This window comes from Dipodomys merriami, unplaced genomic scaffold (genome assembly GCF_024711535.1).
Source record: "Dipodomys merriami isolate MVZ:Mamm:240054 unplaced genomic scaffold, mDipMer1.0.p SCAF_37, whole genome shotgun sequence".
Classification (NCBI taxonomy): Eukaryota; Metazoa; Chordata; class Mammalia; order Rodentia; family Heteromyidae; genus Dipodomys; species Dipodomys merriami.
The window spans coordinates 3,978,406-4,266,763 of record NW_027205270.1 but is presented as its reverse complement, the minus strand read 5'-3'; the positions used below and the strand labels follow the sequence as shown (position 1 = coordinate 4,266,763).

The window sequence follows — 288,358 nt, the reverse complement described above, 5'->3', positions numbered from 1 at the left end:
GACCTTTCTTCTGTGACCTCTAACCTGTGAAGGTGAGTTAAATTCTCTATGAGTAAAAGCAAGGCTAGGATAGAACTTGGGAGAAGCAGTTACCCTAGGCATCATCCTCAGAAGAGATTAATTTAGTTTTTCTGAGACCCTCACCAGTTCCCAAAGAGTACATTATAAAAATTGAGCCAAGTAAAATAGTAGACACCTATTCATGGTTCTCACTTGCTTCCCTAGATTAGAGAGATTTCCCCTACTTCAAAGAAAGATTGAAGAAAACAAAAGAAAGAAAAGTTGACAACTAGTTAAGAAACAAGTCTAGTGCCACACGCTTACAATCCCAGTACTTCAGAGGCTAAGGCAGGAGTCTTCCAAATTCAAGGCTAGCCTGGGCACCAAAACAAGGCTATGACTCAGAAGTCTTTTTTTTTTTTTGTCAGTTGTGGGGCCTGAACTCTTGGCCTGGGTACTGTCTCAGCTCAAGGCTAGTACTCTACCACTTGAGTCATAGCTCCATTTCCAGCCTTTTCTGCTTATATGGTACTAAGGAATTGAACCCAGGGCCTCATGCATGCCAGGCAATCACTCTACCACTGAACCACTTTCCCAGCTCCAACTCAGAAGTCTTAAAGGTCTTTAAACCATTTGATCATTGCTTCTTCTGTTTGTGGTTTTGAGGAAGCATATCCTGTGACATTCATATACCTACCTCACTCACTGAGCAGAGGCCCTGTTACATTCATGGCTCTTAAGTGGTCCTAACTAGGCAACTTTGCCAAGGATGATTTTTCTTCTTAGGCTGTGTCCGATGTTTAGCAGTTTACTCTAACAATGCTTTTACAAGATGGAGCAGGTTGATGGCATGTGCAATATGCAATCAGGGCATAGATGATGATGATCTGACCCTTTGAGTTTGGATTCATTCCCATTTATTTTACCTATACTGATTCGATCAGTTAACAGGTGTTTCTTTAATAAAGGAAGCTTATTCTTATTTTTTAAAAAAGAAGGGAGGGGACCAGAAGTGGTCCCTCTCGCTACATCAGGCTCCCGGTATGCCTTTTTTTTTTAATAATTTATGTAGAATTAGGGGACTCTACAGAAATAAAAGACTTAGGCCCTAGCCCCACGTAGCTCCTGCCCTGTATATTATGCCTGTGAGAGGTCTTTATTTCCTCCCACATTGAAGAGGTCCCATTAGGTTACACATTGTGATGGAGAGAAAACTGGCTTTGCATCCTCTCCAGGGCTACTGCTTTATTGATTGTGGACCTGGCACTCCCAGCTGAGATTGGGACCCCTGGGCAGAGCCCTCAGGCCTTATTCCTAAGAAATGGAAGCTGTCAGAGAATGAGGTATGGTCCAGAGTTAAAGACTGAAATTTAAAAAAAATTCATTGCTTTGGATACTGGCTATAACTTTTCCCCAGGAACCAAATAGACTGGCAGCTTAGTAGAGTTTTAAGGATGTCAAATTGACAAAGAAAATTCAGCTTAAAAATGTTCATGATATTCACTACCTAAAACAATTCCTGGGCCCCATGGTTATGTGAGTAGGAAAGCTAAACAGCTCCCTGAAGGGGAACTGACCCTACCTGTTTCTCAGTCTAGGTCCTGGATGTCAGTGGACATGGGTTAGGAGAGTCAGAGAGGTCGGACTGGCCAAGCACACCAAAGCAGAGAATATACTAGAATGTGTTTGTGCAGATCCCTTTTATAGATGAAGTCCCTGTCTGGCCTTCCCACACTCCCTCTACTAGTAGTTATTTGGGAGTGTTGGGGTTGTTATATTTATCAGTACATCATAAACTGATAGAATACAAGAGGTTATACCCAGACATAGTGTCCACCAGGAGCTCTGAGTGTAGAAGTAGACTAGGTGACTAGCTGTGATTTAAGCTAGCCTGCTTGCAGTGAATGGTGGTGAATGAATGCATATAAGATTTTACATGGAATAGTTGTGTTACAACTAGAAATGTAACATAAAATATGCCACATAAAACATGTGACATTTCTATATGTAAAAAGCAGGAAAATATTTTTTTGGGGGGGGGGTTCCGGTCGCGGGGCCTGAACTCTGGGCCTGGGCGCTGTCCCTCAGCTCTTCAGCTCAAGGCTAGCACTCTACCACTTAAGCCACAGCGCCACTTCCAGCTTTTTTCTTTTGTGGTGCTGAGGAATCAAACCCAGGGCCTCATGCATGCAAGGCAAGTGCTCTACCACTGAGCCACCTTTCCAGCCTTGCAGGAAAGTATTTTTAAACTTATTTAGCCATTTATTCAAAACACTTTCAGACCTCACTCAATTTTTTTACCAAAAGGAATATAATACATCTTTAGGTAGTGATGATAACAGCAATTACACTAAACACCTACTAAGTGCTAGTGGTTAGGAGGCACTGCACATAAACTATGAGTGATACAATCCTGTACCGTCAGGATTTGGACCCGTTTACCAGTGAGAAAAGAACTGAGAGAGATTCAATCACTACAAAGTTCCCAACAAGTGATGAGAAACCACATTTATGACTCCATGCTTCATCCATTTCCTCTCTGTGCATGAGGATCTCCTTTTACAAACAGGTCAGCAACTACCTGAAATATCAGACTCAGCATTTTAGAAACAGGAAAGATTTGCATTGTCAGAATAACATCCATCCCTACAGTGATTTATCTTTTCATTTTACAAAGCCTCCATGCGTTATCTCAGTACAAACTCATCTGATCATCTGAAAGTAAAAGACTGAGCAACAAAGAGGGATTTCTCTAGAGATCAAGGAAAATAAAAATAAACACTAGAGGCACGGGCATGTCATGCTGTTACCTATGAGGAAGCAGAGGTGTGATGGATGATGTCAGGACAGGATAGCACATCTACTCCTGACAGAAGCAATCTGGGCAGATGTTTCTGGGCCTTAGTGGGAGCCCTGCATTGATGGGCAGGGCCTGCCTGGAGGATCCCACATTGGTGTGTGACTGCTATTGACTTTGGTTTTGGGATCGTGATCTTCCCTGCTGCAGGGTGGCCAGGGGGGAAGTCAGGCCCCTTCTCCCGTTCACAGCAGGTAGACACTGACAACTAGAGCTGCAATTGACTTGGGCTTTAAGAACTGCAAATTTTCTTTCCTCTCTTGTTTCTGCTCAAAGCTGGTCTGGGAAGTAATACATCCATGTGTTTACCACCCAATGACAACCCCAAAGCCTGGGAACTCTGGGGTCCCTAGCTAAAAAAGGACTCCCTTTCTTCTGGGTTATATCCAGAGTGTTATTAAGACTCTTGGCATCTCCCTAAATCTTGCTCTTACAAACAAGATGCATTTGGGCTAATTGTTTTCACCTAATGAAAACTGTCTTTTGGAACTGATCTCATTTCCCTCCAAGGGTCTGGTATTTCTAGGAAAGAAAAGAAAACCGTGACATTTGTCTCTTTTCATGGGCTGGAGACATATATTTTGCCATCGGCACAAAGGGATCTTTTGTGACATTCTTTCTTGAGGACACATTTTTTTTTTTTAGCTCTGACTCTGCTATTAGCCATACCCTTTGGAGAATTTGTAACACATAACAAGGAAGGGAATGAAAACACTGATTCAATAAGCTAAGCACATAAAATCTGACCAAGTCAAAAATAAGGAGAGTGAAGTTGCCAAGCTCCTGACAAGATTAGGGACAGCTAACTACAAGTAACCACATGGAAAAAATCTCACTGCATCAGAAACCAGCCACCTCGCATCTCTCTGCAGCCTGTGAGTGGCAGGGCTGAGCCCCAAGAAAGTAGTGGCTTTAGTTAGAGTGTTAGTGAATTCGTTCAGTTAAAAAAATCCAGTGATCTCAATCTCTGGTTCAAAATGGCTTTTGTACAGCAGTTCTTTTATAGCCCTTTCAACTTTGTATTAAGACAGCAGAAGGAATTTTACGGAAAATACACAGCACATTGAAAACCTCAAAGCAGAATATAGTCAAAATGTCAATGATATCCTACAAAACTGAAAGAGTGAAAGAAGGGGTGGGTTGGGAGGGATGGGTGAGAATGTTAAAGGAATGACATTGAACAAGATGCATTGTATTGCTTTGTTGAATGGCAACTCCTTTATACAACTACGTAAACATAATAAAAAATAAAAACACTCAAACCAACAAGAAGGCTCATGTTGCAATCTTTGAGCCATTCTTACAAATCTTATAAACAAAACTCAAATAAAAAGGCTTTATTTCATTCTGTAGATACACCCAGAAAGCAGACAAGCAGATTCAGCACCATGTTTGCTGCCTAACCCTGGTCTCAGAGCTATAGTCTGGAACACATCAGTGCAGATTTTGTTCTCTTGTCCCTCCTATTCTTCCACTGTATATCTCCCACCATTATACTAAACTTCCCATAGCTGATAACTACTACAAAATGACAATGCAGGAATAGGTGTGTGGGATTGGGTTGCCCCAACAAATTCTGAGAGTTACAACCCCATTGGTAAAGAATGTGTGTCCCTGTGGGTCTACAAAGTTCTTGATGTAGCCCAATGAATCTAGAGTACCAGGAATCCAGGAATCACTTCAGTCTGATAAAGTGATTTATTAAGTTACTCTGTTATTGCAATGGTAAGATATATTAGAAGAGGGAATGTGACATAAAGTTTGTTCTGTGTGTTTTATATTTCTCAAGTTTTAATTGTAACATTTTTGTAATCTGGATATAATGAGGTAGCTTTCACTTTACTACATTTAAATTAGATATCTCAAAATTAATACGTACACGTTTGAATTCTTGATTTTCTTACCCCAAATATTTCTTTCTCATGTTTTTCCTATCTCAGTAAATGATAATGTTCAAAATGTTTCTCAGTATAAAAATCTTGAAGTTATCCCTTACTTGTATAGTTTATAGAGAGCATGAGAGTTGCTTATTCCTTAATGGCTGAAATGAATAAAGAGGATATAATTATTTGGCTCAAACATTATTGGACATGAGTATGTCTTTGGTCATTACTATTCCATGCAATTAAAAGTTTAACTATCCTTTACCCAATTATTCACATTTATATCTTAAATATTTCAGTTTCACCAGACTTACAAAATGGATTAGTAAGGAATTGGTAGAAAGTATGCTCTGCCTTACTGGACATTGTCCTTTTATTATCAGATTAATCTGTAGGGGACACTTACCTCCAAGTGGGCATATGGAATCCTCTAGATCAGAACTTTACTCCAAAGATATCTGATGCCTTGAAATCTATGAGGTATAAATCTGAGGACAGATTCCTATTATTTTCAGTTCCACAGGCATCCAGAAAAACATTTTTCTATTGAAAGCTAATTTGTTATGGTTTTCCATTTCCTCCTTGTTTCTGGATATTGTTCTCTTGAGACTGCCCAGCCTGGACAGTCCTGTGTGAAATGTTCTGTCATTTCACAGCTCAGCAGTCCCACCTTGTAGACTGTAAATTCTGAAAGCACAGAGGTGTTTCGAGGTGGTAGAGGCTGTGCCCTCTGAGGGATGCAAATACTCACCGATTACCTATACTTACCTCACCCTCTTGTCTTGTATGAGTGGAATTTCCTTTGGAGGGGCAGAAAACTCAGTATGAAATATTGTTTCCCAGTAGAGGTAGTGAATAAACAAAAAATATGCCACACCTTTTGTGGAAGATTTAACATCAACTTACAAAAGTTAAAGCTTGGGTCTACATAAAAGATACAAGGGGAAACAGCTGAAAAGTCAGAATAGTGAACAAATTGAGCAAATCAAAAGTGGCATCTTAGGTAAGTGTTCTGAGCAATATACCCTTCCTAGTGGGGCTCTGCACCATGAAATTATGGCAGGCTGAAAGAATGAAATCACAAGAAGCAGCTCTTCCTGGCCAGCACTTTGAGGAATGCTAATTCTCCCAGGGAAAAAAAAAAAAAAGGAAACTCTTCTGATACACAGAATTCTAGCGGCTTCTTTTAGCTCCAAGAATTAAGTGCCACTTAAACGGAGAAACTGTCTTACCAGACATTCCTCAGCTCTATGTTATTCTTCCCTTATCTCTCCAATCTCTAAATATTCAATTTTCTGCATCTCATGTTTAAGATCTCTCTTCCTTATTCCCTCCTGCTCATAGATAGATAAATGTAGACGTAAGTATCTATATCTATTTGTGAATATCTTCACTTACTAAGTGACCTGTTCTAGTTCCACAGCTTAAATGACATTTATATCTCAATGCATTACAAATTTTCTGTCTCCTATCATCTCCTCTGAACTCATCTTTTAAACCCAACTAACTTATTTGACATCTTTGCTTTGTATCTAATAGATTTCTCAAAAATAATATGTCCAGATTGGAACTTTGGCCCCAAATATGTTCTTCTTCAACTTCTCCCTATCTCAGTAACTGATAACTTTAAAAATTGTTCAGCATAAAAATCTTGGCATTATCCCTCTTTCCCTCCTCCATGTGTAAAGCCCATTGATTCCTCCTTCAAAATTTATCATAAATTATTGCATCAATATCCCCACTTCTAACCTGGCTCCATCCAATAGGTTTTTAATATTTCAATTTGAAGAATTAACTGACAAACAATCTGACCAGGTTGTTCCTGTGTCCCAAATATAACAATAGCTTCTCCTCTCACTTAGAGTAAAATTAAAGTCTTCACCAAACCCCAAGGTGTAGCCTTCCCCTCCCTGCATACTTTCTTCTCATTTCTCATTAGACCAAATTCCTGTCCTAGGCCTTTGCATTTGATTTTCCACTTATGGGAAGTTCTTCCATCAACTCCCACATGGGTGATTTTGTCATACCCTTCTCACAAAGGACTTTTGCTAACTCCCCTGTGTGAAGCAACACCATTCCCTGTCATATCACTCTATCACTTCCCTGCCTTTCTTTTCTGTATCATTACTATCTGATGTATTAGGCTCTAGCTTCCTGAATATTGTCCCTCTTTCTCCTTCTGACACGTATACATCACAAGAACAGGTTGTATTTGCTGCTACGTTTTCATCAACAAGTTCCTAGGAGGCTCACAAAAAAAAAAGTTGATTGATGAAATGAAAGGGACTCCACAACCATCTCTGTTCTCTGACTCTCCCCGGACAACAAGGAAGAAAGACTCTAAGTCTCTAAGTCTTCCATCTCTAAGTCTCTTCCTGTATAGATACTCACCTAACTCACCAATGATCAGTGATAACCCCCTTAAGGAAGCCAAACCTGCCATCTCTACCCCAACAGCTTCCCTTGATAACCAAGGAAAGAAACCAAAAATATTCAGATTGGATTCCAGAATCCAAAGCATGCCTTTCTTTATTTCCCTGTAACTGAACTTTAGAATTTAGATGTCAAAACAATATTTCCTAAACTATATTGTATAAACGATACACAAAACACAAAAAGAAATTTTAAAAAATGTCTTAGAAAGCCAAGTGTATAGCTGCATATATAGTATGACCTATCTATAGGTTTGGAAATGTATAAGACATCTGGAAAGATAAAGATGAACATTTTCCTGTTGGAGATAAAGAAACAGGAAAGAAAGGGTATGTGAGAGAAGTAGGGTATGTTTATCATCAATCTGAAAACTATTTTAAATATTAGGACTAGGTGACCATAGTACCCACATAATAAATTAATATCTTGAAAAGTTGAAACAAACATAAAATTGTATTTCCACGAATGGATATCTCACCATTTTAAAGTAGTACAGGTGCCTCCTAGTTACTAAAGTAACTCTAGAGACCTGCATTAATGTTTGCCATTATTTCAGGGTCAAGGCTGGGAATGGGAAAATTAGCTATCATTCATTATGGGGGAGGGAATCTTTGTTCTTACAAAGATCCTCTCTACCTACTGGCCCATTTCTGCCTATGGCCTTTCTGCTCCTAATGTGGCCCCTGGTCACAAACCATATGTGTATTTCTTGCTTCATCTGAGCACAGACCTCTGGTGCACAACGCTATCTGAACTCATGCAACCCTTTTGAGGGATTCAGGAACACTAAGCTATAAATGAGGGATGAATTCGGGTTTATGATCCTTGTAAGGATTTAGGGGGTAATTTTTTGTGTTTATTAGTTTTTTGTTTCATTGTTGTTGTTGTTGCTGCTGTTGTTGTCAGTCATGGGTCTTGAACTCTGGGCCTGGGCGCTGTCCCTGAGCTCTTCAGCTCAAGGCTAGTGCTGTACCACTTGAGCTACAGTGCCATTTCCAGTTTTCTGGTGGTTTATTGGAGATAAGAATTTCACGGACTTTCTTGCCACCAGTGCCTGGCAGGGAGTAAGTTTTAAGAAAATATAGAAAATTAGGAACAAATTCCACTTGAATGGTGAAAGAAAGCATAACAACACAGTTTGAAAAGCTAGGATACCACAAATATCGCAAAATCTAGCAAAGTACTTTTGTTAATTAACTGTTTTAGCTCAGTAATACTTGTGTCATATTTTGACATGTTCTTCAATTGCCTTTATATGATGACAACTTTAGAGTATCTTTGAAAAATACAGCCGGGCACCAGTAACTTACACCTATAATCCTAGCTACTCAAGAGGCTGAGATCTGAGAATGGCAGTTCAAAGCCAGCCCTGGCAGGAAAGTCCGTAAAACTCTTATCTCCAATAAACCACCAGAAAACTGGAAGTGGCACTGTAGCTCAAGTGGTATTGTGCTAGCCTTGAGCTGAAGAGCTAAGGAACAGTGCCCAGGCCCAGAGTTCAAGCCCCATGACCGACAAAAAAAAAGAAAAATACAGACTACAAAGATAATCAATCTTTCCTTTAGCTTGATTACTAAACATGGTTTCACATACAAACACACTCTTTACTGGTAATATTAATAATGGGCATGCCTTACCAATAAAGAAATTCTAATAAATAACATTTTATAATTTTTTCATTACAAAAACAAATATGTTTACTATGTTTCTGTATTGGTTAACTTTCTTTTATTGTAGCAAAATACCTGGTTTTAGAAATTTCAGTCTATAATCATTCGGTTTCATTATTTGGGGGCTGGTAGTGAAATAGAATTATCACAGTACCCTGTATATCATAAAGTATAGACACCTACTTCATGGTGCTAGGACGCAGTGTGAGAGAGAGAGATGGGGCCGGGGAAGAAGAAAGAGGAGGTAGAGGAGGAGGAGGAAGAGAAGGAGAAGGAGGAAGAAGAGGAGAAGGAGGAGGAGGAACAGGAGGAGGAAGAGAAAATAGGAGAAGCAGGTGTCCCAATATCTTCTTCAAGGGCACATATCCATTGATCTTCTTCCTCCAATGAAGACACACTCCCTAAATTAAAGTTATTACAACTCTCAATAACATCACCAGCTGGAGATCTAGCTCTCCATACAGAACATAAGCTTTTGGGGAACATTCCACATCCTAACTATAACAGTTTCCAACAAGAAGAAACTTCCAGGTTGATAAGATGTCAGTGTATTTACTTTTTAACTTCCAGGTTGATAAGATGTCAGTGTATTTACTTTTTTTTACCTTATAATATGGCACATATGTTTTTGGGAAGAATTTCCCACAAATAAACTCAGGGTCCTATATATTTTAGGTAAGGTCCCTTCTCCCCATCACCTATTTTCTAGTAGTTCTGGGCAGCACAGGACATGTTAATGTTAAAATACAAACATTGCCTCCATTTTGCCCTCACAGGGATCTGGCACAGATGTCTGGAAGACATCTCGTTGCCAGAAGTAATGAAAGCATCTGCCAGATTTGGAAACACATTCCTACACATTCAACTGAAACATGCCATCCATTCTGCGTGCTTTGACCCAAACCCCTAGAAATCCAGGGTCCCTTGAGTGCCATCTCACACAAGCAGAAAATTGATAGTGAAATAGATCAAGAAGAAAGACACTGTGGTGGTTTTCAATGAATGCAGCTCTCTTACTTACAAATGTATTGTTCTACTAGTCCTCAGACTTGTTAAGTAAGAGATGCTGAATTAACCCTCCTTAGCTTTACAGTAAATTCTCTATACTGAGAAATATTAAAGTGAAGCACTCTTCTGCCTCCAAAGCTTGTCTGTCCCCACTACCTACAACATTCCCCACAGTAAGTGAGGCTTCCCTCCCCAGGGCTATGCTCTGACAGTGACACTTTCTTCCCTCATACACTGGCCTTAACTAATATACGCTGCATGTCCAACTTGAATTAGGGGACTGAGTTCACTCCAGATCTAGGCAGTATCCAAGTGCTCTTTCTGCTGCTGATTTAGGGACGGTAGACCGAATGGTACCAGATGTTGTTGTTCTTTTGGTTGTTTTTTTGTTTTGTTTTGTTTTTCAAACTTCATTTTAAGACATTAACTCTATGCTTTTGATATTCCAGGCTTGATCTTCTAAAGAAACCATTCTCTTTTTTTAAAAAAATTCAAAGTAAAAAAACAGCTCTACTATGCATCCAGCTCCTGAAAATCCATAATGTATTGCTTTTCAAGACTATACTTTCAACTGAAGGTTTGCAATTATGTTTAACAAGCCTACTGTTAAGAAGATGAGTTATTTTTCTATCCATTTGCTTCTTCTGAGTGGTAGTTAAAAACACAGCTAACTCTGCAGCCCAAATGGGGAGGGAAGAGATTAGTGTGTAAATACATGTTTCTGCTCTGGGGGTGTTAGTTTGGGCTTCAGGCATAGAAAAGATTAACCAGACCAAGTGATGAAATTGGAGGGCTCTGAGATCAGTTCCAAACATAGAATAGGAAATAAGTACTCTACAGTTTTTGAAAGGGTTAGAGAAGCAAATTTTAAGCTGGGTCTTCAATAATGATTTTTGGAACCAAACTGAGTAAAAGAACTGCTACTTGAGCCCTAGTTAGAAAGCTGGTGCACAGGGAAGCTACCTCATCCTATGGTGGCTCCAGGATCCAGTACCAGTCTAGTCTAAGAGGGGATCCAGAAGCACTGCTCCAGAGCAGTTACATGTTGGGTAGAACCACATCAGAAGTGATATCTTTCATGATGCCTCTTCCCTCCCTGAAGAACTCTGCTCAAAGACTTCGAGTCTCCTGTAAATGTAGCTGGTTATCCTAATGCAGGACAATTAGGATATTTAGTGTTTAGCTTTCCAGCCTCAAGATTGGAGGAAGGCACTTCTAGAAAGGGTGCCAGCCCAGCAGCTGTGACATGCACCTATTCCTGGTATATCAGTCCCTTTTCAGACCAGATTCTGATTCAGGAAGAGGCTACAAGTCACACATTAAAAAGAAACACCTTCCCTAGGCTGGGTGTCTGTGGATTTATGTCCTGAGCTGTCTAATGTATCCATCATATCCCACCAATCTGTCATCCACATCTATCCCTCATTCCTTCTGCTTGGTATATAATTCAACTTGGCTTTTCTCCCAAGTAGGCATATGTCTTCTTTGGTCTAGAGGAATTTTTACAAATGGCCTAGATAGCCCTAGACCTGTCCCTTTCCATTAAATGTCCTGGATATAGGTGTCTTTTTCCATCCAATTTATCTTAGCTTCTAGGCTCTAACTTGTTTACAACCAAATCCCAATGCTATAAATAATAGCAGCAACAAGTTTGAAAAAAAATCTCATTTTTATATAATTTCATAAAATCCTGCCCTCCTATAAGGGACATTACATGAATGATCAAAATCTAATTTCCTGAAGATACAACAGCAGAGATTCAATCCTATTGGTGATTCATACTGAGATGATCTTACCTTTCTCAAAAAACATGCATCTTGGCTACAAAATATTATGTAGGGTCAGGACCCCAATAATTTTTGTAAATGAAATTTCACTTCTGTATATTATATTAAATGATGTCAGCCCAATATTAAATAAGCCCATGGAAACAATCATCCTTCAATCATGGAATTTTAAAGCTGCATTTTATTCATAACTGAGCATAAATAGCATGTTCATACTTCATCATTTTGTTTTAAACAAAAAAATTCATGAATTAGCTCTTCTCCCAATTTTAGTTCCATTCAACCATGCTATGTTTATTCCTCATAATTTATGTGCAGAGTCAATATAGAAAAGTATGAAAGGCATTTATTTCAGTCTCAGACCAACTTTAGCAAAAGTCCCTTTGAATCTATATACATAGGTAGCATTTCCCTCCCTTCCAATATGAATATGACACCAAATTAAACTCAGGATGTTCAGACATGTGGTAGCCAGAATAGGTAAATATACTACTGTTGCATGTGATTTTCTGGCATCTTTCAATATTGCCATTAGGTTCTTTCTGGGACATGAGCCTGTTTTGGTCACTCTCTTCCACCTTCCTCAGAGTGCTAGGCTCCTGAGAACAATTTAATATCTTGACTTCCCACCGAACATAAGGAACCCTGGTTGCTATGCCTCAAAACCACATGCTACCATCTCTTACCTCTAATTGGCCAGGTTATCCTGACCCTACCTTTGCCACCTGATGACTGCTAGTGTCTTTAGGTGGAGTGCACTTGAGAAACTGTAGCTGTGTATCTACAGAAAGGATGATTATAGTTTAAAAACAAAATGTCCCACACAGCTCATGTTTTGATTGTTTATTCTCCCCTTGTATTATTTTTAGGGATTCTGGAAACACTAGGAGGTAAAACTTAGCTAGAACAAACAGGTCAATAGAAGTGAGTCCTTGTATGTTGTTATCTCTGGCCTCCTCTCTCTCTCTTTCTCTAACTCTCTCTCTTTGCCTCCCCCCTCTGTTTTCTTTCTCTCTCCCCTCTCCACTTCCTGCCTGCCATGAGGTGAACAATTCTCACCTGACATATGTTCCAACTATCAGGATGCTCTTGGCAAGCCTGTGGGGACAAGCTACCAAAGACTGAACAGTCTTAAGCTATGAGCAAAAAAATAAATTCTTCCTGCTTTAAGTTGTTCATGTCAGGTTCCTCATCTCAGTGACACAAAAGTAACTAATTCAAGGGAACCCTATTTGGCATGGGTCAGAACTCTCAGACATTTTCTACTCTCCCTGGTCAGAACAGCTAAAGTGCCCAGTTCCCCATCATTCTTCTCTCTCTTGACTAAGAAGAAAAGATGAAGAAACAAAGTATTAGAAGGCAAGAAGATATCAAGAATGAAATGTTGCAATAAAAAAAAAATCATCCACTTATTTTTGTTGGCGCTTCTGGGCTCATCTGAACAATTACCTACTTCCCCCAACACCCACACAGCCTGTAGGATGGCAGTGAACACACACAACAGGCACCCAAGTTATGTGGGAAGGAAATTTTGAAACTTCATCTACCACCAACTGTACAGCAGAGTTTCCGGGTAGGAGTGGGGTTGGTGCCACTGCACCCTGGGGCTAGAAAAGCTCAAAGCCAATCTTTAGAAAGTCTGTTTTCTGCTTCCAGCAAATGTTTACAGATGGCCCCACCATTATTTTTGCTTGGTTTTGTTTTAAACTCTTGTTTTCATTTTGCATGAAAAATAATTTTTACAACACAAAAATAGCAATCCCTTCACACTTCTTACATCTGTCTCTTGAAACCAAAATGTCACAGTCCCACCTAATCTCTTCCACTCAGCAAGTTAACTCCTGTCTTTACATAATGTATGGCAGAATCTTCTAGACACACAGCAATACCTCCATGTGATATACCAACTATGTACCATCTATCTAACTTAAGATGAAAAATATGATCAACACACTGGAGGCTCCAGTATGCTCCTTGATTAAATATCCAAGGAGAATGTATGAAAGTGGGGTAAGGTAAATAGAGTTGAAATATTCTATACACATGTATGAGGATAGAACAATGAAATCTTTGCAAACTATTCCAATAAGTGTTAAGGGCATAAATGGGGAGTGATGAGATATGGGATGGGTTTGATTGGGGTACATCTGGTGTATATATGAAAACATCACAATGAAACCCTTTGTACAACTGACATATACTAATAAAAAACAGAAAATTTCTCCCTCTCAGAGTTAACCACTATTTCAATTTTAATAACACATTTTGTTGACTTTTCCTATGCTCCTTGATCTATTTACTTTCAGATAAACTCTGTTAAAGTTAGAAACTTTCCCTGCCCTCTTTTACCCAGTGTTAGCTAGTTCCAGGGGATGGAGGAGGTCACATATTCTTGATTCACAACTGGATGCGCAGACCATCCTCCATGATGTAGGAAGCAATAGTTACATATCCCCAGTTGGCTCCCACCATTTCTCTGTGCGCCCTCTGCTGGTCATGAGATTCTTCAGGGTCCAAGACTCCTCTGCTTACCTCAAGAATGAAAACCTCTCTTGCCAAGTACAAGTCTCTGAGGGGAAGTTCCTCCAAATCAACCAGAGCTTCCCAAGCTGTCCTTCACAATTTTATCTGGAGAAATAGTTCACTGACAAAAATATGCCAAAGACACTGGTTTATTTAATTTGAATTGATTGCTGATTTAGTTAACTAGTATTAGACCCATAGGTATGTTTCTGTCATGCATATATACAATTTTGTCCACATAGTAAATTTCTAGGTATTAAAAAATCTCAAGATACATGATGATGCATGTTTCAGATGCATTTTTGGTACATATGATCAAATTTCTCTCAGGAAAGAATGTGCCTATTTATATTATCAGTGTCTAGGATAGCCCAGAGATTGTCTGTTTGGGATTACATTCTTTGCTATACATCTCTAGTCCTCAACGTAACGGCCACATATCAAATTTCTCTAAACTAAGTTCTGTCTAACTCATTTGCTAGATTATTAGTGATATGCCAAAATGTTTCACTATTACCTTTCTGCTTATGTGTATATCATGAAGTGCGTTCTATTGGCATAGAATATGTAATGGCTATTATACCTTCACATGGCCTACACATGTTATAAATATTAAGTGACTCTACATACTCACTTCATATGTTTTAACTTAAATTCTTTATGTGTAGGGACTCAGTAAATATCCATGAGGAAATTAGTGACAGAGGTGGGCCTGGGGTACATTAAAAATACATCCTGCCTGACTTTTGGAAGCCTTTGCTGTTATGAGAGTGGAGTCCTTCCATAACTAGCTCTTTGACAATGTCTTCATTTCAAATGTGATTTTCTAGTCCTCTTACATGTCATTCCTCTTCCCTCGTATTCTTTTATTCTATTCATTAATTTCTTTTATTTGATCAAAGGGTGAGGCAAGGGTAACCTCCTCCCTGTTTTCCCAGCCTTAAACCTGAGACCTTGCTGGCTGCTCAGAAACCAGGAAGAAAGGTTCTTTGGAAGTGAGTCTTCTCATTCACTCTGCACATAAGAATGGTGTGGAAAGCTGGCTAAAAGCTCAGTAGGTTGAGAGTTGGGCCCTGGAATCTGTAGGGAGTCTGTATTTTAAAATACCTCCGGGTGATTTGGTCATGAGTGGTCTTCAGATGACACTTGAGGAGCACCATCTTGGGGCTGTTATAATTTCTCCTGCTGTTTAGGGATTTCGGGACTGCCAGCATTCCATTCAACAGTTCTGGGCAGCTTTTTCTCCTCATTGACATGCCAGACAGTTTGTATCTATTAATTTAGGAGAACCACTTTAATCTACAGAAGAAAGTCAGTTTCTGAGATGTTAATGAGTTTTTGAACATGCTGTATGATAGACACCAGCAACAGCAGGGACTTGCTCTTCCTTTGTTAACAATTCCTAATCAAGGATATGTCCCTTCAGTAGATCTGCATGGGGCAGTGGCTTAAAAGCCTAGGAGGAGCCCAAGGAATTTGACTCTAAAATGCAAGATACTAATTGTGTTAGTCAACCTTTTGTCACTGTGACAAAAATGCTTGAGAACATCACTTAAAGGAGGAAAAATTCATGTTGGCTCTTGGTTTGGGAGTCTTCAGTATATGGTTGGCTCATTTCCTTGATTTCAGTACTGTAGTGAGGTAGAACATCATGTCAATTGTGTGTGGTGAGCAAAGCTGCTCACCTCATGGCTTCAAGGAAGGAGTTGAGGGGAGGAAGGAGAGAGAGAAATGGGCCAAGGATAAGACATGCTCTTCAAGGGGCTGGGAAGGTGGCTCAGTGGTAGAGCGCTTGCCTTGCATGCATGAGGCCCTGGGTTCGATTCCTCAGCACCACATAAGCAAAAAGAAAAAAGCCAGAAGTGGTGCTGTGGCTCAAGTGGTAGAGCGCTAGCCTTGAGCTAAAGAGTTGAGGGATAGCACCCAAGCCCAGAGTCAGGCACCACGACTGGACCCAAAAAAAAATAAAAAAATAAAAAATAAAAAAGACATGCTCTTCAAAAACACTCCCCTAGTGACTACTTCCTCCAGATAAACTTCACCTCCCAGTTTCTCATTTAGCTATGAACTCATCAATGGGCTAATCTATGCATTATAATAGTGCTGCCATGACCAATCACCTACCTCTCAATAGTGCTACAAGCTGAGGACCAAAGTCTTCAACATATGAAACTTTTAGGGGGATATTTCATAGTCCCCAATAAGCCAAAATGGCTTTGGAGCATGCTCTTGGACTTTTCCTGCTCTAGCATCTAGATGGCTTTTCTATCATTGTAAGGATGGTAAGTTGAAATAGTTTATTTAAAGTTTTATAAAACTAACATCTGTGTTTTGACTCTTGGCTATGTGCCTTTCAAATGTTTTCAGGAGCTGCTGTGAAAAACGTGGGCACTGTTCTGTACCAGCTTATGTAATATAACACGCATAGCACAAACAAAGGTAATATTAAGAAATACTTAACAACTGAGAGAACTTAAGCACAGACTCAAGTAGGGAGGGGGCTGCTGTTAGTCTGACTGTGATATGGGAGCCTGGCTTCTTGTCTTCTGCACTATCAAATCTGCCTCTTAGAGATGGCTCACAAGGGTTTAGGGGGGAAAGGAGAGGTTCCAGAGAGCCAAAAAGACATTTTACTCAGGCTCTGGATAGTGATTCTTAACAAATGTATGTTTTTCATATGCATGGGTTATAGGCCAGGACATATAAATGTTTGCCAGAATAAAGACGAGAGAGAGAAAGAGGGGGAGGAGAGATATGAATAGGAAGTGTGTGTATAATATAGGAACACTCCTAGCTTCCCTATTACAAGTATATATGTGTAAACCTATATGTAACTCACTATGTATATGTGCACACACATATATCACCTGTAGCAAACAAGTTAAATGTTTAAATAAATTTAGATGCATATATACACATTTATTAACTTTCTATTACTGCAAATTATTTTGTTGTTCTTTGTTTATTTTTACATCCCTTTTAATTCCCACTCTCCCATCCTTCTAATATATACACATTTATTAACTTTCTATTACTGCATATTATTTTGTTGTTCTTTGTTTATTTTTACATCCCTTTTAATTCCCACTCTCCCATCCTTCTAATTATTTGACTATGTCAGATAATCTTGCATTCTATGGTTTTATTTGTTAGTTCACTGTTGAGCCACGAAAGTGCTATGATTACATTTCCTTTCTTAGACAGGTTTAAAACCCAAATGGCTGAATCCTGCTGTGGCACCATTGCAAATTATCTCTCCTTATTTTTCTGTTTGCTGTGTAATGGAGACACTAATAGTAAAGAAATTGTCACTATTAAATGAAATATTATGCATAAAAGGTATTGAAACATTCAGTGACACAGCCTAAATATTCAATCAAATATAAATAGCATGGGTATGATTATAACTCACTTTCTTTTTTACATTGGAGTAAATCTTGTTTCATTAACATTTTGTTTTTTTTTTAATCTCTTAATCTTTTCAGACTCTTCTACAGCTCTTTAGAACATTTCTTTACACAACTTTCCTCATGATCAAGTAGCCAATATAGATTGAGAACTTTATACTGCATTGTGATGGTTATGATAAGCTGGAAGAATTATTTGCCTAGAAAGCCTCTATGACTCCAATTTTAATAAACATGTTTCCCTTTCAATATTTCTATGATTTGGATGTGGTTTGTACCCAAAGATTGGCTATGTTGGATACTCATTGTGGTGGTATTAAGGTGCTAGGACCTAGTAGAGCAATTTGCCTAATTTAAGCAATTTTCTAGACTTGATGTTACAAAGAGTAGGGATATTTTAAGGTTTTTATACGTAGTGTATTACCAAATTGCTTTGCAAAATTTTGTGTACATCTGTACTACCACATAGTTCTCTTACAGTGACTTCAATACTTGCTCATATAAAAAATAAAACTTCATCACTGACAATGTTTGTTAATGATTATTTTATTCATAGTGCAGTTACACTTTTTTGCCTTTAGTGTGTGTCCTTTTAGTATCTACTTGTTGCATTTTTATATAATAGAATTTTCTGATGTGTTAAATGTTAAACATGATAATATATTAGAAACATTTGATGCAAATATTTCCTATGGTTATGTATATTGCTTTTGCTTTTTATAATATGTAGCGTTTTTATTTTAGATCACTGAGTTCATTAATATTTTCTCTGCTATGTAAAAATAATTTAAAAGCCAAAGAACAAAGACAATGGGGAAAAGGTAATTCTTAGTGCAGTCTTATTATTCTAAAAGTGATGTACAGAAGGGTTATGGTTACATAAGTCAGATAATGAGTACATTTATTTTTGGACAATATCACCTCTTCACTTGCTCTCTCCCAATTTTTCCTTTCCACCCCCACCTGCAAGTTGTATTGTTACTTTCCAACATAGTATCTAGTGAGCATTGTTGCTGCTTTTCTTACCCTTTCACCCACCATTTCTATGCCCCCCCTTACCCTCCCAAAGATAGATAAACAAACAAGACAAAAAGAAAAAAATGACAACAAAGAAAAAAACCTCTTGTTTCCATTTCCTGGAGTTCATTTTGATAAATATTATTTTATATGATCACAGAGGTATTACACCTTTGTCTCTCCTAAGAATATCCTCAAAAAGGTTTTTAAAACCTTTTTGTTAAGGTGATGTAAAAGGGGTTATAGTTACATAAGTCAGGTAATGAGTACATTTCAAAAAGCTAATTTTTATAAAGGCATAACTAAGACTAAAAGGTAAGATTCTCGCTGACTAGAAAGCATGATCAAATTAATAAACAAAATTCTGCAAAACTACTGGGAAACTGAGCATAAGAACTCCAACCTATAAAAAAAGCAAGCAGTTAATAAGCATCTGAAATGCATGGCTACCTTCATTACTCATCAAAGAAAAGCAAATTAAAATGCAGCAGCATTTTTGGCCATAAAATTGGACTTATTTAAAAAAATAATAATATGGCTAAGAATGAGGTGAAACTGTAAATATAATTAACCTCCCTGGAAATAATTTGCTGTACATTCAAAATCTCAAAAGTTCCCATCATCCTCACAACTACACTTTCATTATTCCATTCCAGGTAAATAGTAAGGTGAAAGCATACTTATCACAAAGATCATGACAGAATCAATTATAACAACAACACAAAAAGGAACACCATTACAGCGCCCAGGCCCAGAGTTCAAGCTCCATAACCAACAACAACGAAAAAGAAACACCATGAAAATCCAGCATCTTAAAAACAATTAAAAATATATGGCCCATTTACATTATAAAAGCTTCCTCCAGCAAAACAAATAAATTTATATGGTATGAAAGTGCCACCAGTGGTAGCTCATGCCTATAATTCTAGCTACTCAGGAAGATGAGATCTGGAGAATCAATGCTCTATGCCAGTTCAGAATGAAATGTCCAGAGATTCCTCCATCACTAAAATAATGAGCAAAATGTAAACTGGCAGGATGACTCAAATTGTAGAGTAACCATAGGCAAGCAAGCAAGTCCAGAAAGCCCAACGCCCTGAGTTCAAACCCCAGTATCTGTATAAAAATGGAGATGCTTACAATGTTAAGTGAAAAAAGGACATAAAACTGAATTACAAAATTTCAAAAATATAACATGAAAATAGGGCTAATGGTGTGGGTGGTATGTTATGGAATTGTGAGCATTCTCTCTTTCTCTCCTCTGTGTGTGATTGCATTTTTACTTTCAATTTCATATATGTTTTTAAATAACTGAACACTGGGAGATAATGAAGGAAGGAATGAAATGATCCAAAAAGAAATGTGGCCCCCCCATTATTTGACTTATAAAATGGCAACCCTTCTGTGCATCACATTTATAATAAAAATATTTAATAATCAAAAATCAGCCCACAAAAATAAAATAATTGAATATAGGCCTATTTTCCTTCACAATATATCAGAAAGATAAAAATTTTGCTTTTCCCACCCTGAAACATTGAAGAAAAGTAGGCTTCCTTGTAGCTCCTAATCATTATCACTTCTCCTTTAGCCCATTAAAAATATATCTGATAGCTCTTCTACGTTACAGTTGTAGCTATCTCTCCTTTCTAGAATCTCAGCTTCTTAAGATGAAGCATTTGTTTCTGCATGTAGCATCAGTTCCTATGACAATACCCAACACAAATAATCACCCAGTAAATATTTGTTGAATGAATAAAACCCAGCCTATGTTTTCTATATTTTGTTTGTGGTTTCCAGTGTCTCTCAGTTATGTACCATTATTTCCACTTGTTGATATTCTTAAGTTGTTTGAAGAAACCAAGTGTTGTCTGATTAATTTGTCTGGATAATGTATCATCAATATCAGCTGACATTGGATTAATTTCTTTTGGCAATCACATCATGCTGTGGGCTAATATTGATCTCCCTGAATTCTAAAGGCTGAGTCTCTTTATATAGATCCATCTACCCATACTTGGCTTTGTTCAGCTGGCTTTTTTTTTTTTTTGGACTCATGTACAAGACCCAAGGCATGGGGCTGAGAAGGTGGCTCAGTGGTAGAGCACTTGCCTTGCATGCATGAGGCCCTGGGATCGATTCCTCAGCACCACATAAGCAAAAAGAAAAAAGCCAGAAGTGTCGCTGTGGCTCAAGTGGTAGAGCGCTAGCCTTGAGCTGCAGAGCTGAGGGACAGCACCCAGAACCAGGGTTCAAGCCCCATGACCGGACCGCCCCCCAAAAAAAGACCCAAGGCAAATCTTCATTAAATTAAACTTATTAGATACAAATGTAAATAGTTTTGAATTCTGACTTTGTTGTCTATGTATGCATGTCTCTTTGAAGCTTTATGTCATAAGCAAATTTAATTAGCAAGACTTGAATGTCTTTGTTTGAGCAATGGCTAGTTTGTATGGTTAAAAGAAATATCCCTTCAAGCTAAAGTTGAGTCATTTGCCATTTAGTAAGTTACAGATCTTTATTATCTTCCCCCAGACTTTTCCATTTAGCCACTGCTATTACAAGATAGATAATCCAGTTTCTCCACTCCAGGAATCAAATACAATGGAAGTGTCATATTCTAATTCCATAGTTGAGTGAGAGAACTATTTCTCCTAATTACTCCATAGTAGTTCAGTAGCCATGGTCCTCAGCCTTAGTCTTCATTGCCAGAACCACTCTGTACGAACACCTCATTTGGATGTCTCCTGCCCAGTCACCTCTCAGGATGTTGGTTCTCTGGGGCCCATTTGATCCTCATTTTTCATCACAGACCAAATTTAATTTAACAGTGAGTCTCAATAGGATCACTTCCAACAAAATATATTCAAAATATGTTCATTTCATACTCCTGTTCTGCTATAACTTTGATCCAAACCACCTTTTCTCCCACCCGAAGAAACATGATAGCCCTCTAGTTAACCTCCTTGGTTCCGCTCTTATTCCTATGAATCCATCAGCTACATGGTGACAGGGACACAATGTGTCCCTGCTCAGGTTTCCCCAAGCCCTATATTCTCTTTCCCTGGCTATGGTTGAAAAATTACCTTCCCCTTCCTCCCTTTTGTCTTCATGCTCTAGTCAGTTAGATCTTCTTTCTGCATTTTTCTCCTCTTGGACAGCACAGGCTGTCCCTTCTGCTTGGAGTATTCTTAATAGATGATTTTAAGATGATCACGTGTTGAATATTAAACCTTTTAATGGCTAAAGCTTAAAGGCTAGTCATTAAAACTATCATCATCTTTCCCTAAGGCCAAACTAAGGTATTAGCAAACATATTCTCTTCCCCATATATCTATATATGTCTATTAGAGATAGATATTATAGTATAAATATATGTATATTATCAGCAGAAGAGTAACGAAGGATGTTTTGATTTTCTGGTTTATATAATATCTTTTTCATATCTGTGGGCATGGGTGCTTCTCTTCCAGTTTTCTATACACAATAGTTCCCCACACCCTTTACTGTGGGGATGGGTATCATGACTCCTTGTGGATTCCTGAAACCACAGCTAGTACCAAACCTGCATATATCTAGTCCTCCATCTGTATGACCATCTTCTATATGTGGGAAGTGCCTTGCTGACATTCATTCCAGGATGTCCCTAAATTCTTCTTACAGGCTCAGTGCTTTCTAGCAGCACATGCCACTTCCTTTAAAATACATTTTCTGTTATGTATTCCACCCACAATTTTAATGCTTTTTCCACCTTAATGAAGCATATACTGTTCACGGTGGATGTCACAGTGAATATTTGAGGTGCAACAGCAAAACTAGCCTGAATTTCCTTCTACTCCTCTATAATTTCAAGAACATAAATTGATTTTTACTATAGATTTTAGCAGCATCTGCATAAAAATATTTCTTTCCTTATTAAATCAAGAACTTTTTCTTTCTCACTTAAAGGAAGGGCTTTATGTCTTCACTTTGCATATCCAAATTGCCAATATCACTATTTTTGAGCCTTGGGGTCATAAATAAATAAAGTAAGGGCTACTTCAACATAAGCATTCTTAGGCTATGACAAGTCAATCTATTACTATGACTAAATGAACGAACAATGGTTAGTGCACACAGCTTGCATAGACTGTGTACAGAGGCAACATCTACATCCTAGACAGGATGGTGTGAAATTTCATTTTGCTACTCAGAATGGAGTATAATTTAAAGCTTATGAATTGCTTATTTCTAGGATTTTCCATTTGATCATTTTAGACCATAGTTGAGCCTGAATAATTGAAACCCAGTGTGTTAGCTTTCCACCGCTGTGACAAAATACCGGAGGAAATCTGCTTAAATGAGAAAAGGCTTATTTTGGCTCCTGGCTTCAGAGGGTTTGGTCCACAGTCCCTTGACTCCATTATCGCTGGACCACGGCAATGCAGAACATTAAAGTAATAGAAAAAGATGCTCACCTCATGTTGGTAGAGAAGAGAGGTAGAAGGAGAGGGAGAGGATGAGGTAGAAGGATGAAGAGAGGAAAAGAGATGGAAAAATATTGACAAAGAGAATTTGACAGATAGTAGAGATTGAAAGAAATAAATTTTCTAACAAAACTAATAAATTCATAAATTGACTAACTTCATTGATATCATTGATTTTTGTCAGTATTTTCATCATCCAGTCACTTCCCAACACTGCCTTCAACACAGGAGCTTTGGGTGGGGGTAGGTATTTAAGATCAAAACTCTGCTACCATACAGGAAATACAATTGCAGATAAAAAGAGAGCTCCCTCTTCCTCCCCCCTCCTATTTATCTACCTATCTACTAAACTAAAGACTCCCTCCCTTTACTGAACACTTTGGTCAGGCTTCTGAAACTTGTCCAACCAGGTCTGGCTTTATAAACTAATAATGCACATGTTAGGAACATTAAACTTCACAAACTGAAATCAATCTCTTCACATGAGAAGGCACTGAACATAGCTTTACATACAATCCATGAAACTCTGTTAGTTACTTGACTGTAACCCAAGCAAGTAATTGGTACCTTGAAACTAAACCCTTTGGGACCATGAACATAAATGCTGGACTATATGGAGGGTGCCTAATATCAACACTTTCTTGTCATGCTTTAGGTCAGATCAGCCCTGAAGAAATGCATAGGAGTCAGACTACAGAGGCGAAAATGTTGGCTTGGTGGAGTCATACCTACTTATCATTATATCATTTGGAACATCCTCTCCTCCTGTGTTATCTAGTAGGTACACTAAGTACTAGGTACAATACATCCATTACATTCTGATACCTGTTGTGATGGACTGACATATGTTATTTTCTTCTTTCTCCATGCCCAGGCCAAATTTCTATGACGAGGCCCTGCCTTCCAATGTAACTATATTAGGAGATAGGACCTCCATAGAGATAAGTAGTAATAAGTGAGGTAATGCTGGTGAGGGCCCTAATCCAATAAGACTGCTGTCCTTCTAAGAAGAAGGGACAACAGAGCAAAGGCTATGTGAGGACACAGAAAGAATGAGACCATTTACAAGCCTGTGAAAAGGACTTTGGGAAAAACAAAACCCATCAGCATCTCAATCTTAAACACCTTCAACTATGGGAAACATTTTTTGGGGGGGTTGAGCTATTCCACCTGTTACTGTGTTATGGCATTCCTAGAGACATGCATTTTCATTTCTAGAGTTCCTAAGAGTCTAAATGTATTCACAAGCAAGCATCATACATCCAAACATTATGAAAACTAGTCAAAGCAAGAAATTATTCTTATTAGTAAATATCTATAAGAATATATTAATACACATAAAAATGAAAATAATTGCTATTCCTCAGTCTTCCTGGCATTTTCTCCATCTGCTAGAGCCTTGAAGTTTATAGATTGAAGCCTCACACTCCAAGCTCTCAGCTGTTGAAGACCAGCTTCCTACTAGTTAAACACCTACAGCTTCTTTGGTTTGTCTGCACTGACCTTCTATAATCAATGCTTCTCTGTCTCTCATTTTCTTGCTTTGTTTCTCCTTCCTTTCCCTTTGTATCCCCTTTGTAGGCTGTCTGTCTGTGGTTAACTGAAGAATGGCCCATACAGATGTCTGTGCTCTAATCCCCAGAACCTACAAAATGTGTCTTACCTCAACAAAAGAGGATTTACAGATGTGATTAAATTGAGCATCTTGAAATAGGGCGATTATCCTGGATTATGAGTGGAACCAATGAAATCATCATGATCCTCATGAAGGGGAGACAGACAGGCCAAAGACAAAAAATGATGGTTGAATCATAGGAACTGAGAGAGAGAGAGAGAGAGCAAGAGGGAGCACAAGAGGGAGAGAGAGAGAGAGAGAGAGAGAGAGAGAGAGAGAGAGAGAGAGAGAGAGAGAGAGAGAGAGAGAGAGAGAGAGAGAGAGAGAGAGATGTGCAACTGTAGGCTTTGGGAAGAGGCCTCTAGAAAAGATAAGAAAGATTTTTTTCCCCTAGAACCCCTAGAAGGAACCCATCCTAACTCATTTTAAATCCCAGACCTCAAGAACTGCAAGATAACAAATTGTATTATTTGAAGCCATTACGTTTGTGACAGCTTGTAACGGCAATAAAAAAAAAAAACAAACTAGCTCTCTGAGAAGCAGGGTAGACTATCTGAATAGGATCTGTATTTTTAGTTTGTGAAACATAAGCATACAAATAATTTTCTATTTTTATAAGAAAGAAATCAGCTACATATAATATGTTAATATCCTGCCAAGTAAGAAAGGGAAGATGGAGTTTGGCAGTATTTCTATCGGAAATGCATAGCATGTGTCTTAGACCAGCTCGTGCTGAGATAACAGCAAACAAACAGAACAAACAGCAATTTATTTGGCTTATGCTCCTGGAGACTGCAAAGTTCAAGACTGAGAGGTCTCATCTGGTAAGGGACTACTTACTGCTTTACAAGATGAGAGAAGGCATCACCTGATAGGAGATAGCAAGAGGGGGCACAACTCTCTTTTATAACAACTCTTGCTCTATTAGCCCACTCTGGAAATAATAACCTCATAACCGTGAAAGGTCCCATCTCTCAACACTCTTGCAGCTGATTAAATATCCACTACGTGAACTGTCCTTTATCTCTCATGGCACTCTCTTCTCACCACTTCCAAGCACATTTCTGCCTCACTGCTGACCTTTACACGGTCTCCTCTCACGTCCTGTAAAACTCCTTCCTGGCTTGCCCCTCATTAAAGATTTTGGTCAAGCATCATTTAAGTGACTTTCTCATTTAAAATCGCAATACCTCTCCAACACACACAATCTCACTTTTTCTATATTTAATATTATTGTTTTCTAACATAATAACTTACTTGTTCATCATAACTGTTTTATCTTTCCACTAGAATGTAAGTAAAATAAGAGCAATAGTATTTGTCTTCCTTACAAATGAATCCCTTACATACAGTATTCTCCCACACCTTGGTGCCAAGGCATCGCTGGACAGGATTCCACTCCCTCCCCTCCCCCTCAAAGATATCTAAATATGGTCCAGATTGATCAGTGTATTTTCCATAAATCAGTATCAGATTGCCAGGTAAGATGGTCTAATATTAACTAGACCTGTGTTAAGCAGCCCTGCTCTGATTTTACCTGGTTGCTCTAATGTCTCATCTAACTTTAACCCACTGATCTCCTGAAGTCAAAAGAAAGTCAATTGTTAAGAATTTTGGAACTCTTGCCCCATATATTGATGAATGTCTTGCCAGATAAAATAGTCCTATAATATATTTGAATAGAACTCATCATCTCAGAAAACCCTATTGAGGGAGTTCTGGTCTAATTACTTCTATGGGGGGACTTCTTGTGTCTGGTGTCATAACCCCACCCAACCAATGCACCTGCCTCATTCCTTCAAGTCCTGCATCTGGATAGGACTACTCCCATCCTCTCCTGTCCTATATGCAGGTGGACTTCTGGGATGATTTTGCTTTGGTTTGAACTCATGGATTAAGCATGGACTTGGAAGATGTGTATGCCTGTTGACACCTTTCTCTGCTGCTTATTGAGTATGTGGTCGGAGGAAGGCTGCTTTCCTTCTGCAGAGCTTCAGTTTCCTCCTTTTTTTTTTGAAACTACAATAGTAGTAACTGCTTTAAAGCATGGTTATGAAATTTAAATGAGACAGTGCATGAAGGGTCTAAAATATATCTCTGCTGATGGTGAAAGTTTAATGATTGGTTTTGTTGCATACATTTTAAAATGTTATTTGTAAGGATAGCTATAGTTTGAATTAGTTGGCAGTGCTTCTGAACTAATGAGTTTCTGGGAACATGAGCTGACGTTTAGTTTGACCAGTTTGCTACAGAGCTTAATGTCTGTTATCTTAAGGAAAGCTTTTTTCTTATATTTTCAATAAATTTATCACATGTCTCTGTTTTCAACATTTCATCTTGAAAATAAACTGCAATCTCAAAGGGAGAAAGTCAGTTAAATCTCAAAAGGACACAATCTTACTATGTCAGATGTCTGCCAAGAATGTATGACTTGAGCCTTATCACAAGAAAACATTCAGGCAAACTCAAGTGAAGGAACAGAATGCAAAACAAATGACCAATACTTTCCAAAATTACCAAGGTCACAAAGTACAAAGATATGATTTTTATATTAAAGGAGCCTAGGGAGATATAACAACCATACATGTATATATATATTTATTTATGTACATATGTATATATGTGCATGTATATGTGTATATGTATGTGTAGATATGTAATGCTTACATATATATGGACATATAATAACCAAATGTAATATGTAATCATGATTGTGACTTGGAATTTAAAAAAACATTTACTACAGAGGACTATTTTAGAATAAGTGATGCATTTGAATTCAGATTCTATATTAAATAATGCCAAATCATATAAATATGAAATGTGCTGAATTTGAAAATGGTATTATAGTTATACAAGAAGTCATCTTTCTGGAAATGATATAAACTAAAATGTTTTAAGTGAGACATGCTAATATCTGTAATTTACGCCCATAAGATTCACAAAAATGTGTGTGTGTCAGAGAGAATGCAAATGTGACAAAATTTTAACATTTAGTAAATATAGAAGGTAATATTGTTTTGGGTTCATTCTTATGACTTTTTCCTATGAGCTTGTACAGTTTATTTTCAGGATGAAACATTGAAAACAAAGACATGTGAGAAGTGTACTGGAAATATAGGAATAAAACTATACTTAACATGACAAAGATTAAGTTCTATAACAAACTGGTCAAACTAAATGTCAGCTTATGTTCCCAGAAACTCATTAGTCCATCTCAATGAGCAAGAAATTTCTCATAGTCAGGTACCTTCTTGGGGGAACATGTAAAGTAAGTTATTTTGTGTAGTGACTGGATCTAGGTAATCTCTGCCAGTAATCCTCCATCCATTCTTCCGAGCCTGTCTTCACTTGAGGAGTAAGGGAGGCTGACATGTCTGAGACTCTGAAATTTTTCCTTTGCTGGGTGCCTTCTGAACACAGTCAAGGGAGGGTCCTGACAGGAAATGAAAAGAAGGGAAGGGATGGGACATTAAGGTATTTTTACCCCATCTTTACTGATTTGCAGGTTTGGCCTGAGCTGACTATAGCCCTTATCTAAAAGCTCTGTTCCTTTTCAGACAGCATCCTCTATGTAACTCTCATTCTTTCTTAGTGCAATATTTTCTGTCTTCTTAAATGATGGATGAAAATAGTTCTGCAGTTTATAACCCCAGGTAATGGTACTCTCCACAGCTTCCTTCTGTCCCTCCCACACAGCTGTAAAGTTCCCTTTGTTCAGTTCTCCTCAAAGGTCCTAATTGGATGATCAGTTTCCCTTGGGACCCTGACATCCACATCTTGGAAAACAGTATTGTGAGAATTAACCTGATTGGTAAGTTTCTGAATTAGTCTTGACTGGAAGTAACAGTGACACCAAGAATTAGATCATTCCACAATTCTTGTTATCTAAACACCATAGCAAGATGGAGAAGCTTAAGAAGAAACAATTCATTAGATTAACTGAAGAATTCCCAGGAATAGAATCTGACCTCCAGTTTTGCTAACTTATGCAGAATTTATTCTTAAATAATTTATTTAAATAACTATATGTATTAATTTTAATTAATAATTTTATTAATTTATAATTGATTGTTAGTTAATAAATAAATGTATTTACTCTTAAATAAAACTAGTTCTTATAACTGAATTAGTGACACTTTGGGAAGTGAGTACAAAGTCATTGTTTCCACCTTTGAAGTGGACAGAGAAAAGAGCAGCTTTTAGAAGTGAGATGGTGAATAAATATCATAACTCAAGGTGAGCAGGAATTTGGAACAGGAGATATAGGTTAGCTGGAGCTAACCTAGTCTACAATCCCCCTCTTTACATTTCCTACATATCTGAGATGACACATGTGGACCACTACTCCCATCATTAGTTAAGATAATGTCTCGACCCTTTTTCTTGGGCTGGTCTAAAACCATGATTCTTCAAATTTCTCATGCCCAAATAGTTAGGATTACAGGGGTGTAATACCACACTCAGCCAATATTTTTAGTCTTTAGATTAGATTGGTGTGATCATGTGATTTCTTTGGTATTTTTCTGGCTTGTAGGACATTTTGGATCTCTAAATTGTTCTTTATAAGTATATTTCTTGAAATACATTTTGTACTCTATTCTTTTTGCTTTCACTTTCTAGGACTCCTACAGCATATATATTATGGTGCTTGATAAGTGATTCCATAATTCTCTAAAAAGAAATCTCATTTTAATTCAATCTTTTCCCCAATACTCTTCAAATTAGATAAATTCCCTGAATCTATTTTCAAATTTTCTGGCTATTCTGCTATAGCTAAGTCAATTTAATTAATTTTTTACTTCAATAATTATATTTTTCGACTTTGATATTCACATGTGATTCTTTAATTTGTATTTCTCTACTAGAATTTTCCACTCATTTACTCATAGAGCATACGTTTCCTTTGCCTTTTAGAACATACTTACAATGATCTTAAAGTCTTTGCTAACTGTAGACTGGTTTACAGTTTTCATCTTCCTGCTCCTCCTTCTCATTCTTTAGTTTGGCTATCATTTTCATGTTGTTTCACACATTGCATGATTTTAGTTGAAAACTGGACATTATGAATTTTATCTGCTAAATGTCAAGAGCTTCCAGCTATCAAGATGAACAATTACATAGCAGTAGCCAAGCAATTAATTCTTTATTCATTCACTCTGATAGTACACACAAGAGGACAAAAACAGAGAGTAGTGCCAGCTCCAATTTTCCATTTCCCCTCATGGAACAGAACCAGGTGAAGCTGAATCACCAGAGAACAAAGGGTTCCTGCTATTTTCTGAACCTAGGGGCTAGAGTAGAAAAAAGGGAAAAGAGACCGAGTCTCAGTAAAGAAAATACCCTCAAGGATCCCTTAGAAGGAGACCTTAAAAGAGGTACCTGAAAATGTCAACAGAATCCCACCCTTCTCTACAGAGACCTGAAAATAGAGGTCCCTGTAGAAATGCAGACATGCATAAGAGCATGACCAGACTGTGTTGAGTCAGAGGATGCTGGATTTCCTACTACAACTCTCTTCAGAAACTACAGTACTAACAATGACAAGTCTGTCATACCCAGGAGCAAGTGTTCCCCATGAGGACAGCCAGGCTGCCAAGGACAGTTTGCAGGTACTTATAGTCTAGCCTAAAAGTCCAAGACCAGAATTCTGACCTGAAGCAAATTCCTCAAAAGATACTTCAGGTTCTGATTTGTTTTTGGGGGGATGAAGTTAGAGAGAGAGAGAGAGAGAGAGAGAGAGAGATCCTAATTCCTGGAGCCTGTGTTTCTTCATGTGGTAAATGGAGTGAAGATCTTCTATGAAAAGAACTCCAAGGAAAGGCAACAAGAGACTTTTTTTAGTTGCCATTGTTGCTGTTTTTGTTTTCTTTTCTTTCTGTCTTGTTTGTTTGTATTTGGGAGGGCAATGGAAGACAGAAAAAGTAGGACAAGAGTGAAGAAATACAACTGTGGTACTCACTAGACACTGTGGAAAATGAACTGTATGTCCTGTGGGTGAAGACAGGAGAGAAAAACCAGGAGAGAGTGATGAAAGGAGAGACATGGCTCAAAAAGAATTGTACTCGTTACTCGTTTTTTGATTCATGTAACTGTAATCTCTCTGTATATCAACGCTACAATACCAAAACATAAATAAGTCAGAAAAAGTGAGGATCTTGAAAGGAGGAATTGATCCTTGATTGTCATGGGTGAGCTCTAACTGTAATCACAGAGAGTTTGGGATAACCATCCAGAGAAGATATGCAGGAGAGAAGAGGCGATGAACCTGTGATTGGAGTGATATAGAAACAAGAGCACTCAGAACCACTAAAATCTCAAAAAATTAAAGAATGGATTTTCCCAAGAGCCTCTAGAGGGAGCCTGGCCCTGCTGACACCTTGATTTCATACTTTAGGTCTCCAAAACAGTGAGAAAGACATTTCTGAAGCTTCAGTTCTCCACTTTATGGTACCGTGTTACTGCAGTCACCGGAAACCCACATACTTCATAACTTTCTCATTTCTCTGTGTCTGAGACCTTGGGCCTCTGACTTCTCACGACAGTAAGGTTGGAGGTTTGTGTGTTCAGAGCAGTGAGGAACGTTCTCAAGCCAAAACCTCAGACTATAAATCCTTAAGTACTTTGGAAGTATGCCCTCAGATTCAGGTTGTTTAGACAAAGCTCCCGGTGAAGAGCTAAGATTACTAATTATAAATAAATTTGCTGAGCTCAATTTTACAGGTCTGGAAATAGCGCTTCTCGTTCTTCTGGTTGCTGTCTATGCAACAGAGCTCCTGACAGGCATGGCCATGCTAGGAGTGTATGTGACTAAGGAAATTGCTCACTTTGCATGGCCCAGTGTTTTGATTTCCCATTAGAAAATCAGAAAAACAAATTGTGTGTCCTCATTACACATCCCCAATCTCTTCTTCCTTCTAGGGGCCCATCCAGGTTATAGCAAATAGCTCGACAAATGGCAGTGACAAGGGCCATTATGCCGGCTTATTGAATTTTAATTTCTGACTATCAGCTGCTTTAAATAAATAGCATTTGTTAAAATCTACTTCTCAAAAGACCTTTTTACTGTTAGAAGAAGTTCTGAATTGTATGTCACACACAGTTTTTTTTTTTTGGTGATATTTTTTCTTTTTTTTGGGGGGGGGAGGGAGGGTCCGATCGTGGGGCCTGAACTCTGGGCCTGGGCGCTGTCCCTCAGGTCTTCAGCTCAAGGCTAGAGCTCTACCACTTGAGCCACTTGAGCACCACTTCTGGCTTTTTTTCTTTTTACTTATGTGGTGCTGAGGAATCGAACCCAGGGCCTCAGGCATGCAAGGCAAGCGCTCTACCACTGAGCCACCTTCCCAGCCCTGGTGATTTTTCTTTAGTGGTTTTTAGTCCCCTTTCCCCAATGGGAATATTTAATGTGTTCCACATATATCAAGATATTGCATACTGTTCCTTTCATCTATGGGCTCGATAGTTATTAAAGACTAGTCACACATACTTTGTTTGGCCCATTATCTGGGAACATGGGAGAATGTCTTTCATGTCCACTTGAAGTTAGGCCTGACCGTGTGACTCTCCCAATGAAAGACATGTCACTTTTAGAGACAACAGATTTTGCTGTGCTTACTTTTTTTCATTTTCAGGACTAGGTCTCATTCTGTAGCTCAGGCTAGCTTCAACTCCACCATCTTTTTACTTAGCCCCTGACTCCTGGGACTACAGGCATGCACTACCACATAAGATTTTGCATTTATGTTTGTCACTGGCATAGCCACAAGCAACTGTGGAGACTGAGTCCTGAAGGACTGTGATGAACAGTATGCCTGCAAACCTGAATTGGACATAGAGTGCAGCAAGAAACACACCTCTACCATTTTAAGCTATTACTATTCATGAGCTGGTACCACCAAAACAGCTATAATATACTGTTATTCTTTGTATGTCTAGACATATACTTTTCAGCCATCAGTACTCAGGTACAGTGGTCTCTCTAACTCTGCTGTGACCATGAGTATTTCTTTTATATACCTTTGGTTGTTTTTTCTTCCAAGACCTGAGTACCCAGGTAATTGACAGCTTTAGATCAATATAAAGTGTTCCAAAAGTGAAAATAACCATTGCCTTCCTTCTATTTACTCGAAAATGAGAAAATTCTCTCTGCCTTTGTTTTTCCCTCACAGAACTGAGTCACAATTCAGTCCATCTAAATTTCCTAGCAACTTAGGTAGGGCAGCCAAGGTTTTCTAAGATGCTAGAAGCTATCTCAAATTTTGCTTTGAACTCAAAAACTAGTTTAGCTGCTTTCTTCAGTAATAGTAGGTTGCCTCTTCTTCCCAAACATATTATCAGAGAAGTTGTCAATGCAATGAAGAGCAATGTCAGAAGACTTGGTAGTTGTCATATCATTTGGGGCCAATTCTGTGTCACCAGGGCCTGTGCCCCAGGAATTCCCAACACTGTCTCCAGAAGTAGTGAAAGCTGCTAGAATAGGAGAAATCTTCCATTGCCCTACTGCCTTTGATGTTTTCTTTGCCAGTAAGGATGGGTGGATGGAAAGCAAATATCAAAAGGCATAGAGAAACAGAAGTTTAAAAAGAAAAAAGTTCATGGTCAATATGATACATCAAGTTAATGACCAAGTGATGCCATTTGGTAATGATTCTCTGTGGCATTCAGATGCTTCCTGTACCTAAAATTGCCTTGTAGCACACGCTGTCCTACCTTCTAAACATTAATTTGTTTTGAATTATAAAGTTTTCTGACATTCCAAGTCTCCTATTATCACATAACTACCCTGGGAGGAGATAACATCTTTGTCAATAAACTAATGAAGACTTGATAAACAAGTAGGAATCCAGGCTCTGTAGAGAAATAAAAAGGTTAGGTACCACTTGAGAGGTAAAGATGTGATCCACACATACTATTGAATCTTCACTACTCAACATGCAGAATATTTAATTTTAGTATGTAGCTTCTAGAGCCAGATCCAGTCATGTGGAGAGAAAAAAAAAGCACCTAAGAATGGAGGAAACATCAACTAGATTTGTAAAATAGCTGATTTCAAAGTAGCCCCTGATTCAAATTAGGGTACATTAATTTCTCTGGAGGCTGCTGGAATTCTTTCTCTATGTGGGCTGAGCTGAAGGAAGCTGTTCTGTAATTCATCACCGAATTAACTCACTACCACTTTCATTTCTCCTGGAGGTAGGGGGCTAACCATCACTAAGCTTATTATGCTACTTGTTACCCATAGGGTTGGAGTGTGATTGCTTTATTTCTATTTAAATAGAAATGCATCACTGAGTTCAGCCTAGTGGTGTTATAATCATCAGGATCTCTTCTGGGAAATTTAATTCTTCAATTTGTTGGAACATGTCCGAATCGTCCTGGCCATGCTGAGTCTAGATGGATGTGAATGGCATGCCCAGTTAAGGAAATCATCAATCAGTCAATTGAGATGCACTAATTGAACAACTATAGATCACTGAGTTGAGCATTATGGAAGACAATAAATATGCATAAAACTATTTTCTACTTTTAACTTATGTAGGGAATACTAAAAGGCCATTTTCTATCCACTGACCTCCCTCCCTCAGCCAATGTTCCTTCCTCTCAGAGGGATCTGGAATCATCAGCTACTGCAAGCTACTCTCACTAACAGCTACATGAGATGACATTAGCTCGAAGATACAACCTCCCTCTCTACCTCTTCCTGTAGCCCATCCATCCAGCTGGCTCTCTACTGTAGTTCTTAAGTTTCTGTTTTGTCTTGTTTCTTCCTATTCCTGTTATTGCTGGTAGAGTTTCAACTGGGGAGAGTGAAAAGCCTTGGCTATAGAGGATGATCATTGCGCACAACAAGGTGAACGTACATAATACCGTTTAACTGTAACTTAAAAATGGTCCAAGTGACAAATGTTATTTCACATATATTTTACCATAAATTTGAAAATTAAAAGGAAGAAATAGAAGGAATAGCTACAGAGCAACAGTGACTTTATGTGAGCGCCTACAGAGACAAGATATTCTAGAGCAGGTTGCTTGTCTCAGAGAACTCTCAAAGTCAAATATATTTTCTGGGGCAAAGCTTTGGCTGAAAGCAGAAGAAATTAATAAAAATCAAGGTTTTTGTACTCATCCCACTAATAGACTTGCTCATACTCTGGATTTTGTTGATGCGATTTTCTGCTGTTTTGGTTGTTTGGTTTGGTTTGGTTTGGTTTTTGTTCTTTTCCTGTTATGGAGGCCAGGCTGTTCCCAAACTCACAACTCGCCAGCTTCAGTCTCCTCAGCTCTGAAATTATATGTATGCTACCACACATAGTTGCTGATGACTTTTATTTTAAATATATTTTTATCTTTAAGTAGTTGTACAAAGGATTACCATTTGACAAATCAGTTTATGAACACAATGCATCTTGATTGATATTACCCCTTTTATCATTGTCCCCCTTTCCTACCAATGTGAACCCTCCCCTCAATTTTCTTAATCCTGTAGGATATGCATTGAATATTATTACTTCATTCTCACCCCCTTTTCTCTATTTGTCTACCCACCTCTCCTTGACATCCCCCCACACCTTTCTAGTACAAGTGTCCTGGTTTTCATTTTATTGGACTGTAAGTTCATTTTCTAAGCTATTGAAGCATTTAATTCTCCTCACAAATGTCATATTTCATACATTAGTTTACACTTTCATATGACCCTGTATATGGTTACTTATACATTTTAAATTAATTCTAGCTTCCAAATATGAGAGAAATCTTGTTTTCTTTGCCCCTTTGGGCCTGACTTTATTCACTTAACATAATTATTTTCAGGTCCATCCATATCTTTGCAAATAATATAATTTCACTCTTTCTAATGAATGAGTAAAATTCCATTTTACACACACACACACACACACACACACACACACACACACACACACATACACACACACACACACACACACAGTATACATCACATTGTTCTTGATCTGTTTTTTTCACTGAGGGACATCTAGGCTGTTTCCATACCTTAGCTATGGTGAATAGTGCAGCAATTGATGTGGTTGTGCAGGTCGCTTTATTAGAGTTGACAATCCTACTGATTTGTCTGGGATTTAGGGTCTCCTAAGACATAGCTCTTTCAGTGCTAAACTGTGAAAAATATGATCATGTAGAGTTTGATATGTTCTTGTATACTTTGCATTATTTTGTATTACTAAGTGATAGAAATGAAGACTGATTAGATTCAGGTTTATTTTTACATCAACTATTGGTGTTAAGCCCTTTTCTCAGAAAATGTGACATTTCCTTGTCCTTTTAATGATTTTAGCAGACATAGGTGCTTATACCTAGATTTATTCATTTTACAAAATTGCTATATTGTGGTTCTATAATCCTTTTTATAATTTATTAGATAAAATACTTCCACAAAAGGAAACTTCCCTCATCAACTCTTTAAGTCTTCCTTTTTGTTTACCATCTTGCAAAAACAATGATTCAATTCTTCTGGGTTCTCCAATGTAGACCAATTCAATTTCCTTGATATGCATATGAGCATTTTAAAAATGCTTCATGTGTCTCAATCCGTTACGCTTATTTTCCTTGTTGATGCTCAGCTGTTCCATCGTTGCCTGTAAGGAGTTTTTTTAACTGGGCTCTTGAGTCCTTTTGACGTGCTATCATTAGTCATTCAGTTTTCCTGGCTGTCTGGTATGACAATTTGTTGTGGGCCAGGAATCAGCCATTTTTCTCTAAGGTACCCTGGCTCTTTTTTTTTTTTAATTTATATTATCTTTTTTTTTTTTTTTTTTTTGTGAACACACTGACCCTGGCTCTTTTAATGGGGAAAAAAAAAATAAAGACTATCTAGCTGCTGGACACACTTATTGCTACTAGATTGGTGACGATTTCTGGTCTGTTTTTCATACATAGGGCTTTGATATAACTTACATGACAATTTTTAAATGATACATTCAATTCACATCACAGAGCATTTAATGTTTTTTGTTTTGTCCTTCCTCCCTCACCAGGTCTCAACATTAAAGATAATAAGATTTGAATTATCTATAGTTATTTGCTTTATGTCAAATGCTATAAATTTCTCCTAACAGTATAATTACTGAAAACAGTTTAAGCATACTTTGTAATTTTTTGAGGGGGTAAAGGGGGGGATTAGGTATAACTCACTGTAGTTATATTATCAAATTGTTCTATTTTAAAGTTACTGGAACTAGTTTTGTAATTTCAGAACATATTTTACTGCTAAAGTATCAGATATACTTAAGCATTTTCAAAAATATTGACATACATTTGTTATATTGTTAAACAGATTTACTGCAGGATTGTTCTTCCTTTCTTTTTTTTTTGTTTCTTTCCTTCTTATTTATTATTTTTTGTATGGGGATCATCCCTGGGCTTTCACATGTACTAGGCAAGTACCCTCCTACTTAACTACACCCCAAACTTCTAACCCATAGTTTTTCAAATATTTTGTTTAAAAATAGTAATGGACAGGCTAATATAACTGGACAGGTTTATTTATTATTATTTATTTATTATTATTTATTTATTTATTTATTTATTTATTTATTTATTTATTTATTGTTGGCCGTGGGGCTTGAATCCTAGGCCTGGGAGCTGTCCCTCAGCTCTTCACCTCAAGGCAAGCACTCTACCACTTGAGCCACTGCACCACTTCCAGTTTTTTAGTGGTTTATTGGAGATGAGTCTCATGGACTTTCCTGCCTGGGCTGGCTTTGAACCCCATCCTCAGATCTCAGCCTCCCGAGTAGCTAGGATTACAGGCGTGAGCCACCAGTACTGGGCTCAGGTTTAATTTTTAAGACTTAAAAATGAAAATAAGAAAAAGCTACTAAAATAAATGAACACCAAAAATGGTAATTTTTTTAAAAAGGGAAAAAAGTAACCGAAAATAAAATTAGGAAAATATTTCAGATAGTAGAAAACAAAAATATGACAGAAGATAAAGAAAAACAAAACCAGAATGTTAGAGGATAAACCCAAGAGATGCAATTAGTGATATTAGAGACATCAGACAGTTATCAAAGAACTCTCCAGAACTGAAGGACAAGTTTCATGTTCATGAAAATGCCAGCAGAATGACTTTTAAAATGCCTAATCAAGCAAGATATTTATTCAGAGATATTTATTCAGAGATAAAGAGAATGTTCTGAAAAAGTTTTTTCAAAGAGAGAAAGAAAAAAATCTACAATAAGTAGATATAAGCAGAATCATATTACACTATTTAATAGGCTGGAAGCTAGAAGACTATGCGTAATGTCTTCCAAATCACGAGAAAAAAATGTAACAACTTGTATTCTACATCATTCAAATTATAAATAAGGGTAAAGGTGGGAAAATGACATTCTTAGATGTGATTCAGATATTTATCTGTCATGTAATTTTTTTTTTTAAAGAAAGACACTGGAAGGTAGGTTTTTAGCAAAAGGGAATAAAGCTAAGAAAAAGCAAGACAGGACTCCAACAAACAGCAAATGTAGCATAGGGAAGAGAAAAAATATGATTTTGGATCTACTAAACCAAATGAGGACAGTATATTCAAAGGCTCCAGATGAACATGCTAGGGTAAAACATATTTGACTGTTAGATAATCTGATGCATTAAAGATGGAGATAGTAATATTGATAGAAAGTTTTCATATTTGCTAAGCAGATATACTGTCGGATTTGGAAAACACAGGATGTAGGAAAAAAGCCACTTATCAGCCAACTTCCTCATGAAAAGAGGTGACTATGCACTTAGCAGATAGCATAGAGTTAGGTTTTCTCCACTGTGACAAGTCCCCAAAAGGAACAGTTGAGAAGACAGCATGCTTCGCTTCACTGTTTGAGAGGTTTCAGACTATCTCCAGCTGACTCTGTTGTCTCTGGGTCATGTAAGTCAGAGCATTCATGGAAGAAGAGTAGGAGGGAGCAATTTTTTTTCACCTCATGGCTGTCAAGAAGCAGAAAGAGAAAGACAGGAGGGACTGGGAGCAAAACACACTTTCAAAGACATATCGCCACTGACTTATTTCCTACAACTAGGCCTAAGCTCATACTTTCTACTGCCTGTCAATAATGCTACCAAAATCCCAAACTCACGAATGTATTAAAACATTGATTAAAGGCTGGGAAGGTGGCTCAGTGGTAGAGTGCTTGCCTTGCATGCCTGAGGCCCTGGGTTCGATTCTTCAGCACCACATAAGCAAAAAATAGAAAAAAAGCTGGAAGTGACGCTATGGCTCAAGTGGTAGAGCGCTAGCCTTAAGCTGAAGAGCTGAGGGACAGAGCCCAGACCCATAGTTCAGGCCCCACGACCGGGCCCAAAAGAAAATTAAAATTAAAAAAAATAGAACATTGATTAAGTAAACATCCTTGTGATCTGATTACCTTTCAAAGATTGGATCCATTGACTAGGGCCCAAGCTTTCCAGAGTAAGGCTTTCTGGGGACACTTTCTGTTCAAACCATAACTGATGGCTACAAGATTAAATGAGATAATGTAAGTAGATTACTTTGAACAGAACTGAAGACAGGAATTGTCTATACAAATGTTTTTGATTATTGGAGATGGTGACCAATTTCTGGGATCACAAAAGGACCACCTGAGACACAGGGAAAGCCTGGCCAGGCTAATCAGTTGATGCCTCTCTAAGCTAATTTACTTTCTTTCCTTCCTTTCCTATTATTGAAGGAGGAAGAAAATCAGATGCCTTTGAAGTAGAGCTATGTTCTAGGTGGAGGAGGGGGTAATAGAAAGATATCTGACACATTTCTATAATTCCATGTCCTCATTCATGTTCTTTGGTGGTGTCACACAAGATAATTTCTTGGGCAATATATTGAGGTTATAAATCTCAAAGAGTAAAGTAAACCTCTTATTTCCAGTAAATAACAGGATGACATGCATTATTCAGTTTTGGAATTTCAGCTGAATGAGGCTTCTGACTCTTAGCTGACTGACTAAATGTTGAGTCATAAAAATCCTTGACAGAAATAGGATGCACTCACCAAGAGGCCTTTAGTTTCTTTTTTTATTATTTCCATGAAATCACAGTCTGACTCTGCAAAAGCAATGTATATTTCTTCAGTTTATTACCATCGGGATTTAAGGTCCCTTAGACTAAACAAAAATCCAAGACATATTTGCAACTATCCCAGTTCTTGCTTGCCTTTTGGGTCATCTTTCTATGGAGAAGGCTGCAGATCCAAAGGCACTTTTTATACGTCCATCCTCACAAGCTATTGTAGAATTCAGCTGAAGCAATACACAAGAATTTTGTGTTGTTGTTGTTGTACAAAATTATTTGATCTGGATGGGAAGTGTGAAAAAAATGCTCTGTCAAATTAAAGTGTTAAGAACTCTAAATTTCAGCCTCTGGTTTGTTTTTTGTTTGTTTGTTTGTTTTACCCTACCTTTCTTTCCTTTAAATGTTTGAATTAAAGCAAACTGAAATGCTGTAAACTATTCTCTAAGACTTAATCACAAGTAGGCAACTTGTGCTTATATCCAGATTAAGTGCAAGCTAATTATACAACAAGTTTGCCCCCTTTTAGCTGTCTCCCTCGTGGCAGAGATCTTGGGAGGTGAAATCCTGTGGAGTTAGTCCAGAATGAAGAGTGTTTCTTCAGTAAATTTCTTACTTCACTGGCCTCAAATTCCTGCTCTGCGTTGTACCACCTTGTGACTTTGGGTAAGTTATTCAACTTCTCTATGCTTCTGTTTCTTTTTTTTTTTAATCCTCTTCAAATGAAGATGATAGTAAAACTTCCTTCATGATAGTTTTCAGAAGACTCAATTCACTAATTCATGTAAAAAGGTTAATAAGGAGCCTTATACATAGTTGGTGCTCATTTATTTATTAATAGATATTGACTGAACTCACTTACACTAGGCACTATTTTAGGTGTTTAGCAAAGCAGATCAAGAATGCCAAGAGAGGTAAGTAACCATTACAAGACTAAGGGAGTAAACGCTTGCCTGTTGCACAATAATGATTAACATGAAACCAAAGGAAAAGTGATGCAGGGTGAAAAGAATAGGATTCTGAGCTGGGAAAGGGGAAAGTTGCATATTGAACAGAATTACAGAAACATTATGGAGGAATTTGGTTGTGGAAGGGGGTACTTTGGGGAGGTAAGAGAATGAGGCAACTAAATAGCCAGGGAGATGCACCCTACTTTCCCCTAAGGAGAATGGGAGGAGATGAAAGCAAAGCAATAATAGAATCTGGTCACTTAGAGCTTGAAGGACACTCTTAGAGCTTTAGTTTTCACTAATTGACATAAGATCCTTACCACACTCACCCTCCTAGGATTTCCAGCAAAGTTGTGTCCTGATCTGATGTATCTTTAAGAAGTTTCTCTGGTTCTCTGTAGAAAATAGATTTTAGGGGAAAATTAAAATCTAGGAAACTGCTTCTGAGATAGAAAGACCCAAACTGTAAGTGATGTTATGTATTATTAAATACTATGGAAGTTAATTTTACATTGTTTTCTTTAAATCTCACTGTAAACACTTTATAATGTTTGTTTTGCTTTTTCTATGAATGAGTGAGACCTTCAAGAGCAGGCCATTCCAGACTTCAAATAGAAGTGAATAGATTCTTCCCTTATGCATGGCAGCCTGGAGTGGGGGACTGCCACTGGCCCTTTCTCTGGCAGCCCAGCTGTTTGAGACACTTCACAAACACTTTGAGAATACTCCATCTTCAAGGACCATTGCAGCTGAAGTGCCTGCTCCAGAAGGCCTTGCTCCAGTCACAATCATTCCAGACCACCTATGCCAGCCTTAGAAGGCAACATCCTAGACAAGATAAACCTCAGTGAATGTTAGATAGCTCTGCAGCTATTCTCACTCAAGATGAGAGGATGAGCACCTATACTCAATAACTTTGCAAGAAAGCCACTGATTGGTGGGAGAGGAATCTGTGTTGTAATTGGTGAAAATACAATCTTTCATTTGCATATCCTCCATGTCACCTTCCCCCTTCCTAGCTAAATAACCAGACTGTTCAGCTTACCTTTTGAGTCAGCTGAGAGACATCTTCCTGTGCTGTCCCTGGTTACTGCAAGATTAAGCTGAGTAAGAGGTTCTCAAGTAGTTCTTTCCCTTGCCTACTTGTGATTTTCATTATAAGCAAAAAAGGCTAAACTTGTAACACAAAAGGCAACAGTGATGGAGCAACAGCACAGGCAGGAGCAGCCGCAGTTTCTCAAACACTACTGCAGTAGCAGTAGTGATAGTAATGGAGAGAGACAGTGATTGAAGAGCTCTAGAGAGCAAAGAACAGAAGCAGTAGCAATGACAAAAGTTTAGAGACAGCAGAGATCCAAGAAGGCAGAAGTTGAATGGGTGAGAGATGGCAGGCTCTGTTCACTGGAAGAATTCTTGGGAGCTGTCAAGCTTTGAAGGCTAAAAGTCCCAACACCCAAGGCTTTGGAGCCATAATACTAGCTGGTGCTGACTACTGCCCATTGCTGTTGTCACTAGTTGCTTCTTAGAGGACAGAATTTTGTTAGCAATCCCCTGCTGGGCTGGTAAATGGAACGCAGAGCACTGTCTCGAACCTGAGTACTATGTCTCTGTCTTTCAAGATATTGAAAACAACTCTAGCTTTCAAGGCATGAAGCTATAAGCTTCTGAGCCTGTCAGGCCAGCCCATAAGCCTTTGACTCTCAAGGGCCCAGATTTCCACCACTCTGCCCTTCACCTACTTGTACTTGCTCTGAGTAGAGCAAAAGGATCCCAGCCAGCTCAATGCTAACAGTGCTAATGCGATGGACTGATGATAGATGGTGGAGATGTGATACAGAAAAAAGGAGGATGGTAGTTATAGAGATAGGAGGAAGTAACTAACGTTGGGATGAACCTTAAAGAAACTAGACACAGGATGTGAGAGAAAGAGTCCAGTCATCTAACCCAAGCAAATGACAATTTGGAATGGCCATCTACTGACACAGGGATAGTTGTGGACAGGAAAGAGTAATAGTTATGTATTGTTACTTAAGCAATTTTACCTATTTTTTCTATTATCACAGTTGTGCTGCCCTGATTGGTTACAAATATCACAATCGCCAGATGTCAAGCTGCTTGTGATCAGGGACTATATCATGCTGTTCTAAGTGTGCCTGCAGTTTAGTGGAGATCGCGATATTCCAAATTCAGAACACATACCACTTACATTGCAGGTATTTGCCAACAAAACAAAATAAATACTGTCATCTTCAGATTTGTATCTAAAAATACAGGAGAGAAGGAAGGGAGAGAGGGAGGGAGGAAGAAAGGAAGAAGGAATAGACTGGAGGAGAGAGGAAGGAAAAGAAAAGAAAGGAAAGAATAAAAGGAAAAATTGAAAGATGATTGCTGGTATAGAATGCAAATTACTATAGTCATCTTGAGGCCAGATTACTGAATTACAGCATAAAACACCTATGAAATACTTCTAGTAGCAGTATTTTGAAGTGATGCCTTTGACCAGTATGGAAAATATTAAAAGTAACAGCCCTTCAACACTTACCATTTTGCTTTCTATATGATATAGATGAAACTCTAGGCCAGTACATAAAAGTCTTTCTTAAAAGGAGAAATTTTTCTCCTGACTCCTCTTTCTTTCCCTAATATAATCCAATTTGTGCTGCTTGAATACAATTCAAACTTTTTCTGTAGAACTCCATTCAGTAAATGCTTTAGGCTCTATTGCAATGACTGGACTCTGCTATTGTAATGCAATTGCAGTCCTAGACAATAATCAAGCAAATACCTTTGCTCTAATATGAATTTACTTATAAAAACAGATGGCAGGCCAGATTTAGAATAGAGATTATAGTTTGCTAAACCCTGACCAATATCCTTATCTCTGATTCATCTTCCTATTGTTTTTTGTAAAGATGCTGTACAGAGGTGTTACAGGTACCTGAACAAGGCAATGAGTACATTTCTTGTCAAGCATTGTTACCCCCTTCCTTGTGTTCTCCCACTATCCCTTCCCTCCCCCACCTTTTCCACTCCCCCCTCCCTGAGGTTGTAAAGTTCATTTCCAATATATTGTCCTGTGGGTATCATTGTTGCAATTGGTCACCCTGTGTCCTTGTTTCAGTGTTTTGTTCTTCCCCTTCCCCTCTCCAAATTAGACAAATGTATATGCAAAATGCAGGGTGCCTACATCAAGTACAGTGACAACAAGAGATATACCATAGGGGAAAGAATATACAAGGAAACCAAAAAAAATCACATAGTACATTAAAAACAACAACAACAAAGAAAGAACTCTTGTGTTCATATCTTGGGGTTCATTTCACTTAGCATCATCTTATTTGGTCATATGTACATAGCTTTTGAGCTTTTCTGCTCATCTGATAAAATTATCCTAGACCATACAAATAAGGGAAACCATGGGACCTATATTTCTTTGAGTCTGACTTACTTCACTTAATAAGATCTTTTCCAAGTCTTACCATTTCATACCATTTCATACCATTTCATTCTTTCTGGTGGAGGCATAGAATTCCATCATATATATATATAATCACATTTTCTTGATCCATTCATCTACTGAAGGGCATTGGGTTAGTTCCATATCTTAGCTATCGTGAATACTGCTGTGATAAACATAGTTATTCTGGTAGCTTTAGTATGGCCTTGTTTGTGATCATTTGTGTAAATGCCCAGAAGTGGGATTGCTGGGTCATAGGGGAGCTCTATGTGTAGTCTTTTGAGGAGCCTCCATTCTTCTTTCTAGAGTGGTTGAACAAGTTTACATTCCCAAAGAGCCAAAAACACAACAAATCAAAGAACGGTTGATAAATGGGATTGCATGAAACTGCAGAGCTTCTGCATGGCAAAGGACATAGCTAGCAAGATCAATAGAAAGCTCAGGGACTGGGAGATCTTTACTAGCCATACAACAGACAAGGGCCTCATAGCTAAAATATACTTAGAACTCAAAAAATTAAATCCTCCAAAAACAAATCCTCAAAGAAACAACTGCCCACTTCTCTGAAGAAGAAATACGAAATGTCCAATAAACACATGAAGAAAATGCTCAACTTCTCTGGCCATAAAAGAATGCAAATCAAAACCACATTGAGATTTCATCTCACCCCAGTTAGAATGGCTATAATCAAGAAATCTAATAACAACAGATGCTGGAGGGGATGTGGTCAAAAGGGAACCCTAATCAGTTTTAAAACTGTTCACTTCTGTATTTCCTTGGAACTGTTTTGTCAAGATTATCAATGGACCTATGTGTTACTGAAACCAGTGGCCAATGGGCATTTTTTGTTCTGTTTTAAATTGTTCAGTAGCAACATTTTACCTGACGGCTCTTTCCCTTCTCCTCAAAAAGTTTTTTTTCTCCTTGGCCTCTGTCATATTCAACTTGTTATAATCAATGGCTCCTCCCAAAGGTTTTCCCTTTCCTTTCCTTTCCTCTTCCTTCTTTCATTCCAACTTTCCTTCTTTCCTTCCTTCCTTCCTTCCTCTCTTTCTTAGACTGGTTCCTTGTCTTCTTCATGCTTCTTTATAAAAGGGCTCTAGAACTCAGGCCCATTTCTCTTTCGTACATACACTCACTCTTTGGAGATCTCATTGAGTTTCATGGCTTTAAAAAAATAATATATACACTAATTCTTTTCAAGTTTAAATATTCAGGTCAAACCTTTCTACCTCCTCTAGAGTCACATTTCTAATGGCTTATTAAACATCTAGAATTTATCAAATACTTTAAGCTCAAATTGTCCAGAATTGAATTTTTACTATATGTCACAAACCTGATCATCCTTCAGACTTCTTCTTTTGGTTAATGGCTACATTCTATCATTTCAATATCTGAAATCACAACATTTTCCTTGTCCTTTTTCTTATACCCTACATATGATCCATCAATAAACCCTATGAAATTTACCTAAAACTCTACGAACAAGATGCACTCTCATCACTGACACAACTACTTATCCCAGTTAGCTGATAGATGGCCTCCTACCTAATTTCCCCGATTCCCTTTCCTTCCCTTTCAACCCAGCAACTATAGAGATTATTTTCTAATACAGCCAAATCATACCACTCCTTTTTCAAAACTTCCACTTCACTCAGGATAAATGCCAAAGTCTGTATAATACCTGACATTATCTCATGGTCTGCATCTCAAGACCTGACATTATCTTCCATCCGCTCTAAATTTTTTTTTTAATGTTTTCCCCCTGGATTTGTTTTGGTCCAAGTGCTTGAGCATATCACATTGTAAATCCCTGGTTCTTGCTATTGCTTAGGTTTCTCTCTTAATCTCTTCTAAGCTTTTCTCATTTATCTTCTTGTTGTGATCTACCTCACTACTATATTTAAAATTATAGACTAGTTCACTCCTCAGCAGCTCCTGTCCTCCTCATTCTGCTTTCTTCTTTCTAGAATACCTATGTCCCACTGATGCATAACTCCCTGCATTCAGGCCCACAAGTGCAGATGGTCTCTCTGTTTTGGTCACTACTGTATTCCAGATCCTAGGATATGGCCTCTACAGCATAAACAATAAATGAATATATGAGTGGATTTAGGACTAAGGAAATCTGTGCTTCTGAGGAAATAGTGCATCTTACCAACAGTTTAATTGTGTAACTGTATTTTCTGCTTCATATTGCTATAGGAATCATAGAGCCAGATTAACAGTATTTGCACAGGGTTTCATAAAGTCTTGATTGGTGAAAAGTCTTGATTCTGGAGCATGGAGGTTTTGAGTTCCAGCCCCTTCAAGTTACTAGCTATGTGATTTTTAGATAGGTATCTTAAGCTTCTCATGCTTCGGTCTTATTTCAGAAGGTGATTAAAATAGTAATAGCTTACCTCACAGTTAATAACATGAGGTCATAGGTATCAGAGAAAAAAATAAGGTTGTTAGTTGTTTAGAACAGGAATCAGAATATTGAAAAAGGCAATAATAGTGTTCAAATGTTTACCAAGGGCTGAGGGATTTCTCTGAATATGGCACTTGAAGTGCTAAAATCCAGCCAGCCCAGGTATACTATTTAATTTTTCTGTACTGATATTACTTTTGTGCCTTTTTTTGCTGGTCCTGGAGTTTGAACTCAGGGCCTGGGCTCTGTCCCTGAGCCTCTCTCTGCTCAGGGCTACACCTCTGCCACTTGAACCACAGCACCACTTCCAGCACCACTTCTGTTTAGGTTATACTGAGGAATCAAACCAAAGGCTTCGTGCATGCTAGGCAAGCACTCTACCACTAAGCCATATTCCCAGCCTTCTTATTTTTACTTCTTTTATCTTGTCAAACAGATTTTTAAAAACACCTTACATTCTTTATTTTAAAAAAGTGTGATGTGAATAAATAATATATACTTTCATCTATTACATTATGTGTAAATAAATAATATATACATTCATATATTACATTTGCACCTGCTATGACTTTAATAAATATTAATAAACCTTATGCTTTCTAAAGGAAGAATAAATGGCTGGATGGAAACATAATTATTTCTTCTCTAATGAGTTGAAATATACTTTCCTTAATCCTCTAAACAAGACAGAGGCAGAAAAAGATGAGGCAGAAATGGCAAAGCCTGAACTACTCCACTATGAACAAATCCAATATCACACAATCACAAGATTAGGTAAATTAAAAAAAACTAACACTGCTGATCACAAACAAGACCATACTAAAGCTACCACAACTATGTTTATTGCAGCATTATTTACCATAGCTAAGATATGGAACCAACCCAGATGCCCCTCAGTAGATGAATGGATCAAGAAAATGTGGTATATATACACAATGGAATTCTACACTTCCATCAGAAAGAATGGCATTGCCCCATTTGTTAGGATATGGAAAGACTTGAAAAAAATTATATTAAGTGAAGTAAGCCAGGCCCAAAGAAACACAGGTCCCATGGTTTCCCTTATTTGCAATAACTAGTATATGTCTGAGACAAACAGAAAAGGTTAGATAAGTTGATTTTAGGTTAAATGAACCCCAAGATAAGTATTCGAAGGTTTTTGCTTCATGAAATTGTTTCTAACATATTTATAAGATGATTTCTTTGTTGCTTTGTATGTCCCTCCCCCACGGTATTAACCCCTGCTTTCACTGTATTTGATGTTGGTATAATTTGTGGAGGGGAAGGGAAAAAACAAGGGATACAGGTGGACCCATTGCAACAATGAGATGTACAAATCGTTATGTTGAAAAACGAACTTTACCACTTTGGCAGGGTGGTTGGGGGGGGGAGATGGGAAGGCATGGGAAGGGGAAAGAAAGGAGGAGGCAACAATGTTTGATAAGAAATGTACTCGTTATCTTGCCCATGTAATTGTAACCCCTCTGTATGGTATTTTCACAATAAAAAAAACTAACACTGCTAAGTGTCATCAAGATGTTAGTTGATATTATTATAACAAGCTGGTAATCCAATTTTATGATACCCTGAGGCTTCTTGAATAAAAGGGAAGTGCTAATGAAGTAGAGATTACATATTTTCTAGAAATAATATAAAATGTAAAGTGTCCCTACAATTTCCTTCATGCAATTAGCCTTTCTGTGACTAGCTTTGTTGGTATTTTCTCTGTAACTTTTGTGGATATTTGCAATATGAGGTATTAAAAATTTTCTTTAAAAAAGTTAAGACTTTCAGATGGGAGTGCAGGGAGCTCTATAGATTCCTATATCAACAAAACAACTATAACTGCTGAAATTATTTTAAAACCTTTGAATCTCTTGAAATTGTCTTAAGGAATATGGAAATGGAGGAATGGTCAAGAAAACCTAGTATCTTTGGAAAGAAAGTGAGTCTGTGTCCTTTCAGTTATAACCTGTTTCCTCTCTGTCCTTCAGTCCACAATAATAGAAACTCTACTATGGGTGGTTAACGTCAAGAACATAGGGTTGCTGCTTCCCCAACTCAAACTCTAGGCCTAAGGTTTCATTCTAGGAGAAGTATGTTACAAATATTTATCATCTCCATTTCCCATGCCAAGATTTTTTTCATAGTGAAGAGACTATATTCAAGAGTCTTTTTAAAACTTCATATGGAAAACTATAGGAAAGAGTCTCTTCAAAGCTTCTTCACAGAGAAGAAGCTCTATCAAATAGCAGGATAAATTGTCCCCACTGCAACTTGTTCACAGGGCAAGATTTTCTTGCTAGCTGTTACATGCACCAAGCACAAGGAGCTAATGTCCCCACCTACTGCCCCATTCATAAAAAAGAAGCTTCACTTGTGCACTTCCAGCTCTAAAACAATGATGCTGAGATATTTTCAAGGAGTAGTGTGGGTCACAAGAACAAAGAACTTAAGGAAACTGAATTTCCCCTTAAGGTAATTGAATTTATTTAGAACACTGTGTGGAATTTCAAGGCCAAAACAGCATGAGCAACAAACTCAACTATAGACAAGCTATAAATTTGATAGAGAGAAACATTGGAAAAGGTAGCTAAGAAGAGCTCATCTGGGACTGAAATAAGTCTCAAAGTAAAGACTACTATTATAAAGGGGTCTAAATTTACCTAGATGTAAATGATGGGTTGAAAGCAAGGAATATTAGGGTAGAAATTGGTGAAGGTTAAAAACTAGATATTATTTTAACAGAGACAGTTTAACACAGATCAAGGAAAGAAATTGTCAAAGTGAGTGGAGCTAAAATAAATGCCACTCAAGGCAATTGTGCATATACCTATAACTCAGACCCTCTGTGAAGCAATATCAGGGACAAATAGGCTCAAATAGCTCAGTCAAAGTAATAAGATGTTAAAAAATTAGTAAGCCAGAAAATAACAATACTAGTTAACTGGAGGGAGGGCACAGGGATGAATCAGTATTGTGTTACTACAATAAATTATCTAAACTTCCATTTTCAAACAAAAATTATGAAAAATGAAAATAAGAAAATGTTGGGCTAGGAGTGGGGCCCAAGTGATAGAGTATCTGCTAGCAAGTAAAAGACTCTGAGTCAATACCTCGTGCCACAAAAAAAAATATGATGGGAGGGAGGGAAATAAGAAAAGGAGGAAGGGAAGGAAGGAAGGAAGGAGAAAGGGAGGGAAGGAAAAAGGGAGGGAGGGAGGGAGGAACGAATGAATGAACGAACAAAGGAATGAAAGAACGAAGGAAGGGAGGGAGGAAAAGGAATGACTCAAACACAGAAAAAGAGAATCAGTTGACATTACAGTTTAGAGGGTCCAGATACTGGAATTAGTAGATAAGGGCTTCAAAATAAGCGTTATAAATGTGTTCATAAAAGTTAAAGAAACCATATGTAAAGAGGATGGGAACATCTTGTCACATGAAATGATTGAAATTATAAAATAAAAACAAAAACTTTGAAATTGAAAAGTGTAATAAGCTAAGTGAAAAAATTCATGAAAGGGCTCAACAATAAATTTGCATTAGCAAAATAAAACATTATGCAGTAAAGATTATACAATTAGGGGGTTCCGGGAAGATGGCGGAGGAGAAGCTGGAATCTGAACAAGCTCTCGCATAGAAAGTAGGTTTAGAGTTCCAGTGAACAGTCCTAAGCCAGAGAATCACACCAAGTGTACCATCACAGGACAGAGAGTTAGACAAGAGAGGGGAAGCCAAGGAAACGCACCAGCTGCCGCTCTGGCGGCGGGGTCGCGGCGGCGACCACCGCCGCGGGAGTCATACCTGAGACACAGAGAGTCGGGGACGAAGGAGCCAGACGCAGCGGACGAGCGGATTCTACTCAACACCAACAAGAACCGACAAGGAGCGAACATCTTCATCCTGCTGTTTGCAGACCAGAGACGACCCAGGATCCAAGACTCGGCGTGAGTACAAGCCCGACATCCTCACTCCTCAGGGAGCAGAGGAGGGAAGGCCACCCCTCCCCCCCCAGCACCGGTGATCTCCATCTTGGATACCGACAAAGCTCGGAGTTGCTGCTAGCTCCAGCTCAGGCCTTGGAATAAAACGAGTCATTTAGCAGGTCACAAGAACTTAACGCCGAAGTGACCTGCTAGACTCAGCTCCATCCAGGGAAAAGTCACCCAGCTCAGGCGCCAGCCATCGGAGTGCCTAGCGTCACTGGGTAACCAGAGCCAGAGGCTGCCCCTCCCTCTAGCAGCCACCACAATCAATTGAAAAACAGAAACCCTGAGAATGGCTCCAGGCTGGGCGCTGTGAGCTCTATCACAAAATAGCCCCAGGGAAAAGCTACTGTTTGTTGAAAGGCCTCAACCCTACCCAGAACCTAGCCTCATAACCACATCCCCCTCTTTTGTGACTCTCAAAGCAGACCACCCTCCCAGAAAACTAACCTGGGAGGGGGATCTCAAAATCTTGGGTAAAGCAGAGCATTTTTCTGCCTCTTCCAACCAACCGACTTAAGAAACCAATCAAGCCACAGGACCTCAAGCTGACCAGAGACTACAACAAGAGACTGGTCGCAGACAAAAGGGAGATACAGGATTCCTCCCACTCCTCCCCCCCCCAAAAAAAAAAAAAATCAAAAGACTTTTTTTTCTTTTTTTTTTTTTTCTTCTTCTTCTTTTCTTTTTTTTTGCTTGTTTTTTGTTTTTTGTTACCTTATATATATATATATATATATATATATATATATAAATTTTTTCCCTTCTAAAACTTTTATTAATCTTTAATTTTTGCCTCTTCTGAAAAAATAATTGTTTTCCAGTATTTTTTTTTTCTCATCTTATAATTTTTATTTTAGGAATACGTGAATGAGAGTTTTCCTTTCTTTTCTTGTCTTCTTTCTCTTTTTCTTTCATTCTTAATTATCTTTTTGTTTTTTATCTAGCTCTACTGAACTTCTGATCTTTTCTTCTCCCTTTCCCATCCTTAAAGCTTTCCACATCTCCTCTATGTCCCTCCCCTTCTCTGAACATATTCACATTCCTCTCTAAATAGACGGTCTTTTAACCTCTATAATAACATTAATTTTTACGTTTCTATTCTTTTTCTGGTCTCTCTTTATTCCCCTTTCCGTCTCTTCTTTTTCTCTCTCTCTCTACTTGCATCCTACCCAACCCATTTCCTGCACTGTGATTAGGACATAGTTAACTCTCCCTGTGCCTCCCCACACCAATCTATTCCTATTTTTTACCCACATCTCTCCCTAATCCTAATAATTTCTGGTTTTCCAAATTCTTTTCTGCGGTTCGAAGTCCTTTAACATATAGTCATTTGATGTTGAATAGATGTATCTGTTGAACTAGATTGTATCTGTAGACTATTGACTGTACAAATGCAAACTTTGGTTGATGGTTGCCTTAAGATAGTGTTCTAGCACAAAACTGGTGCAATCTGTATCTCAAATGGGCCGAGTAAGCCGGAAAAACACAAGAAAAATGGCAAATTCGGGTATCTCAATTCCCAACCTTGATAATCAGGGATTAGAACAGATAAAGAATAATCCAGAGGAGAGTTCCCAAATAGCTCTACAAACACTAATAGCAAACATGATAAATGAGAAGTTTGACAATGTACAAAGGACTCTGTATGAGCGTGATAGGGAGAGAGAGGAGGCATCCCAGAAGTTTATACAGGAACATCATAAGCGTGAGGAAGCTTCTCAAAAACTGATACAGGATTTGCGTGAACAACTTGAGAATACTCAAAGAGAAAGGGAGGAATGGCGTGAGCAGGCAGAGAACACTCAAAGAGAACTGCAGGAATCCCACAGAAGGGAGGAAACTAATCAAAGAGTAATTCACGAATTAAGAGACCAGGTAGAGAATACACAAAGATCACTAAAGACATTCATGGAATCCATTAACAAAGAGCTGAAGGAAGTCAGGGAGACCACAAAGGGAAGGCTGAATGGAACCCAACAGAAGGAATGGGAGTCCAAAGAAACCATAACCAATCAACTAAGTGATTTGAGAACAAACACTGAACACCAAATTAAGGAAGTAAAGAAATTCATACAAGACCTAAAACAGAGCTTCAACAAAGAACTTGAAGCCATCAAAGCTGACCAATTAGAAGGAAAAGAGATAAAAAACAAAGTAGAGAGTCTTGACAGCAGGTTAGACCATGCAGAAGATCGAATCTCAGGGATTGAAGACAGCCTAGATATTATAGAGAAAGAACATACAACCATCCAAGACAAGTCCAAGAAATATGATAGGTCTATCCAACACCTGGAAGACACCATCAGAAGGCCCAATCTAAGGATAATGGGTGTAGAGGAGCACCTAGAAACAGAAGTTAATGGTCTAGGAAATTTGTTTAACAGGATCCTAGCAGAGAACTTCCCAAACATACAAAAAGATAGGCCTATTCAGATACAAGAAGCTTTTAGAACCCCAAATAGACCAGACCAAATAGGACATCCCACCGTCACATTATAATCCACACAGGATCAACCCAGACCAAGGAAAAGATCCTTAAAGCTGTCAAGGAGAAAAGGTTAATCACCTATAAAGGGAAACCAATTAGAATTACCTCAGATTTCTCACCAGAGACAATCAAAGCAAGAAGAGCCTGGAATGATGTATGCAATGCCCTAAAAACAAACAACTATCAACCAAGAATACTGTACCCAGCTAAACTCTCCTTCATAACTGAAGGCCAAATAAAAACCTTCCATAGCAAAGAAAAATTGAAACAATACATCTCCACCAAACCAGCCCTGCAAAAGATTCTTAAAGATGTCCTACACATAGAAAACCAACAAGAACGCAACAAAGGCCAAGAAACTGCACCCAAACTGAGAATCCAAGAACCTTAGGAAGAACCCAGTTTTCACAGCCCCCAAGAAGGTGGATAACATGGCAGGAACTCCCAAATACCTCTCAGTCCTATCTCTTAATGTTAACGGACTGAACTCTCCAATTAAGCGACATAGACTGTCTAGTTGGATTAAAAAACAAGACCCTTCTATCTGCTGCCTGCAGGAGTCACATCTTGCCCGTAAAAACAAACATATTTTCAAGGTTAAAGGCTGGAACAAAATCTACCAAGCAAACGGCCCTCATAAACAGGCGGGAGTTGCAATCCTAATATCAGATAAAATAGACTTCAAATTAAAATTCGTGAGAAGAGATAAAGAAGGTCGCTACATACTAATTAAAGGATCTCTCCTTCAGGAGGATATTACAATTCTAAATATCTATTCGCCAAACAATGGAGCACCCAAATTTATCAAAGAAACACTACTTTCCCTCAAATCCCAGATAGATCCAAAGACATTAATCGTTGGGGATTTTAACACACCACTCTCCCCACTAGATAGATCAACTCGGCAAAAACTCAACAGAGAAACCGCAGATCTAAACAGCTGCATAGATCAACTAGACTTAACAGACATTTACCGAACATTTCACCCAGCAGCATCAGAATACACGTTCTTCTCAGCAGCACATGGGACGTTTTCTAAAATAGACCACATTTTAGGCCACAAAGCAAACTTGTCTAAATTCAGAAACATTGAAGTTATACCTTGCATTCTCTCTGACCACAAGGGAATAAAATTAGAACTCAACACCAAAAGCCACCAAAGAAAGTCCGGTATCACATGGAGGCTGAACAACACACTGCTGAATCATGAGTGGGTCATGGAAGAGATTAGAAAGGAAATTCAAATGTTCATGCTATTCAACAAAAATGAACACACAAATTACCAGCTCCTCTGGGACACAGCAAAGGCAGTACTCAGAAGCAAGTTTATAGCTCTGAGCTCCTACATCAACAAATTGGAGAGATCGGAAACTAATAATTTAATGACACATCTAAACCTCCTTGAAAAAGAGCAGCAAGATAAACCCCAATCCAGTAGACGGAAAGAAATAATCAAAATTAAATCAGAATTAAATGAATTAGAATCCAAAAAAACTATAGAAAGAATCAACAAAACAAAGAGTTGGTTCTTCGAAAAACTTAACAAAATTGACAGACCCTTAGCAAACCTTATCAGAAAAAGGAGAGAACACACCCAAATTAATAAACTCAGAGATGAGAATGGAAACATCACCACGGAAACAACCAAGATTCAGAACATTATAAGGGAATACTTCTCAAAACTTTATGCTAATAAGTTTGAGAACTTGACAGAAATGGACCTTTTCCTAGCAAATATTGACATGCCAAAACTAAACCAAGATGAGTTAAACCAGCTTAACAGGCCCATATCAAGCAGCGAAATAGAAACAGCAATAAGAGACCTCCCAGCTAAGAAAAGTCCAGGACCAGATGGTTTTACAGCGGAATTTTACAAGGCCTTCAAAGCAGAGCTCACACCAATACTCCTCCAACTCTTCAATGAAATTGAAAGAGAAAGCTCACTACCGAACACATTCTATGAAGCCATCATAACCCTCATCCCAAAACCAGGCAGGGACTCATCAAAGAAAGAGAACTATAGACCCATTTCTTTGATGAACATTGATGCAAAACTTCTCAACAAAATTTTGGCCAATCGACTTCAACAATTCATCCAAAAAATCATACACCATGATCAAACAGGATTCATTTCAGGGATGCAAAGCTGGTTCAATATACGCAAATCAATTAATATTATTCATCACATCAACAGGAGCAAGAATAAGAACCACATGGTTATCTCAATAGATGCAGAAAAAGCATTTGACAAGATCCAACACCCCTTTATGATGAAGGTTCTGGAAAAATTAGGAATCCATGGAACATTCCTCAATATAATAAAGGCTGTATATGACAAACCTACAGCCAGCATTATACTCAATGGTGAAAAACTAAAGCCATTTCCTCTTAACTCAGGAACAAGACAAGGATGCCCACTCTCTCCACTTCTCTTCAATCTAGTATTAGAATGCCTAGCTACAGCAATAAGACAAGATGCAGACATAAAGGGGATCCAAATAGGGAAAGAAGAAATAAAACTCTCCCTCTTTGCAGATGACATGATCTTGTATTTAAAGAATCCCATAGACTCCACTCCCAAATTACTCAAGCTGATTCAAAACTTTGGCAAAGTAGCAGGTTATAAAATTAACCCCCAAAAATCAATGGCTTTTCTATATGCCAACAATGAGAAAAGTGTGGCTGAAATTAGGAAAGCAACTCCATTTGTAATAGCCCCACAAAAAATAAAATACCTAGGAATTAACTTAACCAAAGAAGTGAAGGACCTCTATGATGAAAACTTTAAAATCTTGAAAAAGGAAATCAACACAGAACTTAAAAAATGGCAAAACCTCCCATGCTCCTGGATTGGCAAGATTAACATCGTGAAAATGGCAATACTTCCCAAGGCTATCTACAAATTCAACGCGATTCCTATCAAAATTCCACCCTCATTCTTCAAGGAAATAGAGGAGGCAATCCAAAAATTCATATGGAACAATAAAAGACCCCGAATAGCAAAAACGCTCCTCAACGGAAAGAACACTGCTGGAGGAATATCAATACCAAATTTCAAACTCTACTATAAAGCCATAGTAATCAAAACAGCTTGGTATTGGCATAAGAACAGACCTCAGGACCAATGGAATAGAATTGAAAACCCAGAAATGAACCTACAGACCTATAGCCACCTAATCTTCGATAAGGAAGCTAAAACAATAGAATGGAAGAAAGACAGCCTCTTCAGTAAATGGTGCTGGCAAAATTGGTTAACTACATGTAGAAAACTAAAGCTAGATCCTTATATATCACCCTGCACCAGAATCAACTCCAAATGGATCAAAGACCTTGAACTCAAAGCAGACACTCTGAAAACATTACAGGATGGAATAGGAGAAACCCTAGGTCTCCTTGGCTCAGGTCGAAATTTTCTGAATAGAGACCCGGAAGCACAACAAATCAAAGAAAGGTTGGACAAATGGGATTGCATAAGATTGCAGAGCTTCTGCAGGGCAAATGACATAGCTGGCAAGATCAATAGAAAACCCACCGATTGGGAGAAGATCTTTACTAGCCATACAACGGACAAGGGTCTCATATCTAAAATATACTTGGAACTCAAAAAATTAAACCACCCAACAACAAATCCTCAAAGAAACAACTGCCCAATAAATAAGTGGGCGAAAGACTTAAAGAGAAGCTTCTCTGAAGAAGAAAGAAGGATGGCCAATAGACACATGAAGAAATGTTCAACATCCCTAGCCATAAAAGAAATGCAAATCAAAACAACATTGAGATATCACCTCACTCCAGTTAGAACAGCAAAAATCAAGAACTCCAATAACAACAGATGCTGGAGGGGATGTGGACAGAAAGGAACCCTACTTCATTGTTGGTGGGAATGTAAACTTGTTCAACCACTTTGGAAAGCAGTATGGAGGTTCCTCAAAAGACTTCACATAGATCTCCCCTATGATCCAGCAATCCCACTTTTGGGCATTTACCCAAATGTTTACAAACAAGACCACACTAAAGCTACCAGCACAACTATGTTTATTGCAGCATTATTTACCATAGCTAAGATATGGAACCAACCCAGATGCCCCTCAGTAGATGAATGGATCAAGAAAATGTGGTATATATACACAATGGAATTCTATGCCTCCATCAGAAAGAATGATATTTCCCCATTTGTTAGGAAATGGAAAGGTTTGGAAAAAATTATATTAAGTGAAGTAAGCCAGGCCCAAAGAAGCATAGGTCCCATGGTTTCCCTTATTTGCAATATCTAGTATAGGTATGAGTCAAGCGGAAAAGGTCAGATAATGTGATGCTAGGAAAATGAACCCTTAAATATGTATTTTAATGTTTTCGTTTCTTTCATGCATGTATTTCTAATGCATTTATAAGATTATTTCTTTGTTGCTTTGTATGTCCCTCCCCCACAGTGTAACCCCCGTTTTCACTATATTTGATGTCAGTATAACATGTGGAGTAGATGGGGACAAACAAGTCGTTTAAGGATTCAGGTGGACCTGTTGCAACAATGAGAAGTACAAAATGTCATGTCAAAACCAGCTTTACAATGCCGGTGTGGGGGGGGGAGGGGGGTATAATTGGGTGGGGGGAGGGGGGTAAAATTGGGTGGGGGGAGGGGGGAGGCGGGGAAGGGAAGTGAAGGGTAAACAAAGGAGGAGGCTGCAATGCTTGGTAAGAAATGTATCCATTATCCTGCCCATGTAATTGTAGCCCCTTTGTACAGTATGTTCTCAAATAAAATAAAATACAATTTAAAAAAAAAAAAAAGATTATACAATTAGAAGAGCTTATATAAACAATGAAGAAAATTGGAAATGTTTGAAGTAATATAAATGTACTCTGATAAGAATGGGATAAAATTAGAAAAATTAACAAGACAAAAAATTTGAAAAATTCACAAATTGCTAAGATCAAATATATATCCCTAAATAACCAATGGGCCAAAGGAAAAAGTATTACAAGGAAAAATTTAGAAAAATTTAAGATGAATGAAAATGACAATAGTATAGTAAAACATATGGCATAGGGTCAAATCAGTATTTTAGAACAAGCTATATATCTGTGTGTATATATTTTAACAAGAAAGATCTTGAAACAATAACCTAGCTTTCCATACAAACAATATAAAAGATTAAACTGCATAAATCAAGAAAAAGCAAATAAATTGATAATAATAATAATAGAATAGGGATTGAAAAAATAATAAGTCAAAATCAATAAAATGATTAAGCATTTTAAATACTTTTATTAGTTTATTTAATTTTTTATTGTTATTATAGAGATGATGTACAAACGGGTCACAGTTACATAAATTAGGTAAAAAGTACATTTCTTTTTGGATGAAGTCACCCTTTCCCTCACTCCCAGTTTTTCCCTCCCATCCACACCCACAAGTTGTATAGTTCATTTTCAACATAGTAGCACCCTTTGTCCTTCCATTTATATGTTCCCCACTTGCCCTCTGTATAGATAGAGAAACAAACAAGACAAAAAGCAAAAAGAAGGGTCCAGAGGAAGATGGTGGAGAAGAAGCTGGGGGCTAAACAAGCTCTGGCATAGAAACCAGTTTTAGTGTTCCAGTGAAAAGCCCAAGGCTAGAGAGTCACACCAAGTGTGTCTTCATAGTGCAGAGAGTTTGGCCAAACAGGAAAAAATTCAGGCAGCTTGGTTAAGGAGACAGATTCGAGCACTCACCAGTGCCCTTGGTGGTGATAGAGGTGAAGGTGACTGTTGCCCCTGGCCGCCATATCAACAGAGAGCCTGGGATAAAGGTGCCACAGGCAATATGCAAGCAAATTCTGCTCACCACCAGCAAGAAAGGACAAGGAGTGGAAATCTTCATCCTGCTGATCACAGACAGTTGCAGACCAGGGGATGACCCAGACACCAAGGGAAAGGTACCTCCACAAAGGATCCTCACTCCTTCTCATGGAGCAGTGGTGGGAAGGTAGCCCCTCCCCCACCACGGAGAAGAACTCTATCTTTGATACTGATAAAGACCAGGCCAGAGCTGCTAGCACACACCTCAGGCCTGGGAAGAAAACAATAAAAACTAATCAACAAGTAATCTGGCCTGTGGGGCTCAGCTACATCCCTGGGGAAAGTTGCCCTTCTCAGGCAGAGAAAGCTCTGCCCATGGAGGAGTGACTTTCTTCACAGGGTAAATAGGGCCAGAGGCTACCCCACCTCTGCAGCACTGCAGCAGATCTACCTGCAGAAGGGTAAAAGAAAGACAATAGGAAACTCAATACACATACATCCTGAGAATGGCTCCAGACTGGGCTGTGTGAATGTCTCAAGAGCTAGCCTCTCAGGGAAAAGCTACTGATTACTGATAGGCCTCAACCCTACCCACAACCTAGCCCCATCACAGCAACTCCAAGCTAGAGGAAACAGCCATCTCCCTCTTTTGTAATACTCAAAGCAGATCTTCCTCCCACTGAACTAGCCTGGAAGGAGGGTCATAAAGTCCCTGGTAATGCAGAGCTTCATTCTGCTTGCTCAAACAAACTGATTTAAGAAACCAGTCAAGCCACAGGAAAACCAAACACCACAAGCAAACCAGAGACTCCACCAAGAAACTGGTTATGGATACAGGGGAGACACAAGATAACCCACCGCCCCCCCCAAAAAAACATAGATGAACTCTTTTTTCTACCTTATTTTTAAAAAATCTAATTGTTTTCTTTTTTCATCATTTTTATTTTTATTTTTATTTTTTGTGGGGGGCGTCCAGTCGTGGGGCCTGATCTCTGGGCCTGAGCGCTGTCCCTCAGCTCTTCAGCTCAAGGCTAGCGCTCTACCACTTGAGCCACAGTGCCACTTCCGGCTTTTATCTTTTTTTGCTTATGTGGTGCTGAGGAACCGAACCCAGAGCCTCATGCATACAAGGCAAGCACTCTACCACTGAGCCCCCTTCCCAGCCCTCATCATTTTTATTTTAGTTTTTTTTTAATTCTCTTTTTATTCTTTTCCCTTTTGGTCCCCCCATCTTTTATTTGCTTTACTAATTGCTATTCTGTTCATCCCCAGATATATACCATCTCTGATTATTAGACCTTATCCTTCATTGTGTGCATGCTTTATTCAGATATTGATTACTCAATTCACAAACTCTACCTTATCTCCTTTAATTGTAGCATTATTTTTTATACTAATATAATTTTTAAATGTTTCATTTTAAATGTTTTTTTTTTTGTTTTTCTTTATCTCTCTTCTTTCCTTCTATTCTTTTCCTCTCTCTGCATTTAGGTCTTGGTTATATAACTACTCTTCCTTTCCCTACCCACATTCCTCTAATCTTATTTTCTCCTCCCAATTCTCCCTAAACCTATTAATTTCTGGTCTGCTGACTCCTTCCTTGATTTTTTTAGTCCATTGATTCCTAGTTGTTTGCTGCTGAACTAGATTGTATCTGTATTCATTTTGACTATGTCAAACAATCTGTGCAACTACAGGGCTCTGGTGGATGCTTGCCTTAAAATAGTGTTCTAGCACAGAACTGAGTTTGCTTTCAAACCCAAATGCGCAGGACAAGCAAGAGAAACACAAGAAAAATAGCAGGACCAGGTCTCAACTACCACTCATGATAACCAGGCAATAGAGCAGTTAATAAATAATCCAGTGGATAGTTCCCAAAATGCTCTACGAAACTACAGGTAAATATGCTGAATGAAAAGATTGAAAGCCTGCAAAGGATTCTGTGAGAATAATAGAGCAATGTGTGAGCATGATGAGGCTAACCAAAGATGAATACAGGAATTTTGCAAGCACGAGAAGGCTAAGCAAAGATTAATTGAGGAACTGCGTGAATGGAATGAGAATAAACAAAGATTAGTAGAAACATTCATGGAATCCACAAACAAAAAGCTGGAGGAATCAATAGAGACCATAAAGCGAATGCTGAATGAAGCCCAACAGAAGGAAAGGGAGTCAAATGAAACTATAACCAATCAACTAAGGGATTTGAGAATGAACACTGAAAACCAAATGAAGGAGGTAAAGAAGTCCATACAAGATCTAAAACAAAGCAACGAAGAATTTGAAACCATCAAATCTGACCAATTAGAAGGAAAGGAAAGAAAGGAACAAAGCAGAAAGTCTTGACAGTATCTTAGACCATGCAGAAGATTGAATCTCTGGGACTGAAGACAACCTAGACATTATAGAGAAAGAACAGATGAGTATTCAAGACAAATCCAAGAAATATGATAGATCTATTCAACATTTAGAAGACACCATCAAAAGGCTTATTTTAAGGTTAATGGGTGTAGAGGAGGGCCTAGAGACAGAAGTTAAAGGTCCCGAAAATTTATTTAACAGGATCCTAGCAGAGAATTTCCCAAACATACAAAAAGATACGCCTATACAAATACAAGAAGCCTTTAGAACCCTAAATAGACCAGACCAGAGCAGGACATCCCACCATCACATTGTAATCCACACAGGATCAATTGAGACCAAGGAAAGGATCCTTAAAGCTTTCAGGGAGAAAAGATCAATCATTTATAAAGAGAAAACAATCAGAGTAACTTCAGATTTCTCGAGACAATGAAAGCAAGAAGAGTCTAGAATGATGTATGCCACACCCTAGAGACAACTATCAACCAAGACTACTATACCCAGCTAAATTCTCCTTCATAAAGGAAGGACAAATAAAAACCTTCCACAGCAAAGAAAAATTGAAATAATATATGTCCACCAAACCCAGCCCTACAAAAGATACTTAAAGATGTCCTACACATAGAAAACCAACAAGAGCACAATAAAGGCCAAGAAACAGCCCCTAAACAGAGAATTCAAGAATCATAGGAAGAACAAAGTTGGCACAGCTCCCAAGAAGATGGATAACATGGCAGGAACTAACAAATAATTCTCAGTCCTAACTCTCAATGTTAATGGACTTAACTCTCCAATTAAGTGACATAAACTGTCTAGTTGGCTCAAAAAGCAAGATCCTTCTATTTGCTGCCCTCAAGAGACATACCTTGCCCATAAGAAAAAAAATTCTGAAACTGAAAGGCTGGAATAAAATCCACCAAGCAAATAGCCCCCATAAACAGGTGTGAGTTGCAATCCTAGTATCAGATAAAAGAGACTTCAAATAAAAATTAGTGAGAAGAGATAAAGAAGGTCATTACATACTAATTAAGGGATCTCTCCCTCAGGAGGAAATTACGATTCTAAATATCTATTCACCACATAATGAAGCATCCAAATTTATCCAAGAAACACTACTTTCCTTAAAATCTCACATAGATCCAAAGACATTAATTGTTGGGGTCTTTAACACACCACTATCCCTGTTGGATACAAACTCAACAGAGAAACCTAGGATCTAAACAAATGCCTAGATCCACTAGACTTAACAGACATCTACCAAATATTTCACCCAGCAACATCAGAATACACACTTTTCTCAGCAGCACATGGAACATTCTCCAAAATAGACCAAATTTTAGGTCACAAAGCAAATTTGTACAAATTCAGAAACATTGAAATTATGCCCTGCATTTTCTCAGACCACAAGGGAATAAAATTAGAATTAGAATTAAACTTCAAAAGCCACCAAAGAAAATCCTGTAACATATGGAGGCTGAACAATACACTGTTGAACCACCAGTGGGTCACAGAAGAGATTAGAAAGGAAATTCAAATATTCATGGTATTTAACAAAAATGAACACACAAATCACCAGCTCCTCTGAGACATGGGAAAGGCAGTACTCAGAGGCAAGCTCTGAGTTCCTACATCAAAAAATTAAAGAGATCTGAAACAAACAATTTCACAAGGCACCTGAAGCTCCTTGAAAAAGAACAACAAGCTAAACCCCAAACCAGTAGACAGAAAGAAAGAAATAAAATTAAATCAGAATTCAATGAATTAGAGTTCAAAAAAATTAGAAAGAATCAACAAAACAAATAGTTGGTTCTTTAAAAAAAATTACAAAATTTACAGACCCTAGCAAATCTTATTAGGAAAAAAAAGAGAACACACCCAAAGAAACAAACTCAGAGATGAGAAAGGTAACATCACCACAGAAACAACCAAAAATTCAGAACATTATAAGGGAATACTTCTCAAACCTTTATGCTAATAATCTTGAGAATCTGGAAGAAATGGACCAATTTCTAGCAAATATTGACCTGCCCAAACTAAATTAAAATGAGTTAAACCAACTTAACAGATTCAAGCATTGAAATAGAAACAGCAATGAGACCTCCCACCCAAGAATAACCCAGGACAGGATGTATTTACAAGGCCTTCAAAGCAGAATTCACACCAATACTCCTCTAACTCTTCAATGAAATTGAAAGTCAAAGTTCTCTACCAAACTATGAAGCCAGCATAGTCCTCATCCCCAAACCAGGCAGCAACTCACCAAAAAAGAGAACTATAGACTCATTTCTTTGATGAACATCGATGTAAAACTTCTCAACAAAATTTTGGCCAATCAATTTAAACAACTCATAAAAAAAATCATACACCATGATCAAGCAGGATTCATTTCAGGTATGCAAAGCTAGTTCAATGTACACAAATCAATTAATACAATTCATCACCTCAACAAGAGCAAGGAAGAACCACATGATTATCTCAATAGATGCAGAAAAAGCATTTGACAAGATCCAACACTCTTTTATGATGAAAAAACAACAACAACTAGGAACCTGTGGAACGTTCCTCAATATAATAAAGGCTGTGTATGACAAACCTACAGCCAGCATTATACTTAATGGCGAAAAGCTAAAGCAGTTTCCTCTAAATTCAGGAATGAGATAAGGATGTCTACTCTCTCCACTTCTCTTTAATTTAGTATTAGAATGCCTAGCTACAGCAATAAGACAAGATGCAAACATAAAGGGGTCCCAATAGGAAGAGATGAAGTAAAACTCTGCCTCTTTGCAGATGACATGATAGTGTATTTAAAGAACCCCATGGACTCTACTTCCAAGTTACTCAAGGTGATCCAGAACTTTGGCAAAGTAGCAGGGTATAAAATTAACCCTCAAAAATCAATGGATTTTTTTGTATGCCAACAATGAGAAGGGCCTGGCTGAAATCAGGAAAGCAACTCCTTTTGTAATAGCCCCACAAAAAAATAAAATACCTAGGAGTTAACTAAAGAAGTGAAAGACTTCTATGATGAAACTTTAAAAACCTGAAAAAGGAAATCAAAACAGAACTTAGAAAGTGGGAAAACCTCCCATTCACTTGGATTGGGAAGATTAACATGGTGTTAAATGGCAATACTGTCAAAGGCTATCTACAAATTCAATGTGATACCCATGAATATCCCAACCACATCCTTCAATGAAATATAAGAAGCAATCCAAAATTCATATGGAATAATAAAAGACCCTGAATAGCCAAAACAATCCTTAGCAGAAAAAAATAGTGCTGAAGGAATATCAATACCAAATTTCAAACTCTACTACAAAATAGTAATCAAAGCGGCTTGGTACTGGCACAAGAACATGTCTGAGGACCAATGGAATACAACTGAAGACCCAGAAATGAACCCACAGAACAATAGCCACCTAATGTTTGATAAGGGAGCTAAAAAATAGAATGGAAGAAAGATAGCCTCTTCAGTAAATGGTGCTGGCAAAATTGGTTTAACACCTGCAGAAAACTAAAAATAGATCCTTATATATCACCCTGCACTAGAATCAACTCCAAATGGATCAAAGACCTCGAAGTCAAAGCAGATATTTTGAAAACATTACATGAAGGATAGAAGAAACTCTACGACTCCTTGGCACAGGTCAAATTTTTCTTAATAAAGACCCAGACACACACCAAATCAAAGAAAGGTTAGACAAATGGGATTGCAAGAAACTGCAGAGCTTCTGCATGGCAAAGGACATAGCTAGTATGATCAATAGAAAGTCCATGGATTGGGAGAAGATCTTCACTAGTCATACAATGGACAAGGGTCTCATATTTAAAATATATTTAGAACACAAAAAATTAAATTCTCCCCAAAACAAATCCTCAAAGAAACACCTGTTCCATTAATAAGTGGGCTAAAGACTTAAAGACAGACTTCTCTGAAAAATAAATAAGAATGGCCAATAGACACATGAAGAAATGTTCAACTTTTCTGGCCATAAAAGAATGCAAATCAAAGCCCGTGATTTTTTTTGTAGCTTTGTATTCCCTCCCCCACAGTATAAGCTCTGTTTTCACTGTATTTGATGTTGGTATAATTTGTGGAGGGGAAGGGAAAAAACAAATTGTTTAAATAGGGATACATGCTGACCGATTGCAACAATGAGATGTACAAGATGCAATGTCAAAAAACGAACTTTGCAATTTAGGCGGGGGGGGGGGGGGGGGGGGGCGGGGGGGGAGGGGAACCTGTAGGGGAGGAAGGGAATGTAGTTGTGGAGATGGGAGGGAAGGGATGGTAGGGGGAAAACAAAGGAGGAGACAACAATGCTTGATAAGAAATGTACTCATTACCTTGCTCATGTGATTCTAACCCTCTGTACAGTATTTTCACAACAAAAAAACTTATTTTAAAAAATGCAAATCAAAACCACATTGAGATTCCACCTCACTCCAATTAGAATGGCTATAATCAAGAAATCATACTTTCTGATTTCAAATTAATCAAAGCAAGATAGTACTGGCATACAATATGGATCAGAATAGAGAACTTAGAAATAGATCCACACATTTATGGTCAATAGATTTTTGAAAAATAGCTAAAGAACAAAAAAAAAGGGTGAAGTCATTATTTCTTCAATAAATAGTGTTGGGAAAACTGGATATCCACATGTAAAAAAAAAGAAAAGAAAAGAAATCTAGTAACAGATACTGGAGAGGATGTGGCCATAAGGGAACCCAACTACATTGTTGGTGGGAGTGTAAGCTTGTTCAACCAATGTGGAAAGCAGTATGGAGGTTCCTCAAAAGACTGCACATAGAGCTCCCTTGTGACCCAAGAATCCCACTTTGGGGCATTTACCTAAACAATCACAAACAAGGCCATACTAAAGCTAGCAGCAAAACTATGTTTTTTGCAGCATTATTCACCATAGCTAAGATATGGAACCAACCCAGATGCCCCTCAGTAGATGAGTGAATCAAGAAAATGTGGTATATATACAATGGAATTCTATGCTTCCATCAGAAAGAATGACATCACCACATTTGCTAGGAAACGGAAAGACTTGGAAAAACTTATATTAAATGAAGTAGAGCAGGCCCAAAAAACATAGGTTCCATGGTTTCCCTTATTTGCAATAACTAATATATGTCTAGGACAAGCAGAAAAGGTCAAAAGCTATGTACATATGACCGTATAAGATGATGCTATGTGAAACGACCTTAAGACAGGGACACAAGAGGTTTTGTCTTTGTTGCTGTTGTTTTTAATATACTTATAATGTACTGTGTGATTTTTTTGTTTCTTTTGTCTGTTCTTCCCCCATTGTATAACCCCTGTTTTCACTGTATTTGATTCTGGTGCCCTTAATCTTGTATATATATTTTTATAATTTGGGGAGTGGAGGGAAAATAACAAAATGCTGAAATAGGATACTTGTTAACCCACTGTAGCAACGAGATGTACAAGATACTATGTCAAAAACAAACTTTATAACTCTGGGAGTGGGGGAGGTGGGAGTTGGAGAGGTGGGGAGGGAAGGGAGGATGGGGGGCAAACAAAAGAGGGGATACCAATGCTTGATAGGAAATGTACTAATTACCTTACTTTATCTGTAGCCCCTCTGTACAGTATCTTTACAATGAAAATATATTTAATTTAAAAAAGAAAAAAAGAAAAAAACCCTCTTGTTTCCATTTGCTAAGGTTCATTCTGATACATACTATTTATATGATTAGATGCACATAGACATTGCACCTTTATGTTCCTCTCCTAAAAGTATCCTTCTTTGATCTCACTGTGTATGAATGCCTAGAATCCTGTATAATTTATTATGTCCCCATGTATTTTAGCTCTAGATTCTTCATATGAAAGAAAATATGCCATTTGTATCTCTGAGCTTAACTTCCCTCATAACATGATTTGTTCTAGGTCCATCCATTTCCCTGCAAATGACATAATATTATTCTTTGTATTGATTGGGTAACATTCCATTGTGTATAAGGTGGTATTCTTTGAAAAAACAAAACTGACCAACTTTATCTGGACTAACCTAAAATTTAAAAGAACCCTTGTTTTCACTGTATTTGATTCCCATGACCTGCATCTTGTATATACATTTTTATAATTTGGGGAGGGGAAGGGAAATAACAAAATGCTTAAATAAGTATATGGTTGACCCATTATAACAATGAGATGTACAAGACACTATGTTGAAAATGAACTTTACAACTTCCAGGAGCAGGAGGGAGGAGTTGGGGAGGTGGAGAGGGACGGGATGATTGGGGGAAAACAAAGGAGGGGGTAACAAAGCTTGATAGAAAATACACTCATTACCTTACTCATGTAACTGTAACCCCTCTCTACAGTATTTTTTACAATTAAAAACATAAAAAACAGAAATACTCAAATTACAAAAATTTGGAGTGAAAGGAACTTATGCCATACGTCACTACCAACATTGTAGAAATATAAAGGATTATAAACTTTTACTATACACAACTGTATGCAAATAAGTTAACTTATGTGAAAAAGACAAAATCTACTAACCCTGACTTAGTGAAAACTAAAAAGTGTAAATAAATCTATAGCAATCACAATAACTAAATTACTAATCCACATCCTCACACAAAGAAATGTCCAGATGACTTTTCTGATAAATTCTAACAAATAGTTTGTAAAAGAATTAATATAATTCTTTATGCATCTTCTCTGAAATAGAAGAGAAAGGAATAAATCTAAATATATTTTATGAAAATAGCAATATTCTGATGTTAAAATTAAATATATCAAAAGAAAACTATCATCCTATGTCTCTTATAAATATACATGCAAAGATCATTGACTAAAATTAGCACTATGTACATCAACTTATAAAAGCAATTGTGCACACAGTAGGATTTATCCAAAGAATGAAAACTTGGCTCAAACTAAAAAATCAATTAGTGCAATATATCATAGCCAATAGATTTATTTGTAATCAAACTTGATCCCTATCTCTTACTATACAAAACTAACTCAAAATGAATTGGACGTAATGTGAGACTCTATAGTGTAAAATACTAGAAGAAAACATAGATGTTAGTATAGGCAACTGTAAATTAACAAAACTAGACAAATAGAATCATATTGAAATAATGAACATCTGCACAGACCAAAAAAACAAACTGTGTGAAGAGATGACCTAGATAATGAGGAAAATCATTGACAAGCTGTTCATCCGACAAAGAATTGCTATCTAAAATATATAAAAAAATTCAGAAAACTCAGTCATAAAGAATTTTAAAGGGAGGAAATGATATGAACAGTCTCATTTCAAAAAAGAAAAACAAATGCATTAGAAAGTAAATTGATTAAGAATGTATAAGCTGGGCGCCAGTGGCTCACACCTGTAATCCTAGCTCCTCAGAAGGCTGAGATCTGAGGATCATGGTTCAAAGCCAGGCCGGGTGGAAACTCTGTGAGACTCTTATCTCCAATAAACCACTAGAAAACTGGAAGTGGTGCTATGGCTCAAGTGGTAGAGTGCTCGCCTTGAACTGAAGAGTGCAGAGACAGCGCCCAAGCCCAGACTTCAAGCCTCACGACCGACCCAAAAAAAAAAGAAAAAAATAATGTTTAAAAAGTGTTATTCATTCAATAAGTATTTCATACACATCTACTATGTGCCTGATACTATTCAAGGCACAATGGATATGTTAGAGAATGAAATAGATATAGAGTTCTGTCTTCATACAGATGGCATTCCAGTGGTGTACTCAGATGCCATGCATAAAGGAGAACATGAATTTTCACTGCTGCCAAAGATTTGTTCTTGTGTAACTTGTCTAATGTAGTTTCATCTTTGTATCACTGTGCCTAGAAATCATTAATGACTTAATGAAAAAACACATTTGACTTATACTTACTGAAAAACCTCAATCTACCCATATCATCCATCTTGAAAGTTTTTCTCCAGTACTCATGTCATATCCATGGTGACTAAGGAAACAGGCATTTCTTCAAATAGCATCAGGTCCTTCTGTATCTCTCACCTATTCTGGGGTCTCAGCACTGATAGAATTTTCAAGACATAATCATCTTTATTATCATGCTCTGTACCTTGGATTTCCCTGAAGTTTGCTCTACATTCATTGAGATATGGAATGGATAATCCGCCAATCTATTCTCTCTCTATTGTCTGAACTTACTTAATGCTGAAGTCTTGACCTAATTCTTCAACATCAGGTATTTCACTAGTAGATACATCATAATGTATTTAACCAACTTTTTATCATGTGCATTTAATTAGACTTTTGTCATTCATCAGATAGGTATTAACATATACTATGTGCTATGAAGACTATATATGCTAAAGGTGATACATTTAAGCAAACTGAAGTTTCATTGCTATTTCCCCATTTGTATGATAAGCACAATGCTCAAGGCACACATTCCTTCCTATAATGCTCCAAACTGGCTCTGAGGAAGATACTACTAATACTATTTACATTTTACACAGGAAAAGCAAGTTGGTTGATAACTACCCTTAGTTATAGTGCACATTTCTGGCAGAGCAATGTAAACCCAGGTGTTCCAGGCTCTAAAGATATTTAGCATCTTTGAACCACAGCTAAAAAAAAAAGTGAGAGTGTAATGATCCCTACCATTGAGAAATAAGTGTGGCCTTAGAAAAGAAAGCCCTATTTGAAATCTTTGTAGTGAAATCAGATTAGTTGTACCTTATTTATCAGGTGTGAAATTGTTTTTTAATCCTCTGCTGATAATAAACACTCTGAGTTGCAGCTGAAATTTCTTGATCTTCTCCCAACTTTTTGTATTTACTTCAAGAAATTTGACCAGGCACAAGCAATTGTAGCCACTTCTGTACATGTTTTTACATGTTGCAAATGTACAGATGAATGACTCTTGTGATGCTTAACTTTATGTGTCAACTTGACTGGGTCATGGGGTGCCCAGATATCTGATTAAACATTATTTCTAGTATGTCTGTGGAATATTTATGGAAGAGATTAGCATTTGAATTGGTAGACTGAGTAAAGGAGATGGCGCTTCCCAATGACGGTGTGCATCATCCACAGAGAGCCTGACTAAAACAAAAATATAGAGTTTAATTATGCTCTTTCCAGAGTATCTTGTTGAGTATGAAGTGTGTGTGTATGTATGTGTGTATGTATGCATATGTGTATATTTCATCTCTTTAGAGTATGTATATATATGCACATATATTCAATAGAATAGTGTAGAGAAAGCAAATATTTGTGTTTGTTTTGTGTGTCTATTTTTATTAGTCTTTGCCCTGCTGAGTTTCTATACAATTTAACTACTCATCAAATTCTAATATCCCTAAAACTGATTCTGGCCATTCATTAGCAATCCCAGAACCACCTGGGATCTCATGAAATCACACATTAACATAATGGTAAAGACTAAAGAAGAGGAAACAGACCAGATGCTTTGGTCCTTAATTTTCACCTTAATCCCACATAGAATGTCCCTAAACAAAGATTCTCCTTGTATATCAGCAAATTTTAAATAACTACTACTACAACGGTTTGCATAATTTCTTCCGAAGCCAAGTTAAGAAGATGTATGTGACATTTTAGAGGGCTTTACAGTTGAAAAACTATTGCATAATCTAATTTGCAATTTAGAAATGCCTATTGTGATAATGTAATAGCTTTGACTGCACTTAGCCAAAGAAAAAGAAGAATAGATTAGCAAATTACCCAAATTGCACAGCTTAACACTGGAAGGGCTAGCATACAGCCAGCCTCTTGTCTCCTGCCTAGTCCACTTTCTAGTCAATACAAGTTTGAACTCTAGAATGGGACCCATTCTGTCTTACTTGACAAATATATTACCAAAAAGTCTTGATGTCATATGAACTGATTAAGTCCTGCTTCCCCCTAGATAGATGATAGACAGATTTACAAATAGAACAGAAGACTGAGCAGTGACTCAATGAATTTGCAAATGCAACAATTCAAAGTATGAACTAGGGTGTGATATCCATGGTGGTAATGGCCTTTTCTTGAATGATATTCTTATAAACAGAATTTTAAGTAGTCTAACATCTCTTCATCATAGAACCTTGCATTGTTTATTTTTTCATCTAACCCTGATACCAAGATGACTGATCCAGAACAGCTGAGCATCTGATTTGCAGAGATCTGACCGTTTCTCTCCCATAAAAGCCTTCACTTCTTGGATACCTTTTCTTCTCATTTCATCCCTGGGTTTGGTGAAATCCATCCATCATTAGCTTCTTTGGTTTAGGAAGGAAAAATGGGAACTACATTTTTTTCAATTGTTGAAATATCCAATTTGGTTTAATTGTCCACACTACAAATCATTCCATTATACTCACTTGGTAAAACTCTGAATAGTTTGCTACTTCCTTCCAGGAACCTACAAACCCCAAAGGTTGAAAACAATCAACAAATCATTCCTCAGTTTGTTGAAACCCACCTTGAAGGACCTCTTCATAGCAGTGAGAGTACAATCAAGCTATTCTGCCACCATGACTGAGCCTCTGTTCAATTTCTCCTAAAAATAAACTTCAAGTCTCATGGGTGGGGTGGTGGTAGTTGGGTGTTAGTGGTAGGAATAATGGAAAGGGAGACTTTCCTGTGTATGCCCAGTAATGGAGGAAATCTAGTTCCCTATTGTTTAGTATTCAATTGCATTGATATCAACATCTTTACTAACTCCTGGAAGTGTAGGTTCCTGGAAGCAAGGAACAAATTATTCAGGGTTTTGAAGAGTGAGGTTAAGATGTATATTCCACAAGGATATACGTAAAGGCAGCACTTTTGAACTATACACATTAAAAAAGATTGAGATGGTCAATTGGTTATACACTGTTTACCAAAATAAAATTCATGCTGTCTTTATACATCCAGAAGTACATGCTACACACACACACACACACACACACACACACACACACACACACACACACACACACACACACACACACACACACCACTACACTACAAATTACATAAAGTAAGAGGGAAAATGAAATTCTTCATGGAAAGTGAGTGACATGAACTATCAATTTAACTTCTAAAATAATTTTTATATATGTATATATGTGTATATATATAGTCAAAGTGATGAACAGAATGGTTACAGTTATGTAAGTAAGGTAATAAGTATATTTCTTTTCATACTTGTTAGCATTTCCCTCATTTTTCTCCTACTTTTTCTCCCCCACCCCCACCCCCAAATTGTATAGATCCCTTCCAACATATTGTCTTGTATATATCGCTGCTGCAGAAACATCTTAAACTCACCATTCTGTTGTCCCCCTTCCCTTCCCTATTTCAAATAAATATATATACAATACCAGGGTACCATAATCAAATACAGTGACAACAGAGGATATATCTTGGGGAAAGTACATACAAAAGAAACAAATAATCACATCAAGTACATTAAAAGCAACAACAATGAAGAAAAACCTCTTGTGTCCATGTCTTGGAGTTCATTTTGTATCATCTTATATGATCATATGTACAGCTATTGAGCTGTTCTGCTCATCTGCTAAGATTATCCTAGATGTATACTTATTATTACAAATAAGGGAAACCATGAAACCTATATTTCCTTAGGTCTGGTTTACTTCACTTAATATGATTTTTTCCAAGTCCTTCTATTTCCTTACAAAGGGGATGATGTTTTTCTTTCCGATGGAAGCATAGACTTCCATTATGTGTGTGTGTGGGGGGATGTATACATATACAATGGAAGTTTTCATGATCCATTCATCTACTGAGGGGCATCTGGGTTGGTTCCATATCTTAGCTATGGTAAATAATGCTGCAATAAACATAGTCGTGTTGGTAGCTTTAGTATGGCCTTGTTTGTGGTCATTTGGATAAATGCCCAGAAATGGGATTGCTGGGTCATAAGGGAGCTCTATGTGTAATCTTTTGAGGAACCTCCATACTGTACAGTAGTTGAACAAGTTTATACTCCCACCAACAGTGTAGCAGGATTCCCTTTGGGCCACATCCCCTCCAGCATCTGTTGTTATTAGATTTCTTGATTATAGCCATTCTAACTGGGGTGAGGTGGAATCTCAATATTGTTTTGATTTGCATTTCTTTCTTTCTTTTTTGTTTTTTTTGTTTTGTTTTGTTGGCCGTGGGCTTGAACTCTGGGCCTGGGCACTGTCCCTCAGCTCTTCAGCTCAAGGCAAGCGCTCTACCACTTGAGCTACAGCGCCACTTCTGGTTTTCTGGTGGTTTATTGGAGATAGGAGTCTCACGGTCTCTCCTGCCCGGGCTGGCTTTGAACCGCGATCCTCAGATCTCAGCCTCCTGAGTAGCTAGGATTACAGGCCTGAGCCACCAGCGCCCGGCTTGATTTGCATTTCTTCTATGGCCAGAAATGGCATTTCTTTATGTGTCTATTAGCAAAAAATATCTTATACATAATCAAATAAATATGAAATAAAAAAATAAAAATAAAAAACTCTAATGTATCCTGTCTCTCTATATATGATGAACACATCATTTTACTTTGTACATATTTATAGATACACATATGTATATGTAAGTTCTTAATACATATAACCTTTACCAGAATTTTGTTATACATTTCACTTTCCTTAATGGTGATATTAAGTATGACATCCATTTCTCCTTTCAGTTTGTCAAACACAATCTGAGTATTTATGAAGTAATTGCAAAGAAGATAAAACTCCCTATAAATTAATGTCATGTTTATATGTTCATGGTGCATCAATAAAGCAGTTTTTTTCTTGTGTGTGTATATGTACATATGTGTATATGTGGTAAATACATAGACCTTTAATGTGCTTAACATTCATATATATTTATAAAATGCATATATCTAGATATATACATATAGATATACACAATAAGACTATAGATATCCCAGAGATAACTGTAAAAAATTGTAAAGGTGCATGAAAATTTCAAGAAAATGTCAAGTATTTGGTAAAACTTCTTAGTTGATACAAAATGAATAAGCCATCTTGAGTATCAATGAATATGACTATTGGAAAATCAGATTGATTTTGCTAACAGGAAACATATCCATTTCAGGAAACCTTGTTGCTTTCAAGTATAATGTTAACTTTTCATTTATCTTAGATGGTAAATAAACCTAAATTTTAAAAATATCATCTGAAAAAAAATAAAATAAAATGTGATCCCTCTGAATATGTTCTAGTAATAAAAATAAAATAAAATGTGATCCCTCTGAATATGTTCTTCTAGTAATAACTACCTCCTCACAGTAATTTTTTGTGCCATTTTGGGTTTTGTGCTATTTCAGGGCTTTGCACTCTTCCTCAGGTTTTTTGGTCATTGCTGGTGCTTTACCACTTAAGCCATGGCTTGAAATATTTTTAATATCAATTTCATTACAAGGAAATTCTGTTAACATTCAAGTAAAAAGACTCTACTGAGCCATGGAAACAGGTCAACAAAACTCTCGGTCAGATCTGAGCCTCTGGGATTCAGACATTAGTGATAGGGTGCCAGACTGAGAGTCATCTGACTCAGTTCTGGGTCTACCTACACTGGTGATCTGTTCTCTTTAGATCTGTTTTCCTTTCAGGAATTAATTTTTGGTTTGGGGATTTAGACAAATATATGCCACAAATCCTTCCAGCAATAAAATGGCCAAAAAAATCCTACTTAAGGAACACTAACTTTCACTTTATATCAGTTTGATGAAATGAGGAATGATGAAACCCATTCCTTTGTCAATGAGTCACGATTCTCTAGGAAATTGCTTCAGGCCTCAGCTTTGCCCCTACATTTGCCCCTTTCCCCTCCCACCCACATTCTGTGAACCTGTTTCGGAATATTCATGCTTATTCACTGGAGGAGATATTTTGTCAGTGATAGCCAGTCTTATCTTTGTTCTGTCTAATAATTCAGAATCACAGAGCTTCAGCCTTGCATCATTTTCTTGTGAAAATCTAGATGTTTCTGAGCCATTTAGCCTGATGAGCCTTATTACTCACATGGCCAGGGCAGAAGACATTTTCATAGGGAAAATGATGCTGAAAGCTAAATCAAAAATACTCTCAGGGAGAGATTTCAGTGGAGACTCTGTGTGACTCAATCATTAATCAGCTCCTGGGCTCTCATGTGTGGCTAAGTTGGTGCACCACTGTGCTCCCTCATTCCCTCCCTTCGAAGCTATTAGGATGACTCATAATTATGAATCTGCTTATGGAATCACATGCTTAAGTCTGTCTTTCCCACTAGCTTCCTTGAAGACAGACATTATGTTTGTTTTGCTCACCATCATGTTTCTATTGCCCAAATGAATGCCTGCAACCTAGAAGGTGTTCGGTAAATATCGACTGAATAAATAAATAAAAATTCAGCAAACATTGGGATCTGATCATTTCCTTTCCTTTTCTATTTCAAACTCTAAGCCATTTGTTTGTCATGTGCTAAAGGCTTGCTCACACATGTACCTGAGCAAAATATAAGGGCTAGACTCTTATAAAGGTTTCAGCAAAAAGAACTACTGCTCATCTTCCTTTCCATGAGAAGGACATGTGTCAGGGGAGAACATATTAATGATAGATGCAAGTAGAAAGCAAAGCATCTTGGGAAGCATGTGGGGCTCAGAGCATGGTAGTAGGGAGATTTGACTTCACTCCCACATGAGAGTACTGGTCATTCAACTCATAAAAGACGAAGGGGATTTGAATATACTTAACTTTCAGCCTTCCTGCATCAGAGGTTTCAAGAATACCAGAAGCCAGGATGCGGGGAAGTTACTGCAGGTTCTTCAGCTTTGGGCTAATGATTTGCCTCTACAGAATAGGACTCCCATCAGATTATATTTACAGTGATACAGGGTATTCCAATAACTTGTCCTGAAGCCTGGTGAACCAAGACAGTGACAATCTACCTAGTAGAACAAATGAGCCAAAAAGAGGGAAGATAAACAACAGACAATAAAAATATATAGTGGAGTTTTCATATCCAGCTATGACGCTGCCATGTCAAAGTTTGTCAACTTGCCATTAAGGTATATGATCATTGGTTTTTTTGTTTTGTTTTGTTTTTGTTTTTTTCTTTTCAGTCACAAGGCCTGAATTCTGGGCCTGGGCGCTGTCCCTCAGCTCTTCAGCTCAAGGCTAGCGCTCTACCACTTGAGCCACCGCGCCACTTCCAGCTTTTTTCTTTTTTGCTTATGTGGTGCTGAGGAATCGAACCCAGGGCCTCATGCATGCAAGGCAAGCGCTCTACCACTGAGCCACCCAACCCCTGATCATTGTATTTTAGGCCATTGGAGGCTGTACAATCTCTGTTCCAACTACACAATTCTACAGTTTTAGTGTGAAAGAAGCCATATAAAGTATAAAAATAGTTATCATTCTAATTAATTTTCTTGAGACTTTACGTTAAGGTTAGGTTTGGCTAATAGTTTCATGAATATTAGTCCTAGTACTTCTGTAAATATTTCCATGGGGAAGACCCATTGAGAAAATGACATTGAAGGTTGGATCTTTCCCAGTAGTACGGATTTGGGAGCTTGTAGATATTTCAGAGATTTTTTTTCCCTAACAAAGTAACCTAGCCTACACAATAAGAACAAAAAATATAATTCTTCATAAGAAAACAACACATTTCACCATCTCTACAGTGTAATATCCTTAATATTTAGTTTATAGCAAAAAAGAACTGGCCATCTGACAAGTAAATGTCACCCACAGTCAAAGAGGTTAAAGCTAACTGAAATAGTGTCAAGTGGCCCTGAAGTTGGAATTGGCAAATACATCAGAATATAGATTTGATGCTTCTTTAATGACTTTGAAAAACTATAGTCTTAATGAGATGGGAGTCTTGACAGAAAAGGAGAAACTTGTAAGGAAAAATGCACCAAGTCAAATTCTGGAGCTCAAAAGTACATTAAGTAAAATGAACAATTTAGTAGGCAAGCTTAATAGTAACAGGTTGAAAAATCATAACAAAGAATTAATTAACTTAAAGATAGAAATGATCCCATCAACGGAGAAAAAAGATTGAAAACAAATGACCAATCTCTCAAGGACTTACAAAACAATATCAAAATGCCTAATTCAGTCAAAACTGAAATCTCACAAAAACATAAACTAAGAATAGGGCAGAAAGAAAAATACTTGAAGACATAATAACCGAACATTTCCCCAAATTAGTGAAAACCTTTGACAGGAGGCTGAATGAATTCCAAACACGGTAAATTCATAGAAAGTAATACAGAAATACATCATACTCAAACTCTGAACAACTAACGGAATGTTTAAAAAAATGAATACCAAGAAGCAGCAATGGGAGTGGTGGGAAGAGGAGCTCACAAAAGGAAGGAGGTAGTATAAGCAAATGCAGTCATTATATTCATTGTGCACTATGTAAATACTGAACTATGTAACTTGAAGGTAGGGATGGGAAGGGGAAGTAAGAGAGAGGTATGGAAGGGATAACATTAATAAAGATGCATTGTACTGAGAACCTGACTTACGGAATTGTAACCTCTTTTTACAACTACTTAATTAAAAACAAAAAAAGACATAAAGTAAACTTTGAAAAGAACAAGAAATCAAACACAGAGATCAGAAATTAAAATTAGTGAAGACTTCTCCTAAAGAAAAAAAAACTGAGATGAAAAGATTAAGAAATACCATTGAGGGAGAAAGAGACAAGGAGGGAGGGGGGGGGGGGAAAGGAAGGGTTGAGGTTCTGGGAATGGAACTCAAGGCCTTCCTCTGAGAAAGTGCTCTACTACTGAGTTACACTTCAGATTTAAAAATGTTTTATGTAGTATTGGAGTTTGAACTCAGAGCCTTGCACATACTAGGTTGGCATACTATCTCTGAGACATGCCTTTAGCAGAAGTACCGTTTTGAAAGGTCTTACATAGTCTACCCAGTCTATTACATCTAGGGAACATATACTTTAAAAGCTAGGGTAAAAATAAAAAGAATCTGGCTGGGAAGGTGGCTCAGTGGTAGAGTGCTTGCCTCACATGCATGAGGCCCTGCGTTCGATTCATCAGCACCACATAAGCAGAAATAGCCAGAAGTGGCACTGTGGCTCAAGTGGTAGGGCGCTAACCTTGAGCTGAAGAGCTGAGAGACAGCATTCAGGCCTAGAGTTCAGGCTCCACTACCAAAAAAATTTTTTTTCAAATAAATAAATCAATCAAAATCTGTTGTCAACCAGACCATACTAAAAGGAATTTTGGGGAATATTTCTTGAACTGAAGGGAAATAGTGCTTCTAAGAAATGAAGAGCACCACAAATGCTGATCAAACTGAATAATTCAGTGGATGAATTAAAGAAGAGCTGTCTATTGAGGCTTAAATCAGTGGCATGCAAGGGTAGATACAAAGAAAGAAAACAAAACAAAAGCTTCAAAGTATAAAGTATTGATAAAAGGAAAAGACACTCATAAGAAAAAGTAGTTAATAGATTCAGGAGGTTTGGCATACCAAAAACAATAGCCTCAGAAAAATAAAAGGAAACACTTGGAAGAGAAGCACTCATTTAAATGATTCGATTGGAAAATTCTTCTATGATCAAAAAGATCAAAGTCTGTAGGCTACAGACCAATTTACTGCCAAGCAGGAATTAAAAACAAGACTCACATCAGGTTTATCCTGATACAACTCCTTAACAAGAAGTATTAGGAGAAAGTTTATCAGCTTTCAGGCAGAAAGGATATATTACTCTTTAAGGAAAAAAATAAAACACTATTGATGCTGATATAATTTGCTACTCTAGAAGCTAAAAGGTAATTAATTAATAATATTGTGGAAAAAAGTTTAATCTGAGAACCCTCAATCAGCAATGGTAGCAATATTTTAGGAGCAATGGAAGATCTTTTTTATTGTGAATTAGCATATATTAATAATGTGAAGTTTTCAGTGTAATGCTTCCACACACATGAACAATTTCAATCCCTCCTTCATATTTGTATCCTCTCACTTTCCTTCCTGCTTTCAACATCTGTATTTAGGTGGGTTTCATTATGCTTAAGATACATGTCATATGAAATAAGAATATGTTAGAATTTAAAGAAGAATATGTCTAAGTGCCCATGTATCTCACTAACAGAAACTTATGAAAAATATTTAAGAAAATGAAGGAGTACACAGATCAGAGGGCAGAGTAACCAAGGAAAGAATTTGGGGCCGTTGATCACTTTCCTCTTCCTCCCTGCCTCCCTCTTTCTACCTCCCTCTAAACTTTTAAACTATAAATTGATGTGCTTCTAAAATAAACACAATTATAATTTTCTCATTAAGAAATAAAACACTTGAATTGGCAAATGAATATGTACTCACATTATAATCTTGTCAGAAAATTACCTCCTAAAAAGAGCTGCTGGACAGAGATAGATACCTTTACAGGTTAGTCTGAAAGTCTGGAGATCAAGCTGGGTGCCAGTGACTCAGGCCTGTAATCCTAGCTATTCAGGAGGCTATTCTGATGATGGGAGTTAGAAGCCAGCTTGGGCAAGAGAGATTTTTATGCCCAATTAACCACCAGAAAACTGGACAGGGAGCTATTGCCCAAAGTGGTAGAGCACTAGCTTTGAGCAACAAAGGCTAAGACAGTGTCCAGGCCCTGAGTGTAAGCCCACAACCCACACAAAACAAGTTTAAAGATCAGAAAATTTCTGTGTTACAAGAACCATTGCAAGCAATAGAAAAATACTGGATAGTTTTCATATTGTTTTTAGACATTGGCACAAAAGTATTATTAAAATATGACTTCAACAATTTGTTGTAAATAAAGATCACCAAACAAAAAAGTAAACCAAATCCAGTAAAAAAAAAAAAAAAATTAAGTATATTTATTCAAGTAACAAAAGGATGGGCTTCAAAGTTTAAAATATATCATTGTTGTCATGTGCATATACTTAAAGGTAGATAATATCTACATACAATCTTAGTAAGCAGAGGTTCAATTCCATAATGTGTTAAAAAAAATCACATGATCTACATTATAACAGAAGAATATGCCAGTTTTTCTACTCACAGGAATAATCTTTGAAATTATTCAGCAGAATTGTGGATGTTCTAAAATGCACTAAGGCATAACAGAACTAAAGTAAAATAATAAGGGAGGTTATAAAATTTGTCATTATTAAATACAAATTAAACTGAAACCCAGGAAATGTAAGAACATGGACTGAAAAACCCTTGGAATCGCTGATAGCTGTACAGCAGAAGTCAATCACACCAGTTCCATAAAGGGCCAAGCAGACCTCTGTCACAACTGCTCAATTGTGACTTTGTAGTGCAAAATCTGCCAAAGACAATACATAAGCAAATAGTCATTAGCTGTGTCCCAATAAAACTTTATTTACAAAAACAATTTTATTTATCCTGATTGTTATTTCCTGACCTCTGAACAAGGAAGAACAATGTTGGGATACAGAATTTTAATCATTTGTCATTCAAAAGATTTCCTGAATATCTATTACCGATTAAGAAATATAAGACAATAATCCTAAGTGAAACAATGAGCATATTTATAAAATTGCCAAAAGCATTGTGTGAGATTTACATAAAGAACATTACAAAAGAAAGACTGAGATTGTATAACAAATTACTGGAACAGAGAAGGGTAAGACAATTATCTTCTTGAACGAAGGAGGTGGTATTGTAAAAATGTTGATTCTTCCCACCTAAGTATTGTGTGTGTAACCGAACTCTACCTGAACTTCCACAGTGGGCAGTATTTGATGGAGTTATACTTAAATTCAGAGGTTTATATTACAGAGAATACTAGATAATTTTTATAGCTTGTTGAGGGGAATGGGTACAAGTAGAAGCAGGGCTGGGATAACAAAGGGGTGAATGAAGATGAATATGGTCTAAGTAATTTGTGTGCTTGAAAATAGAGCAATGGAAACTGTTGGGATTGTTTTAAGAGGGAGAAGTAGGCCAAGGGAATGATAAAGGATGAAGTTGATTGGGATATATTGTTTATATGTGTGGAAATGTCCCAGTGAATCTCCTCTTGTGCAGCTAATGTAAGCTAAGAAAATGTATAATTAAGGAATAATGAGGTTGGAATTTGCTCTACCAGATGTTAAAGTTTTGGCATATAAGATAAAATACTTGTAGCACAAATGGTATAAAATAAAACCAGTGTCTGAATTTCTTTTTTTTTATTGTCAAGGTGATGTACAGGGGGGTTACAGCTACATAAGTAAGGTAATAAGTACATTTCTTGGCAAACTTGATACCCCCTTCCCTCATTTTTCTCCTACTTTCTCTTCCTCCAACCCCCAACCTCCAAGTTGTACAGATCATTTCCAACCAATGCTGTTGCATTGGTTCCCCCCACCCTGTTCCTTTGTATCGCCATTCTGTTTATTTGAATTAGGGAAGAGAAGGGGAAAACAGAATGATGAAATTCTTCACTGAACACAATACCAACTGAAAATGCCTATTCAAGCGGAAGCCATGTAAATCAGTTTTTGTCATCAGTGAGAAATTGCAACTGTTCTATGAGTTTAAAAAAATGTCAAAACACTGAAAACTCATAGATAGCTATCTATCCAAAGAGAAATGAAAAAAATGGCAAAAATAAAACATATAGCACATTGAACTTCAGAACACTAGAAATACTGTGAATTAAGTGTTCGGTTGCTCTGTTACACACTTATTAAGAATAATTTTAGCATGACTTGGCTCTCTCTGTCTCTCTGCCCTCCTTCAATACAGAACAAGTTCTGTTTTTTTCTAGACCATAATTTTTACTTGTCATACTCCTTTCTCAGTTTGAATCAGCTTCATTATTCTATCCTTTGCACTCTCGATGCTGTGAAATTCATCTAAGACTTCATTTACTGTTGAGTTTTCTCTGGTATGGCTTCCTCCAGGATATCCTGCTCGCTTTCATCATGACAGAGTTCCTTGTTTTTCCCAATAAATAGACTCTCACTAAATCTCCACTGGCTACTTACTCGATGGCAGCAGGCTTAACATTCTCAGTCTTCTATTTCTTTTATAACTCTATGTGTAGTTCCAATTCTCCTTCCAAGGCTATTGCTTTTCATTTCTTTGCTATACTTTTGTTTTTGCTGGTCAATTTCTCTTTCAATTGCCCATTTTTGTAAAATATCACCTTCATTCATCATTGTGCGACAAAGGAAATAACATAACCCCAAACTTTTCTGACTGTGAACTAAACAACAGATACTGGATAGGTTTGAAAGGGATCTGGTTGGTCATTGATCATGACATAGAGCACACTACACTAAAATGTGAATCATGTGTTGGTGTCATTTAACCAAATCATGACAACTAAAGTCCACGGATAGCAGAACTAGGCCAAGTGAGAACTCTAGAATGAATGTGTACATATGTCAGAGTGAGAGAGTCAGAGAAAGACAAGAGACAGCAACAGACAGACAGTAAAAAAAAAAAAAAAGAGAGAGAGAGAAAATCCTTCATATTTCAGGATCAGAAGAAAAGGGGGAAACAATAGCTAGATGTTTATATCTGTCACACTACACTCCAATAAATTCAAGGATGGTCACAAGATAAAAAAAATAAGATGATTTAACTATACAAAATTAAGTGAGACTTAAACATAGTTTAGCGATAACGTAAACTGGAAGCTACACAGCTAAGTAATAATGATTGAGTTCCTAAACCATTAAAATTTCTTAAAGTGGCTTTTATGTCTTATTTCACTTTACCTGGTCAACAATTCCAAAAAATAGCAAAGATAGGGCGTACGTGATAATGTCCTTTTTCTTAGAAGAAATAGCTTAATATTTTAGGCACAAAGTACCTTAGTGTCCACACACAATTTTTACTTTATTCTCCAAAACGTGTCTATCTGCAGATAGATGATATATAGTATAGGTGGATGGTTTAGAGGGTAGGTAAATAGATGATAAAATAGCCAGGTACACTGGCACATACTTGAAATCTCAGCAGGAGAATTTTCTGTTTGAAGAAGCCTGGGCTACGTGGCTGAATGTCTTTCTTTTCTCTTAAAAAAAGAAAAACAAAAGACAAAACACTGACAGCTGACAAGTATAAACTGTCTACGTGGATATTTAGTGTGCTATTATTTTTCCATATTTAAAATTTTTAAATGCAGAATTGGGGAAAATAAAGAATCTAGGGCCTATGTTTTAGAAACACACTTAAACATTGCTTTGTAAATTCTAGCTTTTATTCATTGTTTTCTTTAATGAGATTCAGAGGACAAATACATCCATTTGAGCATTTGTTTAATCTGTGCTTTTACCATAACATTTACTACAATCCAGCTGTCTACAATCTAGAGACAAATGCTTTTAAGGGTTTATGTTGACAGCTCTTTCTCTAAGTTAAAAGCTAATGAAAATAGCTCTCTCTTGTCCTGAGAATGAGTAAAGCAATTTGAATAGCTGGGGGGAAGGAAAAGCATCATTTTTCTTGCAATCTATTACAAACCACAAAGTCTAACTTTGTGCCTATTGCTTCATATGACATTTCCCACCTAACCTATAATTGGCCACCACTGATAACTGGTCCACTGTTTGACCCTCTAAGATGAGAATGTGACCATTGCCTCTGCAGGGGTAGGGAGGTGGTACCCTGGGAAGAACAGTTTCCAAAAACATCAGGTACAAGGCATGGGATTGCCTGAAAGTTAACAACGTTATGGTAGGTCCTATTCAGAATCTGCATTTCTCCCTCACACCAGGGGATGTCATCGACACGGATTTGGGAATTTTGAAAAGCATGACCAGTTTTACTGGGTATTGCTTCCTCCTCCAGAAAGGTCTGACTTCTCCCTTACATCTTGTGATTAATGCTATTTTGCCAGTGCTGAGTCTTGAACTCAAGAACTCTGGAGCTCTCATTTATCATTTTTGCTCATGGCTGATGCTCTACTACTCGAGCAATGCCTCCAATTCTTGGATTTTACTAGTTAATTGGAGATAAGAGACTCACTGACTTTTCTTCCCAAGCCGGCTTTGAACTGAGATTTTCAGATCTCAGCCTCCTAAGTAGCTATGATTATAGATTGGAGCTACCATCACCCAGCTTTGTTACTTTTATTATAAGTTGAAGGCCCTCAGAATTGCCTAATCCCATCAACTACACACTTTGGTAAGAATTTCTTAAGAGAAATACAAGCAAGGTAGTGTCTACTCATATTTGTAGACTTCAGATATATTTGGGGCCTCTGTCTTCATCACACTACAAAAATACAATCAAAGTTACATTTGAATCTTGAGTTCTGGTGATTTTCACCCTCTTGCTTTCTTAATGCTTGATTTTCTCTCTTTGCAAATTCACCTTCCACTTCATCACTCTGCTCACAGGACACTGAGGACTATATCAACTGGATTCCAGTTGAGTTTGGCCACTGGAAACACAGGGCAGATTGAGTTTCTTTCCCACAATCTCCCTACTTGGAGTTATATTTCTGACACTGGCAGCATCCTTCCACAACAACATTTTCTTCTGGCACCCCTTCCCACTTCCATGGTACCAACTCATCACACTCCTCATAACCCTTCAAAACTAGGGGTGCAACAGTTTAAGCTGGTTTCTAAGTGCCTTTTCATTCTTTGCTGGTCCTCATCACCTATTTATATCTTACTGAATAGTCTATTCACTCAAATCTCCTCAGTTGATCTAAATCAATCAAATTCAGCTACCTTCCAGTGTCCTGAAGATAGATATATTGACCATCCTCCTTCCTTTTTCTTTACCATACAATACTCCATTTTGATACCTTAGACTTATACCATTTACCTCACTATTGACCCTTTCCATTGTCCATTCTAAAACTCCATTCAATGATCAGCAAACCTTTTTCTGTTGTTATACAGAATGATGATTCACCTTAACTGAAAATTACTTCTTCCTACATCTTCCATTTGGAAAACAGTGCACTGTCTCACAGCTTGCATACAGTAGCTAGAAAGGCATGATTGTAAGTTATTTCCACTCCCCACATCTATTCGCAAAATAGTTTTTCACCATATTTATATAAAATTATTTTTACTTTGAGATTCATACTGTGTAACTCTTTTCTCACTTCATTTACCCATCCTTTCATTCTTTAACAACATCATCATTTAACAAAGTCATTTGCTCCTGTCATTATCCTAAGTGGCCTCAAAGGTTTTTGATCTAACAATATCATTAAAGTTCAGTTCTATTTCATTACAGTCAAATACAATCCTGGTGGTTAAATAATAGGTTCAATGTCATGAACAGACTTATAGAATGCTGGTAGATTAACTAAGACAGTTTCCTTCTGTGTCTTGTACAAGTTCAATCTGTTATATTGGCTATGTTCCAAACTTTATGCTGCATAAAGGTCTGTTTGGCTATGTTCCATAAGCCTAGAAGGCTTCCATGATTACCTCATTCCTCTGCTCTCTGTAGGTCACATTCTTTCTACATGGAAATCTGTGGCTCACCTCTAAGTCTGGATTTCTGTCATCACTAAGAGAAAAAAATCAGCAAAGATCATGCCTCTTCTTGTTATGTCTTGTTGTGCCTGGCCAGAATTGCATACATCACCTCTGATTTACCATTAAATAGAACTTTGACATATATCCATAGCTGTTATATTGGACTCTCATAAATATAGGTATTGCTAGGGAAGGAAGAAATGAAGCTATCTTGGGTTACTTCAAACAGTTTTTCTTCCATTTACCAAATCATAGATATCACCATCACCCATACCTACCCACTAAGAAAAATGTCTAACCTTTCAAGAACCACATCCTGTGCACCTGCCCTTTTCACTCACTAAGTACAACTAAATCCATTGGTGTTATCTACCAATCACCTCCGTATTATTTCAAGTTTTCAGATAAGTCCTATAGCTAACGGAAACTTCATGTTCTCTTGCATATTGATTCATTTCTCTGTTCCACTTACCTGTAGAAAATCCAATTCTGGATGAACCCAGTGTTCTGTTCTCTTTCCCTGAATATGGTTGACTAAACTCCCACAGCCATATTGGCTGGTCCCAGGACATGCTGATACTCACCAAGTGCTAATAACTGCTGGGTCTTCAACATTGCCTGGAAATGCTCATAGGTCCTCCTCACTGGACAATTATCCACAAGGAATATTTTCCATCCCTAAAACCTCAGCCCAACCAGCTGTCCTTTTATGATATATATATATATATATTCCCATTTCTCCTCAAACAAAATACCACTACTTTGGTGGCTTAAAACAGTCAAAAGTTATTCTTTGATAGTTCTGGAGGCCAGAAGTTTAAAATCACAGTGTCTGTAGGCTTCATTCTTCGGGAAGCTTCAGGAAAGAGCTTTCTCCTTTGCCATTTATAGCTAGCAGAGGCCTCCTGCATTCCTGGGCTCAGCATCTCTCTCATATTGTTACAACTCTTATTTTCTGTGTCATATTTCCACTCTGACTTTACCCTTCCTACTTTCCTTTTCTATAAAGGCACCTTGAGCTCACCAAAGAATCTACAATAACCTCCTCAATCTGAAGATTCTTGCTCCATCACAGCTATAAAGTCATTTTGGCTACATAAGACAGCCCCAGAAGCTTCAGGGTCTTGGATTTGACCATTTTTTAGAAAAACTGGGAAAGGTAGCCTGGCACTGGTGGCTTATGCCTTTAATCCTAGCTACTCAGGAGGCTGAGATCTGAGGATCACCATTCAAAGCCAGCCCGGGCAGGAAAGTCCGTGAGACTCTTACCTCCAGTAAACCACTTGAAGTGGCACTGTGGCTCAAGCAGTAGAGCACTCTCCTTGAGCTGAAGAGCGCAGGGACAACGCCCAAGCCCAGAGTTCAAGCCCCACGACCGACAAAAAAGAAAGAAAGAAAATAGGGCTAAATACAGGCAACAGGCCCAAACTTCTTTAAGATCTTTTGCCACTCTATTATCTTCAGATTCATCCTGAACCCTGTCTAGTCTCAGTGGAGAAGGTATTCTTCCCATTAAAGGCTGATCTTTCTACCCTTTATTTTAACACAGACATCTTTAATCTGTCAGTGCTTTGGAACTTGCACTGTTCCTTCTCTGATATTTAGATTGCTACATCCACTTTCTTTTGTTTGGATTTTGTTTGTCTAGCCAATCCTTTAAATATTAATCTTTCCATGTCAGTATACTGTAGTGGCTCATTCTATAAATGCCTGTAGGATTAAAAACACAGTGAGTGATTGCATAACATACCCATTCCTAAAAATTAGATTGGAAAGTTGGACGATAAAAACTTCAGGCTTATGAAAAATGCACTTGATGGCATAACACTCAAAACACTCATTGGTAGCATATTTGTAAAAAAGGGAAAAATGGCAACAGCTTAATGTAATTTTGGGCAGTCATGAAATATTGAGAGTATTGCAACAGGTATGGCATTTTCTTTAAAAAAAAAAAAACCTCAAGTTTTCATGTGGAAATCATAGGGGTTGCAGATTGTTAGTTATTGTGAAGTGGTATATAAAGGATTGTCTGAAAGCAGAAGGAAAGCTGTAACGCCTGGAGCAATGGGAGAAACCCATATATCTACCTGGTAGGTGTTGGAGTTGTTTATGTTCTGTGTATTCTTAGCCAGCTTGGCCTAGCTGGGTAGAGTTTTCAGTGCTCACCTGTTGTTTCTTATAGACAAAAAAAATCATACAAAAGCATGTGTGAAGTTTGTGTAACACCTCTCTAGTGGTATCCATTGTATTAAAAGTTCTGTTGTCACTGTATTTGACTTTGGTACCCTGTGTATGGTGTATGTGTGTGTGTGTGTGTGTGTGTGTATATATATATATATATATATATATATATATATATATATATATATATATATACATATATATGAATTAGGGAAGGAAAGGGAAACAACAAAATGGTGAGACAAAGGACAAAGGGGGAACCAATGTAACAGCGATACAAGACAATATGTTGGAAATGAACTGTACAACTTGGAGGGTGGGGATTAATGGGGAGGAAGAGTGGGAGAAAAATGAGGAAGGGGTAACAAATTCAATAAGAAATGTACTCACTACCTTATGTATGTAACTGTAACCCCTCTGTATATCACATTAACAATAAAATTAACTTTAATAAAATAAAATACATTACCTTGGGATTGTTTCATGTGTTTTGTTTTTGTTTTCATTTTTCTGAAACCAGTCCTGGGCTTTGAACTTGTAGTCTGGGAGATTTTTTGTTGAAGGCTAACATTATAACACTTGAGCCACAGCTCTACTTCTGGCTTTTTGGTTGTTTATTGGAGATAAAAGTCTCATAGACTTTCCTGCCAGGACTGGTTTTCAATAGTGATCCTCAGATCTCAGCCTTTTGAGTAGCTCAGGATTACAGGTGTGATATAGTCCCATCTTAAAACAAGCATCAATCTGAGTATCTTTACAGTTTAAAATGAAACACAAATTTAAGTGTATCTTTACTATGATTACTGACATATTTAAGCTTATTTTCTATTTTCTATTTTATGTATTACTTTCCTTTTACTGTTCCTCCTTATCATCTGTTGAATTAAATTCTTTTCCTTTTTTTGGAAATTATTTTGTTTCTATTATTTTTTATTGTCATCCTTAAGTTTTAACACATCTACTCCAAAATTAGCCAATATGCCTACCATTCTGCACAATCATCTAAGAATATTTTAAGAATACTAAAAAACTCTCCGGCTTTATATATAATTGTTAAAAGTACCATTTCATCTTGCCATTAAACATTTTGTTTTAAACAACATTTTAAACATATTTTCTGGCCAATTGATATCAGATTTACTACCATGTTTTATAAATGTCTTTGTTTAACTACTGCTTCCTGCTTCTGAGTTCAATTTTACTTCTTACTAAGCACATCCTTCAGTAATTATTTCCGGATGGGTTTGAGAGCAAAAAACTTCATTATAAAAATATTTCTATATAGCCTTTTCTCTTAAGTGATCATTTAACTTGACATAAAGTTCTAAGTGTCCTTTTTTTCCTGAACACTTTGAAGACGTTATGTCTTTGTTCTTGACATCTGGTGTTAATGAGATATCTTCTGTCAGTCTTACTGTCATTCCTTTATAAATAATCTGTATCCTTTCTTTGGCAGTTTTAAGGTCTACTCAATATCCATGATGCCTGCAATTTTATTACAAAATGTTTATACATTTCCTTTGCTTATCCTGCTGAGGATTTAATAAATGGCTTCTCTCTAAACACTTCCATGATTATTTCCAGTATTGTCTCTCCTTCACACAAATTTATTTAGAAGTTGCTTATAATGCTTTATTATCTATGGATTCATTAATTTCTTATATCTTATTTCTTTCTCCCATAGTAAGGAGTATGTGTCTTTATTCATCTATCTATGTGCTTTTCCTTTCTACAGCCACATTTTCCACAGGACATCCATCACAAAAAAAAAAAGAAAAATTCACACAGCATTAGTTTGAAGTTCTTATTTCTCAAGAGCTACTCTTACAGTAGTTTATACCTGTAACATTAGCTACTCAGGAAAATAAGATTCATAAGATTGTGGTTCAAAGCCAGCCAAGGCAGAAAAGTCTACTTGACCTTGGCTCCAAAATAATAGGCAAAAAGTGAACTGGAGGTGTGGCTCAAATGACAGAAGTCTAGCTATGAGCAAGCACAAGCAAGCATAAAGCCTTGAATTCAAACTCCAGTACCAAATAGTTATTCTTTACCTGCTGTAGTTCTTTTTGGGGGGGGGGGGGAGTCCGGTCGTGGGGCCTGAACTCTGGGCCTGGGCGCTGTCCCTCAGCTCTTCAGCTCAAGGCTAACGCTCTACCACTTGAGCCACAGCACCACTTCCAGCTTTTTTCTTTTTGCTTATGTGGTGCTGAGGAATCAAACCCAGGGCCTCATGCATGCAAGGCAAGCACTCTACCACTGAGCCACCTTCCCAGCCCCCACCTGCTGTAGTTCTGAGCAGGTGGCTAGCTTTGTGATTCACAGACATATGGATGCCACTTCCTGCTATGCAACTTAATACAAAAGGTTCTTTTTCAATCTAGAATCTTGAATTTAGATCTTGAAGTCAAAATTAACCTTTAAGACATTTCCTATTTTTCTCTTGTTCCTTTGACTTCAGTGATAGCTTAGCACTGGGGTTTGAGATTTTTGTTCTCTCCATTTCTAATTTACTTAGCTTTTCCTTTTTTATTAAAGAAACAAGACTAACCAATAGAAAGCCAACAGATTGGGAGAAGATCTTCACTAGTCATATAATAGACAAGGGCCTCATATCTAAAATATGCTCAGAACTCAAAAAATTAACCCCCCCCCAAGACAAATCATCAAAGAAACAACTACCCCATTAATAAGTGGGCTAAAGACTTAAAGAAAGACTTCTCTGAAGAGGGAATGAGAATGGCCAATAGACACATGAAGAAATGCTCAAGTTCTCTAGCCGTAAAAGAAATGCAAATCAAAACAACATTGAGATTCTACCTCACCCCAGTTAGAATGCCTATCAAGAAATCTAATAATAACAGATGCTGAAAGGGTTGTGGCCAAAAGAGGACACTACTACACTACCACTCTGGAAAGCAGTATGGAGGTTCCTCAAAAAACTAGAGCTCCCCTATGATCCAACAATCCCACTTCTGGGCATTTACCCAAGTGATCACAAACAAGGCCATACTAAAGCTACCAGCACAACTATGTTTATGGCAGCATTATTTACCATAGCTAAGATATGGAACCAACCCAGATGCCCCTCAGTAGATGAACTAATCAAGAAAATGGGAAATACACACACAGACACACACACAGACACACACACACACACACACACACACACACACACACACACACACACACACACACAACAACAACAACAACAACACACTGGAATTCTATGCTTCCAACAGAAAAAATGACACCACTCCATTTGGAAGGAAATGGAAGGACTTGGAAAAAAATCATATTAAGTAAAGTAAGCCAGAACCAAAGAAACATAGGTCCCATTGTTTCCCTTATTTGTAATAATTAGTATCTATCTAGGGCAATCTTAACAGATGAACATATGACATATAGGATGATGCTAAGCAAAATAAACTCCAAGACATGGACACAAGAGGTTTTTCTTTGTTGTTGTTGTTGTTTTTAATATACTATGTAACTTCTTTTGGCTTTTGTATTTTATCTCTATGGTTTATTCCCTTTTGGCATTGCATTTGATTTTGGTACCCTGGTTATTGGCTATACATTTATCTGAATTAGGGAAGGGAAGGGGAACAAAAAATGATAAGACAAAGGGCAAGGGGGACAATGCAACAGTGATACAATATGTTGGAAATGATCTGTACAACTTGGAGAGGTTGGAGGGAAGAGAAAGAGGGAGAAAAATGAGGGAAGGGGTAACAAGTTTGAGAAGAAATGTACTCACTATCTTATGTAACTGTAATCCCTCTGTACATCACCTTGACATTAAAATTCAAAAATTTTTAAATGAAACAAGATTATACATTTGTAATATATATGACTATATATTTATGATAACTAATTTAAATATAGTTATTATAGTTATTTATTCTTTGTTATATTTATTGGTTGTCTATAATAAACATATTATAAATAATCTAACATACAGGTATGTACAATGTACATACATATACACACATTAGGAGACAAAGATCATCTTGCTATATTAAACAGAAGTCTTTCCAAACACCATTTTTATCTGCGTATGAATCCCAAATCTGTATTTCTAATCCATATCTGAAAACAGGACTCTAGATATAGCCCACTCTCTATAAATTTCTATGTAGAAATACTACCCTCACCTAAATTCAGCTTGTCTAAAGTTACTTTCATATATTTCCCAGATCCTCAGTCTGTAACTCTTCTCTCCATTGCCTGTCTTAGTAGATAGCAGCACCTCTGGTAAGATGGCCATGTTCAAAGCCTGGAAGTTCAAGTTGCAAACTGTATTGGGAGCTAGCACAGTACTTATTGACATGTTGGAATGATTTATGAGCAGATCTCTCTATCAGACCATTGAATTATTAACTAGTGAGACTTTGTTTTCTTTTTTTTTTTTTTTTGAGACTTTGTTTTCTTAATTCTACCGCTCAGGATAGTCTTGGGGTATGTTATTTCATGAAACAACAACAACAACAACAACAAAAACCCTGGAAGATTGAAGGTCTGAGAAACAGTCCTGTTGCTCCTAAGGCAATTTCTCTGGTCCTCACTTCCCTGATTTCCTTTGGCTAGGCTATTTAGGCTACTTCTCCTCATTCTTTATTGGCTCTGAAGAATGTGTGTGTCCTTCCAAAGCAAGGCTAGAAGCCCCTCTGATAAATCCCACAACAGCCTATACCACCTCTTTATGCTGTGTATGAATCCCATTAGTGGAGGAACTATTTTTGTCTTGTTCATCCCCTATTTCCTACTTTTATACCCCCACATCTTATATACTACCTGGCATACAGTAGATAGTAAATAATGGTTAGATTAATAAACTATAAACCACAAGGTATCAAATAGAAGAAGATGATCTTTAAGGCACCCTTCTGCTAAGCAAATAATCCCCTATATTTCTACAGTGACCATGGACATTAAATAATGAATATTACCTTTGGAAAGGGCTCTAAATGTGATGGTGTCTGCCATTGTTGAGGCAAATACACACTCTATCAGGTTTTGACCAAAAATAAGGGCATAATGAGACAGAAGCATAGATAAAAAGAAGCTGTCACCTAGAAATGATAGTAGAGAAAGAAGGCATGCCAACCACTTTGTGCTCTTCGTGAATACAGATGATTCATCCCCATGAGAAACCCTACTACCAACTCCCTTCCAGCATTTCATAAGATGAAAACAAGAATTTCCTAGTTTCCACTGATCCACCCCACCAACTCTGACCACAAAGGGCCGTGAAAGCCCACAGCTCAGTTCACGCGCACACACACACACACAGCAAGCCCTGAGCATGATCAGGTCCTGTTGTTACATTAGCTGGAAAAACACAATTCTTTTCTTTCACCAGCACCTCCACTACCAGCTACATACCAAGCTCCCTGACCATCTGAACTTCAATTCCTTCATTTCTGCCTTTCTATAAAGCCCTTTTGCTTCCACCTGTTTTTCCTGTGACAGAACACTCTATATTGACAAGAATATAAAAAGAATTCAGTTATTATCACTGACCACCCCATCTTCTTTTTCCTGTTCCTGTATTAATTTTCTTCTTCCCCATAGAGTCACTTTTCTGTGTCTACCATGCCGCCAGGGCCTTCTGCCCAATTACACTCCAGAACACAATTCTGTGTTGAAGTAATTTTATGTCTAAAGAAAATGTAGATCATTAAGCCTTTTTCAAATTGTTTTCTTAAATTATTCACCAAAACTCATTCTCAAGCCAGAATTCAAACTTTTCAAATGGCCAGACAAGATTAATGTATTTATTTGGGGAGGATTACTTGGATCCCAGAGTGCTCTCTACTTCTTTTTTTATTATTGTCACAGTCTTTTAATTTCCTCTACTTGTGAAGAAGCATCTTATTGTAGAAAAAAAGCTGTAAAATATAAGTCTCATGTCCAAAGAGCTGAGTCCAGCAATCAAGGGATTTGGTGAATAGTGGGAAGGAAGGAATTGAGGAGAAACGGAAATTGCTTTTGTGGAGGCTCCTGGGAGTCCTGAGGAGAGAGCAGTTGCAAGCAGAATGGAAGGGGCTACTTTCACTGAAACACTGTGAGACACTGGGGTGAAAAAAGGTCACATGAAAAAGGAGATAGGACAATGTCTCCTACTTAATACAGTAGCCAACCTCACTGGAGAAAGTTGGGTAAGGCCCATAAATCAAGTGGCATGTACAAGTATTTGTTAGTAAGAACCTACTGGCATCCCTCTTTACAGACTCCTAGGTTGGAATTTCCAGCATCCAGAGGTCCTTCTAGTAAAGGAGAGAGACCAGAATGGGAGGAGTAGGATTTATTGGCATCAATACAGTACTGCCACCAAATGAAGTATGGCCTGTGAACAGATGTTATCATCTAGAAGACCTAGCTCAATGTTTCTGATAACCCCAACACAGATTCCACTTGTATAATAAAACTATAAATATTCATAGAATAAAACCAAGAATGCATCTGCTACATAACTTCCCACCCATTATCAGACCAGCATCAAAATACATGCTAGCTCCCAAGGTTGGGTGGTCCAAAGTGAAGGAGAAAAAATGTTGTTGAAGCTCATTGCTTAACTTCTGAGAAGTTAACAAATACCACCTTACTTATTATGGTGAATAGAATCTTTACAATGTTGTGTAATTGGCCTTTACCAAGAGAAGTGTCAGCTGAAGTGTTGTTCTAAAAGCCAGTATTTACAGAAACCAACTTTGTTCAATTATTTTTTTATGATAGTGTCTGGATAAAGACCTATCATAGCAAATAAATCTGAATTAATTCAAATTTCTTCAATTGTTCCATCTCTCTTGGTAGAATCACCTTGTTGAAATGCCTACAGAAGAAGCAGTGGCACATAAAATGAGTATGTGTAGAGACTCTGACTCCTAGTTCATGAACAAGAAGATTTTTGAATTGTAGGAGAATGTACTACTGAGGTGATACCAGCTATAATCTAGATGTTCATATTCACTCAAAATTCATGTATTGAATCCTAGTCACCAAAGGTAACAGGAAGTAGGTCCTCTGGGAGGTGATTAAGTCATGAAGGTTAAAGTCATTGGTCATAGAAGTAGTGTCCTTGGAAAAGAGGTCACAGAAAGCTACCTTGGCCAACCCCTCATCTATAAACCAGGGATGAGTGCTTGCTACAGAATCTGCCAGTAATGTAACATAAGTTTGTGCTTCCCAGCTTCCAGAAGTAGGAGAGACAAATATCTGTTGTTCAACAGTTACTCAGACTACAGGATGGGCTCTGTTTTAACACTTGAGCTAAATTAAGACAGTGTCTTTGTGCTAGGCCCCCTCAAAAAGAGAAGAAAACAAAAATCACAGAAAGTCACTGTTTCTTGCATTAGAAGTCATACATAACCTCAAGGTTACTAGAGGTTTTGTTCTAATTGACTATTAAAACTTTGGGTGTCCAAAACACAGGTACAATCACCCCTAAATTGGATCTACATTCAAAGTACCAATCCCAAAGCACAGAGAATGAGAGCCAGTAAATGCAGAGACAGACTAATGTGACCGTGTGTGTGTGTGTGTGTGTGTGTGTGTGTGTGTGTGTGTGTGTTCCCTCAAAATACATGTGTTGAATATGTGTTGTCATAGTTTCTGTGATAACAGAATGTATAAACAATGACATGCTACTGTGGACACTCAAAACGTATTAAAATCTCAAGGCCTCTTTAGATCCTCACTGTCACTATTAATCAGAAGGAGCAAATGAACAGAAGGCAAGCACAAGACACAAAAAGCCTTGCTTCAGGCTTCAGTGGTAGAAATTAAAGTGACTGTGTCCTAACATTGTGAGGCTATGTTAGGATCCTTAAATTTCTTTAGGAAAAAAAAAGAAGAGGAAGTTTCCAAGTTTCCATCTCTATTAGCAGAGAATTTTCTCGCTCTACATGCACACACACACACACACACACACACACACACACACACACACACACACACACACACACACACACAAAAACACACACACAAATACACACATACATTCTTGCACATACATTGTCCTAAAGAGGATTAATACAATTTATCAGTCAGCTCCAATGATCAGGGAAGCTCACCTTCTGAATGGACAAAAAATGTTAGGATTTCAGAAAAGAATAGAAATATATTTCTTTGATTTTTTTCCTGTATGGTGATGATCAGTATACTGATCAGTATACAAATAAGTAACATAAATATGGACTCAACATAATCAGAACTGAGAACAAAAACTAGAATGTTGCAGCTCCCAGAAATTTCCTGTGTATTCTTTTTTGTATTTCTTAAAAATAACTACTCTGCATTTTTGTAATAGCTGTTATTGTTAATATTTATGTGTGAATTCTTAACATTCTAATTTACTTTTTACTTTTGAATTTATGAAAAGATAATTTAATGTATATGACTGTTACGAGATTCATGCATTTATTTGTGTGTGACTCTAGTTTATTCATTCTTGTTGTATACCATTCCATGGTACAACTACAACAAAACTTTTCCATACCTTCTACTTTGGTAGTTACAATTTTGGACATCTGTGAACAATGGTAAATCAGCATTCTTTTCAACTTTTACTATGGTATATACCTAGTGGCAAAATTACTGGATTACCTAGAAAAACAGAACCAATAAGGATATGCACATACAATTAGAAAAATATTTGTTTTGAAGAAATTGGCTTACATAGCCAGGTGCTGATGGCTTCTTTGAGGTTCAGATCAAGAGGATCATGATTCAAGGTCATCTAGTCAGAAAAATTTGTAGCCATCTTAGCAGAAAAAAAAAACCAGGCATAGTGACAGACACCTGTAATCCCTGCTATTATTAGAAGCTGCAAATAGATGAATCGTGATCTAAACAAATGTTCAGGAAAGATGTGAGATCTTATCTCAAAACAAAAAACCCAGCACAATAATAGGCTAGGGGTATGGTTCAGTGATACAGAGCCTGCCTAGCAAGCACAATGCTCTGAATTCAAATTCCAATCAGCACCTCCAAAAGGAAAAAAAAAAAAACAAAACAGAAAGAGTCAGTTAACATATTATGGAAGCTGGGAGGTTTGGAATCTGCAGGATGTTTCAAAAGGCTGTAGACCCAGGGAAGAGCCAATGCTGTAGTTCAAGTCCCAAGATAATCAGCTTTAAAGTCTTCTGATTGAAATATAACAGTTTGGGGGGGGGGTGGAGGGAGAATTGGGTGGGAGGGGGGAGGCTTGGAAGGGATGGGAAGGGGAAACAAAGGAGGAGGCTACAATGCTTGATAAGAAATGTACCCATTATCTTGCCCATGTAATTGTAACCCCTCTGTATAGTTTTTTCACAATAAAAAAATTTAAAAATGTTAAAAAAAAGAAATATAACAGTTTACACATATTTGGACATCAGGTTCCAACAGAAGTGGAAGTAAAATTAGTCATCACTACATATGCTCAACTTTTGTATGTAATATTATTTTCCATAGTGAAAAAACTTGGAGATCTTCAGCTTCCCATTGAGATATCATTGATATTGACAAGCAGCCTTTGGGGGGGGGGTTCCCTAGAATGTACAGCCCTCACTAGAAGGCTCAGAGAAATGGTAATACAGTGAAGACGTCCTTGTCTCCTGACTAGTTTAAGTGTCAACTCTTTCTGCAGCTAACATTTGGCCAGCTTCCTCCTATAAAACTTGGCAGAATGGGGAATCTGCGGGTGAATGCTGAACCTCCTCTCTCATCCACCAGTGGATGAAACCACAGTTCACACAGTTGCTGCCTCAATAACCTGAGTTCTATCTCTAATTCTGCTACCAATTTATAGCTAGGCACTAACTCCTCTGGAGTCTGTCCCCAGTGACTTTCAACTTTTCGCTCTGTCTTCTCTGAACTGATTTTAGGTTTTACAATTCCTTGCCCAGTCTCATGTTAGATGATCCTCACTGAATCACAGCCTCCAGTCTTGCCTACTCTAACCCAGTCTGGACTTCAGGAAGCCAGAATGACTTTTTTATTCTAATGAAGTTGTCACTCTCTTGCTTTTAGGTCCTACTTTGACATGCAATGAAATCTTTTCTCCTTACTATGACTTCCATAGGTCAGCATGGTAAGAGCCTCTCCCTCACTTTCCTTACTCCCTTCTCCTGCCTCATTTTCCCCATCCTGTCCTCATCAGTTTCCAACAATGGGACACTGTCAGTTGCTACAATGAACCACATTCTTCCCAGTCTTTAGGCTTCCACAGGTTTAGTGATACTTTCTCCATTAATACTTTCTCCATTGTTTCATGAAAGAGTGGTTCTCTTTCCTGCCCGTCCCCTCATGTCACTAATTCATTATAGCAAAAGCAATATTCTCTTTGTCCAATGAATCCAATCTCAGAGTCCCTCTTTCTGAGTATTTGGAAAAGTGCCCTTCTCGTGGCGTCTGGTGTCACATAGAGCCATAGCACTAGCACTAGCCAGTGAAATGGGGTCAGAAGCAATGTGGGTCACATCCAGCCAGAGGACAATGTAAGCTTCTGCCTGATTTTTGTATGTCTAGCTGCTGCTTCTATGACAAACTTAGAAGCCATGTAGGAAAAGGCAAAGTCGCACGATCAGAGCAGTCACTGAGGGACTAAAGAGTCACCCAAGCCTATGGCTGTCTTTGTATGAGCAAAAAGCAAAAAAAGGTGTTCATTTCTGCAATGTGTATAGCAAAGCATGGCCTAATCTTTTGTTTTTTTGTTTTGTTTTGTTTTGTTGCTTAAACTCAAGGTGGTTGTCACTGCACAACATAAACCACAGCTCCAATTTCTGTTGGTTAATTGAAGATAAGTGTATCACAGACTTTCCTGTCTGTGCTGGCTTTGAACCTCAGATCTCTTCCTCCCTAAATATTTAAGATTATAGGTATGAGCCACTGGCATCTGGCTGGCCTAGTTTCTTCTAGTACAAGAATGCTGTCAGGAGTTAGGTACTTCCTCCATAATATGTGGCATTGGCTTAGCACTGCTAGTTTAGCAAGTGTAACAAAAATGCTATTGAAGGCTGAAAAATGTTAACGCACATTATAAAGTGGTAATGCATTTAATCATTTTTTCCTGTAGTTACTCGGTAACAACTTCCTCAACAAACTTGTTCAGCTCAAATGGAAAAAAATAGAAAAAAATAAACTTAATAATATGTATTGCTTGTTATTTGGGTGAACTGGCAAGGAATTACAAAAGGAGATGAAGCTGGAAGAAATTAATGAGAAAAGAAAATAAGAAATAAAAAACTCGTGATCTTGGATAATGAAAAAAAAGCCAATTACTTTTATACCCCAGACAGGAAAAGAGTATGTTAAGAATAACTTTGAGTAGCAAAGGCCCATTAAAATTCAGTCCTGTGTCAGAATTCAAAGGAGGTATGCCCTTCCTACATACTCAGGATCTTAAAAGATTTGGAAGGATGATAAAGCAAAGAAAAAGAGCAGACGTGAGAGATGCTTTGTAAAAAAAAAAACTGTGGCCATGAGTGCAAACATAAGGAATTGATCAGAATCAAATACATCTGTTTTAGAAAGAGTTAAAATGTTATGGAAACAGATAACCAAATCTTGCCTATTCAAAACTTTACGCAACACTTGAATCACTCAGATTCAAAGCAATGGTGTTTGTGAAGTATTCAAAGAGGAAATACTACTAAATGCTCAGTTCAGATGTGGCTCAAAAAAAAAAAAGGAAAAGGGCAAAAGTTTCGAAAAGGTAAGAACTGGGAGCCACAATTCACTGTCACAGTGAATGGGGGCGGGGAGGGGGGAGGGCCAAGTTCTTATTCATAGAACACTCCTCACCTACAGGTCAGGGAGTCTCAGCCTCAGCACTATTAACCTTTGGGATCTGATAATGGCTTGTCATGAGAGAAGGACATGCTGTGTGATATGTTTTGCATAAATATACCCAGAGCTCCACGTGTTAAAGGCTTGGTCAGCCTCCATTAGTCATGGTTGGTGGTGCTACCTATGGGAGGTGAGGTAGAGTGGGGGGAATTTGAGTTACTGGAAATGTGACCTGATGCTTTTCTTCTCTTCTCTTCTCTTCTCTTCTCTTCTCTTCTCTTCTCTTCTCTTCTCTTCTCTTCTCTTCTCTTCTCTTCTCTTCTCTTCTCTTCTCTTCTCTTCTCTTCTTTTCTCTCCCCTTCTCTTCTCTTCTCTCCCCTTCTCTTCTCTTCCCTTCCCTTCCCTTCTCTTTTCTCTTCTCTATTCTCTTCTTCTCTTTCCCTCTCTTCCTCCCCTTTCCTTCTTCCCCCCACTTACCTTCCCTGTTTTAGCCCTCCCTCCCTCTCTATCTCTCTCTGTCTCTGTTTCTCTATTTCTGTCTCTCTCTGTCTCTCTGTCTCTCTATCTCTCTATCTCTCTCTGTCTCTGTCTCTCTCTGTCTCTCTGTCTCTCTGTCTCTCTGTCTCTCTCTCTCTCTCTCTCTCTCTCTTAGTCTCTCTCACTCTCATTTCTCAGATGCCATCAGGTGAGCAGCTTTGTTTTGCCTGTACCCATATTCTGCCTTGGCACACTTCCAAAAGCAATTGGATCAACTGGATACAAACTGAAACTCTGAAACAGTGAGCCAAAAAAAGTTTTTATTTTCTTTTAGATGAGTTATCTCAGGTGTTTGCTACAGTAACAGAAGGCTGAGTAACACATTGTCCTTTATAAGATCTTTAACAGCATCCCTGACTTAGACCTACTAGATGTCAGTAGCATCTCTTCTCCCAAAGCTGTCTCTAGACATCATTAAATGTCTCAATGCAAAATTGCCCTGTTTAAGGGATGCTTCCCTGGGTTAAGGAGGTCTATCCAGCATGATTTCAGAATGGCCATGGACTACTGACTATGCTTCTCACATTCTCTATGAATATTTACTGTGATTTTTGTTCTGGTCCTATTTTACCACAACACATGGAAAGAACAGATACTTTCTATTTAGCCCATATGTTTCCAGACAAAGGGAACTCACACTCATATCTGATTTAGCCCATAATTCTAGGCTTTAGATTTGATGTTCTAATACTAGGATACCTGAATTGATTGACACAAGGAATTATATTCTATGGGTAGAAGAATAAAGAAAAGAAATTCTTATTGGTTAAGCCACTGGCATGGGGGGCGGGGCTGTTTGATACTGTAGCATGGCCTGGGGAGCTGAGGTGTCACTCTTTATTATGAGGCCTACCCTGACTCTCCACTTCAGGATATGCCATTTCATTATGTGCTTTCCCAAACTTATCATTTATCATGCAATATTGTACCGACTTTCTATGTGTCTCTCTCTCGGATACAGGGGCCATACTTATGTCCCATATGCAAGGCAGAGACTGACATTCAAATACTTATTGAATGAAAGAAATGTTGATTACTAAGCTTAGGTTGGTGAGGTTACAATCCACTGAACAACTAATAAAGAGGTAGAACCGGCTATTGTGAATATTCACATCCTGTGGAAACAGTAGCGGGGGTGGGGGAATGTCCTGATTAGGGTAAGCACTAACCCCTCTGAAGTTTGTGGCTGAGAGCAGGCATTTCATTATGTTCTCTATTAATCACTCTAGTCTTCCTACCAGAACATGGGTAAAAAAAGGAAATAAAATTACTCTCAAATCACTTTCATCCCAAGCATTGTTCTGGAAAATTCCATAAGCTTAAGACTGATGTAAGTTTGATGACCTTTCTTGTTTCTGAGACATGAAGGAGAGATGAAAGAAAGTACTTAGGGCTACAGCAAGACAATCTCTTTCAAAAAAAAAGTGATATGGCATGTGTTCAAGGCAACCTGCACAACCAGAATGCCAAGTGACTCAACAGCTTCCAAGGAAAGATGGACTGAAATTAATGTTCTGGGGAATCACATTAAAGAAGTGATGTTTAACTGGATCTGAGAAAATTGTGGTACTGACAAAATAAAAAGGATACAAGCATTTGAGAGTTTGATATACCCCTCCTAATTATCTGATTAATAATGATAAATACATAGCACTCCATGGACAGGCTATATTGGAATCTTTGATAGAAAGCCTATAATTCACCGTGTTGCTGTTTCCAAGTAGAAATATCAGATACCCAGGTTTCTGAGAGATTAAGAAAAAATAGCCTTCATTTGCCTAGAAAGTTGAATCTATGTTGGAAAGATGTCTCCAGACATCGCCAGATTCCTCTCTTAATTTTAATGTTTCATGGAGGGAAAGGTAGGTGTTGGGGAGAACTACTTGAAGATGTTCACACACATAAAAAGCCATTAGACAGGCAAACATTCTAAATCATCTGGCTGAAACTTTGGGGAGATGTTTTAGCTAGTGCCAGGCTTACCTAGACCTTATAAAATATATTAGGTCTAAGTTATTCCAGGTGAGAATGGGCTCTGATGGAGGAAATACTTCAGATGTTACCCTCTAGCAACTTCATAACCACTGTAAGTAAATGCCTGTGGAATGTTCTATGGGAAAACTGAAGAACTGTGTCATTTTAACTGTAAGGGAATTGGTAAAGCAGTATTTCCATATCTCAATGCTCCTTTTAAACTGGATACAAGGGTATTAGGCCCAAGCTGGTGCAATGGGTAGAGCAGGAAGTGAGAAATACATTTCCTTTTAAAAGTTGGTGGCAATAGGGAGCTGAGGAGGTGGAGCCATTGATTGAGCCTCTCAAGCCTCTGTGTGAATGTATATGTAAATGTGTGTGTTCCTACTGCCAATGATGATCATTTTTTTTTGCCAGAAGTGTCTGTCAGATAGCTTTAGGTGACACTGTCTATCACAACAGAATTTTGGCCAACATTAGCAATCAATTCTCTTTATAAATAGTTACTGATAAAGTATCCATTCCTTTGCTGGCCAGTGCTGATTTGTCACCTCAGAGATGCAGGCAGAAGTTTAGAAGTCCTCAGGAAAGAGGAAGATTAAGGCCATGCATAAGACTTCACAAGTGCTTGGACTCATCTTTCAGAGATATGAAGACTGGTGGGAAGTCAGCCATGTGCACTAGCAAGGTTTTTCTGCTGGGGAAACTGGGGGAGGGAGGATGTGTAGGGGCTTTCTGTATTTCCTTTCCATTTTTTCTATTACCTAAAATTGCTCTTTATTAAGAGCAATTAAGAAAGAAGGAAGGAAAAAGAAGAAAAAAATAAGCCAGCTGTCGATGGCTCACACTATACTATACTAGCTACTCAGTAGGCTGAGATTACCAGAAGACCATGATTTGAAGCAAACCTTAGCAGAAAAAATCCAAGAGACTCCATTTCCAAAGTAACCAGCAAAAAGCCAGGTTGGAATTTTGACACAACTGAGCAAACTAAGCAAGAGCCAGGTTCTGAGTTCAAATTAGAGCATAGCAGGTGGAGATTGTTTTTTTGTGCTGCCAAAAATAAATTACATTAAAGCCTGTTAATTTACAAAACACTGAAATACATCCATATTTAATAATAAATAGGTACAGTTCATTGATCATAGTTGTTTCCCACTCTGGCCAATCACTTTGTCTCCTCTCCCCACAAAGTGTAGAGACTGAGGAACTAAGAAAAGGTTTCAGTAGTATCATGAGGATGAAGAGACCAAAAAAAAAGTTAGTGATATGAAGCTTTAAAGGACCTGATAAATGTCCAAGAATTCACTTGAGACAGCAAAGAACATGAAGTAATGGTGTACTGAAAATAGACCAGGCCTCAGACTCACCAAACTGTCACTTCCAATCAGCTCATGTCCTGATTAGATCAAATTCATTCTAACCACATGCCAGGAGCATAAATAACTTCCTTCTAGGGGAATATAACAGCATATACCACTCTCCAATTATTGTATTCACTTTTAGACATTTTTTCTATCATATGATAAATAGCTAAGAATACCAAAAAAACTCAAGAATTGACTAAAAACCAAAATAAATAAAAATAAATCTATAAGATAGCCAGTTATTGGAATTATCAACCACAGATACTAAAGAAGCTATAATTCATACGTTTACAAAATTAAAGTCCGGGAAACCATATAAAAGCCAATGAGTAGTTTGATACCAAAAACATAAAATATGCACTGAAAATACTAATCAAAAGGAAGGTAGATTAAAAGATGCCAATATCAGACAAAGTAAACTTGAAGGCATAAATTATAACTGGGAATGCAAAAGTATGTTTCATAAAGATAAAAAGATGAACTTAGCAGAAAGCTATAGATATGTCAATCTTAAATCTGTACAAACTGATCCTACTCATGTCAAAACATAGAAAGTAAAAACTGACAGAGCCAAAACTGTCATTATTCCTTCCAATAATTGTATACACAAAAACTCCAGAAGAAACTAAAATTAAACCATGATCATTAATAAATGAATTTTGCAATTCACATGTAAAATTGAAATTAAAAGACCAATTGTTGGAAGTGGCGCTGTAGCTCAAGTGGTAGAGTGCTCGCCTTGAAATTAAGAGCTGAGGGACAGCGCCCAGGCCCAGAGTTCAAGCCCCACGACCGACAAAAAAAAAAAAAGACCAATTGTGCATCCATATGCACTAGTGATTATACATTTAAGTTTATACAATTACTACCTACAGCAGCACCAACATTATCAAACACCTAACAATATAAAAGAATAATGAAAGATGTATAAAACCGACATTTGGAAAATTATTAGACTTCACTGAAAACCATAAAAAACATAAAGAAGCAAAAATATAGTAGCATGTCTCAAGTCATATGTCTGAATGTGTCTGTGAGGTCATTTTCAAAGAAGAGCAGATCAAGAGTATACTGGCCTAGTCAGTAGATGGAGTCTAGATTATGGGAACTGGTAGAACTGTGGAAGATATGACTCAGTTGGAGGAAAAAGGTCCCTGAAGGTCATACATTTGAAGGTTCTATTTTGTCTCTTCTCTATTAGTCTTCTTTTCTTCCTGGATACCATGAAGTGAATATTTTCTCCACCATACACTTTCACCAGGCCTGAAAGCAATAGTCCAAACTCTGAAGTCTCTGAAACCATGAGCAACAGTAAGTCTTTCCTCCTTTAAGTTGTTTCTCCCAGGTATTTGTCAGAGAAAAGTTTGACGAACAAGGAAATCCTACTTTAAACCATTTATATCAATCAGTTGTGAGACTATTGATCTAGATGTAAAAGTTACTAGAAGGGAACATTTTTATGACCTTGAAATAGGCACATTTTTCAAACAAAACACAAAAAGCATTCATGTTTTTGTTTCCTGTGCTTTGGGAGTCTTTTCCAAAGAAAACCTTAGTCTGTTCCCAATATCCTGAAGCATTTCCCCTATGTATTCTTCCAGTAGTTCCAGAGTTCAAAGTCATACACTTAAATCCTTAATCCATGAATAGTTGATTTGTATAACTAGTGAAAGAGAAGGATCTGGTTTCATGTAAATATCCAATGACTGCAGTAAGTTTTCCCAGTGAATTTAATGTTCCAGATATCAGATTCTGGCTTTTATCCATTCCATATAGTGTTAGCAGTTTGCTTTATTATAGATGGACTTCATTATTTTGAGGTATATTCCTTCTATAGCTAATATTTAAAGAGTTTTTTATGAATGGATATTAAATTTATCAAATATCTTCCTGATGATTATTTTTCTCCTTCATTCTGTCAATGTGGTACATTATGTTTATTAATTTGTATGTTTCATCCTTGAGATGAAACTCATTTGATGATGATTCGTGATGAAACTCATTTGATGAATATTCTTAATATGCTTTCAAATTTAGTTTGTAATATTTTGACCAATTCTTTTCTTGTCTTTTTTTCTTTTTGTATCTATGTTCATCAAGGATAATGGCTAGTGCTTTTCTTCTTTTTTGTTTTTTCCTTGTCAGATATTGGTAATTGTATAATCCTGATTTCATAAAATAAATTTGCAGAGAAGTTGATTATTTCTTCATGTGTCTATTGGCCATTCTTCCTTCCTCTACAGAGCAGTCTCTAAGTCTTTAGCCCACTTTTTGAAGGGGCGGTTGTTTCTTTGAGGGTTTGTTGTTGGGGATTTAATTTTTTGAGTTCTAAGTACATGTTAGATATGAGGCCCTTGTCTGTTGTATAGCTAGTGAAGATCTTCTCCCAATCCGTGAGCTTTCTATTGATCTTTCTAGCTATGTCCTTTGCCATGAAGAAGTTCTGCAATTTCATGCAATCCCATTTGTCCAACCTTTCTTTGATTTGTCGTGTTTCTGGGTCTCTATTAAGAAAATTTCAGCCTGTGCCAAGGAACCCTAGAGTTTCTCCTAATCATTCCTGTAATGTTTTCAGGATGTCCGCTTTGACTTCTTTGATCCATTTGGAGTTGATTCTGGTGTAGCATGATATATAAGGATCTAGCTTTAGTTTTCTCCAGGTGTTTAACCAATTTTGCCAGCACCATTTATGAAGAGGCTGTTTTCTTCCATTCTATTTTTTTGGCTCCCTTATCAAAGATTAGGTGGCTATAGTCTGTGGGTTCATTTCTTAGTCTTCAGTGCTATTCCATTGGTCTTCAGGTCTGTTCTTATGTGAGTACCAATCTGTTTTGATTACTATGGCTTTGTAGTAGAGTGTGAAGTCTGGTGTTGTTATTCCTTCAGCACTGTTCTTTCTGCTAAGGATTATTTTTGCTATTCGGGGTCTTTTATTGTTCCATATAGATTTTTGGATTGCTTCTTCTATTTCATTGAAGAATGAGGTTGGGATATTGATGAGTATTGCATTGAATTTGTAGATAGCCTTTGGCAGTATTGCCATTTTTGCAATGTTAATCCTCCCTATCCAGGAGCACAAGAGGTTTTTCCACTTCCTTAGTTCTGCTTTAATCTAAACAACATTGAGATTCCACCTCACCCCAGTTAGAATGTCTACCAAAAAAATCTAATAACAACAGATGCTGGAGGGGATGTGGCCAAAAGGGAACCTTACTACATTGTTGGTGGGAATGTAAACTTGTTCAACCACTGTGGAAAGCAGAATGGAAGTTCCTCAAAAAACTACACCTAGAGCTTCCCTATGGCCCAGCAATCCCACTTTTGGGCATTTATCTAAATGATCACAAACAAGGCCATACTAAAGCTACCAGCACAACTATGTTTATTGCAGCATTATTTACCATAGCTAAGATATGGAACCAACCCAGATGCCCCTCAGTAGATGAGTGGATCAAGAAACTATGGTATATATATATATATATATATATATATATATATATATATATATATATATATATATATATATATATATATATGAATTATATGCTTCCATCAGAAAGAACGACATCAGCCCATTTGTTAGGAAATGGAAATATTGGAAAAAATCATATTAAGGGAAGTAAGCCAGCCCCAAAGAAATTTAAGTCCCATGATTTTCCTATTTGCAAGAATTATTAGTATATATATATATATATAGGATAATCTTATCAGATGAGCTGAAAAGCTCAAAAGCTATGTACATATGTCTATATAAGATAATGCTAAGTGAAATGAACACCAAGATATGGACACAAGAAATCTGTCTTTGTTGTTATTGTTTTACTATGTGATTTTTTTTTGTTTCCTTTGTATGTTCTTCCCCCTATGGTAATCCCCTCTTGTCACTGTACTTGATTTTGGTGCCCTGCATCTTGTATATACATCTGTCTAATCTGGGGAGGGGTAAGGGAATAACAAAATGCTCAAACAAGGACACAGGATGATCCATTGCAACAATGATACCCACAGGACAGTATATCAGAAATGAACTTTACAACTCAGGTGGGGGGGGGGAGGGAGGAGAGGGGAAGTGTGGGAGTTGGGGGAGGGAAGGGACAACAACAAGGGAAGGGGTAACAATGATCAATAAGTAATGTACTCATCACCTTACTCATGTAACTGTAACCCCTCTGTATAGCATCCTTACAATAAAATAAAAATTATTTAAAGTTAAAAAATAAAGTAAATAGATAAAATAAGTTTGCAAAGCTTTCTACTTTTCACTTTTTTAGAGTAATTTTAAAAATAATTGGCAGCCGGGCGCTGGTGGCTCATGCCTGTAATCCTAGCTACTCAGGAGGCTGAGATCTGAGGATCGCAGTTCAAAGCCAGCCTGGGCAAGAGAGACCGTGAGACACCTATCTCCAATAAACCACCAGAAAACCAGAAGTGGTGCTGTAGCTCAAGTGGTAGAGCACTCGCCTTGAGCTGAAGAGCTGAGGGACAGCGCCCAGGCCCAGAGTTCAAGCCCCAGGACCGCCAAAAATAATAATAATAATAATAATTGGCATTACTTCTTGTTGAAATATTTGGTAGAATACTACAGTGGAGCCATGGCTCTGGGATTTTTCTCAGATGGGAGATTTTTTTTTTTAATCACTGATTCAATTTGCTTCTCATTACTTGTCTATTTAGTTACTTCATATATTCACAACTAAGTCTTAGTAAGGTATATTTGTCCATAAATTTATCCCTTTCTTCTAGGTAGTTATTTTTTTTGGTAAATATTTGCTCACAGTAACTTCAACAATCCTGTGTGTTTCTGTAGTGTGGTTGTAACATCTCCCTGTTCATCTATGAGTCTGCATGAGTCTTCTTTTTTTTTTTCAATTTGTTAAATGTTTGTCAATTTTATGTTTTGCAATAATTTCCACAGTTGCTCTTTGTAATTTTTTGTCTCTATTTAGGTCTATACTGAATTACATTATTTTCCCTTCTACTAATTTTCAGTTTGATTTTTTCTCAATTTTCAGTCCTTTGAAGTACAGTGATAGGTTGTTCATTTAAGAAATTTCTCTTCATTTATAAAAGTTGATTGCTATAAACTTTCCTCATGGTGTTGCTTTTTTATCCCTCAGACATTTTGTAACTGGTATGTTATGCTTTTATTTTTACTTGTTTAAAGAATTTTTAAAATTTTTCTTCTTGAAGATTTTTCTCAATACCTTGGTTTTCCCAAAGTAAATTATCCAATTTTTATGTATTTTTGTACCTACCAAAGTTTTTCTTCAAATTGACTTATTTCCACTTGTTAATTTTCTGTTTTTGACTTACATTGTAAATGGAAAAGATAGTCAATATAATATCAATTGTTTTAAGTTATTGAGACTTTATCACCTATCATATTATCTATCTTAGAAAATGTTTCATGTGCTAGGCAGACCATAACTGTTGTGCAGTTATTATGTTATGCAGATGTCTCATAGATCCACATAGGTTTAGATGGAATGTAGCCTATCTTTTATTTATTTTCTATTGGGATGATTTATCTATTAATGAAAGTTGAGTGTTGGATTTTTCTACTGTATTTTTGTAAAGTTTATTTTGTAGTACTGGGGCATTGAACCCAGGACCTCGCATGTTAAACAAGAACTCTGTACTTCCAATCCTTTTGTTTGAGAAACAGAGTCATTACCTTTCTTGGCTATGCTAGTCTCAGACTCCATATCTTCCTGCTTCTGCCTCCAGAGTAGCTGCTATTACAAGTATATGCCACCAGGCCTAACTTCTTCTACTGTTATAGCATTGGAATCTTATCTCTCCTTTCATAACTATTAATACTGACTTTATATAGAATTGAGTGTTCCAATATTATTATTGATTGATCTCTATTGTTGAATTGATACCTTATAATTATATAATTACCCTTCTTGTCTATTCCCAGTCTTTTACTGTGGTGTGTGTGTGTGTGTGTGTGTGTGTGTGTGTGTGTGTGTGTGTGTGTGTGTGTGTGTGTGTGTGTGTGTGTGTGTGTGTGTGTGGTATTAGTGGGGTTTGAACTATAGTCCTTGCTCTTTCTTTGCTCAGTTTGCTTGTTTGAAGGGTGCTATACCACTTTAGTCATATCTCCATCTCTCCAAATGCTCATCTCTTTTCTTTTTGGGTTTTATTTACATGGAATATCGAATTACATTTTATTTACTGTTGGTTTTTTGGTTTGGGGATTGTTTTCTTTTGGTTTTTTTGTTTGTTTGTTTTTGACAGTTATGGGGCTTGAGCTCAGGGCCTGGGCACTGTTCCTGAGCTTTTTCACTCAAGGCTAGGGCTCTACTACTTTGAGCAACAGCTCCATTTAAGGTTTTCTGGTGGTTACTTGGGGATAAGAGTTGCACAGAGTTTCCTGCCTGGGCTGGCTTTGAACCACAATCCTCAGATCTCAGCCTCCTGGGTAGCTAGGATTACAGGCATGAGCAACCCCGGCACCTGGTGCTCATTCCATTTTTCTATAGTTTGAATCTGGAATCCCTCCTAAAATCAAAGGACTGTGCCTTGGCTTGGCACCTGCAGAAAGTGGTGGAAACTTTTCAGAGGTGAGTTCTAGTGGAAGATTTCATGTCATTGAAGATGTACTTTTGAAAAACATGTGAGATACCAGTCTCTTCCTCATTTTTTGTTTCCTGGCCACTGTGAGGTAAATGTACTGCTTTCCTACAAGGTCCAAAGTAACCAAAATCTTCAAAACTGGGAGACAAAACAAACCTTTTTTCTTTTGTAAGTTATCTCATATGTTTTGTTGTAGTAATAAAATGTTGACTAATAAACATCTCTTTCATCTATGTGTTTATGTATGGTCTTATTTTTTTGTAAACTATACACAGTTAGATCTTAGTTTTTGTTTCACTTTGTTCTTATCCATTGCCACATTCTGTATCTTTTAATTGGATAATTTAATTCATTACATTTAAGGTAATTATCCTTAAGAAATATTTGTTTACTAAAGACATTTTGTATCTTGATTTATTGTTTAATTGTCATTTCTTTTTTTCTCTGTATTTATTTCTTCATTTGTTGTTAAGTGATTTACTCAAACCGTATATTTGTTATTTCTTGTTAGTCTGATTGGACTGTTATATTATTTTTCTTTTGTAATCACCATGAGATTTACCAAGCACATATTTTGAACAGACTATTCTGAAGTGATAACAACACACTATTATCATAATCATAAAGAAAACACACAAAAGCTAGGTGCCAGTGGCTCACGCCTGCAATCCTAGCTACTCAGGAGGCTGAGATCTGAGGATTGCAGCTCAAAGCCAGCCAGGGCAGGAAATGCCATGGGACTCTTATCTCCAATAAATCACTCAGAAAACCAGAAGTGGTGTTATGGCTCAAGTGGTAGAGCGCTGGCCTTGAACTGAAGAGCTCAGGGACAGCACTCAGGCCCAGAGTTCAAGCCCCATGACTGATCAAAAAAAGAAAACACACAAAAATTAGAAATAAACTATTAAAAATTCTACACAGAGTCTAGTCCTCTTACATTTTGAATTTTTGATATTCCATTTTATGCCTTTCTATATTAGTATGTCTTAACATATTAATATATTTATTATTTTTCATTGTTTTCTTTTTGATCTTCATACTAAAGATGTACATTGTTAAAATACCATATGGACATTATTAAGAACATTCTGAATATGTCAATATAGTTACTTACCAGTGAGTTTTATTCCTTCCAATGTTTTCTTCTTACTCCATAACTTCTCTCTCTTTCAGTTTAAAGAACCCTTGCAGAATGTCCTGCAGGACAGATCTGAAAAAGATGGAGTCTCTCAGCTTATGTTTGGGAACATCTTTATCTCTCATTTCTAAAGTGTATATTTACTGGCATAAAATTATTGGTTGACAAGTTCTTTTTAATTTAGTACCTTAAAAAAATCTCATGACACTCTCTCTGATTTTCCAATTTTAGAGAGCTTTGTTTTTAATTTTTTAATTTGTATTGAAGTAAGGTGGTCAGGTCTGGCTGGCGCCATATTGGCCACATGGTTGGATGGTAGGGTCTGGCATCTTGTCTTCATGCTGGGGGAGAGAAATGCCCCCACACTATGGTGTGTCCCTGACCCTGGAGGCAGGAACAGGCACTTGGCTGATAGGTTACTGAACCTGGTAGTTCAGTGCCTGGGACTGGGAATTTCCTGTGGATCCTCCCTCTGCTTGGGCCCTATTTAGGCCCAGACCAGAACCAGCTGCCAGGACGCCATGCCAAGTGTGTCTCTGTGATGTCTCCTGTGTCCTGTCTCATCTCCAGTCATCATGGCATCCCAATTGTTGGTATTGTAGGTATTGTTTTCTTTCTTTCCTCTTTAGCTTGTTTCCTCACTGTGTTATGTGTATTTGGGGGCTGCAGGCCTTTGTAACGACTGGCTGCCTACAGCCTGCTAACTGTATAATAAAGACTCAAATATTATATATTTCAAAATGTGACTTTTGGGATGATAATACTTACAACAGTATTAAAGGAAATGCATTAATTATAAGAGATATGGAAAATGCTGAAAAGTAAAGAAAATCTAAAACAATTACAAAATTGTTGCCACTGTTAATTTGGGTAAGTTTTCATTCTTTTCTGTTACTTATAGGTACTAATTCTGTAATATAATCCTAGTTGTATAAAATTCTATGCTAATTCTATAAAATTAGGATTTTAAATACTGTATGGTACTCTATACCTTTAAAATGCCTATTACAAGCTCTTTCCTATACCATTAATGCTGAAAATACAACTTTTAATTACTGAATTATATTCTATTATATATATATATATATGTATATATATATATGCCATGAATTTTCAGACTCTAAGTTTCTATTATTGAACATTTAGTTTCTTTTCATTGTTTGGAATACAAAGCTTTAGTAAGCTCTCTTAAACAAGAATCCTTATGCATATTGATTTTTCTTCTTTAGAATAAAAATGTAGAAATACAGCCATTGGTACAGTTTCAAGGTTCTTAATATGTCAACAAGGGCTCCAGAGACTTTACTAGCAAGAACTTGAGACAAAAAAAATGTTCATTTACCTAGGACCTTTAGTAACCTGGGATTCCATAGATGGCTGCTTCAACATTTAAGGGCCTTAATTTCTAGCTATAGATCTCTTTCTATCAGATACCAGGAGCAAGAACCAACAATTAAGTTTTTAAAATTAAATGTTTCTCTTCCTTTACTATTATATATAATTTTGAGTTTTATCTAGTCCATGGAGTTTTAATTAGAAGGTATTTTTTACATATTTAAGTAAATTTTAAATAAAATTCTATTACTTTCAGAAAGGAATGTTAATTTTGAATTAATAAATTTTAATTGTAAAACAATGTTTTAATTTAACCAGTTTTTACACCTTGTGTTTCAGGAAAAGAGAGGTGACTACCTATAAAAACATTGATTAAGTTGAATGCTTTCTGATTAATGTAATATGTGTCAAACACACACATTTGTGTGCATGTGTGTATATCTGTATGTGTGTGTGTGTGTGTGTGTGTGTGTGTGTATCTGATCTAGGAAGATATCCTAATAACTGGGAAATAAGTAGTAAAAAATGAAGCATAATTGACATAGGTGAGTAAGAAGACTATGTCTATATAACATCATCTTGTACTCACAGCCATCCTGGTGCCTTGCTGGGTGGAGGGGGCTTTCCACCCCACTCTGAAATGCCTAAAGGTGAGCTAGGCCATTCTTTGAATGTAGCTTTGCTACAGAGAATGCTCACCTCTGAGTGCTTCTCTATATGGAAGGTTTTGCAAGCCTCTGAGTATTTCCCTAATGGTCTGCTTTGCTCACCCCCTGAGTATTTCTCTGCATGGTCTGCTTTTGTTGGGTTGAGTCCCCTACCTAAACATGGTTTTGGTCTTTAAAAGCTTTGTGCAAGCTCCATTCTGGGCTGCAGATCTTTGAGACAGGAGTTCACCTGCTGTCGTCACCAGCTTTCCAATATAGACTACTCATTCAACCTCTCAAAATGTGGCTTCTCTGTTTCTCACCAATTGAGTTCCTGTATAACATAGGTATTAGTTTTTCATTTACCTTTTAAGTTAACTTAAAATTTAGATGGAATGCTTGTTTATTTTATTTTTCTTCTCTCATATGTTTTGGAAAAGAACATTTAGACTCTCATACCTTTTATTTTCCTGAGATCTTTAGATATATTTTTATTACAATTTTTTTGTGGAGAACTTCTTTCTGTAAAAATAAATTCAGACAACCCATTAAAAAATTTATCTTTTTGAATAGGAGCTTTTCAAATAGATTATAACTCTCTGTCCTTCCTCTGACTTGTCAGACCACATTGGCAACTGCTGTATACCACCTGCAGTTCCCAAGACTCACAGCTCAGTACATGAACAGCATGTAGAACAATGCCTCCATGGAAAATGATTGGAGTGGGAGAGGAATATTGTCCACCTACAGTTGTGCTCACAGTATTTGACTGATGGGTTAGAAATTCTGATAAACTACACAAAGCAGGTAAGACAGTACCTGGCACATAATAAATACTATTCCAACACCTCATGCCCTCCTCATCCTCCTCCTGCTTCTGGTCATTTTTATTAATTTTTATTGTTGTTTTCTGCAGAGACTTACAGTGTGATGATTTCTGCTCTGTTGTCACCTCCTTGCTTCTTTAAAATCTTCCTAAAACCACCTATTTTCATGCAACTCATCCTAACTGAATGCATTTGTATTGATCACTTTGGGCCACTTGCTGCCTGGAAGGTGGTAAAAACAGGAGTGAGTAAATAGCATAGTTCCAGCCCTCTGGGAACAACAACCTAATTTGAAGGAGACAGAACACACACCAGGCAGGTTTCTTTCTGAAAAGAATGGCCAAGCAAAGAAGGAAGTGACTAAAGGCGACTCATCCACACCACAGGGAAAGTAAGAGTATACCTCCACATCAGTGGTTTGAGAGGATCCAGGTTTAAGGGAATCAAAATTTAGGTGCTTCTCCTGTCCTTGCAATACTGGTAGGTTGTCCCTTCTCATACACATAACTTCTGCACTGAAGGGTATAAGTGAGCTGTAAAGCTCTGTTGGAAGGTTGGGCTAAGGGAACAATCGACTTGGGCAGGGATTCCCTGGAAGGCTGAGCATTTCTGGGAGAAAAATCGGAAGATGAGAAGTCCTACAAAATGGCCTAAAGCACAGAAGTGTAGGGAGAATTTGGACCCAGTGGTCTGAGAATGGGAGCACTTAGCTATCACCTAGTGTCCACTAAGTGGACCAGAGAGATTTCCTGCTGTCCAAAAGAGGGAGCAGAAAGGATGAACAAAGTATCCACACTCTTGAAACAGGGCAGTGGAAGTTCCTATGATACAGGTTTGTCTGGAAAGGGGAAAGGGTCTAATGACCTACTCTTGCCACTTTTTTAAAGATATTTTCCTGTGGCTTGAATATGGTTTATTCCTCTCTAAAAGTGACACTAAAATTTAATCCCCATTATGAGATGTTCGGAAATGACACCAAAAGAGACCTAAAAATGATTAGGGGATCTGTCCTTACAGATGGTGTTATATGGGAATTCAGTCAGTGAGATACCAGGAAGCCACACTTGAAGAGGTTGAATTGGGAGTCTTTATTAGAAAGCTGGAGACTGCCAATGCTGCCAGCACAAAGCTTAAAGGCAAAAAGTGCTATATATAGGCAGAGAAAAGTAGATGAGGATACTTAATCCTAACAAAAGCGTTATACATGCACAGAACATACTGTCCAGGGGAACAATCATGAGTAATCAGGATCCAATTATCTAGGAGAAGCAAGACCTTCCTTCCTAGATCCCAACAACTCATGACACATCTGCAATCTAAAGAATGTCCTCTATCACCTCTGGAGTTCTCAGAAAGTCCCAATCGATGCCAACATGGTATTACTTAGATCCAGTATCTGTATTTCAATGGGTTAATCCATTCATGTGGGTTATGGACTCATGATTTAATCAATTACTTAAATGGCTCTGTTATCAAAGCCAATTTGGCTAGATCTCTCTCTCTCTCTCTCTCTCCAATTCATTGTGTCTTGCCATGTGCAGGATGTCACTAGACACCTCACAACCTTGGACAAGAGCTATGAACCAAAATAAATCCCTTCTTAAAAATAACAGATTTATGTAAGTTAGTAAGAATTTTGTTACTAGCAAAACAAAAACAAAAAACCTTGAACTACCATACCTGAACTCTTGTGACCCAGCAAAAAAAAATAAAATCAATAAAGCTTCGTTTCAGCATTGTGAATGATATTCTAATGTAATCTAGCAACTCAGAGGACAGAGATTGGGAAAATCACAGTAAAGGCCAGCTTAGGCTAAGAGTTAGTGAGATTCCCATCTCAACAAATATATAATACATAGAGAACCATGTCTGTGATCCCAGGTCAGAAAGCTATAAGTAGGATAATCTCAGTGAAAGGCCAGACCAGGCCTATCTAAAAAATAATGATAATAATAATAATAACTAAAAAATCAAGAGGGACTATGAGTATGGTTCAGGTATAGTAATTACCTAACAAGCACATGACCTTGAGTTCAAATTCCAACAAGCTCCACCATAATTTAAAAAAAAAGTTGCAACAAATGCAGATAGCAGATACTTTGTTGTTGATATACTGATTTAATTGCGTTTGGATATATATTCAGTAGTGGAATTTCTGGGTTATATGGTAGTTCTATTTTTTTATTTTTTAGAGACTTTCATAATATTTTCCATAATAATCACTAATTTTCATTCTCACTAATATGCATAAATGTTCTCTTTTCTTCACAATCTGTGGATCTGGAATCAATCTGTGTGTCTCTCAATGGATAAATGGAAAGAAACTGAAGTTGCACATACAATAGGAATTCATTCACAAAAGCAAAAGAAAATTGCTATTTGCATCAAAATAAGTGAGCTTGATGGATGCTATATTAAGTGAAATAAGCTGGGCCCAGTGTCACAAACATTGCATCATATCACTTAAATGCAAATCTGAAAGAGTCTAATTCCTAAACATAGAGGGAAGATTTGTGGTTACCAGGACCTGGGGTTGGGAGAGGGCAAGAATGTTGACCAAATGGTAGGAAGTTTCAGCTTGAAGGAAATAATATATTCTAGAGATATATTATAGAACAGTTAACAATAATATTCTGCATACTTGAAAACTGCTAAGAGATCTTAAATGCTCCAGAGATATAAATATATGAGATAATGAATATGTTAATTAGGTTTACAATATGCACCAAGCATATTATATTCCATTAATATACATTGTGAAAGGAAGGATGGTTAGGAAGGAAAGAAGGCAGGATGGAAGAGGGTAAGGGAGGAGGGAGGGATGATGGGAGGGAGAAAGGAAGGAGAATGAGAAAGTGAGAGGCAGAGAGTAAGATAATGCTTATTTAACCAATGCTTATTTAATCAAGGAAGACAGAAGAAGCTATACAACCAGAAAACATATTTGAATAAGAGAGTTGCCGAAAAAATTTGATGGAAGTTTGCATAAAATATAACAGTAAAAATAAGTATCCTTAAAGAGGCTCAAATGAAGAAAAATGTGATCTTCAGAAACCAAACTAAACAAAAATATGGTGCCAAAATATCCAGTAGTTGTATTAAAAGACCCAAAGGAATGGCTAGAAAGTTCAAATGTAAGGAATATTTCTCAGCAAAAGGCAGTGATTTTAAAGAAACAAAATTTTTAAAAAGACAGATTTTACACTGCTGGTTTATTCATAAGGGGTTGCACACAGCAAAACTTACCCTTGCTGTGCTCTGCACATGGGCATTTTCCATTCTGTGCTATCATTTGATCCAGGCTTCTCCATGGATAACATTTTGTACCCTTCAGCCTAACCCCCGATTGTGTAGGTGAAGCAGCCTGCCTCTTCTCTCACAAAAACCAGTACCTTTCTCATTACAATATTCCCACATATACAATTAACTGCCTCTTTCTACCTCCTGGACAGTGATTGTCCTGTGCTCCTTCAATTTGTAAAAGCTAGCCACCATCCAAAGGTCAGGAAAAAATTCTAAAACCTTTAGAGGAAGGATGGATCTATTAGACTAGCCTGCTGACAATAGGAGTTCTAACAAGAGAGCAAAAGATGAAGGGATGGTAATCATTTGAAAATATACTAGGAAAAAAGTGCCTAAGAAAGAACTCCTCTAGTTTCAGGTTGGATTGAAAATAAAACATTCTCATATGCTTTAAACTGACTTGAAGATAATATTCAGCCAGAATACTTATTAAAAATACAGATTTCTGTACACCAAAAGTTTAATAGATGAGAATATTCTAGTAACACTTAATGTTTACTTAAGATGTACTCCACAGGGTTTTCATTTTATGAGAAATTTAAGCATTTGACCTATTTATTTACTTCAAACTTAAGTGAACAGGCAAGTCATCTAAGATCTTGTTAAAATGTAGATTGTAGTTCAATAGTTCTAGGTCTAGAGTCTGTCCAAGAATTAATCTTTCTGGACAGGCCTGGTGGCTCATGCTTGTAATTCTAGCCATTTGAGAAACATATATGGCATATAAAAATTGGAGGCCAGCCTGGATAAAATGTCCAAAACACCCTATCTTTGTCAGTAAGTTAAACAAGGTTAGTTTATGCCTGCCATCCCAGCTGAACTATGGAAGGTTGTAGTTAAGAGGATTGAAGTCTGAGGCTGTTCCCAGGGAAAAACATAAGACCTTATCTTAAAAAAAAAAACTAAAAGCACAAAGGACTAGAGACATGACTCAAGTCATAGAGTATCTGATTATCAAGTGCGTGGCCTTCAGTTCAAACTCCGGTACCAGAAAAAAAAATTACTAGCTAGTTGGAGATGCTAGTCCAATAATGCTAGATCTGGAACTAGTACTAACATGATTTCTGAAATACAACCCATGAAATACAACCCAATTCTTTTTTGGTTTATAACACTAATAACAATGCTTATCATAAATAAAAATAAAGGATGTATGTATGGATATAGATACCAATCTCAGGAAATCAGCTTTGAAAATTTAACTACAATGCTAGCAAGTTGAATGAATTATAGGCATAACAGTCTCTAACAAAGCCAGAAATGCAAAGGTGGGTCCTTGTTTGACACAATGTTGGGAAATTTATCCATTTAATCCATCATGTCAATAAATTACTGAGAAAAATTGCACAATCAATCAACAGACCATGAAAAAAGGTTTGTGAAGAAAGACATTCCTAATAAGACTTCAAAGTGAGCTAGGAAAAAAATACTTAAACATAGAAGTCTCTTGGCAAATTTAAGAAGTATCATTCTAAATGGTAAGAAACTAAAACCATGTTAATTTAAAACTAGAAACCATAGAGGGAAACCTGCTATCATCATTTTAATTTCACTTGTCTTGAAAGGTAAAGGAAATTCAGTGAAATAAAGACAAATAAAGTGACAGAAAACTAAAGAAACTCAGATTTTAAAATAACAGAATAAATAATTTATCAATATGGCTAAAATACAAACATACACACAAAAGTCATAGCTTTTCTTTTATCTAACGCTAAAAGGAGAAATACTTCATTTGCAGTATAATTTTTATAAAACCTATATAATACATTAAAGTAATCAAAAGACTAGATCTAGTTTACCTAAATTATAAAAATCTTTTTAAGCAATGAAAAACAAAACCTGAGAAAAGAGAAAAGCATAGTAAATTCTCAGACAAAAAGACCTTATTATCCAAAGTGTCAATTCTGTCAAATTAACAAATAAGTTCCAAGTAGTTCTAATTAAAATAGCAATTAGATTACTAATATAGTTCACTTTGTCTGGACATCTTTCAATGGAATACAAAATATTCATGTTTAAATATGAAAAGCATTAAATGCGCACTCATGTGAACTTGCCTTGCCAGATACAAAAATCTTTATTCTGTATTAGTTAATTACTTATCACTACATGATGAGTAACACATGAATCCCAAGTTCTAGCGTTGTCTCAACACAACAAAAATCCATTTCTTGCTCATGCTTCTCTGTCTCTAATGAATTGGCAAGGGCCTGCAATAAAGTCATGTGGGAACTCAAGGTGATAGAGACTGTCATCTTGTAGCAGCATTATTCAGAGCACCAGATATTGGAAGGAGGGAAGAGAACCCATGGAGAAGCCCCAGTCCATCTCTCTCTTTCCTCTTCTTTCTTCTCTCTTTTCTCTCCTCTCTTTCTCCCTCTCTTTCCTTCCTGATATCTTCTCTCCCTCCTCCCCATTATCTACTCAGTAGTCTATTGACCTGAATTAGTAATTACACATTTCTGCCTAAATGAAAGGAAAGTTGTAGTTAGGAAAATACGGGGGTATATGAAAAGTACATATATATATATATATATATGCATATATATGTATATATGTATGTATATATTTATACATACACACCTATATATATATACACACACAAATATATGGCATTATTATCAGAATTGACAAATGGATCAGTAGGCAGACTGGCAAACATAAACATTAAATCATATATTTGAATACTTAATCTATGATAGAGATAATGATCTAATTCACTAGGAAAATGAATGGACCTGTCAGAACTAGGTGACTATATGAAGGAAAATAAAACATCTTCATTCACTTTTTTTTTTTTTGTCCATCATGGGGCTTGAACTCTGGGCCTGGGCACTGTCCCTCAACTCTTCAGCTCAAGGCAAGCACTCTACCACTTGAGCCTCAGTGCCACTTCTGGTTTTCTGGTGGTTTATTGGAGATAAGAGTCTCACAGACTTTTCCTGCCCAGGCTGGCTTTGAACCACAATGCTCAGATCTCAGCCTCCTGAGTAGCTAGGATTACATGAATGAGCCACCGGCACCAGGCTTCATTTACTTTTAACAATATAAAATAAGAAATAAATTAAATAAAAAATAAAATTAAAAACTGTCAAGAAAAATCTAGGAGATTGAAAATAGCTAGAATTTAAAAGGTTCTAAATTCAAGACTGGGAAAATCCAAATGTTACTAAAGCAAGTGTAACTACATAAAAATTGTTCAAGTTTTTGACACATTCATAAATTCAGGAGAGAAATAATCACATTGGGAAAAAATATTTGAAATGTCATGGACAGGCACCATATTTCTGCTAATAATGTAGAGAACATTTAGAAAAATGACTAAAAGCCTACTGATAGAAAAATAAAGGGTAAGGAATAGAGAATTTATAGAAGGGAAAATGCAAATTCTCTGGTAGCTGGGTAAAGTTATATTCTATGATAGCATTGTTACAATATTTCATAACCTTGTGACAAGAATTTTAATTTTAATACAACTGGAGTAGATGTGGGGGAAAGGATCACCTAATTGTTAATGAAATCAAACATCCTCTGGAAGGCAGCATTAAAATAGAAACAGAAATTCATGACATATCTACATATGATTATAAATATATTAATAAAAATACTCATGTTGAGATTTCTAATATAACTATGGGTACTACAAATTACTCAGCAATTTTACTTGGAATGTTTCTCATAAAGGGCAACATTAGGAGCTAGAAGTATAGCTCAGTGATAGAATAATTTACTCATATGTATCAAGCTCTGTGTTCAATTCCTTGCACTGCAAAACTAAATAAATGAAGGGAAAGAGGGGGAGAGAGAGAGAAATGCAGACACAATTAAGATTTAGGAATGTAGTTCAAGAATTTTTATTGTAGCATTGTCTCTTCTGGCAAAAACTGAAAACAAACTGTCTTTTCATGAGTGGAAAAACAAATGTTTAAGTTGCAGTTCATCTGTGGCATAATAATAGTTAGCCATTGAGAAGAGTGAGTTAAATCTTTATCTATTGATTCAACAGTATTTGGACAAACTTCTGAGTGAGAAACACAAAATACAGACACCACCAAAAGTCCTCTCTCTGCATTCACAGGTATGGGTCCGTTGCATGTGTTCACATTTCTGTCTAGCTTGAGTGAGCCTGGACAAATAAGCAAGGATTTATAATACTTTGTCAACAGGATTTACATTGAGACAGGTGAATGTGCTGTGTCCAGAGTAGAAATGGGAACAAAGAGATAATGTTGAAAAAAATCACCTCTGCATAGTTGTACAATGTAATTGGCACAGGGGAAAGCTCCCTACCTAACGAGTGTGTGAACAGAAGACATTTTCTGAACTATATGGCTAAGGTTTGGGGGTCTTTGAACTGATGACTTTGCCCTACTACTTGAGCCAACCCTCCCAACCTTTATTTATTTATTTATTTGTTTATTTATTTATTTATTTATTTTACTGTAGGGTCTCACTGAGTAGTTCAGGCTGGTTTCAAGCTCTCAGTCATCCTGCCTCCACTCCAGATTATTCTTTTTTTGGGGGGGAGGGGTAGAAGAAGGTGTCAGTCATGGAGCTTGAACTCTGGACCTGAGTGTTGTCTCTGAGCTCTTCAGCTCAAGGCTAGCATTTTACCACTTGAACCACCGCACCACTTCTGGTTTTCTGGTGGTTTTCATGGTCTTTCCTTGTCCAGGCTGGTTTGAACCATGATCCTCAGATCTCAGCCTCCTAAGTAGCTAGGATTACAGATGTGAGCCACCAGCTGAAGATTATTCTTTAATTATGTACTCATCATGTTTATTTTCATCCTTGTTGCTCTGATACTGGGGCTTGAATTTAGGGCTTTGAGTTCTCACTGGAATTTGTTTTGTTTTGCTGAAAGGTGACACTCTACCACTTGAGCTACAGCACACTTCTGGCTGTTTGCTGGTTAATTGCAGTTCAAAGTCTCACCAACAAGGCTGGGAATGTGGCTCAGTGGTAGAGTGCTTGCTTAGCATGCATGAAGCCCTGGGTTTGATTCCTCAATGCCACATACACAGAAAAAGCCGGAAGTGGCACTGTGGCTCAAGAGAGTGGGAGAGCGCTGGCCTTGAGCACAAAGAGGCTCAGGAACAGTGCCTGGTGTTCAAGCTCCAGGACCAGCAAAAAAAAAAAAAAAAAGTTTCACAAACTCTCCTACCTGGGCTAGCTTTGAACCATGATCCTCAGATCTCAGCCTCTTGAGTAGCACTCACACTTATGCTTGGTTTCATGGGGAACAGAAATTAACTTCATCGAGTCCTCAGTATCCCTGGTAAAATGGACATGCGCCATTAGAACTGGGAGCTGAAAGATGGACCAGCTCCCCCCCCCCCATCAGAGTGGAGAACAAAGCAGACTTGAGCGCCATTGTGTCACTGGAAGTGAGCTGGACAGTGTCTGTCTGGGAACTTAAAGTAGGATGACATGATTTGCTAGGAATATTCTCCCTTTCACACAGTCTCTTCTCATCCTAATTTGCCCTCCAAACTTCTCTGTGGATGACTTTTTCTACCTTCCACCCTAACTCCCCTCATTAGCTAGGTGAGGGCTTCCTCTTCTATCGCTCCGGGCTAGTGCTTTTCTCCTTATGATATTGTCCATTCTGTGCAAAATCAGTTACCTCTGTCCTCTAGGCTGTCATATTTGCTTCTCTATGGCTCCCTCCTCTCCCCTCGCCCTTCTTGGGGTCTCTGCCTCTCTAGGAGTTGGTGCAGCAGCTGTGAGAAATCAGAGATCCACCGTGGAGAAGGCGCGGTTCTCCGGACTCAGCTGCAGATCTAATCCGGAGGCGCTGTGCTGGAGTTCTCTCTGCAGGGTTTAGGGATGTTAGTGATGCCCCGGAGACATGGTAAGGCAAGATGCGCTTCCTATAAACGCTGAAATCTCAGTCTCCCACAAAACCAGACTGAGCTAGCAGCTTCCCTGCTCCAGCGAGGGGAGCCGAATTTCCCTTGTCATAAGTCAGTACAATGCACTTCCCAGCCTTGAAGCGCTTCATGTGAGATGCAGTGCGCGCTTGCCAGACCAGTGCGTAAACGCCACTCTCCAGGGAGGACCACAGAAGCCAACCCAGACCAGTGCATGGGCGGGTGCTACCCATCCCGGCTGGAGTCTTGCAGTGTCCCCGTAGTGAACGGAGGGGGAGGGGCAGAAGGAGCGAATTCCCTCCCGGAAGACTTCAATTGTTCTATTCTCCCTAGCTGGTAGCAATCAATCCACCTGAAACACTCCAGAGCTCAGCCCCACCTCAGCTTCTCCAACATGGTTGGTACTGCGCTCTTACCCCTCCTCCCCAGAGCGCCCTGTCACGGCTCGGACACTTCAGATTGCCTTAGATTATTGAAGGCTCCAAGTCCGTCTGGGGCTGGATGCCTGCGGGGAGAAAAGGCAGACAGACTGGCCAGTCTCCGTGCCAACGTGGAGGGGGTTACCGGGAAGAGTCCCCATGCCGTCCCGGCCCAGTCTGGCTCCGGACAGGCGAGGAGATGGAGGTTGTGCCGGGTCCCCGGGTAGCAAAAGGAGAGAGTCCGGTCAGCAGTGGGTGTCGGCCAAGAGCTAGAGTCGAGCCTCTGGACAGCACGCTGGCTTATGGATTGCTCTTGCAGTCACTAAGCTTGGCGGGGAATCCAGCCTCGTCCTGTCCCCGGTCCCTGCGGGGAGGCTGATCAGAGGACTCAGATGAGAGTCTCCTAGAGCGAGAGGACAGCTCCACCAGGGTGGCTGGGGATGATGTCCTAAAGGTTTACCCAAGGGAAGCAGTGCACCATGGAGGTGGAGAGAGGCGGGGGGGGGGGGGGGGAAGAAGCTAGTGGGAGGGACGAAGAAGAGTCCAGAACAACACCTCAGGAAAGTTGGCCAATGTAGCACCCCAGGCACTAAAGCTGGAGAGAGGCCAGAGCGCCGCGCTGGCACCTGGCCACCACGTTTGCCTGATTTCCACCACCACCCTCACAAACACCGCTGCAGAGCTGTGGCAGGGCTCTGGGGCTGTGCTCTGGAAGCTGACCATCCCTCAAATCCTCCTCAAACCCTTCCTTGTCTCCCCCCCCCATCCCCATCCCCATCCTCACTCCATGCATCCTTGGTGCAACCCTGGCTCCAGCTGGGGCCCCCGGTGCTGCCCCGTTACTCCCCAGGCCACGCACCGCCCCCTGGTGGGAATGTCCGGGTAGCGCCTGCTACCCGCACGCCCACAGCAGGTAACCAGCAGCACAAGGCGTGGTGGCTGCGGCTGGGGAGCGAGACAGATGCCAACCGCTGGCGCAGCTGCAGCGCCGCGCCGCGCTGCGCACCGGGACTGGCGAGGACACGCCGCCAGGTACGGCCTCTTCTTGGTGACGCGTCTGCAGCGGGTTATAAAAGCCGGTGCGCGCAGCCCGCCGGGGTTCTGCGAACTCGCGAGCCTGAAGCCGGACCCACACCAAGAAGCACCCGCGAGGCTGCAGGCGGCAGGCAGCCGGCGCCGGCGGCGGGGGTGGTGGCTGCTGCGAACCCGAGAGGAAGAGAAAGGAAAATTAAATACATACATAAACCCCAGCTGGACACGAGATCCCCAGAATCCTGGCTATAGAATCAGAACTTTCTTCTGTCTAGCAAGTCCTCCCTCTCGCCCAGGAACAGAGCTTTGCCTTTCCCGCCGCAGGAAAGGGGGAAGAGGAGTTCCAAGCACACAGCAGCAGGTGCAGGAAGGCGGGGTTCTCTTGCTTGGTAGAACCGATCCGGGTAGGAAATGCTTCTCCCACTTTCAGCCTAACGCAGAAGAGACCCTCGTGTTCCAGATCCTGCACTCAAAACGCCCCCCTGGAAGCCTGAAAGTGGAGGAATTCGGAGCCACGAGGAGCAGTCAGACACGCAGCGCATCTAGAATCATTCATCTTCTGAGCTCCCAGACTCTTCCTGCCTGCAAGAACAGACTTCTACATACTAAACTTCCTACCTTCTGTCTCGCTTAGGTAAGACCTCGAGCCTCTGGACAGGGCTGCCAAAGGGGGGGAGTCTCTAGAAAGAGGTGGAGGGGCTCTGCCTCCTACCTAAAACATGGATAACGTCCTTCCTGTGGACTCAGACCTCTTCCCAAACATCTCCACCAACACCTCAGAACCCAATCAGTTCGTGCAGCCGGCCTGGCAAATTGTCCTTTGGGCAGCTGCCTACACGGTCATCGTGGTGACCTCCGTGGTGGGCAACGTGGTGGTAATGTGGATCATCTTAGCCCACAAAAGAATGAGAACAGTGACCAACTACTTCCTGGTGAACCTGGCCTTCGCCGAAGCCTCCATGGCTGCATTCAACACCGTGGTGAACTTCACCTATGCCGTCCACAACGAGTGGTACTACGGCCTGTTCTACTGCAAGTTCCACAACTTCTTCCCCATCGCTGCTGTCTTCGCCAGTATCTACTCCATGACGGCCGTGGCCTTCGACAGGTGAGCTTGCCCCTAGTGGGAATGAGAAGGTGGCCAAGGAGGCCTTGCTAGGTAGCTCCTGGGCTGCATTCTGTGTGAGCCAAGGATTAGACTGACCTACCTATGCATGCCCTGGGGCTTTGACCACCTCTTACCCAGTCATCCAGTCACCACGCTATATCTACGCCATTTGTGTCTCCCCTTTTGCTACTCATCACCGATCTTACTTCCTTTCCATACACACTCTCATGTTCTTCATGTAATTGCCCTCATCTCCCCCAACACTTTCAACTCCAGCTTTTGCTCTTTTCCATTAACCTCTCTCAAAGCCTGAAAGGCCATTACTCAGGCCTTGCTCAAGGGGGCCACCCTCAAAGTGGGGCTTTCTAAATTCCTCCAGGCCTGCTCTTCGGCTATGCAGGTTCTTGTTGCTTTGTGTTTTAAGTACACTAAGACAAAATTTCTCTTTTTTCCCCCCCACTTCTTTTCCCCTGAAGATTTAGGAACTTCTTAAGTTCTTGTTTCGACTCTATAGTTCTATTTGTTTGACAAGAGTATTTCCCGAGAGTCATAAAATATCCCAGGCTCTAATTCAGCTTTCTCTGTGTTGCTAGGATTTTGCATTCAAGAATGAAATGGTGGTCTTAAGAAACATCACAGTCAGGGATCCAGGAAGCTTACCCAAGGGACTTTTCTAGATTTCTCTTGCTATGGAAGGTCAATGTGTTGAGCCAGTCTCTACCCACAGAGAAACGTGCTTGGCAAAAACAATTGCAAACTCTTCCTTTCCAACCAACAGGTTCAGGCATCACAAGCTGATTGAAAATGAAAAGGTTGGCCTTTTTACACACAGGTTGGTGTTCTGGAATGAATGGCTCATCAGGTGGAATGAGGGAAAATTGGTCAGTAGAATGTAACCTTATTAGTATTGAGTGGGTTTTTTTGTGAATGTCCTGGACCTCTGATGCTCAATCTATTTGGGCAAAAGTGTTAAATGTTTATTTGGGATATGGGGGTGTGTTGGAAGCATCTGCCAGTGTGATTTTTTAAATTCTGTTGATGTGATTGCTGAGAAAAATGAATACAGGAAACCCAAGGGAGACTAGGAGAAAACTTTTTTTCAGATCTAAACTACTAATCCCTTTACAGTGAAGATTGTTTAGGCTGTTGATTTGAAGGCTTATAGTGCTTCTGAAGACAAGCACATTGAAAACTAGGAAAATCTGTATTTCCACACTTTTAAGTGGTGTCCAATCCCAACTTGTGAATTTCATGTATGCTTGCCTTTATGCAATATGTGCTTAATACAGTGTGTGCAAAACAAGTTGTGTGAATGCATTTATATTTTAAACCTAGAAGGTAAAGCAGTTACTTAAAGCAGCTATGAAATGAAGCACTTTGTAAGTTTATCTTACATGCTATACTGGGTTTTCAGATATTCAATTCACTGATCATGAGGCACACCTGTTAGCCTTTCTGTGTTGACTCATTCCTTAACCCCATAGCAGCTTTTTTAAATAAAGCAAAACCAAGCAAAACTTAGCTGGGCACCAGTGGCTCATTCCTGTAACCCTAGCTACTCAGAAAGCTGAGATCGCAGGATCATGGTTCAAAGCTACTCCAGGCAGACAAATCTATGAGATGCTTATCTCCAGCTACCAAGCAAAAAGCTAGAAGTGGAAGTATGGCTCAAGTGGTAGAGCACCAGCCCAAACCAAAGAAGGCAAGCAATAATATTTGAATCTCAGAGTTCATGCCCTAGTACCAAGTTCAAGTACCTAGTCCCAACACACACTCCCCCCCACACACACAATCTCCCTACCCCCAAAATACCCTATAATATAGTAACCAAAGATTTGTGTGGGGAAAGGTGATACCACTTCAGCTCTACATGCGCTTCCTTGATGATCGCTAAATTAGAGGGTAAAGATGCATTTTACTGCATTGCAAGGGCTCTAAGGAGACCTGTTAATCAGTAGACACTGGAGCAGTGGGCAGCTGACAGCAGCATCAGACAGCTCTCTCCCTCTGGCTCACATAAGAACAGGTCTAGTCGCAGCTCTTTAAACAGCCCAGCTCTTTCCTTGGTAATTTAGAAGATTAAGGGTGGGAATCAGGGTCAGGATCCTCATAGTGGATCATGGTCAGGGAGCCAGATTTTGCATGGCTCCACTGTTGTTTTTCTCTTAGGTAAACAAGACTGGATCCTGACCTTCTGTGACATCTGTAGGATGGAATCAGAGTATCTTAGATGTCAAAGCTACAGAAAATGACAGCAACAAGACATATCCCATGTTTCTAATATGCACATATGGCCCAGGGAGGTTATCAATGGCATGCTTTGGGGTAGAGTCAAGTAAGAGGTAGGATTGCTTCTGATCTGTCACCACCTCCCTCAATTGCACTTTCTTTTTTTTTTAATACTTTTTTATTGTAAAAATACTGTACATAGGGGTTACAGTTACATGAGCAAGATAATGAGTATATTTTCCTATCAAGCATTGTTACATCCTCCTTTGTTTTTCCCCTACCATCCCTTCCCTCCCACCTCCACAACTGTACTGCCCCTTCCCCCCTCCTTCCCTCCCCATCTAAATTGTAAAGTTCATTTTTTTCAACGTAGTGTCTTGTACATAGTGTCATTGTTACAATGGGTCAACCTGTATCCTTATTTAAGCATTTTGTTTTTTCCCTTCCCTTCCTCAAGCTAGAGAAGTGTATATACAAGATGCAGGGCACCAACATCAAATACAGTTATACCGTGGGGGGAGGAACATACAAAGAAACAAAATAAAATCACATGGTACATTATAAATATGTTAGAAACAATAGCAGGAAAGAAAGAACCACTTTTGTCCCTATCTTGGGTTCATTTCGCTTAACATCTTCTTATCTGGTCATATGTACATAGCTTTTGACCTTTTCTGCTTGTCCCAGACATCTACTAGTTATAAGTGCACTTTCTTTTCCTCCTTGTTCAGCTTCAGGAGCACATAATGATTGATTGCATCCCCTTAGAACCATGGTGGGCTCCTGCATGGAGGGTTATCCATTCTCTCCGAAGAATGTTGTAGAAAGAAAGTGATTTGAGCTCTCTCCATAAGAATTATCTCTCCTTTCCCCAACATGGAAATAGTCACAAGAAATAGTCTTTTTTGGTACAGTCTTTGAATTTTGATGGCATATCTGAATCAAATCCTTAAAAACATCAATGTGGTTTTTCTGATTATAGAATTAAACATTATTTATTGCAGAAGACTTGGAAAATATGAAGAACATAGATGCAAGTGTTCAAAAACTATTACCATAGCATCTAAAAGCAGCACCTGTTAACACTGGAATTTCTCTTTTATGAATGAGACTACATAACTGAGGTCAGATTCTATACAATTTTATAGCTTATTTTCTTCCAGAATATGAACAGAAAGCCAAATTAATAGCTTTTCCTGTGCTATTTAAACATTTTTGGAAACATTATCTGAATGGTGCAGTATTATTCTATTGCATGAATGTGCTAGTAGTTATTTAACCAGTCACCTACTGCTGGGTATTTAAGTGATTTCTAGACTTTTTGCTAGATTTAAGTTCTAGTTACTTTCTATGTGATCATTGTGTTTTGCTTTTTTTAAAACTATTTCCTTAAGAGGAATTCCTAGAGGTGAGAATATTAGATCAGATGCAATAATCAAAACAAACCTCAAACCTATTTTTGAAGGATTAGAAACTCTTAGCAGAGCAAGGAACATAGCTGTCTTGTCTTATTTATTTAATATCTTCAACACTAATCAGGACTTGACACCTAACTATCACCTGTGTTTCTGAATACATGAATAAATGAACAAATAACACATGTCCCTAGAGAAGCATATGAACAATAAATACAATTAAGGAAAATATAAGTATCACTTTAAAATCCCACTGGTGATAATTTACCAGTTTAAGTTCTGAAGTGCTGGTTTATCCTTACATTTATATACCATGTATAGCCATTCACACTTTCAATAGTAAATTTCTGATCATAATAAAAGCAGTTTCATTTCCTGTTTATTTTGTTTTTGTGAGGTTTTTTTGTGGTATTGAGGTTTTCTAGTCACACTTACTAGACAAGCATTCCACCACTTGATTCATGCCTCTAACTAAAGCAATTTTAATAGCTGATTTTTTTTACTTTCTTTTTTAATTGAGGCTGATATTGTTGTTAAATATTATAGAATAGTTTTAAATAGTATGTTCAGTGGATGCATCATCTTAAGTGTCTATAATTTGTTTAGCCATTTCTCTATTTTTGTATGCCAATTGTTTTAATTCTTTATTTCTACAAGTAACTTTAAAATGAATATCCTGGACATCAACTTTGAAAGTTCCCTTAGGATAAACTCTTTAAATATAATTGTTGGCTCTAAATTACCCTGCTAGACTCTTCCTGATTCCCTTCTAGAACCAAGATGTATGAGAAGATTTGTTTTTCACACCTTCAGTTGTGGATTGCAGTACCGACTGAAAGGCTTCATTTAGTCTTTCCCTGAGTGGAAGTGGAAGTGAGGAAAAGATTCCTCCTCATAAAGAATACTTATTTTACCTAGAAAAATAATAAAGTTCCAAAGACTAATGCAGATATAGCCAATCAGTTCTAACTCTAGTTAAATCCCAACAAATCCCAGGAAATTTACCCTTTGAGATTATGTAATTTCTCATACTTTAGAGTTGAAAATTCCTTATACATAAGAAATTTTATGAAAGTAAGCAGTTATTGAGAAGTAACATTCAGAGTACAAGGACTGGGGGTGAGGAGACAGTGCTATCAGTGGAGTAGACTGGTGCTGGTACTGAGTGGGAAGTCTCTAAGCCTCACAGGAGGGCATGAAGGGACAATAGACAGGGTACTTGATACCACACATGCATCAACCTAAGGCTCCCAGTGGAAGCCTACTGTTACGGATCCTCTGCCTACAAGGGCAGGTATGATTTCAGTGAGAAGAAAAGCACAGATTGCTCTCTACTGGACTGTTTCTGGAAAGGAAGTGAAAGGAGAATCTTCTCAGGATGGTCGCTGGAAAATACGAGATATTCTCAGCATCATCTCAGTTGCCCAGATAGCAGTAACTGTTGAAGGGAAAAGAGGAAATGTGCCTTCTGGGAGAATAAAAGAGGAACACAGAACAAAGACAGGCACAAATAACAAACATGCTACCCATGGACTGTGATGTTCTTTCCCCTCTGTGCAGACAACACTCAGCTTCCCTGGTCTCTAAATTTGAATGTTTTTGTGTTGGCTAGGCTAGATATTATTATCTATCTTCAGTCCTTCCCACCCCATGCAGAGACTAGAATCAGGTCCCAAGATCTTTGTACTAATTGAGATGGACTTGAGAACTCATAACCCAAGCATTCATGAGATACTGAGAATAGCCATTCAATAAAGGCTCAGTTACCACGAATGTCCATCTTTTCAAATCAGGACCCTTCAAAGTCAATGTTGACAGGGATCAGACATAACTTTGTGGCATCTCAGGTGGGTATTTAGTCTTTAAGATTTTCTCTTAAAAGACTCAATGCCCGCTTCACTTTATGAGCCATCCCTTTACTATTGTTAGATCCTTTCCTAACTCCTAGGAGTCTCAGTGTCCTAAATGGTCAAAGCTGTTGGTTGGTTGTTTTGTTTCATTTGTTTTTCCAAACTGTCAGTAATATGGGTTCACGGAGGTGAAATGAAGAGCAATTTTCACTGTGAAAGTACATGGTAGGAACACAAGACTTTGCTACTATTATTGTTGTTGAATTAGAAAATGGTAAGCTAAGGATCATGAGGGAGACTGTTATTCCAACTTAAAAAGACGTTCATCCCATTGAGAAATGAGCTAAATGCCACTAAGGTAAGAAGATATGTTTCTAACTCAGGGCAGTATATTTTCCTTCAGAATACTTATGCTACATATTAAGACAAATCTGACTGATTCAGAGTCTACTGTAATTTAAGGTACTAAGGAGTGTTTCATATGTGTTGTGCAGACAAATTCTATTGGGGGGAAGAGGTGGGAAGTCAGGGTAAGTAAACATCAAGAAAGCTAACAAAAGATGGAAATTGACTCAGCCTTAAACCTTATATATGACTTTTTGGGTTTTTGTTTTTGTTTTGTTTGTTTTGTTTTTTAGAGAGAATGATTGGGGTAAAAAGGCAACATGTAGCTGGGCACTGGTGGCTCACATCTATAATCCTAGCTATTCAGGAGGCTGAGATAAGAGGATTGTGGTTCTAAGTCAGCCCAGGCAGGAGAGTCTGTGAGACTCTTATCTCAATTAACCACCAGAAAATTGGAAGTGGCACTGTGGCTCACTAGCCGTGAGCAAAAGAGCTCAAAGTCAGTGCCCAGGCCTTAACATGAATAAATAAGTAAATAAATAAATAAATAATGTGACATGGAAGTTGATATGAATGGAGGAGTTAGTAGGAAGAAAGTAAAGACAATTTATGTTGAATTTAATGTGCTATAATGATAGATTAGATGGAAATACCCAAAAAGTAACTCACCAGGTGGAGTTACAGAATGGAGAAACCAGGGATCAAAATGTTCATTGAGACGTTTGCCAAACAGAGAGGTTATCACCATCCAATGGAACTGAAGTAGAGCATCACCTTCCTTCTATGTACTTGTTTCCAATGAGGAGGCTGAAGATTCACAGGGACATCCTACCAGGTACCACAAAGAGCAAAAGCAGACAGGGAGGTAGTACAGAAGCCAGAATATGTGGAGTGACAAAAGTCAACAAAGTCAACTTGTGGTTGATTGTGTTCATTAGTGTCATTGAACCAAAGGACACTGAGAACAGTGGATTTCTTCTGAAGAATATCAGTGACCTATAGAGAGATAAACATCAGTGACCTCTAAAGTCACCATGTATGTAAAATATGATTGGGTGGTAATATTGGATGGCAGTGAGTTGAAATAGAATCCCCCTCACCTATCCATCCATCAAACCATGGTTGAGGATCTACTTACCATGTGCCAGATGTTGAGATAGTGAGACACTTCTCTCTGTGCCTTCAGTCTTTGGTGAATTGGCATAAGCACAAACACCACAGGGAATACAGCACCCTAAGCACATGCTCAAGGAGCTTGTGAACAGCAAAGAGCTGCCTTGGGATTTTAGGAAAGGAGGAGAGGGAGGGGAACAGAAAGTAGGAGAAAATGAAAGGAAGGAGAAGAAAGAGGAAGAGCATCACTGTACAGAGGGAAGAATGTGAACCTTTGTTTATACATTAACTTCAAGAATGCTAACTTATTATTATATATTGTGGGTCATGGGACTTGAATTCAGGGCCTAGATACTGTCCTTGAGCTTTTGTGCTCAACGCTAGCACTCCACAACTTTGAGCCACAGCACCACTTCTGGTTTTCTGGTGATGAATTGGAGATAAAAATCTCAGGGACTTTCCTGCCAGGGCTGGCTTCAAAATGTGACCCTCAGCTCTCAGCCTCCTAAGTAGCTAGGATCACAGGCATAAGCCATCAGCACCTGGCAGATTTATTAATCTTTATTACTTAGAAGCTAGAAAGGAGATTCCATGTTATTAAAATTAATGATGACATCCTATCTTGTGTTCTCCAATCCATTGTCTCACACAATCCTCATGATGCCAATGGGAACATGTTTGATACCTTGTAAAGACTATTAGAAATCTTTTTTTAAGTAGGGCAGACACTATGATATTTTACATATACTTCCAACAAGCAATCAAAGCACTAATGTCTCCATAGAAAATGGGGTAACACATGAACAAACACAAATGTTCTACTCACTGCCCTCCAACTCTCCATCTCTTCTCACCTTGGAGAGCTATGCAATTTGCTTTTATATGCCTTACCTAAGGGAAAGCTGATACTGAAAACAAAATGAGATGTAAGGATCCTACTATCTCAGAGAGGATGTGTCCTTCAATCTCTATATGCTCATTACCTTTACCATTACTCTGTATAGCACCATCTGCTGTAGGACTGACACTCTACCTGGTGGCCTTGTTGTCTTCTTAGATAAGGAGCCACTTCCACTCGTAGATTTGCTATAGCTGCAAATCTAAATGAAGTGTCCTCATTATCTATTCCCACATCTTTTATTCAGTGATGTTGTTACTGCCTGTGATGTGTTTGTCTCCATCTCATCTCCCTGCCTGCTGGACTACAAGCTCTATGAAAACAAGAATGCTTTGCAGCTTCCTGTCCCAAGCACCTACACAAGTATGTGACACAAAGTGTGAAATCATCACAACGTGTGTACTATGGCGACTTGTTCTACCTCCCTCCTGCATTTAACAAAATCTGAAAACCAGATCCAATATATCAGGCAGACCCTAAAGTGTAATTAGTGGTGAAACACAGAACAATTTCTAATCACAATGACCTCTTTCTCACTCTACCCTTCTGAACCCATACCCTGCTGCACTCAGTATGTGCTGGGCTCCAGAACAAAACCTCTACTGGAAAGGATAGGGTACATTTCCACCATACCTCCTGTCTCTCCAGGCATACTGAGAATGCTCAGGCTACTTCTGCACCTCTCTCAGGCCCAGTTGTTCCTTTGTTTGTTTGTTTGTTTTACATTTCTAACATCAAAAAGCCTACTCTCTTCTTTATTTGGTCGACTTGAGGCAAGACCAACAGAAACCTACAGTCTGCCAAACCCTGGCAAACCTGTAGCCAAACTAGTTTTCTACATGCTACTAGTCCAGGATGAGTAAAAGGATATAGCTAAGTAGTGGGACTTTATGGTAGAGATCTTGCCTTATTGTCTATTCCACTCACACGGGAAAATCTAGTATGTAATGGCCCGAAAAAGCCATAGACTGGGTGATAGCCTAGAAGACTGCAGTGGAACCCCTGACCACCTGAACCACCTGACAGGCTGCAATCCCACCACAGTGGGAGGGGAAATAGGTACCCCATGAATGAAAAGGTACTATAACTATAACCTTGAGGTCTAAACATCAGCATGAGTTTCAGTACAACACATGAGCTGCCTTTTTCTTATTTTTTAAATACTTTTTTATTGTGAAAATACCATACAGAGGGGTTACAATTACATGAGCAAGGTAATAAGTACATTTTTTATCAAGCATTATTGCCTCCTCCTTTGTTTTTCCCCTACCATCCCTGCCCTTTGTTTCTTTGATCTACCTTGAGATTCAGCCTTAACATTATGTCTAATAGTTGAGACTCCCCAGCAATGCCTTTCCTGTGCTTTGGAAGATCACAACTTTCAATAGTCTTCCTTCTAGCCTGTCGGGAGGAGTACAGATCTACCATACATTAGAGGTACAAACCCAAGCAAGACACTCAACCTATCTTGGCTTCATTAACTTGGTCTCATAACATGGATATAATAAACTCACCTTCAAATGTTGTTGTGCAGAGAGTAGGAAAGTTATGCAAAATTCCCAAATAATTTGGTAGTAAGTAACATTGCCATCTCCAACAAACAAGTTATTGAATCCATTAGACACTTCCATTCCTATCTCCTCCTCTTCTTGGACTCCTTCTACATAAATTATAATTGCAATGGAAGTGAAATACTTGTATCCTTCCCCACCAAAACTCTAACTTAAAGTCCTTCTGCTTGCTCAGGAAATGTCTAAGCACTTTTTAAGTTTCCATTGGGATGTATACACATTCCAACCCCCTCCCCATCATTCATCATTCACATCCCGAATCTTTTGGGGGAACCGTATTTATCTCTGCAACCCAAGCTCCCTTGACTTCCCAATCTTCCCACTTCACAGTTGCAAGTGCTAGATTCTACAGCACACCCAGCTTCCACTGCCCAGCTCTTTTTTTTTTAATTTAATTTAATTTTATTGTAAAGGTGATGTACAGAAGGGCTACAGTTATATAAGTAGGTAATGAGTACATTTCATATTGAACAGTCTTACCCCCTCCCTCGTTTTTCTCCCTCTTCCTCTTCCCTCGACTCCCCCCTCTCCCAAGTTGTAAAGTTCATTTCCAACATAGTGTCTTGTGAGTATCACTTTTACATTGGTTCACCCTTTGTTCTTTGTCTCACCATTTTATTGTTCTCCTTCCCTTCCCCAAATCAGATAAATGTATATACAAGACATGGGGTACCAAAATCAAAAACAGTACACTAAAAACAAAACAAAAACAAAATAAAAAACCTTCTTGTTTACCCAACTCCTTCTCTCCCCACCTCACCACTTCCACTGGGAGAATGCCATGAGCATGCTTAATACCTAAGGGAAAACCCTGTTCATTGAAAAAAGTTCTCAGAGCTATGTGATTTCCAGTTGATAATCAACTTATTATTGTTGTGTTTATACAGCCTTTGAACACACCTTCTAAATCAGGTAACTTTCTTGTAAGTCAAGTTTGTATGGATAACAATATTAAACAGCCACTTTCTCTTGACCTTTGACTGAAGTTCAGTTAGCTTTTAAATGTGGCATGGAGTCCTTGCTCTTAAATGTCTTAACATCATTCTCAAGCTATTCAATCATGTAGTCTTATTAGCTGTGACTTTTTAGGAACTTGTATTAAATGATCTTTAAAAAATGGAAGTAGCACTTATAAACTTGATGAATAAATTTCCCCCAACACTTCAAACTATAACCACAAAGTTAGTACATCCAGTTTTCCTAAAAATTTCAAATCCCTAGCAGGATGACTTATAAATAAAAGAAACAAAATCCCTCTCAAGGTTTACATAGCTCTTATAAGTCTAATATATAAAAACTGCTAAACTTAGCACATCAAATTCTCTCCAAGTGTTTGAACTTCCTACAAATTAAACTTATAAATCCAGCAAATGAGGTTAGCATGAGCATCTAAATATTGACTACAAAATGAATTCATTAAATCCTCCTAAGTAATGCAATTAAGATGACTTATCCATTAAGTCAATGTCTCTAACATATCAGATGCACATTTTTAACATATTAAATGCAAGTCACAAATAAAGCAACCTAGACTGACCACACTAATGCATACAACAACTTACATCCAAATAGAATTTCCTCCTTGTCTATTTCATTTCATTAAATACCTTTCCAGCACTACAAAAACATAGAAGTAGATGCTGCAGACTTACCATCTGGAAAGAACAGCAGGAGGTCTGGAAAACCAGGGGCTATCAAAAGTCTGAATCTGGGGGTACATTACAAGCTATTACCCACATACTACACCTTAAGACTTGAGCCTCTTCCCACAGTGAAACTCTGCCTGCTCAGAGCCACTAGGTCCACCCACTGAGATCCCACTGAGAAGTCCTTGGAATATATATCCTGTATCTGGATGCAATCCTGCAGAGCCTCACCCTCACCCTTACGCTTCTGGATTGCATTCAGCTTCTTTCCACCTAATTAGAGTTGGCTATACCCTCTGTCAGTTCACTTAATCTATCTTTGGATGAGAATTGCTTATTGAAATGTATATTTATCTGTTCCCCATCATTAATTACTATAGACTAGAAGTCAGTCTGGCTCATAGTTCTAGAAATACAAGTTTAGGGGCCACCTCCGGCAATGGACTTCACACTGGCAAAGTTCTAAGGCAAGTTCTTAGAACTTGCCACATGGTAAATACATATGTGTCTCTGTGTCTCTACTGGTCTCCTTCCCAGCATACAATCACAAGGTCCCCCCCCCCATGACCTTATCTAATCCTAATCGCTCTCCAAAGGCCTCACTTGTAAACATCACAACTAGATGGGGTTTCCATTCTTTTTGTTTTATGATTCTTATTTTACTGGTGTAGAAATTTGAACTCTGTTTTCTATTGCTGGGATGGTGCTCTATTACTTGAGCCATGTCTTCAGCCTGGCATTTTGCTGGTTGTTTGGAAATGAAGTTTCACAGATTATCCTGCCTGAACTGGCTTTGCACAATGATCCACTGGATCTCATCTTCCTGAGTAGCTAGGATAATAGATATAAGCTACTGGCATGTAGCACCACTGTCTTACTACCTCTAAATGGGGATACAATTCCCACTCAAAGAAGAAAAATATGGAAACAAAACCAATGTCCCTCCCCAGCCCCAACGGCCACCTATCTTTGGTCTTCCAGTTTCTTTTCTCAGACTTTGAGATCACAAAACATATGCCAGAACTTTGCTGTATATATTCTGTTCTCCACATGAATCATCAAAAAGAGTATTGCATGTGTTGGTTTTAACAAACCCAAGTTTTCAACATGTCTGGGACCGACCCGGGCTCCAGAGCTTGTTGTTTGTGCCTCTGATATCAAAGGTCAGCCTAGTAGCTCCCTTTCCTCTTGGCACAAAGTTGTCAGTAGTAGAGACTCCTTTCCTGGAATCTGGAAAACCATCTCGTCCTCTTGAATCTCCCAACTGCCTCAGGATATGTTTTCTCTTCAGATCAACTTGACTACGTGCTTTTTCATAGCTTTCAGTGTGCTGGACTCCTTCTCCTTCGTTTTCTCCTCACTTCCAACAATTGCAGAAAAAAATTACCTAAATTATGTTCTATGCTTACTGCTCAGCAATGTGCTCGAGACCACAGGTGGACTGATAATCATGGCCTCCTTTGGCCTTCTGTCGCTGCCTGAGTTCAGGCCAGGAGGCCTCTGCGTAGTCAGGTCAGCAAACATTCTATTCTCTCAGAGAACATAATTGAGACATTAATTTTTAAAACCCCTTGTGTGCATATTTTTATCATGTGAGGAGATTAGAAGCATAAGCTTAAATATTCACCTTGTACAATTTATTTAACTTTTATTTACTCTAGAGGAATGTCCTCTGGAATAACTGACAACTTTTCATAAGAGGATTTGTCTGTGGGGTATGGCAGTACACTCCTGTAATCCCTTGGAAGGCTGAGGAACTCCACTTCCAGGCCAACCTGGGATACTAGTAAGACCCTATCTCCAAAAACAGAACAAAATTGTTTGATTCTGAAATCCATAAAACAAAAGAAAAGCCTAGAAGCAACTGAAATTCTCACTTAAATAGTCCCAGTGAGCCAGGATGGGTTTTAAAATGCTTTAAAATTCATGACGAGACCCCAACTAGAAGCAGCCCTGTGTGTGAGTTGGACAACTTAAGTGGGCTCTTCACACAGCAACCAGGAGATAATGGACAAAATGTTATTGCCAGATCATTATTGGAGCTCTCATTTACATTTGTAATCCAAGTTCTCTTCCCAGCTGGAATGATCTAGAAGTTAGTGTGTCCAAGATGCAGCCAGAATACCATGGAAGTCAAAACCATCATGGAATTTCAGTGACCCAGTGAAGGTACTGACAGTCTAAAATGCTAAACTGAATGAAAAGAAGACAGAGATCTGTCCTCTTTCTCCATAAGAGTTTCCCTCTAGTGATGCTTTAGCCAGCTCCAGCCTGCTTTGAAGCGCTCTCCCAATCCTACCTCATAAATACATGATCCCAAATCCCTGCCTATTCTCTTCATAAACCCAATCCAGTTTGGTAAATGGAATTGAACAAAGAGAAGCATCTCTGATTAAAATCACCATAAGGTGAGGATGATAGGGACTTTTTTTGTCTCCAAGGTCATCTGTATTTTTAAATAGGAATGTGTTCATTCCGATTATGGCGCTCTTTGAGTAGAGATGATTATACAGAATCAGAACAATTTTAGGGACTGAGCTAGCATGAAATATAAGAAGTGCTGGAATTTAGGTAATGCAGAAATGTCCAAAATTGCTTTCTCACAAAATATCACCATATGCCTACCAAAGAGACTGGTGGAGAATACAGAAGACCCATTGTCATGAGTCTGGATTGTTTCTTGAAGAACTTCTCCTGTCTCAACCCTGAAGCACCAGTGAAGTTTCCATTTGTGGTTGGATAGTGAAATAAGGTTGGATTTGTTCTGTCTTGAATACTTTTTGTAAGTCAGTAATTGTTTTGTAAACATGTACTATTTTCTATAACCTGGAAAGATGTTTTCATTAAGAAGGAGCTTTGGACCACAGTCCCAGCCCTTGCTAAGGATCTGGTAAGCTGGGACTCAGGTCTGAAGTGCAATCCTGTAAGACAAAGCTTGATTCTTCAGTCTTGTAGCATTAGTAGTAGTGTGATTGTGCTGTTTTCCAGTCCTGGGTTGAAAGCAAGATTTTTGCCAAAGTCTGTCTGAACCCATCTTCCATCTGGAAACTTTCTCTTTCTTTGCTGACTTTCCTTTCTTCCTTTCCTTCTACACCTGGCTAAAAATGTCCTTGTTCCATTTCTTCTGAGACCCTCCTCAGTGTTTGGACATAGCACAGATCCAATAAATAGCAGTGCAAAAAAAACAGAGATGGATCAAATGAAATAATAAAAGCTTATGTACAAAACATTTGCACAACTGTATAAAAATCAAATTACTTGTGTTCTAATTAAGCAAATGAGTCCAGAAGGAACCTGGAAAGATTCATGAAGGCTGTTCATTATTTAGGTATAAACATAAGCTACTGTTTTCTAAGGGAAAAAATCTTACTCTTGAGTAGTATCTGCACAACTCAATATTCTCTTCTCACCACATTTGTTGTATCTATGTTATAATTTATTTATAAAATATTATAGTTTATTGAAGGGAATTGGCAACTTACAAAAATATATTAAAAAAAACAAAAGCAAAAGCAGCCCTTATCTGTGTACCAAACACTATTATCATCAGTTCTTTTTTTTATTGTCAAGGTGATATACAGAGGGGTTACAGTTACATAAGTAAGGTGATGAGTATGTTTCTTGACAAACTTCTTAATGTTATGCCAAGGTCGCAGGACCCCCGCAAGAAGACCACCAAGAGTCAGACTCTACAGCTGTTTTATGTAAATGGGCTGCAGCTCGGGCCTCGTCCTACACTCCGACACAGTGGAGCCTAGGAGGAGAGCCCCGAGCTAAGGATTTGCAGGACTTATAAAGGCACACAATCAACCAGGTGTTTTGATTACCACCACGTGTTGCTTTGCTAGACAGAAACAAGCAACATGTGGTCACTGCCTCAAACTTTAACCTTTCACTTAAACTTTCCCTCAATTTTCTCCTAATTCTCTTCTCCCTAACCGCTCCGCTCCCAAAGTTGTATGGATCATTTCCAACATATTGTCTCATATATATATATATATATATATCACTGTTGCATTGGATCCCCCCACCTTGTTTTTTTTTTTCATCATTTTGCTGCTTCCCTTCCCTCCCCTAATTCAAATAAACACATATAAAATACCAGAGCACCAAAATCAAATACAGTGACAACAGGGGATATACCATAGTGGGAAGAACATACAAAAGAAACAGAAAAATCACACTGTATATTAAAAATAACAACACCAAAAAAACCTCTTGTGTCCATCTCAGTGCCAAACACTATTATCATCAGTTCTTAAGAACTATTTCATTCTAGGATGTATCTTCTATGCAAGGATCTTTCTCACAATTCTAATCCTTCTGAGATAAACATCTGAACAAGAAAACGAGGTTTATTTTGGCCTGTGGTTTCAGTCCATGGCCTCTTGTCTTGGGCCTGTGTCTGTGCACCACAGGAGCCCAAAGCTCACTTCTTGCCAGTCAGGAAGCAGAGAGGATGGAGGGGAATGGTTCCCTTCAAGGTTACACCACTCTTGACCTAACTTCCTCTCACCAAGCCCCTCCTCTTAAAGGGTCCCCACCTCCCAATAGCATCACTGCACTGGTGCCATTAAAAGCTGTTCATCAATCTGAAGTACAAGGGCCCATGGGAGTAGAGGGGTGATGAGACATTCAAGGTCAAAAGTGTAGTAGTCTTTTAGCATATGTAATTTTATACATGTTTATTTACCACAATAAATATTTCATATAAAAAATTTCTTCCATAAAACCATATTATATAGTCAGAAGGTTTCACAATTTTAATAACCCCATTTTCCTTATATTCAATAGGTGTTTTTAGTTTCTACTATTCTATGCAATTTGGGCTCAATATGTTTTACCGAAACTTGCACATATAAATACCTATTAGGATAAATTCTGAGGAGAAAAGTTGTCTGTTTAGAGTGTTAAACATTTATAGGCTTTGTTTTCATTCTGCTTAATTTTCAGAAGGCTTATATCATATAACAATGTAAGTCTGCATATATAGGCCAATGTATAGAAGTGTTGTTTTACCTATGTTCTTAACAATTTCAGAGTCTTTTGTCTAACTTAAAAGAATAAAGATGTTTTCTGTATTGTACTTCTTACTAGTAACTCTATTTTTAGAAAGTTATCAGTTTTTTTTATTATTGTAAATTACTCGCTGATTTTTAAATTTTAAGTCTATGTTTAAGTTACATGTTGAGTTTTGGAAATTATATTAAGAACATTACTTTGATCTGTGACATGAAGCAAATATTTTTAGTGTTTTTGGTTAAAATTTCAATTTTCTCTTCAGTACTTACCTTAATTTTTTTTAAATCCACCTTTAAAAAAGTTTCTCTCTTTGGCATTATGTTTAGAAAGTTCTCCTCAAACAATAAATAAATATGCATGAATAATTTTAATTTTAATTATAATTTTTTTATTCTTATACTCTAGAAAGTCTTAAATATTCCACCCATCAAAAATTTAACTTAGATGATTTCTTTTTTTTATGATATATATGTTTATCTCCTTGTCCAAGCACCATTTACTGAATGACCATTTCCCTACTGATTTAAGATACTACTTTGTCCTATACTGAATTTGAATCACAATTAGACTCTTTTTATTATGCAAACTCTGTTTCTATTGACCCATGTTAATTATAGATACTAACATAATTCTATATATTTCCATATAGATGTACAGCATGCATTGATCATATCCAACATTTCTTCCTTCTTCCACCTTTCCTCCTCCCTTCCCCTTCACTGTTTCTAGTCCCTAGTAATTATTATTCACTCTCAAGTTGGTTTTTTTCCATATGTGATATAGTAATATCTTAAATGCATTTATCCTTCCTAATAAAGTGCAATTTCATTATTTAAATAGCTCCATTGAAAAGTCCTGCTCATTAAAAATTCATTAGATGGATTACATTTAGAAATTAATTACCTTTGAAGAGATTGTTAGCATATTAATTTTTTTCATTGTATGAACATGACATATCCTCTACATACTTGAGTTGTCTTTCAAAACTTTTTCATATTTTTCTTTATATAGGACTTGAGCAATCATTTAAAGTTACATGTAGTATGTAATTGCAAATATCATGTGTATAAATTATAGCTATTGTAGATGTGAATTTAAGTTCTTGGGTTCCAAAACGTGGTAATTTTCTCATTTTTTCCTTTTATTTATTTCTTTATTTACCATTTATTTTAATCTTTGGGGTTTTTATGTGTGTGTGTTTTTTTTTGAGGCAGGGTATCCATTACTGTAGTTTAGGTTGAGCTTAAACTTGCATTTTAGGGCTGGGAAGTGGCTCAGTGGTAGAGTGCTTGCCTTGAATGCATGAGGCCCAGAGTTCCATTCTTCAGCACCACATAAGCAGAAAAAGCCAGAAGTGGCACTGTGTCTGAAGTGGTAGAGTGCTAGCTTTGAGCTGAAGAGCTGAGGGACAGAACCAAAACCCAGAATTCAGGCCCCCATGACTGACCAAAAAAACAAACAAAAAAAAAAAAAAAACTTGCATTTTAGCTCAGGCTAGCCTTGAATTCAAAATCTTCTTGCTTTAGCTTGGCCAGTGCTGGAATTACAAGCTAGGGTTTTTTTTGTTTATATTGTTTTTTCTAATGGGTTATTGTTGGTGCACTAGGAAACTACTTGTTTTTCTAATATTTATTTTTAAATTAGCTATGGTAATATGACCTATTCTTTAGGCAGTTCTCATGTTTTTTGGTTCTGTTTTTCTCAGGTTTTCCTGAGATAACCATAATCTCTTTAAGTAATTATTTTTAATATCACATTTATTATCCGTGTGCTTTACTTCTTTTTTATATGTTTCACACAATGTTACTAAAAGCTGATAATTATATCTTTTTCTTATCCCTAACAGTAATCAGAATATTTCTCTTAAAATCCCCACTAAAATATATTGCCTGTTGGTTTAAGACAGATATCTTAAAATTACATCATTCATTTCCTAATCTACTGATTTTCATCAGATTTAAACATTTAATTTACAAACTGTCATATTTTTAATCTAGCAATACATTTGTTACCTCATTTCCCTTACAACTCCTTTTCTTGTCTTCTGCTTTGTCCTTTTAGCACACTACTAAATTTGTTTGCTAATATTTTATTCACATTTTTTTTGCATCTTAGCTATAAAGTACAACTGGTCTAAGCTTTTTGTTGTTATTTTCATATTTAAATTTCAGGACTATGAATAAGTGAAATAAGCATTTTCTAAAGTTTATTCTGTTGGATGAAATAAATGAACTTTGCTAAGAAGCTTTTCTCCCAATCAATTTCCTAAGTGATTATTGCTTCCCTTTTCTCCTTGCTTATTCATCAACAGTAACACTTGGCTTTCCTGAGTCTTTTCAGATGCAGCAAAGGAAAAGGGAAATAACACAATGAGCTATTGTTGCAGAAAGCCAATGGGAATGAGGTCTGCACAGTGGTTTGAAGATTTGGGCCTCTCAGTTTAGGAGGAATAATAACGTAAACGCAAGAAAAAAACTGTACACTCACTATCTGGATTTTGCTGGATTACTGCAAAAGCCAGTCCTACATGGGGTCAGTCACGAAGGGAAACCAGCCATGATTCTCAGTGAACTTAAGCCACTTAGAAGAATGTCATGTTCCCTGTCTTTCCAGCCAGTATACACAGCATCCCAGGAGAGACAGATCCTTATGAACAGACTTAGATTTTGATAAAAAAGCAGGGAAATGTAACAGATAAGATAATCATACCATTGCAGGCTTTTTCAGCTTGAGTATGTATTTCATAAGAGCTTTAACAAGACTGTGATTAATATAACTGTTTATTTTTAAGATCTCAACAATTAACATTTAGAAGGTGAAAATAAACATTGCAATTTTTCTAAATTAAACTTACCCTTTAACACACTGAATTGTGGTTTTTTTTTTCACATTCTTCTTTCCCATAGACAATATGAAGAAGGCAAGATAGTAGATACGGTCCAAAGGAAATATTAAGAAACTTTATTTTGAGTTTGAAAAGTCATTGTTGCATATAGGTTACTGGTTCTATAAAAGTCAAGTCTGGCATATTTTATTTTCATCATTACTTTGCCTTTAAAGTAACAATTATGTTCTCCTAAAACCCAAACACCCTCATGCTGTACAAATGCAAATCTGAATTTATAGACAGCCTATGGCAAATATACCCTGGGTCCATGAATATAATGAAAGAATTAAGCTGATTTCTGCCTTCAAGGAGGTTTTAGTCAAGTGGGTGATAGATATCAATAAAACGTTAATCAAATGAGTATTCAAATCAGTGTATGAGTATTACCATCTTAAAAATTAGTACAGAATATTAATGTTAGAAGATTAAGTTCAGGTAGCTAGATAGTTTAGGATTAAAATCTAAGGGAAAAGCAGGAATTAGGGGCAAGGTTGTAAAGGGTAAGCATTGAGGCAGATACTATAGGTTGTCTCTGCAAAAGCCATTCAAAGAAGCGGTGCTGTGGCTCAAGTGGTAGAGCATCTGTTTTGAACTGAAGATCTGAGGGACAACACCCAGGCCCAGAGTTCAAGCCCCACGACTGGAAAAAAAAAAAGCCATTCATATTGCCATCTCTACTAGTGACACTGTCAATGCCTGAGCCTTCCTTGTAGAGAACATGAGTCACGCTGCAGTTTTGAATAATCATATTCAGAAGAAAGACTTTAGGTCAAGTTTTCTTCCTAAATAAAACTTACAAGGAAAAATTCTCTTTAAAAAAAACCTTTCTGCTTTCCCCTCCTGTTTGAAACACAAGTGAAAGGTTTAGAAGTGCTCAACCCATCTCCACTTACAATGATGGGTCAGAGAGTTATTAGAAAGACCCTAGAATTCCTTTGAGTGCACCCTCAATCTACACCCCTACAGTATGTAGCTTGGGGCTTCTTGTTATGAAAAGCTTTTCACCATCTATTTCTTTAAACCCCCTGAGAAAGAGATTTTTTAGTTACTCACAACCAAATATAATCTAATTAAGAGAATTGAGCTCAGGTGGAGGAAAGAGTTATAGACAAGTGAACTGTATTTATGAAAATTCTGGGCAGGAGGAAGCATGATACACTGGAGAAACAACTACTTTTCATTTATAATTTCTATTTCTTTCATTAAACATTTATCTGTGGATAAAATTAGAATGAGGAGAAAACATAAAATCACAATTCATAAGCACCATAGGAATTCATTACCATCCCAACTTTTAATGGAGTATCAGTAATGGAAACTCACAGCTGGCTGACAGTGGACATGATAAGCTGAGCTCCCTGAATTGTCACTATGAGTCTGGCCATTATTTCAAACTTAGAAGAGCAAGAGAATGAGAGTGACGTGTCCCTAGAGATAATGTTGGATCTACTTTCATTACAGAGAAGGAGGTAAGTTAGCTTCAAGATGTGTGGTCTCTGCATTCCTCAGGGTAGGTTAGAAGGCTGGGTGACAAATCCCACATTTCAGTGTCTCAATACACAGTTCCTCATCACCCACTCCAATTCTATTCCCAGTCTAATTTCTGTCCTGGGATACTTCTTGAGAGTAATACTTGGTTGTTGGCTGTTTCCATCTTGTGGCTCTGCCATCTCAAAATTGAGCTACTCAGTTGCCACATTAGAAAAAGAATGAACTTTAACTTTGTACAGGTCCTCAAAGTGCATTATTGCACTTTGCATTATTAGTCACATGACTTGGCCCAATTACAATGGCTCTGGGAAATGTGGATGGCATGTGAATATTTAATAAGCATTAGAAGTCTATTTCAGGCAAGTAAATTTTGATGAAAAGATTATGCAAACAAAATGTCCATGACCTTGTCTACATTTGAAACACAATACCTGTTGTTTGTAGGGAAAAGACAATAAGGAGTCAAATGTGGAAACAAGACCAGTTAAGAGCTCTCCCTTTGTAAATCTGGTAGAGATTGCATTAGCTAATATCAGAATTTAATGGTAGAGCTTTTTAAAGTAAAAAGTGTTTATTATTATTACTGTTTAGTAAAGCCAAAGATTAGCAGGCAAAATACACGTGGGATAAAAGAGAAGCAGAAAAATTAATAATTATTCTGAGGCTAGGCTAGGCATGGTACTTCATGACTGCAATTCCAGCATTTAGAAAGTAGCTACAAGAGTATCACAAATTCAAAGCCAACTTGGACTACACAATAAGAGCTTGTCTCTGAAATTTGAAGTAACCACAACTCTGGGGCTGGTGTTTGATTCTAAGCCACTGAAAGAATCATGACTCCCTGAGATGGAGAATAGTGGATAAGGAACAGTTTCAAGAGCAGAAATCAGATGGAGACACTGAGTGAAGAAGCAGTTGATTTTTAAAACAGGAGTTGAAGAAAGTAATTAGGACTATAAATGTGGCCATTAATAATATATAACTAAAAACATTGTGCTATAAACAGCCACCTATGGAAATGAATGAGAAAGGTTTCCCCATGTGAGCCTTGAGGAACTCCAAATTTAGAAAATAATAAAGGTAAGGTAAGAGTAGGAGACAGTGAAATAGCCAATGAGTTAAGAACTAATAGGGGAGGTACTCTGAAAGTTACATAAGAAATCATTTCAGGAAGAAAGGCATACCTACTAAGGAATAAAATACTAAGTAAGATGAGGTAAGGACCAGGACTAGACCATTAGATATAAGAAAATAGGATTACTGTGAAAAATATTATTTATGTGCTCACTTCTATTGTAGTCTATGAATTGTTTTCTGTAATTTATCTTTCTGTATCCTTTTGTGAATAAACTATCAGATCTAAAAAAAAGAAAAAGAAAAAGAAAGAAAATAGGATTACTACTGGTTCAATAAAGGTAGGATGGAATAGTGATGAATTAACAGAAGAACGTGAGGGAAGAAGTGGAAATATATATGGAAACAAAGGAGAAAGTAGGAAGAAGAGCCAGAGGTTAAAGGAAGAGATGATCCTTAAAAATGGAAATATATATGGAAACAAAGGAGAAAGTAGGAAGAAGAGCCAGAGGTTAAAGGAAGAGATGATCCTTAAGAGGAAAAGCATTACAATATGTTTGTATAGGTTATAACTGGAGGAGGAAAGAGAAAATTAGGATGATGTGAAGGTAGAATAGGGGAACGATGCTTTTGAGTGAATAAATGGGGATGTCTCCAAGGCTGGACTTCAAAGAGATAAGGAGGAGCAAGCTATTTCAGCTAAAAGAATGGAGGACAGAATTTATGATAAGATGGCACAGTCCATTTTCACTGCTCTGTGTTCCAAGGAAACAAAAAGCAAGATCATTAGTTGAAAGTAAGAACGAAGGAAGTATGAAAGTGTGAGAATTGAAATTTTTGAAACAGTAATATTACAGAATTAGAGAGTTGAATCACTTAGAGACATATTTTAGGGTTTTCCAACAATACTCAAGGGCCACTTGAGATTTCTGAATGGAGAGGAATTAAAATCAATAAACATAATATATATTATTCTATGGAGCAAACATATGGCAGGCATTAGTGATGATGTTTTGACAGAGAAACGCAGTCAGTGTATATGTGTAGTGTGATCATAGACATGGGTTATGAAATCTAAGCTGGGTATGCAGAGTAAAATGACATGAGTGTATATATACAATAAAAGTAGTGAAATGGGCTAGAGATGGTGTTGAGTATTAAGTACTATTGAACATGAACTGAAAAGAAAGAAGGTCTTGGTCAGAAATTGAGAACCAAACCAGAAATTTTGGAAATGATGTGGTTATTGGTGATGATGAAGTCAGATAATGATGTTACCATGATAATAGGCAGGTAGAATAAGTGGGAAAGACCAGAATTGGACATGAGGAAGCCAAGAAACTGAGTCAAGAGGTTGGAATGATGATATCTGTGGATATTATAGTCACTAAAAATGGAGGTAAGGCAAGTAGTAAGAAGAAAGACAGTGGTCCATGGACTAAACTTACTAATCACTCAGAGGAATGAGGTGCAGAGTTAGGGAATGGCTGCAACCTAGTATTACCTGCTCAGGTAAAGATAAAGGAGTAATGATTTGGAAGCGACAGTGAGAACCTATTCTAATTTTATCCACAGATAAATGTTTAATGAAAGAAATAGAAATTATAAATGAAAAGTAATTGTTTCTCCAGTGTATCATACTTCCTCCTGCCCAGAATTTTCATAAATACAGTTCACTTGTCTATAACTCTTTCCTCCACCTGAACTCAATTCTCTTAATTAGATTATATTTGGTTGTAAGTAACTGAAAAATCTCTTTCTCAGGGGGTTTAAAGAAATAGATGGTGAAAAGCTTTTCGTAACAAGAAGCCCCAAGCTACATACTGTAGGGGTGTAGATTGAGGGTGCACTCAAAGGAATTCTAGGGTCTTTCTAATAACTCTCTGACCCATCATTGTAAGTGGAGATGGGTTGAGCACTTCTAAACCTTTCACTTGTGTTTCAAACAGGAGGGGAAAGCAGAAAGGTTTTTTTTAAAGAGAATTTTTCCTTGTAAGTTTTATTTAGGAAGAAAACTTGACCTAAAGTCTTTCTTCTGAATATGATTATTCAAAACTGCAGTGTGACTCATGTTCTCTACGAGGAAGGCTCAGGCATTGACAGTGTCACTAGTAGAGATGGCAATATGAATGGCTTTTTTTTTTCCAGTCGTGGGGCTTGAACTCTGGGCCTGGGTGTTGTCCCTCAGATCTTCAGTTCAAAACAGATGCTCTACCACTTGAGCCACAGCACCGCTTCTTTGAATGGCTTTTGCAGAGACAACCTATAGTATCTGCCTCAATGCTTACCCTTTACAACCTTGCCCCTAATTCCTGCTTTTCCCTTAGATTTTAATCCTAAACTATCTAGCTACCTGAACTTAATCTTCTAACATTAATATTCTGTACTAATTTTTAAGATGGTAATACTCATACACTGATTTGAATACTCATTTGATTAACGTTTTATTGATATCTATCACCCACTTGACCAAAACCTCCTTGAAGGCAGAAATCAGCTTAATTCTTTCATTATATTCATGGACCCAGGGTATATTTGCCATAGGCTGTCTATAAATTCAGAATTGCATTTGTACAGCATGAGGGTGTTTGGGTTTTAGGAGAACATAAAATCAGACGTAGGTTCTATGTCAGAGTAATTATAAGCAGATTTTTTTCCACTTGCATGAATATCTAGAAGGTTATCCAAAAAAATCATTAGGGATGTGAGATAATATTTCCTTAATGTAGGACCATATAATTCAATGCAAGACATCCAGCACCCCTACTTCCCACACTGAATACCAGCAGCTCCCCTGCTTGTTTATATCAACCAAATACTCCCCAAAGTTCTAATGTGCAAAAAAAAAAATGCCCTCCACCTAAAATCAAGGAGAGGAGAGAGCATTCCAATCTGAGCACTGTTCTAAACCAGAAAGCTTCCAGGGACCTTTAGTTATTCGGCACTCAGTAGCCTCAAAGCAGATCATTTCAGAGTCAAGATCAATAACCTATGGAGATTCTATTTCATCAATAAAAACTTCCAAATTGATTTTTTTAAAAGCCTGTGCTTAGCCCCACCTTATTTCCTGCCCCTGATAGTGCAATTGAGGACAGAATCTATATTTGATCATGGGAGCCCTAGCAATCCGTAGGATTCTAGCTTCCCAGGGAGACATCTTAATGAAATCCCTAGCCATGATAAAAATTTAATAGTGCTGAGAATTATTGCAATTAAAATAGAAAAGGGAGTGATTCTCTTTGGTTGGCTATTGCTATGGATTTAGAGGTCTTTCATATAGCACTTCTTTCCTGTGCAGTTATTTTTATTATTATCTAAAAAGATGGGGAATGGTAAGCAACTGTTTTCCTAAGAGAAATGTTAGCAAACAATAGATACTGATGTTCTGTGTTACAATGGATGACTTAACACTGATGCCTCTCAGGGGAGAGGTTCTGGGTGAAATACCTAGAGAAAGAACTGCGTAATTCAAAGAGGGTAACATACATTAAAGAACAAGGCAGGAAAATCTGTTGGGGGGGATGAAGTACAGGCGTGGGTGAGGAGGAATGTTCCCTTCCTGAGCTACAATGTTGTAATTAGCCCTCACCAGGGAGACAAGGCAGCAGCGCATTGTTTAGCACATCAGGCTGTCTGTCCTCAGGGAAGTCCAAGTAGCGCAGAAAAAAAAAAATGGAGCAAGATAAGACAGCTCATTACAAAACTGTTCTTTGCCTGTGAACGAACTAGAAGCTCTAATATCTCCCTTTCTCTCTACTTAAGAATGTAGTTTGATCATTACCAAGTCAAAGGATTTTTTTGGTGAGAGGAAAGTGTGATGAATAGTCTTTCAAGCTAAAAGAGTAGATAATTGTTGTGTAATTAAACCACACTTCACCCGAGGGTTTGCTCCATGCATCTATCTCCCAATGTGAAGATGAGGAAATGAGTCGGTTTCTCTTACTTCATTATGAAGAACTCAGCAGCTAATTTCTTCTGTCATTGGCATCTCCCTTCACTTTTCACAATCCTTTAGATTTGTTAAGTAAATCAAAAATTCCTAGGTAGAAGATGAACTCCAATCATCATTCACAATCCAGCAAATAACCTGAAGGGCATAAATACAATTGTCAATGATAAGGTATTGTTGAAGCACAGTGATGGGGACTGAAATCATTAATTTGCTGACAAATATTTCATGACTGGAACTTCAAGGTTCATCTGGACGTCAGTAATCACTGACAAAGCTTTGTCTAGGCTGTGTAACTCCAGTACAGTGCTCAACAAAGTAAACATGAGTATGAAAACCAACAACAGCTCAGGTTGATAGCTGAATTTGTGCCAGTTTGGGATGATTTTCACAAGTTTATGTGCACATCCTGTACTCCTTTAACCAAGAGTTTACCACGTCTAGAGTAGTAGATGGAGACGTAGCCTACCAGCACTGTTGTGAGTTTTATTTTCTGTGCATTCATGCACACATACACAGACATTATTCATATGTGAAAGACCAAAGTCAGGTACAATGCTGCATAGCTGAAGACTTACACACACACACACACACACACACACACACACACACACACACACACACACACACTCATGCACACACACACACAATACATATAGTATATATACAATAGATAGAGATTGTGTTTGTACATGTGCACATATACACATATATATGTACATATAAATCCACAGTACCTTAAAAAGTGACCTTATTTATAAATAGGGTCTTTACATGGGTAATTAAGTTAAAGTGACATGACAGCATTACGGTGGACCTTCATCCAATGTGATCGTTGTCTTTATAAAAAGAAAAATCTGACAGAGGTAAGACAATGTCAAGAGAAACATCCAGAAGATATCCACCCACAAACCAAAGAAAAAGGTCTATCATAATTCTTCCCTCATAGTTCTCTAAAAGAAGCAACCTTCTTCAGGCATGGAGCTTGAGCTTCAACTAATCCATGTACTTTCTCTGCTACCATGAAGAAGTAGAAGTTGTAGCCTTCAGGCAAGTCATTATTTGATGAGGTGTCCAGAAGCATGCCCTCACCCTTCACTCCTTCTCACCTAACAGCCTTTTGTACTGTCCTGGGAGACCCCAACTTCCCTTTCAGGGAAGGAACAGGTAGGTATTGGCATCTGAGATATGTGTTCAGGACACTTAGAGAAAACATGGAAGGGAGCTATCAAGTTGGGAGAGAGAGCCCCAAAAGAAGTACACTAGAAGCTTCTCAGATCAAAGGATGATGTGAGCATTGCATCTTATAGATAAATAGGCATTTGGGAAAAGAGAAATTTCTAGCTCTGCTCAGAACAACAGGACAAAATTTCTTTCTAGATCCAGAAATTTAAATTTATGTTATTCAGTGTGCCTCCCAGCTATAGATCCTATAAGGGGCTTTACCTATCATGTCAAACCCAGATCTGATTAATTCTACATTCAAGAGATCCATCAGGAGTATATTTAAAAAATTCTACAGCACAAGATAAGGATGCTCTTTTAAAATAGAAGTATTCTTTTAACAATTTACTACAAGAAAGAAAAGAACCTAAAGATATCCACAATAGTATACAAGATGATTTTGTCTCTTTCAACTAGAAAAAAAATGAGGAAAAAATCCAAACGTCTGATTGAAAGAAAACCACAAGGAAAATGAAAATGCTATTTCAGAATTAAAGTTGCATTGAAGCATTAAGTAACAGACATAGAAAAGCCCATTTTTTGCATATGAAGGAAAACTGTACTAGTACAAAGAAAAAAGGAAAAGACAAATGAAAATTTGAAAGAGAAGATATCAGTTATGAAAATGACATGTCAAAATGTCCAATTTAATATCCCAGGTATTTCTGAAAAAGAAGCCAGCCTTAGTTGGATAACTGTCACAAAATGACAGAACACAACTTTCCTTAGCAGAATCTACCTTCCAGAATTTTCTTAGAATGGGCTTACATATTTAAGGTAACAATAATGGGGGGGATCTGTACTCATTAATTTTTGAATCTCAGTTTAAAATTTTAAGTTCCTTCACAAATCTCAGCAGGAAAAATCAAAGTTCGTAAAAGGAAACAAAAATTACTCTGAATTCAGTCTTCTGATAAATGGCAATAAATGTCAGAGAGTAAATGAGTAAATCAATATAATATTTTAGAAGAAAATATTGTGACATTATATATTATGTAACTCATATATTAAAGATATTCTGATGTCCTAGACTCTCAAATCAGAAAAATCATATTATTTTCCTGAATAAAAATTAAAGCAATATAAAGATGTATTATAATCAAAGAATATCTAAGGTAAAATTGAGGACCCAAAAGAGCAATGAGACTGAGAATTATAATCCACCAAACATGATTTTCAACACGTTTCTATATAGTAATTAAATTGAAAGTAAAATTTAAAAAAATAAATTTTGCGCTGGTACTAGGGCTTTAACTCAGAGTCTTAACTTCTTTGAGCCTAGCTGGTGCTCCATTCCTTAAGCCACACCTCTACTTTTGCTGGTTACTGGGAAATAAGGGTCTCATATTTTTCTACATGGACTGGGTTTGAACTGTGATCCTCAGATCTTCACCTCCTGAGGTAGCTAGGATTATAGGGATGAACCACCAATACCTGGAAAGTTTATTTAGAACAGTAACATAATAATTTTTATCGGGCTGGGAAGGTGGCTCAGTGGTAGAGCGCTTGCTTTGCATGCATGAGGCCCTGGGTTCGATTCCTCAGCACCACATAAGCAAAAAAGGAAAAAGCCAGAAGTGGTGCTGTGGCTCAAGTGGTAGAGCATTAGCTTTGAACTGAAGAGCTGAGGGACAGCGCCCAGGCCCAGAGTTCAGGCCCCACGACCAGACCCCCCCAAAAATAATAATAATAATTTTCATCAAACATTAGACAAAGATTTAGATTGGGGCTAGAAAGGTAGAAATAGATGTTTGCTACAAGGACCAAAGCCATTTTAAATTAGTGGTGAGTTAATAGTTACATAAATATAGATTAATGTGTATTTAATCTATTTTTGTTTTTGCTAATACAAAGGAGACTATGTTAATTTAAGGGAATAGAATATCAACCAAAAAACATCTCTTGTGGGCTGGGATGTAGCTCAGTGGCAAAGCGCTTGCCTAGCAAGTGCAATGTCCTGGGTTCGATCCCCAGTACCAAAAAAGAAAAGACAAAAAAAAAATCTCTTGTAATTGTCCTTCTGGAAACAATTATTGCTACTGTATTTACATTGCATCTTTGGAACTAGGCCACAACTTTTAGTTTTATAATCTTCTTTACATGTGACTGAATAGACTCCTAACTCTTTAGTAATTGATAAAGTAATATCCCATTTGTATTAGTTTTCACTTGCTCCTGTAGCTAATTAATACAAACTCGATTGATTGAAACACCATCAATTTAGTAACTTTCAGTTCTGAAGAAGTCTGACATGGGTCTCACTTGTGGGGGTTTGCTCTTTTCCAGCACTCTCTAGGCTGAAGGTTTCCTTGCTTTTCCTAGCCCTTCCTCCATCATCAGTGCTAGAACACCTCATTTCTCTGACCATTCATTCACTTGCTGCCCACTCAGCATCCAAGGATCACAGCTGAGAAAGACTCTGCTTTTAAGGATCTGTATAATAATAATCTCCCTCACAAGGTCCTTAATTACATCTACAAAGTCCTTTGTGTCATATAAGGTAACACTGATCAGTCTTGGGATTAGGAGCTTGGACCTCTTGGGGATAAGAGAAGCATTATTCTTCCAATAGATGGAGTATTCAATGGTTGAAACTTATTTAACCAATTATCTTTGGCATTTGTTTCAATATTTTTAAAGAAACAAATAACAAATAGGCTACAGCAGTCTGAGTATTTCCACAGGCAATTTTCTAAAAATATAATTGTAAGTCAGTGGCTACTTTTTTAAATGCCAAAACTCTTGACATATTGTTGGATTTACTTCCTGAAAAAAAAACTCTCAACTCATCTTTCTCCAATGGCATATGATAATGCTTGATTTTGTACTTTGGATAGGAACACTGTATATCTGTTTTTTAATCTTTGAAAATTTGATGAATAAAAAATGGAACCAACCCAGATGCCCCTCAATCAATGAGTGGATCAAGACAATGTAGTATATATACACAATGGAATTTTATGCTTCTATCAGAAAGAATGACATTGCCCCTTTTGTAAGGAAATGGAAAGACTTGGAATTATATACTTCTATCAGAAAGAATGATATTGCCCCTTTTGTAAGGAAATGGAAAGACTTGGAAAAAAATTTATTAAGTGAAGTAAGCCAGGCCCAAAGAAACATAGGTCCTATTAAGTGAAGTAAGCCAGATCCAAAGAAATACAGTGGTTTCCCTCATTTGTAATAATTAGTATATGCCTAGTATAGTCTTGGCAGAGAATCATAATAGCTCAATATCTATGTACATATGATCATACAAAATGATACCAATTGAAGTGAACTCCAAGATATGGAAACAACAGGTCTTTTTCTTATTGTGAAAATACTGTACAGAGGAGTTGCAATTACATGGGCAAGATAATGAGTTCATTTCTTATCAAGCATTGTTGCCTTCTCCTTTGTTTCCCCTTCGTATCCTTTCCCATCTTCTCCCCCCAGACCCCTACCTCCCCCACCCCCTGCCAAAGCCCCATGGTTTCTCTTATTTGCAATAACTAGTATATGTCTGAGACAAGCAGAAATGGTCAGATAAGTTGATGTTAGGTGAAATGAACCCCAAGTAAGTATTCAAATGTTTTTTTTCTTTCATGTGGTTATTTCTAACATATTTATAAGATGATTTCTTTGTTGCTTTGTATGTCCCTCCCCCTCGATATAACCCCTGCTTTCATTGTATTTGATGTTAGTATAATTTGTGGAGGGGAAGGGGAAAAACAAATCATTTAAATAGGGATACAGGTGGCTCCATAGCAACAACGAGATGTACAAGTCATTATGTTGAAAAACGAACTTTTTTTTTTGGTGTTGACCTTGTTGTCACCAATATACTGTATCTAGTTCTTTCTTCTTATTTTATTTCATTTTTCTTTTTCCACTCATTTATCCCTGGCTATCACTGTCTTTGATTCTGGTACCCTACTTCTTATATATACATTTATCTGACTTGGGGAAGGGAATAACAAAATGCCAAAACAAGGACAAAGGATGACCCATTGCAGCAACTATATCACAAGAGACTATGTCAGAAATGAACTTTACACCTTCAGGGTGGAGGGGGAGGAGTGGGAAAGGGAAGGGATAGTGGTAGAAAAACAAAGAAGTGAGTAATGGTGTTCCACAAGAAATGTACTCATTACTTACTTATGTAACTGTAACCCCTCTGTACAGCATCTTTACAATAAAAATAAATTCATTGTACTGACTACATTTTTGATAACTAATAAACCTAAACATTTTTAAAAGTAAAAGTTACAAACCAATAGAGTTGTTGTTGTTGTTTTAATACTAGGCCTTAAACTTGTGGCCTTGTATTTGCTGAGCCAATACTCTGCCACTAAGACATATCTGCAGTCCTTTTGTTTGTTTGTTTTTGGGTCTGGTCGTGGGGCCTGAACTCTGGGCCTGGGCGCTGTCCCTCAGCTCTTCAGCTCAAGGCTAGCGCTCTACCACTTGAGCCACAGCCCCACTTGCAGCTTTTTTCTTTTTGCTTATGTGGTGCTGAGGAATCGAACCCAGGGCCTCATGCATGCAAGGCAAGCGCTCTACCACTGAGCCACCTTCCCAGCCCTCTGCAGTCCTTTTGTAATATTGGTTCCTTTTACCCGGATAGGGTCTTATCTCCTGCCTAGGCCAATACCTAGATGGCAATCCATGGTGCTTTCCATTGTAGCTGAGGTAACAGGTACACACCAAGCCCATCTTCTACTGAGATGGAGTCTCACGTACTTGCTAACTAGGCTGTCAGTTCTCCTCATCTCAGCATCCTGCACAGTGTGGGTGTCAGTTGCATGCCACCACACTTAATACCTGGCTGATAAGGGGTCTTGAGGGTATGCCAAGACTAGCCTTCAATTACAATTCTCCCAATCTCAGACTCCCAAATATCTGGAATTACCTGACTGAGCCACCAACACCTAGCTCCAATACAGATCTTTTATTGTATGATTGAAATGTCACAAGTTGTTCATATAATTTACAATCTCATTTCTGAACAGAAGAGCTATCAGATATTATTCATAAGCCTGCTGCATCGTTCCTTCTTCAACACCATCTGATATCCTGACTGTTAACTATGGTAGTTTACTGAATCAGAGCAGCTAAATCTGAAGCACATTCAATGTCATTTCCTTTAAGGATTAACTCATCTTTATGAGCTTGAGATATTGAACAAGAAACACCTGGCTTGATTTGAAGGTCCAGGTTGTGTTTTTCACCCAAGACATTTCTGGTTTTAATAGAAGATCTATTCTTCTGAATACTGTGATTGATGGGAAATGAGCAGCTACAAAACTTGCCTTTTAATGAAAGTGTGACATCCATGGTCAAAGTCCTATATGTGACCTAAAGATACTTGGAATGACAGCGAGATCCTTTCTATTTCCCACCACTTGTCAATCAGAGCGTCCTCTCCATTCCGAAGAGATTGAGTTCACTTTGCTGTGACTGAAGTGACTATTCAAGAGTCCTCTGGGGCCCTTCACAATAACTGCCTCTCTCCAGTGATGTCAGTGTTTTCTGAAATGTTAGCAGTCTAATTGATAAGAAGGGTCTACAATAGGTGTGGCTCCTAACCTTCTTTTTACTAGCTATATGTCTTTCTTATGTTTTGGAATTGGCTTATCTACTTTCCCCACCTTCGTATTAGAGTTACCCATTCTGAAAATGTGTTCATAAGGGTTGTTGTATATTAAAAATATTAACTCTGGGCTGGGAAGGTGGCTCAGTGGTAGAGCGCTTGCCTTGCATGCATGAGGCCCTGGGTTCGATTCCTCAGCACCACATAAGAAAAAAGCTGGAAGTGGCACTGTGGCTCAAGTGGTAGAGTGCTAGCCTTGAGCTGAAGAGCTGAGGGACAGTGCCCAGGCCCAGAGTTCAGGCCCCACAACTGGGCCCCCTCCCCCCAAAAAAAAGTTAACTCTTGCTTGAAGCCAAAGGAGATTATGATAAGTGAAATACATCTGGCACAGAGAGACAAATATCACATGCTCTCTATTAAAGCTGGTCTTATTGAGTCAGAAATTAAATTGCTTGTTGCAGAGCCTCAGAAGGGTGTGAGGAAGAAGGAATGAACAAAGTGCCATTGATACGTGCAGGGGTGCAGTTAGACAGGAAGCATCTTCTAATGATGTGTACAGCATGGCAGATGGCTGTGATTGGCAATAATTAATTGAGCATTTAAAAATAGCTAGTAGAGAGGATTTTGAATGTTCCCAATACAAAAGAAGGGATAAATGTCTGAGATGTTAGATATGCCAATTACCCTGATCTAATCATTATACATTGTATTCCTGTATCGAAATGTCACAGGATACTCAGAAATGTGTACAATTACTATGTGTCAATCTTTCAAATGCCATCCAACACTAACTCTTAAAATAAGATGAAAATATATTTCAAGTTTCTGCTTCTTTTTTCTTATATGTTTTTAATTCATAACTTTATATGATACATAATCTATTACGCATTTATTTTGTGTACTTTTAGGAAGTTCCCTTCACTCCAACAGACTAATGCCTATATTTCCTGATGGGTTTTACAGGATGAGATAGTACATATTTTGCCAAATATTTTAACCAGTTTTGCCAGAAGGATTCTTGGCAAATCTTTTTCTTTTACAATGTCATGGATAGTTCATACTATATATGAGCAGTGTCTGTTTGTGGGCATTTGATTGTAGTCCTTTGATCCACCTTCAACCTTTGTGTTAATATTACATGGTTTTAATCATTAGGACTTTAATATCTGAGTGGGTAAGCATGCACATTCTACCACCATTCTAAACACACCAATTTTTAGACTGTTTTGCCAGTTTATTTTTACTGTATGACCTTTGGAATCACTAAGAAAAATAGTATTGCACATTTTATTGCATTAAAACATAACAAGTTTGAGAGATAAATGACCTCCTTTGCCATTATTAGCTTTTCACTTTTAAGTGTTCAGCACTAGATGTATTCAGCATATATTCCTTCACACTGTAGTATGATTGTTCCTGCAGTTTATCTTTTTTTGTTACTTTTATGGAAAACTATTTTATCATTGTACACGTTCTTATTTATTATTATTGTGAGCATATAAAAAGTATACTGTTTTATCCATATTTACTAGCCAGCTATAATAAGCAAAATATGTTTTATTACAGAAATACAAAAGCATCTATAATCCAGAAACAGGACCATAGCTGTATGTTGGAATACAGTTTTTTCTGATCCTTAGCTCTACAGTTCTCTATGCTCTCTTCTATCATTCTCTTTTCCAGCAAAATTGCCTCTTTGGGGTAATTTTGACTAAATTTTTAAAAAGCATATAACCTCAGATAGCATCTAAATTTTAGATTTTTTTTTTGCAACATCAGTCACTCACAACCCCTAGCCCACTCATTTACCATGCTCTTGTCCTCTAACTCCTGTTCTCTTTCTTCCATTTTGTCAGAAGAAACTATTTGTGAGACCTATTGCAGTTTTCCCCCTCTGGAGGAGTCAGTGCTAGCCTAGAGGCTCATTGCTTCTGAGGGGCAGGCGGAGAGAAAGTAAGAGTTAGAGGTACTCATCACTTAACCAACAGCCAAGCCAACATTTATCACTATCTCCAAATTTGCAAGTTAACCAGTCACCAGCTACTTAAAGCAGCTCTAGTATGAAAACGTAGTAACAGATGATAGAGGATCTCCTCCACAGAATGAAAATGCTTTTCTAATTTCATCATTCCATAAGATACTTGTTATTCATGATGTTTCTATCAGATAAAGAAGGATTTTCCCTAGTTCATATGATTTTCTCAACATTGTATGTTGAGTTTTATTGAATCCATTACTGGTCTCTCACCAGAAAGACCCATGTTTGACAATGAATGTTCTAATATTGTCAGTATTGTTTTATTAGAGCAGTATGCCTGTATAATTGCATGCTTTAGGCTGTTCTAGAATACTATTGCTCTGTAATCTTCCACAATGAGTGGGAAAAAAGTATTCTTTTAGGGAATCTTCATATTTAATTGAAGGGTAAAGACTAAAGGACACGTGTTTGCTTCCTAATGAATATTAGTTGTTGGTTAACAAAGGACACTTGTATGCTTCCTAATGAATATTCATCATTGATTAACTCAATAAGTATGGATTTATCTTTTTGTTAAAAAATCAACAAAATGTCTCAGAACCATTCATTTTTAAATAAAATGGCAGCATATAATTAATGAGAAAAGATTTGAAGTCAAAAATTAATCTGCATCTTAATTGTCTCTGAGACATAAGTAGTGCACCAAAACACTAAAAACATAATCAGATTAACTTTCAATGCCAGAGAAATGTATCCCCAACCAAGAAAGTCTAAGATAAAACAGAGCTCAAAAAAGCTATTCCTTTTGATATATTTTTCACTCATAGCAATTGGAACTTCTCAATTTCCACTAAGATATCTTGTTTTAGTTTCTTTTCTAAAATAAAATAACTGAATAATGTAGATATCCGTGTAAAGACATTGACTCTCTTCTGTATTTTGGACTAAAACCATTAGCCATTGAATTAGTTAGGGTATACTACAGTATGTCCCTCTGCCATGTTTTTTTTAAGATTCTGCCATTTTTTTTATTTAGATGCATTACTTTAGAATGCCTTTGGTCTTCATAAATCTTATTCTATAAACTGTGTTTGTTAGAACTTTGATTGGACTTCCTTCCTTCCTTCTTTCCTTTGAAAAACATATCCAACATTCCCTTTGGATAAGTGGTCATCTGATTCACCAGATTACTGCAGACCCAATACTGTCTGTGTTTCTTCTATTATTGATAAGGAGACATAACTCAGTTCCATAAGCCACATACTCACACAGATTATCAATCTTTTCATTTGTGACTTTTAATGGTATTTTTAGGCAGTTCATATTTATTACATGCTATTTTTTACATATTTGTGATCTTTATTTCTTGTGATAATAAACAATCTATGCTGCCTTCTGTTTGGGGTGATTTGTTGTCTTTCTACCTCCTTTATGAATCCTATTTGTTTTAATTTTTCTCTAGTCTAATTATCTGTGCATATATATGTGTGTATATATTCATGCTGTTGTTTTTCTCATATTACTGTTACATTTGAAAAACACTATTTTTTTCTATTAATTATAAAAATACAACTCTGCTGGCCATGTCTGTGAAACATTAGCATTTCAGCATCCATCTTTAATTGCCTTATCCTTTCTCTTTCCTCTTGGTATTTTACCAGTATATCTAATTTTAATTCATTTTCCTATTGTTTTATTTGTGCTATTTTCTTTTTCAAAAGCTGTCCTTCACATTAGTATTAATATAGCGATATTATAGCTATTATTAATACTCATTTTTTTAAATGTTTGCAGTGCTTGAATAATTATTTTAGCCCACATCTTTCTCTTGTATCATTCTGAGTTGTTTCCAATGGAGTAATGTTTTTGAGTAGTTTTTGTTTATTTGGTTACTTTCCCCCTTTGGTTTTCTTGTGTGTATTTTTTTCAGGGATAGTATTTCTATGTGCTTTATTAGGTCTGCAAAGTATTTCTATTATCTTAACACATTAATAGTAACTTGGGTCAACAATTCATAATGTATAAAATTTTTCCTGCCATAATTTTATAAATGTAGTTCCATTTTCTGACATTATAGTAAGAAAAAAGTTAAGATCAGCCTGATATTTCTCACTTATTTGCAAGATGTGACTTCTTGGGTGGCTAGTAGAATGCATAATTTATTATTGAAAGAAGAATGTATATCAGAATATCATATATAACCTCTCCCAAACATATTGATTTAGTTTAGTATAAGCAGCCCTACACTTTTATTCAGTTCCAGAGTATTTTTCTTCTATTTTTTAATCATTACTTCTGCTCATACCATTTAGTTCTTCTGTTTGGAAATCCAAGTTTTTTCATTATTTTTGTCTTTTGTCTTTTCCTTTTCATTATGGAACCATTTCTAAAATTGATTCTTCCATTGCTAATTTTCTCTTCTAAAAGTTACATATCCTCTCCTTTTTTATTTCAGCATTTATTCCTTTGGTTGCCAATTTTAGAACTTTCCTATATTCTGTAATTCTGAATCAATTTTAAAATTGAAAGCTCTCTCATCTAATTTTAATTTTGAACTAGATTTAAATGTTAAACCAAGTTTTAATTTAAATATTTTTATAATTTGTTTTATTTTTTATATATTATATTGTAAAAATACTGTATAGAGGGGTTACAGTTACATGAGTAAGGTAATAAGCACATTTCTTATCAAGCATTGTTACCTCCTTCTATGTTTTTCCCCTATCATCCCTTCTCTCCCCACCTCCCCAACTCCTCCCTCCCTCCGCCCCCCGAAGTTGTAAAGTTTGTTTTCAACATAGTGTCTTGTACATCCCATTGTTACAATGGGTCAACCTCTATCCTTATTTCAGCATTTTGTTATTTTCCTTCCCCTCTCCAATTAGAAAAATGTATATACAAGATGCAGGACACCAGAATTAAATACACTGAAAATAGGGGTTATACCATGGCAGAAGAACATACAAAAGAAACAAAAAAAAATCACATAGTACAATATAAATACATATAATTTGTTTTAGAAACCTGTAAATTTTCATTCAAAGATATGTTCTTCCTCTGCCTGTTGAGCATTAATTCTTCCCTTTATAACATGTACTCATAATTCATTGTCACAAAGTTCAATTTTTTTCTGTATATTGTTTCATGTGGCAAAATTTACTTAAACTAAGTTCCATATATATATATATATATTTTAACTCGGCTCCCTTCACTATCCACATTATTGCTGATAGAATTCTCATTTCAGAATCTTAAGATCAAGTACTATTTGATATTCATACTTTCCAGCTCACTTTTCCTGTTTTGAAGTCTTTTATGTACTGACAATATATTATAAGGAGTCCTACTGCCTGTTTAACTTTTCATGGTGCTGATTCCTTTCTAGTCAGACATTCTTTATGAGCATGCCCAGTGAATGAATGGTAGGGTTGCTTGACTCATTATAACAAGTGTTCAGCATGTTAGTTTCTTCAGTGTCCAATGAAAACTCCCAGAATGCACTTCAACTGGCTCCTTCCAACTGCCAATCACCCCCCCCCAAGTCACACAGGATATAAGCTCTCCAAGTCACACAGGATTATGGATAATTGTAGTCCCAGAACCAATGCAAGAAAATATTACCTAGCTCTGGGGAAAAAATGGTGAAAAATGATGTGATTAATTTAGAAGCTAAATGTGCAACTGCTTATCTTTCTCTGGTAGGAAAACTCCACGTTTCTTAGGAAAATATCTGCTAAAAAATCTAATGAAAAGATCATAATTCTTTTCCTCTCTCTTATCTTTATGATTCCTCAGAATTTTAGCTAGTGGAAATTCTGAGTTTTTTACATGTCTTCAAGAAATGCTTAGAGGCATGAGAAAATAGGTTTGCTATGTGCTTTCTAAAATCTTTCTGATCTAGAATGAGTTAACAGCCAACCTGCACTAGAAATCAGGTCTCCTATTCCCTAGCCTTTCTGACAAAACTAACCACTTGTTCCTCCAAAAATAAAAGTAACAACAAAAAGATTTGTTTAGTTTGTGGCTATTGTGGGAATTAAGTGAAGTAATACACCTCAGCCATTTAATGAGACTTCTTAAGGTTGGTGCCCAACTTCAGTTCTAGTCACAGATGAGAGCAGATGCTCAGAGATAGAGATGGCTTTGCCATAGGCTACACTGCTGCTCAGTCTGTGGTAGAGCCAGAGCTGGAACATAGGACCACCTAGGGGTGGAATGAAGGCTCAACTCTAACTAAATTGCCACACAGCAAGCATCACACCTGACCACAGATCCCACCCCTTTCCATTTTGCTTCCTTTGCTATCCTAGTCACGTTGACTGCAGGAATACTCAGTTTTCAGAGCCCAGATGCCAAATTAGATTATGTTGTGAACATTCAGCTGTCTCTCCATGCTACACCACATACTCAGCAGGCATTAAAACAAAAATTAATTGATGAAAATATATGGCAACCACCCAAAGATCATTTCAAAAACAACTTTTAACACTGCACTGCAACTAAAAATTAACAGGCTCTAAGGTTAGAACTTCATTAGTGGCATGAGATAGACCCCCCCCCAGGATCATTTTTATTTTTTGCTTTTTATCTAATTATATATTATATAATGTAATATATATCTTGGAAAACAGCTGTCCTGATATTGTAATTCCTCTTATTGAATCAGGCCACAGGAATACATGAAACACATATTCTGCTTAGGGGAAAAAAAATACAGCAAGCCAAGAAAAGCTAATAAGCCTTGAGAATATCTCCATGTCTATTATATCTACTTGAAATTATACTGATTATGGAATTATCTAGAAGAGTGCTTGCCCATCCTACCCAGGCATTCACCTGAAAGATTTGAAGATCTTAGAGAAATTTTTCTACAATTATATAAATGTAAAAGTAGCAGAGTGAGCTAAAGTTTCATATTCTCTTTGCTCTCAACTATCTCTGTGATCTCAGCTAAATTCTTTAGCTGTGATGTTTTGTTTGGTGGTGGTGGTGGTGTGTGTGCCCCTACAGGGTCTTGAACTCAGAGCCTCATGCTCAGGCTCAGCTTTCTTGTTTACAGCTAGTACTTTGCCATGTGAGCCCCGTCTTCAGTCTAGCCTCTTGTGGTTACTTGGAGATGGAATCTTGCATAAATTCCCCCTCTCTTCTTGGGTTGGCTTTGAACCTTAATCCTCTAGATATCAGTCTACTGAGTAGCTAGGACTATAGGATTGAGCCTTCAATATCCAGTTAAGTTTCTATTTTTCCCCCACTGGTAAAATAAGGTTTAGACCTAACCCAGGAGATTATAATAAAAATTTCACAGATCTTTTTACATGTACATGCAAATTCTTGGAGAAAACAAGCTCCAAACTAAAGCTCATTCCCATGGAGACTTGGACTCAGATGCTCTTCCCTCCCTGTCTCTAGGTAGAAACATTGCAAATTGTTTTGCCATTATAAATTCTTTCTCAATAATTAGTAGATTTTCTTTCAAGTTTCTTCCCACATCTTCCTGATAATGGCCAGTAGCCAGAACTGAACAACAACAGCAAAAGAACAGAATGAATTTAAATTGCTTAAGAAACCAGCTTCTTGCCAAGTAAGATGAATACATTTATGCCCCTTCCTTTGTTTTATTAGTATATATTAGTTGTAAGAGGGACATTGTAACACTTCCACACATACACATTGTATGCTGTCCCATCTATCACCCTCTCCCTTTTCCTACTTAACAAATTCAGTAGGATTTATGTTTTTATTTTCATGCATGGGAACGTATTCATCCTCTTTCATGCTTTCCATTAGCCTTCCCTTCTTGCTCTGGTACCCCCCCCCCACCATGCCAGACTTTTATTTTCTTCCCATTCATTTCTGCCATTTATTTTATTTTTTTAGTTTATAGTTTTATTTTTTAGTTTATATGTAGTGAGCCCAAGAAGTGCCACTATGGTATTTTAGATATGTATTTATTAGGTATTGCTCAGAATACCTTTTTAATTGTTTTCCCTACCCCAACTTTCTTTTAAAAATAAAATTGGCACAGTTCCTGCCAGGTATGAGGATAGGGCATCCCTATGTTTGGACTCAGCCCTGGGGTTTCCCACTTGGCAAAGCCCTTGCTTGCCCTGGCCTATTGGGGGACCCACCCCTTCCTTGGTACATTATTTGCACAGATCTTGGTGGTACCATCTCTGATGACACTAAGTCAAAGTCTTATCATTAGAGGACCTTACCACCATACCTATATGAGACTTATTTGCCAGGATCTGAATTCTTTCATTTGGGAAAGTAAGGAAGAGAAGTGTACTTCTTGCTTCCATGGGTGTGTGCAGAGGACTACGATAAGAGGAGGGTGAAAAGGGAAATGGAAGAAACTGTGATTTATTTCGACTTGGTGAGCTGGGGTCTAGGGTTCCCCTAAGTTTGGGTTACAGGTTGTTCCAAGGTGACAGATACCTTTCCTCTTTCACTCTCCTCCTTTCCAATCCCCTAACACCTGCCACACCACTACCACAAACCTGAGGAGACAACCTCCCCCAGGCTCTGTCTGACCCTCGGTCCAGGGAAGCAGCTGGAAAGAACTGAAGATATGAGCCCTTGGGGAAATAGATGGAGAAACCAGCCCTTGTTCCCACTCAGCTTGAGAGGGAGAGGGTCTCAGCTTCACAGTGTGGTGAGTCACACTCTCATTTTCTTATTCATCTTAATGGAAAGGAACCATAGCCTTACATTTCACTACCTATTTGCCTTTTTTAGGGAAGATAAACTGATTGTTACTGAGCCTACCAAAATAAGATATACAAAAACAATGAGGAGCAGAGGTTGGAAAACAACTAATAAAAAGTCTGTGCCTGCATTTCTTAACATAACTGGCTACTAGGTGGCTTAAGACAACAGAAAATTATCATTTCACACTTATGGAGGCCACAAGTCCCCAAAGCCAGAGTTGTCAGAGCTCTTGGAAAATCCTAACTCCCTGTTTCAGGTACTAATGGTTCCAGGCAGTCCTTGTCTGTGGCTTCTTAATTCTAGTCTTTGCCTCTGCAATCATGTGGCTTTCTCCCCTTTGCCTGTCTTCTCCACCTTTGTGTCTTAAAAGACTATTTGCCTTTGTGTTTAATAATCCAACATTATCTCTCAAGGTCCTTAATTACATCTGCAAACACTTTTTTTTCCAATAAGGAGACATCACAGGGGCCAGGTGTTAAACATAGACAAATCTTTTGGGGAACCTCACCTCAGCACATTACAGTTCAGATAGTAAACACTGTAGGTGTCTTGGGCATATGGTCTCTATTACAACTGTTCCACTCTGCCACTGCAATGCAAAAGCCACTCCAGACGGTAAGTAAATGGGAGAGCATGGCTGCCTGCCAGGAAAACTTAATCTCTGTACACTGAAACTTGAATATCATAGAATTTTCACACATTGGAAGATGTTCTCCTTTTCATTTTTTCAGTCATTAATAGATGGATAGATAGACAGATAAATATAGATAGGCAGACAGACAGACAGACAGACAGACAGACAGACAGACAGACAGACAGACAGACAGACAGACAGACAGATAGATAGATAGATAGATAGATAGATAGATAGATAGATAGATAGATAGATAGATAGATAGATCTTCACTTTTAGGCTATATGAAATAACAGGCAACAGCCCAGATTAGGCTCACAGCCCATAATTTGACAATCCAGGGTAAGAATAACAGAATACATATATATATATATATATAAATCATCTTTTGAAGATCTTTGATAGCCTTCTATTAAGTCCAGCTACCTGTTATCCACCTACATTGTGTTTCTGTGTCTCTTGATACACAATGTGACCACTCACTTTTTGGAAACTCTTCCTCTAGCCACTTAAATATGATCAGATGTAATTGTGGCTTCATAAGAAATATAATAAGGTAATTAGTGATTTCCCAAAGCAAGAAAATGATGATCTTGATCTCTTTTACATGTATTTCAGCTATGCGAGCCTAAGAACAGCATATGAAAGGAATAGAATCTTTGATAGGTATAATGGATCAGTTGAGCTGGTGATCTCTGAGAAGGGTGGATAGGGGAGTTGTGAAGAGCTGATGGACATTGAGAGGGACACAGACAGCAAGAAGAAAAAGAGGAGAACAGGGGGTAATCAAAGAGTAGGAAGAGAGGAAAAAGCAAGAGAAATGGAGGAAGATCTGAGCTTGTTCATTGTATGAGATCATATTAAATCCAAAAGATACTAAATGAACTTGACACTTATTAGGCCTCTACCATAAGAAAAGACAGAGATGTCTTAGACTGGAAGAAAATTACGGCAGGTGTGGAGTCACAATCCCAAGAATAAAGAGAGAATTCCCAAAGACTCAAGGGCAAAATGGGCAAGGATGTTGGGCTACAAGAGAGCTCCAGAAGTTTGGAGGTTATGTTTGTTTTCAAAATGGAGATCAAGGCGTATTCACCTTCCAAAATAAAGTTGTAATTTCAGAGATCTTTCCTTTGGCTTGGAAAGGTGGAGTCAGAGATCTCTCTGCTGTGTGAATTTGAGTGAGTGAAGCAGCAGAGTTTTGGGGGAAAAGGCTGCTTTCTAGTCCTGCTTCCATGAGTGAGGGAAAGAAGGAAGGCAAAAGCCACCACCTGTGACCTGGAAGCTGGGGGCAAATGGCTGCAGAGAGGAGGTGGGATGGAGGACAAGCAGGGGTTTGATAACCCTATGAGGAGAGGTGAGCAAAAAAGGAGTCCACCTGGCTGGCAGGACACAGGTGGGTGTACAGAGAGCAACCCGGCCAAGAAGGTCAGAGGACAAAACCGGCCCATTTGAAGCCTTCCAGCCATAGTTCAAGCAAGATGCATGGGGGCGGGGGGGGGGGGGGGGGGTGCTGCCCTACAGTAAGAATGAAAGCGAGGGGAGAGAGGAGATCCCCTCCTTAGAGCCACCATAATGGACAGACTCTAATTTCCCCCTTGGTTGTGCGGGATTTGATGTTAAACTCCCAGTGTTTGTATTTCTTTTGTATTATTCCCTTGTTTATTTTCCTTATTTATTTTCTTAGCTGATGATCCCTAAGCCAAACTCCCACTAAGAAATTTCCCAGGGGGAGCAGTTTCAGAGAGGTCCTCCCTTCTGACATGCGCACTCCAGAAGGACTAACTCCTTCCCCATTAGCTCCCCTCCCCCAGGGGTGGTGGCGTTTGAAATGTACAGAAACAGGATTTCATGCTTCTATATAATAGCAGGACTCTGGATTTTTAGATGGTGCATGAAGTAGCACCAGGCTAGCTCTCCAGTGTATCATACTCAGCTTTGGACACTGGTAGGCACATCCAATGGAGCTTATGTTCTGTGAAGCCAGCACCTCTGCCACACAATGTCCCCCCCCCCACACTCCTCAGCCAGCATGCTTAGCATTTACTGACATCCTACAGCAAGGCCAGACCAGTGTCCTTAAACAGCAGGGAGCGTGCCAGGCCTTTTAATTGTACAGTGCCCTGAATAATGCTGAATTGTGCTACTCACAAAGAGTCACTCTGGTAGAACATTTAATGAGTCTGATTAAAGTATGTAAAGTATGTTGGTGAACTATAATTAGCTTCCATGGAAATAAAAGACATCTAGGAGGCAAATTCCTATAGGTGAGAATGAAAACTGCCTCCCCTCCCTTGCCCCCTTTATAGGGCTGCCTGGATCCCCTGTGTCTACAAGTTCAAAGGTGACCAGCAGCCACAGGAAGGAAACAGGGTCTGTGCCAGGTGGATTTCAGGAATGTCACCCTTGCTGCTCGCCATGTGCTACACAACTTTGAGAACATAAAGATTAAGAGCTTTATTTCCATTGGGGACTTTTTCCAATCCTAAAAAAAAATGATTCTACTTAGAATAATTTAAGTTAGCTCTGGAAGCTTCCTTAGGGCACAGGCAGCCTCAATGCTCACAGTGACCTGTGGCTTATCCTTGCCCCGTGACCCCATTTTGGTGTCAAGACCATCCTGAGAGCATCAGTCTTTCATTGTGTCCAACTGAGACATAGATGAGTTCAGAAGAGATTCCTGACAACATCAAAGGCATCTCCTTAGATTCAGTTCGGGAACTTTTGCCTACATATTTCTTTGGTTTAATAGTCTTGGATCTACCTACTGACAATGGTAATATACATATCCATCTTCCCCAGGAGATACTCTTAGAAGTTAATTGCATGGATGAGAGAGAATACAACTGGGGTAGTTAGGAAAGCTGGGAGCCATATAGGCCTCTTCATTAATATTCATCAATCGCTTATTAAGCATTAGTTGAACATCAACTATGTACCAACTTGTAACCTTTCTGTTTTCAGAGCTGAAAGGAGTCAGACTTCTGAGATTTCATCTCTTGACCTTTTGGCTGAACTGACATTCTTGATGCTTCTTTTCCAGATTTCCACAGAATTTTTAACAAAAGTTTATTAACCTAACTCATTGTAATTATAAACAAGTGCCAATGTGTTTCTCTTTTTTTGTTTTGTTTTTGTTTTATGCTAAACTGAGCTCTTCCTAGCCAACTCAACATCCCTCATCTTTGCAAAACGTTGTTCCTGGCAAAGTGCTTTATGCTTACCAAATACACACTGTGGAGATGGATCAAGGAAGGGAGAAATGTAAGATGAAGACCATGACAATATGACCATTTGATGGTTGTCACTAAAATGTTCCCACAGAGGGTCTAGAGAAATGTCGGGCCTGTGGCCATGTGAAACCTTACAGTGTAAGTGAAGGGCAGTAGAAATGCCAATTGGGCCAGAAGCCAAGTATCTCTGGGTTATTTTTGGTGGGGTTGCTTTCCAGCTAAGTTCTGGGAAGGAACATGGTGTATATTTAAGTGCTGGCATCTACTTAGGCAAACAGGAAAACATTCTGCCACCTCACTTGACTGGAAGTGGAACTCTGCTCCCTTTCGGTGGCTGAAACAAAGCACCACATTGCAACACGGGTGGCTTCCCCAACAGCTCAGTTTGCGTCAGTGCAAAAGCACACAGCAGATCGTGTTTCTGTGTTAACAAGGTTACAGAACACGTTCGGGGATTAGACAAAACGAGCAGTGTGGAGGAAGTGATGAGGAAATTTTCAGGGCTATTATCTCGGTGCCATCCTCTAGCACAATTTCATGTAACAGTGTCACCTGGAAGATCCCCAGAACCCAAAATAATACCATCTGTTTGCATAGTGGTGTAGAGCTTAAGAAGAACATTTCTTAGTCTTTATCACAGTTTTTCCTGCAACTCTATAGATAAGGAAATTAGGTAGGACTCATTAAGATTTAGTGACTTCCCATAGTAAGTAGCACGTTCCATTTGGACTAGCTCCTCCATGGTTATTAGTATCACAAGAAATTCAATAATCCTCAGCTCAGCTTTCATACCCCAATAATTCCATTGAACATAGTTTTATCATCACAGCCAGTTTTCTCATAGAGGGCAGATACAGCAGGCTCTCTTCCAACTTAACTTGTCTGACATGACCTTATAGACTGCCTCTTAATATTTTTATTATCTTTAAGTAGTTGTACAAAGGAATTGCTAGATTACTGTCACCCCTTTCAACATTCTCACTCACCCCTCCCAACCTACCCCTTCCCTTTCTTATCCTGATATTAGGTTTTACACACACACACACACACACACACACACACACACACACACACACACACACATATTTGCCTTTTAACAAACCAGTTTATGTGTACAATGCAGCTTGATCCTTACTTAAGGCTACCTTCTTTGAGTTCTAAAAAACTACTCTCTCTGAGTTTTCCTTCTTTTATAAACCAGTCTCATTGACTTTTCTCTCTGTTCTGAGAACTTATCTTGACCACCTTTTTTTTTCTGTTCACATACCTTCGTAGAGTTCTCATTATTGTTCAATTATTTCATTCACCCTACAGGGTAAGACTCAACTCTCTGAAGCCAACCTAGATCATTCTACTGAATTCAAAATGCAAATGAGATATATGAGACATGAGGTTTAGAAATCTGTATTGTTATACCGAGAGATAGATAGATATAGACATAGATGCCAATGCTTTCTGCATCTCTGCACCTGGATGTGCCATAAGAACATCAGATTGCGCACATGTTAAGACTGAATTTACTATACTAGACTAACACTGCAGTGAAGTCTGCCCTTTCTGCAGCATTAATGTTTTATGTCCCCAAGATTTCTTGCAGTAATGGACTCTTGGGCAGTTTTTGTCATGTAAGTCCTATATATTTCAACATGTGTTTATGTATTTCTAGGCACTAAATACACTCGTGATAATCGTAACATGCTTCTACTTCCTTTATATTTTACAAATGGCTAGGCTAAGACCTACTGATTTTCAACATCCTTATTCTGAAACTAGTTCTCTCCTGAAATCTCATTTGTTTTCTTCATTTTAATTAGTTTTTAATTAGTTTTTCAGTCAATTACCTTTACTTTTACAGATAGGCTATCATCTACACATAATGGCCATTTTCTCCAACTTCCTATTATTTATATTCCTTCTTTTTCTTAATTACACTGACTAGTATGCCTAGAACAATATCACTTTTGGAAATAGTCATTTATGTGTTTTTTTTTTACTTTAATAAGAATGAACAACTTCTGTTTTCATCATTATATTTACAATTATTTGATCTGAAATTAAATATATATACTTCATTTTATTAATGGCATATTATTCTATTTTCATCTTGTATTAGTATATGATGTTAAATGTTTATTGAATATTTTTAGTCATTCAAAGAAATTATTACAAATTGTTCTATCATATGATAAATGATGTTAATTGAGTTCTTAGCATTGAATCATCTTTGTAGTAATGTGGAATTTTTTCTCAAAAAAGATTTACTTACTTTAAGAACTTAGAATCTTATCTAGCTGAGGAGACAATATTCCAATCATATTAATTTTTATATTTACTTCCGTATTTTATATTTAATTTACTTCCAGGCTTCCTATTTTATTGCCTAAACCTAAACTTGTATTATATTCGTATCTCTCTGTGTGTTGTTTATAGTTTTATTTTTTAACTCTTTAATTTTATTTTTTAAAATTTTTATTGCAAAAGTGATGTACAGAAGAGTCACATTACATAAGTGAGGAACTGAATGCATTTCTTGTTGAACAGTGTCATCCCTCCCTATTTTCTCTCATGTTTCTGGTTTTAGAGGGACCTTCTCAAGCTACACTTTTGAATCGCTTCTGAATGATTGACAAGACCTTTATACCAACTAATCTGTTACTCACTGCTACCACTAGCAAATAAAATTTTTAAATTTGATATTTGACTTTATAAATTCATATGATAATATAGTCATTTTTAAGAGCAATCTTTTCTGATGTAAGATTGTTACTTTTAGATAAAGTAGATGCTCAAATCTTAAATCTCGTCGAGTTTGGGGGGGTTTGTTTGTTTGTTTGTTTGTTTGTTTGCTGTGTCACATTTGGGGGGGGAGAAGAGTCCATTGAAGAAGAACATTTGCTCTGTTTGTTTAGTTGTAATTTTGTAATTATTTCATAAATCTATGTTTATCCATCTTTCCTGAGACAATACTGTTCACTCAGGGTTATGCTGACTTTTGTCAGAGACTAGATTTGCCTACATGAATCTTACACCCAAGAAAATGAGAAAAATCCCCAGCTTTATTCTACAGGATACACCTGTGTATGAGGAGCAGAAGAGGCTTTGGCACCAAAGAGAACCTAATATTGTACCAAAGAATTCCTTCCAGTCCAAAGTGAAGAAGAGGGCTACCTCAGAACACCACCGTCTATGCCTGCACTTTAATTATCATGCCTCTCTTGGTTGCAGAGTGGAGGACACTGTACTTCTGAAATAGTGGCCCATGGAATCCAGAATCTATTGCTCAAGTTTAGGAACATTCGTGCAGAGTTAGAAGTCTCTTTGGTTGTAGAAACAGGGAAAATAATTACCTGTGGCTGACAGTTTCACTGCCAAGCAGAGGAGGATTTGCTCGTCTTGGTCCTGACATTAGAGCTATTCCTCTATATTCTACCTTGGGGATTCCTTGTTTGGAAAAATTCTAAGCTTAGAAGTTTATAGCAGTTGAACTGTGTAGCCCATCCACCCACTTTCTGGATTAACTTCTCCTATATACAAATAGAATTGAGAAATATTGGTCCAACACTCAGTTGAAGCCACTAGCACCTCTATTAGTGTGTTAAATTTTTCATCCTTGTCTGAAAATACCCAAGGAAAACAAATTACAGAAGGAAGGACTTGTTTTGCTCATAGTTTCAGAAGTTACAGTCCATCATGGTGAGGAGGGCAGAGCAGAAGAGAACAGTTTACCTCATGGTGGCCAAGAAGCAAAGAAAGACTGCCTAAGATAGGTGGTTTTCTCCTTTTTGACATGGAAGATCCTCAACTGTGGGATTAATAAAGCCACCAGGAATGTACACCTTTTCTAGCTTTTCCTCTAATGTGGTTCTCTCTCATACCTAGTCAGAGCTCCCAGGCTCAGCATGGTAGTTCACATGATAGTGCCCTGCTCAAAAGGTACCATCCACCAAGAAAGCCTTTCTTCCTCCTTTCTCAGTAGCCTGTGTACCTACTCTGTCTGTCTACAATTTTGAAGGCTTACTTCACATATTACTGGCTCTGGCTCTATGAAGCCCAGAAATACACCAAGTAGCCCCTTCCTCCGGGAAGCCAGTAACACACAGCACAAAGCTCTTAAAGTGTGCCTGTGAGGCTTTTTCTCCAGCTGTTAGGATGGTTGAAGTTAACCAAGGGGTTTATCAATAGCACAGATGATGACTGTAGAGGTAGGAAAAATTCTAGTTCACACAATCACAGTAAGGCTGACTAGGAATGCAGTATTTATAAAACAACTGAGGTGATTCTGAGAATCCACGAGATTTCAGCTCTGGTTAACATGCTTTCTCCTCTCAAGTTAACCTTCCCTCCCCCTGGATAATGTATTCTCTCTCTGGATAAGCTGGTCTCCTCCCCTTTGGTTAGCAGAGACTCTTCTCTAATAGGACATGAATTCCTTAAGGGAAGGCCCTACGTTCTATCTGTCTTATGTCCCCAGCACCGTTCATAGTTCCTGGCACTCAAAATATGTGTTGCATAAACAAATGAACAATTGGAGCACCTCTCCCCTTTAGTTGTAGTAGGCATTTCTAACCCTTGTTCATAGTTCTGCTCACTCGTGTTTGATTTAGAGAGGAGACTATAAAAGCTTATAAAGGAGGCAGGACCCCATTGTTTCTAGTTTCGCAATATACATTAGATATTCCTGCCAAACTTACTATAATGCTTCTATTCTGCCCCTCTCCTCACACATACCATACCCACCACTACCTTGTCCTCTTAAGATAAAAACCCTGGGTATCGAAGGGGTTATTGTGGAACAGCTTTTGCTTTAATTTAAATACCTGGCAACTTCCAGCTTGGCATGAGGTTTGGCAGAAGGCATTGTACAACTAAGTGCTAGACAGAAGATTTAAGCCACACCTTAAAAGGACTGACTGGTGAAGCAGACAGAATGTAGAAAGAACGACTGGAAGTGCTGGGCAGAGCACCATCTCATCTTCATTGGTCTTCATTGACCTTCACTAATGGTTACTTCAGACACGTCAGTACTCTCTCTGACCTCGCCAGAGTGGGTGATCGCCCTTAGGGCAGTCATGAGAATCAGATGAAATAATCTATGTGTCTAATAAACGGTTCCTCTCTCCTTATTGGTACAGTTCAGGCTTTGGGGAAAATTCTAGCAGAACAGTAGGGTACAGCATAATGCCTAGAGTTTCCTTCCAAGGTAGCCTGGGAAAACATGGGCTTTGCAGCTTCAGGAAACAAGCAGACCACAGTTCCAGTAGTATGAAAAATAAGAGTCACCTTCACAGAACATCCAAAGGTCCACAAGCTGTGGCTTTAAAGGGGGGGGGGAGTGGCACAATATGTTTGCAGCAAACTTTAGTGCTTTTTGAGAAACAGGCCATTCCTTGTTCCATGCCACACTCATCTGTGTATTCCTAGTGCTCAACAAAGAACCTGATAACAGGATCAAGAAACATTTGTAAATGGAATTGTTTAGGAACAAAGGCATAGCTTAAGCCTGTCTTGCCCCAGTTCTTCTGTTCTTGGCTGCTTTTATCATCCAAAGAAAGTGTTGGCTCTAAGTTTGTGTTTCTCCTCCATGTGAGATGGAAGTAAGCTGGTGATTATTGAGTATTACATTTTATTTCGTACATATGCACACTTGAGTGCAGTCATGCCATCCCAGTATCCAGTTTTCTACCCTGACTCTTTAAACTTCCATTTATTGGATAACTTTGAACTTCTGTTTATTGGATCAAATTCTGAGTGTTACAGAGCACTTTTATGAGAGGGCTTCGTATTGGAGACAATACAAGTTCTATTTATTTACTGTTGTAAGGGAAAGTTACCAGTTGAAGCTCTAGCTGTTTTCTAAGGGTGATGAGTTCTGTGATGAGGCAGCTTTGTTTATGCTGAGATTATACAGGTGTGGGTTTGCAAACTAAGAGAATTGGAAGGCTCCAAACACTAAAGGAAAAAAATGGTTTATGTAGCCCTAGAGGGAGGTAAGAGAGGAAGCAAAGCCAATCAAACAACATGCTTTGCCCAGTGAGAACCCCTAAAGACCTCTAAATTCCCAGTTGTATGAGAAACACTAACTTTCATGGAAATCAGTAAAAGAGTGAGCTTTGTATCCACATTAATGAGTCTATGCATTTAGGAACTAGTCACAATGGCAACCATGAAATAAAAACCACAAGAATCCTCCTGAACCATGGATCAAGCTTTGGATTTTATTAAGACTATTAAAGTGGAATTTTATTTATTTATTTTTTTATTGTGAGAATACCGTACAGAGGAGTTACAATTACATGGGCAAGATAACGAGTACATTTCTTATCAAGCATTGTTGCCTCCTCATTGTTTCCCCTTCCCATCCCTTCCCACCCAACCCCCACCCCTCCACCCAATCCTCTCCCCACCCCCCACCAAAGTTGTTAAGTTTGTTTTGCGACATAACGACTTGTACATCTCATTGTTGCAATGGGTCCACCTGTATCCCTAGTTAAATGATTTATTTTTTTCCCTTCCCCTCCACAAATTATACCAACATCAAATACAGTGAAAGTGTGGGTTATACTGTGGGGGGGGGACATACAAAGCAACAGAAATCATCTTATAAATATGATAGAAACAACTGCATGAAGGAAAAAAAACAAAAAAAAATTTGAATACTTATCTTGGGGTTCATTCCCCTAACATCAACTTATCTGACCTTTTCTACTTGATTCAGACATATACTAGTTATTGCAAATAAGGGAAACCATGGGACCTATGTTTCTTTGGCCTGGCTTACTTCACTTAATAAAATTTTTTCCAAGTCTTTCCATTTCCTAACAAATGGGGCAATGTCATTCTTTCTGATGGAGGCATAGAATTCCATTGTGTATATATACCACATTTTCTTGATCCATTCTTAAAGTGGAATTTGAGCTAAGTTAATCTGGATCATTGTAGCAGCCAGGAAAAGATTTCTTAGGGAAATGTGAATAACAACTGTGATTATTTTTATTTGTTCTTGAATTTTTGTGAATATTGTATATGTGCATGTGTGTACGCGCGCATGCGCGCGCGCGCACACACACACACACACACACACACACACACACACACAGATCTTGGGACTTGAAAACAGAGACTAGGATCTACCCTTGAGATGTTTTTGCTCAAGGCTAATGCTCTACCACTTGATCCACAGCTCCACTTCTGTCTTTTTTGTTTTTAATTGGAGAAAATACTTTCCTACCCAGACTTGTCTACCTAGACAGGCTTCAAACTGCCATCCTCAGATCTTAGCCTCCTGAGTAGCTAGGATTATGGGCATGAACCACCAATACCCAGCTTCATAAATATTTCTATGCTATTTAAAGATGTGGTTTAGGCCAGATCTTTTTCATGTATTTCAACCAAACAGCTATTGTTGAGATTGAATGCAGAAACAGATTTCAGATTCTAATGCCTTCTCGTGAACCAAATAGTAGACATATCTGCAAAAATGTACAATAATGCCACTCTCTCACCAAATTGTCTTGCCAAATATATTCATTTTCTTATGATGTTTCTTATGATGGATTCTTGTTGGAGAGGCAGCTAATTCTGTTTTGTGATTGGCATGCAGCTTAGTCCTTGCCCTCAAGGAGCTTACAGCCTCATCCTGCAGACTGGATGCAAAGCCAACTACTGGGCAGCATGCCTTCAGCTGCACTTCAATCTCAGTAGAGAGAAAGGACTAGAAGGAGCTGCCTTGAGTTGAATCTTACAAGGGGAGTGATAGGCTTTGACCTGGCCAGATCTTGGGAACAGCCTTTCAAGAGCTCTGTGCCAGAACCTCCTAAGACAAACCTGCCAGGAGACAGACAACACAAAAAGCAGCTTAGGCCGCGGTTTAAGTCCATGCCTCACATAATCTACCTGTGAACTATATAGGCACCGTTGGCTGTCTGATTCTTCCCCGTGACTTTTAAAGCCACTTCTCCAAGTGGCTAGGGACATTTGCCTGCCTTTGCTCTTTTTCCAAAAAGCAAGCCAACAAACAACCACAACAATAATCCTCTTCAGCGACTTTCAGCCTACCACCTTCATTTCCAGTTGCTCTTTACTTTTCCAAATTAACTTGAGTGGGAAGCATATAGGCCATTGCCAACCACTTAGCCTCCATCCTTAAAAACGAGAGTGTGTATACACAGCACTAAGAGTAGTGGCTATTTCAAAAATTTTAGATTTGCAACTTCTGAAAGCTAATAGGTAAATTTAAGCATCTCCATTTCCATTGTGACCAAAGAAAAGATAAAAAGATAACCACGTATTATCCAGAAAATGACTACTTGGTATGGTGGGACTTGAATTTTCCATTTTAATAGAAACATGTTGATTTAAATGAACAAATGTAGATTTCTGAGTTAAATGTCTTACCTCCCCTCTAGTAAACTCGATGTGCATGTGAAATTAACACTTCCACTGCGTATTTGCTGAGGGTTGTTGACCAGGACTGCTGTTTTCACTGTTGTCTGATTTTTCTGGCACTTTTCTCTTGGCCTCACCCTGTTTTCCCAATTCTGAATGATATGTTAAATTTTGACTATGTCTCAAGTAAGCTTACTATTCAGGTTTTTAACCTCTCAATGGAACTTCTCAAATCCTTTATCTGAAGCTCAGCAGAAAAGAGATTATTGTGTTACCCAAACTTTGACAATACTTGTTCATCATGTGGGGAAAAGTACACTCTGAACGACTCCATTTCCTAAACAACAGTTTCTGATTCTCCAGGGAGGTTCCTAGTGTGGCTAAAGTAGAGAAAGAGCATGTGCCTTACTGGATCAGGGTGAAAAGGATGGAGAAGCCCGGAGTCACACTGAGCTCCCAGATCCACAGATACAGTGGTAGCCACCCCAGGAAAGCCTGACATGCAATCTCCTTTACTACAAAACCCACAGATGCCAATGTCAGAAGCCCATTTCAGTCCTTCCTGATCAATGACCCCCACGACTAATAACCCTGTCCAATGTGGCACCTGGCAATGGCTTAATTGTTTAGTTTCCTTAGAGGTAAAAATATGAATGATAATTCCTGGGTGAGAGAACAATTTATAGGAAATAAACGTTATTGGAGTGTTTAATATGATACCCAAGCAACCCTATTTGTTAACCACTCCATATCAAATGTTTTAATAAATGTTAATTTTATTTCCCTTTCCTTAAGGAGGATAAGTTAATACTTTGTTTAGTGTAAGGATCAGCAAACTATAACTAAATGGGCTAAATCTTTCCGGCCATCTGTTTTATAGTGTTTTGCAACAGCCATGCATTCATATGTTGCCTATGGCTGCCTTTACCCTATAATGGGGACTGGAAAACAGTTGCAATAAAAATAAAAGACTCAAAGAAGTAAAAAAAATTATTGTGTGGCCCCTAACACAGAGTTTTCTCATCCCTGTGTTAGCAGAAAGGTGGTTAGCTTTTTATTTAAGATGGTTAGCTTCTAGACAAGTGGAGTTAAGTCCTGGATCCAGTATTTAGTAAGAGTGACGTATTAATTCATCTAAGTAAACCTCCTGAGACTCAGCTTGAGACATGCAGAAAGGGCTAGATTGAGAATTAAGCAATAAGAGATGCATAAAGTACCTTAGCACTCTGGTTCTTCCACTCCTCTCCTAGCTGATAGGTGAAAGGAAAACCATCATTCAGTAGCAGGAAGAGACCTTAGATGCAATCTAAGTCTGAGAACACATTAAAAGTACTGATTTCTGGACCTTGCCCCTAGAAATTCTGATTTAGTAGGCCTAGAGAAGAGTAAGGCATCTTTTTTGTATTATAGTTTTTTATATAACTCTGTGACCGTCCTGAGGTGGTTACCAAATACCTCCAAGCTCCCAACCCAGGGTCAGAGATTGTCCCAGTACCCTGGAGGACACACACAGCCTGCCTTCTGTTCATCCTTCCCATCAGTGCAAGCAATGGACAAGGATGCTTGCAGAGATGTTGTCTAGACCCTTAGCAGCTTTATCTTTCCTCCAGGTCCTCTTGAGGTCCTGAGCTTCAGAACTCTCAGGATGCAGAACACTAGATTATAGAGTGTGTAGCCTGATTTCATTCTTAAGTATCCTTAGCTATATGAATATATATGCCCAAGAGGTCATAAACATTAGAGCCAGAGGATCTAAGATGACCCTAAGTCTTCACTAACCCAGCTGCAAGATGGCAAAGATTGCAATGCATTATTTTAATCACTAATATGTGGAGTTGGCTCATGGTGCAGAGCTCCAAGCAGATAGGACCTAGTGCCAGCAGTGACACCAATATTTGTGGCAAAGTTATTCTAAGTTCTCTATCTTCCCACTAGGTCTCTGAACTATGGAGGACTGTACATACATCTTCCAAAGCATAAATTTGGAATCAGAACTGATAAGTGATGATCCCATCCCCACTATTTAACTGCTGTATGTCTACAAGCCAAAGTCTTATGCCAAAGTTCCCATCATGAAGGCGTATAGAGAAAGGAGAGGGTTGTGAAAAGGACAAAGGTAACACAGTCACAAGTACAGGAGTATCTTAATACCAAAGACTTTCTGTATGTAGATGGATCACTAAGGAAGATTTGTCTCTCAGGCCTGCAAGAGGAAGGGAATCAAAGAGGCCACCATATGTGATCACTCTACCTAAATGGCTCAGATTCTGTTTATAGAGATTCTATTTTAGAAATACTAGTTTTAAATAATTTGTAGAAATGAAACCAAACAATCTGTCTCCTTCCTTCTGGAAATTCTGGATCTGTCTATTAAGTGGTTTAAAGAACTGGAATATGTTCCTTGAAGTCCTAAGAATGTCCAAAACACACACATCCTGGGTGTCCCTGAAATCTAGTAAGCACAAATGTGTCCAGTGTTCTCCCCAAAATACTAAGGGGATTGGTGTTGAAGCTAAGACATGAGCTCACCACTTTGGTAGGGAAAAACCAACTGTGCACACCATTGGACTACATTTTGGTACAAGAGCATCTTACTCTTTCAAACTAGTTGTACTCCCAATTGCAACCTTGTATAGGATGGCTATATTCCCTCCCATCTGTGTACAGCCTCTGACTCTAGATTGAGTTCAGTATTCTCATAGGACTTTATAAAATGGCAAGAAATGGTCATACTGCATCAGATGAGAGTAGCTTGAGATTTGGTTTCCAAGGTTGCAATGGGCCATGGAGTGACTACATAATGAAGGTCACCCTACAATAGATGAGTTTTTAACATCTGTCTCCTTTTCCCCAAATAAGTTAATGCCATAGATGAGGTTCTTTTTTTATTGTGAATATTCTTTTTTTTATTGTGAAAATACCTTACAGAGGGGTTACAATTACATGGGCAAGGTAATGAGTGCATTTCTTATCAAGCATTGTTGCCTCCTCCTCTGTTTCCCCTTCCCATCCCTTCCATCCTCCCCACCCCCCTTCCCCCTTCCCCACCCCTCCACCCCCACCCCTGCCCCCGTCAAAGTTGTAAAGTTCGTTTCTCAACATGACGTCTTGTACATCTCATTGTTGCAATGGGTCCACCTGTATCCCTATTTAAATAATTTGTTTTTTCCCTTCCCCTCCACAAAGTATCCCAACATCTAAAACAGTGAAAACAGAGGTTATTTTTAGGGGAGGGACATACAAAGCAACAAAGAAATCATCTTATAAATGTGTTAGAAACAATCACAAGAAAGAGAAAACATTTGAATCCTTATCTTGGGGTTCATTTCGCCTAACATCAACTTATCTCACCGTTCTTGTCCTTACCAAATGGAAAGTTCTGTTGTCAGCATTCAAATTATCTAACAGTATTAAACCCTGAGTGCTGTGCCTTAAATAATAAGGGTTTATTCTGTTACATAAAATAAGAGACAGAGAGAGAGAGAGAGAGAGAGAGAGAGAGAGAGAGAGAGAGAGAGAGAGAGAGAGAGAGAGAGAGAGAGATCAGTATTCTAAGTATGATAGATACATGAAAATTCTAGGTTTGTGTGCAAGCCAGTAGACACAGAAGGGCAGATAGGGAATCTCTATGAAACCATCATTTAATGAACTGATCCCCTTCAAGTGGCTTCTATTCTCAGGTCATCTCATGATACAAAGTGGGTGGTCACTGAACCTGTTGGATACTCAGAAGTAAATGTCTACAAATGGGTAGTACTTGACAGATTGCATAGGCTGATGAAGATAGATATTGGTCATTATGATTTGAGGTGTTTTCCTGGGTTCCATCTCACATCTTAGCCCATATCATTCCCACCCCACCCCCAACAAATGGTCCCTTAGAGAGGGAGACTGTAGAAATGCCATCTGTGGCTGAGGCACAAGAATGAAAAAGCAATTTTCTACAATGACTTGATATCATGAAAGCCTTGTTATATGCTGCCCTCATCATCATGTTAGAGACTCCGTACTTAGTGACAAGGGCACAGCAAGATTCCAGGAGCCACTTAGAATGTGAGCCTTCCTGCCTTTTGTAAGATAATAAATAGCTCCTGAAGTGACACATGGCCATCTCTGTCAGTTGGCGCCATCACCCAGTGAATTTGCACCCACTCAGAGTAAATAGTCACAAGAAAGAAGAAAGACAGCATTGAGAGGAGAGGCCCTAAAGCCGGTTAGGTAGCCATGAAACAGAAACAAAGCTACTGAAGCTGTTCAAACAAATGTCTTTAATCTGTTTGGGACACCTGTTGCCAAGGCACACAAAAAGTCTCCCCTCCCTCCGAAGACCAAAGCCCTTCAGAACACAGTAGGAGGAAGAATCTTTTCATGAGCCCCTTTGGAGAGCATTTACAACTGGGCATGAACCATTATCTTCTCTATATGCTGCTATTATTATAAATAAAATCCCATTTTAATGAACATTGTTGGCCTTCCAATTGCTTTCTGTGATAATGAAGGTTGGTGCTAATGAGTTTGTTGCTAGAAATTATTTTCCTGATAGTCTAAATCAGAGCAGGAGGTAGAGAAGCCCACATCTCTGTGCAGAGAACACGCTTGGCTCATGGCAGGATCTGTCTCTACCCTCCTATCTTCCTCCTTGGAACTCTGCCATGGGCAGCAGAGTTAAAGGTCATGGCTGTGGGCCTCAGGAGAACTTAGCTTTCCTCTTCCCTTTGCTTGAGAAGGCCCAGATGACCACACCTAGTGAGAAATGCAGGAGAGTTCCATAGTATCAGCCATGCTGGCACCAAAGGGAGGCCTTGGTTGTCTGCCATCTCCATCAGCTCTTTCCTCCTGTTTACCAGAATAGACACTTGGCACTTTCTCAGTGCTGTGTAAAAGCAGCTTCAAGTAACCACCCCCTATCTCCTTAGTCCAATTTCTTCCCCTAGCCCTTCCAATACAGAAATTCTAGAGCCACTCCTGGCTTTAACCACAGCTTAGCCTCAGACTTTCCCATATATGTCCATGCCACATCTCTGGGCCTCATAGAACTCATGTCTAGAGAAGGAGCTGGACTCCAGCTCACTTTCCTTATCTTAGCAGCCTACCTACTCTCTGAGGTCCTGGATGTGCTCAACATGCAAGGATGGTGGGCACTCTAACCTCATCTTGGTGTAAGTTGCTTTAGTATAATGAAGCTCTTACCTAATAGTCCAAACCAAGAGACAACATAAATGTTCATCGGAACATCTTCCTTTGATTGGAGATTGGGTCTCAGCCAGATGTGGACACAATGATACCCTTAGGACATCTATCATTCTTTCTTTTTGCCATCATGCAACCCCAATGGTTAGTGATCTTTCCAAGTTCTGTGTGTGGTTTAACCAGCATCATGATTTGTCTTTCTATCCTTTCTACACCTAGATGTCTGTGTTGTGAGATTCTTTTTTTTAAATAAGTTTTTTATTGTGACAATACTGTACAGAAGGGTTACAGTTACACGAGCAAGGTAATGAGTACATTTCTTATCCAGCATTGTTGCCTTCTCTTTTGTTTTCCCCTACCATCCCATCCCTCCCATCTCCTCAACTACACCCCCTATCCCCCACCCCCCACTCCCTACCCCTGCCTAAAGTTCATTTTTCGACATAGCATCTTGTACATCTCATTGTTGCAATGGGTCAAACTGTATCCCTATTTACACATTTTGCTTTTTCCCTTCCCCTCCCCAAATTATACCATCATGAAATACAGTGAAAACAGGGGTTATACCATGGGAGAGGAACATACAAAGCAACAAAAAAAGATCATATGGTACCTTATAAATACATTAGAAACAATAGCAAGGAAGAAAAAAAACACTTGTGTCCCTATCTTGGGATTTATTTCACTTAACATCATTTTATCTGACCTTTTCTGCTTGTCCCAGACATATACTAGTTATTGCAAATAAGTGAAACCATGGGACCTATGTTTCTTTGGCCTGGCTTACATCACTTAATATAATTTTCTCCAAGTCTTTCCATTTCCTAACAAATGGAGCAATGTCATTCTTTCTGATGAAGGCATAGAATTCCATTATGTACATATACCACATTTTCTTGATCCATTCATCTATTGAGGGGCATCTGGGTTGGTTCCATATCTTAGCTATGGTAAATAATGCTGCAATAAACATAGTTGTGCTGGTAGCTTTAGTGTGGTCTTGTTTGTGATCATTTGGGTAAATGCCCAAAAGTGGGATTGCTGGGTCATAGGGAAGCTCTATGTGTAGTCTTTTGAGGAACCTCCATGCTACTTTCCAAAGTGGTTGAACAAGTTTACACTCCCACCAACAATGCAGTAGGGTTCCCTTCTGGTCACATCCCCTCCAGCATCTGTTGTTATTTGAGTTATTGATTATAGCCATTCTAACTGGGGTGAGATGGTATCTCAATATTATTTTGATTTGCATTTCTTTTATGGCTGCGGAGGTTGAACATTTCTTCATGTGTCTATTGGCCATCCTTCTTTCCTCTTCAGAGAAGTTTCTCTTTAAATCTTTAGCTCACTTATTTAGCAGATAGTTGTTTCTTTGAGGATTTGTTGTTGGGGGACTTAATTTTTTGAGTTCCAAGTATATTTTATATATGAGACCCTTGTCCGTTGTATGGCTAGTAAAGATCTTCTCCCAATCCATGGGCTTTCTATTGATCTTGCTAGCTAGGTCCTTTGCCATGCAGAAATTCTGCAACTTCATGAAGGCCAACCTTTCTTTGATTTGTTGTGTTTCTGGGTTTCTATTAAGAAAATTTTGGCCTGTGCCAAGGAGAGCTAAGGTTTCTCCTATTCCTTCCTGTAATGTTTTGAGAGTGTCTGCTTTGACTCCAAGGTCTTTGATCCATTTGGAGTTGATTCTGGTACAGGGTGATATATAAGGAGCTAGCTTTAGTTTTTTTACAGGTGATTAACCAATTTTGCCAGCACCATTTACTGAAGAGACTATTTTCTATTCTTTTAGTTCCCTTATCGAAGATTAGGTGGCTATAGGTCTGTGGGTTTATTTCTGAGTTTTCAATTCTATTCCATTGGTCCTGAGGTCTGTTCTTGTGCCAGTACCAAGCTGTTTTGATTACTATGGCTTTGTAGTAGAGTTTGAAATTTGGTATTGATATTCCTCCAGGACTGTTCTTTCTGTTAAGGTTCATTTTTGCTATTCAGGGTCTTTTATTGTTCCATATGAATTTTTGGATTGCCTCTTCTATTTCCTTGAAGAATGAGGTTGGAATTTTGATAGGCATGGCATTGAATTTGTAGACAGCCTTGGGAAATGTTGCCATTTTCTTCCACTTTCTAAGTTCTGTTTTGATTTCCTTTTTCAGGTTTTTAAAGTTATCATCACAGAGGTCTTTCACTTCTTTGGTCAAGTTGATTCCTAGGTATTTTATTTTTTGTGGGGCTATTATGAATGGAGTTGCTTTCCTGATTTCAGCCGCACCCTTATGAGATTCTTAACCATCTCCCCACATGATTTCAAGCCCTTACTTTTGATCAAGATAAACCACAGGAGGTAGTTTGTGACAGGTGCCTATCATGACCCTGCCCACTTCTGGTGGGCATGAGAGGAATTTGGGCAGCTGGTGAGGTCAATTTTGTGCTTGTTGTCACACATTTATAAGCATGTGGCCAGCCTGGCCTCTGCTCAGGTTGGTAAGAATGAAATAGCTAGGGCCACGCCTTTGAAGGTTGGCCCCACCTCTCCTGAGGGAACACTGAAACACAAGGAAGGGAAGGTATCAGGAGGGAGGGAAGGAAGGAAGAGAGGAGGGAGGGAGGGAAGAAAGAAAGAAAGAGAAAGAAAGAAAGAAAGAAAGAAAGAAAGAAAGAAAGAAAGAAAGAAAGAAAGAAAGAAAGAAAGAAAGAATGGAAGAAAGAATGGAAGAAAGGAAGGAAGGAAGGGAGGAGGAAATAGGGAGGAAAGGGAGGGAGGAAGGGAGGATAGAAAGAAAGGAAAGAGAGATGAGGGGAAGGAAAGGAATACACAAAGGGATCCAGGACCTCCTGGCAGCTGGGCTATGCCCTCAGAGCTAATATGCCTCTATACCTGTCCACAGGTGTAAATCCCACCAACTGCTGCCCTCCTGGTGCTTCCTGTTTTCTCCTCTCATATGAACCTAACACTCACTGCCCATAGGTTTCATCTTCTGACAGTGAACCACTGGCTCCTGGTGTCATGGCAGTTCTCTGTGAAGCTGTCCAACCACTCTCAGAAATTAGATTTAGAGGATGGTAGGGAAACAGGAAATTGAATGGAAAGGGGAGGCTTACAGCGTGGGAGAGGGTATGTCAGCCTCTTCCTTTGCAAGGTATCTGAGTGTTGGAGTCTCCTTGTGAATGATCTTTCCAGTATGTAGCTGGCCAGATGCTGGTGCCCACTCCAACCAGAGGCGACTCTAGGTTGCATCGATTACCATGTTGAAATGTCTCCCTGAATTTGGTTCAGGGGGACTGTGGGAATGAATAATGCTGCTTTAACTTATTTTTTTCCCAGTGAAATACCATGTAAGTTGTAAATTGAATATTTCCCTCCTTAACAGCAGCTATTAAGCTGATGCCACTGCCTCACTGGCCTTTCGCTGTTTGGAATATCTTTGGGCACTTAGCCTTGGACCCCGTCAGTCGAGTTGATGATTGAAATGTCTGGTGCCTTGGGCACCTTGGGTTTAAGTGAGGCACTTGAGCGTCTGAGAAGAGACCACATGGCCTCTGTAGAGATGAGCTACGAAGATACAAAAGGGAACGTGAAGGGGTATTTTGTGTGTGGAACGTACCAGGCACCATCTAGTCTTTTTATGTGTGTTACCCAGCCACCTCTGGCAGTAATTATAGTAAATGCCATTAATCCTCATTGAGAAGAAGATAACTGGGATTCTTAGCTACCATTTTAAGAGAGATTAAGTAGCTGAAACAGCAGTAAATAAAAGCAATCAAGAGAAAACACACATCCTGTGCTAGGAGGCCAACAGAACAAACGTCTGTAATATATAACTCAGCAGAGGATGGAGGCCAGGGACATCCTCCTCACAGGGAGGGCAGGCCCCAGGGTGGATTCTAAACACATGTCTGGGGAGTGTTTACTTTCTGGAAAGTATGTTTCTTTCTTTTGAGCTCTTGCTCTGTGTTTGGCAACTGCTAACCCCAGCAGCTTTCATATTACCTTTGAAACTCAGCTATTCTCTCTGGACTCTTCACTGGGATTAGGCAAAGAGACAGCTCAACAACAGAGCAGAGTTACTAGGGAGAAAAAACTGTGGAAGAGGAGCCTCCAGCCAAAGCTAAAGACTCACTCTTGCTCACAGGCTAACACTTTTAGAGTGGGTCGTGGGTAAGGGGTTGGTATGAAAGTAACAAATGGTGGGACATATATAACTATATAACATGCAAAATAGGTCACAGCTGGAGAAAGAGAAAGAAGAAAGCTTAGTGTCAGTTCAAAGTCTTGGTCTGTTCAAAGCCCCGGTCTGTTGCCAGACAAATGGGTTACAGTCGGTCAAGGAGAGACGGGTAAAGCAGGAATGGTCATAAATAAAGGCACTGCTCTGGGACCTCAAGATCAGGACACCTGGCTGTTTGAACCGAACATTCAGAGGACTACTGAACTTTGTCCTTCCCCACCAGCCCTCTTTCTGTCCTTGCTTCTCCATGATCATTTAGAAAAAGCAAACTCAAAAGTCAACCTGCATACTAAATAGGAAAAGGAGCATCTGTAAGTAAGAGCTATCTTGTGCTGGACAGGTCTTACAAGATTCAGAGGAACAGAAGATGCTGTCCTGAACTCCTGGATAGGCTTCTAATAAAATGTCAGATGTGGTTATAAACAAGCCCCTTCTTTGCAGCCCTCTAGGCCTCTGTTTATGCTTTTGCCTTCTCCTACAAAATATGCTGCACAGGGTTTTCTATAGATGCACACACCCACTCAACCTTCCAGGTCAAATTCAAATGTCATCTCCACTGCAAAATGCCCCTGATTTCCCTGACTGTTTCTCAGAGGCTCCTGTCTGTTGTGCTTTTGCTTCATGCTCATGTTAACTGCTGCAGCCAGCAGCATGCCAATCTTTATCTCCGTGTGTACTTCTCCAAGAGACAGACTCCCACTGCACATGAACTTCCTATGCTCTGCTGTGACACAGAAAGGGGATTAAGTAAGGCTTACTAAACAAATGACAAAAAAAAAAAAACAGGTACATAAGCCAGGCACTGTTAACTCATGCCTGTAATCCTAGCTACTCAGAAGGCTGAAATTGAAGGATCACAGTTCAAAGCCAACACAGACAGGAAAGACTCTTGCCTCCAATTAACCACCAAAACACAGAAATGGAGCTGTGGCTCAAGTAGTAGAACACTAGCCATGAGCATAGAAGTTTAAGATCAGGCCCTGAGTTCAAACCCCAGAACCTGCAAAAAGTGGCAAATCATAGTTCAAGACCACCCAAAGCATGAAAACTCAAAATAGTCCATCCCAACCAAAAACTGGGCATACAGCATGTGCTTATTATCCTATCCACTGAGAAGTGCAGAATAGGCATTGTGATCCTGGACAGTCAAGGCAACAAATAACATCCTGTCTCAAAATAACCATTGCAAAAACTGAGAGCACCTGCCCTCCAAATCCCAGGCCAAACCCCAGTATTTCCAAAAAATAATCAAATGATTATTTGTAGAAGCAAAGGTTATGGATATGGCCACCAGCTAAAAAGATTTTGATAAAAGATTTTCAATTCATTTTAAATAAAATGCAACCACAGTTATGACACTTGAGATTGTTCATAAAACAGTTTGTCAAAGGCTCAAACACATCTAAAATCTTAGTGAAATAAAATTTTATATTTGTCAAATAAAATGATTATCAAAAATAAATTAATGAACCAATACCAGTGGCTCATGCCTGTAATTCTAACTCTTCAGGAGACTGTGATTATGGGTTCAAAGCCCAAGCAAGAAAGCCCATGAGACTCATCACCAATTAACTATCAAATCGCCAGAACTGGAGTTGTGGCTCCAATGGTAGAGCACTAGCTTTGAACAAAAATGCTTAGGGATAGCACCCAGGCCCTGAGCTCAAACTCTAGGACAAGCACCCAAAAAAAGTAAATTAGTTTACTTACTCTACTCCTATCATATTTTTGTAAATTTCAACAGCGATGTCTTCTGTTTCAACTGATCAAACATCAAGGCTTGCTTTGACACAGCTGCAAATTATGTGTCACCTGTTCCAAGTACATTTCTGTTCCATTGGTTTCTTAATTTAGCAAAAACATTATTTTTAACATGTGCTCATATTAGTGGCAATGCAAAACAAATCAATTATCTACGTTGTTGAAATTTGAAATGAATTTATGATGCCATTCACAATGTCGACTGTTTCACCTTCCAAAAACTGAATTCAGGAATTAATTGGATTAAAAGAGAATTGAATCATTATTGAACTGATTTTCTGTTTGAAAAATATGGTCGGCCTGATATAAAATTGGGATGATTTAACCACTTGCCAAGTTCTTCTGCTGACTGAGCCAACAATTGACCTTTTGTAGAGGCACAAAAAATATTGGGATTGAAAATCATTGAAATTAATTATTTAAATGACAATTCATGCTTCAAATGAAATGGACAAATGCTCCATTTTCTCTGCATATCACACTGTCTCTGAGCAGTAGTTTTGCTCAGCTTGGCTTGTTTTGGTTTCTGATAAATTTTCATTATGTAGTTCCGGCTGGCCTCAAGCTTGAGATCCTCCTGCCTCAGCCTTTCTCAAATGCTTGGATGATAGGGATGAGACTCCATGCCAGCTAAAAAGCTATCTTAATAACTAAAGAATTGTTATAGATGTATTTCTTCAGCAGATTAGTCTCTTGTTTCTCACATATACAATAGTCCTATAGAAAGTAAATCTGTAAATTTTCTCGGTACAAGTTACACATTTATTAGAAACTTTTGTTGAAAATAGAAAACAAGCACTTAATGGTTGATGAAGGAGGCACATTTATTTATAACTGATTGCTGCCAAAAGAGCCCTTTTTATAACTACTCAAACATAATAAAATATAATTTAAAAATAAAAATGTTTTAAGTATTTTTTTAGTTCTGCTTTTATTTTTTTTATTGCGAAAATACTGTACAGAGGGGTTACAATTACATGAGCAAGATAATGAGTACATTTCTGATCAAGCATTGTTGCCTCCTCCTTTGTTTCCCCTTCCTATCCCATCCTCTCCCTGCCCCCCACCCAATCCTCTCCCCCCCCCCCCGCCCCCACCAAAGTTGTAAAGGTTGTTTTCGACATAACGTGTTTTAAGTACTTTTGTAACCCAGAAAGCACTACCAATTAATCTTCAGTCTATCAATCAACTAAAAAGCTACCCCCTTTGTCCCAGCTGTCCCTGCCTTAAGTTTTTGTTGCCAAGATTAAAAGTTAAGTCTATGACCATCCAAACATAATGGCTATCACTTGGAGAAGAGAATGGCAGAGAATGGGAAATGCTAAACACATTTTGAGTGTTTCAGCCTCACAATAAATACATCTTGTTGTTGCTTACAAAAACTTCAAAATTGGTTGACAGTAAACAGTAAACTAATGCCAATGTTACACTGCACAATAAGATGAACATTCTACCCTATCTCAGATTGTGGCCAGTTGTATTTTACTGGTTGGGATGCCCCAAGAGGAGCTACCAGCTTGCAGCTATTAAATAAAGTTGGAGTTCTTTGGGCAGTCAGTTGACACATCCAAACAAAATTATCTATTACAGAAGATGAAGAGATGGGTGAGGCAGTCCCACGCTTCAAGAAGCTGGCCATCAAGCCATAGGAAGAGTAAAGTATAAATTGCTATAAGATAGAATGTGGGGCTGTATAAGAGAGAATGGCTACCAGGACAATATGGGGCGATTCTGTTGACTGTGTTACAATTATCTCTCTAGAATTTTAAATAATCAAAACAAATTCCCCTTCAAGCCCCACGACTGACAAAAAAAATTTCCCTAAAAAAAGATGTTTTGGGGTTTTTCTGTTTGCTGGTTGGTTGGGGGGTAGTTTTTTGATTTTGGTTTTTGTGGGAGATTTTGTATATATGCTAGTCCTGGGGTTTGAACTCAGGGCCCAGGTGCTGTCTACTAAGATTTTTTCACTCAAGGCTAGTATTCTTCCACTTGAGTCACAGCTCCACTTCCTGCTTTTAACTGGAGATAAGAGTGGTTAATTGAAGATCAGAGTCTCACCATCTTTCCTGCACAGGCTGGCACAGATGTTCCTGCCCAGGTTGGCTTTGAACCTCAATCTAAGCCTCCTGAGCATGAACCAACAGTACCTAGCCAAGAAATTGATTTTTTTCATCTATGTTTAAAGGATAGATAAGATTTCCACAGATGGTAGTGGAATAGAAAGTAGCATCTGGGGGAGGGAAGAAATAGAGAGAGGGAGGGAGAGGGAGAGAGAGACAGAGAGAGAGGGAGGAAGAGGGAGAGAGAGGGAGGGAGAGGGAGAGAGAGAATGAAAGAAAGGAGGGAGGAGGAAGGGAGGGAAGGGAGGGAGGGAGGGAGGGAGGGAGGGAGGGAGGGAGGGAGGGAGGAAAGGAAGGAAGGAAAAAGGGGAGGGAGAGAGGGAGGAAGGGAAGATGGAAGGGAAGAGAAGAAGGAAGAAGGGGAGTAAAGAAGAGAGGAAGGAAAAAGTGAAGGGAAGAAGGGAAAAGGAGGGAAGGAAGGAAGGAAGGAAGGAAGAGGAGGGAGGGAGGGAGTCCTATACCGACAGACCACTGTGCTCAGATAGGACACCAAATTATAGGTAACCACCTTCCTGACTGTTGGTGGGCTATAACTTTATCTACCCAATGAGGTTCAGTTTTGGTGTCCTCGGGCCACTGAAGGTGAAGAATGTTCCTGGAGATGACATTGTATTCTTCTATGGTTCTAATTCCTCCTACTCTTCACTCACCTAAATAGCCCAGAGGGCAGCAAATCTAGCCCACTGCCTGTTTTTGTAAATAAAGTTTTAGTGGTACACAGTCATATTGGATCATTTCCTTAACGTCTATGGCTACTTTGACACTACAAAAGTAAAGTTGAGTCGGGCACTGGTGGCTCACGCCTGTAATCCTAGCTACTCAGGAGGCTGAGATCTGAGAATAGTGTTCAAAGCCAGCCCGGGCGGGGAAACTCCCTAAGACTCTTACCTCCAAAAAACCATTGGAAAACTGGAAGTGGCACTGTGGCTCAAGTGGTAGAGCGCTAGCCTTGGGCTGAAGAGCACAAGGACAGCACCCAGGCCCAGAGTTCAAGACCCATGACTGACAAAAAAAAAAAAAAAGAGTTAAGTTGTTCTGATTAAAAGTATATGCTCCTTGGAAGTTAAAATACTTACTGTCTGAACTTCACAGAAGTTTGCCAACCCTTGATCTAGTCATATTGTCAATTGTCATCACCCTGGTTATTTAAACTCAGGATGATATAGGTCCCCTAAAGGAAATTTGTGCCATTTCTAAAACAAATGAGGAGAGATCAGGAAAGATGGGGACTAGAATTTGCGGGGAGAGAATTATGGATGAAGGAGCTCACAGGACAAACCTCCTTACTAAGGAAGGACAATTTCTCTGCCTAGTGATTTAGGGCTAGAGTAGAAATTATGAAAACACACACACAGCATAGACTTTGCCATACTGAGGAAACACAGAGTGAGAGCTCTTTTTATAAGGTAGAATATGTAAGAAGAAGATGATCCCTTAGATTTCAACTGGATGGGTGGGGCCCATATACAATTCAAATCAGAGCTGATGGCTCCCTGTGGATTAGAAATAATCTGAAGTGGAGAACAAAATCCACATCCCCCACAGCCTCTGTACCCCTGACTCTGGCAGACTGATTAATGCGTAAGCCAGAAAGATGTTTCATTGACTGCCTTAGAGTCTCATGAGCACCACGCAATCAATAAATATTTATTAAATGTATTTTCCCAAGGCTTGCAGCACTTGTTCAGTGATATCTTATAATCAAATAAGAAGAAATTATTCAGGGTGGCTCATAATAAACATACAAATGTATGTTAATGGGATGCAAGCTAGGAATGAGTAGGAAAGAAAATACTCATCCATCTATGGACAAATTATCCAAATGACATAGCTTTTGAATAAATAAGAAAGAAGCACATTACACAAGTCACAGAATTAAGAAATACAAGAAAAAGAAGAAAGGCAGACTGCTTTGAAAAGGGGAGATTTATAAATGATTCTGTTTTGAACAAATTAAAATATCCACATTTTTTAAAAGCCAATCTTTTTTACTGTCTCTGGCTTTAACTGGGCTGTAGTTTTATCTGTCAATAAAATAGCTCCCACACTCAGGAACATCAGAGTTAACTGAAAGGGGATCTCACACTGCAATTTTTGCAATAAAGATAAAGTATGGCTTTCTGCCGTCAATTTGGATCTATGGCACCAACGTTCTGATGCAATCCCCCTGAAGCACACATGTTAGCTTCTATATGGTGTAGCATCAATTTGGCGTATGGCGTATGGGTATTATGCTTCATTTATTTAAGATCAAGCATTTATCCTGAGTTAGAAACAAATTAAAATCTTGCATTGGAGATTATATGAAAAGAGGACAATGTAATTGCCACAGTCTCCCCCGTGTCTCTTACTCTTGCACTGTTTGAGATTGCACAGGGAGGAGAGACACCTGGGTGGAGTTGGAGACTGAAAGTGATTTAAGACATCTTCATGGTTGCTTATCTCGCTTTTGGGGGAGGGGACAAAAAATCTTGCCTTTGGGAAATGATCTGCTAAGTAATCCTACAGTTTTAATGCAAACACTCAGATACTGGGCATAGCCTTGCAAGTTCAACCCTTCATCAGAGTGGAAAGATGATGGTTGCTTGAGTCTATATTCAGTGCTTTAGATGCTAGGGTTCCCCTCCCTCATCACCATCCCATGACTAAGAAAGCAAGGTCCCATCACTGTCCATGGACAAGGGGGACAACACAGTGTCCAGGAAAAAAAATCAAGACCTCTCAGGGTTCTTTTCAAGACAGTCATGAAAGATCAGGGAGTCTGTTTTGTACTTAGGTTCTTCTAATGGTAGCAGAGGCTCATCAGAATGAGCTAAAGAAGTCAAGCAATGCTTGATTGAAAGCCACTTGAGTTATCTTCACCCTTTTTTGTTGTTGGTTATAGGGCTCAGCCCTGTCTCTGAACTCTTTTGCTCAAGGTTACTGCTCTACTACTCTCCTACTTTGAACTACAGCACTTCTGGTTTTCTTATGGTTAATAGAAAATGAATCTCATAGACTTTCCTGCCTGGGCTGGCTTTGAACTGTGATCCTCAGATTTATTCTTGGTTACCAGGCATTGATGGCTCATGCACATTACCTACCTCTCCGAAGGGTCAGCTCTAAGAATTGTGGTTCAAAGCCAGCCCATGCAAGAAGTGTGTCTTATCCCCAATTAACCAGCAGAAAGCCAAAAAGTGAAGTTGGGGCTCAAGTGGCAGAGCACTAGCCTTAAGCAAAAAAGTTAAGGGACAGCACCCAGGCGGCCCTGAGTTCAAGCCTAAGTACCAGCACACACACACACACACACACACACACACACACACACACACACACACACACACACACACACACACACACACATACATCCCACAAGAAAAAAAATTTACATTTGTTATGAATCCCTGGAACTCCTCCACGTATCTTCCTAATTCTAATCTGCCCTGATTTTAATAATACACATCCACTGACAAGAAGGCACTGGCTCTGAGCATGCTCTGAGAGAGACCTGAAGCATCCCCCTAACATCCACCCTCCCTACACTGTCAGTATCATTGCTTTTACAGCTCAAAGAAGGAAAGCCCAGGCCCCAGCACAAAAATGCACAGAAATCTACTCTCAGATTTCAATCATTTGTCAAAACAAAGCTATCAAGCTTCCCAGGAAGTCAGATATGATTCTAATACAGAGAGAGAAGGCTTCAAATGCTTCCTGCTCTTAGAACAGGATGCTCAGCAGGTTTGCCCCAAATCCAGCTGAGCACACCTCTTTAAACCTCTCCAATAGACCACCTGCCAGTTCAAGGCTTGATTATCTCTGCAGCTTCCCTAAGGCTCTGTGGTATTGATCAGATTATCCCTTGAGGTCACTTAGCCTGCTGTCACATTCTGTCGCTGATTATTGAAGCGTCTTGCTTTCCTGGAGAAATTAGGTGCTTATTGGCCAGAAGGGAACAGCCATGCTCTGCATGTAGCAGGTGCTGGGTAAGAATTTGTTGAGCACATACTGAATGAAATAGTTTTACTTGTATCCCTGGCCGTAGTCCTCACCTGGAGATCCTAGGAGTCTAAAGGCCTCAGTAAAAAGAGTTATATGGAATTTTGTAGAGCCAGCTAACAACTGTGCTGCTATTTGTACATTTGTGAAGCTTCTGTTGACAATTCTGTCCCAAAGATGCCAGAAATACCTGCATGTCAGAGACTCAAAAGTGTGATTCGGAGGTGTTGTCAGATAATATTTAAATCCCAAAGGCTGTAAAAAGATCATCCCTACTCTGAAAAAAAAATGTGTATTTTAAGAGAGGAACCCATAAACTTTGTAAGAAAAATATCCATAGGGAAATTCTTGGGCAAAGGAAGAGACAGAACTGATTTGCTTATAAGTGATAAGAAATGCTGATTGCGATATCTATTATTGTTCACATCCCTGCCACATCTCAGAGACGATACACAAAGGCAAATGGGATATTGCTCCCTCAGACAACATGTTTAGTGCAAACCCTAGGTGTGAGGTATGGTAGGAATGGCACCAATGATCTCAAAGATGTATTCACTGTGTTTCCCATTTCTTGCAGCCAGGCTTCATCCATCCTGCCTCTAGCTTTTCACACCATCTACTGCATCTGCTTTTGCATGCAGGGAGACTTTCTCTTCATGAAGGCCACGTGCCTCATATTCACCCAAGATGCTCTAGGAGATGAGAGATTTCTCCAGGAACTATGGGGGTTGCTACCTTTGGGGCACTGATTTCTGTCTCATGCACGTTCATATCCCCCCAGATTATATGGCTGATAATAGGTTAGTATGTATTGATAATACTATATGAGGACTTTTAAAACGCCTGCAGTCATGTGCCACTTAACAGTAGAGACATGTTGTGGAAAATGCATTAGACAATTCCGTCACTGTGCAAGCCTCATAGAGCATGTTCATAGAAATTAAGACAGCTCTGAAACCATTAGGCAATATCATTTTATGGTACCACATTCATATATGCAATCTGTCATTGACTGAACCTGCTTTTTGCAATGTATGACTTTTTCTTTTTCCTTGTGGGTATTTGGCTTGAAATTCAGGGCCTCCTGCTTGTTAGAAAAGCACCCTACCCTTGAGCCATGTCTCTAGCATTTTTTGCATTGGTTATTTTTGAGAAGAGTCTCACTTTTTGCCTAGGCAAGCCTGGACAGTGATCCTCTTATTTATGCTTCCTGCTGTACCTTTGATGACATGTGTGCACTACCACATCCAACCTTTTATTGGTTGAAATGGAATCTCAGGAACTTTTTGTCCTGGCCAAACTTGATTCCTAGATCTCAACTTCCTAAGTAGCTAGGATTACAGATGTGAGCCAGGGCACCTAGCTCAGAAGTATATATAGACCACCATTGTCTCTTACTCCAAAAGAGATAAAAGAGTCTATATATTGCATAAATTTGCAACATCATTCTTATCTAATTTTTCCAGAATCCTTTGACTTGTACTTGGTTATCATGTCCCTAATGTGAGGATTTAAGTGATACGAATGTCTCCTAGAATGTTGCTAGATGGGTCTTCAAATATTTTAAAATGTACATTTGGAGGTTTTTTAAATGGATTTCAGCATAGTATCTCATAAGTCAGAGAGCTTAAAAATAGACTATAGACTATAGTTGTCAGTGGCTTCCTCCTGTAATCCAACCTACTGAAGAGGCTAAGGTTTGAGGCTCACAGTTCAAAGCCAGCCTGGACAAGAAAATTCATGACATTCTTTTTTTGGGGGGGGTTCCGGTCGTGGGGCCTAAACTCTGGGCCTGGGCGCTGTCCCTCAGCTCTTCAGCTCAAGGCTAGCACTCTACCACTTGAGCCACAGCACCACTTCCGGCTTTTTTCTTTTTGCTTATGTGGTGCTGAGGAATCGAACCCAGGGCCTCATGCATGCAAAGCAAGCGCTCTACCACTGAGCCACCTTCCCAGCCCAGACATTCTTATCTCCAGAAATCCAAAAGTGTAGCTGGGGCTCGAGTGATAGGATACCAGCTTTGAGCAAAAAAAAGATAGCCCCCAGGCTCTGAGTTCAAGCTCCAGTACACACACACACACACACCCCACACACACACACACACACACACACACACACACACACACACACACACACACACACACACTTTAAAAAATAAACTAATAAAAATAATATCTGGAAGTTTTCACTGCAAAATCAAAATTATGGATGTGGGTTTTTGGTTAATTGTGTCCTTCTTCTCATTCCAGGTACATGGCCATCATTCATCCTCTCCAGCCTCGGCTGTCAGCCACGGCCACCAAAGTGGTCATATGTGTCATCTGGGCTCTGGCCCTCCTGCTGGCCTTCCCGCAGGGCTACTACTCCACCACGGAGACCATGCCTAGCAGAGTGGTGTGCATGATTGAGTGGCCAGAGCATCCTGACAAGATTTATGAGAAAGTGTGAGTAGAGACTTGAACCTGCTCTGGAATTGCTCTGGTACAGAGCAACTCCTGTGTCCTTCCTTGTTGCTTCTTTCTTCCTATCTTCTTTTGTCCATTAAGATGTAATGTATACCTCTGTAAGAAGTTGTCAGGGGATTATCGTATCCCAAATGCTGTTCTGTGCTCTCAAAAGAGAATCTGAAAACAATACAAGAGCTGGTTTCTGTTACAGAAAGCTCTTTAGGCACCCCAAGTGCCCCTTAAGCTTTTTTCTGAGATGTTTTCCCTTTCGGTATCTATACTTCTTTGTCTAGGAACTTGTTTTTCCTAAGTTATCTGTTGCCACTTTCCCCTCCAGCACAGCACACTGGGAGACAGGGTTCCCGCCTCCGCCACCCTCCAGAATCTCTCAACAGTGGCTAATGGGAGTTGGCATAGACTCTGGTTCCATGCCTCTCACAGACAATGTCTCTGAGGATTGGATTTAACACTGTGTTCAGAGTTTCTACATGAGATTAAAGGATCTAGGTGCCCCAGTGCTAGCTGGTTCCAGAACATCACACTTCACTGGCTACCATTCCTTACCTGTACTACAGCCCCATACCCTACAGTGCTTCTTTCTCCTCCCAAATAAGATAGGTGTACTCAAATCTTTTATCCCAATTTCTCTGTCTGTGGAAGAACTAACAAAAACGCCTCCTTTCCAGAATTCAATTGTTGGAGAAGTAAGGCAACACACAGTGAGATGTCTGGGAAGGTAAAGCCCAGCACCTTTAGGGTTACAGAGGAATTACAGGAGAGCCCTGCTTATCTCACACAGGGAGGGCTGGTCACGTTTAGGGTTTTGCAAAGTATGTTGGCAATTTTCTCTAATACTTCTTATTCTAGAGGCAGCAAGGAAATGGTTTCTTTTTTGTTTTGCTCTGCTCAAATGAGCAGCGATGTGACATTTATATAACCACTAGCTTTCTAGACTGACAGCACATGGATGAAAATGGCTCTTTCTGAAAGCCCTCTGTAATTCTCCAATCTTGAGTTTGTTATCTGAATCATAAAACAATACTGGTCTTAGAATCAGAAGACCTGGGTTTTAGTGATGAGATTGCTCCTTGCTATAGGATCACAGGCAAGGGTCACAGCCCCTCCTCATTACTAAATGGAAGAACAGAAAGCACCGTTTCCCATAAACAATAGTTGGGCAGAGTAAATGAGATAAAGTATTCTCACCTAGTGAGCTATTAAATGCCATACAAGAGTTCCGAACCAAATTCACTGGATAGTAGTATAATTGCATGGCCTTTACATTTCTAACGGCTAAAATGAAGCACAATCTCTGCCATACCCCCAAGATGGAAGGTTCCAGAGCCAGTGGCACACAGAGTTACACGGGTGCATCTGTTCCATGGAGCATGGAAATGTGGCCTGCCAGGAAGCAATACATAAAGCTCAGACATTGCCTTCCAGACACAGACAGTGGGATTTCATCGATCAAGCAGTGGGGGAAATAATGCTTAGTCTAGAAGGAAACATTGAAAATTGAAAATTGTTCTTTCCAATGAAACTACAAGCCTGGGCAAGGTCTCAGAGGGAGAAAGAACACAACTTTACAAGCCAGATTGGATCTGTGAACATGATCCAGCCAGAAGGTTCCCCCCAAGGGCGGGGTGGGGTTGGGGGTGGTGAGAGAAACACCTGTGAATTAAATCTGATATAAACTCCTTTGACAGCACAGGTTGCAACTGAGTACTTAGTTCTCATGGTCATTTCAAAGTTTCATCTGTGTGCTGCCAACTTCATTTCAAAATACTCATAATTCTTTCATCAAACAACAAATTCTAAGGTTAACTTGGAAATAGATGTTTCCCCCCCCCCCAGATCTGTACTTTGTGCTTTTTTGGGGTGGAGACTGTTTTTGTTTTTATTGTTTGAGAAGAGTCTTTTTGCCCAGAAGCAGTGATGTTTAGAGTCTTGCATTTCAACGTTTTTGTGTTTTGTGTTTATTAATGACTAGCAAATCCTTTTGAGACTCAACACAATCCATTGTATTGTCCCAGTTCCTTGCTTTGAGAGTTGAGAAGCATTATCGGTGGCACAGATAGATTTGCCATCCTTGTTTATTTCATCATCCTAACCTAAAAACTGAGTCCAGCTTATGAGCAGTTGATTTTACCTATTCAAGATGTTCAATATGTTTATTAATAGGATATTAAGTCCAAAGATCCCAAACTTGTCAGTTACAAATTGCTTTGACTGGGATACAAATATAATTCCAAGATTCAATAGAGCTTTCTTTATTCAACCTCATTTTCTTTCTGTCAGAATTCTTCATAACACAATATGCTATTCTAGGGGGAACTTAATGTCTAAACTAAGTCCTTAATTATTTTCCTTTCTTTTAGACTCATTTCCACAGTATACAATAAGCCCCAATTTGAAGCCAGATGGAAACTTTGTTTTGAAGCAGTATAGTAATTCAGATCAAAATGTGGGCTCTGGAACTGGATGATATCTCACTCTCAGCCCCATCACTCACTAGCTGATTTATAATGCTCACATCATTTAAGTCTTTAAGCCTAATAGTACTTTCCATACAGAATGATTCTTATCTCTAACTACCCAAAAGCCAGATGTGGCTCAAGTGGTAAAGCACCAGACTTGAGCAAAGAAATAAGGTACAGTTTGCCAGGTACCCATGGCTCACGCCTATAATCCTAGCTACACAGGAGGCTGAGATCTGAGAATCAAGGTTCGAAGCCAGCCTGGGCAGGAAAGTCTGTGAAACTCTTGTCTCCAATTAGCCACTAGGAAAACTGGAATTGGTGCTGTGGTGCAAAGTGGTAGAGCACTAGCTGTGAGCTGAAGAACTGAGGGACAGTGCCCAGGACCAGAGTTCAAGCCCCATGACCAACCAAAAAGAAAAAGAAATAAGAGACAGAACCTAGGCCCTGACTTCAAGCCCCACCACCAGCCTCCAAAAGAAGAGGAGGAGGGAGGAGGAGGAAGGAGGAGGAGGAGGAGGAGGAGGAGGGGAGAAGAAGAAACTCACATGATGTGTTCAACCCAGTGACCTAGTATGGCACCTATGGAAAGATCTGGTTAAGGTTAACCACCATTATTAACATCATTTGTTAATAGGGTCCACTGACAGATGACTGGAGATAATGGTCTGGGCAGAGACTTAGGCTCAATTTGTCTGATAGATCATTTCTGCCAACTAATTACATAAAGGCATTTTGCAAAAAAAAAAATGTAGATTGCTGAAAATGCCTTCTGGCTATGTGGTAAGCCTCAAACCCTAATCATTTTTCATTCAGATCCTTTATTAATACACAGATTAAAAAGCACTGTTAAAGACAGGCAAATCTTTAAAAAAAAAGAAAAAAGGAGGAGCGGGGGTGAGCACTTTAACAAAAGAATACCCAAAAGTTTTGAGCATGCACTTGACAAAAAAATCTAAATGATAATAAATCTATGAAGATTAATTTATCACCAGCAAAATGAAAATTAAACTATAATGATAACATACCATACACCATCAGAATACACACATTAAGAAGTCTGAGTTAAGCTGATTCAAAACTTTGGCAAAGTAGCAGGTTATAAAATTAACCCCCAAAAATCAATGGCTTTTCTGTATGCCAACAATGAGAAAAGTGTGGCTGAAATTAGGAAAGCAACTCCATTTGTAATAGCCCCACAAAAAATAAAATACCTAGGAATTAACTTAACCAAAGAAGTGAAGGACCTCTATGATGAAAACTTTAAAATCTTGAAAAAGGAAATCAACACAGAACTTAAAAAATGGCAAAACCTCCCATGCTCCTGGATTGGAAAGATTAACATCATGAAAATGGCAATACTTCCCAAGGCTATCTACAAATTCAACGCAATACCTATCAAAATTCCAACCTCAGTCTTCAAGGAAATAGAAGAGGCAATCCAAAAATTCATATGGAACAACAAAACACCCTGAATAGCAAAAACACTCCTCAACGGAAGGAACACTGCTGGAGGAATATCAATACCAAATTTCAAACTCTACTATAAAGCCATAGTAATCAAAACAGCTTGGTATTGGCATAAGAATAGACCTCAGGACCAATGGAATAGAACTGAAAACCCAGAAATGAACCTACAGACCTATAGCCATCTAATCTTCGATAAGGGAGCTAAAACAATAGAATGGAAGAAAGACAGCCTCTTCAGTAAATGGTACTGGCAAAATTGGTTAACTACATGTAGAAAACTAAAGCTAGATCCTTATATATCACCCTGCACCAGAATCAACTCCAAATGGATCAAAGACCTTGAACTCAAAGCAGACACTCTGAAAACATTACAGGATGGAATAGGAGAAACCCTAGGTCTCCTTGGCTCAGGCTGAAATTTTCTGAATAGAGACCCGGAAACACAACAAATCAAAGAAAGGTTGGACAAATGGGATTGCATAAAGTTGCGGAGCTTCTGCATGGCAAAGGACATAGCTAGCAAGATCAATAGAAAGCCCACGGATTGGGAGAAGATCTTTACTAGCCATACAACGGACAAGGGTCTCATATATAAAATATACTTGGAACTCAAAAAATTAAGCCCCCCAACAACAAATCCTCAAAGAAACAACTGCCCAATAAATAAGTGGGCGAAAGACTTAAAGAGAAACTTCTCTGAAGAAGAAAGAAGGATGGCCAATAGACACATGAAGAAATGCTCAACCTCCCTAGCCATAAAAGAAATGCAAATCAAAACAACATTGAGATACCACCTCACTCCAGTTAGAATGGCAAAAATCAAGAACTCTAACAACAACAGATGCTGGAGGGGATGTGGACAGAAGGGAACCTTACTTCATTGTTGGTGGGAATGTAAACTTGTTCAACCACTTTGGAAAGCAGTATGGAGGTTCCTAAAAAGACTTCACATAGAGCTCCCTATGACCCAGCAATCCCACTTTTGGGCATTTACCCAAATGTTTACAAACAAGACCACACTAAAGCTACCAGCACAACTATGTTTATTGCAGCATTATTTACCATAGCTAAGATATGGAACCAGCCCAGATGCCCCTCAGTAGATGAATGGATCAAGAAAATGTGGTATATATACACAATGGAATTCTATGCCTCCATCAGAAAGAATGACATTGCCCCATTTGTTAGGAAATGGAAAAACTTGGAAAAAATTGTATTAAGTGAAGTAAGCCAGGCCCAAAGAAACATAAGTCCCATGGTTTCCCTTATTTGTAATATCTAGTATATGTATGAGTCAAGCGGAAAAGGTCAGATAATGTGATGTCAGGAAAATGAACCCTTAGATATGTATTTTAATTTTTTTTCTTTCATGCATGTGTTTCTAACGCATTTATTAGATTATTTCTTTGTTGCTTTGTATGTCCCTCCCCCACAGTATAACCCCCGCTTTCACTATATTTGATGTCAGTATAACTTGTGGAGGAGATGGGGATTTTAAGGATTCAGGTGGACCTGTTGCAACAATGAGAAGTACAAATTGTCACGTCAAAAACAAGCTTTACAATGTCGGTGGGGGGAGGAGGGGGGAAGGATTGGGTGGGGGAGGCTGGGAAGGGAGGTAAAGGGTAAACAAAGGAGGAGACTGCAATGCTTGGTAAGAAATGTATGCATTATCCTGGCCATGTAATTGTAACCCCTCTGTACAGTATGTTCACAAATAAAATAAAATATTAAAAAAAGAAGTCTGAGTTAGGCATGGTGATGCATGCCTATAATTCCAGTGACTCAGAAGACAGAAGCAGAAAAAGCATGATTTTAGGCCAACCCTGGCAAAATTAATAAGATCCTATGTCATAAACAAATACAAATCAGAAGGGGGTTAGAGCGTGGCTCAAGTGGTAGAACACTTACCCAAGCACAGGCCCAGGGATTAATCCTCAGTAACACACACATACACACACACACACACACACACACACACACACACACACACACACACACACACCTGAAAAAACTATTTTGAACTTTTGGTACAAATATGAAGTAGTAAAAACTGTTAGAAGTATAAATTGTTAAATCTACATTGAAAATATTTTATAGTAAAAAAAATAAAACTATCTTATAACTTGGAAATTTTACTCTGAGATAATTAACATTGTAACTCTCATACATCGAGCCAGGCATGGTAGTGAACACCAACAGTACCAGCTATTCAGGAAGCAGAGATTAGGATTATCTGTTTGAAATCAATCCAGGCAAAAAGTTAGCAAGACCCCAACTCTGCCAATAAGCCACTCATGGTAGTTCAGGTATATAAAATTCCAAATCCTTAGGAAGCTCAGGTAGAATGAACATGACTTGAGGCCAGCTTGGGGGGAAAAACTGTGAGATCTTATCTTATCTTAAACAATAAAGTAAAAAACTGGGGTAGAAGGCTTGCCTAACAAGTATGAAGCATTAAATTGGAAACCTAGCACTGAAGCTGGATGCTGGTGACTCATGCCTATAAACCTAGCTACTGAGAAGATCTGAGGATTGTTGTTCAAAGCCAGCCTAGGCAGGAAAGTCCATGAGACTCTTATCTCCAATTACCTACCAGAACACTGAAGTGGCGCTGTGGCTCTACCTGGTATGCACTAGCCTTGAGCAAAAGAGCTCAGGGACAACACCCAGGCTAGGAAAATAAATAAATAAACAAACAAACAAATAGACATACAAAGCCAAATCCATCTAACGTTCTGCTCCTATCATTATTCTTAATTCCCTAGAAACAATTCATAAGTCTATTCCCGGTAGAATAGTGTTGTAGTGCCAGCACATAATGGAATACTTTATCATTAATAAAGTAAAATTAATTTCACATAACATTGGTGACTCTTATAAACAAAGTTCTAGAGCAAACAGAATGAAATGCCCTTTTTAAAATATGTAAGTGCATGGCAAAACTATCAGTGGCCAGTGTGCAAAGACCTTGGTTCTCAACCACAGGAAGGAGAGTGTGTAGTTGAGAATAGCTGTAGTATAAAATCTCTGAAGTGAGTCACTTTAATTTTGACAACTGCCCTCCAAACAAAATTGTACCAGTGCATATTCCCACCAGCAACGTGTGAGAGTTCCAGTTTCTCCATAGCCTTGGCTTTCTGATTTCACTCATCTGATGGGGAAAAAAATGATATCTCATTATAGTTAAAATTTATATTTCCCTTATTGGGAATGAGATTGGATACCCTTTTCAGTTTTTTGTTAGGTATTTGCATGTACATTTCACAATCTGTTTATTTCATTTGCCACATCCTTAAATGTATTTCTATATCATGAAGTGAATGTGTATGTGTATGTGCTGCCTGGATACATGTCGTAAATGAATCCTCTCCTTTGAAAATGGGTTAATCCAGTGGTTTCTCTTCGTTGGATAGTCCAAACACCAGACTTGAAAACAGGCTTGGTCTAGCTGCATCTCTAAATCCCTGGGAGGACTGGCCTGTTTCCTCTGCCATTCTCTGTTTACAACCCTCAGTAACAGAAAATTATGCTAATGTTATAGCATTCACAAAAATAGAAACTTGGCTTATCATTACTATCATATCGTCTTAATTTGTAATCGAGTCCTGTCATAATTAGCAACCTAGGAGCCTGGCCATAGTTTCTCTTCTACAATGGTTACATAACCCCATAAAAATGGATTTGATTGACAAATGATAGCAGATGCTTTCATATGTGGCCCAAAGTAACTCTTTCTGCCAGAGCAAAAATCACAGAGAAAGGGTGACAGTGATCAAAATGTATTGTATTCATAAACTGCTTTGTGGAATGGCAATTTCTTTGTACAACTACCTGAAGATAATAAAAATATAAAGGAAAGCACAGAGAAAGAAAGATGAGAGAATTTTTTTTAAAAAATTGGCTTGATAAAACTAAGAAAAGTGCAGGAGTTTTCAATGTTAATGAAAGCTAAGGTAGTGGTAGAGTGGTTGCCTAGCATGCATGAAGCCCTGGGTTCAATTCCTCAATACCATATAAACAGAAAAAGCCACAAGTGGTGCTGTGGTTCAAGTGGTATAGAGTGCTAGCCTTGAACAAAAGAAGCCCAGGCCCTGAGTTCAAGCCCCAGGAATGGCAACAACAACAGCAACAATAATAATAATGAAAGCTAAGGCCTCTCTTGCAGATACTGTACTGGGGGTGAGACCTCAGTGGCCATAAGGTAAGGGGACAGTGTCACTGCGGATTAAGGGGGATGAATGAGCCAAAAGAGGACCTTGTATCAGTAGGACTACCACAAAGTCTGGAATGAGGAAGAAAGATGAGAACGACATCCAAAAGAGTGAGATTTGGGCAGCCTGTGACATTTTAGCTTCCCTGAGTCATTTAAAAATGTTGATCATAGGTCATTGTCTGACAAACTTCTATCCTGGTCTATTCTAGTAGGAGGTTAGCAAAAAGGAGACCTTCCTATCCTTCCACCAGGAGTGGGAAAGGAGGCTATTGTAGAAAGCAGTAGCATTTGTGATTCTAATTACCTGGGAAAGGTACATGAAGATAAATATATTAATTCTGATTATAAGTACCAGCCACAATTGCAGCAGGTGTCAATTATGATGGAAGAACATAAAAACAAGCCCCTGCCAACATTTACAGCACTTTCCCCTGGAGATATTATGATCCATTAGAGGAAACCAGTTAAGAGCTTTATGTTTATATTCTTTACTTTCAATAATGATAATAAATAATAATAATGATAGAAAATCAGCTCCCTGATAGAGTAAAAGCAGGAGAAAATGATAGAAAATAGCTTGCATCATTACAATTACTTCTCAAATTGTCTACTTTCTTGATTCAAATATTTAAGAGAGAGAGAAGGAGGAGGAGGAAGGGGTGGAGAAAGAGGGAAGAAGGAAAGGAGGAGGGAGGAAGGAAGAGGTAGAAAGAAGGAAGGAAGGAAGGAAAAAAGGAAGGAAGGAAGGAAAGAAGGAATGGAGAGAGGGACAGAAGGACGGAGGAAGGGAGGAAGGGAGGGAGGAAAGAAGGGAGGGAGGAAAGAAGGAAGGAAAGAAGGTAGGGAGGGAGAGAAAGAGAAGATTCTTTTGCCAAGCTACTCCAGGCCTTGGCTAAGCGGCAGGAGCATGTTTGTGTTTTCAGGAGAGATTGTTTATGGTAGCTGTTGTAATTCATCTCCTTCCCTGACATCCACTGCATTTAAAAATATATCCCAGGCTTTCTAACATTGTCACCACTGTTGATGAAAAGCAGTTGAACCAAGAATGAAGAGTGCATTGACACTATGGGGAAGTTCATGCCATAAAAATAAGCTCTGCATCTTGACTGCTAGGAAGAAATTAGAACAAACAAAGGGAAAACAAGAAAGGGGAGTGAGAGAAGAATAAGGGAGGAAGGGAAGGGAACTAGAAGAAGAAGAGGAAGGGGGAAAGGAGGAAAGGAAAGAAAAAGAAGAAAGGGAGAGAGGAAGGTAGGAGAGAGGAAGCAAGAGGAAGGGAGGAGAGGAGAGAAGAGAGAAAGGGAGGGGAGAGGAGGGAAGAAGAAGAGAGGAGAGGAAAGGAAAGGAGAAGGGGGAGGATTCTTGGAACAATATGGAATTGATTCATTTACTACATAGTCTGGCATACCTGAAATATAAACAGAAAGAAAAGAATTGGTTAAACACAAACCTACAGGTGCATTTCATTCACAAACATAGACACAAACACCCCAGATAACATATTCACAAAAAAAATCCAAAATCATCTTAGAAGAGCAATGCTTCCTTTTTAAGCATGACTTTATCTGGCAAATAAAATTATTAAATTATCAGGAAATCTATTATTGTATTTCATCAAATTAATTCGCCAAGCAGAAACCTCACAAATTCATCTCAACAAATGTTCAAAATAATATTAATGCAATATCTGTTAAAGAAAAAAAGTAACCTACATCAACAATAAACCTGGACAAAATAGATCTCTTTTATAACAAAAGTAAAACAAGACAAGAGCATTTAGAATAATTTAAAAACAGCCAGGACTTAAATGAAAGAAAAAAGCCCTATGATTCTAGGCTTTACTGATTGATGTAAGGAATAGATGAGCAGTATATTTTACAAGATGCAAGACTCGAAAAAGTATGTGTCTATAGAGAGCAGTCTCCTTTTTATCTTTAAATAATTCCATAAAGAGATCAGTTCTTCTCAGACTCTCGAAGTATATCCAAGAATATGTCTAGGTGATTTATAAAGTTCATTATTTGAAAGAATAAATGGTAACCAATAGTTTAAGAAACTATTGACCAAGGAGAAATAATAATGAAAAATAATGAAAGATAATGAAAATAATGAAATAGAATAAGAAACAACTTGCTTTTTCAGGTACTGGAGACTAAAAAATTACACAAACACATACACACCACCTCTACCACCCACACTAGAAACCATGGATATAAAATTTTATATCTGTGCATGCTAAAGATTTGTCAACTCCTCAAGATTCATCTCATACTTTCTTTTGAATTGGATAAACCAGAACACTTTGGGACTCTTCTCTAAAATGAGTTTTTAGATAACCGCATAACTTCTAACTAGGAGAGCTGCAATAATAATTAGAACCCCCTACAGAAGCTCCCTTCCTAAACAGTATGTTTAGTTCATCTTTACAGATAATCTACTTTGTTGCTTATAAACCAGGAAACACAAAAGGTAGACTGGAAAGGATTTTCTCTTCCTCATCCAGTCCTTTTCCATAATGAAGTTTCTCAGTTTGGGGTGAGCTCCCAAAGTTTCTTCCTATGTTAGGAAGTACAACCCTGTGTTCCTATTTTAAGTTTCTGAACCAAAATACAATATATAGTACATCCTATTCTTGCCTTCCCTGATGATTTTATTTTGACTATCCTTTCCCCTCAGTATATTGCAAGTCTTCTTTTTATTTGTTTTCTTTCTAACTTCCTGGCATTCCTTTGTATGGAAAAATACCATAGTGTATTTCTTTTTTGGAGAGAAGTACTGGGGTTTCAACTCAGCTTTATAATTCGTAAGCAGGTACCCTACCACTTGAAGCACACAACTCCCAGCCCCTTTTTGCTTTGTTTTTCAGATAGGGTCTTGTGTTTTTGCCAGGAACCCACCTGACATTGATCTTCTGGCCTTAGGCTCCTAACTAGGTAACTAGGATCACATGCACCACCAAGCCAGCTTAGTGCTTGAAATCAAATTTGGCTAATGTTTTGCCTAGGTTGGCCTTGAACCACAATCCACCCAAATTTTACCCCTCAAGTACCTGGGATTACAGAATTGAACCATCATGCTGGGCTCTATAATGTACTTTTTGATAGGACATGGATTTCTATTTGGGTTGTTCCCAGTGTTTTGCCCCCTTTCAACTATATTGCAATGAATAGTCTCCACTGCTGTTAGTTATGCACTATAGAAATCTGACGGTTTTGCTTAAATCCTTTTTCCTAAGCTTATTCAATCACAGAATCTTCTGATTAACTGTCAACATTTTCCAGAAACGTTATTCATAAGCTATATTCTAGAGAAATGCTGGGTTAACTTTAAAACTGCATTTCCTTCCTGCAAATTAAAACCAGTATCTTCCAAATAAGGTGGGATAGATGCCTCCAAAGCTTAACACCCAAGGCAAAAGCCAAAATGAGTTTGCTAGTCTATTGGACCTCAAGATATGGACACAAGAGGTCCTTCTTTGTTGTTGTTTTAAATGAACTGTGTGATTTTTTTTGTCTCCTTTGTGTGTTCTTCCCCATATGGTATATCCCCTGTTGTCACTGTACTTGATTTTGGTACCCTACCATCTTGTATATACATTTGTCTAATTTGGGGAGGGAAAGGGAAATAACAAAATGCTGAAACAAGGACAAAGGATGACCAACTGCAACAATGATGCCCATAAGACATTAAATTGGAAATTAACTTTACAACTTGGGAGAGAAGTAAGAAAGATGGGAGAGGGAAGAGAGAGTGGGAGAACAATAGGGAAGGGGTAACAATGCTCAACAAGAAATGTACTCATTGCCTTACTCATGTAACTGTAACCCCTCTGTACAGCATCTTTACAATAAAATAAAATTTTTAAACAGAAAAGAATAAAGAAAAAAAGCGTTTGCTAGTCTGAATATAGCTATAACTACAAATATAGATACATACACATAGGTATGTCTATTACATTCTGTATGTCAGAAAACATGCAGGACACCTGTAGGTGCCAAACAGAAAAATGTAAAAATAAGACAAATGACTAGTACAATTAACCCAAAGGAAATCTGAGTAATTATATAATTGTAGTAGTAGTAGTAGTAGTAGTAGTAATATAGTAATAACAATTCTTTCCTGACAGATCAGGAAAGGATGTGAAAAATAATATCTCCAAAATGAAAGTGTTAAGCATTGGTGAGTGTTAAGATTGTGAGGCAGGTGGCTGCTTTTGGTAGAAAGATAATTTGACAACAGCCATCAGGGCTTTTAAACTCATATTTGATATGAATGAGCAATTGAACTCTTCGAGATTTTTAAGAAAGGCTGGGTATGCTGGAGTATTCCTATAACCCGAACTACTTGTGGCGGGGGCGGCGTGGGGGCAGAAGCAGAAGTTTGAGGCTAACCTGAATCCAAACATCAAGTGTGTGGTTCGAGTTAAGAACAGCGCTTGCCTTGTAACACAAGGGTTCAACACAAAAAGAAAGAGGGAGAGGAGAAAGGGAGGGAATAAGAAGAGGGAAGTAGAGAGGTAAGACGATGGGGAGAGAAAGGAAAAGGGAAAAATAAGAAAGGGAAGGGAAAGGAATTTGTAAAGGAAATGATAGATAGATAGATAGATAGATAGATAGATAGATAGATAGATAGATAGATAGATAGATAGATAGATAGATAGATAGATAGATAGATGGATGGATATAAGGCATTGATGTCAACATGATTTGCAATATTGCAAAGTCAGTAACAAATGCCCAGTCATAGAGGACAGATTAAATAAACAATGAGTCATTGATACAAAGAAAGTTGTGCAGTTATTTAAGGTGGCACAGTGCAAGCCTATTAACATAAAGATACATTCATGATATTCTGATCAGTAAACTAAAACAGATTTCAAAATTATATGCATAGTTCATATCATTTTTGTGTTTGTTATAAAGTCTACAAATATACACTGTAGCTGAAAAGTCTGAAGATATGGGGAAGTTTAATGCTCAATGATTTTATCATACATGCATTTGTTTGTACACAATTTCAGTTTCTCCAGACCTACTAAAAATTATGTCTGTACAGCATTTTCTTTTATGCGCTCTTTTTTATTAGTGCATACTAATTGAATAAAGGATATCTCTGTGAGCTTTCCAGATATGTACTTAATATACTTGGATCAAATTCCATGATTTCCTTTCCATGACATCTTCTAATTTAGGCATTCAACTTTACAATAAAATATTATCACTAAAAAAATCACTGGGGGATAAAAAGATGAAATAAAGCAAATATTGATGTGAACATTGATCACAATCACTTTCTGTGTGAAGTCCTAAGACCTTGTTCAGTCTTGGTATTTAGTGTGTGAAGAAACTTGATTTTTTTTGTTTTAGAAAAACAGACATCTGAATGTAATTGAGATGTTTCTTTATTCTTTATATACTATTTTTCAAGGTATTTGTTTGGGGGTTTTGTTGCTGAAAACTTGCAATCTGACTAGAGTCAGATTTCTAGTTCAGGGAGATTTTCTTTTGAAGCAAGACTTTAAAGGAACTGTTTTCTCCCCTCTGGTCTACTCAGCTTTTGAATTAGTGCTATGTGAAAAGTGTTTCCCTTGAGTCTGTCCCTTACTGTTGTACTTACTATTTCATAATCAATTTCTTTCGTCATTTTTCTAGTTTCCAGATGAACTGTCAAGCATCTCAGATGAAACTGTAAGATCAAGAGCTGAGATCAAGCATCTCAGATGAAACTGTTAAGATCTTCACTGCTCCAGGCATTTAGAATTTGAGAGCCATGATTTTATTTAAAAAGCAGTATTTCTTACTCTTTACAACAGTCTTTCACACCTTGTATTTTTTCTAATTTTTATTTTATTTTATTGTAAAGGTCATATACAGAGGGGTTATAATTACGTAAGTAGTGAGTACATTTCTTGTGGAACATTGTTAACCCTCCTTCATTTTCTCTCGCTCCCCCACCCCTGACTCTCTCCCACCCCAAGTTGTAAAGTTCATATCCAACATAGTGTCTTGTGAGTATTGCTGTTGCAGTGGTTCACCCTTTGGCCTTTGTCTCACCATTTTGTTATTCCCCTTCCTTTCCCCAAATGAGATAAATGTATATACAAGACACAGGGTACCAAAATAAAAAAATCAGGGACAATAGGGGTAAACCGCAGGAGGACATGAAAGAAAAAAGAAATTTCACACAGTACCTTAAAAAAAAAAAACCTCTTGTTTCCGTATCTTGGAGTTCATTTCAATTAGCATCATTTTATATGGACAGACCTACCATTAGCTATTGAGTCTCTGATCCTCTGTTAGAACTATCCTAAACATATACTAAGTATTACAAATGAAGGAAACCATGGAGCCTATGTTTCTTTGGGTCTGGCTTACTTCACAAGATTATTTTTTTCCCAAGTCTTTCCATTTCCTTACAAATGGAGCAATGTCATTCTTTCTAAGGAAGCATAAAATTCCATTGTGTGTATACATCACATTTTCTTGATCCATTCATCGACTGAGGAGCATTGGAATTCCTAGCCAGAACAATAACTCAAGAGACAAACATAAAGGGAATCCAAAGAGGGAAAGTAGAAGTAAACTCTTCTTCTTTGTAGATGACATGATTCTGTATTTAAAGAACCCCAGACACCCCTCTCCAACTGATTGAAAACTTTGGCAAGGTAGTAGGGTATAAAATTAACCCACAAAAATCAGTAGCTTTTCTGTATGCCAACAATGAGAAGAGTGAGGCTGAAATCAGAAAAGCACCTTAATTTGTAATGGCCTAAAAAAATTAGGAATTAACCAAAGAGGTGAAGAACATCTATAATGAAAACTTTAAAACCTGTAAAAGGAAATAAAAGCATGCTCCTGGATTAGGAGGATTAACATTGTGAAAATGGCAATAGTGCCCAAAGCTATCTACAAATTCAATGTAATCCCCATCAATATCCCAAAAACATTATTTAATGAATTAGAAGAAGCAATCCAAAAATTCATATGGAATAATAGAAGACCCTGAATAGCAAAAACAATTCTTAGCAGGAAAAAGGGTGCTGGAGGACTATCAATACCAAACTTCAAACTCTAAAATAAGCTGTAGTTATTTTAAAAAAACCAACTTGGTACAGGCACATGAACAGGCCTGAAGACCAATGGAACAGAACTGAAGACCCAGAAATGATCCCACCAATCCATAGCCTCTTAATTTTTGATAAGTGATCCAAAATTACCAGATGGAAGAAAGACAGCCTCTTCAACAAATGGTGCTGGTAAAATTGATTATACACCTGTAGAAAAATGAAGTCAGATCCTTATATATCACCCTGCACCAGAATCAGTTCCAAATGGATTGACCTCGAGGTAAGAACAGATACCCTGAAAATATTACAGGAAGGGATAGAGGATTACCGTAGGGCTCCTTGGCATAGGTCAAGCCTTATTTTAAAACTAAATACAGGGCTGTTGACTCACAATTGTAATCCTAGCTAGTTAGGAGGTTGAGATCTGAGGATCAACGTTTGAGGCCAACCCTAGTAAGAAAGTCCATGAGACTCATTTCCAACTAACTATCAAGAAAGCTGAAGTGGAGCTGTAGCTCAAGTGGTAGAATGCTAACTCTACCACTAAGAGAAAAAGCTCAGGAATAGCACACAGGCCCTGAGTTTTCCCTGTTTCCCAGGACTGGCATTTTCCTAATTGCTAACATCTCAGCTGGGTACATTTATCACTCATTTTATAAATTCAATTTGATTAATTATTAACTAATAGCCATTCTTCATTCAGATTTCCTCCATTTTTCCTTATATCTTTTTTCTGTTCCAAGATCCCATCTAAGGTATATTACATTTAGCTTGCATATATCTTTAGGAAGGTGTTGATCTTGATTCCTACTGTTTCCTTGTTTTTTATGACACTGACAGCTTGGAGGAGTACTCACCAAGTAATTTGTAGAAGAGGCTTAATTGGAATTTTTGTTTCTCATGGGCCAACCTATAGAGGTAGAGGGCAGTCTCATTACATTTATGAAGGGAATATGTGACTAATATAATTTATTATTATTGGTGTTAGTCTTTCAGTTTTATTTTATTATAGTTGACAAATAAAATGTATGTAAATTTGTGGTGTAAATACAATGCTGTGATACATTGTCCAACCATTACATCAAGCTGATTAACATATCCATCACCTCACATACATTTTGAGATGAAAACACTTAAGATATACTCTCTTAGCAATTTTTAGGTATACAACCCATGAACTATGATCACCATGCTAGATGTAGATCTAGATGTAGATCTCTACAAAACATTCACCTAAGCCGGGCGCTGGTGGCTCACGCCTGTAATCCTAGCTACTCAGGAGGCTGAGATCTGAGGATCGCCGTTCAAAGCCAGCCCGAGCAGGAGAGACCGTGAGACTCCTGTCTCCAATAAACCACCAGAAAACCGGAAGTGGCGCTGTAGCTCAAGTGGTAGAGCGCTCGCCTTGAGCTGAAGAGCTGAGGGACAGCGCCCAGGCCCAGAGTTCAAGCCCCACGACCGACAAAAAAAAAAAAAAAAACATTCACCTGTCTATTCTAACTGGAACTTCCTACCTCTTCACCAACATCTTCCCATCTCTAACCTCTAGAATCATTCTGCTTCCTGCTTTTTAAAATTCCATACAAATATTAGATTATGTAGTATTTGCCTTTCTGAACCCAGGTTATTTCACTTAGCAAAATGTCTTCCCGATTTAGTCATGTTATCACAAATGCCAGGATTCTCTTCTTTTTACAGATATTTAGTATTCCATTGTGTACCTATAACACATTCTCTTTATTTGTTCATCTGTTGGCTCCATATCCTAACCATTCCATATCATGATAATGATTGCACATCTCTATTATTGTGGATAGGGCTGCAATGAATATAGGATAGCAGATGATGTCTCTTCCAGTTCTTTTGGCTATATACTCAGAAGCAAGACTTCTGGATCACATGTCAGTTCTAGGTTTAATTTTGGTGGGACCACCATACTATTTTTCGTAAGGGCTATACAAATTTACATTCCCATCAACAATGTAAAAATGTTCTATTTTCTCCATATGCTTCCCAAAACTGATCTTATCTTTTTCATAGTGGCCACTGTAACAATTCTGAAATAATATCTCATGGTAGATTTTGTTGCTGGAATTTTTTGTCCTATATTGATTACCTTTCATGTTTCCTTCTTTTGTGAGTTTTTTTTCTATTACTGGTTGATAATTTCATACTATGTGGTCAGAAGAGATACTTCCCATGAATTCACTCTTAAATTTGTCATACGCCATTATTTTGTGGTTGAATGGAATGTTTTGATCTATCCAAGAGAATGTTTTGTACAGCCTGGAAAAGAAAGTTCATTCTACTGCTATTGAATGGAATGTTCTATAAATTGTCTGTTAGGTCCACTTGGTGTACCATATGGCTCAAGTTCAATGTTTCCATATTGATTTTCTGTCTGGATGGTCTATCCATTGTTGAAAGAAGATTACTGAAGTTCTTTGTCAATGCTGTATTTTTTTGCTATGTCTCTGCTTAGATTTATTAGTATTTGTTTTGTATATTTGAGTATATTTATTTATAATTACTATCTTCTCATGCTGCATCAACCCTTCTGTCAATATAAAAATGGCCTTTTTGTTTGTTTGTTTTTAATAATACTGGAGTTTGAACTCAGGGCCTCATGCTTACCTGGCCAGCTTGTTCAAGGATGCTCTCCATTTGAGCCATGCTTCCAACCTGGAGATGAAGTTTAGTCTGCCCCTACTGGCTTCAAACTATGATCCTCTATATCTTAGCCATACACATAATAAGAATTACAGATGTAAACTACCAATAGCCACCTAATAACTTTCTTTGTACAGGTTTGTTTATTTTAGTACCAAGGATTGAATGCAGGACCTTATGCATGCAAGGCAAACTACCACCAAGCTACATCTTCAACCTCCACCTTTTTTTTTTTTTACAGTTTATGCTTAAAATCTGTTTTGGGTAATGCAAGTTTAGCTACCTCAACCTCTTTCTGTGTCTCTTTTCATGGGATATCTTTTTCTATCCCTTCACTTTTACTCTGTGTCTGTAAAACAAAGTGTGTCTTACAGACAGCATATAGTTGACTCTTATTTTTTTTCATCCATTCAGCCATCATAGGTTTTTGATTGAATGCAATTCATTGATATTCATAGCCATTACTGATAAAAAAAAAAAAAGCTATTGCCATGATGTCAATTGTTTGGTGGTTCTTTTGCAGATTCTCTGTTCCTTTCTTCCTCTGTTGCTGGCTTCCTTTCTGATTTGATTCTTTTATATAGTATACACTTTCATTTCTTTCTCTTTCTCCTATTCCCTTTATGCATTAGCTATGAATTTTGCTTTGAGATTACCGTGAGGCTTACACAGAACATTTTATAATAAAAAAATCTATTATAAGCTGTAACAATTTAGCCTTATATCTTCTACTTCATCGCCTTGTTGATATCAGTCTTTGGTCTTGATTTCCTGGCTTAAGTTAGGCTTTGTCAAGTTTCTCCACTGAGAACTTTTCCCTTTTATTCCCATTTACTATGCCATAATGTTTGAAAGGCATCATTGTGTGCACATTTCACAAGTGAAAAGCTACATTTCCCTCTTTGACAGCAGAATGGCTCCTCATACTATATGGAATTCTTGTGTACTGATAACCTGTCCCTTTCCCCACCATTTATTTATTCAATCACTTATTTATATTCATATGAGCTTGTATATACTTATTATATATTGATAATCTCTTTTGGTTACTTGCATTGTTGCTTATATTGTTCCAGATTTTGACCATTGAGATTTCTTTCAGATTGCAGTAAAAGTTTCTATATCATTTCGACATTCCCTACCATGATGCTGCCCATACATTGAGATTTGGGTTTTGATTTTTATTGTGTTATTTAGAGCACTTTCTTATATTGTAGTGCTATAAGATAAACCAGATTTATTTTGCATATTTCTTTTCCCTGGTCCTATAATCATCATTTCTTGAAATACCTTAGGAACCAAGATCATAATGACTTAGACCTTCAAGGTGTTCTTCTCAGCTTTTACTTCTAATGTGTCATATGAACAAAAGCTCTTTAGAGTCTGCAATAATTTTTATTAGTTAAAACAGATTCCCAGACAAAACAGATTGAGAAAAATTCATATCAATCTGCTCTCTTAAAATAGTTTCTATTCTGGCCAGGTATGATGGTTTTCACTCATATTACCAGCCACTTGAGAGTCAGAAGTAGCAGTATCATAGCCAAAGGCCAGCTGTGGCAAAGTTAGTAACAGACTCTAACTCAAAGTTAAAAATAAAAGGACTAGGGGCATGGATGAAGTAGAAGAGCATTTACCTACCATACACAAGGCCCTGAGCTCAATCTCCAGTATGAAGAAAGAAACCAAGAAAAGAAGGAAGGAAAGGAAGGAAGGAAGGAAGGAAGGAAGGAAGGAAGGAAGGAAGGAAGGAAGGAAGGAAGGAAGGAAGGAAGAAAATACTACACTATGGCCTTTTTATTTGAATTCTTAATTTCTCATTCTTTATGAACATGCTTTTTGGTAGTTTCTTTACAAAAAAGATTCGATGTGTATTTGAGAATATTTTTCTTTTCCAGATATGTATGCTTCATTGGTTGTAGCTTGTGGAATATTTATATGTTTCCTTTTCATCTCTGCCAATGAAAAAGGTTTTGTTTTTATTGCTAGAAGCCAAATTAGTTTCTTCTTTTGCAAATAAACCTGAAATGTACCACCTTAAAAAATAGTTGTAAGACTATGAGAATATTTATATAAGGCTATAAAATATTTATATGACTGTTTTGTCTGATAACCTGTTTTTACTATAAGGGTTGATTGAACCATGTGTTCCTTGTCACCTGGTAAGAGAATTCATTCCTTCATATCCTAGCTACATTCACAACAGCAGTCCAAGCCAAGCCCTTTGGCACTAGTGTTTTCCAAGCTTCTGTTTATCTTACATATTTTAGCATGCCACAGGCCAAATAAAACATATGGTAGAAAACGTGTGCATGTATTTTCTGTTAATTGCCAGCTAGAGTTCCAGAATCATGCTGATGATTTTTCCAATATGGGTCAAAAGCTCACTCCAAAAGAAATCTCCAAAAGAGCCACCATTTATCTGCACCATTCACTTGGGCAAAACACTGCACCACTCCTCTGAGTCTCAATTTCATCATCCAATACTGGCAATAACCATAGCTAGTTCATGAGTTATTAGAATTGGATGAGATACTGTACGCTATTCAGTTTCTGGTACATAATAATCACTTTTATTATCATTAAGTAGTTTACAACGTAGTTTTAATCCAGCATGTCAGTTTGTGAGCGTATCTTGTCATTATGCCTGATGTGATGAACACCTGAAATCCCAGCACTTGGAAAATGAAGCATTACAACTTTCAAGTCAGCCTGGGCTATGTTGTGAGACATTATCTCAAAACAAAAACAGATACTTACATCATGTTTGGTTACTTCTTCATCTCTAACCTTCTGATCTTGATTGTAAATTCTTTTCATTAGTAGAGAGGATCCCTTGAGAATCTCACTCAGTCTCTGTTAGATTTCATCTTGCATCCCTTTTCAAGAGTATTCTCCAAGAATAATCAGGTTATCCTCTATATGACTAATCCAATTTTGCCCAACATATTTCCCATTCTTCATTTTAAATTTGGCAACTACATTTATCACTAGATTTTGTTAGGTATGGATGTTGGAATTCATTCAATGGAAGTTTCTTTTGTTTCTTAAAGACAGAATATTAATGAGCATTCCTACATATATCAATGAGCTAGGCCAACATTTTTGTAGTCTATAGCATGGAATACTTATTCATATCACCAAGGAGTTCTGTGAGTTTGGAGCTGGAGTTACATTCCTTCAAAGTTTCTCCATACTCTTCAAAGTTTCTGATATTCTCTTCAATTGAAAGCAATGGTTATTCAGTATGTTTATCAATTCATGCATTCACTTAACAAATATTTATGGATGGTTACCAGTAGTTTTTGCCTATGATCCTAACCACTTAGGAAGCTAAAAATCTAAGAATGTTTGTTCAGAACCAGCCTAAGCAGACAAATTTGTGAGATTCCTATCTCTAAGTAACTACCAAAAAGCCAGAAGTAGAAGCATGGTTCAAGTGGTAAAGCCCCAGCTATGAGAGAACAAGAGCTCAATACCCTAATTTCAAGACTCAGTCCTGGCATGTACACACACACACACACACACACACACACACACACACACACACACAAACATTAATGAACATTTTATAGGAAATACTATTTTAAATATAAAACAATGACTAAACTGTGCTCCTACTAGGCAGAGAGGCCAAACAAATCTGTAAACACAGTAGGCATAGCAATGACAATAACTTAACAGTATTCAAGAACACAAAGTAAGGGCACCCAGGTCATTGCCACATGCCATGAAAAGTTTAGCAAGCCACATACTCAGCAAATGTCTGGAAACTGGGCCTAAGTTAGGCAGAATCTTGGTGGAAGGAGACTAAGAAATCAGGTTCATTGAAAGAAAAACATTGAAGATAGTGACAACTACATGCACAAAATCCTTAAAGAAATCACAGGTTATGTTGAAAATACTCAGTTTTAAATGGTAATAACTAACATTCACTAAGTAGCTATGGAGTTCTAGACACTGCCAAAAATTGTTCCTGTATTGTCTCTTTTCCTCCTCTCAGCAAGTTCCATGATATAGGCAAATTGTCTGAGAATCCCCAGTAACAAAACCAAATTTCAAATGAAGAAAATCTGATTTTGGAGCTCAGTTGTTAGCTATTATATCATCCTGCATCTCTGAAGAAATTTACTATGGATGTGTAGAGTGGTGTGTGTGTGTGTGTGTGTGTGTGTGTGTGTGTGTGTGTGTGTGTGTGTGTGTGTGTGTGTGTGTGTGTGTGTGTGTGTGTGTGTGTGTGTGTGTGTGTTGATGTGGTAGAGGAGACAAAATAGAAGTAAAGAAATACCAGGCTGGATATCATGAAAAGTACTGTAGGCCCATTAAGTTTAGAATTTGCCATGACACAATGTGAAGGAAATGCTGGAAAAGAACAGCATGAAGCAAGAGATGGGAACATCCCAGTGGACATGTGCTCCTGATCAGTGAGGGCTCAGGAAGAGATTAAAAAAAAAATGTGAGTCACACACTTAGGTGGACTTACAAAATAGCCAAGAAGTCAGCTGAAGAAAGCTAATTAGAGGGAGTCAGTAAAATGGTAAAACTGAGCAAAGTGGGCTGTGAGTCAGAGGTTAGCAAGGTAGGCAGGAAGCTGAGGGTGTTAACTTAGCAGCATGGAAGGAAAAGGTCCCCGGAACCTAAAGTCACATCAGTCAAGCTGGCTATTATGAGTTTCTTCCAATGAGCAGCCCCTGAATCCGCAGTAGACTAGACACTATGTAGTTGGATTCATCCTGAGCTAAGATTTTCATAGGGCTAGAATCATAGAGGGAGAAAAGAGCAAGGGAATAGGAGGAGTCTGTCCAGCAGTGGCTATGTGGATGTAAAAAGAAGGAAGTATAGGTGTATGCTGAATGTCTCCTAACAAAGATGGTGGGATAAGAAATAGTTCAGAATTTTTTCTTTTGGAATATTTGCACACACATAATGAAATATCTTGAGGATGGAAAATTAGACTGAATATCATATCTCATATACAGAGAGAGAGAGAAAGAGAGAGAGGGAGGGAAGGAGGAAGGGAGGGAGGGAGAGAGAATTAGAATCAAACTCAAGGTACTATGATGTTGTTGGTGTAATTAGTCAATAGAGAATGTTTAGGAGAAATTTGTAAAAAAAAAACATTGGAAATGCATGTGTTCTGTTAAGGTATGGAGTGAGAGTTACATGATACGGAACATTAAAAGCAATCTGAGCACAGCATTTTCTTTGTTTTTAGAAATGGAGACTAACAAACAATGGTCTTTTTTATTGGGTGCTAAAGCTCCTGGTACTTTTTTGCTCTATTTGAATTCTGCTCGGCATTTCTATTATTTTTAAGTGTTCTTCAGCACATGTATTATTGTTTGAGCACAACATGCAACATCTTCCACAGCGTGCCAGTGCTAATTGCAATTGTACCCATCTCTTCCTAGCTTCACATTCAGTGATCATGTCCTATTGCTTAAAATTGAAATCAGCAGAGGTATTTACAACTCAACATGCTACAAGATAGGAATTTTTTTCTTTTCAGAAAGCACGTGTTATCCACATACCACTGGCTGTGTACCACCACCAGAAACAGGCAAATGCCTCTATTTGTTTTTACTATGATGCAGATCCTTAGAGATATTTTAAAAAAACAACAACTTGTTTATGTCCCAGCAGAGAACAATAAAACCAATTGTTTGAGATTTACAGAGAAATGGCTGCCTGGATTTTGAGTGATCCCTCCCCTCCAAACATGGACTGTGTTCAAAGGCTTACGGAGGAGTGAGAGGATTCCTGGGGCAGACAGGGCCCCTCAGTCCTGACTCCTGGGTAATGCTCCTGCAATCATCCTTACTTTCTTTTTTTAAGGTAAACAGAGCAAGTGTATTCGAAAATGAAAGAAACCCATAAAAGGAAAATAGTGACTCTCCATCAGGACAGGAGCCAAATAGGAGTACAACTATTGTTATTTTTAATGTATTGAACACTATAGTTTTCATCACTGATTTTAAAATACTCTGATTGACTCTGATCCTGACAGCTTGTGTTAGATAAAAGGATGTTTAAGTCAAATCTCTAAAAATACACTCCACAGAACAATAGGAAGAAAAAAAATTCAGTGAAGAACTGGTGTTGAAAATTCAGAGTAAGAAAGGAACCTAAGAAAAGTTCCTGAGTTATGGCATGCAGTTCTCTATAGTGGCTTTTTAAATACATTAATATTGTGTACATCTTCCTATGTACCTGAATAAAAGGCGCGTTTGTATATTTGCTCATATTCATCACACTTATAAAAAATTTATTGGAGCCAGGCACCCATGGCTTGTGCCTGCAATCCTAGCTGTTTGGATGACTACAAATGAGGGCATCAAAGCTTAAGGCCAGCCCAGGCAGAAAAGTTCAGAAGACAACTAGCCCCCTCCCCCTCACCCCCGTAATGCCGTCATCTCAGCACATAGCTAGGAGCATTGCTGAGTTCCTGTCATCCCAAGCTGTGTGAGGCTGAGATCAGAGGATCACGGTTATAAGACAACCTTGTTGGCAGAAAAAAGGCTGCAAGATTCCATCTCCATGGAGGAAGCTGGATGTGGTGGTCCAAGCCTGAGATTGAAGCAAAGATGGGAAGCCACAGATCACAGCTCAGCCATATATGCAGATGGGCTAGGAGCATAGCTCAGCGGCATCATGCCAGCCTAGCATGGATGAGTTCAAATCCCAGTACAGCAAGAAAGAAGGTGGAGGCAGAGGGAAAGGAGGTGTAGTCAGTGATAATTCAGTGGGTTTCTAGGCCTTCAGTCTACATTCAATCAGAGTTGAGAAGTAGGTGTGCGTTGGTAGATGAATATAATTTATTCTATTATTCTAAACATAGGAAATTCAGTTTCAGAGCTATTTTACCTAGCATTGGATTCACTTGATCCATGTACAGTTATTTCAATAACTGGATTAAAATAAACCCATCTCCATTTTTTCTATCATCTCTCTTTGTACATTATGATTCTATGTCACCCACAGAAGTTTCTGATGGTAATATTTAAGGTAAACATACTTTATTGTTTATAACCAAATAATTGCCCAAGGAGAATGATGAGTCTGGTTAACTGGCAGGGTCTCTGTTTTCTGTGCATCATAATGAGTTGGGAATGTAAGCTTGGGAATTAAAGCTGGTACGATTGCATTCACCATAAACAAATAGGGAGGGACATAAGAACTTGTGAGACTGAATATCACGTGAGAAAAATACAACCCAGAATATGGATGTTGAGTTGTTTTGCTACAGTAGCTGTGATATAAAACTGATGTTTTATCACTTTGGGAGGTCCTTGCCTCTCGTGTGTGTGTGTGTGTGTGTGTGTGTGTGTGTGTGTGTGTGTGTGTGCACGCGTGTGTACTCTTTTGAGAGACCCACACTACAAGATAGTCTAGTTTTGCATCAATGTCATTTTGGAACAACACATCACATACTGAGGTTACATTCATTTCTTCATTTAAATTTCTCCTTCAAACACTCCTAGGAGGTAGGTGTTAGAATTTTTATTTAATGAAGAAAAATATTTGTAAAGTAAGATTACAGAATTTACATAACCTGTCCACACAGTCATTTATTAGTTATTACAACTACAACTGCTAATTCCCATGTGAGCTGTCTTCTTCCAGATGCCAGTATGGAGGACCTTGAGGGTCTGCCCCAGTAGACACAGCGAAGTCTCCAGACTGAACAAGAAAATATAAATGAATCCTTCATTTTTTATAATTCTTTTTATTATAAAGGTGATGTACAGAGGTGTTACAGTTACATAGGTCAGGTAATGACATGTTTCTTTGTCCCTTGTTTTCTCCCAGTTTTTTCCTTCCTGAACCACCTTCCCCTAAGTTATATAGTTTGTTTTCAATTCTAGTCTCTAGTATCACTGCTGAATTCATTCACCCTTTGTCCCATTATTTCTGTACTTCTTTTACCCTCCCCCAAAGAGATAAACTTACATACATAACAAATAGTACAGAAAAGTACAAAAGGGAGGGAGCAAAAACAAAACAAAATCACAAAAAGTAAAATAAAAAACCTCTTGTTTCCATTTCTAGTAATTCATTTTGATAAGCATCATTTTAGGTGATCCTATGCACACAGCTATTGAGCCTTGTCATTCTCTCTTAAGACTATCCTCCTTGGGTCTCATATATGAATGTTTAGAGTCCTGTTTAATTTATCATGTCCAGGTGTAAATTTTTGTCTTTTACCATCCATTGTGTTTACTTGTAGATTTATAAGCACGTTCTAATTACTATAAATGAGAGTAAACATACAACCTGTGTTTCTTTGGTTCTAATCCTTCAGTTTTGAAATGCAATTTAAAATTCACTTCAGATCATGTGACATAAAAGAAATACAAGAGCCAAGGCAGTTGCAACAATGAGAAGTACAAGTTGTCATTCCAAAACGAGCTTTACAACGTCGGTGGGGGGGGGGGGGAAGAAGATCGGGATTGGGGGGGAGGGGGGAGGCTGGGAAGGGATGTGAAGGGTAAACAAAGGAGGAGGCTGCAATGCTTGGTAAGAAATGTATGCATTATCCTGCCCACGTAATTGTAACTCCTTTGTACAGTATGTTCACAAATAAAATTAAATTAAATTAAAAAAAAAAAAAGAGCCAAGGCAGCTAAAAGGGAGAAAGAACACAGGTTTAACAGTGTGATAGACTTAGGATAGAGCACCTGCTCAGAATCACTAACGAACCCTTAAATTGTGTGTGTGTGTGTGTGTGTGTGTGTGTGTGTGTGTGTGTGTTACAGTTCCTACCACTAGTTTTTCTCATCTGTAAAATGCCCTTTGTCATACTTCTCTTTCAACATTATTAAAAAAAATAGGAGATAAATAAGGAATCTATTAGGCTCTTAGAAGCAGAAATTGTCATTACTGCTATTTAATATGATCTATACTACAAAACTAGATCTGATCTCTTAAAAAGCAAAATCTGAGGAGTGCTTGGATTTTGCCTAACTCAACTCCTTCTCTATAAAATGAAGACGGTGAAATCTAAAGCGGTTGAACAGCTTCCAAAAATTGCCATGAATTATGGCAGAGTTAGGAGTAGAAGTTCAGTGAGAATTTTTTTTAACATATCCAAGTATATAAAAAATGAAAGCAAGCTGGGAGTGTGGCTTAGTGGTAGAGTGCTTGCCTAGCATGCATGAAGTCCTGAGTTTGATTCCTCAGTACCACATAAACAGAAAAAGCCGGAAGTGACACTGTGGCTTAATTGGTAGAGTGCTAGCCTTGAGCAAAAGAAGCTTAGGGACAGTGCCCAGGCCCTGTGTTCAAGCCCCAGGATTGGGGGAAAAAAAAGAAAGTTTTCAAAAAAGTGATTCTTCCAAGCACCAAAATGTGTGGGATAAAACAATTTCCATGAATAATCAGGAGATAGCACACATACAAACCAGAACTTAGAATGAAGGTTAAAACTTCATTGGAAATTGAAGCCAAAGTAGATCCCTAACAGAAGGGATGGTGACAATCTTTTTTTTTCCAGACAAGATAAGCAAGTCTGGAGGTTGACCAGTTAGAATTACCACAAGCAAATTGTCACATTTCTGGATAGAGACTATCCCCTCCATTCTTTGAGAGGGATGGCCTTGGGATGAGGGAGGACACATTTTTAAGGAGATTGATCACCTTTTCTTAGGAATATTTTAGTCCTTATTCTTGAAAAGTGTAAGATAGTGTAATGATTAAGAGAATGGAAATCAGGTAATATGAGTTTTTTAAAACCAGCTAATACTTATGGTTTGATTAGTAGGTGTGAGAAACTAAAATTCTTCAGATGTACCTTTTAATCTTTATGACCACACAATGAAATAGGTACTGCTCTTATTCCTGTTTTATACACAATGAAACTGAGCACAGTAACTCACCCACAGTCACATAGCTACTTGGTGGTTGCATCTGTTTCTACAGTCAACTATTTGAAACAGTTGAAGCTTGAAGCCAGGTTTGGATTCAAATCCCTCTTCAGCCATTTTGTAAAATGTACTTTTTGCCCAACAATGTGCTATATGGTTTGGGGAGGGTCATTTTTTGTTTTGGGGGGGTTTGCTTAGTATTTGCAAAAAAAAGTACTCATTTTTTAGAGAAAATTCCTGAAAACTTTGTAAATATTTTTCATAAAACTGAAGTTCTAGAAACTATTCATAGACACCATATTTTATGAAAGAGATTCAGCACTAGAATGGCATAATTTGGTTTGAATAGTTAAGATTTCTCTCCAGATGCAGAATTTCAGATGGATTGGATGAAGGCAGATAAGAATGAGGAACTGAAGGAACACCAAAATCATTCAAGTGAGAAATGCTGAAGGACCAGGAAAGGAGGGGATCATGAAAGAGCTAGAAAGAATAATGAACAAAACATGGCAAAATTTATGAGATCCAGCCAGACATAAATGACTCAGGCCTGTAATTCTAGTTACTCAGGAGACTAAGATCTGAGGATTGAGGTCTGAAGCTAGACCAGAGAACTATATTGAAGATTCTTATCTTCAATTTACCAGCAAAAGAGTCAGAAGTGGATATGTGGCACAAGAGGTAGAGCACCAACCTGAAATGGAAAAGCTAAACAAGAGCACAAGGCCCTGAGTTCAAGAACCATGAGAAAAACATCCATAAGCTATGAATATTCACCAAGTGGATGGATGAGGAATGGCAACCACGTTCAGACTGGTTTTGAGCCAAAATAGAGAGTTGGCTGACTAAACACAAGATGAAGAAAATGTAATGATAGTTATTTGCTTATTTTGAGCTTGACACTTTTCTAGGTCAGTGTCAATAGCACAACAAAGGACCTGCCAATGCTGAGCTTGCATTCTAGGCGAAAAAGATCAAAATACACAATAGAAAAGCAATAGATAAGTAAGTTAGTCATGTTTTAGAAAGGCAGAAATGCCATGGGGACCAAAGAAAAACACAAAGCAGGATAGATAGACATGGATATACCCGGAGAGTGGACAGAAGGATCATGGTGAAACTGAGAAGTGACCCTAAGGAGGTGGGGAGATACTGTAGCAAGTGTTGAGTTCCAAAACTCTCCTTATGGACAAACATAGGCAATTTATTAATGGTACCAATTAGAACGTTGATGCAGATTACAATGAACTGGCCTCTTTGACATGTTTGGGCTGAGTGCTAAGAAATTAATAAGAAGGGTATTTCTTGTAGTGTTCATAAAACCCTGTGTTACACCATGATTCAAGTCAGAGCACAGGACATAGAGTAGTGGTGGTAACAAAACTAAGACATGTAGGCCCAAGATCTTTGTTATAACCTTAAGTTGCTAAATTAACATTTCAACCTCTCTAGTTCTTATTTCTTCCTCTGTCACCAAAGGCAGTGACAGCCTCTACCACCAGCCTACCTTGCATCCCAGCATGTGACCCACATGGTCACACATTTCCTTTCTTTAAAAAGTTGCACAAATGAGGTCTTCTGCACAGGATTTCATTCAATTAGAGGTTTAAATGTCTGTTTAAGTTTAGAACCATTGCCTTAGTCTCTTGGATCTTTTCTCCCTTAGAAGAAGCCCTCATGAGGGAGCTGTAAAGGGATTGCTAACCTGCCCGCACTTAACAATGATCAGAACAGTGGGCTTTCTGTTTTCAGAAAGTAAAGCCAACAGGAGCTAAATAGAAGGTGAGGGGAAAGATGCAGAGTCAGGACCCTGTCAGATTCCACTGGAGCAGCATCCTGCAGGAAAGGAGGGCAAGCCATGTACACACCTGAAAAAATGGTGCTCCACACAGAGGATGAAGCAGTCAAAGTGCAGACGGAAAACACTCGGCATAGTGGAGGGACCAGGAGGAAGTCAGTGATACTGGAGTGGAATGAGCTAAGGGACTATCATAGGAGACAGGGTTGAAGAGGCCAATTACATGGGCTTCAGCTTCACTCTGAGTGACTATTCTTTAGAGGATCCCAGGCAGAGGGAAAATGTAGGGGGATTACATTTCCTCCAGATCACGTTGAAGGCAAGGCTGGGATGGATAAGCGAAGACAGAAGCAGGGAGCATGTGGCAATGATACCAGAGAAAAGATGGCGGTGGCTTGGACAGGGGCTTGCCAGCAAAGGTGGTAAGAGCTTACAGATTTTAACATGTCTGAAAAAAAAAAAAAAACCAACAGATTCTGCTGAAGAGAAAGGCTTGCATTGATTCACAAGGTAAGTCATGATGCAGTGGGCATGTATGATCAAAACAGATGCAATCTCCAGATGAAAATCTGCCCAATGAGTGTCCTCCACTAGAACTGGGCTTTGACTAGAACCCAATACCTGGCACCTGAGAGGAAGTTAGGCTTCCCAGCCTAGCTAGTTGGGGATAGAAGGTGACAGCCATGACCACTCCAGCATAGCCAGGGGAACACATGCACTGGACTATGGCCTGGTGAGTGTTCTCCTAGCTTCCATCCAATCAGGAATCACTTCCATACTGGTGAGTGGAGACTGGTGGTACAATCAAAGGGAAACTTCCTGTAGGAACTCCCAGGTAGGGTGAAAACAATCGTGAAACTCTTGGCAGAATATGTCTAGCCCTGTATAGAGAAGCCGTTTTGTTGATTTCTTTTGTTTTCAAATAAACCTACTCTATCTGCTTAAACACTTCCCTGCCCTTTAATTCTTTAATCAGCATTGAAAACAAACTCCAAGTGGAGTCAGTATCAGTACTTCCTTATGTTCTAGGCCAGAAGGAGATGCTTATGCTAGGGCTCCACAATCGCTAATTGAATCTGTGTGGTCTTTCATAGATGTATTAGCATGAGAAGCCACAGTGATTACACAGGCAAGTGCCTCTGTGTATCTCTGGAGAGCTAGATGTTCCCTGAGGGAACTGGCTGATTAGCTGGAAGGCGGGGCAGCATGCAAGAAGGGAGAGGAGGGAGGCACAGACAGTTAAAGCATAGAAAAGGAAGTTGTGAAATACGGAGATAAGGAAATATCGGGAAGGAAGGAGCCATCCAGTGCCTGAACTGGCCAGATTTCAAACACCTGGAGATTAAAGCACTAGGGGCTCCACCTCCTGGCAGGAGGGCGAAGGGACAGGAGGCTGTTTCCTTTGCCACACAGCTTCTAGAGAAGCAGAGAGAGGGAATACGTTTATCCCTTCAAAGATTTATTGAATCTCTGACATGAAGATGCAAAAGTAAGTGACACAGGCATTACCCTCACCTTCCAGCTGCTTCGAATCAAGTGGCAAAGACAGACCACAAATAGTCTTATGACCACGTAAGCCATACGTCATGAACTGCAATAAGCACTTTGAAAGAAAAGCCCAAGCCTCCATAGGAGCAAAGTTTTATTAGATGATGGTTTAAGGGACAATGGCCTGAGGAGCAAAGAGTCAACCACATGCTGGAGAGAGAAAGGGGACACAATTTAGGCAGAGAGCACAGCCAAAAAAAAAAAAAAAAAAAAAAAGCCACAAGGCTGGAAGGCACAGGACCAAACAGAACAAGAGCCAGGTAAAGGTTCATTTCAGGGAACATAGTCTAACCCGAGGCTGCAGGAAGCAGTAAGGCCTGGTCAGGCAGAGCCCTGCTGGCTCCATTGAGGGTTTAGGTCTTTTTCCCATCTATCACAAGAGGGGTGGGGAGGTAGAAGCTTCCAGCTGTGGAACCATACTCCAAAGCAGATCAGCTAGACCCAGGCTACAGATGCCAGAAGTTCATCCCAGCACCAGCACTGAGAAGAACCTCCCTTAGGAGGATTCCAAAACGGTCTTTGAATGTGTGCCTCTGGCCTCAGTTCCTCCTCTGTGGGTAGTTCTCTGTACCACAATTAGCAACCAGGCAATTAGTATCCTGAACCTGCCAGAGTTCTGTCAGATGTTAAATAACCAGATCAGAAATGTTTCTGCTCCTCCAAGAGTCTCAGTGGATAGACTGATTATCTTTAAAAGGGCCAGACCTGTGCAGGAGAGAAGTGATTCCAAATATCAAGGAAGTGAGCAGAAATCTAATTATTTACTGTTTAAAATGGAAGCAGCGTGGGGAGTCGCTGACAACCTGGAGATAAAGGAAATATAATCACAGATTCCTCCTTGCAGTTGTTGAGGAAGAATGAGATTTCTTTAGGCAAGGGTTTTAATTAACTTTCGATTTAGAGTTATACTTCCACAGCCTTTCTCAACAGTTAGCCCTTCAAAAGCATGTGGTGAATAGTAATTGTTCTTTGTAATCAACTATTAACAGTGACTTCCAGATACCCCAGCAAGATAAATACTGTTTTACAGAGGAGGTTGGCAAAATCTTGTCCCTAGTAATCCTTAGGGAAGTGCTACTGAGACCTCTTTGCCTGGAACCCTAACCATGTCATCTTACTTCATTAGTCTAAGTCAGCACTGCTGGATGGAGATATAGTGCAGGTAATAAATACAAGGTGCTTGAAGCATTTTAAATTTTCTGGTAGCCACATTTTTACAAGATGAAGTAAGTCAGGTGCCAGGGGCTCATGCCTATAATCCTAGCTACTTGGGAGACTGAGATTTGAGGATCAAGGCTCTAAACAGGAAAGCCCAGGAATCTCTTATCTCCAATTAACCATCAAAAAGCTGGAAATGGAGCTGTGATTCAAGTGATTGAGTGCCAACCTTGAGTGAAAAAGCTTAGGGACAGTGCTCAGGCCCTGAGTTCACCCACACATGCACGTGTGAGCGTGTGCACGCACACTGAAGTAAGTTTTATCATAAGCAGTACTCAGCCAAATGCATCTACAGTATTGCATAATTAATACAAAATATGAATATGGTATTTAGAATATGAAGGTGTGCTGTCCTCCATGTTCAGGATGTGTTTGGACTAGCCACACTTGAAGGCTCATCAGCCATAGGCACTCTGTAGCTACTCCAATGGAGAGGATGTATCTAGACAGTGATCGTTCTTCTACCAGAATGAGGAGTTGCACCTTCATTACACTGACAGTAGCTCACAGAATCTCCTCAGTGAGGGAGAGATGACGCATGTACCTTAATCTGCCACTGTCATCCCAAACTGAAAGGCTAACATTGGATTAAACATTCCTTCGCTTTTTAAACAATTCTATTGCCAAGCATCCTTCTTTGGGGCCTCCATCTACACTCTGTCCTTAAGTCCCATTAACTCTGCCTTTGAAGTCTCTTTCATTACCTCTCCTTCTTCTGCACTGCCAGAGGCATGACCAGACCTCTCCCTCACACAGGAAACATTGAATTAGCACACTGATCTCCCTTTGCTCACGCTACTCAGTCATTCATCCTCTGAGAAATGCAGTGCAAACCACAGTGGGGGCCTTCATTTATTCATCCATTGAGTAAATATCTATTGAGGGCCCTCTGTGTGCCAAGGCTGTACTGGGCCCTGGGATTCACTCACACTTTACACAACTGACATGACTAATCTTCCAAAAGAGTGAGTTTTGCTCATAGATAAATAATCTAAAACTTAATTTTAGCAGGCACAGAAATATATCTCGGAGTAGAATATAAAATCTGCATGATTTAAGATAAAAAGAGAGAGTTCACACAAATGTGTAGGCTTGACACGCATAGCTAAGGGCTATGCCCTCAGTGTCCCTGTGGGACACATTCTCAGTTCCTCCCTTTCAAAAGGCAACTTTGATGAAGTCTAACAAGTCAAATAATTGCTTTCCCTCCTCCATTTCCGCAGCCTAAACAATAAAAAGCTGTCAGAATGCCCTTGAATTTGCCTAGTTTCAAGATCACTCTCTGTTTATATAAAGGGCTGATGGGTTTCCAGGGAGTTTTACTTATAAGGATTCAAACTATTAGTTTCACAATTAAATTCAAACCTAAATAGTGCTACTATAGGTGACTTCACGCATGCTTGTGCACCCTGGTGATGGGAGACAAAGAATTACAGAGGTGATCAGAAAAGAAAGCTGATTTTATGGATTGAAGGAATCTGGGAAGGCTCCATAGGATACAAATACAAGACAGGAATTCAGCTACAGTAGGGAACAGGAGTGACTGGTTCCAACTAGATCATCATTCCCTCCAGAAATGTGCCCAGTCACTCAGATTTCTCAGGACTTTTTTCCCAACCTTGACAGATAGTTGAAGGTAAAAGTGAAATCTCTCTTTCCAAAAAGGAAATCTTCCTGAAATTAACTGCTGCCAGTTAATTTTTCAGTCAAAATTAACTTCTTCCAAAATCTTAATATCCTGGAGTGTAATAGTCATTGTAACAACCTTTTTCCTAATTGGAGAGCAGTACTTTCTCTGGTGCTATGATCTGTGAACAGGTCTGCTTAATTACTTCAAAGCCAGCTTTCCAGAACCTTCCCTATCCTGCCTAGGGTTGGGTAGCCACTCTGGAAATGCTGATTTCTCCTCCTCCAAATGAGTAGAGCACCCAGGGCTTCTACTGACATTTGCAAGCCAGAAACAAGAGCGTAGTACATAAATATTTTTAAAGGTATAAATTTAACTGATATACCATTAATTCAAATCTCTTTTACTTTGAAAAATATACCTTCGTGCCAGGTTTGAACACTGGGAATCCTAGAGTTCTCTGCAGTACCCACTCCTCAGCCTGGCCCGCTTTCCTTCTCACCTTATTCTGCCTCTGTTTCCTACCCAAAAAAGTCTCACATATCTGACACATCAATGTCTACACCCAAGTTCTTCCTACATGAGTTTGCCAGCCTCACAGACAACATGGTCAGAATTGTCCATGCCTGGGGAGGCTGATCCAATGGAAGAGGCTCACACAGGTCTTAGAAGAGGGCCCACTTTCAACAGCATGATGAGCAGAGTTTCTACTTCCTGGTATGTTGTTTAGGCGCTACAGACTTCTCACCCTGGGGAAGGGGGAACACTGGTCATAGAAGGACTTGACCCAGGATAGGGACCCCTGTTATCTGCATAATTCACCTAAGTGATCATTGTCATTGATATACTATGAGTAGGGTTGGTAGCACTCATCTGCTCTCTTTATACAATGTGGTATCAATTATTATACAGTCTTATTCTGTTTCCTGATTTACATCCTGTTTCTGACTGAATTGTAATAGCCCTCTTGCACAGACTGGCTCTTCTTTTGTAGTTCACCTAGCTCCTACAGTATGATAGACTAAGGGACTGATGCATTGACTGGCATCAGTCTTTAAAAACAATCTGCCATCCGGTCTAGAATTATAGTAGGTTGATAACTGACTTAGTGAAGATGATCCTTCCCTACCTCCTCCTAATGAATTCATTCATTCTTACACCATCTTCCCTATTTCCTTACCTGGCCCTGACCAATGGCCTCCATCCTCCTAACTTTCTCCTATTCCAAGCATATGGTTTAGGAATTTTTTCTTCTGTATATGCTCATCTGTCTGCCAGTAGGGTAATGATGAAGTGATAATTACATTTTAAGTTTTCCAAGTGTTTCTATGTTGCTTCTTTCTCTATATCCTAACACAGTCACAAGAAATAGGAAATGTGCCTGTTAGCACTGCATGGAAGTATGAAAGAATACATTTTCACATGATGGCATGACTGAGCAATGTACCTTTCTTCCTCTATTTTAAAGAGACATTCAGTCTTCCAAACATTTGAACTGTACATCATACTCATAAATATTTATGCCTATTTAATTAGAAAGTTCTAATCGCATTTTGATTTCTAATTTTGGTAAGAATTAGCTTCATTCCAATCATAATTTGCTGAAGTATAATAGATCGGTTACAACCTATTACAATGGGAAAGTGACTGCTTTTGATGGTAGACTGAACAGTTTAATTACTTCAGATCAGCTTCCAACCACCTTCTCTGCATTTGTGTTATGACCATTCACCTGAGCAGGCACACTGCTTAGGAAAAATGCCTTCTCTACCAGTAGTGTTTCATCCCTGCAGATAACAGCAAAAAACCTCCACAATATCAGTCTTCCAGAAGACTGATTGTTCTATTGGCTTATCCTCCTGAAGAGTAATTTCTCAGAGGATCGATAGGAATAACTTACTCCCAAGGAAGATATGACCTAGGTCTAGATGAATTTTGAACTTTCTTCTGAGAGGGTAAATGTATCACATTTGCACACAAAGGCAGAGATCCCTCCATAGAAAGAATATATATATATATACAAGTATATATATACATATATATATATATATATATATATATGATACAAATGAAATCAAGAAGGCAGAAAATCACAAGCAAATTTCAGCAACAAATTGTCCACACAGTTGAAGATATTTATGAATATCCACTGGCCTAGGGGTGCTTTGAAAGGTACATGAGAAGACAGATGGGGCAGGTTAGGGCCAGAAATGGGGAGCAGAAAGGATAACATGGATGATAATGCTAGCTAAAGTGTGCCAAATGTAACCAGCAGTTGATAACCTAGTTTGGGAAAGAGAAATCTGATTAAGAATGGAGAAGATAGAGAAAGGCTAGACCCAGAGACATGCTGAAAAAAGACTTTTAGAATATGATGAGACTACAGCAGTTGATATGGCAAGGGATGTATTTGAATGAGAGAGTAACAAAATTAAGATAAAGAACAAATTTAAGTGGCATGATGTCATGGCATGTGGCTTCCATCTAAAGACAACTTTAGGATTCATTCTCCCTGGGAAGTAATACTGTGGGCTGCTCTGTGAGGTAGTGAGGTTCCACACTGGTAGGACCTCAAGTAAGGTTAGCATTTTGGCATTTTCTTGTTTGTCAGAGAGCTTGGGGACGTGTGAGTCAATCTTACTCTTTTATCTGTATGAACTTTAAAAAATATTTTGTCTTGTTTTACACTTATATTTCTGAAAATCTCCAAGATAAGTAAGCAGACATTGGGCAAGGACGGAGAATGAAAGAGATAAAGAGTACACAAAGGGACTCATAATGCTAAGCATTATGCAATAGGGTGATCAGAAAAGGAACAAATGCCATTAAGAATATACAACTTGGAAAACACTTCAAATCGCAGTTGTCTGATGCCTGGAGAAGATTCTCAGCTCCTGTGGATGCCTCTGCCACATGGCCATGCTTTTGTTTGTGTTCTGCCGGTGCAGAAATGTGGAGGTTGAGGTGGAAGGTGGGAAATTAAAGCAAGATGCCTTTGGCATCTTGCCTTAGTTGAAATGAAAACTAAAACGTAGATTGAGTAAATAACAAAATGTTTGATTCTGAATAATTTTTACCTAAAGCTTCTCATTTTAAATAATTGTTATTGAGATTTTAAGTTAGTTTTGTTAATGTTCCTTTTATTAGTTATTAGTTGCATTACTTTTAAAAGCCAATTCTTGATTTTTATGAGTCTCTTACCATGACTCAAAAACTATGCTCGGAGTTTGTGGTAAGTAAATAATCCCATTTAATTTTCAGGACTTCCTCTGCGCAGAGCTGTTACATAGCCTCTACTTTACAGATGCAAAGTAGGTCAGGCAATTGGAAAAATCGTGCGAAATCTATTATTCCAAGCTAAAATGAGACAGCCACCCAAGATCCCAAAAAGAACTTGATCAGGTGCGCTGAATTTGTCACTGGGCTGATAATTCAGTTACTGAGTATTATTTCATCTCTGCACTGTTCTTTACTGCGTGATGCATTGGGAGTCTTACCTGAGTGACCTAGGGAGCCCCTCTCTTCCCTGCTCCAATAACAGCAATCACATCAGTAGAGAAGCCCTACATTTTCTATCAGTAATCCTGAGTTAAAATGCACATCTTCCAGAAAGGGTCATGCAAATAGATATGAGTGGACTTGGCAACTTGACTTTGCTGGTTCAAGTCCAATTATATAAAGAGAGATGATCGCAGAGCTAACACTCAGTGAAAAGGGGAGCTTGGAGAAGAAAGGGAAAAGAATATCATTGGTGGGCTATGCTCCTGGGAGCCTTCTCTAATACCTTTTAACCAGAGGAGAGGTTCTACACCACGCTTCCAAAAGTTCATCTCAAGTCTCAGTAGACCTGAGCTCTAGAGATGAGGGATCATTTCTGTGTTGCCAGTCACTGTAGTCTTAGTACCTAAGGCCCAATCCTATTAAAGTCAGAAAATAATACTTGATAAATGGATGCAGAAATGAATGTTTGAATGAGTGCAGACCTTGATCTGTTGGCTTGGGCTGTGCTTCCAGATAGCCTACTAAGTAGCCCTTATAGTTTGTGTGTTTAGCCCTTAATGTTTGTGTGTTTGTATTATTTACATGTCATCTGTGGTGTTTACTGCCTGTGTCAACCATATAACAAGAACTTCTCCTTCCCTTTAGTCCCTTTTAGATACATTCTACTTTACAGGAACAAAGATTCACAACTGATCAAGCTCTTAGAGAAGCTAGCCATTGAAGTATGTTGGTTGTAACAGAAAAAGCACAATCTAGCTAGGTTACAGTAGTTCACATCTGTAATCCTAAATATGTAGCAGTTTGAGATCCAGAGGGCCGCAATTCAAAACCAGCCCTGACAGAAAAGTCCAGAGACTCTATCTCCAAAATAACTAGCAAAAGAGCCTGTCTGGAGTCATGTTTCAAGTTGTAGATCACCACTTGAACAATCAAACTGAGAAAGTAAAAGGCCATGAATTCACACTCAGTATCAGCCAAAGAAGAAGGAAAAAAGGACAAGTTTGGTTTCAAAAAACTTGAGTTTAAATGCTGTCTACACCACTATTCTTAGTAGTCTCTCTCTGATCCTCTTTGCTTATCAGTAAGATAAAAAGAATAATGAATGCATGGTGAGAATCCTATGAAATTACATGTATAAATTATGTGAAACCTAGCAGGACCTGACAAACTTTCTTCTTTATTGCTACTGAACAAAAAAGTCCGAAGACCTATCCAAGACTTAGTATTCTTGTTCTCTACCAGAGTTGGGATAAGCCACCAGGTTAGAACAAGTCCCCATCACTTTAAGGATGAGGAAGAAATACAGAGAAAAGTAGCAGCTTATTCAAGGTTGCACTAGTAATTGTCAAGGCCAGAAAAGCCACCGCAGGCTTCTAACTTCTGGTCCCAAGATCATATTACCATCATAGTACTGCTCAATTAGTCCTTTTAAGTTGCACTGAAATCACCACTGAGGGATGCTGCCCACTCAGCTTTCACAGCTGGCTTCCTCCATATTTCAGGGACAGTTCAGTATTAATGTGAGTTTCCCAGCAGAGCTGACCTGGACTGACTTCCTCATTCTGTCACCTCCTAATTGACTTCTAGAGCCAAACCAGATAAGCAGCAACTATCATCTGGATCTGTGGGCTATGCTATTATTCTGTCAGCTCTTCAACTGATGAGGAATAAGGTTTAAGCTTCTGCATTTGTAGAGCTGCCTAGAATAGGAAGAGAGGATTTGAGATGTGGCATCCTTAGGAAAAATAAACAGGTGATGGATTGTCCAGGGGCTTACTGAGAAAGAGCACCAGCTGCCATGGAGAGTAGAGCATTCATCATGTGACAAGGCCTTTTTCAGACTCTGCCTGGCATGGGAGTGTAGGTATTAGAGGGATCCCTCACCTATCTGGTACAGTCCTTTTTTAAAAAAGAAAGTAGGTGAAACCAAGATCATCTAACTAAAAGAAGAAACTTATTCCAGGTCACAGAGGAAACTAGAAGAAATAAAAATAGCAAAGGTAAATCCAAGCACAGCCAACAAATGGCACTCTCCTTTGCTGGGTTAAAATCTGCCATTGTGGTTGTGAATCTGTCCATCTCTCCTAATAGTTGTTTTAAGATTTACTTTGTAGAGCAATGCTATGCTATATAGATCCAAGAAAATTATACCTTTATGAGGATGTTGTAGATACTCTCTTGATTCCCCATGTTGGCACTTTGAATATCAGATGTTCCTTATTTTTGCTTTAGTGTCTTTTTGTCTTCATTCATATAGTTACCTGTCTGTAGCTTGAAATATTTTCTTCTGCCCTTTTACTTTCATTCTTCCTTTATGTATGATTCTTACAAACTGCATTTAGCGGGATTTGTGGTTGGTGTTTAAATGTAATCTTACCATCTGTGACCTTTTCTTTTCTTTTTTTTAATTCACAGAATTTATTTGATGCTATAGTACTTAGACAGTAAAGGACATCAAAAGCTGCTATACATAGTCCTTGTATACATGTGGCCAGGTAAAATGAATAGGAAATGGCCCTGAGAAATAGAAAGAACATAGGAACTAAACCCAAACAAAAATTAAATGTCATGAGTCTTAGTAGGAGATCTATACATCCCTTGCTTGGTCCATCCCAGGCAGGTTGCTTGACCTGTCTGGCCTGAAGGAGCCGTGCCCTTTCCTTTAGTTTCTTTACACTTATTGTGATTGTTTACACTTTTATTAATTTCCATCTTATTTTTATAAAATATTTATTAAACATCTTGCAATTTTACAAAATGAGGATAGGCAACATCTGCGTAAATAATGGGGAATTATAAAACTTTGAAATGTGAGGCCCTACCAGCCATCTTGTGCATTAAAGTATGGTTAGGCCATAAAATTGCTCACTGCATCCCTCACACAGATGGCTTAAATGGGATCCTAAATAATAGAAATCAGATCATAGTATATTCAGTTTTGCATTGTTTTAAGTTTTTGGAACAACATTTTGCTTCTAAGGTTAATCCATGTCATTGTACGTAGCTATGGTTCATTAATTTTAAATGCTTTATTTTATTCTGTTGTAAATGCTTCATAATTTATTCATCCACTTTCTTGCCTATTGTCACTTGGGTAGTTTCCAATGCTTTGATGTGATAAAGATCCTTAAATGTGATTCCTAAGCCCTCAGTTTGAAAGTTTATCTAGGGTACTTATCTAAAAGAGAAAAACTTGGGTTTGCATACATTCAACTTTTTAAAATAATAGATTACTTCTAAAGTAAGTACAACAAAGTATGCACTCATCTGTAGTTTCTATTTTTCTCTGTCTTTGCCAACACTTAGTATTGTTACACTTCTTTACTTTCGTCCCCTAGCTAATGTAAAGTGTTCTCTTGTAGTTCTGATTTGTATTTCTCAGAGGAAGGACACATTGTTTGAAGCAGAAAGGCATGATCAACTAGGTAGAAGGTTGCTTTTCAATTATGATAGTTTAACACATCACCCTTCTCAAGAGTTTTATCTTTTTAATATTCCTTTGAGTTAAGGAATTGTTCTTAAAATAATATACCATCATCTCCCTCACTTATCAGTAAGACAGGAAGACTGGAAAGAGGGCAGGCTGCCAGCACTCCCATGTGTTGTGCAACCCATCATCCTGGTTTGCCTGGAACTGGGGAGTGTCCAGAAGCTGGGAAAAGCCTAATGAAACCAAGACCAGTTAGCCATTAGCCACAGTGTACACATAGATGTTTCTTCACCCTGCTAGTACTCAATTGTTTTATTCTGTGCAAAAGACATGCATACTCCAAACTGGCCCACGTATCATAGGTAGCAACCAACAGACTATAATCTGAGGTTATCTTCTTAGGAGAGATAGAAGGACACAGAAATAGTGGAGGATTGTGCTCAGGGTCCATCTTTTGATGAACAAAATGAGAGAAAAATATTATCTTACCTTAACAAAAAATACAGATCATCTCAGGAGGCAGAGATCTGAGGATCATGGTTCAAAAGCCAGCCCAGGCAGAAAAGGCCATGAGCCTCTTATCTCCAATAAACCACCAGAAAACAGGAAGTGGTGCTGTGGCTCAAGTGGTAGAGTGCTAGCTTTCAGCTGAAGAGCTGAGGGACAGTGCCCAGGCCAGAGTTCAAGCCCTACGACCTATATATATATATATACATATATATATATATACACACACACACACACACACACACACACACACACACACATATAGATGGAGATCATATTGTATTTTATGTCAGTGTATTCTTCAGAAGCTCTTTTTCCAAAAAATCCCTATTTCCCTAGTCTGGAGAAATATGACATCTCAACAATAATACTGACTCCAGGGCCAGTCTGCCTGGGAGAATCAGCCACATTCTCTCAGAGCTGTGCTGTGTGCACAAGAACTTTGAGTTCTGCCTTCCTCAGAAGCCTGGGCACACTCCTGATAGAAGTCTCTGTCTAAAAGCAGACTAAAAGAGGGCCTTTGCTAGAAACTTAAGTTTCAGAGGATGACTATGACAGGACCCCTTGTCAATTTCTCTCCTTTCCCAACAAGTTAGGACAGCACCAGCCAGCCCTTGTGTGGGCTGTTTCTCATCTTGCAAATAAATTTAGTGTTCCTTGAGCATCCAGCAGCGGCACATGGGGACAGAAGCTCTGGCTGTAAAAATATTTTAATACTTCCTCTCCATTTGATAAAAACTGTTATACAATAAGTGGAAGGAAAAACTGATGAGTAATAAAGTCCAAGCATGTGTGCTTCATCTCAATTACTGTACAAACCATATAATTCCAGGACTTGTTGTTTTTGTTTCATTTGAGGAGAAGACAGCATGGAAGGTGGGGAGCACACAGATGTCTTGTTATTTGTCTCAAGGGTTGAGATTTCAAATCCTCCTATAGAAAAGGGCCTTGCATCTGAGCTGTTTCTTAACACCTAAAGATCGATCGGGGGAGTGGAGAGGGGAGGCTGGATGATGGTGGTAGCAGAGCTGATGCAAATGAAATCAGCCACACTAGCCCACCTGGAAGGCAACCACACAATCCAAACACCCCGTCTAGACACCTAGGAACAGTGTTTGGGATTTTTTTTTTAATTTTAATATAATGAGGGTTTTTTTAACCTTAAAGGTCTGCTTTTTTGTGCTAAGATTATGCCTTTCTTTTCTGGTGTTAACATATTCTTTATTAGAAGTAGTAATGAAGACACTAGTTACTTAGTGTAGTGCAATTTAGCTTAGCTCAGCTTAGCCTAGTTAAATGTCTTTACTTGACAGGAGACTGAAGGGGAGAAAAAAAAGCCTACATCATTCCTGAAATTTTGTTTAGTTTTTTTTTTTTTCCATTTAATGCAGAAGTCTTAGAAATGTCTTAAAGTGGATTTCACGTCACTAAACCATCTCCAGGACACCAACTGTGCGTCCTGGGCCAAGCACTCTGCAAAACAGCTGTGTCCCCTAGGGTACACGCATCTTTGTCTTCCTAATTTGGAAATGCTCTTGTGGTTTGGGATACACCGGCTCTTCAATCTCAGAGTCTGGTGCCAGGAGATGCTAGAATCAGCCAACCAGCCTCCTGGTGCTGCATTTGGATGTATGAACCACATCTAGTTGATCCAGCCAACACCAACACCCATTGTCTTGGCAGTCATATTCTTCCCTTAAAATGGCTTACAACAGACTTGAGAGCATGGCTAAGGTGCTCCTGCCCCAGAGACTAGTCATTAGACAAATCAGGCTTCTGGGAACTGAAACTGGCACCAGCTCCTAGACTGAAGAGAACTTCTCAAGGTAAGTGCCCTTTGGGGAGATGTCTTGGCAGACAACCAGCCATTCTTCCCGGGAGGCTGAGTGCCACACATGCCCATTTTCTTTCAAATTGAAAAGAAGAAAAGGTCACTGGGGAATCTGTCTCTTAGGAGAAATTTGGATGACTGCCCTAGATCAGATGCCCTTCGGACTTAAGCTGTCTTACATCTGTGGACTTAAGCTCCTTCTTAGAGCACTGTTTTTCTCACATGTGAGTGGTACTCCCTTTCCAGGCTGGGCTTAGACCTGAGAATGGTCTTTGAAATGCATGCATTCTTTCTTTCTTCTCTTTTTGTTTCTTGTTAACAACTTCCATTGAGATAGAAGACAGAAAATGGGTTTACAAATGGTGGGAAAACCTTTGTCTTTCTCCTTCCAGACCCAGAAGGTTTCTGTCTTAGCTTTAAAAACTTTTTTGGCACTGAGCACCAATGGCTCATGCCTATAATCCTAGCTACTCAGGAGGCTGAGATCTGAGGATCATGGTTCAAAGCCAGCCTAGGCAAGAAAGTCTGTGAGACTCTTGCCTCCAATAAACTACCAAAAAGCAAGATGTGGAGTGATGGATCAACTGGTAGAGCATTATCCCTGAGCACAAAAGCTCAGAGACAGTGACCAGGCCCTGGATTCAAGGACCAGGACCAACACACACACACACATACACACACACACACATACACACACACACACACACACACACACACACACACACACACACACACACACACACACACACACAAATTCTTTTTGGTTGTAATTTTTGAGTTGGTACCAAAATAGTTTTTCATCACAGGATTGTACTCAGAAAGTATGGAATGAACTGTGACAAGTCTTAGGCTTGATACAACAATGTGATTTTTTGTAACAAAGTATCATAGCCTGGGCAACTTGAACAACTGGCATGTATTAGCAACCTGAAACCTGGGTGGTCCAACTCAAAATACATCTGGTTCCTGGTGTGCGATGGGATGATGCCTCCCTTTTGTGACCTCACAGGATGGAGGCAGAGAGGGATCAGGCTCTCTGGTATCTTACAAGGGCACTAATCCCATCGTGAGGACTTCGCCATCACGACCTTATCATTTTCTAAGGCCTCGCCTCCTAATGCCATCTGCTTGGGGGTAAAGGATTCCGCCTACGAATTTGTGTAAGACAAATGTGCAGTCCATACCAGGGGGCAGCTGGAGAGTCATATGCAGAGGGATCCTGAAGTTGTACCTTCCTTAGTTCACTTCCCATTCCTGATGTTCTGGGGTTGGAGAGAGGGCATAGCCAAGAGTTACCTTCTCCATCCATCTTCTCAGTGTTCCCAGAGGTGGGAACTGGGACCCTTGGGAGTCTATACACAGATGAATATGGTAGGCCATGAGCACCATCCAGACTGGTTGCACAATCTGTGACAGGGAAAGTGAGCCTTGATTGCAGTGAGAGGAAGGATATGTGATTGGGCAGAAGCGAGGCAGCAGAGTTTCACTCTTCAGTGCTTAACTTACCTAATCTGTAGCATTCTGGGACCTCATGAGTCACTATTTCCATGGCATAAAAACAGAACAGTAGACTGGGAAAAGAATTAAATACTTGCACGGTAAGCCCAGCTGTGTCCACGTGCTATCAGTCAAAGCATCTCTTTGATCCTCAAGTGTAAAATGGAGGTAATAAAACCCCATCTTTACAGAATTGGTGCCAGCATTAAGAAGAGTAACGCATGGTTAAGTTTGATACTTCTGTTAGTGCTAAATCAAGGATAGCTCAATAAGTGTGTTTCCCAAGGCTTTCCATACTCTTTATGGTCCTGCTCCAATCTCAGCACAACTTTCCTACCTTATATTTCCCTTATATTGTCTCTTACATGTTTCCCTTTATGTTTTCTCCCCTCTACCTTCTCTATCTCCAAAGAACACTAGAAAAATCAAGAAACTATGCACACTGTGGCCACGTGAATTAATACTACTAGCCAGTCTTTCAAGATTTCTCTATCTGGTGCCATCAGCTGCATTCCTGGGGCTGGTCTCTGGTCACTGATCCTACCCCCCATCCTTGGTTCTACAAATGACTTATGTTAACCTCACTGAGAGAGCCTGAACCTTCCTCCCTTCCTTTCTCCCTTCCTTCTGCTCTCAATCCCCTTTCTATTCCTCCTAAGCAATCTGTATCATCTTTTCCTTCTATTGAACCCAAATCCACTCCATGCTTTCTCCAAACTGCATGCTGCCCTCCCGGGTGCTGCTTTACTCTCTCCTCTCAGCAAAGAGATGTCACTGAATGTGCTATAGGTGGTTGGTTTGGATGTTTTGTTCATGACACACTCTTGTTCCTGCTGTATGGCATTTGACCCCATCTGACGGTGAAACCCATACTAACCTCATAACCCAGGATCGGGATTGGCTGAAACTTTGATCTTAATCCCCCGATTGAGTATTATTCCATAGCATTTGAAGTTTATATGAAATTAAAAGTTCAATAAGTTGAATTCTGAAATTTCCTAAGCTTTCCTGGAAACACAGTCAAGCCCTTTCATCTAAGAATTATCTGTGTGCCAGCCTCTAGTGGCTTATGCCTATAATCCTACCTACTCAGGAAGCTGAGATCTGAGGACCATAGATTAAAGCTAGCCAGACAGAAAAGTACATGAGATTCTTTCCTCCAATTAACCAGCAAAAAGCCAAAAGTAGAACTGTGTCTCAGGTGGCAGAGCACCAACCTTGAACAAAAAGCTAAGGGAGATCACCGTGGTCCTGAGTGTAAGCCCTAATACTAGCACCAAGAAATGGGAGGAGGGCAAGGGACCAGGAGAGGAAGGAAAGTTTAGTGGTTGCTTTGCATTCCAATGGCTGAGTGGGGCAGTTGTGACAGCAACTTTGGGTTTGCAAAACCTAAATAATTACTACCATGCCTCTGAAAAGAATGTGTTCACCTTTGTTCTGAGAACCTAAAGTCACCAGTTTAACATTACAAAGGGTAGAGTCTGAGATCCCCTCCCTTCTTTGGCACCAACCCAAATCTATCCTTTTTCATGTCCATAGCGTGCCACTGAGAGCTACTCAAGTTGGACTTCCTAAATCCCTCCCAGTCCTCTGAACCCCCAAGGCACTTCACACCCAGTTAGCATTCGATTCCTAATCAAATATATACTTCCGGCACATTAACTTTTATCTTCCCAGTGATCTGCAAAAACCTCCTTAAATCAGAGAGCATGAGAGGATATGAGGAGATGAAGACTGGATGGTGAAGGGAAATAAAAGAAGAGAAATGAGTTTGGGACTTTTTTTGCATCGTATGATAACCGCAGTCAACAACGTAGTATGTATTCAAAACAACTAGAAGATTTTGAGTATTTCATTTGACCTCATGTCCTCCAGATTTATCCATACTATCACAAGTGCTAGGATTTCATATATTAATGGCTTCATAGAATTCTGTTGTGTATTTTGATATCCCATTGTCCTTATTTATTCATCCATTGATGGACACTTCAGGTCAATTCTGCGTCTTGGCTGTTGTATACAACACTGTAACCAATACATGAGTGAAGGTATCTTTTTAACATACGGAGTTCATTCCCTTTAGTTATATACACTGAATTGGATATATATGCTAAACTGGGTCATATTTTTACATTTTTCAGAAACTTTCTTACTGTCTTCTGAAAGAGCACTATTTTATATTACCACCACTAATAAATAAAGGTTCACATTTCTCCACATCCTCACCCACACTTGCTGTCTTTTGTTGATAACATCTGTTCTAAAGGCATGAGGTGATAGTTCACTATGCCTTCGATTTACATTTCTTTGGTAATTAGTGATATTGAATATATTTTCATATATATGTTGGTCATTTGTATGTTCTTTTGAAATATGTTTTCAGATCTTTTGTCCATTTTTCATTGGACTATTTGGGTTTTTGCGATTGAGTCATTTGCATTCTTCATATAGTCAGATAGCCACCATCTCTGTGATCCTATCACACACATATTTTAAATGTTTGACTTACCATTTGCATTTTGATATGCCTATCCCTTAACAAATTACTGTGATAACTATTTTAATATTTTTGTTATTTTTTTTACTTCCTATGTTATTAAATATATATACAGAGAATAAAAATATATTTCTATGTAATTTTACAACCCTTCTCACCCTAGATACTCTGTATAATATAAAATTCTTGGGCCAGTTACTGCAACTCTCTGTCAAGGTCAATGGCACTGCACAACTTCAGGAACTGTTATTTACACAATAACCTCTATGAGTGGGCCCTGGAGTCATGATGAGTGCAGTGGTATAGAAGCACTTTGCAATCATTGTGTCTGGGTTTTATTGTCTATAAAGCAGACATTGCTGGGCTGGGAAGGTGGCTCAGTGGTAAAGTGCTTGCTTTGCATGCATGAGGTCCTGGGTTTGATTCCTCAGCACCACAGAAGCAGAAAAGGCCAGAAGTGGCGCTATGGCTCAAGTGGTAGAGTGCTAGCCTTGAGCTGAAGTGCTGAGGGACAGTGTCCAGGCCCAGAGTTCAGGCCCCACGACTGACAAAAACAAAACAAAAACAAAAACAAAAAAAACAGACATTGCTGTTGGGAAGTGAATGAGCATTTAAAACAAAGTCTGTATATCTTGTTAGCTGTTAGTATGGCAGTGATGGAGGTCATCATCATCATCATCCCCTGACTTTTCTCCAGATCTCCCTATCCAAGCTGTGCACATATGATGGTCCACTGTATGTCAGATGGCTAAGCTACTAACCAAACATTAAATGTTACTGTGAAGGCATTGTCAATGTACATTCCTTTAAATGAAAGAGATTACCCACTATAATGTCAACTACACTTATCTATATCAGACTTTTCACCCTTGTGACTAAAACGTAATGAAACAACTTAAAAGACAGAACAACTTATTTTGGCTCATGCTATCACAAGTTTAACTTTGTATTCCTTGGCTTAGCTGACTCCAAGCCTATGCTGAGACAATATTTTGGCAACTGAAGCATGTGGCAAAGGCTCCTCATCTCAAGGCTGAGAGGAAACAGGGAGAGACAGAGGGACAGAGTCCAGGGCAAGATACAGCCACCAAGGACATGCCTCCAGTGACTGACTTCCTCCAACAAGGTCCGCAACTTTCCAGACCCTCCAGAATAGCACCACCAGCTGAGAACAAGCCTTTCTTGCTTCCGTGCATGAGCTTTTAGGGACCTTTCATACATATTCATGCCACACCGTTATGCAGTCTGTTGAAAGCCATCTGAGCACATGCAATTTGCTTGAAGAGAAGGAATTCTGCCTCACGGCTGCAGCATCAACTCTTACCCAAGTCTGCAGCCTGCTAATCTGCACCACAGATCCCAGACTTACCCATCCCCACCACTGTGGAAGTAATTCTTTAAATTATTCTATATAGATATACAAACAGAAGGAGCAGGGGGAGAGACAGAAAAAGATAGACACAGACCAAAACCAAAACATCATTTCCCTGGAGAACCCGGAACAATATTGCCTTTCATTCCTGGCTTCCATTGTGTCTGGTCTGCATGAAAGAACAGCCTCTTATCTGAGCCTGGGTTTGTGTACCTAACTCCCACCCCTGCCGCCAGCCCTGCCAATCAAAGCTGGATCATGTTCTATACTGCCTAACCCTACGTTGACTTTCTGTGACATTTCAAGTGAAGGCCCACCTCCCTGGAGGCTGGATATAGTCACATTTCATGGCACCCAGCTATGAACTCTTTGACTCCTGCCACCAGGGCTTTCTCTTGGCTGCTCCAGTGTTCCCAGCTCATTTGGACCTCAGAACTTTAAGTTGTCTGCTCTTATCTCTCCATGAGCCACCTAACCCTGCATGCTTCACATAACTACCTGACAGGCCTTTAAGGCTTTCTGAAAACATGACCCCATCCAAGTCCTTCGAGTATTATCTCCTGGTCTTCTCTACCATTGCTCTCTGTTCTGTTTGTGCAGTGAACTTATTTATGATTTTATATTTGTTTGTGATATAGTCATTTATTATCTGTCTTCCTATTAGTACATCCTCTGGACCTAGTCCAAGAAGAAGATTCATTGACAGTTATGTGGGGGATTAAATGGGGCCTTGCAGCAACTATGCAGTCTCTATGTTCTATGGTCCTCATCCATTGCTGAAGGTGCACTATGGGGGAGAGAGAACAGCAATGGTAAAGTGTTTGCCTAGCAGGCCTCACGCTCCAGTCAATCGCCAGCACTGAAGGGAATAAAATTGCTAATTGTAGGTGCTGTCTCTCAGTCCAAGGCTATCCCCAAGCTTGAAGATTATTTTTCTAAGAAGGTATGTGATTTTGTAAAGACGCAGCGGCTACACAAAGTCAAATTCAGGAAGCCCGATTTAATGGGTGTAAATAATAAAACAAGAATTTTATTAAAGAGCCCATCGTTAGATATATTTTTCAAGTCTCTCTCATTACTCTCATGTCCCACCACAAATCCCTTTACAACTCCTCCGCCAATGCTTCTTTGTCTTCATTGAAAGCAACCTGGGTTTTCCATCCGTATTGTAGAAATCAACCTAGGTTTTCTTTCTATCAAAAAAAGGGGGTCTCTAGCCGGGCGCTGGTGGCTCACGCCTGTAATTCTAGCTACTCAGGAGGCTGAGATCTGAGGATCGCGGTTCAAAGCCAGCCTGAGCAGGAGAGACCGTGAGACTCCTATCTCCAATAAAACCACCAGAAAACCGGAAGTGGCGCTGTAGCTCAAGTGGTAGAGCGCTCGCCTTGAGCTGAAGAGCTGAGGGACAAGGCCCAGGCCCAGAGTTCAAGCCCCACGACCGACAAAAAAAAAAAAAAGGGGGTCTCTGTTTTGTAGGATAAGTGAGTCACATAAAAGATGGTCCACAATTATCACATTTACCTTGGCCAACTTAGGGAAGCAGAAAAATCTGTCAACACTCCCACATTAAGAATGTTTGTCTTCTCACATACAAGACTTCAAATTGATTAATGGCATCTTCTTAATCATTTCAGTGAGACATGTAAATGGCCTTGTTCAATTTGTTGATGGAAACTATACATAGGTAACCTGTGTGGGGCATAATAAGTGGCTATTATCTATGCTAGAAAGCACAGTGTTTGTCTTTCCCACATGTTATTCTCAGGTAACTGAGATTCTCAGTTACCTGACAGAAGCTATGAAACTACTAGGAGGAATCCAGATATAAATTAGAATCCAGTTGGCTACACTCCAAGTCATCCATCTATGTGGAATTGAGCTCTACGTCTGATGTTTTAAGCTATGCTGTTTAATGAGTTGTATGCCATTATTAAATGCTGCAGATAATTTGTGTGCTCGATGTATTTGCTTTTTGAAAAAAAAACTAGTTTGTATGATTTGAGTGACAACTATCCATTCTTCTTTACACATCTTAGCAGCAAAAAGAAAACATGCAAAGAGCTGAAATGAGAAAAAGACAGATCTGTTTTCTACTCCCATTTCAACTTGGTGTGACTTGAACAAGGCAATTTATTTTCCTGTCCTTTTAATTTTCCAGTTTAAAAAAGGGTCAGCAGCAGCTGCTCCCTGAAGTCCCAGAGGTAACGGGATAAAGTCAAATCCACTTCCCAGAAACACCTTTACAATGAAACTACTACACATAGAAAATGTCAAATTTCTATATCTTGTACAAGCCTATAGCAATTCTCACTGTTCCACCCTTGCTACTAGAAGTCTTCTTCAATAGTCCTCAGCTTTCTGGCTGTTTATTAGTGGCTGCTATGCTGAGATTTCTCTCGTAGAGACAACTGTTTTCCTGTCATGACAACTTAGGACAAAGGCCAGAAGTTTGGTAGTTAGGCTACTGGGACCAGGACTGTTCCAATTATTTTATGTGTTTTCCTATACCCCAGGGACGATGAAGTGTTAAATGCCAGCCAACACTCACATTTATGGTTTGACTTATTTATACAGAAAAAAGTTTATTCTTATTAGCTGGCACTGCTTGAAGCAATTTCTAAACAATGTCCCACCAAAAACAACCATATTTTCAATGCCTGGTAAAACGATAAAATACAAGTTCCACTTCTCATGCCCAAATCCCAGGTCTCCATATGTCAGTGTTCATCGTGGGTGGTAATAGTCCAGGCAGAATCCACCCAAATCCATCCCTGGGCATTCATCCAGCCAGGACACACTGCAGTGATGGATCAGCCAGCCCATCCTCAGCCAAAGAATAATGTAACCGAGTGCCAGATCCAGGTGGAGGGTTCAAAGGGATTGAGCTGTAGCAGCAAAACATTAGCCAGTACCCACTGACATTCAGAGCAAGCATGTCACCAATAAAATGCAGCTCTGTTCTCCACAGCTTTGGAACATTCCAGGGTTTGCAAAGTGCATGCTTACACAAGCACAAGCAACAGAATTATATATGATAGGGTAAGGTGTGTGGGTAGAGTAAAGGACAGGCAATGTAGACTGTCCAATGGGTCCAAGCACTTAAATGTGCATTCTTTCTTCTGCTCATTTACTGAGAGCTAGTAATCTAAAGGAAATACTGATTGGTCCAGGGGCCAGCTGCAGTATGGTGCCACCTGGTGGAAGTTGTCCGCCAAACATTTCTATACCAGAGCCCTGGGGCTGGAAGGGATTTACAGAACATCTTCAGGGACATCAAATCTTCAGATGATCTGGTATCATCTGCTAAACTGGGAAGCCTGACCAAGGGACATGACACCTCTGCATAGACTACCTCTGTCTACGTGCGTGGGGCCTCCTTCTCTGCCATAGCCTCTGCTACCACCTAACAACTTAAACTCACCACTGGGAACTCTGTAGCCACCACCATCTCTGGACTGCCCACTTGGATCCACTTCTGGTGACCAGTTCCCCTTTACTTCCCCACTAACACAGTCAAGCCATCTTGTGTTTACAGGACATGCCAAGAAGATGGAGTCCGTTTGCGTCTTTTAACCTTGAATGGAGTAGTGAATACTCTAAGGCCAGGGACTTCCCCTCTGTTTCAAAGGAGCTACCAGAGCCAGAAAGTTCTGTGTCTGTGATTCTTAGCCCTGGCTACCCAGAAGAAACACCCTGAGAGCTCCTAATGCTCTAGTGCCCAGGTCTCTACTGCAGGCTAATTAGATCAGAAGCTCTGGGATGGGCTCCACACATTGGAATTTCTCAAGATTCCACAGGTCATTCCCAAAGCACAGCCAAGAGGGACAGCCATGCACTTCAAACTTGAACTTGCTTATGAAATCTCAGATTTTTGATTTGGCCCAATCAGGGTTGAGCCTGAGAATCTGCATCTCTAACAAGCCTCCAAAGGTCACTGGTGTAGCTCAGCATTTGAGGTAATGAGCAGTATGTCACAGGGGTTACTTGAGAGGATGTTAAATGTTTATGTTGCAGCAATATTGTAGAGATGGCTAATGCACTGAAGGAGACTAGGAGTGCATCAGTGCTCTTCAGTCTTTGTGTAGGAGCTGAACTCTTCCACCTACCACCTTCTAAACACAACCATATGTAGCAAGTTAGAGGTGAAGATAGGAGACACAGAGCCATGAGCATTTGGCTTCCTTCTTCCACTATTCCAAGGCATCTAGAGTCTCCAGTAAGTCCATTATGAAGACACCTAGATATTATTTAATAAACTGTAAATTTGGATTTCAGATGATGAGGATTACTTCAGAAACCAAAACTGCTAAACCTGGATTAGTGAGCATTAAGGTATTAGTGCATTGAGGACCAGGAATCTGTGAGACTGGGGGCTACATGGTCCATGTTAAACAAGTTTATCCTGTAAATGCTTCCAGCCCTATTCACTGCTTAAAGGAGTGAACTAGTTGGAATAAAGGCATGAATCCATTGCATGCAGTTTTCTTCTGAAGGTTCCGATAAGCACATCAGCAAGATTTAATGATCACAATGACTGTACTGTTCCTCCTCCCCCATGTCTACACTACCTGGAACGCATCTCATTAAGTGGACAAAGCAGTTCCTTCTGTCACTGCCTCTCCTTTCATTTCTGGCTCTTTCTCCAGCTCACTTCCAGTTCATTGCTGACCCTAGATCTCTTCTCCCAAGGAAGATATTACTCTTGAAAGCTCATAAAATCCTGCCTGGCAGGGATCTAGGATATATTTTGAAATGAAAGCCAACATAAGTGTGAAATCACACAAAATAGGATTATACTGGTTCATTGACCAGCTTTCTAAAATAATAGACACACACATTTGAGTAACTCCTATAGCTAACTTGAGCTAATTATAAAATTTGGTAAAACAAAATTTCCCTCAAAAAAGTATGAAGATGAAAGAAATGAGTTTACGAGCTGGGAAGGTGGCTTAGTGGTAGAGTGCTTGCCTATCATGTTTGGAGCCCTGGGTTAAATTTTTCAGTACCATATAAACAGAAAAGGCCAGAAGTGGTGCTGTGGTTCAAGTGTTAGAGTGCTAGCCTTGAGCAAAAGAAGCTCAGAGAAAGTGCCCAGGCCCTGAGTTCAAGCCCCAGGACTGGCAAAAAAAAAATGAGTTTATTTTTATAATATTATAGTGATGAACTTCCATTCAACATACATTCCTCTAGAATTTTTGATAAGTTGGACACTGCTTAGATTGAACTTTTGTAATTTATCAGCCTTGAGGGTTTGTTTGAACAAGATTCGGAAGGATATGTTTCATCTTGGAGCTTATCCAAGGGTTAAATCTATCATTTTTGTAAAAGTGAGGTTTCAGAAATGCCTGGGGGAAACAGGAAACTGTAAGTCTGGAGACCTATGATCCAAGACTTGTTGAAATCTTTTTTTTCTGTAATCATTTTATTGTGATTAAAATGCAATAATATAAAAATATACCAGCTTAATCATTTTAAAATGTACAATAAAATGGCATTAAGAATATTTACAATGTCGTATGACCAGTCATCACTATCAATTTCATCATCCCAAACAGAAGATTTACAGCCAGTTAAATAACAGGAGTTAAAGAGTAAGAGTTACTGTTTAATTTCTGTCTCTTCCTGTCTTTATGGCATGTATTTCATATAAGTGGAATTCTACAGTATTTGTCCTTCTAGTTTATTCACTTAGCATAATATTTTAAATGTTTACCCATATTTCAGAATTCCATTCCAATTTAGCTCTGAATGGTAGTTTGCTGCATAAATACACCACATTTGTTTATCCATTTATCTGGTTATTTTCAAGGTAGAGTCTTCCTTTATGTCCCAGCCATCCTGGTCTGCAATGCTCATATTTGTGCTTCCCCAGTGTTCCTAGGGATGGGAAGCTTACACCACTGTCCCTAGCCATTGATTGAGATGGAGTCTCACAAATTTTTATACCTGAGCTGGCCTAGAACTTTGATCACCTGATCTCCTATTACTTCTAATTATTCCTGTTTGAACATAGAAAAGCCAATGCTTTAGTTGATGTAACACTTTTTGCTGAAGTTAAGTTCTTCTTATTTGTGTTTCCAAATAAATAACAAAATTATTTTTCTTCTTTGAAAAAGGAAGAATAAAAAAATATGCTGGGCACCGGCGGCTCACTCCCATAATCTTAGCTACTGAAGTGGCTGAGATCTGAGGATCAACTTTCAAAGCCAGCCCAAGCAGGAAAATCCACGAGATTCTTATCTCCAATAAACTAAAAGAAACAACAAAAAAAAGGCACAAGTGGGACTGTGGCTCAAGTAGTCTAGTGCTACCTTGAGCAAAAAGAAGCTTAGGGACAGTGCCTACGCCCTGAGTTCAAGCCCAAGACTTGCACACTCAAAAAGAAAGAAAGAAAAAAGACTGGCAAAAGATGTTTTACTTCAGCGTTACCCTAATGTCCTGATTCAGGTTTTCCCAAAGGATGTGTTGTTTTAAAATTCTGGTTTCCTTTCTTATTTAGGATTGGTGAGATCTGTAAATCAAAATAATCAACACTGGGGGGAAAAAAACGGCTTTATTCCTCACAGCTCCTAAAGTGAAGGAACCTGTTCTCACACCACAGGGAAAGCTTTAACTGGGGTTTTCTCTGGAAAGAATTTATGAGGCTTGGTAAGCAAGTTGAGGATTGGCTAGTTTGAATTATTTCTGCAGGCTTTACACTATGGAAGTCCGATGCCTGGCTTTGAGGGTTCAGGACAGAAGTGTCCTTTGGGTCTAGCAAACCCCCAAAAAGCAGACAGGTATGGGGTATAAGTTATTAGTTTGCATGGGAAGGCATGTTACCAGCAGAGTGCTTCGTTTTCTCCAGGAATTAGTTAGACCTTCCTTACCAGCAAGGCTGCTGCTGCCAAATCATCGGATACAGACACCATAAAGCATGTTCAATACAGATTTTAATGAAGTCCTTCAACCACAACCCACCATGGGTTCCAGCAGGCACTCTTTGGCCTCAAAGATCTACAATCAGAAACAGCAGTTTTTTTCCATGCTAGCTGTTCATTAGAATAACTTGGGAAATTTACTAAAATCACTTGGAGAATTTTCTGCTCCCACAGCTAGGCTGATTGAATTGCCACCTCCAGACACTCATCATTTCAGAAGCTCCCCAGTGGCTCTCCTAGGCATTTGGGGTTAGAACCACTGGTTAAAGACAATATTTCTCAAGAATCTGAACCAGGAACTGTAGCAGCAGCACCTGGGAACATGCTATAAATGCTCAGCCCTCTGACACTGCACAAGCCCTTCCAGTGGGTCTGTGGCTTGTTTGAGGGTAATAACCACTGGTGTAGAGAAGAAAGCATCAACTGAACTGCAGGGTCCTCTCATCAGAACCCTGAGCCCACATGCATTCCCAGAAGCTCAGCCAGTGTGTTTAGGTCCATCAGTTTTCATGAGACAGAGCTGTTCTTCCAGGGAGAAGACAGGAGTCCTCTTGGGGGTCTCAGCATCTGGCAACTCTCCAACCCCCAGCCCACTCGGACCTTGTCTCTAAGTGCTTTGCTTAGAGTAAGCACCATTAGTAATCAACCTGACAGAGGGACTGAGATCATGTAGGAAACACATCACATGGTCATTGCTGTGGCTACTGGAGGATCCAGCAGGTCCCAGAAAACACAACCCAGGTGACCTTGACAGCCTGCTGATCCAGGAGCTTGTCTGCACAGAACAAGGACAAGCTCTTACTCTACTTCACTGAATCTCTGGTTCATTGCTTAAGAACTCTTCAAGTATTTTTAATATCCAGAGGGGACTGAAGAAGTGGCAAAGCTGTGGGGCTTCACAAACAAGTACCTGGAAGCAAATTGAGTGTCCATAAAGGAGAAATTGAGTGCATAAGTGTGTTTTCACTGTTGGGAAAAAATTGCAGAAAATTAGCATAAGCTATAAAGAGCAGGAAATAGAATCTGGGTGAATTTTCTCCAGTAACAAGAAACTGGTCTGGGGTCACCAACTTACATCCTGACCCCAACCCCTCACCACTACCTGTTAAGAATTGGGACAAATTAAAGAATTCTGAAGTTTGGTTTCCTGATCTACAAAATGGGATGATGATAATGTGCTTTAAAGACTGAATATGAGAATGCCAATAAAATGTTTGGCATTATTCTCTTCATAAGTACTCCAAACTTAGCTACCATTTCTGCTACGAATAATTTCACTATATTATTAGCACAGTGATTATCAGTATTTTGGGGGTTTCATAACAAAAGCATAGTATTTTATAGAAAAAAAAAGAGAATTACTTAGCTCACAGTTCTAAAAGCCCAAGCATCAGCTCAGCCCTAGAAGAAACCTCATGGTAGATGGTAGCACAGAGGCAGGAGTATTGCAAGAATGGGGAGCAATCTGTTCACCCAGTGATTTCACACAAGGTGTTAAACTCTCGTTCTCACAAAGAACCAAAACTAGTCTCAATGGGGCCTGACCACTCCTAGAAAACAGCACTAATGCAGACACGAAAGCGGTTTCCCCATAACCTTGGAGCCTTCCACTAGACCCCACCTCTTAAAGATTCCACCTCTACCAACAATGGGGACCAAGCTCCTAGCACATGAAGCTTTGAGAACCAAACCATAGCCATGAGCTAGAGTAAGTGTTCCCAAGATAGTATTATTACCGTTATTATTTGATTATCAACTATTAGTAATGAGAAAAAAGTTAAAACTAGACAAATGAACCAAAGACTCCTTGACAAAAATTTGTCTTTTCTCAAAATGCAAAACCCTTACTTCTATCTTCTACTTAGCAGAAGCTTGCCTTTAACAAGATAGAATGTGTATTGCTGCAGTAACATAGCTCAAAATCCATTTGCTCTGAAATCAACATGGTCCACACTGTGCCCTATCACCCAGCCTTTGAGCCCAAAGCCTTTGAGCCAAGCCTTAACCACCCCTGCTATTTCTTAGACTGACCTTCCTGTCTACCTTGTTGCAGGTACCACATCTGTGTCACCGTGCTCATCTACTTCCTCCCCCTGCTGGTAATCGGCTATGCCTACACTGTGGTGGGGATCACACTGTGGGCCAGTGAGATCCCTGGGGACTCCTCAGACCGGTACCATGAGCAAGTCTCTGCCAAGCGCAAGGTGAGCAAGAGGCAGGCAGCACCCACCCTGGCACAGAAAACAGACTGGCAAGCAGGGTTGACAACCTGCTGGCACTAGAGCATCAGGCATAAAATGTCCCTAGGTCTAGGGAACAGAGAGGGGTCTTTTTCTGCACATGCCCATACACATACATGCACACTCATACACATGCCTATACTCATCCCCTTACACACATTATACATTCATTCACACACTTGCATACATAAACTCATACATCCGTGCTCATACATCCCTACACACTCATGCATGCATAAATACACTACTCATGTGCATAAGAAACTCATTTACCCTCATACTTGTACACATACACACTTATACTCATGCACTATACTCACACATGCACACATGCATAAACACATTTCCACATACTCATTCACTCATAGAAACACACTCATGCATACCTACTACTTGTGTAATATTCTCATTTCCATATACATGTGTGCACACATATATATTCATTACACAAATGTATACCACACTTATGTACACTCATTATACAGATACATACTTATATTACACACATACAATACATATGTACTTACACATACATACATGCATGTACTCATTGCACGCATTCATAAATCTCATTTGCATGCACCCACTCTTAGCCAAGCTCAAACACATTCATACTCATTCACACACAGACATACTCAATTATGCCACACAGTTACACACATAAATACATAAACTCATTCTCATATACCTTCACGAATATACAATCATGAATTCATACATATCCATATACACTTGTTAAATACATATACAAACATTTGTATACACACTTATACATTCATACACACATACACTCATACACACATAGTACATTTAGTCATAAAACATGCATATACATTCAAATATACATATGTACAGGAAACCACCTATGCACAAATGCACAAAGATACACACAACATGATAACCCCCTGTTATTTTTTTGCTAAGCCTTTTATATATGAGGATTTGTATATCAGACACACACATTGTTTTCTTTGTATCAATAAATAGTAAATACACAGTGGTGTTTCTTTTACATAAAAATTCTAAGAACTTTGCATGTCAGTAAATGAAGGATTCTCTGTTCTTTTTCTCCACTTGGTACTTCCTTGAGTGGTATATGATTATATGGATGCCATATACATCTTCCCTGGGATTTCTTGAAGAGAAAAGATTGTGGCATCCAGAATTTTAGTCCATTTAGGCTGCTCTAAGAAAATGCCTTTGGAAATTTGTGAGAAGCAAGTTCTCACAGCTCTGGAGGCTGTGAAGTCTAGGATGAAGGCACCAGCAGATTGGGTGTCTGGTGAGGACCACGTCTGGTTTATGGGCTCCTCCCTCTGTGTACCCACACACAAGCACCCTTGCCTCTTTTCTAAGGGATCTAATCCCTTTCAGGAGGCTCCCTTAAGACCTAATTTCTTCCCAAAGGCCCCACCCTCTAATTACCATCATGTTGAGAATTCAGATCTTAACATATAAATTGGAAATCACGCAAGAATTCAGACTACAATACCCAGTATTCCTAAAATCTTATTTTGAATCTCCTTTACAAATAGGTCCTTGCTGTGGCTCTCCCAGTCTCTTCTCTCCCTTTCCCCCTTCCCACACCTTCAGCCTTCAGACCAAGTAACAAGTGCCTGCTCCAGCCAGCTGATCTCCAGGCCACCCAGGAGGGCCACATTCCACAATATCAAAATCACTTCAAGGGTTTATCCACCAAAGGATTCTGAGTCTCACCCTCAGAGTTTTAATTCCAGAAACCTGGAACTTGAATCTCTAACAAGTTCCCAGTGATAATGATGCTGCAGATCCTGGGCCACATTCAAAAATATTGACATAATCAAAATCCTTCAGCTCTAAATATGAAAGAAAGTTCTTCCTCCTCCTCTCTGTAAGCCAGTATTGTAACTATCTCCTACCCTATACCCTATAGTGTATGCCGTGAAGGGGGAGGGGAAGAAAATAGCACTGAAAGGAGATGGTATTGGTGGACTCACCTGCCTCACATTCTTTGCCAGGTGGTGAAAATGATGATCGTCGTGGTGTGCACCTTTGCAATCTGCTGGCTGCCCTTCCACATCTTCTTCCTCCTGCCCTACATCAACCCGGATCTCTACCTGAAGAAGTTTATCCAGCAGGTTTACTTGGCTATCATGTGGCTGGCCATGAGCTCCACCATGTACAACCCCATCATCTACTGCTGCCTAAATGACAGGTGAGCCCCCACTCCCTTTTTAGGGTCTACAAGTAGCCATCCTAAATCAGCACAGCTGACTAAAACAGGAAGGAGTTTGGGGAACTGCAGCCATATAACCACACACTGTGTCCCTTGCTGATTGGGAGTTGTATCAAACCAGGGATCCATGGATTTCTATAGCAACTGTGTTAGGGAAGAGGAAGTTGGGACTGATTCAAAACCTCCCTTGTTGATGCACACAAGGCAAGCCTGTAAGTTGGATCCTCCTGTCACATTCCCATCACACTGTATTTCTAACAGGACCAGTAAGCAAAAGAGAGTCAGGGCCTGGAAAACCACATTTCTTACTTTATCAGATTGGTGTAAGGACCCCTTCCCCATCCGCTCCCCCCCAACAAAAGAAGCCAAATTCAGACTAGTCAGGGCAGGAAGAGCCCATCAGAGGTAGCTCTCATCAATAGGAATGCCTCAGTAAGGAAATCACCATTGCTGGCAAAGGGTGCCCAGCAGAGGCAGGAACACCAGGTTCTAACACAGTACACATTCAAAGCAGCAGCCTCTGTGTGGGGCAGGAAGACAAAACACACACACACACACACAAACTGGGCTGGGAATGTGGCTTAGTGGTAGAGTGCTTGTCTAACAAGCATGAAGTCCTGGGTTCGATTCCTCAGTACCACATAAACAGAAAAGGCTAGAAGTGGTGCTGTGGCTCAAATGGTAGAGTGCTAGCCTTGAGCAAAAGAAGCTCAGGGACAGTGCCCAAGCCCTGAGTTCAAGCCCCAGGACTGGCAAAAAAAAAATGTAGTCATCAACTGGGAAGAGCTTCTTGTAACTGAGACAAACTCAAGTACTATTGAGTATAGGAAAGACATGCTCTTGAACTTGCCCCAGTCATCTCTGTTAATCTAATTTGCAAGATCTTCTAAAAGCTTGACAACTTGCCTCCTTTTTTCAGTAACAATTTCCCTGCATGTGTTTAAAGGCAGATTCTGCTTGTTTAACAGAGAAAGTGAAGGAGGTTCCTCTGTTGTGAAATAGACTCACAGAGAGTCTATTTACAGTCATTGGACTTCACTGGGAAAGGATGAATTGCTAAAACAGGTTTTTATACCATGAGCCTGATAGTCATGAGCACAGTGAACAGGGAGTGAGTGGTTTATGTTGACAGTGAATTGACTCAGAGTCTTCTGACCTCACAGGATGCCCTGAGATGCCCTCAGAAGCAATGTGCACTTCACTGAACCTGGCTTCCGGTCCTATATTTGACTTTGCTGACTGGCCTTGGAATCTTTTTTTAACCTGTGAACTAATTTTAAAAAGAATGGCAGGGTGATGCTTGAGTGTGTCCGATGTTGAGAACTCAATGCAATGGTGGGAGTGTTCTCTGATAGCCGGCCAACCTCACAGTTCACTCTCCTTGGATTCTCTCTCCAGGTTCCGTCTGGGCTTCAAGCATGCCTTCCGATGCTGCCCTTTCATCAATGCTGGTGACTATGAGGGGCTAGAGATGAAATCTACCCGGTACCTCCAGACCCAGGGCAGCGTGTACAAGGTCAGCCGCCTGGAGACAACTGTCTCCACTGTGGTAGGGGCCCATGAGGAGGACCCAGAGGAGGCCTCCAAGGCTACACCCTCCTCCATGGACCCGACCTCCAATGGCTCCTCTCGCAGCAACTCCAAGACCATGACAGAGAGCTTCAGCTTCTACTCTAACATGCTGTCCTAAGTGGTAGCCTTCAGCAAATGCAACTACCACTGTCTTTGTCCTGCTTCATTCATGCATGGATATTTCTATGATCTGGAACCCATCAGAAACACCCTAACATTGGAGCTTTCGGAAAGGGTGAATGGTTTAGTGAAAATGTTCACTCTTAAAGTCAATCTGTATGTCCAACCTGGATGCTTCTGTCTTTGCCAGCCTCCTCCATCCATGTTGTGTGACCCAAGGCAAATCACTGAACTTCTTTGAGCTCTATAAATTGGCATGGCTGAACTAGACTTTCCCTATATATCACGCCATAATTCTAGAAATGACTTTAGCTGCATGTGGGTGACTCCTTTAAGGGTGAATTCTGTAGCGCAGTACCAGATCCAACAGATCTATTTGCCTGGAGCTCCTTCAGTCATTCTCAGCCATGCTTAGGTTAGTCCTCTTCAGCTGGTAGTACACATCACTTGACAGGGTAAGCAAAAGAAGGTGCCACATAAAATCCAAGCAACCATGAAAACACAGTCACCTCCTTTTGGCATCCCAATACTTCAGTTCATTTAAGCATTTTGGAAATGAGGCTATCAGGTTCTTCTGCATTACATTCCTAGTGACCATTCTGAGCAACCAGAAGATGCAAGCAGAAGCTGTCTGTCTACTAAAGCCAGCTAATCTCTGAACCAAGCAAGAGTCAGGAGACCCAGGTCACTTAGCCTCTTTCTGTTTTTCTTTTTTCAGGTGGGTTGTAGGGCTTGAACTCAGGGCTTGGGTACTGTCCCTGAGCCTCTTTATATTCAAGGAAAGCACTCTACCACTTGAGCCATAGTGCCACATCCAGTTTTCTGAGTGGTTAATTGGAGATAAGAGTATCACAGGGACGTTTCTGCCCAAGCTGGCTTTGAACCACGATCCTCAGATCTCAACCTCCTGAGTAGCTAGGATTACAGGCATGAGCCATCAGTGCCCAGCTCTTTTTTTTTAAGCAATAGCACTGAACTAGATGATCAAAGCAGCCCTTTGAATCTTAATGTTCCATGGGTCAATGATTGTATAAGTTTTGTTTGTGATACCAAAAAAGGTAGTCTCAAAAAGAACAGAATGAACAATACCTAGCTCCTGAAGATGGGTATTCTCTAACATTCACCCATTTATTCTTGGTATACTCATTCTCTTTGGTCTTTGCCAGCACAGAGGACCATGGGTCAAAACCTGAAACTCTCCAGCAGGCTTTACTAGGCTGAATGCCACACCTGAGAACCCCATCAGGAAAGTCAAACATGTGGGTTTTTATCTGGGCTTTTGGTATCTTTGATCAGAGTCCCTAACCTAGATTTTAACTTTTTGCAAGCAAGAGGCATATGCTCAGATGTGCATAAAGAAAGAAATCTGATCCTGTAGCTGTCCTTCTAGGAAGAGATACCTTGCATCTTTCCTCAGACCTTCAGTCTCTCCATTCTGCTACATAGCTTTGCTTCTTTCCTGTCTATCAAAGGTAGAATGACCCACCAATGCCAAAAGACAGTTAGCCTGCAAAGAGCCATGAACTGAATGCTTTGTGTCCTGATACACCTTTGGGGTCTCCAGCAGGTGAGCGTGCGGCCTCCTAGATCTGTACTGTGTCCAGATGTGGCTGGAAGCAAAAACTTTGGGTGACATCCTCCTCATCGTTTGAGTATGGATCCATTCGGCCTGAATTCATAGTGCTGAGGGAAGACCTATGCCACCCACACCAATGCAACCCCCCACCACTGTTGCTGACTTTAACCTGTCAAGGGCATTCACTTGCCCAGAGGAAGTTGTGTGACAATGGCATTAACCAGAAAAGCCTGAGAACCATATTCTCCAAAGAAGCATGAAAAATATTAAACAAACTAAGTGAAATCATCTCAGTACAGATCTCTCAGTGGAAAACACAAAAATTTCCCAAAGCATTAGTCATGCTTCCAATCCAGAATCTGGCTAATGACATGATTATGGAAAGTACCTAAGAAGAAAGTATCAAGACTTGGGAGCCAGAAGAGAAGGTTAAAGTTGAGCTCAATAAGGCTTTACTGAGCATCTGCTCTGAATTTGCCTTGAGCTAGAAACACAAGAAGCTCACCATGCCCCACCATTCCTAACAAATCAGACTAATGAGGGCAGACTTCCCGGCAAGTGTGAAGCAGCTGAGAAGCAGATTCTTCACCACTCTCAACATGGATTATTCAGCTAAAGTCTGGGGCTATTGGAGAGCTTTTGCAATGAACAATTCCCTGAGATAATTCCAAAGGAAACCCACCAATCAGCCAAGGGGACCTAAAAGGATGTAGCTGAACAGTATCACCAGATGCAAAATAAGGACTGTGTGGGTGGTGCCAGATTGTTTCAAATATGGCACAAAAGAAAAAAAAAAAAGAAACCTCAGAAAGTGCCAGCAAGTCTTCTACTGCCCCATGCTCCAAGGCCCATTTAACTTACAAAAATGTTGTTGGCTCATATATGTGAAGAACACCATGATTTGCACTGTGCATGGGTCTCATACTTATTATAGAAATGTGTCACCTTGTGTTAATCTCCTAAGCGTATTTCCTTGATGTACTGTCCAGTAGTAATAGAATAGGAGACATCATGGGGCCATCTTGGTTACATTACTCCCAACTGTGGGATCCAGTGTCCAGTGACTGTCAGTGTGTGAGTGTGTGTGTGTGTGTGTGTGTGTGTGTGTGTGTGTGTGTGTGTGTGTGTGTGCTATGCCAATCTTCTCTCAGTCATCACTGTTTCTCAGGGAGGAGCCCTGATGTATATCATGTACTTACATGTACTCTACCCACAGTAGAAAGGGTAGAGAGGGGACCTTTTTTACTTCTTGCCAGGATGCTAAGATATAGTACTTAATGGAATCTTGGGGAAAGGGTACTCAGGAGCTGACTCCATTGGCCTGATTTTAGGAGAGAAGAATGCACGTGGAGAGAAATTGTTCTTGGGGTTTCCATGTTTTCCTGCCTGGGGTCCTGGAAAGAATCTCTATACCAGAATAAAGTTTGGTCTTGACTGTCTCATGCCTTTGTCTCTTCTCTAGGAAGCAGCAGCACTCTCTAAGGGTCTAAATGGAATGGTGTCTGGAACCCTAACAACTCATACAAGGGTAGAATCCAACATGCAGTAAATTCTAAATTCTGTGATGGCATGCGTTGGCAAGCTCTGAGAAACTTCTAGGCTGAGAACTGGAAAGGTGAAGTAGAATTGTGTCTTGTGCCCAACCAGGTCACCTGTGAAGAGAATTGCCAGTTCAGGCAGTCCAAGAAGCAGACACCAGGGCATCATGAGAAATACAAGAGATGTACTGGGACAGGGCTAGGTAAAGAGCACCTGGGCAAGAGATCAAAGTGAGAGGCAGCAGGAGCAGGAAATGCTGTCAGACCACCATGCAGATATGATATCTTGGAGAGAAAGGGGACAGGAGGCCCATCAGCAAGCCCAACAGTGTGCAGATTTCCCACATAGAAGTCCTGGATTGGTACAAATTGATAGATGAATACCCTACCACCCTCAGCTCCTGGGGGGGAGTGGTTCCCTCTGGAAAGCGTTCTGCACTTGAACCCTATCGTTGTTCCTGGGTGGGGAGGGGGGTTCCCTCTGGAAAGCGTTCTGCACTCAAACCCTATCGTAGTTCCTGAAGCACTGAAGCTCAAGACCAATAGCTAATTGCACCCCTTGCTATTTCCTTTCATCACTCAAAAGAGGTCTGTCTTGTATAGCTGCACACTTGGCACCAGAGCATTAATCCAGTCCCATATTTGCAAGCAAACAGGAAACCCTGCAAGACTGAACACACAAGTGGTGATGGCTGCAAATGCAGGTAATATGCCTCCTACTCCTGAACTCCCTGGGCCCCCTTCAACCCACAGACAGGATCACAAGAGAGTGATGAGGAGCTGTTAGCAGAATTTCAGTGATGCACTGAGGAGTTCGAAGAAAATATAGTCAGGTATCCCATGTAGTGTAAGAAATACTACGTAAATAAATAAATAATAAAGCTTGTTTCTATTTAAATTTAGAATGGTAAATGAGTATCTGGGATAAATCTCAAGTGGATCTACAAGTCTCTTTTGAGATCCCTACGAGAAGTACAATGAAACCTGAATCCACTCAAGAGAAATCACTAAGTCTCTGCTCTCTAAAAAGAGAGCATTGCTTGCAGGAGCCTTGGGACCTTCCCAGCATAGGGAGAGGCAGACGAGCTCTGGGAAAAGTAGATTGGCTGCTGGAGAATGGAGCCCTGATTTGGAATAAAATCATAATTCACCTCAATCCTCTGTGTGTTAAACTTGCAGAAGCCATTAGACATTTTTGGAACTAAAAACACCAAATTCATGATGAGGGAGTGCACTTACCCTTCTCTCATTAAAGAAAGACTGCAACTTAATTATAACTGGATAAATACTGCAGGATGTGAGGTGCAGACATTTCTACAGAAATGCAAAGATTTTTCATTTACTCCTGGGCACAAAAGGTTTGCACCCTTGGGAACTATACCTGGCCTTGGTAATAGTCTCCCTTGAGATCCCTCAATCCCCTTGGTAAACAGGGGGAGTGCTGAGTATATGGATCTCCTCAGCTCTGAAGCAGAGAGTAGCATTTCAGTGATGGCTCCACACAGGGAATATTCCACTCTTTCATCATCAAAGGTGACATCATCATCTAATTACAGAACTGCTTTTCCTGACCTCCACAGACAATGCCCTGAGACACTGTCATGTGTTTCTACCCAGCTTGGGAAAACAGAGAGATAGATCACAGAGCAATCATATCACATAGCCACATATCTCATGACACCGGATTCAACATAAAAGGGCTGCAGGCTTTGGTCCTGGCTTCTCTCGGGCAAGGCAGCTTGCAAGGAGACAAGACTGTTAATTAACAACTAACCAAAGGCTATCAGCAATGACACAAACTCTATGTGCTGCCAGCTCTATCCTCATCCCTGTCCCATCCATGGTAGCTGTTTGTATTCTTTTTGCTTTGGAAATGTTCATTCCAATTCAAACCCAGGTGCATTGTGTGCACCTGTCTCCTTTCTTTTAGCTTTTTTTTTTTTCACTTGTAGTTTCTGTTCAATCCCCAATCTTTAATTTGACCTGGCTCTCATCCTTGACAGCATTCTCCTCCTTACTCTCTCCCTGATGAAATCTGTTTTATTCTAGATATCTTCCTGATGCACTAATACAGGACTTAGTATGTGCTGTGGGTTGCATGCATATGTCACTAACTTCATATACTCCAACCCTCACGGATATGTTGTTGGAATATGAGCTTTTAGGAAGATAATTGGGCCACAGGGGAGGAGCCCCCAAGATGGAATTAGAATCTTTAGAAGAAGAGAAATGAGAGAGTTTTCTACTGTCTTTGTAACGTCAGAAGATGACTATCTGCAAACCAGGAAGAAGCCCTGATCAGAATCTAACCATGCCAGTACCCTGATCTTGAATTTTCTAGCCTTTAGAACTGTGAGAAATAGTTTCCTATTGTTTAAACCACCCAGTCTATGTGATTCTCTTATAGCAGCCAAACGAAGATTGTCCTCTACTGGTCCTCTACTCACAAATTCCTGAATCCATTTCTCCAAATCCTGCCTTTCTCATCTCATGAATCTGCCTTTGGTTGTCAGCTTTCTTCTTTCAAAATACCTCATCACGTGAAAGGAAGAATATTTATTTTGGCTCAATGTTTCTGAGTGGTTCATGAAAAGCTGGTTCCAACACAGGGGAATTCAGCTGTTTATCTCATGGAAGCCAGGAAACAGAGTGAGTATGGAAGAGACTAAGGACAAGCTATAGCTCTCAAGGACATGTCCTCAGTTACCTACCTCTTCCAACTAAGCCTCACTTCTAAGTTTCCACCATCTTCCAGTAATACCATGAAATTATAAACCCATCAATGGAGTAATCTGTTGATGAAGTCCGTGCCCTGATGATCCAATCACTTCCTCCAAAGCTCCATTTCTGAGCATGCTGTATTAGGGACCAAGATTTTAGCACAGGAGTCTTGGAGAGGTGCATGTCATCTCAAACCGTAATACCATCCATATTTTCTCTTCATCTTCTAACTCTTACCTCATGCCCACATACTTTCTCAGATTGTGAACAGGGTTCCCAATTGAAGCTATGTACCAGCACACAGTGAACTCAGAACACTCCATAACTCTCACTGTTGGTGGGAAGCCCTTACTTACCCTTTCCTCTGCTCTTGTCAGGTTTGAGAACTCTCGTTTATTGCCTGGACTGTGTCTGGATACTAAATGGAGAGTGAGAAGAGTTGCTGTAAGCTATCACCAGATCTTTCTTTGTTAGAGGAAAGAAAATGTTGGTGAAAGTATAGCAGATGTCAGTATACTTCAGACAAGTTTGAAGCCTTCCAAAAGTAAAATTATTCATCACCTTTCCCCACCTCAAACATTATAATAATAAATGCAATGATAATAATAATTATTATGCTCTGAATCTGGTGCTAAGCACTCTATTATCAAATTCAGTCCTTAAATGCCATGATGTCAATATTTCCTTACTAAGAGAACAATGAACCAACGTTACAGTAATGTGTCTGAGATTGCATTCCCAGAACTGTATCTCAGCAAGTTCAAAATGTTAAGCTATACCTTCCCTCCTTTGACCAGGAACCATCTCATTTATTCATCATATTGCTGTCCAAGACAATCCAGACTGATGTGACCTCCTCCAAAGACATTACCAGGAAGCTAATTCACAAGGTGGTGTTCCAGGAACATCAAGTTTCCCATAGTTCCAATAGATCCTCAGAAAAATATTCCAAAGGGAAAAATGTCTCCACAGTCTCCATATACACTTCTGCAACTAAATGGGATGTGTCGCCAGGTGCCAACGATGATTTGAAGAGAACTTGTCAAGTATTTCCAGCTGAAATTAATCTTGACACATTTAATGTTGTATGTATGAAACTCCCTAGATATACATTTTCTTTGGAAGATAAAGTCTTCTTTTAAAATATCACTGGGGAAAATTATGCTTTGTGCTTATAACTATTCACTTATGAATCCATGCCCAGACCCTAAGATCAGACATACTTAGGTACTGGAGACAGAGAGGATGGAGCCAGGACCTCTTGACTATCTATGCTAATGGAACACAGAAAAGATTAGCACAGAACCAATCAAAACAAAACAAAAACAAAAACTGGGACTTGCAAACTAGTGAGACCAAGGCAATGGTTTGCAAAACCTATGATAATGGCACAATTTAGAGGACTTATCAAGTCTAAATTTCTAGTCTCATCTACAGAGAGTCTTACATTTAGCCTGGGTGAATGAACTGTATGTTAGTGATTATTGTGCTGATGAACCATGTGACTCCTTGACAGGTAAGACAAAAACAGAAAACAGGTTGGAAAGCCAATAAAGAAGGACCTTGTCAGGAAAGGATGAATTCTAAACCGATGAATCCAAGAGGTTCCTTTTTGCCCAGGTTGGCATCTCTTGTACTAGGTATGCAAAGGACTAGATATGCAAATCTAGCTGGGAGCAAGGTCCCAGGTTCAGTACTACAAGAGGAGAGAATGACCCCTCCAGTGCAAAGCTCATTATTTTTCTCTTGCTTCCTGCTCTTCCTTCATGAAAGTTTGCAAACTCAGAACAGAAGTATAAATTTTCTAGATTCCCAGATAGAGGTCTTAGCTGCTGACAGTGGGAGGCCCCACTCTTAAACTGTATCCAACTCAGGATGGAATTATTTGCATTTTATAAAAATGTACTTTGCTTATTGTAAAAAGAAAATATATCCTCCTTCCCTTGCCTCTGTCTTGGTTATTTTTGACCCTTCTCCTCTCCCTTCCTGCCCACATAAACAACATTGCCCTGGTATATAGATTTCTTCCATGCTTGGGTATAAATCTAAGTTGAACATAAAGAAAACATTGTAAATAATTGAAATAGTCATAAAATTGAGTTGAGAGTTAGGATTGTATAAAAGTAAAGTACATAAACTATAAACCTCAACTCTCCTCAATTTATCCTTGTTTAGATAGCTAAAAAGGCTGAGACGTCATGAAGACAGCTCGGAGATATTATGAGGGTAGGGACAGCATCAGGGACATGGCTGAGAACTTGTCTATAAAATGAGAGTAGAGCTAATTACGGCGTTTACCATAACTCTCCTTTGAGACAAACACTTACCAAATCTCTACAAATATTCCTTCACAGATGATGACTCATTTCCACTAAGTCAGGAAGGGCAATGGTAGTGCTTTGAGACTCTAGAAATAATCTCCAAGAGCCCCTGTGCCCTGAAATATAAAGCTTCCTTTGAGTCAGAGGACACCTCCTTTATGCTTTCAATCCTTGATCTACAATGCAGCAGGACATGAGAAATGCAACAGTCATGGTTTCCCTGGTGAGCAGCTCTCAGGCTAATGAAAAGAACTGCTTACCAAATAATCCCATAAATCAGAAAATAACTGAACTCCAACATAAGGACTATTTAAAGAAGAAAGACTTTTGTGAAAGCCTTTACCAAAGGAAATGGACCAAGGATTTGATGTCAGAGAAGTCTTCGCTGAGAAAGCAAGACCCCAAGGGAGAATGAGAAATAACTACAGGAAGGAAAGAGCATCTCAAGAATAGGGAATGATGTGGGGAAGGGTCTGTGACCACAAGAACAATGGCTTACCCAACCTACTGGAAAAGCAAGACTAATGTGCCTAGGTGGAAAAGGGGGAAAGAGGCTGAAAAAGACCGGGGAGAGGATGTTGGAGACACTTGTAGTCATCGTAAGAAGTTTACTGTTATAGCAAAAGAAAGAAGTCATCCAAAGAGTTGAGAGCTGATAGGAGCAATCTTCTTTTGTAAAAGATCACTAGAAGCTACACAGAGACTAATGGAGAAGCAAGTGTGATAGTCCAAGTAAGAGAAGATGAGGTCTTGGATTAAACTAGTGAGTGCAAATAGGTAGAAGTGAAAGCATTTGAGAAGTATTTTAGAACTTCATGCGAAATGTTTATTTGATGATGGATTTCTCTGGCTGTGAGGAAGGAAAGGTTTCAAAGGTGAATTTAACATTTCTTTTTGTATTGTCAAGGTGATGTACAGAGGGGCTACAGTTACCTAAGTACATTTCTTGTCAAACTTGTTACCCCCTTCCTCATTTTTCTCCCTCTTTCCCTCCCCTCTAACCTCCCCAAGTTGTACAGCTCCTTTCCAGCATATTATCTGGTGAGTATCGCTGTTGCATTGGTTCCCACTTTGTCCTTTGTCTCACCATTCTGTTGTTCCCCTTCCCTTCTCTAATTAGAGAAATATATACACAAAACCAGGCTACCAAAATCAAATACAGTGACAACAAAAGATATAACATAGGGGGAAGAACATACGAAAGAAACAAGAAATCACATAGAACATTAAAAACAACAACAATATAGAAAAACCTCTTGTGTCCATGTCTTGGAGTTCATTTCACTTAGCATCATCTTATAAATGACCATATGTATGTAGCTATTGAGCCATTCTGCTCATCTGTTAAGATTATTCTAGACATATACTAATTATTGCAAATAAGGAAAACCATGGGACCTATGTTTCTTTGGGTCTGGCTTACTTCACTTTAGAACTCAAAAAAATTAAGTCCCCCAAATAACAAATCCTCAAAGAAACAACTGCCCTATAAATAAGTGGGCTAAAGACTTAAAGAGAAACTTCTCTGAAGAGGAAAGAAGGATGGCCAATACACACATGAAGAAATGCTCAACATCTCTGGCCAAAAAGAAATGCAAATCAAAGCAATGTTGAGATTCCACCTCACCCCAGTTAGGATGGCTATAATTAAGAACTCAAATAACAACAGATGCGGAGGGGATGTAGCCAGAAAAGAACCCTACTGTATTGTTAGTGGGAGTGTAAACTTGTTCAACCACTTTGGAAAGCAGTATGGAGGTTCCTCAAAAGACTACACGTAGAGCTCCCCTATGACCCAGCAATCCTACTTTTGGGCATTTACTTAAACAATCACAAACAAGGCCATACTAAAGCTACCAGCACAACTATGTTTATCACAGCTACGTTTATTCACCATAGCTAAGATATGAAACCAACCCAGATGCCCCTCAGTAGATGAATGGATCAAGAAAATTTATTTATTTATATCATATATATAATATATTTATACATGTCATGTATATTTATATATATTATATGTATAATGGAATGACACAGCCCCATTTGTAAGGAATTTAACATTTCTTGTATAGCTAGTTGAATAAGAGTGCCTTTCAAACAAGACATTGAGACAAAAAGCTTGGAGAGAAGTAGAAAGGACAGATTGTGTCTGATCTTGAGCATGCTGAACGTAACTTGAAAATGTCAAGATACCAAGAAAGCAATTGGATACACAGATCTATAGCTTAGGGAGCAGTCTGTGCTAAGGATATCAATTTGAAGGTCAATTATAGATGGTAGCTGACACTCTAGGTAAGACTAAACTTGCCAAATATGGTAGTATTGGGTAATCAACTTCAACTTTTCATTAGACTTAGCAGAAGATAAATCAGATTTGTCTAGAAAGACGGAAAGAAAACTAGGGGAATGTAGTGCTTTGCAAGGTAAATGAAAGAGAATATTTCAAGGAAAGAATTCTGTAGATTAAATACTAAAACCTAGTAGAGAAGGAAGGGAAATGGAAAATGCCCAGTAAGTTTAATGATGGAAAGATCAGTGGTAGCTTTGTCAGGACCTGTTTGAGAGTTCTGTTTGAGGTCTGAGACAGAAGCAGATCACAATGAGTACAGAATGAATGTCTGAAGGAATACAGACCCAACTGAAACCTTCAAAACTCCTAGTTTAGAAAGAACAAAGAAAGTGTAGCTAGAAGTAGTGTGGGAACAAGGAAAGATTTTTAATTTGTATCTGTTGTTCAAGAACAGACTTGAATATACTCCCCTGCCTAAATAAATGATCCTTTTGTGAAGGAGCAGTTGAATATATATACAAGAAAATAAAGGACTAATCACAAACAGTTTCTGGGAAAGTGGGATGTTGATAAGCTGAGCACAGCTGGAAGGTAAAAACAAAAGTTGAAGGTAGGTTAGGAGAGTTGGTTGCAGGCTAACAGAAAAATTCTCCTAGCTGGTGGTTTAAATTTCCTCTGAGAAGCAGAAAGTGGATGCAGCCAGAGGTTAGAGAACAGGGCTATATGCACAGAGAAGAGTTTGAGTATTGACTATAGATTCCCTAGAAATTGTATTTGGTGGTTCTGGAGGGGTGTCTCCAAATCTACATTTTAACAGACAACACAGCTGATTCTGATACAGGGACCGGGCTTTGAGGAATATTGTTTAAGAGTTTCAAAATATTTTCCCTTCTGCATTCCCCATGTGAAATCCACTATTAAGAGTGAAGAAATAAATGTTTCCAAGAGCATTATGCACATGAAAATCTATGTGATTCTATGGCCTTAAGTGGTCCCTTTCCCCCAGGTGACTGAGGGATAGAACAAAACAGAATATAATAGAATGGGTTTTTTTGTTTTGTTTTGTTTTGGTCCTAGGGCTTGAGCTCTAGGCCTGAGCACTGTCCCTTAGCTCTTCAGCTCAAGGCTAGTGCTCTACCACTTGAGCCACAGTGCCACTTCTGAGTAGCTTGTTGGAGATATGACTCTCATGGACTTTCCTGCCCAGGCTGGCTTTGAACCGAGATCCTCAGATCTCAGCCTCCTGAGTAGCTAGGATTACAGGCATAAGCCACCAGCACCTGGCAAAATAAAGCCATTCTTGACCTTGAATTTCTGGGCTTATTTGGAGGGATTAGAATTGGAAATCTGAATCTTGGGCTCACTAGGCAGGTGTTGTACCACTAAATCAAGCCTTCAGCCAATTTTGCTTTGTGACTTTTTTGGGATAAGTTCTCATGATTTTATCTGGGCAAGCCTGAATTGTGATACTCCTGCTTATTTGTTCAGTGCTGAGATGACAGGTATGTAATTCCAACAACAGGGTCTCACTTGCTTTTTGTTTCCTGATCTAGTCGCAAACTGTGATTCTCTCAGTCTTTGCTTCCCACATAGCCAAGATTACAGGAGTAAGCTATTGCACCCAGAAACTTTCTGGAAATTTTTTAACTCTTTTTTTCTCCAATTTAAATGGAGCTTTAGATATGAGACCCTTGTGCATTGTATGGCTAGTGAATATCTTCTCCCAATCCGTGGGCTTTCTATTGATCTTGCTAGCTATGGCCTTCGCCATGCAGAAGCTCTGCAGCTTCATGCAATCCCATTTGTCCAACCTTTCTTTGATTTGTTGTTTCTGGGTCTCTATTAAGAAAATTTCAGCCTATGCCAAGGAGACCTTGGGTTTCTCCTACTCCTTCCTGTAATGTTTTCAGAAGATCTTCACTAACCATACAACAGTCAAGGGTCTCATATCTAAAATATACTTGGAACTCAAAAAATTAAATCCCCCAACAACAAATCCTCAAAGAAACAACTGCCCTATAAATAAGTGGGCTAAAGACTTAAAGAAAAACTTCTCTGAAGAGGAAATAAGAATAGCCAATACACACATGAAGAAATGCTCAACCTCACTAGCCATAAAAGAAATGCAAATCAAAAGACATTGTATTTTCCATTTACAATAAAAGACTCATAAAGTACAGTGTTATTTCCTTTTCTTATGTACATACATGAATCACATCCTAGTACTGAGAACACTGAACTTAATGTAGAAACCCAACATAAAAATTGCCACAGAATTTGCTACAAATTTGTAACCTTAGATGTGCTGCTATATAGCACAATGCTACGTCTATTCCTGGCTTTGCTTAATATGGAACAATACTACATCTATTCTTGGTTTGTTTAATCAACCTGTCCCATGGTGGTCCCTGAGAAACCACCATTGGAATGAGGGAAATCCCGTCTTCCTCCTGGCCTGCCCTCTGCACTCTGATATTGGTGGGTGATGATGAGATCGCAGACTTCCTCCAGCTCTTTCTGCTGATATTCAAATTATTTGTTCTCTGCCTACTGCTTCTTACCCATCCCCTTGGTGATTTCATTATACTTGTTCAGAATCATCTGTTCATCCTCACCATTGATCATGCCTTGAAGTTTGTCATCTGCAGCAAGTGCTTTTGTTGAGTGCACAGGGTGGCAGCAGACTCTTGGATGACACCTTGCCCTCTGCTTTTCATCTTCAGCTTCCTGCACCATATGCTTTGTTTTGTCATTAGTCATGATAATCCTGTTCTACTCTCCTATATTATCCACAGCAGAAGGCATTAGGGATGCCACTGGCCTCAATATCACACTTGAATTCAGTGTGAAGAACATTATGGGAAGCAGGAGATATACTTGTGAGACAACCAAGTTGCTGTCCAGGTTGCTATATTTGGCCACACCCACCTTCATGTATCTGACACCAAACTAGTGAGATAATGGAGGTCAGTGCCTGCTTGGTAGGGAGTGTAGTATTGCACTTGGAAAGAATAGTTATGATCCCACCAGCAAATTCAACACCAAGGAAAAAAGAAGTGTTGTGGTTTAATTATGAAATGTCCCCAACAGGTCCGTGTGTTGAATGCCTGTTTCCCACATGTTGACACTATTTTGGGAGGTGATAGAAACCATAGAAGGTAAGGCTCTAGTTTAAGAAAGTAGGTTAGTGACAGAGGAGAAAGGGCAAGTCCTTGTGGGTACATGGTTGCTCCCTATCTCTCCTTTTGTTTTCTGTAAAGAAGTGAGCTGCTTGGTTCTACCATATTCTTCCCATCCTGGTCTTCACCCTTATTGTAGAACTACAGCAATAGAACACTATGAGCATGGACTGAAGCCTCTGAAATCATGAGCCAATGTAAGTCTTTCCTCTTTTTTTGCCAGTCCTGGGGCTTGAACTCTGGGCCTTAGTGCTATCCCTGAGCCCCTTTTGCCCAAGGTGAATACTCTACCACTTGAGCTACTGTGCCACTTCTGGTTTTTTCTGATTAAATAAAGATAAGAGTCCCTGTCCAGGCTGTCCTCAAACCTCGATCCACAGATCTCAGCTTCCTCAGTAGCTAGGATTACAGATGTAAGCCACCAGCATCCAGTTTTTCCCTTCTTTTAAATAATTTCTTTCAGGTGCTTGTCAAAACAATGAAAAGTCTGACTATCTCAGGGAGTGGCATCCAACTGCAGCAAAACTTGAATGTTTTCAGATTTCTTTCCAGATAGAACAGTAACCTATACAGACAGTCAGCAATAGCAGGGCTGATGATTTTATTCAGTTCTTTCCTTTGGAGAAGGAAAGCTTCTGGCAGAAGCTTCTGAATCTTGGAGATACGGGGGAATCAAGTTTTTCTTTGTCACGCTTAGAAAAACACTACTTCACTATACAAGAAATTCATGTGATTAAGACCCTGAAGCAAGCACATTCTGAAGGGATTGTTCAGGTATTATCTTTAGTTTATTATTCAGTTGGTGCAAGCACACATAATAACCCAAAGAGGGTTGTTAACCCCTAGAATGCATATGGGTTATTAATAACCCATAAAAACCTAACCAAACAACCTTCAGAAAATAAAATTAGTACTTTAAATCTCAAAAATAGATGCATGGAAAAAACCAGTAAAATCACGATATTGCTAATAATAAGCCACTAAGAAGTCACCCTTCACCATACAACATTATCTATGGAATATAGTAGACAGCCTGGCCTCTTGGCATAAGGCTAAGTGCCAAATTTTAGTGACCATTAATCAATCACTTAGTAGGAATCAATATACTAAAAGCCTATATAGCATTGTACACCACTTGCCTATAGACACTTGGATTTTTGGACTGGTTCCCTGTGTTTCTGATGGGTCCTAGAGTCCTACTGTGTGACCAGGAAATCTAGCTGTGCAATCTAGACATTTCTATATTGCCTCTGTTTTCTCTGATCCAGTGAAGACACCAGACAGCCCATACTGGACCACATTAGCCATGGCCTTCACTGAGTTGTGCTACCATCATGGTCTTAGTGAGAACTTTGTCAAGAAGCAATTAAATGAAGGCCACTTCACCACTTACCAAAATCAATGTGGATATTGCATTGTTTATTATTATGTAATTTGTATGTCTTTTATGTAATCATAATGATGATGATAATTAGTGTTTATTTCTGTTTATTATATGCCGATCAAAATTCAAAGGGCCTACCATGTTTGGCTTCATTGAATCTTCATATATCCCTAGGGAGGAAAGTGCTATTATTAATGCATTTATTCACAATATCACACCAGACTCCTTAAATAATCTCCACATGAGAATTTCTTCCGTACTTCACTGCCAAGAAAATTGTGACTCTTTGGGGAAACTGGTAGACTTCCTCTTTCCTGATTTTGATTTTTGTAATATTGACTGCTTGCCTTTCATCTCTGGATTCTGGGAGAGCAATTTGGGTGTCACCCACAGCTGGTGCCTGCTTATCAGTTTCCACTTATTTGTCTTGGTCCTAACTTTCTATTTTTACATTAAATGTTTTGTTGCCTTCATCCTTGCTACCACTTGCATTAAAAAAACTTAGGAAGGAAGTGGCGCTGTAGCTCAAGTGGTAGAGTGCTTGCCTTGAGCTGAAGAGCTGAGGGACAGCGCCCAGGCCCAGAGTTCAAGCCCCACGACCGACAAAAAAAAAAAAAAAAAAAAAACTTAGGAAGAGAAACAATAAATTCAATTAAACAAATAAAAACATACACTTTGAGTTTATTTTAGAAACTAGAATGCCTAAGGAATCAGTTAGTGGCTCCATGACTTGGAACAAGTATGATACCATTCAGGAAGTAAATATCTTTTCCCTGGACCTCTCAGGAGGTGGTGGCTGCTTGTATATTTTAAAAGAATATTTAAGATCTCATCTGAGTAGAATCCTAAAGTCTACAAAAAAGCTTTAGGGCAGAACATCAGAAATCATTAGAGGAAGTAGAATATTCTACTACTACTACCAAAATCATGCCAGAAGTAGCTATCTTGGTACATAGGTATGTATTATGTACTTCTTACTTTTTGGTGGTAATGGAGTTTGGACTTGGGGCTTTGTACTTGCTAGACATGCATGTGTTTCCAGGATCAAGTGACAAAAGAATTTTATGACTATGCAATTCTTCTTTCTGTAGGCAAATGAGTACAATTGTCCATAAAAGTCAATAAATGAAGTATAAAAATGAAAATACATTCAGAATAAGTAAGATTATCCTAACCCTTTCCTTTTGTCTAGGAGAGTTTAGCATGGTCAGTTTCCTTCAAGCACTGGATCTAGAAATGCCAAACTATAGTAGCTATACAAATATTGTCTTATCCTTATCATTCTTGAAATCTCTTTGGAAGTATAGCTTTAAGTTTAGTAACAAAGAATATTAACTATCCAAATATCACCAAAAATGAAAAGGTAAAACTACAAAGTAATCAAAAAGTGCCATGGACCAGCTCTGTCGGGACGACGGAGGACACCTAGGGGAGGAACTGGAATAGGTGGGGAGATGGCAAACAGACAACTCACACACAAGAGGAGTGGATGCTGAGTGCGATTTAATGCAGAGGATAACAGACTTTTATAGCAAAAGTCTCCATGAGAAAGGGCAAAAGGTTACACAATCTTGCTGCAGGGCTTCATTCTTGGGTGGTCACCAGCTGGTTGCCTGATAAGCACTTGTTTCCAACTTATCTCTAAGAAATACAATGGGTTTCAATGTTTGTCACCAATTAACCATTACCTTCTTTTATAGAGGCCTTAATTGTCCCATAAGATCTTTCCTGTTCCTTTTTTAATAGTAAACACCAAGGAAGTTTAGATCTAGCAAGTCTCTTAGTAAATAAAAGAGAGTAGCCGGAAATTCTTTCTCCTAAGTAGTTATCTCAGCAATTGCCATACATTCTTTCTGTTCTAGCCTCGCCTACAGCTTCTTGCAAATCTCTTACAAACAATTCCTTCTGCTGAAGTGATGTCATGAAACCCCCAATACTTTTACATTTACTTATGACTTGTCTACTAGCCTCCATAAGAGGGGCTTTCAGGGTAGCACTTAACTCTGGTGAGTTAGTCGTATTTTTAAGACACTCATCAGATGTTGGAGTCGTCAACACTTTTAAGAAAGAGCTTTGAATAAGGGAACGTTGACAATGAGTAAGTACAAAGAGCAGTAGAAACAGTAAAAGATTAATAGGCACTCTTATACAGTGAAGAGAAGAAAAGCAGAAACACATCTTTCCCAGGGGTTTGCCAGCCTTTCCAGGAGTAGGCCTCTTTGAAGCCCTATTCTCTGAGGTAGACTTCGGTGAAGTCCCAATACTCAGAGATAGGTCTCTGAAGCCCCATTCTCAGGTCTGAAAGCTGGTTTCCCATGCTAAGCAGACTCCACTGGAGTAGGCGTGGCAAAAAAGTAATCAAAGTAAAAGAAAAACAAAACCTTATACACTTTTTTTCTGCTACTCCCCTAGAATGATGGTGGCTGGTAGATGGTTATGTGCAGACCTTCTACAATTCTGGACAACACCAACTCTGTTATTGCTCTAATGGTTCTAATCATTCTCAGTAATGGCTCTTTTAGTCTGAAATTTGATTGTTCAGAATCTCATGCTTTACTTGATTCTAAAAGAGTTTCTATTCTTTCTTTGGATGTTCATGCTTCAAGTGATCAGGCCGATTCAATACACAGTTTTATTTTTGTTTAACCTTCAATTTGTCGAATTCACTTCCTTTGAAACCTCTGTGCTCAAAATGGTTGATTAGGATCTAGGAATGCATATCTGGTTTAAAGAATTTCTTATTTTTAAAAAAATTCTCTAGCTTTTTCTTTTCTTTCCCTTTTACTCTACCTTAAAGCAAAAAGCATATCTACAAGCCAGACACCAGGGACTCACACCTATAATCCTAGCTATTCAAGAGGCTGAGATCTGAAGATTGCAGTTCAAAGCCACCCAGGCAGGAAAGTCCATGAGACTCTTATCTCCAATTAACCACTAGAAACCCGGAAGTGGCACTTTGGCACAAGCGGTAGAGGGCTTACCTTGAGCTGAAGAGCTCAGGGACAGTGCCCAGACCCAGAGTTTAAGCCTCATGACCAACAACAACAACAACAAAAAGCATACCTACAGTCTTTGAGAGAAGAGATGTAATAAGTGTTCACATACAGAAATGATTACTAAGACTTTGTTCATCCCATCTTTCTCTCTACTACAGTATATCTAAATGCCATGTGCATGTGAATCACTTAGGCATCTTGTTGAACTGCCACATTCAGGTGGGGCCTGAGATTGGGAGTTTGAATAGCTCCCAGATGATGCTGATTGTGCTGGTCCACAGAGCATGCTTAGAGGAATAAGGAGCTCTGGAGTCTACTGCAACACATTACATATAATGTAGATCTTCTAGATGCAACACAAAAGAAAAAAATGAAACAAGTAGAAATAATGTAACAATGTATTTTAAACTCATACATTAAAATAATATTTTAGTGTAAAATCATTATAAAATTATGAGAGTTTTGCAATGCTTCTTACAGTGTAAGTCTTTACAATTCTGGGTACATTGTATATCACAGCTTATTACATTAGCTTGAATTACACAGCTTGAATTACATTAGCCTCCTTTTTTGTCTATTTTTGTTTTTTGAGAGGCGGTCTTACTGTGTAGTTCATGTTGTCCTGGAAACTCAGTATGTAGCTCAGGCTGGCTTCAAACTCATGATCTTCCTACCTCAGCCTCCTATATGCTGTGATTAGAGACATGCCACCATGCTAGACAACTAATGACATTTCAAGTGCTCAGTGGCCACGGGTGACTAGTCACTGCCATATTGAACAGTACAATTCTAGTGGGTCTCACTGTTTTCTCTAAGAAATTCAGTTCAACAACTGTTGAATGCTATAAATATCTGTGAGTTCCAGGCTATCAGATCCTCCAAGACAGTTATTTTTAGAACCAAGGGGGAGCCATTTATCATGCGGTCTGATTTTCGTTTTAGAAAGATCCTTTAGCAACAATGGAAACCATTTCTGCAGGAAGATAAAATTAAAAACAAAAAGACTAGTTAGGAAACTTTTTCAGAAATCCATGTGAAAAAGCTAGGTGACACATGTCTATAATTCTAGCACTTGGGAGGCTGAGTAAGACCTATCTCAGAAAAACAAAAGAAAACTAGGTGAAAGCTGATAACTGAATTGGGATACTAGTTCTGAGGCTGAAATAAAAAGAGTAAATAACATGCTTTTGGTGATAGACTGTAGGCAGACAGAGATGGAAGAGGGAAGATGCTTGGATATATCAGGGAGGGTTCCAAGAAGATGCTCAAATTAGGAGAATTTAAAGAGAATTAATAAAGGTATGTTTACAAAAGTGTGGATGGAGTGGAATGAAACTACAAGGGACAGTGTAGTTCCTCAGGGAAAAAAAGGAGCTGATTTCATCCTCATGCCTGAGAACAGGGTTGTATGGGAAGGGTTGCCATGAGAGGAGTGTGGTCCTCTACTAAAAACACAGCCAAACAGAGGCAAGACACCAGTCTACTCCTTGTTCCACAGCTCCCCTTCAGCTAGCCTCTCTCTGAAGCTGGACTATACAAGTCCCTATATCCAAGAGCAAATAGTGTAATGGCTTGAACCTGAGAGGACCCACATAGGCTTATGCATTGGTGGTTTGATCGGCTACGGGGCTCTAAGTGATTGCATCTTGAAGGTTCTGGACTCATCACAGCACTTATGCCTTGATGGTTTCATAATATTATGAAGGTTAGAAGGTGGAGCCTCATTGGAGGAAGTGGCTCATCGAGGTACAGCCTGGAAATACCTCCCTTGGCTCTGGCCCCTTCCAATTTCTCCTGCCACCTTGATGTTTCTGCCTTGCCTTATGTCTGGAGCAACAAAGCCAGCTAACCTGAGGCTGACCTCTGAAACTGTGAACAAAATGAATCTTTCTTAAGTCATTTTTCACAGGTATTTGTCACTGCAGCCAGTGTCTGACAACCCAGATGGAAAGAGAATGGTATGGAGAAGTAAAGGACCAGGTCGATAAAGCAGAGCTCTGGGTTAAGTGGATTTGTGGAGCTAGTTTGCAACTAGTATGGAGAAAAGAGGGTTATGATATGCGCACAGACCCACAGGAGTTCTTAGAATCTTTTCCTATTTCATGCAATCTCCTAGCACCCCCCCACCATGTTGAAGTTGCTATAATAAGATACCCTTCCCCCCAAAAAAGAGAGGAATCAGCAGGAATTTGCAATAATAGCTCCTTGCTTCCTTTGCACTTCTACCATCTATTTTCATCACTGCTCAGCAAATATAAATCAGGTCATGTTGTTATTTCCCTGTGTGAAAGCCTCCAGTGGATTCCCACTGCACTAAGGATAAAAATTCAAGCTCTCAGACACAACCCACAGGTACTGTGGAATCTGCCATGCTAAGCCTCTGTCCAGTCTCACATCTACCCACTCTCATTACCCTCTCGCCAGCCCCTGCACAATACTCTCCCCGCTGAGTGGGCACCACCACTAGTGAATGACTGGTCTTGTTTAGATCCTCTGTCAGCTCTCCAGGAAGCCTTTGAGATGCCACCTAAGTAGGAACCTTGCCTACCCCAGCTTCTGCCATTTTTGTGTTTGTTTTTGCTTTTGCCTAACTGCAGCTTAAACTTGTGAATGACAGTGGGCTTGGATTTTTTTGTCATTTAGTCCTTTCACTTAACATATGTCCAAAGTCTTCTTTAAGATCAAAGCAATCACAGTGTACTTGCTGTATAACATGAAGGTTCATAACTTATTCGGTCATTTCTGGTAGCTAACTAAATAGGTTATTTCTTTGATGTGCACACATGTGATTATTTCCTTAGGAGAGACAACTAAAACTTGGATTCCTGGACTGAGACTCAGGCACACTTGAAATTTCTCCAAACTCCTTCTGGACTTGAGTTTCAATTCCAGCGTACCTGCTCTCCAGCAGATTTCACAGATAGCAGCTCCCATACAATTATAGAAACCTGTTCTTTCCAATAGGTACATACATACTCTGTGTGTGTATGTGTGTATGTGTGTGTATCCTTGTGGGTGTGTCCATCCTTGTGTGTGCGTGTCCTCTCTTTCTCTCCCTTTTGTCTCCGTTTCTCTTTTCTCTATTGGTTCTATTTCTCTGAATAATTCTAATACACTAATTTCATAAGAAATGATATCTCAGCTTAGTTTCACTTTGTGATTTTCTGCTTAGAGCTGAAGTTCAAAGTTGGTTATACGTAATTTATATGTGGTTTAACTTCTGTCTGTTTTCTACTGAGATTTTGCCCTTTTGCAGGGGCTCATTCCATAGTTCAGTTTTGAGTCTTTCCACATGATCTGCCCTGTCATTCATGTGAGGCCATCTAGAGGCTATTAGGAAGGCAGCCCTGATCCTCTATCACAAGCCTTTCTCTATGCCAGTGTGTTTATCACTCAGTCAAACCTATTTCCCATCTTCTAGAGAGCCTCATAATTTCTGATGTATAATGCTTTTATAAATGCATGCTTTTCTTTGTATTTTGTCTTCTTTTTCAACAAGGTTCAGGGAGAGCAAAGAGGTAAATGAGGGAGCTCAGCTGATCACACTGAACCAAAGAAAGAAAGAAAGAAAGAAAGAAAGAAAGAAAGAAAGAAAGAAAGAAAGAAAGAAAGAAAGAAAGAAAGAAAGAAAGAAAGAAAGAAAGAAAGAAAGGAGTCACTTAACAATGACAGCAGAGTGACTTTCTAAAGTCCCCAGGACACAGCTGGTTCCCTTTTATAAAACCCATTCAAATGTAGTAATAAAATCTAAAACCATATAATTACTTCTAACTTGCCCGTGAAGCACAATCAGAGCAGTTGCACACACTTTTAAAGTGGCCATAAGTGCCTAATAAGTGGGGCAGAGAACAAAAATGATGGCAGGAATGTGCTTCTGGAAATTTAAGCCTTTACCACAGAGAAGTGGTGATACAATCATTGAAGGAGTAAAAATAATATGTAATTATGCGTACAATTAAGATTTTTTTTCCTTTTTACAGAGTTCTGTTTGATTTTCATGAAGCAGAAAGAGCCACATATGGTTAAGAAAATAATATTTTTTACATTACATGTACTTTACAAATAAGAATTAGCTCTCCATAAAGCTAGAGATACGCCTGTCTTTATAGTAGCTTACATAGGACTATTGGGAAGCCATTCATTGACACTGAGGGACAAGCAGAAGGTTTCCAAGCTTTCCCTGGCATCTGTGGGTGTTGTTAAAAACAGGCAAGTGCCAGGCCTCTCTGATTTCAGTACAGATTGGCTAGTGCTATTTCCTCCATCTCCTAACAGTGCTCAGGACTAACATGACTGCTGTATCTGCCTGACCCCAGCCCAATTCAACTAGCTTCTCTCCATTTTCCTTTAGGGAAACCATCAGACATGTTGACTCTGTCCTAATTAACCAAGGAGGAGGATGGATACCTAACCCAAGTCGGCCCCAGGACGTAAGTTGCAGTGCAAAAATGGTAGTTCAAGAACTCTTGTTCAACTTAGTAAGAATTTGAAGTTGATGACAATGGAACATTCCACCAATAATGGTCCTTTGAAACACACTTGCATGCCCATGAAACCAGCCTTGGTTGGTCTATTGACTTCTTGACAGGAAAGCCTCAGAGAGGAGATAGGGAAGCTGAATCACATCTTCAGCAGTGCTCTGCATGGGTGTCTGTTCATGTCCCCAGGACCACTCTGGCTCCTCCTCTCCTTTCCTCGGCCTGGCTGTCCCATTCTCTAGCTCTGCCTATGTTCTATGGGCTCTCGTATCCTTCAAAAAATTCCTTTCTGCTTTTGTTTTGTTTCCCTTGTATGTTTCTTGTAGTTTGCATGAAGGGGATCCTAATTAATAAAAAAGTTAACAAGTGACTCTACTAATTAGACATATTATTTAAGTTTTTATTGTAATGTACAGAGGGGTTACAGTTACATACATAAGGTAGTGAGTACATTTCTTGTTATTAGACATATTTTAATACCAGACTTAATTCTAACCATATGGGGATAAAGGAGTAAACAGTAAAATTATTGCTCTTATAGACACTCTATAATGTAACATAAATAGTAATCAAATAAGTAAAACAAATAATGTCTAAGAGTTAAAAATAACAGAAGGAGGGCTGGGAAGGTGATTCAGTGGTAGAGCGCTTGCCTTGCATAAATGAGGCCCTGGGTTTGATTCCTCAGCACCACATAAGCGAAAAGAAAAAAGCCAGAAGTGGTGCTGTGGCTCAAGTGGTAGAGCGCTAGCCTTGAGCTGAAGAGCTGAGGGATAGCACCCAGGCCCAGAGTTCAGGCCCCACAACCAGACCCCCCCAAAAAATAAATAAATAAAATAAAATAACAGAAAGAAGGTCAGGCACCGGTGGCTCACACTTAAATCCTAGCTACTCAGTAGACTGAGGTCTGAGGATAGTAGATCAAAGCCAGGAATGTCCATAAGACTCTTATTTCCAATTAACCATCTCCTCCCAAAAAAAGCCAAAATTGGAGCTATGGCTCAAAAGATAGTGTGTTAGCCTTCAGTTAAAAAAAAAAAAAAAAACTTCCCAACAACACCCATCCTTTGAGTTCACACCCCAGGACCACTCCTACCCACCAAAAACAAAACAAAACAAAACAGAAAAACAGAAGTAAGTTAAATGAGATAATATGATAGAAGATATTTCAGGGCCTTTGCACTGAAGTGGGAAATCCCTCTAGGCAGAACTCCATTTTCCAGTCATTCTTTGTGCCCACATTTTCACTTTATCCAGCTTCTTACTCAACCTTCACCACATCAAAGTGGCCTCCTAACTGCCCTACCTATGGCTCCACCTGGAACCTTTACTGTACTCTCATTTCTCTGCCCTTATTCTGCATTTTATTTTCTTCACAGTATTTTCTGGCCCTCTAATTCTGATGATCTTTGTAATAATGTTTTCCTCGGATGAAATAGGGGAAGTACAGAAAAGTAACAGGAAGGGAGAAACTTGGTCATAATCCTGACATCCTACTAGAACAACCTAAGTCACTATCTCCTAGTTGCTTTTTTTTTTGTCAGTCATGGGGCCTGAATTTTGGGTGTGGGCACTGTCCCTCAGCTCTTCAGCTCAAGGCAAGTGCTCTACCACTTGAGCCACAGCACCACTTCTGGCTTTTTCTGCTTACATGGTGCTGAGGAATCAAATCCAGGGCCTCATGCATGCTAGGCAAGCACTCTACACTGAGCCACCTTCCCAGCCCCTCCTTTTTTTTTTTTTTTTTGACAGGATCTCAGTATGTAGTCCAGGCAGGCCTTGGACTTATAGGTATAAACCACCACTGCCAGCTCCATGCTGTTTTGATATTGTTGTTGGTATTTGGTGTTTGGTTTGAACTCAGAACCTTATGCTTACTCACCAAGTGTTCTGCCACTTGTGCCCAACCCATTTGTTTTTCTAACCTAAATGCCATAGGAATTTGCCTGTTCTTTACACTAGTTCTTCACAAGAAATGCCTGGGGTCCTCCTGGTATCTGGGGGTGAAAATGAGGCATCTGGGTCACCCACCTGAAGGGACATCTTGATGCATTTGAAAAAGCCTGCACTTTTTAAATTTTTATTGTTATTATAAAGGTGATGTCCAGACGAGTTATGGTTACCTAAGTCAGGTAAAGAGTCCATTTCCTTTGGACAATGTTGCTCCTTCCCTTGCTCTCCCACCAACAAGTTGTATAGTTTATTTTCAACATAGTGTCCAATCTTCACAATATTTATTAGCATCTAACAAATCATACATTTATTTGTCTACTTACGAATTACCTGGCTTTCCCAGTAGTTCTATGTACCAATGAAAAGAAGGTTCTGTCTGTTTCATGGTTGCATTGAGAACAGCATGTGGCACTACGTGGTCCTCAATAAATACATGTTGAATGAATGAATGACAAAATAAAAGACCGAGTGGTTGGAGAAGGCCTCTCTGAGGAAGCCACTTAAAAGCTGAAACCTAATGAGGAAAAAGAGGTGGCCATGTCGAGAATGCTCAGGTGAAGGGAGCTGCGTGGCAAAAACACAGTAATGGAAGCAAGCATCTTGTGTTTGAAGGGCAAAAAGGGCAAAGTAGGCATCTAGCTTGCCTTACTTGAGGCAGAGGCTTAAGGAAATTGATGGTACACCAGGCTATCTGTAGTCACACTACAGTAAACCATCCATCCTCCCACTGCTCTCCTCTGAGGTCATCACACAGCCATCTGCCACTGTCCCTAGTGGCCTATCAGAGACTTCTGAATGCCCCATGCTGGGCTGGCAGGTGGAAGCTGCTGGATACAGTCTATCAAGTGATGAGTACCTGCCATTCAAGGGATGGGGGGCTGCCAGAATCTCCAGTACTTAAGGATGAGGTGCTTCTTGAGAAAGATGTAGAAGAACTTAGAAAATGATGGATTAAGAAGATCAAAGTGCATCAGTGACTCCTGGTAGAAATCTTGGTCACCTCTGTGTTTGTACAAGGTAGCATCTGCTTTATAAAATTGGCTAGTATCAAATCATCCACAGGACTGGCCAGTACTGGGTGCCATGCAGCCAACTCTCTCTTCTTTCATCATGATAGACATCTTCTCTTGGCTATGAAATGCTGTTGCTGCTGATGCTGAACCCAAAAACTGACCCCAAATCCCTCTCAACATAAGGCTTCATGTAGCCACCACCAACTGATCTGAGTTGGCATGTGACATGTTACCAATCCGGACACTACTGATTGATGAACAAAGGTCACCAGAGAAGGTTTAAAGTCCCTGCAGGAAATTAGAAAAAATGAAGTCTCTTCCTACAGACTTGTAAAGCTTAATGCATGAGCTGTGCAGGGGTTCAAGCCTACAATCCTAGCTACTCAGGGAGCTGAGATCTAAGGATCACAGTTTGAAGCCAGTCTAGGCAGGAAAGTCATGAAAGTTAACTTCAATTAACCTCCTAAGAGCCAGAAATGGAGTTGTGACTCAAGTGTAAAGCACTGGCCTTGAGAAAACAAGCTCAAAGACAGTGCCCACACCACGAGTTCAAGCCTCAGAAGCAGCACCAAAAGTAAAAAAAAAAAAAAGCAAGATTTTAAGCTCTGATTTTTCTTGAAGTCTAACGAACATATAGATTGCTAAGGCTGCAATGCTGAGAAAAGCCAGTAGGGGCACAATGGTGGAAAAGTGGGGAGAGCAGTTAGAAGGCCAGTTTATAACTGGTGAGTTGGATGGGCATTTGGACAAGCATAGGAGATATGGAAGGTACAGAGAAGTCATTGGTCTTTGGATGAATGTTAAAGATAGAAACAGGGAGGCTTACAGATTAGAGGTCAGTGAGAGGTAAATAGAGGAGACAGTAATGCAAGGTTTACTGCAAGGTTTTCAACTTGAAAAACTAGGGAACAGAGCTTCCATCTTCTGAGATGGGGTAGACTGTAGAAGGAGCATATTTAGGTTCAGCATCAAAAGCTCTGGTTGACATCAAGTGTTAAGATGTCCATAGTCATCCAAGTGGAAATATCACATGGGCAGTTGTTTCTGAAAGCCTAGAGTTCAAGAGATAGGGCAAAATGAAGACATCAACTTGAAAGCATCAGGCTATAAAGAGCATATGAAGCCAGAGAACTAGTGAGATTACAAGGAAAGAAAGAATAGAATGAGAAGAGAACTTCAAAGTGGGCATTTCATCTGCGCCTAATGGATGAGGAAGGTCCCCTGGTAGAAAATAAGGAAAGGATATGTGAAGAACAATAGCGGTAGTTGGCATTTATTGTACACCTACACTGCTTCTGGTTTTAAGTGAGGTACTCACATGGTCATGCATTTAGCCTCCACAACAATTGTATGTGGGAAGAGCTATTTATCAACTGTCTATTGGAGCTGGGAACACTGAGACTTGGGAGAGTGAAATGTGTTCAGGTTTTGTAAGTGGCAGTGCTAGACTCTATACCCTGGTACCTGTTTCTTCATGTTTAAGTACAGGTCTCTATCACCCATTCAGGTAATGCTAATAAGAAGGGCTAAAATGTGGAAATATAATTATAGCCCAGATGTCCTTGTGAAATTTAATAATGTTATCAGCTCTCACTTCCATGTAAATACAGGATCTTGCTCCTCTTTCCCAAAATTATTTGCGTCTCTACTTTTGTCTAGATTTTTTTTTTTGTCTTCAGAAAATCCAAAACTTTATATCATGTCCACTAGTAGGTAGTCCATGCCAGGTCTTTTGACTGTGAACTTAGGCTTCCAACTTGATAATTCTAATCATTGACTTTTGAGTCTGATAAGAGAGCTCAGAACCCAGGACCCACCAGACCACCTTCTGTTCTCCTACTCCACACTTATCACCATACCCCAAAGCACTAACACAAAACTGTACCATGTAGCAGCCTTCTACTAAAAGTTAAATAATAATGGGGATCAACTCACAGCACAGCACAGAGCTGGTAGCTGCTTAAAGTCGAAACTTAGACATCATTGGCCTACTGTTCTCAAACCACCCATGGTGAGGAATTTCTACCTTCCACTCAGATCTTCAAGGCCCAGCCCCTCTACCTCCTCCATCTCTACTCTTCTCCCTATCTAGGGCTCCTCAAAATCTTGATCTGTCTTTTTTACACAACAGAGAACACTAAAGATCCCACTACGTTTTTATTATGACAATCACTGTAAAATATAAAATTTATCATGCAGTAGGTGCTTAAAAGTTGCTTTTGCTGAAAAACACACTGACTCCTTACTCATGCTCATGAATTAACTACAAGCAAGAGAAAAGCCTGGTATCCTTACCTACATGTTATCTCTGTTTTTGTCTAATCCATTCATTTTATAGTTACCTTGGAATACAGAAAGCATAATTCTTATGAATAACCTATTTACAAGGAGAGATGAAGGGAACTACACCAAAGGGAATATTACAACCTCCCAGGACCTGTAATAACAACCATTCCGGAACCCCTTCAAAAACAAACACTGACATAATGAGCAGAGGAATGGGAATGTTTATACTGTGTCATTGTATATTAAAATATAGCATTTTATTATAATTTTTCCAATAGTTGTACAAAGGAGTTCAATTTAATATGTCCAGTTATGTGTATAATGTATTGATTTTACAGGATCTCACAGCTAGGAGT

The 288,358-nt window shown here is 38.8% G+C and overlaps 1 protein-coding gene and 1 long non-coding RNA gene across 4 annotated transcripts; both read left to right on the top strand.

The window, feature by feature from the left end:
- Positions 1–124,642: 124,642 nt before the first annotated feature.
- Tacr1 (tachykinin receptor 1) lies at positions 124,643–263,272 on the top strand. Of its 3 annotated transcripts, none has more exons than XM_069989076.1 (6): positions 124,643–125,660; positions 198,415–198,609; positions 256,174–256,324; positions 258,358–258,554; positions 259,974–260,091; positions 261,835–263,272. In XM_069989076.1, the coding sequence occupies exons 1-6, from the start codon at positions 125,272–125,274 to the stop codon at positions 261,898–261,900; spliced, it is 1,116 nt and encodes a 371-aa protein (XP_069845177.1). In that variant the 5' UTR covers positions 124,643–125,271; the 3' UTR covers positions 261,901–263,272. The 3 variants fall into 3 exon arrangements, with proteins under 3 accessions (XP_069845177.1, XP_069845176.1, XP_069845174.1); XM_069989075.1 differs by having other exon boundaries at positions 261,832–263,272; XM_069989073.1 differs by having other exon boundaries at positions 259,974–263,272.
- A 205-nt stretch (positions 263,273–263,477) lies between these two features.
- LOC138804570 (uncharacterized) lies at positions 263,478–264,497 on the top strand. The gene is made up of 3 exons (XR_011365297.1): positions 263,478–263,584; positions 263,985–264,085; positions 264,285–264,497. It is a non-coding gene; the product is annotated as an uncharacterized lncRNA (long non-coding RNA).
- The last annotated feature ends 23,861 nt before the right edge of the window (positions 264,498–288,358 follow it).

Excerpts from the sequence above, each read along its gene's own strand:
- Tacr1 (XM_069989073.1), top strand. The coding sequence starts at position 125,272 with ATGGATAACGTCCTTCCTGTGGACTCAGACCTCTTCCCAAACATCTCC. Across the intron at positions 198,610-256,173 it reads GACAAGATTTATGAGAAAGT|GTACCACATCTGTGTCACCG; the intron begins GTGAGTAGAGAC and ends ACCTTGTTGCAG. Across the intron at positions 256,325-258,357 it reads AAGTCTCTGCCAAGCGCAAG|GTGGTGAAAATGATGATCGT; the intron begins GTGAGCAAGAGG and ends ATTCTTTGCCAG.